The sequence below is a fragment of the Girardinichthys multiradiatus genome, chromosome 2 (genome assembly GCF_021462225.1).
Source record: "Girardinichthys multiradiatus isolate DD_20200921_A chromosome 2, DD_fGirMul_XY1, whole genome shotgun sequence".
In the NCBI taxonomy this organism is placed as follows: domain Eukaryota; kingdom Metazoa; phylum Chordata; class Actinopteri; order Cyprinodontiformes; family Goodeidae; genus Girardinichthys; species Girardinichthys multiradiatus.
This window is the reverse complement of record NC_061795.1, coordinates 32,215,859-32,454,168: the sequence shown is the minus strand read 5'-3', so window position 1 is coordinate 32,454,168 and position 238,310 is coordinate 32,215,859. Positions and strand designations below refer to the sequence as shown.

The window sequence follows — 238,310 nt, the reverse complement described above, 5'->3', positions numbered from 1 at the left end:
CATAATTGCAAAATTAAATTTATAGTTAAAAAGCCAGCCAACTTTCGACCATTCATTTTAACAAAAATGAGTTTTAGTCCGCCCGCTGACTGACTTCAAAATTGTCATAATCCTACAACTAACTGATGGGAAAATTCAACTAAAGTAGCCACCGTTCAACCCAAAGAAGGCAGCACTAAGATGGTTTTAGGACAAATATTGCAGAATTAAACAAGTTTACATGAAAATACAAAAGTAGCACAGTAAAATAAAGATAGCAGGCTCAATTTATACAGTTGATATGCAAAAAAAAAGTTGATTTGGGGTTTAGCTCCACTTTAAACAATGACTTAAATGTCAACTAAATTTAAAAAAAACTACATCTGTAAATGAATATCTTATTTAATATGTCGCCAAGAAATATATGTATTTAAACTACGGAAGCTATTAATATTGTCATAATTTTTATTCATTCATTTAACCACTGGACTGATTAATTTAATCTATCAGATGTATTCATTAAAGTTGATGGGCGGGACTAACTTTCCAGGCAAAACGATTGGTTTAAGGGTCAGGTTAGCCAATGAGATGCTAGTATCTTTATGACAAAATGATTATGATGAAATTAAAAAAGTTAATGGACTGCTATAACACAGGAGCTATTAATTTAAATTGTATATTGTTTTAAAATACATTGAAATGATAAATTATTTAATATATTACACATTGAAAAAATTAAAGCTAAATTTATTTATTTAAGCAATATTTGTTTTGTTTAATAAATATGCGTGTTGATATTTATTTAATATCTTCTTTTAGATTTTTTAAATTTGAACTACATAGTTAATGATTAAATGATTACTTGTTCTTTTACTTTCCGCCCGTAGACTGATGGAGATGAATGTTCTTTTACTGAGTTCGAAATAGTTTCAGCCATCATCACAGGTAACTATTGTCATGTTACTTCATTTGTTCTATCTTTAATGTTTAAATATTTTAAGGCCAAGTCAGTTCCAGGGAAAAAAAAAGAAAAACAATCTTAAAAAGATTTATTTTTGTTTCATGAAAAAGCCCTCTCAGCAGTGAATTGTGGGACAGGACAAGCTATTTTTACACTGCAGGAGGTAAAGTCAATCAGCTCGTATAATTTTAAAATCTAACAAGAATTGACAGAAAATATATAACCCAGTTTACCATCTCCTTTATGAACCCAGTGAGTACCTGATGTTAAAACATTTGTCAAGTGCAAAATAGCACATTCTTAGACCCAGGTTTAATAAACTGTCACCAAATTGCTGTAAAATGAATGAGTACTTCTGATATCATGTTTTATCTTTGCTTGCCTGGCTTTTTTTTTTATCTGAGTACAGCTGTTTTCTTTAAGTCCAAGAAGATTGCTTAATTGGCCAATGTAACATGATCTCAAGGTGTTTAAGTTTTTTTTTATGGATCTGGTTCTTTCTTGTTGTTTTTGTTCTCTAGTTGCTGTTATTTTAGTTCAGTCATTGTCAATTAGGTTCGTAGTTCATTTTTGTGTTTAGATATTTCTGTTACTTCCTTGGATTCCTCTATGTTTGCCCTCTTCTGTGTTAAATTAGCCTCCCTCTTTCAGTTGCCCTACATTCTTCCTGCTACCAGTTCCACATTCCATCTGAGAAGATTTACAAGTTCATTGGTCATATTTCTACTCTGCCTTTGTATATAAACTCTCTGGATTTCATTGCTGTTTGCATGCCTGCTCCATACCAGTTACTCTGCTGTATTCTGTTTTCCCTGTAAGTTACCTGTTCAGTTTGAGCTTCATTAAATACTTCAGCTCATCATGAGGCTCTGACACTCCAGCTTGCACTTTGGTCCTGCACAACCTCAGCACAATATGACACATGGATAGAAAGACATACAAAAATATATTATAGTGACACTATTAACAATTCTACTAGTTTTTGTATTTTTTTTTTTTAATCTAAAGGACCTTTAAATTCTTCATAAGTGTTATATCTTAGGAATAGAGGAAGATGCGCATTCATCTTGCCATTTTGGTTGAAGTGTTATTTATTTATTTTTTTACCCTCTTTGACTGTTGTGTTTTATGCCACATTAATTACTTTTTGTTTGGACATCATCTTTGAGCGTCTGGAAGGGCAAGTATAAATAAAATGTATTGTTAGTCATATTAGTGCTAGTAGTAAAATATACATTATTATACAATAATTATCATGTAAATACAATTCATCATTGTTTTGTCTTTTTTAAAAAGATGTTTATCTCTTGCAAGTTTAATAATTGTTCAACTAAAGCTCTGAACTTTGCACACAGGCACCTGTAGCAGGAGGATAGTGTGGTTACCAGGCAGTTAGAGCAGCAGGAACGGGTGGATGCACTTGGTTTTGCATACAAAATAGATGATCAGGTCCTATGTGGGGCAGGGCCCTCGGCCAGTCACCAAACTAAAAACTGTAGGTTCTATATATAATGTTATTTTCATTTGAAGTTGATTTTTATGTCTTATTTCAGTTTTATTTATATTGGATGACCACCCAGAGACCGAATGAGTTTTACTGGTTTATCTTTGTTTGCTTGCCATTCACAAATATTGCTGAAAGTTGATTTTTTTGTGATATGATCCAATGCACCTGTTATCCCTTAGGGGTTTATTGAGGTAATGAAAATGTCTGTGTAGTTTTGATAGTGTTGTGTATTTTTATTGTATTTTCACCAATTTTTATGTGCTTTCCCTTTAACTGTCACTTGCTACACTGAATTTCCACACTGAGGGACGAAAAAAGATTATTCTATTCTATTCTATTCTGACATCTGTCTTGAAAGGGTAACAAAGCCACAGAGAAAAACATTATCCACAAATGAAGAATAACGTTTTTAATTTTGTTAGGTTTAACAAGGAAAACGTTTATTATTATTGTTAACGATACTAAAAACAAAAATATGTCTTTCTGAGTAGAAATAAAGGCTCATTGTCTCAGTGCTAGCAATTTGATTGTTATTAATCAAATTATTTTTAATTTGTCTCCAAAAGAAATTGTATTTTTAGCAAGCACAAGGCGGAGATCCATTTCCTCGATATCCCAGATGGCACTTCGGCTGTCGTCACTGTGTTGTTGCGGAAGTGCCGGTAAACGTTTTTCTGACAGCGTTTTTAATCTCCCAGAGCAGATATCTTTGTGTCTGTTGGTGTGCTTGTAACTGCACCGTTTCCGTGGGGACCTTGAGCAATGGCAGCTCTGAAATATGCTGGCATGGACGACACCGACAGTGAGGATGAGTTACCTCCTGGATGGGAGGAGAGATCTACGAAAGATGGTTGGGTTTACTACGCAAAGTGAGTGGGAACCTCTGGATTTAACGCCAACTGTCAAACTTACTGTCTCTGCAGGACTCTGACGTCAAAGTTATATCGCGTAAATCTGTGTTAAAATGAACAAGTTGCTTTTTAAAGCAGCTACAGTAAGAGGCTTAATTTCATGACATAATTCGTCTCCGAATGATTTCCAAGTGCTTCCTTTGCAACGAACTGTTTCTTTACAAGGAAGGTTTAAAGAAAAAACAGCACAGCCTTTGATTAGGTCAAATAAAACAACATTAAGGTTATATCGTTTGGAGTGGCCCAGTCAAAGTCTGGATGTAAATCCGTTTGGACGAAGTTTTTTCACTCAATAAATGTGATCATCATTTGAAAACCATATTTTGTTTTCAGTCAGATTATCCTCGTCTGATCTTAAAATTCGTTTGATGAGTGATTATAAAACATACATATGCAAAAAAAAAAGAGAAAAAAATCTATGATGAGGCAAACACTTTTTCACTGTGGAGTCCTCTTCAAAGAGCTGGGGACAAGAAATGTCTTCCTTCTCTAATTAGGATTTCTGCAGGGTTTTGAATAGTAAAAAAAAATGAGTAATCCTAGTTTTAGGCCTTAAAAAACTCAGATTTTCAAATCTTTTTAATTATTGATTAGACTTAGTAAAGTCTTGAATTTGTATATATGTTCATCTGCTAATTTTGTTTATTTTGTGATTTGTAGTTCTATGTGACTGAGAAATTCAGGCATAATGCTGCGACAAAACTACAAATCCCATGATGGAGGGAAGCAATTAGTGCTGATGAAAGGGATTTGTTTCCAGATGTTAAACATACAGTAACTTAGTGAACGAGCAGAATTATTTGGCAAGTTTGTGATTAAACTTTAACATCTGCAATTAATATCAAATCTTTCTTGTTGTGTTATTCACTACCAGGTCCTTTGTCCTGGTAAAGTGAATATTTAAAGTGTAGACACCTTTGCAACCACGTTATCTTTACATTTTTCCTCTTACAGTTTTGTTTGTTTTTTAGTTGAATTAAACAGGATATGTCCTAGTAAAGGTGTTGTTTTAAAATAGCTTATCATGATCTCATTGGTTTTACACCACAATAATCTGGCATTTTTTAACAGTGCTGCGTAGACTTTTCATATCCACTGTATGTATGGCAGAGCAGTCATTATGTATTATGGACAAAATATTATTTCAGTTTGTTTTGCACTACGGCTTGTTTTCACAAGGTGACTGTGGCCTTGTTTGCTAAAGAGGCGAATAAAAGACCATGTACTGTAAATCCCAGAAAAGCCATCCAGTAGCATTAGGAACAGTTCATGAGTAGAAGGAAAAATTGGTTAATTCAATTATAATTAAAAAGGTAAAAATTTTTTTTTATTACAAAAATGATGGCACTTGGTAGCACTGTTGCCTTGCAGCAAGAAGGTCCTGGGTTTGACTCCCGGCCGGAGGTCTTTCTGCATTGAGTTTGCATGTTCTCCCCGTGCATGCGTGGGTTCTCACCGGGTACTCCGGCTTCATCCCACAGTCCAAAAACATGACTGTTAGGTTAATTGATCTCTCTAAATTGCCCTTAGGTGTGAATGAGTGTTTGCATGGTTGTTTGTCCTGTATGTTCTCTGTGTTGCCCTGCGATGAATTGGCGACCTGTCCAGGGTGTACCCCACCTCTCGCCTGTAGTCTGCTGGAGGCACCAGCTCCCCTGTGACTTACTATGGAATAAGCGGTATATAAGATGAATGAATGAATGAATGAATGAAAGATGATTTTCTCTCAAAATTCTGATTTTGTTTGTATTTTATGTACAACACTTTTACTTGGCTTTCATCCATGCCTTTATCTTGTCTGTTTTCAACCAAGGAGACAGCAGACGAAATAACTTCTTTTTGCTCAGTTTTAACAATTAAAACTACATATAAAATATGAGTACAATAAATAATGTAAAGAAAGGGTGCATGTTGGGTTCTCTGGTCCTAATTGTTCTCTTTGTGCCAACAGCCATGAGGAAATGAAGACACAGTGGGAACATCCCAAAACTGGAAAGAAAAAACGCTGTGCTGGAGGTTTGTTTGGAATGATCTGCTTTAATGTTGTGTTTCTCAAATGGTTAACCTTTGGACCCCAGCTATAAGTAAATGATAATACAAGCAGCATCAGCTACCAACGTATTGCCTTTATCTTAATGAAAGTATTGTTTATTATTTTTTAGATAAGAGTTTGTTGTTACTATTGTTATTTACTATGAATTCTGAAAACGACTTCAACTCCCCTCACTTGCTCATTTGTGACCTGCATTGGGTCCCAACCCATACCCAGCATTTATGAGAACAAATGAAGTAGTTTAATGCGCACCTCTGCTGTTATTGTGTTAAATTATTTTTTGTGTGTGTATGGTAAACCTCCTAAGAAGGTGTAGTAGGTAGACAAATGTTGACCACATTCTGTTCTGTAACCAAAGCAATTGTATTTTTTTGCAGATTTACCATATGGTTGGGAACAGGAGACTGATGAAAAAGGACGGGTGATTTTTGTTGAGTAAGTAAAAAAAAAATACTACTTTGTTTGCTTTACTTTTGTTTGAAACTGAAGACCTGGAATTATACTCTTTATATATATAATTAATTGGGCAAATCAATTTTCAATTTTTGCCCTCTGTTTCAATGAAACTTGTCTTGGTGAGCACGTCCCAGACTGTGCACCATAAATACTGGACTTTCAGCCAGCGATGCTTAGCTCCTGAAGGGAAAAAGAGAGGAGCTGGAATCTGCTTTTACAGAAACAAAGGTTGGTGTACTGATTTCACAGTATTACAGAAGACAAGTCTTCACCCAGAGTCATTTTTATAGACGTTAAAGGTTTTTATTCACCAAGGACATTCTCCTTGTTTTTATTTTTTTTTGTTTTGGCCGGTGTTTAAATCCCACCACAAGCTTGCACTTAAGAAGCTGAGAAACGTCTTGCTGAGCTGATAACAGATGTGGAGAAAAAACATCAAGACTCATCATTGTTCTCGTGAATTTCAACAGCTCAATTCTCTCCAATGAACTTCTAATATACAGACAACATATTAAGTGTCCCACCTCGAATAAAAACACAATGGACCACTGTTACACAGCTTTAAAAGATGCATATAGTGTCACAGAGTGGCTCTTGAGGTGGACCCAATATGCATACAGGAAGGAGCGATGAGGGGACGGCCTGGTGACAGGCAGACAGGACACGTCGGCCGGAACCTCAGTGGCGTGCACTGAGACATCTTTCTGACCCTCTGACCCTGTCACCTCATAGTTCTGCTTCATCTCTCTTCGTTTCTCCACAAGCTCAGTGGAAGAATGGAGAAGAACAGCCTCTCTCTAAATAGCATGATCAGGTGAGCAAACACCCTTAATTGCTCCTCAAGCATCAGCTGTGGCCAGGGTAACTTGAGCAAGTGAGAAAGATGATGGCATGAGAGAAGCTGCTATGTACACGGGAAGTTTCACGGTGTTGGATGAGCGCATGGATGCTGCTGCCGACATGGGTACTGCCCTGGCAGCCAAGGCTGCTCCACAACTGCGCCGATTGTGGCAGGAGAAAACCGTGGGCACTGCTACAGCAGAGGTGGTGGGCGCAGCTGCTGTAGCATGCTGAAGAGGTGGGAAGGATTGGTGCTTAAGCAGACCTGTTCCCAGAAAAGGAATCTCCAAGGGAGAGCACTTATACGCTATTGTGGCTCCAGCAGACCCAGGGGCGTAATGCTTCTCTGCCTCCAGGCATAAATCAAACAGATCCATAATGTCTGCTGCTGGGTCCTGGTTGTGGCTGGAGTATTCTGTCACAGATTGGGTCTTGAAGTGGACCCAAAATGCAGACAGCCAGGCAGGAGCAGCTCGGTGAGTAAAAAAGGTTTAATAAATAATGCATAAATGAAAACTCAAAGCAGACAGGAGGTAGCAGAAGCAGGCATGAACACAGGGCTGAGATAGCATGGGCAAAACAGTCGAGGACATGGAATGTTTGGCATGGCAAACAGTATACATCAGTGAAGAGTAGATGGAACAAAAGAGTATATATTGAGCATGGCATAGGTGAAAACATCAAGACTGATAGTCATGAGGCAGGTGGACAGAATGAAGCTGATTATGGTGGCAGTGGCTGAGAATAGCAGCAAAAAATTATTGAGACTGCATGTTAGTAAAAGAAAACCCAAATGAAATGTCTAACAAAGAGCTAACAGAAAAAAAAAAAAAAAACAGAGAACATGAAATAACTAGAAAAAACAAAACAGTTATCTAAAAATGAAAACTCCAAATAGTAAACAGTGAGAAGTGAAATAAAGAAGGCAATATTTAATGTCCAAATAAACACACAAAAAGAAAATCAAAAACACAAAACCCTCCAAAACATGGCATATTGTGCTATCACCAGGGCTGGTTTGGGACTATCTGATAACTGTCTGTCTTATGTCATTGCAACGTAAAGGCAGAAAAAAAAAAAAAAACTTCTAAGACTGTGCCTCAAATTGTTAGAAGGTAGACAGAGCAGTCAAAGCAGATGTTACAGGAGTGCCTTAACAAAACTGTTTGGAGTGTTTTTAAAGCTTCAGCCTAAACAAACTTTCTGAAACTGTCATTTCTTACATAAGTTTTTGTGAAGACATGTGTATGCAGACCAAGACCTTTTGCACAAACAACAATAATAAACCGTGGCTCACTTCACATCTGAGGAAACTGCGTAGAACCAAGGAAGAGGCTGACAGCGGCAGGGACTGGACCCTGTATGAGCAGGCTAGGAACAAACTGACCAAAGAGATCAGCTAAGAGAAGCTACAGTGAGAAGCTTAAATACAGCGTCTCACAAGCAGTTTGGAATGGTCTGAGAAACATCACTGCCCACAGGAGCCCATCTCCTTACCATGAGGTGGATCTTTGTCAGGCAGACAACCTTAACACCTTTCACTGCAGGTTTAAAAAGCAGCCATTCACACCTCCCACCAACTTGTCCACATCTCAAGTTGACACAATAGCTTCCCATGCACCAACCACCCTGCTCTCCTCAGACTCCCTGCCTGGACTAAAGGTTGCATCTAAAATACATCACGGGCCCCCTGCTGGACCCCTTGCAGTTATCTTGCCAGGCAAAGACTTCCTGAACACCTCAGTCACCCAGAGATAAACACCAGGATCCTGTTTCTGGACATCAGCTCGGTCTTCATCACCATCAACTTAGACATCCTCCACCAGAAGCTCATCCACCTCACAGTGCTGGCCTTTACCTTTCAGTGGATCACAAGCTTCCTGACTGACCAGCTGCAGCCGGTGAGACTGGGAAGCATCTTCTCCCGCACAAGAACCATCAGCACCAGCACTGCCCAGGGGTGTGTTCTCTCCCCACTCCTCTTCTCTCTGTACTCAACTGACTGCACCTCAAACTACAACGAACAGTTAGGCATGCAGGGATGATCATCAGTGCGGACCTTCCCCTCATCCAGGACTTGCACAGGCCTGGGGTTAGGAAAAGGGCAGCTAACATCTCAGCCAACCCTACACATCCTGGACACAAACTGTTTGACTTTCACCTTCAGGTAGTCGCTACAGAGCACTATTTGCAAAAACCAGCCACCACAGAGACAGTTTATTACTCCAAGTTATCTCTCGGACGAACACTTAACAGTCAGAGTGCCCAGTTGGATACCATGCATATTTGAGCTAATTCAACCATGTCTTCATCTTTCATAAAAACACTGTATATATATACATATTTACAAAAAACACATACTTTTATTTTCCCTTTTAAATATTTAAGCTTAAAATTTCTTAATTGAGAGCAAAGTGGAACCAAAGTCAAATTCCTTGTTTGTGTTTGCAAGCATGGCAAACAAAGCTGATTCTGATTCTGCTCAGGTCTAAACACTGTATATCTGGCTCCAGCCTCATGTCTTTTGCAGCCACTTGTGTTGCACTCTTTCATGTTACTATAAATGAGTCAATTCCTACTAATTATTTAAATTTTCACATTCCTCAAAATACTGGGCGAGGAGGAGGACCTCTTTCAGTCCGATTTATTGATTAGTCCCAGACCAATCAATAGCTACAACTCTTTTGAATATTTAATCCTTAGTTTTCCTCATCCAAATTGCAAAGCACTAAAACCACTTCTGTTTGTTGTCTTGTACCGTCCACCAGGTCCTTACTCTCAATTCTTAGATCAGTTTTCAGACCTTTTATCTGATGTAGTGTTAAATACAGATAAGGTTATTATAGTGGGGGATTTTAACATTCATGTTGAAACTGAAAGTGATAGCCTAAATATAGCGTTTAATGCTACCTTACACTCAGTTGGCTTTGCACAAAACATTAACAAACCTACCCACCTTTGTCTTCATTCTCTGGACCTTGTGCTGACATATGGCATTGAGTGTAAAGACATAACAATATTTTCTCATAACCCTGTCCTGTCTGACCATTTCTTAATAACCTTTTGAGTTTAATTTAACCGAGTACTCCACACCTGAAAGAAAATTTCATTATAGTAGATGATTATCAGACAATGCTGTAACAACCTTTAAAGAATCTGTTCCACTTTTAATTTCCTCATTATTACTGAAAAGCACAGTGGAGGGCAATAATTTTGTTTCTTCCCCTTCACAAATTGATTCTCTTGTTCATAGTGTTACTTCATCATTGCATGGTGCATTAGACAATGCAGCCCCCTTGAAAAAGAAGGTAATTATTCACAGGAGGCAGGCTCCATGGTTTAATTTAGATCTGCGTACTTTAAAGCACAATGTTAGAAAATTGGAGAGAAAATGGCGCTCTACACACCTAGAGGATTCCTACTTAATCTGGAAAAATAGCCTACTGTTGTATAAAAAGACACTTTGCCAAGCCAGAACAGCTTATTTCTCATCATTAATAGAAGAAAACAAGAATAATCCTAGGTTTTTCTTTAGTACAGTTGCTAAACTTACACAGAGTCATAGCTCTGTTGAATCATCCATTCCCTTAGCTCTCAGTAGTCATGACTTTATGGGATTCTTCTTAAATAAAATTGATTCTATTAAAAATAAAATCTTTGACATACTCCCAAAGATGATTACTTCATCCTCAGCAAGTGAGACAACATTGGAAATAACTGTAGAACTTGATCTGTGTTTGGACTGTTTTGATCCTGTGAAGCTTCCTGAGTTATCAGAAATATTAGCTTCATCTAAACCTTCAACTTGTATGTTAGACCCAATCCCAACCAAATTATTTAAGGAAGTGTTCCCTCTGATTACCAGCCCCATTTTAGATATGATTAATCTGTTTTTAGTAAATGGATATGTACCACAGGCTTTTAAGTTAGCTGTAATTAAACCTTTACATAAGAAACCTTCGCTTGATCGAGATGACTTGAAAAATTACCGACCTATATCCAATCTTCCATTCTTATCTAAAATTCTTGAGAAAATAGTTGCTAATCAAATGTGTGAGCATTTACACAGCAATGACCTGTTTGAAGAGTTTCAGTCAAGCTTCAGAGCTCATCATAGCACTGAAACAGCTCTGCTGAAAGTCACTAATGGTATTCTTATGGCCTCAGATAATGGACTTGTCTGTACTTGTCCTCTTAGATCTCAGAGCTGCATTTGATACAGTCGATCATAATATTCTCTTAGAAAGGCTGGAATATGCTGTAGGGATCAGGGGAACAGTGCTAGGCTGGTTTAAATCTTATCTGTCTGACAGATTCCAGTTTGTTCATGTAAATGATAAATCATCTTTAAACTCCAGGGTTAATTGTGGAGTACCACAGGGTTCAGTACTTGGGCCAATTCTCTTTACTATATGTATGCTTCCAATAGGTAAAATTATCAGGCAGCATAGGATAAATTTTCACTGTTACGCTGATGATACTCAGCTTTACTTATCCATAAATCCTGATGAGCCCAACCAGTTAGATAGACTACAAGACTAGACTACAAACATGTCTTGAAGATATAAAAACTTAGATGACTTTACATTTTTGGCTTCTAAATTCAGACAAGACAGAAGTTGTCGCCTTTGCTTAGTCAATCACTTAACCTGGGTGGCATTAAATTGAGCTCCGGTAATAAAGAAAAAAACCTTGGTGTTATTTTTGACCAGGACATGTCATTTAAATCCCATATTAAACAGGTTTTTAGGATTTCCTTCTTTCACCTCTGGAACATTGCCAAAATTAGAAATATCCTGTCCAGGAGTGACTCTGAAAAACTAGTCCATGCAATTGTTACTTCAAGGCCGGACTATTGTAATTCTTTACTATCAGGATGTCCACAAAATGCAGTTAAAAGCCTTCAGCTGATTCAAAATGCTGCAGCAAGAGTTCTGATGAAAATTAAAAAGAGAGATCATGTTTCCCCTATTTAGCGTCCCTTCATTGGCTCCCTGTTAAATCCAGAATAGAATTTAAAATTCTTCTCCTCACATTTAAAGCCCTTAATGATCTAGCTCCATCATACATCAGAGATCTGATTGTTCCATATGTTCCTAACAGAGCACTTCGTTCTCAGACTGCAGGTTTACTGGTGGTTCCTAGAGTCTCAAAAAACACATACTTTTATTTTCCCTTTTAAATAGTCAGTCAGTCAGTCGTTTTCTACCGCTTATTCCATAGTGGGTCGCGGGGGAGCTGGTGCCTATCTCCAGCAATCTATGGGCGAGAGGCGGGGTACACCCTGGACAGGTCGCCAGTCCATTGCAGGGCAACACAAACAACCATGCACACACTCATTCATACTCCCTTTTAAATATTTAAGCTTAAAATTTCTTAATTGAGAGCAAAGTGGAACCAAAGTCAAATTCCTTGTTTGTGTTTGCAAGCATGGCAAACAAAGCTGATTCTGATTCTGCTCAGGTCTAAACACTGTATATCTGGCTCCAGCCTCATGTCTTTTGCAGCCACTTGTGTTGCACTCTTTCATGTTACTATAAATGAGTCACATCCTACTAATTATTTAAATTTTCACATTCCTCAAAATACTGGGCGAGGAGGAGGACCTCTTTCAGTCCGATTTATTGATTAGTCCCAGACCAATCAATAGCTACAACTCTTTTGAATATTTAATCCTTAGTTTTCCTCATCCAAATTGGAAAGCACTAAAACCACTTCTGTTTGTTGTCTTGTACCGTCCACCAGGTCCTTACTCTCAATTCTTAGATCAGTTTTCAGACCTTTTATCTGATTTAGTGTTAAATACAGATAAGGTTATTATAGTGGGGGATTTTAACATTCATGTTGAAACTGAAAGTGATAGCCTAAATATAGCGTTTAATGCTACCTTACACTCAGTTGGCTTTGCACAAAACATTAACAAACCTACCCACCTTTGTCTTCATTCTCTGGACCTTGTGCTGACATATGGCATTGAGTGTAAAGACATAACAATATTTTCTCATAACCCTGTCCTGTCTGACCATTTCTTAATAACCTTTTGAGTTTAATTTAACCGAGTACTCCACACCTGAAAGAAAATTTCATTATAGTAGATGATTATCAGACAATGCTGTAACAACCTTTAAAGAATCTGTTCCACTTTTAATTTCCTCATTATCACTGAAAAGCACAGTGGAGGGCAATAATTTTGTTTCTTCCCATTCACAAATTGATTCTCTTGTTCATAGTGTTACTTCATCATTGCATGGTGCATTAGACAATGCAGCCCCCTTGAAAAAGAAGGTAATTATTCACAGGAGGCAGGCTCCATGGTTTAATTTAGATCTGCGTACTTTAAAGCACAATGTTAGAAAATTGGAGAGAAAATGGCGCTCTACACACCTAGAGGATTCCTACTTAATCTGGAAAAATAGCCTACTATTGTATAAAAAGACACTTTGCCAAGCCAGAACAGCTTATTTCTCATCATTAATAGAAGAAAACAAGAATAATCCTAGGTTTTTCTTTAGTACAGTTGCTAAACTTACACAGTCATAGCTCTGTTGAATCATCCATTCCCTTAGCTCTCAGTAGTCATGACTTTATGGGATTCTTCTTAAATAAAATTGATTCTATTAAAAATAAAATCTTTGACATACTCCCAAAAATGATTACTTCATCCTCAGCAAGTGAGACAACATTGGAAATAACTGTAGAACTTGATCTGTGTTTGGACTGTTTTGATCCTGTGAAGCTTCCTGAGTTATCAGAAATATTAGCTTCATCTAAACCTTCAACTTGTATGTTAGACCCAATCCCAACCAAATTATTTAAGGAAGTGTTCCCTCTGATTACCAGCCCCATTTTAGATATGATTAATCTGTTTTTAGTAAATGGATATGTACCACAGGCTTTTAAGTTAGCTGTAATTAAACCTTTACATAAGAAACCTTCGCTTGATCGAGATGACTTGAAAGATTACCGACCTATATCCAATCTTCCATTCTTATCTAAAATTCTTGAGAAAATAGTTGCTAATCAAATGTGTGAGCATTTACACAGCAATGACCTGTTTGAAGAGTTTCAGTCAGGCTTCAGAGCTCATCATAGCACTGAAACAGCTCTGCTGAAAGTCACTAATTGTATTCTTATGGCCTCAGATAATGGACTTGTCTGTACTTGTCCTCTTAGATCTCAGAGCTGCCTTTGATACAGTCGATCATAATATTCTCTTAAAAAGGCTGGAATATGCTGCAGGGATCAGGGGAACAGTGCTAGGCTGGTTTAAATCTTATCTGTCTGACAGATTCCAGTTTGTTTATGTAAATGATAAATCATCTTTAAACTCCAGGGTTAATTGTGGAGTACCACAGGGTTCAGTACTTGGGCCAATTCTCTTTACTATATGTATGCTTCCAATAGGTAAAATTATCAGGCAGCATAGGATAAATTTTCACTGTTACGCTGATGATACTCAGCTTTACTTATCCATAAATCCTGATGAGCCCAACCAGTTAGATAGACTACAAGACTAGACTACAAACATGTCTTGAAGATATAAAAACCTAGATGACTTTACATTTTTGGCTTCTAAATTCAGACAAGACAGAAGTTGTCGCCTTTGCTTAGTCAATCACTTAACCTGGGTGGCATTAAATTGAGCTCCGGTAATAAAGAAAAAAACCTTGGTGTTATTTTTGACCAGGACATGTCATTTAAATCCCATATTAAACAGGTTTCTAGGATTTCCTTCTTTCACCTCTGGAACATTGCCAAAATTAGAAATATCCTGTCCAGGAGTGACTCTGAAAAACTAGTCCATGCAATTGTTACTTCAAGGCCGGACTATTGTAATTCTTTACTATCAGGATGTCCACAAAATGCAGTTAAAAGCCTTCAGCTGATTCAAAATGCTGCAGCAAGAGTTCTGATGAAAATTAAAAAGAGAGATCATGTTTCCCCTATTTAGCTTCCCTTCATTGGCTCCCTGTTAAATCCAGAATAGAATTTAAAATTATCCTCCTCACATATAAAGCCCTTAATGATCACTTTGATTGTTCCATATGTTCCTAACAGGGCACTTCGTTCTCAGACTGCAGGTTTACTTGTGGTTCCTAGAGTCTCTAGAAGTAGAATGGGAGGCAGATCCTTTAGTTATCAGGCTCCTCTCCTGTGGAACCAGCTCCCAGTTTTAGTCCGTGAGGCAGACACCCTGTCTACTTTTAAGGCTAGGCTTAAAACTTTCCTTTTTGATAAAGCTTATAGAGTGGCTTAGGTTATCTTCCTTATTTTTTTACCTCCGCCTTCCTCCCTCCCTGTTGGATAGAGTAATGGGGAGTCAGCTCAGTTATGGTTGAGGTGCAAACACACCCTCCATTTCTGCTACCTGTATGACTCCTCTTTTTCAATGGTTATAATCAGTCTGACAGAGAGAGGTATCCTGATCCTTGTGGTTTTTAGTATAACAATGGCCATCAGTGGGCTCTAGATGGACAAACGTTATCAGTTTATTATTTTACTTAATGCCCCTACACGTGGCCCGTTCTGGGGTGGCTGGGCTCTGGCACTTGGTGGTTTGGTCTGGCCTCCCCGGTGGCCCCGCGCCGTTCCGGACCCTTTGTGGGGTGCCTTGAGACGACATTGTTGTAAATAAGCGCTATATAAATAAATAAACTGAAGCTGAAACTATCTCTGTTGTTATGCTGCTATAGGCTTAGGCAGCTGGAGGGACATAATGACCACTTTCACCCTCTTCACTACATTCTCACACTACTCTCCAATTTTGCATTATTTGCTGTTATTTCAGTTTTTAACTTTATGTTCTCTCTCTTTTCTCTTCCTAGAAGCTACACCTGGCCTGGCTCTGTGTCTACCTGTGACACCTTTCTGGAGAGGGGCATCTTCTTGTGGCAACAACGCTGGCAACGTCTTTCAGTGTTTAACCCTTTTTCTCTCCTAGATATAGCAATTGACTGAGCTTTTACTGTAACTAACTCTATGTGCTCTCTTTCAGACTCTAACCTTGAAAACTGGCTCTGAGTTTATCTGTTCTTTCTTTCTAGGTGAAACAGCTAAAAGAGCTACATCCATTAACATTTACTTTTCCTTCCCATAGAAAGTACTCCTGGATCAGTGCTTCTTTGTTCTCTTTGTGTCTCTGCTCTGTTCTCTCAAACCCCCAGTCGGTCGTTTCAGATGGCCGATCACACTGAGCCTGGTTCTGCTGGAGGTTTCTTCCTGTTAAAAGGGAGTTTTTCCTCTCCACTGTCGCTACATGCATGCTCAGTATGAGGGATTGCTGCAAAGTCAACGCCAGTGACTGTCCACTGTCTCTACATGCTCATCCAGGAGGAGGGAATGCTGCAAGTCACTGACTGGATGCAATCTGCTGGGTTTCGTTAGATAGAAAACCTTTTTATCCAATTTGAATAAATAACTGAATCTGACTGCACTGTTCAATGGTTAGGATTAATTGGAATGTATGTACCTGACTTTTGTGAAGTGCCTTGAGACGACGTGTTGTGAATTGGCGCTATATAAATAAACTGAATTGAATTGAACTGAACTGAATTTCAGTTCTCGCATTGAACAGAGCTCTGTCAGATGTTTAAAACTTAGGATATTGTTTTATAACGTAAACATGTAAAAAGTTTTCCTCATTGTCCTTCACCTGTTTGGTGTGTTCCTTGCTCTTCATGATGATGTTTGTTTACTCAGGTTCTCTAACAAACCTTTGAGGCCTTCACAGTACAGCTGGATTTATTCTGAGTTGCACAGAGCTGGATTCTATTTACTAATTAGGTTTCTTCTGATGGCAAATGGTTGCAAAATAGTTTATTTAGGTTATCACATTAGTAAGGATTATCAATAGAAATGGATGCCACACTTTTAAGATTTTTATTTGTACACAAAATGAAACCCATGTATCATGTTCCACCAACTTTATCAAACAATATCCCCCCAGAAATATATTAAAGTTTGTCGTATGAATACTTTTGCAAGGCATTACAGGTTGTTGCAAAAATCCTGTTCATTATTGTCTCTTTCAGTCACATTAACAAGCGGACCACCTATTTTGACCCACGCCAGGCGTTTACCGTGGAAGATGTGATGGTGAAGCCAAAGCGGTATGATGGAAACACTGCTGCTCTAGAAATTCTTCAAGGTCGTGACCTCTCTGACAAAGTTGTCCTTGTCACTGGAGGCAACTCTGGTATTGGTAAGTCACAGGATCTGTTTTATTTTATTTTTTTAATGCTGGCAGTTGTTGGTGGAACTCAGAAAAACATGTTACCACCAGCTTACCACCAGATGGAGACAGTGCACCACAGTAGAACCATCCCCTACAACAGTGACTCTACTCCCCAGCATGTCCCCATCCTTCCACAAGCAGATATTTATCAACATTAGCCTCCAAAATGATACACTTAGACTCAACAAATCACTCCTTAATACCGAACATGACTGCATTGAAGTTCATTAGCAGGGCTGAATTGGATGTCTTTGTTAAATGTAATGAATGGTATCCATTTGTACTCAGCAAAATGCACAGCTCACCATATAATGGCCTGGAAATAAATGTATTTCCTTTTTGCTTTAGTGTAGATTAGCACAAGCTCTGGCCATTTGTTCACACTTGCAGCTTTGTTCGAGCTAGATAATGACAGTGTAAGGGAAATCAAATAAACATAAAATCGTTAATTGTCTTTATATTCAAATTCGTTGTCCAGAGGAAAATCACAGCAGTGTAATTGCTGTGTGTGTCTATAATGTGATGCTGCAGGGCAGAAATATAGATTTAATAGTATAGATTAGAATTAAAACTGCTCTGGGGCCTTCATTGAACAAAGACTTCATCGACTTGAAGCTCCTGGTTTTATCTTTGCATAGAATCCTGAATAACTTTGTGGAAAATAAATCTACTTTGGGATGTAGCCATATATATACATATATATATATATATATATATATATATATATACTGCTCAAAAAAAATAAAGGGAACACTTAAACAACACAATATAACTCCAAGTAACTCAAACTTCTGTGAAATCAAACTGTCCACTTAGGAAGCAACACTGATTGACAATTAATTTCACTGCTGTTGTGTAAATGAAATAGACAACAGGGGGAAATCTTTGACAATTAGCAAGAAACACTCAATAAAGGAGTGGTTCTGCAGGTGGGGACCACAGACCACTTCTCAGTACCTATGCTTTCTGGCTGATGTTTTGGTCACTTTTGAATGTTGGTGGTGCTTTCACACTCGTGGTAGCATGAGACGGACTTTACAACCCACACAAGTGGCTCAGGTAGTGCAGCTCATCCAGGATGGCACATCAATGCGAGCTGTGGCAAGAAGGTTTGCTGTGTCTGTCAGCGTAGTGTCCAGAGTCTGGAGGCGCTACCAGGAGACAGGCCAGTACACCAGGAGACGTGGAGGAAGCTGTAGGATGGCAACAACCCAGCAGCAGGACCACTACCTCCGCCTTTGTGGAAGGAGGAACAGGAGGAGCACTGCCAGAGCCCTGCAAAATGACCTCCAGCAGGCCACAAATATGCATGTTTCTGCACAAACTGTTAGAAACCGACTCCATGAGGATGGTATGAGGGCCCGACGTCCACAAATGGGGGTTGTGCTCACAGCCCAACACTGTGCAGGACGCTTGGCATTTGCCAGAGAACACCAGGATTGGCAAATTCACCACTGGCGCCCTGTGTTCTTCACAGATGAAAGCAGGTTCACACTGAGCACATGTGACAGATGTGACAGAGTCTGGAGACACCGTGGAGAGCGATCTGCTGCCTGCAACATCCTTAAGCATGACCGGTTTGGCAGTGGGTCAGTAATGGTGTGGGGTGGCATTTCTTTGGAGGGCGGTATGGCCCTCCATGTGCTCACCAGAGGTAGCCTGACTGCCATTAGGTACCGAGATGAGATCCTCAGATCCCTTGTGAGACCATATGCTGGTGCTGTTGGCCCTGGGTTCCTCCTAATGCAGGACAATGCTAGACTTCATGTGGCTGGAGTGTGTCAGAAGTTCCTGCAAGATGAAGACATTGAAGCTATGGACTGGCCCGCCCGTTCCCCAGACCTGAATCCGATTGAGCACATCTGGGACATCATGTCTCGCTCCATCCACCAACGTCACAATGTCACAGACTGTCCAGGAGTTGGCGGATGCTTTAGTCTAGGTCTGGGAGGAGATCCCTCAGGAGACCATCCACCGTCTCATCAGGAGTATGCCCAGGCGTTGTAGGGAGGTCATACAGACACGTGGAGGCCACACACAATACTGAGCCTCATTTTGACTTGTTTTAAGGACATTACATCAAAGTTGGATCAGCCTGTAGTGTGTTTTTCAACTTTAATTTTGTGTGTGACTCCAAATCCAGGCTTCCATTGGTTAATAAATTTGATTTCCATTGATGATTTTTGTGTGATTTTGTTGTCAGCACATTCAGCTTTGGACAGAACAAAGTATTCAATGAGAATATTTCATTCATTCAGATCTAGGATATTATTTGAGTGTTCCATTTATTTTTTTGAGCAGTGTGTGTATATATATATATATATATATATATATATATATATATATATATACATAAATATATATATATATATATATATTTATATATATATATATGTATATATATACAGGTCCTTCTCAAAATATTAGCATATTGTGATAAAGTTCATTATTTTCCATAATGTCATGATGAAAATTTAACATTCATATATTTTAGATTCATTGCACACTAACTGAAATATTTCAGGTCTTTTATTGTCTTAATACAGATGATTTTGGCATACAGCTCATGAAAACCCAAAATTCCTATCTCACAAAATTAGCATATCATTAAAAGGGTCTCTAAACGAGCTATGAACCTAATCATCTGAATTAACGAGTTAACTCTAAACACCTGCAAAAGATTCCTGAGGCCTTTAAAACTCCCGGCCTGGTTCATCACTCAAAACCCCAATCATGGGTAAGACTGCCGACCTGACTGCTGTCCAGAAGGCCACTATTGACACCCTCAAGCAAGAGGGTAAGACACAGAAATAAATTTCTGAACGAATAGGCTGTTCCCAGAGTGCTGTATCAAGGCACCTCAGTGCGAAGTCTGTGGGAAGGAAAAATGTGGCAGAAAACGCTGCACAACGAGAAGAGGTGACCGGACCCTGAGGAAGATTGTGGAGAAGGGCCGATTCCAGATTCCATCTGCTGAAAAGCTTTATGGAGATGAAGATTTCATTTTTCAGCACGACCTGGCACCTGCTCACAGTACCAAAACCAGTGGTAAATGGTTTACTGACCATGGTATCACTGTGCTCAATTGGCCTGCCAACTCTCCTGACCTGAACCCCATAGAGAATCTGTGGGATATTGTGAAGAGAACGTTGAGAGACTCAAGACCCAACACTCTGGATGAGCTAAAGGCCGCTATCGAAGCATCCTGGGCCTCCATAAGACCTCAGCAGTGCCACAGGCTGATTGCCTCCATGCCACGCCGCATTGAAGCAGTCATTTCTGCAAAAGGATTCCCGACCAAGTATTGAGTGCATAACTGTACATGATTATTTGAAGGTTGACGTTTTTTGTATTAAAAACACTTTTCTTTTATTGGTCGGATGAAATATGCTAATTTTGTGAGATAGGAATTTTGGGTTTTCATGAGCTGTATGCCAAAATCATCCGTATTAAGACAATAAAAGACCTGAAATATTTCAGTTAGTGTGCAATGAATCTAAAATATATGAATGTTAAATTTTCATCATGACATTATGGAAAATAATGAACTTTATCACAATATGCTAATATTTTGAGAAGGACCTGTATATATATATATATATATATATATATATATATATATATATATATATATACCGTACAAAAATATAAATATAGTGCCTGTATTGTGACACATTTTGTCACAATACAGGCACAAATCTCAATGTATTTTACTGAGACTGTATGTGTTAGACTAACATAAGGTATTGCCGAATTGTAAAGGAAGGAAAGTGAAACTTGGTTCCCAAGATCGTTCATAAATAAGAATCTGAAACGTGCGGCATGCATTTAAATTCAACCTCCTTTACTTTGATGCCCCTAAATAGAATAGCGTCCAAAGAAGTACCTTCACCTAAGTCACCTGATTAGTAAACAGTCAACGTGTGTGATATAATATGTCAGCGTAAATCCATCTGTTCTTTCAAGGCCTCAGAGGTTTGCTAGAGAAGATTAGAGAACAACCAGCATGTACCTAGATGGTATCACAAAAGCCGGAACATATTAAAGTTTCTGCTGTGAACTGTTAATGTGTTTAAAACCTTTATGTATACACAAGTAATTTGGCCAGTACAGCATTAGTGTCAGCATATGGTGATAAATGGTGTTACTTTTGTTTTGCATGAAATTTCAAGATATTATCCTCTCCCCAATTTAGCTCTCCAGACGTCTTTACTAGAGCCATGGGTGGAACTTACAATAAATTGATAATCTCATTTTACTTTAGTTTTTGCAAATGTTAAAATAATTGTCTGTTTTCACCCCTAGACCTAAATATGCAACCATCAAAATATTTTACTCTGTTTTCTTACCAAAGACTGTAAAACAAGTTGTGGCAAAACCGAATTCAGGGCCTTGCAGTAACCGAGCTGAAGTGCATCAGAATTTATTAAAATATTATTCTGTTTTAGTATTAAAAGCTTTATTTAAATCATTTTCTTTTAGAAATAATTTAGTTAGATTTGTTGCAGTTTTTTGTAGTAACACCTGAAATTGTGATATAAATGTTGTTCTCAAGTGTTTTGGAAACCTATTGTGGCCATTCCTGGCTCGTGTGTTAAAGCTTTCAGGACAAAATACAAAAAACATATATATATATGCATCTATATTAAGATTTCTAAAAGGTCATAGTATAAACAGAAGTAAAAAAACAAAACAAAACAAAACAAAAGGATTGGTTGGATATTCATGCATGAATTTCTCTTTTTTAATCAATGATTGTGCAAAAAGAGCTTGTTTTGAAATAGCTGCAGGCAAGATTATACAAGCCTAAACCACACATTAAGGGATGCATCTAGTGGAGCTGTAAAGGTGTGAAGCTAACCTTCTTTTACTTTCAAAGGAAAAAAGTAATACGTTTACGTTTCATTAAGCCAATATTTTTTGCAATAAGTGCAAAAGGTGCAGCTTTTGTAGCTGTAATTATCTTGTTCTGTAACTGCATTAAAAGAAAGAATGTGGATGTTCACAGTTGTACCACAAGAGGGCACAGGAGGACTTTGAATGCCGCTGTTCGAGTTTTAAACCATCATCATGAGAAATTTGTTCACGTGTGTTTTTTTTTTTGCCATGATTAAAACCATAATAATGGAATATATAATCCACATTTAACATTTACTGAGAAATATTTGGTAAAAATAAATGTTTATGTGGGAAAAAAGGCAAATTTCCTCTGAACTGTCTCAGGTAGTTGCACCCCACAGACATTTTTATAGTGTATGAATTCTTAATAAACTGATATTAACATAACCGTTGTTTTACTCTGCCTCTTATTAAAAATGCAGCGGCTGTAATTAACAGTGTTCTAGTAGTAATAGCTTCTTCTTTCAATGTCCTTTGACGTTCCTAAAGTGAAATGTGGTTATGCCAATTGCTTGGACCCACTTAGCATTTTAATAGCATCAATAGTGTTTTAAAGCATGTGTCAAGGCTATTTCTACTTTCCCCAGTGCTCATGTCTTCCACAAGAAGTATGACATTTTTATTATTAGTAATAGTAAGATATTATTTAATTAGAAAATTTACATTTGAGCTCTTTAATTTTACTCTTACTGCACATGAACATGAAAAGCGAATACATTAATTTATTTATGCATGAAATATCATGGGTCTCTGGTTCAGTGAGGAGCCTGGAAGCTCCCTTTCGCCTGGTGCTGGGCGGCGAGACAGTAATGCAGCTCGTCTTGGCGATGTTCGCAACATTAGTCTTCCTTCTCTTTGCTTTCTTTTGCAAATGAAAAACCTGTACTGACCGGAGTGGTGATTTTTAATTGCGATAATGGAAATGAATGATTGTAGTTTGCTCCCCACCCTTCGCTCTCCCTGTTCTTCCAAAAGGTTTTTTCTCTCGTATAGACTTGAGGTGGTTCACCTGTACCTCTGCATTGATTCCTAAGCGGCTGTGACCCAAAGCTGAGCCTACTATCCATCCCCATTACGCACTCCTGCTCTGGCTCTAATTCCCTGCTATCAGCTAACGCTCAGGTTATTTACTGGCCAGAGGTCCATGGAGCATTTATACTTAAAGGACCTTTGTCATGAAATCTCCAGGCCCCTCAGGTTTGAGAGACAAAATACTTTTTTTGTTATAAATATAGAATGAGCATCGTATATGAAGCAGCAGATTTATTATGATCTATATCCTAAAGTATGATCTCTGTTAAAGCGAGACTATATTTGTATTGTCATCTGTTAGCACAGGCAGTTATATGTGCCCCATGACAGCTCTTTTGGGAAATAAATGTACGTTTATGTATCCCACAACCTGGGGTCCATCATCAGTCAGCCAGTTGCCATGTTGTCAACACAATGTATGTTTAATAGTGGTCAGAAATAACACATTGACCCCTGTCTCACCCAGACAGAATATTCAGGCAGGCACGACTGCGTTGAATGTGGGTGTATTATATTTTGCTCCAAATTCAGCATAATAGATACAGAAAGAAAATAGTCTTAGAAAAAACGTTATCTAAATTTCTAGCAGTACGTAGCAGTGGTAACAATATTAACAGCTTTGTTTTAGCTGTGAATGATTGTAATATTGTTTTAATTCATGTGTTCTTTGTAGAAATGCATCGATCAGGCTTTTTTACCGGTCGACACCGATTACTGGTTTCTTTTAAGGTCTGACCTGCCAATTTCAATTTTGACAGATTCTGATATATATATATATATTTTAAGATTAACGACTATATGACATGTAAGAAAAATACACAGCAGGAGCTGCTAGTTTGACATGAGGAGAAAGTGTAGGAATTACATTATCCTCTTATATGCATCAAAGCATATGTCCCTAAACTTTATCTGATTTTTATTAAACTAAAAATAAGAGTTTTTTTGTATTGTTCCATTTTAATGATAAAAAATACAGATATTTTTCAGCATTATAACTGGATCACTGATCAGAGCTAAGGGAAAACTGGCCAATTCCGATTTCTGTTCTTTACTTCCTGTTTATAATTCTGACTTGACTTTCTTCTAAAGCTACCTTCTTAGAGAAATACATACTGTAGCTAAAGCTCTACTTAATATAAATGCATGCATTGCAATCCACATGTTATTGTTTTAAAGGCATGTGGTCAGTCTTGGAATAAGAGGCAGAAAAGACCCAGACAGTGATGGATTTGGAAAAAGAGCGCCTCATGATGTTTTCTGTATCTTAATGCATCGCCTCTGCAGTGTTTTAGGACTTTATTTTTATTCATGAAAGACTAACGTTGTTCATGTATTTGCTCTGATCCCACTGTTGTGCTGTGTGGATTAAGTGTCAGGGCCGGTGCTCTCCTCTCTCTGGATGGGGAGATCTCTAAGCATATTCAGTGAGTCGCAGAGCTGCGGGAGCCTCTGTGGGCAGATTAAAGCCATAGCCTAGCTTTGTGGCTGATCATTAGATTGAGGCAGATTTGTTAAGCATAACTGCCATTAAATTGGCTGCAAAGCTCTGGTATTTACTGCAATGCTGTTTATGAATAAGGACCCCCTTAAAGACCCGCGCAGCGATGCGTTAAACCCAAGCCTCAGTAAGGAGGGAACTGCATTATTCATAGTGGGAGGAATTAGATGGATAAAAAGATGTTCCTGGAGAAGATGTCTGTTCCTCTGAGTGGCTGTTTTTAGTTTAGGTGACATCCAGGCTGACTTGAGTGTTGGTTTTGTGTGTGGGCACCCACTGAGATATACAGTGTATTGCAAAAGTATTCATACCCCTTGAACTTTTTGCATGTTCTGTCATCTTACAGCTACCTATTTTAATACATTATCTTGGGATTTTAAGTAAGAAACTAACTCAAAATAAAACGTAGTTTTGAAGATGAAGGAAATAATACATGATTTTCAAACTTTTTTATGAAAAAGAATCAAAAAAGCGTGGTAAGTTTATATTCGTCTCCTTTTGATCCGATACCCCCAGCCTTTCAGTTTAGGTGGACAGCCATGTCTTGGAAGGTTTGAAGTTATCCCATAGTTATTCCAATTCAAGATAATGGCTTAAACAGATTTGGTTAAAGTGAGATGTTTCTAACTTAAAACCCTGCTCTAAACCTCTCCAGAACCTTCACCCTGACATGTCCTGTGTTCCTTGGTCTTTATTATGCTGTTTTTTCTCAAACAAATCTCTTAGACCTACACAGAATTTATGTAGTTGTTGTGGGAACACATTCCCATTACTAATTTGTGGACATTTGAAGACAATTGGTTGCTATACAAAATGTAAAAGAGTTCTGTATTGACATGGAATCAAGGGCCACTCAGAAAAGAAGAAGCCATTACTCCAAAAACCAACATAAAAAGTCAGATTACAGCTTGCAAATACACTCAGGTTTAAAGACCCTAATTACTGGAGACTTATCCCGTGGTCAGATATTTTGCTGTAGTAGGGAATGGTGCACTTCACAAAAAAGACGCCATTACGAGGAAAGAACATTATGTAGAAAAACTGAAACATCAAAGACATCAGCCAAGAAAGTAAAAAAAAGATAGGCCTAAATGTGTCTTCCAAATGGACAATGACCCGAAAATACCTGACTCAGTTATACTCAATCTGTCATGAGGTATGGGCCAAAATTCCAGCAAACTATGGTGAGAAGCATTTGACAAGCTATAAAAAAAAGAAACAACCTATGAAAACATAAACCAGCAATTAATATGACTTGCAAACAACAACAGACATGTTACCATGTAATTTATTCAGTTATCTTTGCTTTTTGTTCACTGGCACTTGTTCTTTTTAACTATAAAAGAAGAGAACACTAAGAAGAGAGATTAGTCTTTTTATTCAACACTCACACCTCAGGTAATCTAAACTGTAATATACAGCATGAAAATATGTTTGACATATTATTTGTAAGTTTATAAATATGATGAATAATGTTACTTCGATTAAGTCATTAGAAAATGATGTCCAGTTAGTAAATGTTTTAAAACAAGTGAACAATTTCTTGTTATTTTATTTACATAATAATAAATAGTAAAACTAATTTCAGTTTTTCTTGTCTTTGGGACATTGGCAAGGTAGAGCTCACTTGTTAGGAAATCATACAGCACAGAGCACTAGCTGTCACATCTTGTGATGCCAAAGCAGTAGGAAGGTGTGCAAACGAAATCAGTGAGACTACTTGGTTAGCCTGCTTTGAGTCACCACTATAACTAACTGTTGTACTTGCTAATGGATGGTAGTGGTTTCCACTACTTCTACTACTGCCTTGACTTTTAAGTTAGTCATTCACCACACCGTCAAAATGTAGCTTTTGCATTCTTGACCCAAAGATGGTAACTTTCAACATGGCTAGAACCTTCAGCTGGGTCCTGAGAATGCAGCAATCTCTTGCTTATAGGTGTATGTGTACTTGCAGCTGTAAACAATCAACCATGTTATCCAGTGTATGAACATTGGTGCTTGAGAACAGTGGTGTATTTATTTCCTGCAGATCAGCTTAGAGCCATGCATATGCCGGCCAGCCTCCATCTGAAAGCACACCGCATTCGTGCATCCTCACCAGGTCAGCTCAGTCAGTTTGGCTGGGTCCTCAGCAGTTGGCTTTTTGTCGTGCACAAGCCATAATTTAGCAAACTGAATGAACTCATGAGAGTTTTGCATTTGCTCCAGAGAACCAATTAATATCCTTTATTAACTCTAGTTCTGCATCTTTCCTATCTACTGCAACACTAATGTTGGATATGAGGAACGTTTGTCCAAGTATTTAAGATAAAACAAAAAAAGGGCTTTTGAAAAATATTTTATTTGTTTATTTTTCTTAATCTAATTTAAACAACCATGAATGTGGGAAAAGTAAGGTCGATTTAATCAAGTTTCTATAGTTTCTAGCTGTATAAAAACAGTGAATATTTAAACAGCAAAATGACTCCAGATGCAACTTCGCACTCCTAACTAAGTGATAAGTGCACCTGTTCCATTGGCTGCTGTGTATTTCTTGACCCATGAAGTGGGGAACAACCCAACTCCCTGACTCGTTCTGACTTTTAAGATCCCCTCTAATTCCCCTCCATTAGTCCAGGAGGAGGGAGATGTCACCCCAAAAGTGGAATGTATGGTTAGTAATTACAGCCCAAGGTTGAGCTGTTCCAGCCGAGAGCACTGGAGTGGTTCTATTACCCCTCCTTGTCCCCTCCTGCCTCCTTCCTGCACCCCCTCCTCTCAAATGCTGTCCTCTGTCTGGGGACCCAGCCTCCCCCTTCTCTTTTTCTGACCCCCTGTGTCAACCTCTAGTTCCCTACACAATCTCTAATCATGGCCTTACAAACCATGCTAGACACCGCTGGTCGTCAGGCTTCTAACTGGGAGAAACCGAGGGTGGCAAAATTTGACGAAAGCACACCAAACTGGATCCCACCTGTGCAGCCCCTCGAGGGCTATTCATGCACATAGATCTGCTGAGCACTGTCATCAAAAATCCCCCCTATCATGTAACTTTCATCCCCTCATCATGTGCAGCCTATAAACCCGACAGATCTATAAACTACTTGACTACACACAATAACTTCATACTCCTTCATTTTATTTTACCTACAGCCTTTAATCACATATATGTATTCTATCCTCTCTCTCTAACCACTTTACTTCTGTTATATTAGAGCTGTAATCATTATTGAACCCCTCTGGCCTTCAGCGGGATATTCTTTCCATGTTGCACCAGCTTGGGTCTGCATAGCAAATTTCATCCAAGGTTAATAAAGTTGAATAATTTCACTAACCAACCATAACTGGTTTTCATCAATGAGGACATGAAAAAAATAAAATAAAATACAACCGTCCTTCGATTTGCTGGTTATTCAGCTGAAACAGAGGAGACTGAGTCGGACAAAGTAAAACACAAGCCAGACTGCCACATTGCAAAAGTATTCATACCCACTGAAATGTTTTCACATTTTGCTGCATTAAAATGACAAACTTCAGTGTATGTTATTAGGATCTTATGTAACAGATCCACACAAGTGTTGCATAACCATGATTAGAACAAAAATGATACATGCATTTTAAGATTTTATACAATAAATAAAAATCTGAAAAGGGTGCATGTCACACTTGTTTTCAGACCCACCTGAGTCAATGCTTCGTAGAACCTCGTTATGCTGCAGGTCTTTCAGGGTTTTTCTCAGGTTGGATGAATAGTGTATGTGAGAAATAACTTTCAATTCTATCAATTCTAGCCAGAAATTCTAACTGGTTTTAAATTTGGACTTTGGCTGGGCCATTTTTACACATGAATATGGTTTGAACTGAGCCGTTTCAGTGTAGTTCAGGCTGCATGTTTAGTGTTGTCCTACTGGAAGGTAAACCTCTGCTGCAGTTTCAAGTTTTCTGCAGCTTCTAACAGTAGCTTTTTCAGTATTGCCCTGTATTTGGCTCCATCAGTCTTCCTAGCAATGCATTGATCACATTTCCTGTTTCTGCTGAAGAAAGTTATCCCACCACATGATGCTGCCACAGCCACGTTTCACCATAGGGACAGTGTGTTCAGCCTGATATGTAGTATTGGTTTTCCTGCAGATATAGCACTTTACAAGTAGGCCTAAAGGTTATGGTCTCATCTGGCCCCAGCACTATCTTTCACATGTTTGCAGAATCCATTTCATGGCATGTGGCAAACTTAAAGGGGAGTTTTCTTTTGCAATTGCTTGGTTCTTTCCACTCTTCCATGAATGCCATGGAGTCATTTAGAAATAGTACAACTAACAGTTATGTCAACAAAGTCTCCTACCTGAGCTGTGGAGCTCCTCCAGAACTAACATGAGCTAATGCTCTCCAATAATGCTCTCTCATTAGTTTCAGCCAGCATTGTCGCAATGCCATTGGCTTTTGCTCTAGGGTTGAGATGCATGTAAAAAACCTCTGAGACACAGAATCTGTTTCCTTCCTGAATGATATGATGGCCAGACACCCCTCCGCTGTTTCTATGTGTGTGTAGTTGTTTGAACAGATGAAAGCACAAAGAGGAACCAGGCTTGTGGAAGTCCACCTTGATATTCTGTTTTTTTACAGTAGTTTGTTATGCATTGATGTCCCACAAGGAAGCAGTGTGTTTTAAGTGTTGCCTTTAAATACATCACCAGGTGAGCCTCCATTTAACACAGCTGTTGTGAATTAACCCAACAAAAACAAACCACGTTTAGGTTTTGCTTCCAAGGAGATATAATTTCATTAAATATTTTATGTTTTTCTATGTTTTTCATCAATCTTTGGCTTTTTCCTCCTCATTTTCTGTCCAGGCTTTGTGGCTGACTTCAGTCTTTGCATTGTGACCCAACATTCCTGCACAGTCCTGCAGTCACTTCATTAACTGTGCCACTCTTGTGTTTTTCCAAGCACAACTTCAGCTCTTGCGTAGGTGGATTGTGGGAACTTGACGTGTTTGCCCCTCAGGCCTTGTAATGATTTGAATTGACTTCTGATTGCCCAATTGTACTGCAGAGCTTATTTTAGTTAAATGCCTCTTTGGTTGCAGATCAGGAGAGAGAGGGAGCCGGCTGCTCCGTTTGCCAAATAAACACGTTTACCGACGATGCTGGTAATGATCTCATTACATTGAGCCAATACACCTGTGTACGAGTGGAGGGTGGGGGCAGGGGATCCTGAGGGGGGCGGTGGGCCAGGGAGGACAAACAAAGCGTGAAATCACTAAATCACACTCATTATTGTGGGATATCAGTGGGGCCAGGATCCTAATGTACCATGAAGAGCATTCACTGCTTAATGGACATTTTACACAATTTTATGCTTTTTATATATTACAGTAAAACACAATTTCAACAACAGACGAGCCATTTACTGTATTTCTGTTACCTAGTGAAGCCCCACAGCGAGGAAACACACTATGTGAGGCTTTCATTTTCATCTCCCTGCTTTTTAAGGCCACATTCTCTCATCGTCTTTGGGCTTACACCTGTTTGTTTCTAATTAGACAAAAACAAATCTGGATGAGTGCTGCATTCTGGGAGGCCCATCGCGTGTTGTAAAACTGATCCGTGAGCAAAAAGAAAGCCAGCATCTGACCTCTTGTCATGTAGCACCATGAGCGTACAATGCTGGAACAGGATCTTTTCGTTGTACACCTGACCAAGAACTAATTTTACTGCAAGCCCTTTCCACCGGTAACATGGGCAAAGGGGCGGAGAGTCTCTGTTACAGCAACGCCGCTCTCGTTATTTCACAATTAATGTCAAGCCCTTGTTATTTGTCATTGCAAATACATGGACCCGGCGCAGCTGCCGTTGTCGCTGCCATATTCTAATTTGTCCTCCATTATGGAAAACAGTGATGTCGATTAATTTCACTTTCATGGTTTGTACACACAACAAGTGAGTGGGAACTGTTGTTGTTTACCAGAGGCAACTAATGTCCAATTTACACAGGCTGAAAAAAATCATGCCATGTTTTTAAAATTTGTTATATAAACTTTAGTATAGACTACTGCACAAAACCAGACCATATCCTTCAATTAGTATATGATATACTGAACTGAATATACAGACAAAGATTACGTCTCATATTACTTATTGTGCTCTGGGGTGATGACTCACACACACACAAGACACCAGGGTCCAAGGAGTGATATTGGACAGCACTGCTTTAGGACAACAGATTATGATTTTCAAAGTTGTACACAAATCCCTAAGCAATAAGTTGTGTATTTATCAGTTAATCTAAATTAAAAATATATAATACAGCAAAATAGCTTTAGGCTTTATACCATTGAAATATAGTTGTTCTTCAGATCAGACATCTCATGTTCGCCAAGCAGCAGAGGGAGTTGCCAAAGAAATCAGTGTTATTTATTGATCAGGATGGCCTCTTCACCTTTTTACGGTCATAATCAATAAATTAATATTTTATTGAAAAGTTCATTTATTTCAGTAACTCAACTCACTAAGTGAAACACATTATATAGATTAATTACATACAGACTGATGTTTTCAAGTTTTTCTTTCTGTTAATTATGAAACTTTAAGATTATAATATTACGTCATCCGTTCATCTGTCCATCCATCCATCCATTTTCTATACCCGCAGGAAATTTTGTTAGTTGCCAGCATTGCCGGTTTTTCCAGTTGGATTCTGAGATATTGCATTGGAGCTGTCCAAGTATAAAAACACAGCACTCTTCTACTTGCAGATGTACAGGCTGTGCGTGTACTTGCAGCAATAAATAATCCATTCTATTATCTAGGAGATGAAGATTAACAGGAAAAGGCGTTGCTGTAGTTGTTTCCTGGTGGTCAGCTCTAAGCTGGGCTTGGCTAACAGCATTTTGTGTGTCCTCTCTCAGTCAGTTCAGTTAGCTTCTCCTCCATAACAAACTGTTAACTCCAGATATAACTGAACGTTAAAATTTTCTCCATTGAAAATAACAAAAAAAAACCTCAAAAAACAGCATCTTGGCACAAAGAGCCATAAAAATGTACTTTTCCTAAAGAAAAATGGATGGATGGATGGACACTTTTTTTACCCTGTCTGCATTTTTGTCAGGTCCCCATGTTTTTATTTTTATTTCCATTTCTTTCATCTGAAGCGATCTCTGCTCTCAGCCATAGTCCCCTCCATTACACCTAATAAGGTATCATATAATTTCATTTCCATGCTTCACTTGTCAGAGAGGGATTCCAGTCCTATTCCAATTTTGAGTATTAATAGATATTAGTCCTTAACACTCTTCTAACAATTAGGCCTCCCAGTTTTGCTCTTAATGAAAATCAGATTAAGACATATAATCTAATTACAGTCCATATTAATCCACCCTCTGATGCACTCTGCCTACTGCACAGCCTCTCAGTTTGTCAGTCAGAACCCTCAGTCTATATGTGTAGTAGTTTGTATTTAGACTGACTTAGTGCTGCTCAACTTCTCCTCGATACAGTGAGGGATAGTAAATGTCAAAAGCAAATAAAAAAATATGGCGACGGAGAAAAGTTGATCTCATAAATTAATTCAATCTACGGGATGAAATGACCCATTTAGACTTGTAATTTAGAAATGAACTTCTCCCCCTCTATCTTCAGTTTTTGTCAGTTTTATCATGACCACATGATTTGGATGGAGCCATGAAGCAGAGTCGGACTGATAAATTCTGCGCGTATCTCCAGACCCTCGTTTCATGAGGGAAACGCACTTATCAGAGCCCCTTTTGATGTGCTGAAATATCACACTGAGATTTAGTTTAAACGGCATGTCTGTTTTCATTTGGCATCTCTCATTATAAACCATTTTTTCTTAATTACTGCCATCACTGTGTAATTATTAACATAATTAACAGCTGATTCCCCCCTTCGTAACCCGGTGAGAGCAACGACGGCTTCCTGAGAGCTGTCGGGCCGGAGTCAAAACTTGATCTGAGATGAGAGGGAGAAGTCTTGAGCCACAATGATTCAATCAGTTTCATCACTTCAGAGAGAAATGATTAACTCCCTCTGCTAGACCACTGGGTTACTCAGGGAAAGAAATTATATGGAAAATTGATGGGGATTTTAACTTGCACTCACACGCCCCCACCACCACCTTATTAGATTCAGCCGCGTAGAATCAAAGATATTTTCAGAATGAAACTAATCTTTGAAGAGCTGCTTGCTTTTCATTTCTTTTTTTTTTTTTTTTTACCTCCTACTTTTGTCTCCTCTCTTCTGTCTCAGGCTTCGAGACGGCCAGGTCTTTTGCTCTTCACGGGGCCCATGTGATCCTGGCATGTCGAAACCTGTCCCGGGCCAGCAAGGCAGTTAGCCTCATAGAGCAGGAATGGGTAAGTTTGATGTGTGACCCTCACTTAGGTTGTGACTATGTTACTTTCAGTAACTGGAATAGACCTAAGTCAAAAATGAGTGTAGAGATGGGCACCGGTTTATTTAGTTCTTTTAAGATTCTGAATGACTAAAATAGGCGCAACAGTCAAGGCCAAATACAATAAAAGCTAAATTTTGTACCAGGGAACATAATACCAGCTTGTCAAGAAAAAGATATTTGCCATTTTCTTTTAATTTCATTTGTTTTCTAAATACTGCTCACAAAATTTAATCTATTTGCAATAAATTGAACTTAATCTTTGTTATCCAAAGCTGAAAGAGGAAAGTGGGACAAACAGTATATGATCTGATGGTGTCCTAATGACAATAAAAAAGTCAAAGATGTAGACCACTCCTCAGTTTTGTTTCACCCTTGCCTCTGGTTACGTTTCTAAGGGGCAGGGCATCCCATTTGTTTGTGTGGTCTTGGCGACCACAGAAACAAAGAGTAGTGTCCGCTGACTAAAAATCTCCGCATTTTTCTAACAAGAATACAGGTTTTTGCTTAGATGACAAAACTCTGCAATAGTTTTTTTTAATTTAGAGTAGTCAAAATTGCTCAGATGGGATTTACAAGTGGAAAATAAATTTGAAATAAATGAAAAATATAAAAACAGATCTCATGCTTTTCTAAGTAACCGAAAGTTCATACAAACAGCCTGCATACCTCACGGTTTTTTGGAGCAATGCTGAATCTTCAGTCTCCGCATAGCAAGAGTTAAAGGGAGGGAGGGGGGAGGGAGTAAATGTGAAAGGGCATCTGATAATTACCTGAGATTATTGCTCTAATATCGCTGCACTTGTGACATGTGCCCAGATTTACGAGTTTGGGAAAATAAACAAGCGAAATGTGGGTGCTGGAGCAGAAAGAATAAGCCATTAGTGCTGGGTTGATTACAGAGAGCAGGACTTGAAGATGGAGGAGAGTGAGTGCTTGGCGCAGATATGAGAAGAAAGGCTGAGAGGGAGGAGAAAAAAAAGGGGAGGTGGGGGGGCAGAGCGGGAGACAAACGCCTTTAAGCGTGAGTAGATCTACAGTGTTTAAACTCGCCGAAGTCTCTAATTGAAGTATGCCCCTGGGGCTGTCAGCGCTGCTCCACAGTGTGAAATCCACTGCTTTGTTTAAATGAGTGAGGAAAAGCTCCCACTACCAGATTCTGTGCTACAATTGATTTTCAAGCTTTGCACCTGCCACAGATTCATCCCAGATACTTAATGTTGCTAAATTAACAAATGGAAGCAGCTTTTAAAGCATAAGTAAGTATGACCTCTTGGGTGTAAATGATAATCTCCCATTTTGTGGTAAATTAGCATGTTGCGTGTGCAGATTTTTCAGAAATTTAGCAATTGAATTAATAGTCTGGCTCTTAGAGCATTAAATTAGCTGTCTTCGTTCTTCCTTCTCAGGAATCCCCCTGTTACAGGCTAATGAATTAAAGTCACAATATCAGAATAAATCTTGGCCACAAATTCTGCCCCTTTGGCGACATTATTAATAGATTCAGGAGAAGAATAGAGAGGAGGATTAATCTTTAAGATGATGGATGGCCTCTGCTTACCTTCCCATGCTCCTATGTTAAGGTCATTTTGATAAGAGGGTGTATTTTGGGGTCCTCTGTACAAAAGGTCATCGTTTCTACTTCCAGGTCCTTCGCAGATTTCCACTGTGGCTGCCAGGAGTGGAGCCGGCATCCCGATTGCTGGTGACCTCTGACCTCTAACTGCCTGCTTACTATTACTTCAAGCTCTTTTCTTTCCCTAACTCTTGTTTGGTGTCTGACTGTTTGGGATAGTATCGCTGCTCAGAGGTGGGAGTGATTGCCTACTCGAAATTCGGGGTGGTGTGTTCTGTGCTGCCCCGTGTACCGACAGTGGGGATATTAGTGGGGTCCCTGACGGATAATGGGCAGGTCAGAACAGCTAGGAAGAGTGGGTCAGAGGGCTCATTCTTCCCAGCAAACGACACTGTGTTCAGAGCAGTACAGCACAAAACAACACAGCTAACAACACATCCGGGATAAAGAAAAGTCAGTGTTGCACCTCTGACTAGTTTCAAAATTGTTCAATTGTTCATAAAAGTTTTTATTTTAACCTTTTACACATTTAAATGTTTGTTAAAGTCTTGTCCTGTTATTATTGCAAAAATATGATTACACATGAAACTTTGCACATTTTGTCCAGTAACAGTCACAAACGTTTTTGGGGGTATTTTATGTGGTAGACCAACCCAAAGAAGTGCATTAAGTGAAAAGGATGCATGGTTTTACAAACACTATGAAAAATTTTATATGAAAAAATATGAAAAGTGAAGCATGCCCATGTCCTTTTGCTGTGGTTACAGCTGCAAGGATCTTGCTTTTAACTCTATATGAGCTTTGAAAAACAGAAATGTATGCCCATTGTTCATCTGAAAATGTCCCAAGCTCAGTCAGATTGAATTATTACCGTCTGCGAACAGCAATCCTTGAGTCGTGTAACCGATACTCAATTGGGTTTAGGTTTGGTTCCGACTGGGTCTTTCCAACACATAAAAATGCTTTGAGTCAAATCATTCTGCTGTAGCTTTGTAGTGTTTTTTTAAAAGACTTGTTTTGGCACTAGTGGCTTCTATTGACAATTACTAGACTGCAAATAGGCAGAGAGAGAACAGGGAAAGACATGCAACAAAGGTCTTAAAGTTGACGACTGCATTGAGGACTATAGCCTCTGCATATGGGGCGCCTGCTCTACCACTACACTACGCGTCCGTGTTTTTGCAGTGTTTACCGTTTTTTTTTTCCAGTATTTTCCTGTATTTATCTCCATCCATCTTCCCATCAAATCTGACCAGCTTCCCTGTACCTGCTGAAGAAAAGCATCCCAACAGCAAATTGCTGCAAACTATATGCTTGGTAGTTTTCCACCGAAAACAGCCTTCCATATACAGTACAGACCAAAAGTTTGGACACACCTTCTCATTCAAAGGGTTGTCTTTATTTTCATGACTATGAATATTGTAGCTTCACACTGAAGGCATCAAAACTATGAATTAACACATGTGGAATTATATACTGAACAAAAAAGTGTGAAACAACTGAAAATATGTCTTATATTCTAGGTTCTTCAAAGTAGCCACCTTTTGCTTTGATTACTGCTCCACACACTCTTGGCATTCTGTTGATGAGCTTCAAGAGGTAGTCACCTGAAATGGTTTTCCAACAGTCTTGAAGGAGTTCCCAGAGATGCTTAGCACTTGTTGGCCCTTTTGCCTTCACTCTGCGGTCCAGCTCACCCCAAACCATCTCGATTGGGTTCAGGTCCGGTGACTGTGGAGGCCAGGTCATCTGGTGCAGCACACCACCACTCTCCTTCTTGGTCAAATAGCCCTTAGACAGCCTGGAGGTGTGTTTGGGGTCATTGTCCTGTTGAAAAATAAATGATGGTCCAACTAAACGCAAACTGGATGTAATAGCATGCCGCTGCAAGATGCTGTGGTAGCCATGCTGGTTCGGTGTGCCTTCAATTTTGAATAAATCCCCAACAGTGTCACCAGCAAAGCACCCCCACACCATCACACCTCCTCCTCCATGCTTCACGGTGGGAACCAGGCATGTAGAGTCCATCCGTTCACCTCTTCTGCGCCGCACAAAGACACGGTGGTTGGAACCGAAGATCTCAAACTTGAACTCATCAGACCAAAGCGCAGATTTCCACTGGTCTAATGTCCATTCCTTGTGTTCTTTAGCCCAAACAAGTCTCTTCTGCTTGTTGCCTGTCCTCAGCAGTGGTTTCCTAGTAGCTATTTTACCATGAAGGCCTGATTCACACAGTCTCCTCTTAACAGTTGTTCTAGAGATGTGTCTGCTGCTAGAACTCTGTGTGGCATTGACCTGTTCTCTAATCTGAGCTGCTGTTAACCTGTGATTTCTGAGGCTGGTGACTCGGATGAACTTATCGTCCGCAGCAGAGGCGACTCTTGGTCTTCCTTTCCTGGGGCGGTCCTCATGTGAGCCAGTTTCTTTGTAGCGCTTGATGGTTTTTGCGACTGCACTTGGGGACACTTTCAAAGTTTTCCCAATTGTTCGGACTGACTGACCTTCATTTCTTAAAGTAATGATGGCCACTCATTTTTCTGTACTTAGGTGCTTTTTTCTTGCCATAATACAAATTCTAACAGTCTATTTAGTAAGACTATCAGCTGTGTACTGTATCCACCTCCTGCACAACACAACTGATGGTCCCAACCCCATTTATAAGGCTTGAAATCCCACTTATTAAACCTGACATGGCACACCTGTGACGTGAAAACCATTTCAGGTGACTACCTCTTGAAGCTCATCAACAGAATGCCAAGAGTGTGCAGAGCAGTAATCAAAGGAAAAGGTGGCTACTTTGAAGAACCTAGAATATAAGACATATTTTCAGTTGTTTCACACTTTTTGGTTCAGTATATAATTCCACATGTGTTAATTTATAGTTTTGATGCCTTCGGTGTGAAGCTACAATATTTATAGTCATGAAAATAAAGACAAGTCTTTGAATGAGAAGGTGTGTCCAAACTTTTGGTCTGTACTGTAGGTCAGATTTGTGATGTGCACTATCATTTGTTCTCCAGATTATCCCACCTGAGCAGTGGTTCTCTGCAGCCACCCCAGAGTTTCATTGGGTCCTTTTTACTTCCTTTCTGATTATAGCTGATTATCTCAGTGACTGAACAGGACCAATTGACAGATTGTGTTATTTTGTTTCTGTCGCTGTCTTTTTGGAGCTGTGAAGTTAGCTCTTTCCAGCAGGCCTGTGTGAGAAGTTCAGAGTGGTGGAGAGGGGAAGCATTTTCATTCTGATTGTGTTTTACAGTAAGCCTTATGCTGGCAACTTTTATGGGGTTCAAAGGTGTTTTTATAGGACTGAATAAAATAGCATGAAACCTTGGTGTTAAACATTGGTAGTGTGTAGGGGTAGAAAGAGAAATATAAAACTAAAGACAATACACATATATATTTGTATAGCCTGAAACACTGGTTTGTGCATACTAACTACATTAATTACAGCATGTTTTACATCCTAGTATCCCTATCTTTATATTAGATTTAACTAGGATGCAAACCTTGCATCTCTGCAGCTCTTGGCCTTTGCTTTAACTACATGCTTTTTCTCATAGCCCCTAACCTTTCCATCTCCCATTCCATTCACAGAACTAGCAGGTGAAGTTGCTGGTTAACAACTAAAGTGTTGCCTGCATGCCAGAGATTTATTTTTCCTGATTGCTTTTAAAATTATGCTTATCTTCCCTCCAATGTCTTCCTCAGAGAGTTGTAATGGATTCCCATGAGACGCAGGGTGCTGCTTTGTTTGCCAACCCAGGCCCTTGGCCCCTGAGTAGAATACAACACACACAGATTCATTTGTTCCACTGTCTTTTTTGTAATTTCTTTCCTTTTTGTTTATCCAAAATGCTCATTTCCCCCATTGCCCCATTGTACAACACATGCTAATGAGATGCTTTGTAAGGGCGTTAATTAGCGAGTTAGCGGCTGATTGCTGTGCTAGTTTTTGTTGTGTGTGTTTGTGTGTTGGTGTTTGTGGAAGGGGGTATTAATATGGCTGGATGCTGCTGTGGAGAGTTCTGTCAGGGTCTGCTCTGGAACCAATTAGGCTAAAGCTCAGTGTCCACTGAGGCTGCTGGGAGGAAAAAAAGCCTGCTGTTTGCAATGTCAAACAGCAACATTAACACAGGCCATAGAGGCAGAGCAAGACAGACCTGATAAGCAGCAGCCATTCACACACAGAGAGAGGTAGTTACTGTTCTTATAATACTGTATGTATTTTAATATGGTATATTTTATAATATTTTGGGAAATTATACTGAATAAGAGAATACCCCATGTTTATGAAGCATGGCCAACATGAGATAGTGACTAAGTCAAAAATGAGTCCCACATTTCTCTTAAAATTCTCCCTTCACATTTGATTGTGTTCCTTTTCATCCATCCATCCATCCATCCATCCATCCATCCATCCATCCATCCATCCATCCATCATGCCTTGTTTTGGCTGATTATATTTTTTTCAAAACTTGAAATATATAGATATATCTGCTTAAAATGTAGGATGAACTGTAGTATTTAGAATTAAGAATAATATGTGATTTTAACATGAAACGTTGTTCAGTAACCCTGGGAGAGTAGCGCATCACTTGTGTCCAAGCCTTTGTCCATTTGCCTGCTGTGTAACCTCATGTGTCAGTCGGATGGGGCCTCTTCCCCGCCGGCCGCCATGCCATGCCGCACCACAGCCACGCTCCTCTCGCTGAGGCCAACAGGAAGTGACACGTATGAAATGCTGACCTGGTTAGTTGTGACCCCTCTAGGGCCTCAGGACGCTGCTCTTTTTTTGTCATCGTTCCTGTAACTTCCCTTTCACAATGCCCTCTGACACTTTTTAATCTTTTTTTTTCTTTCTAAAATCATTAAGGAAACTGCAGTCTATTTCCTAGATCACTGAGCAGGACCATAGTGCTCACTAGATCATGGTTAATCATTTTTATATCTTACAGTATTTTAACTTAAACATTTATATTTTGACAATATTATTTTACTGCTACGTTAAATGTTTTCTCATCTTTTAGTAAGGTTTTTTTTCCGCATTTGTCAAATAAACAAGGCTGTAACAGGGGCTTTCTCTCCACCTCCCTACCTTCTGCCAGTCCTCTTCCAAATCGCATCCTCTAAATCACTGAAGGAGCACCGGTTCTCCCCTTATTTGCAGAATAAGGCACTTTTAAATCGGCCTCTTTCCTCGCATATTGCTGTCATGAGTCTGTCTCTCCAGGGAGAGCTTCCCATCTCTCTTTATTTGCTTGTTTGTTTTCTTTGCGGTCTGTCGTTGAACTGGGAATAAAAAGGCTCCTATGTCCTCAACTGGTTCCTATCTGAGTTTGATGCTGAAAGAGGAAGAAGGATGGATTGAAAGAGGGTGCAATTGTGATTTCAATTTGAGGAGGAAACCCCCTTTTTTCAACAAATTCACCCAACTGTGATTCTTTTAAAATGCAACCACACAAGAATGAGGAAGGAGATACTTTCATACTTTTCTGAACATTTCTTTGCATTACAGAAGGCAGCTGTTTCAATACAACTTGTGGGAATACTGAAAGAGGCTACGTGTAGTACAGAGTGTTAGTCCAAAGTGTAAGTCTTGAACACCTTGAACTTTTACAGTAGTAAGCATTTTTTGCATCCACATCATTGTGCAACAAAAGTACGTATGCACGCTTAGGTGCACACACACGTGCACGGTGCACACACCCATCCACATGGCGTTTATTTAAATGCTTGATTATGCATTTTGCATAGCTTTGGGACATGCATCACTCTTCCCAGACTGCTAATAAAGTGACCAGGGAGATGGGGAACCTAAATGAATCCTAAAGTGCCTTGCTTGCATTCCTCACTCTCTCCCTCTCCCTCACTGCTCTGCTTAGTTATTCCAGCCTGTCGCGGAAAGCTGTGCACCGCTCGGCTCTGTTCCTCCTTATGTCTATCTGCTACAGCCAGGTGCTCTGTCTCCTGAAGAGGTGTGGCCTGTTCCTAATTGCCTGGACCAGTGTGAACTATGGGCAAACGCTCTGAGTGAAGGAGCACCATGGAGGAATAATTTTGAATAAATCACACAGTTAGCCCGTTTATATTTTCTGCTAAATAAGCACTTCACCAGCTGTCTCACAAGGAGGTGCGAGCGTTAGAATGATGGGTCACTTGCCATAGGTCATGTTGGGGAGGATTTAAATGATTTAAATGATGTCACTGATACTGAAGGGGACAGGCTAAGAAAGGATGTGTAAGGCTGCACCTCTTTGTTGTTTGAATCTGACAGATCCTCATCCCTCTTTCTTTCGCTTTTCCCTGTGAAGGAGTACTTGTAGCCCTGGGACGAAGGGCCTTTTATGATGTGAGAGGTGAGAGGTTGGCCGGATCTCTTTGGCTCTTTCTCTCCTTTTCCCTCTGCCAGTGGAGAATGTTTTTATTGAAGTCTGAGAAGTGCTGACCACAGAGAGACAAGTCCAGCATGCACTCAAATGTTTCAAATCAAGAGATGAGCCACATGCAATAAGCTGCAGCCAAATAGACTGAGGCTATTTGACGTCTGCCAAACTAGAAAACACAGTAATGTTGATTGCAAAAACCATCTGGCAACAAGGCTAAAACATTTATCTGTAATTATACCATGCTCATTTAGCATCTTTAGCTCCGACTGAATTTAGCACAAGTTCTGAGAGCCTCGGAGGAAGTTCATATGAACTTATACTTAAATATGCGTTTGATATATCTGTGAATACTTTAAACGTCTAATGTCCTTAGTATGTTTTTATAATCTGCAGCGGATATAGTTTCTGACACATAAAAAAGCAAAGCAAACCAAAGAAATAGTCCAGCTTGGACGTAACTTAGTGCACATACAAGCCAGTTATGTGTTTTTGAATTATTCAGTTTGCAAGGAGCTGACACATCTGGAAGAATGAGAAAGTGTTCAGATTTGTGCATCTTTAGTGAAGTGATGTTATCAGGTAGTAGCTGAAGCATCTGACAGACAAAGATGATGGCACCTAGGGCTTCAGATAGTATTTCCACCACTCAAGAAGTGTTTGGTACTCTGGAAAAGGTTTGGATTCACATTCTAGATTTGCTTGGGTGTTATTGCCAGCCATTTCAAGAGCAAAACCCATGCCAGTTTTTCCTAGAAGAAAAAAATAGTTAATTTAATGTTAATAATCTTATTTTCTTGGACATCTAGAAATAATCCACAATTAACAGTAAAATCAAATATCAATTGACTGTATTAACGTTTGTTTTATTCATATTCACATTGTTATCATTCAGTCATAATTGTGAAGATTCTCTGTTGCCCAAATCAAAACACCTTTACCAGCTGTTGTATGCTACAATTAATAAGCAGAAAATTTCCAGTTTTGATCTATTTAATTCAGGTTTAAGATGTCAACTTAAGCACATTTGACTGCGAGAATTAGTAGTCAGTGAGCGGCCCAGAGTTCATCCAATTTAGCTGCAGGGCATATAAAACCTTGGTAAAGCTGCAGGAAGTTTGAGCACTTTTGACCATTTGTTATCACATTAAACCAGAGGTACAAATAGCACTGTGCACGCTCTGTTCTGTCTATGTTCCTTTAGTGTTTAAACACATAAAATGGTGAGAAAAGCATTGTTATTGTTTTGTATCGCTACTTGAAGTTTACACCAAAGACAATTAGCAGGTCCCACTGGTTTTCTGACTTGCAACTAGAGCTCAAGTCGGGTGTGATGAAATTCCCAGATTTGTGCACCGACTTTGAAGACCGATGGAGCTCATCGCTACAATGTGCTGTTGTAGATGATTATTTTGCGTCTTTGTGTCTAGTAATAACCTAAGATGTGTTTTGTGGGCGGAGTAAAATGTTTGAGATTAGGGTGTGGCCACATTTTTGACTCCGCCTCAGACGACATACTGCAGCAGCACTTGAACACCACCCTCTACTTACGTTTTTTAGACACACCTAAATGTTTTTTTTTTTCTGATATGACTGAATGTCGGACCCTCATCTTTGGTGTACCAGATATCCTGTCAGGTTTCATAAATTTAAATGTGCCTCAGGCTTTCAAACAGCCCTGCCCCGGGCGAAACTATGATTAGCGTCTGGGAAATTGTGTTCTTGTTTTATTGAGTTTCACATGCAACTTTGTATATCTGTGTGCCTTTGTATGTGCTTTGACACACAGTTGACTCTGGTTTACAGCTTAATCAGTCGGCATAACCAAATGCATATTTATCAGAGAGAAAATTCATGCTCAGAGAAGCAGATCTCAGCCCATATATAATTATCTAACACACACATGCAGACATGCCACATGCTCACATCCACATTTCATTAGTGAGGCAGATTCAGGCAGCAGTAGATTAAAAACAACGTGTGTTTTTACAGGTCCATAAATCAGGCGGAGGACGAGAAGGATTCATTTAGCGAACACCACGCTGGTGGCATAGTTGCCCTCATGTGACTAATGCTTAACTGCGATACATTGATACACTGCCTTTTTATTAGATTCATTCTCTCTCAACCCATTTTGGGGATCATCCTTCAGCTGGTGGTTGGCTAGCAGAAGTAGGTTGTTGTTTATTTTTGCAAAACATTTTCATGATTAAAAAGCTTGCCCAGTTTTAACCGTGATTAAGCCTCCACACTTGCAAATAGTCAGACCTACAATACAGAAATAATGTGTTCTAATCTTACAGAGCTTCATTGATCTTGTGTCAACAATATAAATAAGCCACTGTGTCAAGTTATTTTTACCCCGCACCTGCTGTTTGGATGAAAAAGTCAGGTCATATCTGTTTCTCTTTTCATCCTCTGAGCCAGCCCTTCTGTAGGACACCCGGATGGAGAATAGGGCTGTTTGTTCTGCTCATATTTTCTAAGCGGTACCTGTGTTTTAATGGTGTGTGAAGCACAAACCCATAAAATGTTTTGTTCATCAGTGTTGCTCGGAAGTAAATGCACAGGACTTACTGGCGTCTTTAATACAGACACGTCTGAGTTCCTTTCAAGGCTTAGAGGCCCGCTCATGTGTTTGTGTTTATAGGTGTGTAGCCCCCGGTTTCAGCCTGAGAACGGCATCGACACACAGGGAGCAGGTGTAATTTCCCCTGCACTAAAACCCCAACAAGTGGTACCTGGGGAGAGAGAGAGCATATTACAGGTTCAAATGGCTATGCTCTCCTTTACCGCAGAGAGCTACAAGCTCTCCTGACCTGTGACCAGGCTTAGCTCTGAAAGTACACGCTGGGGGAGGCTCAGAGGTGTCGGAACTACCTCACTGTTTCTTACAGCGTAAAGCGTTTATTAGGGTTCAGGCCTGTTTGGGGGGCCGCAGGGCAATATTATTTCCTGTCCTCCAGCTGAGAAGTGTGCTGAGTGTGTGTGTGTTTTCTGTAGAGCTTTTAGATAACCAGCTCTATATAGAAACAAGTTTTGAGGTTTGTAAATATATCAAATAACTATGTAATAAAGTGTGCTGTAAACCAGTGAATACAGTTTAACCTCTGACCACTAACTCCCTAAGTCGCAGTGCTATATATGTAGACCAGTGCAGCCACACTGATTAATTCTGTAGTAGACCATGAGGTGGAAGAGTGTTGTCTCAAACTTTGGGTAGCTCCTAGAGTGATGTTCTTTCACGGATCTTTTCAGAGAACAGGATAGTAATAATAGTTACAGCAGCAACTTCAAACCACTCCTAATTACCTTTAAAGTTTGCTTCTAAAGAGGCAGACTTGTATTTTTTTTAAAAGTGGTCTTTGTCAATAGCTTTTCACTTGTGATGTTCATTTAATGTTTTTTTTGGATTTTGCCTATTTCTTCCTACGTTTCTGCCCCGTTCTTGCACCTGCCTCCCTCAGATAAACAGAATCTGTCAAGCATAACCTGAACCAGGACTTGAACTTCCATCATCAAGTTGATCATCGACTGTATGACAAAATTTCAGTTAACATCTCTTTGAAGATTTCTTTGTTGGTGCTTACATGCTATTTTATAAATCAAACAATTTACTTTTGGATTTTTAATAGATGTGAAAGAAAAGGATCAAACTGTGTTTTTTGAACATGCTGGAAGTAACAAAATGAATGGAAATCACATGTAAAATGTTGAGAATGTTCTCTGTACCATAGAAACAGCCTCCTTCTCCCAAACAGTAATGGGCCTATCATAATTTAACAGCAGTTCATAGTGTAATTAAACCTTTTCCAGACCTTAATGCCTTTATTCAATGTCCAAAACCATGTATTGTTTTATTTAAGACCAGTATTCCATTGACTGGAACTTTTCAAGAAAGAAACACTTCTATAGAGAGGTAGGGAAACGTGTGTCTGTTTGGTTGCTCTGGAATAAGTGGAATCAACCATAGGTGCCATTTTTACTCAAGTATGTCTCATATACCTTGTTAATGTTAATCTTCTCCTTAAAAGAAAAAACTAATTTGCCTTCTGTCCTATTAGGATTTTAGGAACAGAGACAGCTTATTGCATATGGTGAATATCCCAAGTTTTATTTTAGCTGCTCTTTTTGTGTCATTTTCAGCCTATCTCTGCAGCATTTATAAATATTGTAAAAGTTCAGAGTTCCGAATGTAAAATATGCTGAACTCTGAGTCATGCACAAAAAAACCCCAGGGTCTATTTGTTTTTAGGTTCTGAACACGCTTTTTTACGAGTTGCGCTGCAGCTTTGTACTGTTCTCCTCAAAGCCTAATTGCTGAATTCAATGCTATGGCTTCCATTGATACCATTACAAATACATTTTGCATTTGAGCTGTAACCTGGCCTCAAAACATCTCTTGACAGGAACTTGTCATTATGTGCATTTTGGAGGTGTGTGCAATTTTCCCAAGCTGGGAGCCCTCTTCTGTGGGAAGCCCAGCACCTAACGATGATGCATTGTTTTGGTTTGTTGTTTAACCAGGGATTGTTTCAGCTGCTTGGGGAGTTTCCTTTTCTTGCATGTTGTGCATCTGCAGGGCCCCATGTGCTTAGCATCTGCAATGTCACACATTACAATAAATTAGGCTACTTGGAGCACTGCCAGGCTAGTGTGAGCTTGATTAGGCAAGGCGAAGCAAGATTTTTGTGTAGCTTATAACAAGACAATTTAAAGTGATCTACATAATAAAAACATAAGAACAGAAAACAGGAAAAAAGTACATAGCATTGCCATAATGAATGAAAGTAAAGAAAAGTTGAACTACAGATTGTAACTAATGTTTCAGTTAATAGTTTAAGCAGAACAGTCAAAGGCAACTCTAAACCAATGAGGTTTTAACCTTGATTTGAAAGAACTCATGGTTTTAGCAATTTGCAGTTTTCTGGAAGTTTGTTCCAGATTAGTGGAGCATAAGAACCAAATACTGCTTCTCTATATGTTTGGTTCTGATTCTGGAGGTGCAGGGTACACTTGAACCAGGCAATGCATCAACTCTTTTTCTGAATGTATGTGCATCTATGTGATTGTGATGTGTTAACCTGCCCCAATAGTTCTTGAAAAGGAAATCTCCATTTGGTTTCTGTGATTGACATGGTGAAAGACTTGCCAGAAAGATAAAGGCAGGAGCAGACTATGAAGAGAGGGCTGGAAGTGGGAGTGAGGCAGGGTTATGTGGGGGCGATGGGCTAAGATGCTCATGTATTAAATCACACAACGGCCCAGGGGTCGGATTCATCAGGACTGATTCAGAGCTATTGAGTTTGGACTCCATCTCCCATAAATCCTGGCATGTGACGCTGATGGATGTTGGCCATAAAGCCTCCTGCTCTGACATGTGGAGAGTAACATGGGGAACCATGGGAAAATGTGAGTGCTCCAGGTTAATGTCAATGAGGCCTGGGAGTGAAGAGGGGATGATGGAAAGGAAGAGAGTCAGGGACAGCAAGGATGAGAGCTGTGGAGAAAGGGGATTGAGAAGATTGAGTGGGCTGAGAGCAGAATGTGAAAAAGCAGAGTATTTGTGGGAACTTTGAAAAAGTATTTGCTGTGATATTAGCTGTAATTCAGCCATCATCATACTAGTTAAAGGCCATGTTGCTTGAAGTTTTAAACTATCTTAATGTGCATAAAATGTAATCTCATAATCTATCACAAATCATCCTGAGGGAGGAATTCTTTCTTTCCCTTAGAACCATTTCTGTCTCAAATTTAATGAAGCAAGGATATTTCTGGATGTTTCTCAGATTAAGATTTGTTTAACATCAACCAAAAATAATTACGCTTCCCCTAAGGATCTTAGGAAAAACCCTGGGAGCCAATATTGTAATTTATCATACTAAGGTTTACTTACTAAAGATGAAGTAAAAGGAGAGACACAAATAAAGATATAAAGGAAGATACGAATGCCAACTACTTGAGACCTTGCTTATGCAAAAAAAAGTTAGCTAAATATTAAACATTCAGAATACTAAATAAATAAATCAGAAATCGAATTTTTATAAAAAGTTTATTGGTCTCTCAGGTCTTTAAAGATAAATGTTTCATGACCTAGAATCAGAGTTAATCTAATAGTAACATCAGTTTGAAGGGAAACAAAGTTGGAGGTATTTAAAGTTTATAAACCACTTTTGATCCATCAGCTTCCCGCACCAGAACCACCTATGATAGAACTGGAAAGAGTTCCTTATGTTGGTCAGATTGTGCACTTTTTGTACACTTTTTTTTATTTCTTTCTGTACCAACTTGTACTTTTCTGTTCCAACAGTGATTCTGTCTGAAAAGGGAAGCAGTGCTGGTATCTCGTGGCATTTTCAAAGTCTGGAGGTTGGATTCAGACCCGGGAGATAGAAGAAAAAAGATAGTAAGGGATGCTGAACATGTCCAAGGCATGGGGGATGATCCAAATAAAAACACGCAGGAATTTTACGAAAAACTTAGGTGAACAAAGCAAAGCCTCTTGACTGAATCTTGACTGGTTTCTCAGGGCTTTTGTTAATTCAGCGGGGGCAGATTTTCTTCTTGAGATCATAAAAACATTCAGGAGATTAAGGCACACCAATTGTATGTGATAAGAGGTTGTGGCTAAATCTAAAAGTCCAGCGGGGTCATTTCGAAAGGCCTTGGAGGAAAGCAATTTTTTTAATTAAAATGTGTCATCTGATGAGTTCTTAGCAGTGCAGTGAGAGGAGAGATAAAAAAAATACAAATATTTTTTGTTCCAAATGTCGATATTAAGCTTCATACTATATAGCCTCTCATTGTAGAAGATTTTGTGTGTTTGTGGTCCTCGTGTGTGAGACATTGTGGTGTTTGATTTATGATCAAGATAAATATATCTCATTAAAAAAGCCATATTATTATAATAGTCCGAGCTATAGAAACTGCAGAAACTGACTAGACAGGAAATGGAGAAACATGTACAGTTCCTCATTAACAGAGCCCCACTTGGACCATAAAGTACCATCCCACTGTGCTTGAGGAAAACACCCTGATTATGGGGGTTAGATGGGCAATGCTGCCCTAATGAAGCCTTCCACTGCAATCGTTTATGATATTGGTATGGGTGGTATAGTGCCTAGGCCTATGGGATGCGCTGACTTACGAATAGACATGAGATAGCATTTGCAGTATATTTGTTAGGACAAGAGAGCTGGGGGAATACATACTCACCACTCATTTGGAGGAGTCAGTTTTACGAAATTGCAGCTAAGGAAAATGAGTTTGTATTAAGAGCCAGGGGAGAAGCTAATTTAACAAAGAACCAAAAGCTGTGAGAGAGGTATGAGAGTGTCTGTCTGGTCTCGCTGTGTTTTCTTTACCTTGGCATCTTTCTGTGTGTAGCTTCTTCTATCTGGCTGAAGAAAAAGGAATGATTGTGAGTAATAGTACTTATCATTATCCTGTTTTTCCTTTTAATTAACATTTTAATGACATGATATATCAATAAAAAGATCTTTATTTGTTTGATTAAGTTTGTTTAATCTTCCAGAGAAAGACTGTAATCGAAATTTGTTGAGATTGGATTTTAAAGGGTAATCTGCATATTTTGGTGACTTAGCTGCCAATCGTCTAAGTTTTGCTATTTTCAGACTCTAACAGACAAACATTATTGCATTTTTCTCCAGATTTCTTACACAAGTGTGGATAAGTATGGAAAGAAATGTGGATAAAAACTTTATCCACTATTTTCTAGAAGATAAACATCTGAAATTTTGTATGAAACCAACAAACATATATCTTGTTTATACTAAATACAAATAAACCATAGATAATAACCATAGCCTTGTTTTACTCTGTAAAACAGATGCGATCATTGCTAATTTACAAAATGTGCCATGTGCGAGGCAATTTGCCATAAAGCACATGCTGCTATTTCCATTTTTTTTTGAGGGGCCATGGGATGACAGTCAGCTTCTCTAAGTCTCAGGCCATGGTTCCCAAGAGACTAAACCCTCCATGTGAGGGTTCAGCATCTGGCTGGAGGGGTGGAGGAGTTCATGTATCTGGGTGTCTTGACTTGACTTGACAAGTGATGGTAGGATGAAACTGGAGATGAACAGATGGTTTTGGGCTCTGTATGCAGTAATGCAGGTGTTTCTCTGATCTGTTATTATGATGAAATAGCTTAATCATAAAGTGAAACTCTTTACTTATTGCTCTCTCTCTGGTCCATCCCTCAACTATGGTCAAGAGATATAAGTTGCTTCTATATACTCCTCAATAATTGCTTGTCTCCCTCTCTGAAGGCTCTTTTTTCTTGTTAAGCAGGTCCTCAGGTCAGTGGTGATCCAGGGTTTGTTACTGGGGAAGCATCTCACCGTTCTGGTGGGGATGGTGTTATCCACATAGAAGTTTATACATTCAGTTACACACTCAGTCATAGCATTGATGTCCTCTCCATGTGGCTGGCAGAGTGTGTCCCAGTCTGTGGTTTCAAAGCAAGCTTCTTCAGCTTCCTGTGACCATCTTCTCACAGTTGTCTTTATTACAGGTTGCCTCTGAACAAGGGGCTTCTATTTTGAGCAGAGAAAAACAAAATTGTGATCTGATTTGCCTTGAGGAGGTCTTACTTAATAGATGTATGACACCTTGACATTTGCAGAAAAGATTCCAACATTTTGTTTTCACTGGTAGAGCAGCTGACAAACTGTTCAAACATTGGAAGTGTAGCAGAGAGTGAAGCATGGTTAAAATCACCAGATATTGCCACAAACGCATTGGGGTGTTGTGTCTGTAGCTCAGCAACAACTGAGCTGATGACATACATTGCAGTGTCGGCAACAGCTAAAGGTGGAACATATACTGTTGCCAAAATAACACTGGTGAACTCTCTGGGTAAATAATATGGACAAAAACTTACTGCTAACTGTTCAATATCTGTAGTGCGGAGACAACACTTCACAGTAACATGTCCTGGATGACAACATCTGTGGTTCACAAGTACTGCCAGTCTACCTCCTTTGCGTTTGCTGCTCCCCTTTAAATCTGTGCTCATATTGTCAGAAAGCCTGGCAGGGAGACGCTGGAATCTGGGATATGATGGCATTCCTGATACTCTGGCTGGGTCCTTTGTAGGGCTTGGAGTTCATCCAACGATCTCACATTGCCCATCATAATCGATGGAAGACATGGTTTGAACTTCCTTCTTCTGTTTTTTCTTTGCTTCTGCTCTTCCTCCATGTCACCTCCTTTTCAACTCATCAGGGATTTAGTTGTTGCCATGATGACACATCATAACAAATGTCCAAAAGTCAAAAAGTATCAGCAAAAATCCTTCCAGCTGCACAGCATCTGATAATGGAGAGGGTCATCATCCAAATAACCAATTTTTATTCACCATAAGAGGGATTTGAGTTCTTAAAAATAATTAATCAGAATATAAAGTAAGCTACTCCAACCTGCTGCCACTTCAAGTGATGCAATTCCAGAATTATTCATTAGATTCATTAATTATAATTCATTAGAGCAGACAGAACCTCGGCATAGGGTAGCATGAGACTAATGTTATCAGATCATTGCTTGCATTGCATGTATGTCATACTTACCTAACAATGTGGGGTCGGGTAAATATGATGAATATATATACCTTTGATTATTCAGATATCATTTCAAAAGAAACTAGATATAACTACATTTTTGAAGCCCCTACAAAAGCATTGGATGATTCTTACATGCTAATTCCATTCCTACTCTGTTTATATCTTCTCTTAGCTTCCTAATTACTCACTTTTTTGTCCCACCCCACATCCCTCCCCCGACACCACCATAGGAGCTACCTGAGGCCCTAGTGTCCACCTCATTCATCACCTGGGTTTGATTCCTCTGCTCCGAGTGAGCACAAGGATAAAAATGCGTTTATGCGGAAGAGTACAAAGTCCTAACAAACCCTCTTCTGTACCCGCTCCTTCTTTTCTACCTCCCTTTCCTTCAACGTGTGAGGGAGAGATGAATGCAGCGAGTGGAATTAATTGCACTCCGTTACTGAAGATCAGCAAGTTTGCTCAGTTGGCGTGCTGATCTGCCATATGGCTGCCCACTAGGTGAACGCTTTGATTAATGTTGCCCACTCCCCAGCTTTTTTTCTCCACTAATATTTGATTCTGATAACTGAAGCTCAGCTCTTGTTTCTGGACCTCTCCACGTTCAGTTTTTTGCTTTACCTGCCTGAGCCATCTGTATTTGCTCCTGAAGTTTGGTTTCCTCTCTCCTCCTATCTTTGTTTTATTTACCAAAACCTCTGAGCAATGTATTATCATTGTAGGCAGTTTTGATTCAGTGAGATTAGAGAGGGGAAGAAGTGTTTGTGTAAGAGAAGGATTTGGACCTGTGGGTACGTCTCTTTCAAACGTGATTAGGCCCCTGCTGTGTTCAGTGTTTCTCTGTTAGCTTCCTTTGCCTGTTGTCTTCTACTGTGCACAGTGACTACCCTGTAGCCCAGAGGTCTTAGACACACGAACACACTAACACAAGCTATGCACACAGTCAGATAGGGCATTGTGCTAAGGTTCAGGCAGTAACAAGGAGGTGAACAGATGCTGGAGTCACAATATCAATAGGGCTGGCTGTGGCTAATAATACCTTAGCAGGGTTCAGCAATGAGACAGCACTAACTAGAGAAGCAACTCTCAAGTGGAGCATTAGCTATCTGCAAATCACACCATGTAGCTGTGTTAGTGTGTCTGTTGGGTTGCTTTTGGCCTGTGGACTCCCATTACATGTCAGAAAACCGGTTTTTGCTGTGGGGGTGCGCTGGGACGGTGTCAGTGCCACTCTCACTCTGAGATAAAATGTTCTCACCTGGGGTCACAAGTTCAAGTTTTTCTTCCCCCCTGTTTTAATGAGGTAGCAATGGAGTGCTATGCAGACATCTAGGTAGGAAGATCTATTATAATCGCACGGGTGCTTTGTTTTCCCTCTGTTTTATGTTCTGTTCCTGCTGCTCATCTGTTTTGGTCTTCCTCAGTCTTGTTAAGTGTTGCCATTCTCTGGTGTTTGAATGTGGCCCAGAGGGCCCTTAGCGAGACCAGGGGCTGGGAATGAGCTGCAAACCCCAGTCAGCGGGTGCCCACGGTAGGCTGCCAGTTCCCCTAAATCTCCCTGATTACCTGAGGTGGCTTCGGTGTGATTGGGGTGTTACAAAGGTGGTGGGCTCTCTAAAGAGGCTGATTGAGATGCAAATGGAGGCCATAACTCAGAGGTAACGCAGACCTGAGCACCCTCTGCCTCGTCCGTTCCTGCTCACCTCACTCTTTCATCGCTCCCATTTACTCCAGGATAGGAGGAGGGACTGTTATTGTCTTGAAGTAAAGTTAGATATTTATCATAGCAAAAGAAAAACACAGACTTCACGGGAGAGCTGAATAGAATAACTAAGCATAAGGGTGCAAAAGGATTTTGGTTTTAATTAGGAAAACAGACATTCTTAATGCACATGCTACAGTATTTGAGCACAAATGGAAAGCACAGCTGCAGACACCAAAATGTGCATGTGTTTCTTAGGAGGAACAGATGGACACAATAAAGTGTGAGGGACTCTGGGCTTTGCCGGTAGAAAGGTGGAATGAACTGGCGAGGAGGAGGGGAGGAGTAATTGCACAGTCCTTTGCTGAATTGTTCTGTGGATGCAAATTTAAATCCCTCCTATTATTTTAATAATCTGCCTTTTACTGCTTGTGCTCGGATCATTTGTTTGCAAACCAGGTTATTTGGAGAGGGAGGCTCGGGGGTAATTTCATGCTTTGGAGCATTTATATCTATAACTTAATGAGGAGAGGGCCTGTTGTTTCCTGGTAATACACTGCTAGAGGGAAGCAAACTTTTTATTCTCCGTTTAGGGTACTGTTAGAGGGCAATAACGTGGGATTACTCTGATGGAATTAAGGAGCAAACTAAGGAGAGACCTAATGCAGCTTTGGGTGATAGACCAATCTATATACCAGTCTTTTAAGTCTGGTTTTTTAAGGTTATAGGATGGATTGTAGAAAATTGGCATTTATGTTTGGCTATTACATATAAAGTACCTTGGAAAAGTATTCATACTCTTTTAAGTTTTCCAGATGCTGTCACATGACAAAAACACACTTTCATGTTTTTTAGTTGGACCAACACAATTTTATCGACTCTTGCAGAACAGCCTTTCATTGCAAATACAGCTGCAAGTCTATTGTCAGTGTTAAACATCTCAACACTTTTTTTTTTTTTTTGCAGACTCAGGATCAGTTACATTGGAAGGAGAGAATCTATAAACATCAGTTTTCAAGTTTTGCCACAAATTCTCAGTTATGTTTCAGCCTAACTTTGACTGGACCATTCCAACACAGAAATCTGCTTTTGGTGTAAACCATTTCATTCTAGCTCTGGCTTTATCTTTAGGGTTGATGTCCTCTTGGAAGGTGGACTTCTGCCCCAGTCTCATATGTTTTCCAGTCTCTAACAGGCTCCATCCATGTTCCCATCAACTTTGACCAGCTTTCCACTCCCTGTTGAAGAAAAGCATCCCCTCAGCATGATGCTGCTCTCATCATGTCAGTTTAGGCGGATGGTCATGTCTCATGGTCATCCTCTTTTCATTTTTGGTTTTTTGATTGAACAGTGCTCAGTGAGATGCTGTATCATTTTATAACCCAGTCTTGCCTTAATTTTTTTCACATCTTTATCCCTGACCTGTCTGCTGTGTTCCTTGGTCTTGCTGATGCTTCTCTGTTTGTTCTCTAATAATCTCTGACAAACCTCGGACTGCTGGAGGTAGGCACCAGCTTCCCTGCGACTCACTATGGAAGAAGCGGTAGAAAATGACTGACTGACTGCACTTATTTACTAATTGGGGGCCTTCCAAAGGCCATTAGTATTTAGGGGTATCAGGGTAGAGGGCTAAATACAAATACATTCTACTGTTTCCACATTTTTATTTGTAAGAGTGAAAACTATGTATACTTTTTTTTCACTTCACAATTATGCACCACTTTGTGTGAGCTCGTCACATAAAAATCCCATTAAAATACAAAATGTGGAAAGGTTCAAGGTAAATAGTTTTGCAAGGCGCTGTTTATCTTTTAAAATCTCTTCAGGTTTAGGTGATCCGATTCCATTTGTGCCCTGTCGGTTTTAACATTTCTATGTTGTTTAACAAGTTAAACTCAAGATTTCTAGGTTACATAGAATTTAGTTCTCGTATTGACACTCAGTCCATGGCAGGCCATAATTTTAGCCTGGTGTTCCAGTACAAACTCAGTCTAACCCAACTTTAATACCTTTAGCTGGAAGACAAAAGCAAGACACTCTCGGGAGATGATCAACATAGTTAATGCAGTTTCTTCCATTCATTGGTACCAAATACGTTGGACAAGGTGATGGTGGAAAGGGCTTCCTCTGTCCTCCCTACTCTCTGTCATACCTTTGTTTCTCAAGTTCCCTAGTGAAGGACTTTTCTCCCAGCAAATTTAATCAGACTGCATGAATTAAACTAATAATTTAATTTGTTTACAAGGTGTCATTTGTTCTCTGTCACTCCTCTGATCTGTTGACAATTCTAGCTGGCTGACCCCTGGCCTTTGCTTGGGTCACGTGATGCATTTATTACATTGTTGTACCAGAGGCGTTCAGGCTATTACCAGGCATCAAGGTGCTAAACATGCATGATGAGACACCTATTATTCAGATTTGTGTAACACTTTAGCTGAATGCATAGCTGTGTGACCTTATCAGCAAGCAGAGTAGATCATCTAAACTATGCTCGAAGTGGCTTTAATGAATTTCTTTGTGAATCTGAATAATAATAATAAATGTATTAGAAGGTGACCTCTGCATTTACCCCTCTTTCATGTCCATTGTTCACGGGACCTTTTAAGGTTTCGTCACATTTTGGCACATTACAACCACAAACTTAAATGCGGTTTAGTGGGATTTTATATGATAGACCAACACAAGGAAAAGAATACATATTTTTCATTAAATAAAAAGTCTGAAATGTGTGTGCATATGTACTCTGCCTCCTCAATACTTTTTAGAACCACATTTCGCAGAACAGTTGCAAGTCTTTTTGGTTATGTCACCATCAGCTTTGCAAGTCTACAAACTGAAATGTTTGCCCATTTTTCTTTGCAAAATGCTGGTAAAAAGATCAGTCGAATTGGTTGCTGACCTGTAAACATACAGTTTTAAAGATTTAGGTCTGGACCTTGTCTGAACCATTCTAACATGTGCATGCTTTGATCTAAACCATTCAGTTATAGCTTTGTCTGTATGTCTAGGGCCATTGTCCTGCTGGAAGGTGAACCTCCACCCCAGCCTCAAGTCTTTTTCAGCTTCTAACATGTTGTCTTCCAGGATTGACCTGTATCTGTATTTAGTTTTATTCATCAGCATCCTATCAACTCTGTACAACTCTCCTATCCCTGCTGAAGAAAAGCATCCCCTTTCATGATGCTGTCATCACCATGTTACATAGTGGTCAATGCATTCTTAGGGGGATGTTTATGGATAGGTTTACACCACATGCAGTACAGACCTTTGCACATTGACCAAACAATTTTCTCTTCTGGCCAAAGCACCGTCATTAACATGTTTTCTGTTTCCCCTTCATAGACAAACTTTAAACGGGATTTCTGACTTTCTTCTGACAATACAGATGCACATCAGACTTTTTTGAGTTTTGTTTGTAAAAAAAAAGAAACCATGCACCTTTTCCTTGCTTTTCACATTATGTGCTAGTTATTGTTGGTCTGTGCCATGAAATTTCAATAAAATACATAGAATGTTATGGTTTTAACACAGCAAAGTATAGTGGGTGTGAATACTTTTGCAAGGCACTGTACATGTTAATCCCTTCTCCAATTATGTTTTAAGACAAGAGATAAAAAAGTCTTTATTTTCCCAAGGAGGTGATAAACACACAATTTCTTGTTTCCATAGAAAATGTGAAAAACTGTTAGCACTTTAGGATATTTCCAAACAAAATAGCTTTTAATCAAAGTGCACACAAAACCCTGAGGAGGATGCAAACATCCCTTCATCAAAAGGCCTATTTCACACTTACTCACATCAAAGGTCTCCACGTTTCCTAATTACCAGATTCTTTTCTTATTCAGTTATGTGACGCTCATGTTTTCTTAAAGCTGATTTGAGAAAAAGTAGCAAATCAAAAAAGTTTAATTTATTATCTCTGAACAGTGATGTGTTCACCACAGCGGTGTGTGAAGAAATGTAAGCTTCTCTCTGAGTTGTAGTGGTGTATCCGGCCTCGGGATATAAAGATGATGATACAAGTCGGGAATGTTTTAGGAGAAAATGAAACGGTCTGAAACTAGCAGGTTTAGATAAAGCAATCACATTACTGCAGCACTAGAAAATGAACAAATCATTTTGGAGTTAAGAGAGTGGCGCTTTATTGCTGACATCGCTAAAGAGAAAGTTGTGTACTAGAAATGCGCCTGGTCTGGGTGTTTTTCCTTCTTCTTCTTCTATGTTATCTAACCTCAATGTAATCAGCCTCTAAGTCTGTTCATGCTGTTCAAGCCAGATGCTAACGTTCCTGTGCAGAATTGCAAAATAAGTTGAGTGTAAATATGTAATTGCCGACGCTTATTCGGAGATCAGAAATATTAGGGAGCAATATGGATCGCATTAAAATCCTGGTTGTTAGGGGGATCGGTTACGCTGAAGACATGCGGGAAAAATGTGCACTGTCTGCGAATCTGGCGGAGATAGAGCGGTCGAGATGAGGGAGGGGGAGAAGGGAGCAGGAGAGGGTGAGGAAATGGAGGGGAAGAGACGGAGAGGAAGAGGAGAGAAAGATGAAAATCTCTTGATGTCTTTCTGAGAACATAGACACATTATTTAAATCTCCATCTCTTTTTAATGTAAATGTGATCAGGCTGTGCCCTCAGTGAAGGAGTCAGGAAAGCGAAGTTCAGGCAAAACAGGATATCCACACACACACTGACATACACTGAAAACTAAGAAGCGTTATATGTACTTGTTAGCCTTGAACATTTGGAGAAGTTAATTGATTATTGATTTAGGCAAAATCATTTTTGATTATATTCATTGTTCTTTTTTAAAGGAAAGTACACTGGTTGACTCGTGTGTGTACAGTGATTAAGTTTGTGTGCGTGTGTGTGTGTGCATGTGTGTGTGTGTGTGTGTGTGTGGAATCTGATCCCTGCTGCAAGGCCCCCCTGGCCCTGGTCTGTCTACATCCGAAAAGCAAACTCTGCAATTATGATGACCGCCCTGTCCTTTTCATTCCCCATCTCTGTCTGTCCTAAGCTCTGTCCCTCTCTCTTCCTCTCTCTGTCTTCTTCTTGGTCTTCACTCTGACGCATCTCTTTTGAAAGCTAAATAAATTAGCCCCAATATTAAACATATCTGTAGTTATTTCCTCAGACTTTATCATGCATGACTTAATTTCAAATGTTTAACTTTTTGTAGAAAAGGTAGAAAAGTAGATTCTTAGTCATAAAGTCTTGTTATTTTTAGCTAAATTTTAAGAAGTTTTTAAATACTTATTAGTATTTTCTCTGATTTGCAATGAGTTCTAATATGCAAGACGGGCTACTAGTTCTGTACGGTTCCTTCATTTTCTGCTGGATTAAAAACTAACACCTCTGTCTATTAAACTGCAGCACATTTTTCTTTTGAATGTTTTATATAAATTAGATAAAACGAATTGGGATTGGTCAAAATGGTGATAGGCAGGTGAGATCTTAACCAAAACCAGAAATTGACATCACCCAGGAAAAGCCTGATTGGTGTGTGTCTGGTTTTAAACCTTCATTGACTGAAACAATAAAAATATTTAAAAAGAGAGGGTTGGGAAGCGATATTCTGAAAGTTGTAAGCATAACAAATATTGCACTGCAAAATATATTCAGGGGTTGGACAATGAAACTGAAACACCTGTCATTTTAGTGTGGGAGGTTTCATGGCTAAATTGGACCAGCCTGGTAGCCAGTCTTCATTGATTGCACATTGCACCAGTAAGAGCAGAGTGTGAAGGTTCAATTAGCAGGGTAAGAGCACAGTTTTGCTCAAAATATTGAAATGCACACAACATTATGGGTGACATACCAGAGTTCAAAAGAGGACAAATTGTTGGTGCACGTCTTGCTGGCGTATCTGTGACCAAGACAGCAAGTCTTTGTGATGTATCAAGAGCCATGGCATCCAGGGTAATGTCAGCATACCACCAAGAAGGACCAACCACATCCAACAGGATTAACTGTGGACGCAAGAGGAAGCTGTCTGAAAGGGATGTTCGGGTGCTAACCCGGATTGTATCCAAAAAACATAAAACCACGGCTGCCCAAATCACGGCAGAATTAAATGTGCACCTCAACTCTCCTGTTTCCACCAGAACTGTCCGTCGGGAGCTCCACAGGGTCAATATACACGGCCGGGCTGCTATAGCCAAACCTTTGGTCACTCATGCCAATGCCAAACGTCGGTTTCAATGGTGCAAGGAGTGCAAATCTTGGGCTGTGGACAATGTGAAACATGTATTGTTCTCTGATGAGTCCACCTTTACTGTTTTCCCCACATCTGGGAGAGTTACGGTGTGGAGAAGCCCCAAAGAAGCGTACCACCCAGACTGTTGCATGCCCAGAGTGAAGCATGGGGGTGGATCAGTGATGGTTTGGGCTGCCATATTATGACATTCCCTTGGCCCAATACATGTGCTAGATGGGCGCGTCACTGCCAAGGACTACCGAACCATTCTTGAGGACCATGTGCATCCAATGGTTCAAACATTGTATCCTGAAGGCGGTGCCTTGTATCAGGATGACAATGCACCAATACACACAGCAAGACTGGTGAAAGATTGGTTTGATGAACATGAAAGTGAAGTTGAACATCTCCCATGGCCTGCACAGTCACCAGATCTAAATATTATTGAGCTACTTTGGGGTGTTTTGGAGGAGCAAGTCAGGAAATGTTTTCCTCCACCAGTATCACGTAGTGACCTGGCCACTATCCTGCAAGAAGAATGGCTTAAAATCCCTCTGACCACTGTGCAGGACTTGTATATGTCATTCCCAAGACAAATTGACGCTGTATTGGCCGCAAAAGGAGGCCCTACACCATACTAATAAATTATTGTGGTCTAAAACCAGGTGTTTCTGTTTCATTGTCCAACCCCTGTACCTTGTAACTGTGAGATAAGCTCACAGTTTCAATGTGAATTATGGTTCTGAAAACCTTTAATATTGAATTTCTGCCTAAATAAATCCAGATTCTACATACTACATCTGAAATTTAATTTAGTAAAGTATTTTAATTTTTACACTTGTTTATTTATTTCTTCTTTGATATTTTTTAAGCTAGTTTTTGTGCATGAAACTGGGTGTTTGGGTGGGTAAAATTAATACATTCTAGTTAAATCATTCTTAGCAGCTCCTCCTTCATGGGGAAGTTTATATTTATTGACGTTTGACTTGAAAACAAGAATTTTTGTAGTTCATTAAAACTCTTTATTATTAACAATTATGACATTTACTTTATACTTTAGTAAGGTGTGAGGTAACCTAGGTGCAAAAGCCCATTTAAGAGAATAGGTTGAACAGACGTGTGGTCCTTATCTACTGCATTCCTGGCTGCTTTGTGCTTTCTTTCATGCTTTTTCACATATTTCTTGATTTCAGACATGGACACGAGTTTAACTGTTGTGTCCTAGAATCCTGGACTCAATGGAAAAAGAAAAGTTGCAAAAATTATGACATACACACTCTAACTTGGTTAACTTGTTAAGTTAAACATAATTTACTACAGGTTACAAGATATTATCTTAACCTGTATTTTGTAAATCATGCTAGTCTTAAATTGAAATTATAATGGTGTTGATAAATACTTGAATTTAATTTGCGGAAATTTGCAGAAATCCTATAAACCAACAGTATACATTCAGAATACAGTAAGTTAATCTAAAGCAGCATTTAAATGAATAAATTTGCTCTACTTCGACTGTTTACTGTAAAACATTAAACGTCTGCTTGCACATCAACCCATTGTTGTTGGTAACAAATATGTTTTTTTTTCTTTGAATTGACTTTTTCTCTTTGGCCTCTGCCTCCTGGTCAGGTTTGACTGAGCTGCTCACTAATTGATGTGCTGCATTCATTAGAGATATTAATGCTTTGTTTACTAAGACGTCTTGTCCCTTGCATGCTTCTGAATAAGGATGTCAGTGAGCACTTAACCATCAAGCTGGCCATTTTCCTCCCTGTGCGAGTCCGTATGTGCGTGTCAGGTGCACGTTCGGAGTATCGGCATGCCTTTGCCTCATTCTTTTTGTTTCTCATCTGGAAAATCATCCCATGTCCTTCCTTCACCTTTCCCCATATCTGCCCACACAATTGCTTGATTTGTAACTTGATTTCAGGAAAGGGAAAACCTGTAGATTATCCAGCTTTCATTAGGGGGGAAAAACCCAGTCCATGTCAGAGAAAGAAGAAATCAATTTAATACAGACTTAACTGGAGGAAATTGCATATTCGGCCTGTATTTGCTGAACAGGCACTTTCTCTTCCTCACCAGAGACCTGCCTCCCTATTAATTGCACTGTGTTTGCATGTCGGAGGAAATGTGTGTGCGTGCGTTTGTTTATTTGCACGTGTTTCTGTCTGTTATGTGCAGAAGCAATGGTCCGTCGGTGTGTGAGGGTTTGCAGTAGTGTGTGCTTGGCCTCTTTATCTGCACGGAGGTCAGCTCTCCGGTGTGCTCCAGAGCACCTGGCCAAATGTTTCTTCTTTCACAGCCCTGGATGCGCAAACACTCCACACGTGGTGTGTATCCATGTTTCTTTGTTGTTGTGTGGTGCATGCATAAGCACAAGTGCATATGACTTAGCCAGGTGGAGAGGAGATTGGTTGGTATTTATGAACAAATGTCATAATTGTGACAGAATGATATATGAGCTGCACGTTCCACAGTTTCTCCCCTCCTTCCTTTTCTCTTTTTTCGTTTTGCTAAAAATATATAGAAATCTGTGATAGGAGTCCTTAAAGCTGATGGCCAATTTAGCAGGGTGTGTTACAGACAAGGTCACGCAGATCTGAGTTTCCCTGTGTTCCTCCCTCTGAGGCCTGTTCTAATCTACGGAGCAGGAAGAAGGGCTCAAAGTCATTCCTCTAATTGCTTTTATAAGGTGCCCTTTTCACATGGTCTCTTCCCTGCTCATTCGCTTTCATCGCCTTTTCAGCACCTTTCCTCTGTACCTGCTGGTTAAGATACACCCATGCCACATTGCTTTCTCTTTAAACCAACATTAGGAGTATTCACAGGAAGTGAAACCAGTTCATACCACAGAAATGTTCAGATTTTTACTGATTGTGATTGAGGAGATTAACAAAGGTTGACAGGTGTTTAGTACATATGGGGTACTTTGAAGCCCTTACGAGATGCCCCTGCCTTGGTGATCCATAAGGAGCAGTGAGGTGGTGAGCGGCACAAGGTGAGGGTAGGTGGAACCAGGGGTTAAAGTATGAGAGTGAAGCCTGAGAAGGATAAGGGGAGTGGGGGATGAGATTGAGCCTAGTGCATTAAGACAGTGTATTATTTGGCGGTTCCACTTGCTTGCGTCCATTAGGGGTGGCTGCCGTGCTATTAAAGAGGTCAGCGAAGTAGTGTGTACCTGTGTACGTGTGTGTGAGGACGCCCACATGTGTGTTTCAGGAGTTAGCAGAGTGGTCCTGTGTCTTATTGAACAGGATGGGGCTCCCCCTTCTTTAATACTCCTTCATTTTATTAGATTGGATGACCTCAGTTATAATTGTATTAGAAGGCTTACCCCCTTACTCTACCTTCCACTCCTTCTCAATCTTTCTCCACAACAAGGAGCACATGCCACTCCTCAACCTTAGGAAAACACAACAGGGGAGGCTTTTAGGACCTAAGCCTGCTGTAGTTCTCTCCTTCCATCAGGTGAAAGACAAACATTTAGTCTGTTGTACTTTAGGTTTAATGGCTGGAGGTGAAACTGGTTTATTTATCTAAACTCCCTTCTGAGCATTTTTAATCATCCATCCATTAATTGACCTTTTGTATCTATAATTTATAAAAATGGACCACAAAGCACAGAGAACTCTGGGCATTTGAGTCATCTGAAAAGTGTAGGAACACTCTAGTTAGTCTTTTGCTTTTAGACAAAGCCACAGGATACTTGCAGTAAACTCTGTAGACCAAAGTAGAGGTCTGGGGCGCTGCTCAGTCAGCGAGTTACCCAGAGAGGCATCGCTGTCCCTCACTTTTCTGTTTCGTCCTTGAGGAGAAGAGAAGTTGTCAGAGCCCTCATAAAAACCCTGAACGATTGTATCTCTGTGATCTGGCTGTCTTTTTCTATCCTTTTTTTTTTCCTCTTCTTCTTCTCCTTCCAAAACCTGGCCATCTGTCTAATTGTTCACCTCCATCGCTTTAATGCTTTTTACATGCCCCCCCTCTTCTTTCCAGGCAATAAACTTTATTTTCTTCGCAAGACTTCAATCTGCAGGGGGAGGGTAGGCAGGCAGGAAAAGCAGGCTGCTCACCTTCTTCCTGCTGGATTTGCTCCAGCGGGCCCCCTGAAACCCTCCCTTTATCCTTCCTCCAGTCTCCCATTTCTCCATCTCTGCTTCTCTCTTTTTTTTTCCTTCTTCCACGTCTCCAGAGAAGAGACGTTCGTCAAGCTGACACCTGCTCACATCTTCTCTGCTGGTCATGCACACCTGGAGAGCTTTCCTGTTGAGGAGGCCTTCTAGTGGCCTGTTAATTATCATGCAGCTTGCATGACCTGACCTTGCTTGGAGAACTTTTGCACACCTTATACCAAAAAGCTTTTTATTGTAACATAGTGCACATCTTGTGTTTAAAATGCATAATTATAATAAAAAAATGTTTTCTTCTTTTGAAAATAACCCCTTTTTCCTTAAATTTGTGGACCATGTAAAAGTGGTTGGAAGTATAAATGCATATTGCACTTGTAAGTCATTAAATTAGACAGTTGTCTCCTCTCACCTGTGATTACTGTTGTGCATGGATCATATAAGCAGGTACCCTATAATCATATCTATAATAGTCATAATCAGCCCTTTAATGTTCTGTAATAGCATCCGTATAATGGTATAGAGTGGCATCAAGAGAATAATTCAGGCATAGATAATGGTGTGATGGCATGGTTTTACCCTTGAGTCACAACATTGAATTTGTTGTGTGCATGTGGGAGCATGCATGTGCTTGTGTATGCATGTTTGAATATGTCCCGGGGCAGTTAAGGTGTCAGTAAAATGCCTGAAGAATCCCATTTCTTAACCCTGTGTTGTTTTCGCCGTGCTCACTGCTCCATGGAACGTCCTTGCCGGGAGTGTCATGTATGCTTAGCTTTGCAGGGAGACTTCTTCGATGTGATGGTCACATACAGGAGCTCATATCTGTGATAAAAAGGCTGACAGCGAAGCAGCAACGATGCTGGTGGTGGCGGATGGGGAGCTGAACGCTCTTCCGGGTGTTATGTGAGCTGATAGCGATCCTCAGGGATGGGGAGCACTGTGAAGGAAAGTGTAGAACTCAGAGAGCAGCGTGCGAGGGAAGCTCTGTCTCCCTTCATGCTGAATGCTATTGTGCTAACATATGCCAAGGTCCCATGTGAGCTTCCATGAACCTATCCTGTTTATAAAAGGCTTGTGCTTGTAAAAATGAAGCGAGGTTAAAAGGTCATAAGGAAAAATGCTGTCTGTTGACACCATATTTTCTGCTATTTTTAAAGAGATTTGGTCTTTCAGGCCTGCATGTGTCTCGGCTGAGGCCTCTGGCCTGCAGCTCAGCACTACTGTGATAGAGAGGATGATGAATATTTAGCTTGTCTTCTGCATTGTGTAAATGCAGCTATGCTTTAATTTCTTTAGTCATTTATCTTTTTCTTCTCCTCCCCTATCCTCGCCCTGTCTTCCAACATATGGCGTAAGACGAACACCCCCAACACACACACACACACACACACACACACACACACACACACACACCCAGGCTGTACTTACAGAGTTCCTTAAAGTCTTTGTTCATGTAGAAACAATGTGGTTTGCTCTGCAGTCTGCACTGGTGCAGTGGAGAACAAGGAAAATGGCAAAGTTAAGTGAGTCACAGCAACCTACCTTTCTGCTTCATTTGTCTGATTGGATTACTTCAGTTCAATGTACAAGTATCAGTATTCACACAAGAAATAGAAACTCCAAATAATGTCCAAAATTTCCTAAATCCAAGGAGAGCAGGAAGAGGAAAAGCCTTTTATACAACATGTCTTTTAATTACAACAGAATGCACGCCCATTTAAATATTTTTACAAAATATACTCAAAACAAAACCAAAAAAAAAAAAAAATCAATATCAAACATCAACTCCTTTCAACAATATTATTCCATAACTTCAGTGTGTCTCATTATTTTCCTTTATTGGATTTCAAGTAACACATTTTAAGTTTTAAATCATTACAGGGGATCATTCCGACCCACAGCCATCAGCATCTACAACAGCTCTTTGCTGCATAATATGAGCTATAACGACATTTGTAATAAAGTATTTTTGAATTGAATTTCAATTTAATTGAATTTGAATTATCCAGATTATTCCATAACTGTACTGTAACCTAAAATACGGATGTTCAACATGCTTCATAAACAGGTTGTTGGTAATTTCCCTTACATCTACAATATGTTAAATTCCTATTGCTTCTTAGGCTTTGTGTTAGTCATATGTTTTGCCTAAATTCTATACAGGAACTCCAAAATGAGTGAGATTTCCAGTATGAGCTAAAATAACTCCTAAATGCTATGGATGCTAAGGATTTCCATCAATTACCATTGTGATCAAATCACCTTTTTTATTTCTTTGCCATTTGTTTCTGCAATACTTTTAAAGTAATACCCAAAACATAAATTTTCATCATCTTCAACCAAAATAATTGCAGTTTTCTAGATATTTCACAAATGTCATTTATATGAAAATTAAAAAGTAAAAGTTTGGATCCCAACACTGAACCCTGTCGGACTCCAAATTTAACTCTTCGACTCTGAGATTCTTGCAGTAATCTTTCACTTCTTAACTAAGCCAATAATGACTACAGGATATTTATTATTTTAAATATACACCACAAATGTGCTGCTGTGTTAAATGACATTAAAGGACCAGTTAGACCAAACTGTAGTAATATTGCTTTACAAGTTTTTGTTTTATTTGCCTTAACAGATGTGAAGGTGATTTATTTTATTATTTTTAAAACTGCAGTCAAAGGGAGTAGATTGGATATTTATGCACTCCAAATGTAATATATTTTAATTCTCACTTTCAGCTGAGTTATTTAACAGATTCCCATGTTTTTCAATTAAAACGTCTGAGCTTTTCACTTTTCTTTAAAAGACTGCAATGAGAAAATGATTTGTTTCAGTCTGTTTGCAATTTTTCTGTCTCCTTTCTGTTTCAATAATTTTATTTTTTATATCTCAACAGCACAAAGCAAGAGTAGAAGCCATGATATGTGACCTAGCTTCTTTCCGCAGCATCAGGGAGTTTGCAGAGTCTTTCAAGGCCAAGAAGCTGTAAGTATAAACAAAATTATTTCCTTTCTTAACTTTTAGAAAATCTTCATATTCTTACAAAGTTTTAGAAACAGTGCCTTGAAAGAGTATTTATACTTGTTGAACCTTTTCACACGTTATCACTTTACAACTACAAACCTCTGTGTATTTTATTGAGACTTTTCGTGACAGACAAAAAGTACCATTAGATTTTTTGGCACCAGTGGCCTTTATTGTACAGTAATCTGACAGGAATCAGAATCAGAATCAGAAAAGCTTTATTGCCAAGTACGTTTTTGGACATACAAGGAATTTGTTTTGGCGTAGTCGGTGCAATACAAAACAAATTGGGTGGAGAGAGAAGGGGGAGACATGCACCAAAGACCGGGAATCAAACTCAGGACAACCGTGTTGAGGACTACAGCTTCTGCCCCCCACAGCACCCCCAAAGTACCATAGGAGTGTGAGGTGGAAGGAAAAGGATACATAGTTTTCAAGTCTTTTGCTGCATCTAACAGGTCTCATACAGGATTGTCCTTATTTAGGTCCATCCATCCTCCCATGAATTTGATCTTCTTCCCTCTCCATGTTAAAAAAAACCATACTGCCACCTCTGGAGATGGTGTGTTCAGGGTGAGATGGAGCAGTAAGGAACTCTAATTTCAGTCTATGACTACAACACCTTCCACGTTTCTTGTTTTTCCTTACACGACTTCAATGTTTTTATTTATTGCCACTCTTTTATGAAGGCCTTAAAAGATTTTTTTATCAGTCATGGAATGCATGACTGATAATTTTTTATATCAACAGATTTTTCCACCTGAGTTCTGGAGTTCTGCAGATCATCCAGAGGTACCATGGGCCTCTTGGCTGGTTCTGTCATTAAAGCTCTCCTTGCCAAGCCTGTGGGTTTAGGTGGATGGCCACATCTTTGTATGTTTGCAGTTGTGCCATATCCTTTCCATATTTGGATGATAAGTTGAACCGAGCTCCATGAGATGTTCAAAGCTTGTGATATTGCTTATAAGCCAACCCTGCTTTAAACTTTTCCCCAACGGCACCCTGACCTATCTTCTGTTTACCTGTTATTATGAAAATTAAATAACTCACAAGTGGACTGTTTGTTATTTATGTGACCTCTGAAGGCCATTAGTTGCACTGAACTTTAGGGGTATTAGGGTTGAAGGGGGATAAACACACTTTTCAGAATTCATTTGCAAATAAGTTTTGAAAACAATGTATTATTTTCTTTCAACTTATTGTCTATGTGCTAAACTGTGTAGGTCTACCATATAAAATCCCAATAAAGTACACTGAAGTTTAATGTAAGAAAATGTGAGAAAGTTCAAGAAGTGACTTTTTTCAGTTACTATAGTATTAAAGGACAAGTAAAAGGAGAGGCAGTATTCATAATTTCTTTGTTCTGTCCTTGTATTTTAAGCCCTGTTTTTTGCTGACATTTGAACATATATCAGATATAAAAAAATGTCTTAGTAGGTCTGGACTTAGAGGAATAAATAATCTATTTTTATGTATGAAAGACATAAACAGTGTATCTAAATGCAGCATACTTAAGGGGCATCCTGAACTTTACTGATAGACACCATATGTACATAACCCCAAGGGTGAGCGGCTGTATTTGTGTCAAATTACTTGACATTGGTTGAACACTTTCCATTGCTCATTTTGTCATGGTCAGCTTTTACACCTCGCATCTCACATCCGGCACCCGGGCATTCAGTTGCTATTTTGAGGTCACGAATATAGTTATTTGTGCTGCTCACTCACCTGCACATCTCTGCAGGACAGAAGAGTGTGTGTTTGTGTGCATTGGAAGGGGTGTTGGTGTCAAGGGTGCCCCTTGGGGAGAGGCAGGGCAGCCATTGCCCGTAGCAGCCCTGGGGCAGGGTATGGCCATCCAGGACACACGTCTTGGGTCATGGCCAGACCTCATGATTGCGGTCTTCAATCTGTGTCCTACAGTTTTATCCTAGCTTCTTAACACATGTATTTGTATCTCCTTTTAACCATTAAATTCATATATTTGCTCTCGTAATTTTTTTGCTATTTACTAATTATTTGTCTGCTGCACCTTTTTGCTCTTTCTGTTTCTTTCTCATGTTGCCTCTCAGTCTCTCTTTACCCCAGTATTTTGGAAAGGTTGTATTTCTTCATTAGCGTGCTGTTGGGGGGAGGTGGGTCGTGGGGGACTCCCATGGGACGTCAGAGTACATTAATTCTCATCAGAAGCCGAACAGAGCAGAGTGGAGGCTGGGAGCTCTGAGCTGTGAATGGCACTGGGCAGCTGTCTGACTCTACCACCACTCAATTACTGCACGTATGTCTTCAGGCATAACACACGGTGGAGTGCAAACAGAGTGGCCACATGCGTGAGCATACATTCTCGGGTACACTCAGACAACTGTTCTCTTTTCGCATGCGGACACAAGTGCACAATAATGCTCCGCAGCGTGTCATTGACAGGTGAAATGTAATCAGAGTCTTTTTCTTTCCATTGCCTCGTTTCTCACTCTCTTGCTTTTAAGTGCTCCAGTCAGTGGCTTTCACGCTGCTTTGTGTTCCATTGACCCCGATTCTGCTTTAATTGCCTGTCCTTTGAAATGAAATTACCTGGATATTGATATTGTTGAATGCAGCGCCATTTCATTGGGATGTAATTGATAGAGGACGTTGCTGACATAAACTCTTAATACAATGTCTACTGGGCAGCTCGTAATTAACACAAACTATTTGTTCTCACCTGCATGTTGTCTTTTCATTTATTTCACTTTAATCTAAAGCGTGATACCTTAAAAAAAATTCTTCATACCCTTTGAACCTCTTCACATTTGATCTTATAAAACCTCAAGCTTAAATGTATTTATGTAGGATTTTATATGACAGACCAAGACAGCAGTGTATAATTATTGATTGAAGAGGGAAAGGATACATAATTATCTGAAATGCAATCTAGAACCACCTGTTTGATGCAAGCACAGCTTCAAGTGTTTTGGACTCTGTCTCTCCTGGCTGTACACATCTAGAGGCTGAGAGTTTTGCTAATTCGTGTTTTCAAACTTAATCAGACTGGATGGAGAGCATCTGTGAACATTCATTTTCAAGTCTTGATGCAAATTACCACTTTCATTTAGGTCTAAAACATAAGTATGCCTTGAGTTGATCTGCAGCTTTGTACGTGTATGTTTTAGTGTCTTTGTTCTTGGTGCAAGATGAAGCTCAACCTCAGTCTCATGTATTTTGCAGCGTCTAAAAGGTTTTCTTCCAGAATTGGCCTATATTTAGCTCCATCTACCCCCTTTAAAATTTGGCTAGATTCCCTGTCCCTGTTGAAAAATAGCATCCCCACACCATGATGCTGCCACCACCATGTTTTATAGTGGAGAAGTTGTGTTCAAGGTGCAGTGGTAGTTTTCTACCACCCATAGTGTTTTACATGCAGCTTTACACATTGTATTTTGGTCTTAACTGGCCACATGGAGTGCAAGACTCTCTTTGCTAACTATGTTCCCATGGGTCTCTTACCTACTTGTCCAAAAAATGGTTTCCTTGCACAGCTGAAGAGTTATGTGGTCTTTGCAAGTTTGCAGTGGTGCCATATTTTTTCAATTTCTTGATGTTGGACTTAAAAGTGCTCTGTGAGATGTTCAAATCCTGGGATATTGTTGCATAACATAGCCCTACTTTCGGGATTACACCATATGTTGTTCACAAGCACTGCTATTCCACCTTCTTTGGTTTTGCCGCTCCTCTTTGAAACTCTGTGTGCTTGTATCATCAGAAAGCCTGGCAGAGACACATGGGAGTAATGCGATACTGCAGCCATGTCTCAGTGAAACACATAATTCTGCAGTCCCAATATTCTGGCTGGGTTCTTGTTAGAGCTTGTTGAGTTCATCCAACTTATTTCCCAATGATCTAACATTCCCCATTATGGTCGATAGAAGAGAGAGTTTGAACTTCCTCCGTCTCCCTCTCCTCTTTGCTCCTGTTCTGCATCAATGGCACCTCCTTTTAAACTTATCTAGGATTTGGGAATGTAGTTAAGGTATAATTCGAGCTTTTGACATGTAAATCAGGTGCTCCTGGTTGTAGAAAAACCCCAAAATACTAATTGTTGCTATTGTTACGCATCATAACAGATGTTCAAAAGTTAAACAGTGTCAGCAAAAGTCCTTCTACCTGCACAGCATTCAATATCAGAGAGAATAACGGTTACATATGTTCCTTGGCCTTCATGATGCTGTTTATTCACCAGTGTTCCCTAACAAACCTCTTAGGCCTTCAGAAAACATCTGCATATACACTGAGGTTAAGTTACACACAGGTAGACTCCACTTATTAACTGGGTAATGCCTGTAGGAAACTGGTTGTCTTATACTTTACTTAAGAGTTAAGGAGTAAAGTGGGATGAATAAAAATACATGCATACTTTTCAGATTTTTCTTTGTTCTTTACAAATAAAAATCAATTTGCTGGTCGATCACATAAAATTCCAATAGAATAAATTGATGAAATAAATAAATAAGGTTCAGTGGGTATGAAAACTATTGTAAAGCACTGCACATATGAGTGAGATTATATATGTTATTCCTTGCACTATGATCATTTTTCTTATTTTGTTAGCATTAACTTCTGGGTTTAAGGGAGAAATATGAGCCAGAAAGAGTCTGTACTTTCTGTGTTGCTGGTTTTCCTCTTTCAATAAAGTCCAGTGTTAATGACTGCTAGTCCAAGCCTTACTCACACAGGCAATCTCTTCCTGCTGGCCTACATTACAGAGGAGGTCAGGGGTCACACCCGCGGGGGTTATTTAAAGTAAATATATAAACGGATGTCTCCCCGTCTGGTAGTTAACACCCTCGTTTGACCAGCGCAGAGATTGCACCGCGGTGCATGGTCTTCTATGAAGTCTTAATGTGGAGAGAGGGACTGTGGTATGCGGCAATAGGCCTATTAAAGGCATTCATTAGACCTGCGCTTATGAGAGAGGGACTAACTGGTGGGCAGTTGAATTAACAGGCCTTTTACATTACAAGCAGACTCACCAGAGCCACATTTAAGCTCTGTGTGTGGGGGGAAGCTCTCCACAGGCCAGAGAAAAGTTGGTTATGCGAGTTTTTGATTAGAAATTTGTGATCTTCTCTGAGTGACAGACTCTGTTTTGCCCCTTTTGTCTTTGCAGCATAAGGTCACAACATTTAATTCCTAAGAGGTGTTACAGGAAAAACAATTAGTTTAGTGTAAACACTTTAGTAAGAGGGTAAAAACGTAGGTCAGGAGTTCAAGCCCGGGGTTTTATTTTGAGGCCCCTGGTGAGTACACTGGGGACTGAGCCAAGAGGTTTGCCTCATTTTGCACAGTGATACTGTACATCACACACTGTTAGACAACAGAACTGCAGGCCAAAATAACAAATGCAATTTGCTTTCTTTTAAGCAAAGAGCATTTTTTTTTTTTTGCCAGAAAGTGAAATCTGAGTATCTTTTTACTCCTCTGTCTCATTTTATTTTATTTATTCATACAATATTCACACCCCTTCAACTGTTGCACATTTGTTTCCATAACCACAAATATACAAAATGTTGTATTGTGTTAGATTTGATAAATTAGACCAACACAAAGTAGGAAAGAAAAATTATAGTTTTCAAAATCTCTCATGAGTTTAAAAAAAAGACAAATGTGGCACAAATTTGTATTCAGACCTCTTAAGCCTGACACCCCTAAACAAATCCAGTGCAACTAATCATCTTTAGAAGTTAATAAATTGTTTAGGTGTAATTTAATCTCAGTATAAGGAGGAGCTACAGAGATCCACAGCTCAGGTGGGACAATCCGTTGTCAACTGTTGGTCACAAATTAAAAAGTGGCTAGAAATAAAGCATTGTTTAAAAAAAACAAAAACAACATTTCTGGTTTGCCACAAGTCATGTAAGGGAAGCAGTTAACCCAGACAAAGGTGCTCTGGTCTGAATTCACAAAAATGACATTTTGGCTAATATGCAAAATTCTATGTGAGGTCAAAAACTAATTTTGCCCATCAGACCTGAACACACCATACCTATGGTAAAGCATGGTGGTGGCAGCATCATACTGTGGGGATGCTTTTCTTTATAAAGAATAGAGACGCTGGTCAGAATTTATGGAAAGATAAACTGAGCAAAATACATAGTAATCTTGGAAGAAAACTGGTGAGAGGCTGCAAAAGACTTAAGACTGGGTCAACATTGCATCTAAAGTACAGAGTCAGAGCTGCTACCGAGTAGTCTATATCAGAGGTCTGCAACCTCCAAAGAGTTATTTTTGCCCTCAGTCCAGCTAAATAGAACCCGATTAGAGCCGAAATTCACAAAATTTCAAAAAAATACAATTTATCAGGTTTGATAAATATCTACTGTAGAAAATTTGTTTTAACTTTTAAGGACCACCATTTTATTTCCCCTCGTAGGTTTTGAAATAAAGAAAAATTTTATTCTTTTGCAAAAAGAAGAGGGATACATTTCCTCTACGGAATGTCAAGTGAAAAAGTTAAGAACTGCTAAAAGCTGCTTTTGTTATTATATCTATATTTAAAAACATTAGTTGGTTCATTATCATTGGCCACAGTTATGCCAGTTATGCCATTGTTTGGCCAATGTGGACGGTCCGAAGAGATACTTGCGGCTCGGGAGCCACAGGTTAAAGATCCCTGGTTTAGATCAAAGCATTTTCATGTGTCGGAATGGCCCAATCAAAGTCCTAATCTAGATCCAGTTGACAATCTCTGCTAAGACCTAATAAACTGATAGACCGATTGTAACTTATTTTGCAAAAAAGAATGGGCAAAAAGTTCAGTATTTAGAAGTGCTAAGTTGACTTATCTGTAGCCGTAACTGCAGCCCATAGTGGTTCCAATAATTATAGGCTCAGTGGAGCTGATTAATAATGGCTGCCACACTTTTATACATTTTATTTGAAAAATAGTTTTAAAACCATGTATCATTTTTCTCCCTCCTTACAGTCATGACCTACTTTGTGTGGATCTATCACATTAAATCCAAATAAAATATGGCAAACCGTGTGGTTGTAATGTAACAAAATATTGAAAATTTCATTTGGTGTGAATACTTTTCTATTTGTGTTTTTCCTCAAAACTATTTAGCCAGACTTCTTTGCCCTGTTATATTTTTTGTAAAAGCCTAAATGTTCCACTGCTGGTGTTTTCAATATGTGCTGACATTGACGCATTCTGTGAGTTGACTCGTGCCTAGGTTTGTGCACTTTAATGAACCTTGTGTGTTCGGAGGCCTGAAGGTGATCGTACAGTACACTACTATTTAATAGCATGGGATGGCTCATTATAGAAAGGCATAACAATTCACACATTAATTTTCCAGCATCCAGTTTTTAATTAATCCAGTAGGCAGTCTTAAACACAGGGTACACAAATTGCCTTCGGCCTCATAATTAATTCTAATGGAAGAAATTAAAAATTGGTGGGGTGTGTTTGGATTGTTCGGCTGTGTTACTGTGCCTTTTGAGCTCACTGGAGCGTCACTGTCACCTACAAGGATCTCTCACTACCTTGACCAGCGTGAGAAGGTGGATCTGATCACCCTCCTAACGGAAATCCAAGGCTGCTTTAAATATCATAGCCTCAAATAGGATTTAGTTTTATCTGCTCAGCCTGTTCTTGTCGAGGTGCGGGTGGATTTGATTTCTCACGGTAGCTATGCAAAGAGGGAAAGCTTGTGTTGAATACTTAACTTCCATTACAAGTGTGTTTAAATGATCAAAGATTGCATTTCTGTTAATTGTTGCTCTTGGATCCCAGCCAGCTGGAGTCAGTATGTACAGTAATTTTGTAGCCATGGGGAGACTTCCCAGAAACCTCTATCATGTCATCATTGTTGATGATGCTCCTTTGCAGACCAATAAAATCTACATTAAAGGGCAAATATCACGTTTCAGCCATGAACCCTAATACCCTAAAAGTCTAAAATAAAATAAACACACCACTATTGGCCTTTCTATTTTATTTGAAAGCAGGTAAGTAACTTTAAGCTGCACTTTTCTGACACAGAAAGTATTTGCAGCCATGCCTGTCTAAAACAGAAAGGCACTACCATGTATGGATAAGAACATCTGGAACCATAGCCTGCGACTGCATATTGTTGTAAACAGAAAATAAATTGTTTTCTTGACAAAAACAATTCTTTTTAGCAAAATATGTTAAGGAATTTTTGGCTGGTTATTGTTAGCACAGAAAATGGATGGAGGGAGCACTTACACAGAAAGGGTGGGTGAGATTTGTGAAAGAAAAAAGGTCAAAAGAGCAGATTTTCCCCCACCCATCGGAGTGGTGTTTCTCTGGTTAAAACACTTTTTACCATGTTGTTGATAATCCTTCTCTTGGCATCAAGGGAAGAGACCACCACAGGATGAGGAAGGAGAAAACAACACAGTTCATGCAACAGCGACAACAGATAGCTCTAGCAGAGTAGCCACCCAAACAACTGAGGTGACTGCAGGTGCTGTTTTTGAGCATAAAGTTTCTCAGCTTTGAGGTGGCTCGGGCATCTATACCGGATGCCTCCTGGACGCCTTCCTCGGGAGGTGTTCCAGGCACGTCCCACCAGGAGGAGGCCCAGGGGACGGCCCAGGACACGCTGGAGGGACTATGTCTCTCGGCTGGCCAGGGAACGCCTTGGGCTCCCCCTGGAGGAGCTGGAGGAGGTGTCTGGGGAGAGGGACGTCTGGGCGTCTCTGCTGAGTCTGCTGCCCCCGCGACCCGGTCCCGGATAAGCGGAAGACGACGAGTACGAGTACGAGTTTCTCAGCTTAAAAAAAAGACGTTTTCCTCTGGTTTTCCATTTGCCCAGTGAACAATAGATTATGTATCATTATTCTGATTTCCTTTTCAATCACCATGTGTTATAGCATTAGTTGGAACTGACATTTGGGGATAATCGAAATGTTATTGTAAGAAAACTAACTGCAGATGGACTTACAGAGTTTGAGTAGCCCAGCAGTCCTTGGAATACAGTTTTGACATCTATGTTAGTGTTGTGACCACCAAGCTATTGCTCTTCAACAGCAGTTCTTCCTCCTCCTCACTGGACAAATCAGAATATTCATCTTCATCGTATGAACTTACATTCAAGCTAGGGAATGTTCTATCACTGCTTCCGTCTTGGGTTGCCACCGTGTTATTGAGCTTTTTTTTTGCAGTTTCCCCTTTATTTTATGTAATTTCCACGACATAGAAATATTTTTTACTATCATGAATTACAAACTGGAACACATTTGAAAAGTTGTTGCTGATAAAATGTGCTTTTATCAGGAAAAAGACACCATTTCCTCTCTCTGTTTCCACTTTCTACTGTCTTACAATTCTTACTCTGTCTTATACTATAATAATCCTTAATTTTATACTGAACTTTTTTATTTATCCGCTTTTTCTGATTTATTTTTCTGCTGCTTTTAATCTTTATGCTCTTTTTGTTTTTACTGTAAAATATACCATCAATTTATTTTCTGTTGTTCCTTTGCCACAGACCCTTGCACATTCTAGTGTGCAATGCTGCTGTGTGCAGTCAGCCCTGGAGTCTGACAGAAGACGGTCTTGAGTCCACCTTCCAGATTTGCCATCTTGGTCACTTCCTCCTTGTGCAGTGTCTTCAGGACGTCCTGCGTCGTTCAGCTCCTGCCAGGGTTGTAGTTGTGTCCTCAGAGTCCCACAGGTAAAAACTCTTATCCACAGCTTTGTTTTGCATCAGTTTATCTCAGTCAGTGGTGTCGGAAGTCAGTCATCAAGAGCCGGTAACCTGCATGTTTTACATCTTATTCTGGTTTGACAAACCGATTCACTACCAGGACCTGCAGAATGTGATGATGTGCTGTGGAGGTAAGTTAAGCTTTTGAATCAGCTGTGTTGGAGCAGGAATACATCTAAAACATGCGGGATATCGGACCTTGAGAACCGAAGTTAGATGGTTGTGATCTAAATGCTATCATTTAGATCACAACCATCAAGAACAGAATTGCAGATTCACCCCAGAGTGTATTTACTACTATTTAATAGATTTATTTTTTTAATTTTGAGTGTTTACTTTGTGCCAAAAAGCTAAAGGTGCTTTGTGAAAACACAATATGTATATTTTATGCATTTGTTTAGGAAATCCCATGAAAACGGTCTTGATATTGTAAAACCTCTCAGAATATCAGATTTTTCCTTCCATAAAGTTTATTCGCTGAGAAATAAACAAAATATGCAAGCTAGGTTTTACAATCAGACATACTGCCTTTTATCAGTGCATTTTAATTGATTTATTCAAATAGTAGACGTGCACAGATCAGGCTTTTGATTGCCAATACTGATTCCTATTTTTATTTAACCTGATATGCTAATTCTGAGTCTAGTCCATTTTAATTTTCTGTCTAAAAACCAGAACACACACGTTAAGCTACATATGCTGCAGGTTCCTTAATGGCGTTTGTAGTTAGTAATACTAATTACAAGGTTAGTAGAATATACACAATAACTATCATGTCTGTAGCATTTATTTGGTTTTTACTAACTCTAAAAAAGTGCATCAAATAAAGAGCTGTTTGCTTTGATGCATTTAAGACTGAAAAAGTATATTTCCACCCATACATCCATCAATCTGAGGGAAAATTGGTCAAAATAAAAATAGATAAATGGAACTGTTATTTTTCATTTATTGAAGTCATTATTTAGAAAACATACGATATTAATATCTCAATAAAGAAATTTTGACCGTTACACATATTCAAGTCTTTTAATTCAGTATTTGAAAGAACAATTCAATTTTAGTTTTAACAGACCGCAGGACATCCATCATTAAGGTCTTTGTTCCCATGTGCATCCGCAAACTATTTTCAAGCTTTTTATGTTGCTTTTGGAGTAATGGCTACTTCTTTTCTTTGAGGTCTTTTGCTTTTGTTCTGGGGTTTATGCGTACTTAATTTCTGGATCACAGAAACTCTTTCCTACCTGCATGGAATGATGGCTGGAAATTCCCATGATTTTTGTATTTGATTGTTTGAATAGATGAATGTAGTACCTTCAGACATCTGGAAAATTGTACCCAAGAATGAATCAGACTTGTGGAGGTCCACAGTTCTCTTTCTGATATCTTTCCTGATTTATTTAGATTGTTTTATGATGTCACACAAGGAAGCAGTGTGTTTGAATACATCCACAGTCATACCTTCAGTTAACTCAAATGTTGTTAGTTAACCTATCATAGGCTTACCAATCACATCTTTATCTGGACATTCTCAAATTGTTTTACAGCAGGTAATCTTAGCATGTGCAAACCTCCGAATTTGAACAAAGTAACACAAAATCTAAAAAAATAAATCTCTGCCTTATTAATCTGGCATTTAGCAAATAGAAATACTTGTGATAATCCTAACTGACCTAAACAGAAAAGGTTTAGTTTGGTTTTAAGTCAGACAGTGGGAAAATATTTTTTTTGTATAAATCTGGGTACAGCTGCATTGCTACATTCGAATTGTTGTAGAAGTCTGAGTTCAGAGCTTTAAATGATGTGACACCTGAGTTGAGTTCATTCTTACTGCAGGTCGGAAAACTGTGAGATTTGTTATTTGCTTTGGTGCTAACTGCTGTTAGCAAAAAGAAAAAAAAAAGCTGTGAACAATATATTGCACCCTATTTTACACACTGAAACACAACAGCAGCATATTCACAAGTTATTTTACAAGATATTTTACAGCACTATGTTTGCCACTGGTGACATGAGAAGCAATTAGAAGTTATAATAAATAGTTTATACCTGCAACTTTTAGTGCATTCTGTATCTGAGCAACGGATACAAAACTGAGGGTTGCTTGGTGAGATCTGACTTCTGAGTACAAAGAGAACGCACCATATGTTCTCTGCAAGGAACGACAGAACTTCTGGATATGTAGCACGGCACAGTTTCGATAAAGTGGGGAATTTGACCATTGTGCACCAATGAGTTGGTCACCCAGAGTATTAGATTCGGTTAGCTGTTCTTATTTTATCTCCTCTCATTTGAATCACCTCAATATGTTGCTTCACCTAACTTTAAGAGTTAGCTGGGTGAACTCACTGCATTAGGCCATGCAACGTTTTCACTACCGCCTTGAGGAATACCTAAACTGTTCAGTTCGCTTATCTGGGTTTGAAAGTAGCAGCTGAACTGTTTCATGTTTTAAAATTGTTCCAAACCCCAGAAATGTTAACAACAGTAGTTGGCATGCTTCATGATGTTTTACGGTAGCTGATGGCTTTTATGATACGGCTCATGTGATGCCTAAAAATAATGGTGATAACAGGTATGCGCAGATGAGAGCAGTCAGAGACTCAGATACCGATTGCCTGTTTAAAAATGTTGTGGATGGGGTAATGAGCAGACTCTCAGGAACTCTAATGAGTTGTCTTGTTTCATTTGTCAGAAAAATATAGGATGTTTCAAATTTATTCACACGATCTTGTAGAAATATCAGAAAAAGCGTAAAGGCAAAGCATGGTGGAAGGAAGAAAACTATCTTACCTTTGAACCTCATGATGGAGAAGGATCATGATTAGAGACAATCAAAGGGATAGAATGCACAATTTGAGCGTATCCATTTTCCAATATTACTCAAGGTGTCAAAAAGAAAAACAAATGTCACCCTTGCTGAATTTTACTGTATTTCCAACATCCACAGTGAAGCTGCAGTAAAGTCTCACAGATAAAGTTAAAGCGGCAATCTCCCCAAAACTACCCTGGCTAATCTCCAGCCCTTCAGCTCCGCTCTTGCCGTTTTAACCGCCACAGTGGCTAGTTTTCAGGACAGAATTGACAGATAAGACTTACTGTGTATCCCCAAACATGACAGCCTCACTCACCGAAACTCATTTCCTTCAACATGTTGTCACTATGAATCAAACGTATCATCAGCTTGATGGATGGACTAAATTTTCTTTGATCAAGTATCTGCTCCTTTCCTTCTGACCCCCTGACTCACCCTCTCTTTCTCACTTCTTTTCCCTCATCCTTTGTTCTTTAAATGCATCCCATTGTTAAACAACTCCACTCCACAACTGTGCAGTAGACGAGCATGATGTCTTGCGGTGATTGGTGAGACCGAGCCCTGAGCCATGTGTTTCAGAGTCACTCTCTTTCTGTGTTCAGCATTGATTCTGGTTTCAGTCAGTCAGACGGGCCAGCGGTGATTGATTGGAGTTCTGCAGGGGGACTTGAGAATCTGAGAAACATACTGTATACAGTTATTCTAGCAGATCTATTATACACAGCAGCTCTTAAACGACTTGCTTTTTACAAACCTTGAAAGGAAAGGAGCAAACAAATAACATGCAAAAAAACTTACTGGCAAACAAGTTCATCATGAGGGACTATTTTCAGCATTTGTTTGACTAAAGACAAGATCTGATGCCCAAATGCTGTTGGAGCCTGCAAAATCTGTACAAGTTGAGGCCTTTATATATTCTGCAAAATTGGAGGAACCTGTGTCAAGAACATCTGGGGGTCACCATGTCACCGAAAATTCCATTAGATGGTTTCCATGGTACACGATCATGGAGTTTGATAAACTCTTGTTGGTCAGACAGTATTAAGACATAATAAACATGAGGATGAAACTATGGAAAAGCACATAATGTACACTATAAAGTGCAGTGGAGGATGTGGGATGCTGTGGGCCTGTTTCTTTCTCCAGAGACCCTGGGAATCTTGTTAAAATGCATGGTATTTTGATCTCTGAAATACCGGGTGATTTTAAGTAAAAGTCTGGTGGACTCTGTAGGAAGTCCACCAGACTTTGCACTAAATTGCATTGATTACCTGTGTGTGAGCTGAACAGCAGAGTGCATCATAAAGGTCCAATAAATCCAACCATGAATAAAGATGGGATTGTAAAAATTATTCAGTGCGGGCTAATGCTATGGCAGTACAAGATCATTTTATTTAAAGCTTTTAAACATTTTATTCAGGGGACCTATAAGTGTGGCTTTTCTAAATGGTAACACGTCTTTCCTGTTTCTGCTACACCTTCGGCTTCGCTTCACCTTCCTTCCTCTTCTCAACAATCAGCGTGGGGGTTTAACTCCTTCAAAGTGGGCTTAAGCAGGACCAGAGGGAGTTGGTTACACACTGACACGGACCAGAAGAAGGACCAAATTTAGACAATATCTCATATCATATCTCCTCTCCTGTACACCTCATTCCAGACCTATATTGCATCAACTGAAGTTACTCCCTTTTGTGTTTGTGTTATTTACAGTTTCCACTGGATTTCCGTTTATTCATTTAGCTTCCCCTCATGGATAGGTCCGACCCCTGACCTGGCAGCATATTGTATTTTATAAGCTCCTTGAATGCTGGTAAATCACTGACCTGTAAGAAACAGGATTGGGAAAGATGGACATTCAAGTAATGGTTGGTGGGTTTATCAGTTTTCAATATTGGGGCTTACTGTGCAATTGACCATATACAGGTTTTGTTTACCTCCATGATTCCCAAACTGTGGCAAAACTACCACTGGTGCCTTTTGTGGTATTCAGAAGAAATTTGGCACAATGTTTTTGTGAGGTCAGTGTGAGCAAACTAACTGTATTTATGTAATTTGCTGAGTGTAGAGCTTATGAGCACCAATGAGACTGAATTGTTCATGCACATTGGTCTTTGCCTCATTATGAACATCTGAAAGGAGAATTTCAGTGGGGAATATGTTGAGCAGGGAACCGCTGGTTCCTTTTGCTCTGTTAAAGTTAGAGAACCTCTTGGTTCTCTCTCTTGGCAGTTTTAAATGACTCTCATCTTAACACTGATGACTCTAAAACTTCTAGACGTTTTGTGAGTAGAAGTGCTACGTTTGATGCTGCTTATCATAATATATTTAATTGAAAGACTGGAAAGGTGGGTTGGGTTTTCTGGTACTGTTGAGATTGGTTGAGAAAATGCTCATTATTTTTATTTTAATAAATTGGCACTTTCCCTAGACATATCTGTGCCCAACAGTCTGGAAACATTGGCAAACATGATCTACTTTTTGTCATTCAGCAATTATGAATCTGAGTGAACAAAACATACATGTGGGATTCTTCAAGGCTCAATTCTCAGGGCACTTTTGTTCAATGTCTATATGCTCAACTGCTGTATCTACATGCTGTAGATTTAAAAGCTTTGCTTGTGTACCAGCTTCAGCACCTGGGAAGCTAAGGATGGCTAAGAATTTGTGGCACTACTCCATATCTTACCATTTGTATGCTGAAGACCTACAACTTTGTATGTATGTCTGACTATATGACCAGAGTCTATTTCCATTACTGAATCAATGCAATGATTATAAATTGTTATAAATGTTCCCCTTCTCCCTCCAGCCCCTTTCTTTCTCTTGTCAAATTACTGTTAAATAAAAGCCACTAAAATCCCCAAGAATCTAAAGATAAAAATTATTTTAAAATACAATTAAATAAATCAGTGTGTGATGAGTCATAATTTCTTCCAACATCAGGTAGAAAGGGCAGAACTCAATGCAGGATTAGAGATCAGCACTCAGCTACACTCATTAACGCTAAAGGCCACAACATGCATAAAACCTTGGTGTCATTATAAACTCAGACCTAACATTTACATTACTAATTGGGCCTACTACAACCATCAACACAATGTCATACTAAATGGGTTCATTTAAAAAAAGATAAACTAGTGCTTCTATTTTCAGTAGATTATTTAATGGTTTCTTTAATGTTCTGTTTAAAAAAATAATTTAGGCAGCAGCAGCTCATTCAAAATTCTGCAGCAAGAGTCCTGACCAACACAAGGAAATGTAATCTTTTTGCACCATTTTTTAAATCACTGCAGTGGCTCCATGTTTGTAAAAAATGATTTTAAAGTCTTTGTATTGATCTGTAATGCACTTAATGTTCTTATCAAACATCAAACATCTCGGACCCCCAGGCCATCAGAGACCTCTTTACTCAGTGTTCCCTGGACCGGAACTAAACAAGGGTGGCAACATTTAATTTTTTTAACAACATTATAATGTTTCTAAACCTGCCTCACCTTATTCTGGTTAAAAAAAGGATGATAGTTTTCTTCATGAAATGGCCATTTATAATTATGGTATTGTACTTTCATGCAACCTTTAAATGATTTTCACTTAAGCTTGTTTAGTTTGTTACTTTAATGTCTTTGGATCATCTGCTAAGGGAACAAACTGTCTCATTTTGCTCTATTTAGACAATTTTAGTGTATTTTCTGAACAAATACCAGAAAAAATACACACAGTCCATCTTCAGGCGACTGATTTATCAACCTCTACTTGCTAAAGTAGTTACGAAGTTGCAGCACATGAAATGAAAAGCCTGCAGATGTTGTAATTTAGCCAAGCAAGGATGTTGCGGACGGCGACAGTAAACCAGAGGCAGCGAGCTTGTAAAATCACAACAAGGAAACCAGATGACATTTTGATTGGTTGTTTTCTAATGACTGGATTAATATGTAGAGTGTGTTTCTCTGGTTTAGAGCCGAGCTCCTCTCGCTCTCTCTCAAACGCACACACACACACACACACACACACACACACACGCACGAACGCACGCACGCACGCACGCACGCACGCACGCACACAGTGTAGTTTTTTTGTCCTCAAGTATTGTGATGCGGTGCATAATAACACGAGTAGTGTAATGTTTAAGGAGCCTTGTCAAACATCTGGAGTTTAACAGCTCTGTCGCTGGCAATTAAAGAACATCATGTCATGTCTTTGATTTGTATGCAGCCAGTGCCTCACATCTGCCATCAAAAAACCTTCACAGACTCACTTACGCACCTCCTGTGAACTGTCTTTCAGGTTCACGGACCTGTTAGACTCATGTGGAAAGGTGGATCTGGCCTTGCTCTCTCCACCGAAGAAGGAGTACTGGTCCATGCTGGCCTACAACCGCGCCAAACTCTGCAACATCCTCTTCAGCAACGAGCTTCACCGGCGTCTTTCGCCTTATGGTGTCACTTCCAACGCAGTGCATCCTGGGAACATGATGTACACCTCCATTCATAAGAGCTGGTGGCTGATGACCTTTTTGTTTACTCTGGCCAGACCATTCACCAAGTCTATGGTAAGAAAGCAACCGAAAAAAGTGTTTGATCACCAAGCGTCTGCTCAAACGCCTGCTCATTGCACTGCAGTCTTATTAGTTTTATGTTCTTGGACACTGATGCAGGTCTGACTGAGCATGTTTTTTGTTCTGGCACACTCTGGGGGGGAAAGAACAGGAACCGGATGCAAAATAAGTCCGTTCTGTAGTGTGTTTTCCACTTTCTCTTCTCGCTGTTATTTAGGTTTTTCCCTCTTAGGTGATACTACATCTAATGAACTACAACATTAAGGCAACAGTAAATGTATTCCACAGTTTATGCTTTCTGGTTCCTAATATCAAATCTTGTTTGACAAATTTGTTTAAATGTCAATACATGCCCACCTGGGGAGCCATTTATCAGTTCTTTTCAGATTTGCTGTTTTGCTTTGTAAGAACTAGTTGAACGCAAAGACACATTGAACACATAATGTCATAAAGCATGTTTTTTTGGAGACACGGAGAAGTTGCTAGTTGCCATGCCAGAGGGACCTGTTTTTTTTATTTCATCAGATTACAACTTTAATTTAGAAGCAGCTGTAAAACTAGATCCCCCTCAGAAAATTGACACTTCAGTTGGATGGTTGTTGCAGTTATTGGACCCCTGTGCTTCTGGGTGTTTTGTTTTTGGGTCAAGCGCTCCTTGTAGGGTCATTGTCTGCTGAGGGAAAGAGCTGAAACTGTTGCAGGAGGCGAAGCATTCTCTCCAAAATGAAACTACAGCACAAGTGCTTGACTTCTTGTTTATCTGAAGTTGCATCAAACAGATTACAGTTTTTCCACAGAGCTGCACAGTTGAGGAGAAAACCAACCTGGACAAACTAAGATGTGAGGAAAGTGTTCTGATAAACATAAATGTTCCATGTTAGAGTCATGGTGCATGACGTGCAGTAAATGCAAACACTGAGGAATGGCGATTTCAGGCAATTTGGAAATATTTTAGGTTGCATAATGCATACAATTATGGCATGGAAACTAAAGAAGAATCACCATTATAAAGTTAATATTGTTTTAATAATACAGTTAGCCAGCTGCAAGCATCGTGTCTGTAAAGCAATGGTGTGCAGGCTGACTACACAAGCAGTTAGCCAACTAATTACCTCGCTGGCATTAGCTTCTTTAGCTTACTCTTGTAACTAAATTGGAAGATTGACAAAAAGGATATTCTGCTGAATATGTGTCTGAAAAATGCTACTAAATGTAGTGCTTGATTATTCTATACTTTCAATTAGTCTGAGAATCAAATCAAACTAACAATGACTAGAGATTCTCTAATCCTGGATAATTGAGTCCAAACCCGATTTCCAAATCTAAATAGCTGCTTATACCAATACTTTCCAATCCTGAGCCTTTTGTTTAAATGTTAAGTGTTTTTTTTTTACAGTTAGCTTTACTGAGATGTAAAGATTGATAAAATTGTCTGAAAAGTCGCTACATCTAACTTTAAATTCCTTTTGTAACAAGCATTTCTTACATAACTTTTCAAGGGCACTGCCATAATAGCTTTAACTCCAATCATTTTACCTGTATGATAGTATATCTAATTATTTATAGCTTTAATATTCCATATGTTGTACTATTTTGGCACATGAAATGTAGCTTTTCCCTTGCAAATAAAATCAATAAGATTACGTAATGGATTTCAGTTTAAAATTTTTGTTTAGGTTCTGTGATACTGTAAAACTTTGGTGTTTTATTTAAGATTGTCATATTGCGACAGTCTTACATTGACTCATGCCTATTTATAAAGTAGGTTGTGGACAAATGTTGAACCTGATAGTTCAAATACTTTAAATGAGTTCCTTCTCCAATAATACTGAAATGTCTTCAGAGGTTAGTCAAACAATGTTCACATATTCATATCGAGCTCTGTATGATTTGTGGGAACTTTTGGGACAGTCTTCTTAACAATATTTTTATGAGAGAGACATAATGTGAAGTGTATGAGGTTAACATCGTCAAACACTTTGTGTTTGATTTATAAGATCCAGATCTGCGATTTATCCAACACTGTACCCTTTAGGCTTCACAGCCTTCTAATATATTCTTTAGTTTGACAATTACATCTTTCCATTAGCTGTTCTTCATACTTTATCAGTTTGGTGTTTTCAGTGAAGTGAAAATGTGATGTTTTGAAAGGCAGCGTGGTGGAGTTTTAGTGGAGCGTTGTTCTGATCCATCATGTTTGACAGATGCAGGGCCTCGGGCTGTCATTCGTCTCTCTGCCTTTTGACACAGGATGAGAGATGAGAGGAACCGCTCCTCGGCACCAAATGCCAAGCTGATCGTTTCTTTGACTATATTTGTTGTAAATCACTCTTTTTAACTCCTCCGTCTTTAGCTTTATTCTAGTATGTCTGTCTTGGTTCATCCCTAAAATCTATTCTCTGTGAATTTTTGGATTTCCCAAACTTGTTAAAGAAGTTCGCTGACATTTTGGATTCGTGCATTTATATGTAATTAACAAAGCCTTTTTTTCCCCCTCCAGAACAGGGCTGTGGCTTTTCTTACGTATCGTTAATTAAGCGAAGTGTAGATGTTGGTAAATATTACAGGACAAAGGTGGAGCTAGTAATTAAATTCGGGTGTGCTGACACAGCGATTAACTAAAATCCATGTCTGATAAAGGCCACACACAGACTCACGCACACAGATACACAGGCGCACCCTTAAGCCGAACATTTGCTCTTATTTAAATCTGGGCTTGATAAGGCCCCTGAAAGTGTATCCTCTTTAAAATCCCACTCCTCACTCCTTCTGCCCCCACATTAAGGGCTTAATAAAACAGTGATATTATTTCAGTTATTGGTTGCAAGGATATGAAGATGGTATCGCTTTAATTGCTTGCGTACGCTTGCGGGATCCGTGGAGATTGTTCTGGGATGCAAACATAAGCAGAATGTCGAGTCCAAAAAACAATCACAAAGCCCCCATGTGTGTTCTTGCACAAATAACCAGCCTCTCATTTAAAGCACAGGTTTGATTTATAGGAGCACAGGTGGAGAGATATACAGTTTAGCTTCTCCGAACAGATAGGCATGCATGAAAGAAGACAGCCGTGGTGAGATGAATGAAACACCAGGAGTGGTCCTATGTATTTTTATTTGATTATAACAAAGGTGATGAGAGATGGTTACCCAGTTCTCTCCTTTCAGATTAATTATTTTATAAACTCTTCAACAACTGACATTATTGTTTTTGATTTTGCTCAAATATTACCAAATATATTATTTGTGCTCTGGATTCTTAAGAGAAGGAAAGTTATCTATTATCAGAGAGCGCTGCCCACTCTTCTTATGATCTAAAGAGCTGATTTCATTTTGCTGAGTTGAGAAAGGCATCTATAAAGAGCCATGACATTTTAATCAGCCAAACTATCTCTCACTAACATCATGTTCCCCTCCCTGTGCCTTGATCTACTTATCAGAGATTGTGAGACCGGGCCTTTAACAGTTTCTTCTTTTCTTTCCTTTTCTATTTTTCTTTAATTCAGCATGTTTAGAGTGGGAGTTTTCCATCTGCTGCTTGCTTTGTTCATCAGTATTTTCAAAGATCTGGCCTGGAGTAGGGTGCGTATGAGCAGAAATCCTGTGAGAAGAAAAAAGTTTTTGATTTGAAACAAACAGTATAACACTGGGATTCTGATTGCTGTTGTTTTCGTTTTTATGTTGTATTTTTTTCCTTACTGTACAGTCTACACTTTTTTTAATTTTATTTTTATTTTTGAGTACCAATATGCTTCCATATGCATTTTACATTGCTGATGACACACCTGAATTTCCCCACTGTGGAACAATAAGGGATATTTCTATGCTATTATATTCTCATTGATTTACATTGTCTTTTTCACATTACAATCTCAAACTTCAATTTATTTTATTGTGCTTTTATGTGATAAACCAACACAAAGTAGTACTCAATGTGCATCTCTATCATTTTTTCTTCTAGTAACACTCTGTATTTAGCTCCGTCCTTTTTCCCTTTATCTTTGATCAGCCATTTCATGTCCCTGTTGAAGAAAAGCATCCCCACAGCATAATGCTGCCACTACCATGTTTAACAGTACAGGGTCAGTGCAGGTTTGTGTAATTTGATTTTCTCATCAGGAAACAGAACTGGAAACACATTTTTGTTGTCAGTCAGTCATTTTCTACCGCTTATTCCATAGTGTGTCGCGGGGGAGCTGGTGCCTATCTCCAGCAGTCTATGGGCGAGAGGCAGAGTACACCCTGGACAGGTTGCCAGTCCATCGCAGGGCAACACACATACAACCATACACACACTCATTCATACACCTAAGGGCAATTTAGATTGACCAATTAACCTAACTGGAATGTCTTTGGACTGTGGGAGGAAGCCGGAGTACCCGGTGAGAACCCACGCATGCACGGGGAGAACATGCAAACTCCATGCAGAAAGATCCCTGGCTGGGAATCGAACCCAGGACCTTCTTGCTGCAAGACAACAGTGCTACCAATTGCGCCACCGTGCAGCCCATATTAAAAATCACATATGTCAAAGAGAAATGAAAAAATAACCTTTTCTTAAGCTGCACTTATTTTATTTTCTTTATGTAAAAAATAATAAAAACACTATCATGTTTATTCCACTTCCAATTATCTTTTCCATCACATTAAATCTCTATGAATTCTATTAAAGTTTGTAATTGTAACATGATAAAATGTAAAAACAAAATCATCAATTAGGAATCATTTTCCACAGTACTGCATTTGATCTTGCAGTGTGAGATCAGGAATATTTTGTGTACCTTGCGCCAAGTCTTGACTCACATTTAAACAGCACATAATGAATTTCTGTGACTGTTGCAGTTATTAGTTGGGCTGTAACCTTTGTGAGGTTGTCACCATGCTGTCGTGCTGGATCACTGACCCCGTGACATTTTGTTGACTGAGTGATTGCTCCCTCAAGATCAGGGTACCCTCAGGCTCCGAGCAGCTGGCTTCAGCCCATACTCATCAAATCTATACTTTAACTATAGGCGCGATAATGCTGAGCAGCATGAAGATGTGCGTGGGCAGTGCCTTCAGTATCTCATCATGCAGTTATAATGGTTCGAGAGAGAGAGAGAAAGACAGAGTGAAAGAGAGAGAGACTGGAAGGATTTGTGGGGACACACCTGAGAAGCTCCGTCAGTCCCCAAGGGGCTGGTTTCATCAGCGCTCTCTTGCCTTGTCCCCATGCTTCCCAGTGTTTTAGTGTGATTATTTCACCCAGGATCCTGCCTCGGGCACCCAGCCACCTTTTTACATATGCACGGGCTGAACTTTTGACCAGCCACCAGCAGACATGGCTGCCTTAGAGAAACAGTGAATTGGGTCGGAGATGTGGGATTTACCACTGAGCATTTCTGGCTGTGATCAGGGGCTCAGTCCTGCACCTCAGGGGTTAAACCCTCAGACGGCTCCTGCGAATGAGACATCAGCATTAACATACTGTATAACAGACGTGTTATAAAGCGCTTCAGTATTGGTATCTCTCCTGCAGACAGACATAAGGTTAGATGCTCTATCCTCTGTCTGGTGTACAACCCGGTTCCCTGGGTGTAAGTATGCTTGCTCTGCTCAGCCATGTGGAAACAAAGAGGAGCAGAGGTCCCATTCTCCCACCACCCCTCCGTTTCCTCTCTGCAGGGTTAGATGAGCTGCCAGGCTGTTGTAATAGAGTCCTCTTGGATGATTAGGAGCTACACAGGAGGGGGTCAGCTCCAGCCTGACTGGAAACACAGCACTGGCTTCTCATCAGTTGTGGAGATGGATTACTTCATAATCGCACACAGAGCGATCTTCTCTGATTTCCACGTTTTGAATCACTTTTCAGCAGTGTTATGGTATTGATGAGATATTCCTACCAGAAATTTCCTGCTGTGTGTATATGTATATATGTATATATCTATATATATATATATATATATATATATATATATATATATGTATATACACACATATGATCCTATTTGGCTGTATTGACATATGTGTTCCTACCCAATCCTGTTACCAGGATTATTGTGTACAAAGATACCATTTCATTAAGAAAACACACATAGAGCCACAAACACACACTCACACACACACACACACACACACACACACACACACACACACATGGAGTGGGTGAGCAAAGATGGCCTGAGGCCTGGTTATTTGGTCCATTGCACAGGGAAACTGTGTAAATGGTTTATTGTGGATGAGTTGATGTGATGGAAAGCGTGTCTAGATCAATAAAGAACCAATCAAATGCTGACAGTCCGCTACTGTATGCAGTCAGTCATTCATCCCTCATGCTTGCGTGCAGTAATACAACATGAGTGTGAAGGAGGACGAACAATATTCGTGCTGAAAATGGGTGACGTCGAAGAGGGAAACAGTAATTTTTTTAACAAACTTTTTTTCTTCCAAAGTTTGTTTTCATCTGCTGCTAGTTACTGCAAAATCTATGTTGCACCCCACCCTGACATACTGCTCAGTAAATTAGAATATCATTAAAATTATATTTCAGTATTTTTGTTTAAAAAGTGAAACTCATCAAGCACAGTATAATATATTTCAAGCATTAAGTTTAGTCAATTTTGATGATAATGGCTTAAAACCTATGCAAACCTACAAATCAGCTTCTTATGAAATTCAAGTATTTCATTAAACCAACAAAAAAAAGAGTTAATACAAAATCTCAGCCTACTAAACAATATGTCTATGCACTGTACAGTGTAGGCACTCAATACATGGTCAGGGCTCCTTTTGCATGATTACTGCACCAATGCTCTGTGACATGGAGCAGTCACCCTGTGGCTCTGCTGAGGTGTAATAGGATCCTAGCAACCTTCGAGTCATCTGCATTGCTGGGATTGGTGTCTCTCGTCTTCCTCTTGGGAATAATCCACACCTTCTTGGAAGCTTCTGCGCCTCTTGACTCTTCCTCCAGACTCTGGGACCTTGATTTTCAAATGAAATGCAAAATTTGCTTTCCACTGAAAAGAGGACTTTGGATCTCTGAGGATTTTACTAGTCGGATGGATGAAGGATTCTCTTTACATTGTCTGTTGTTCAGGCATAGTTTAATATAAGGAATGTGACAGCTGTAACTCATGTCCTGGATGTGTGTGGTGGCTTTTGGAGCTCTGTTTTCAGCTGCAGGTCATGCCTTGTGAATCCCCCCTTTTCAATGGGCTGTGCTTTACAATTCCCTCAAGAGTGTGGTTATTCTTGTTGCTTATATATCTTTTACTATCAGACTTTTTCCTTTCACTCAATTTTCCATTAGTATGGCTAGATGCAGCACTCTGTGGACAGCAGAGTAAAATACCTTTTCCATAGTTGTGTATGTACTAAAATAAAACAAATCTTGTGAAGGATGTCAATGACTGCTGGATAATTGTCAAGTCAGCTGTCTATGGTTGTGTAGGTCACAACATGGTCATATTATAACATTTCTGTATTAAAAATCAATTTCTATAGGTATATTATTCTATTATTCTGAAAAAATTGGATTTGGGGTTTTTATTATCTGTAAACCACAATCATCAACATGAACAAACATAATAAACTCCACATTATGAACTGAATTAGTGAAATAAGTAAACTTTCTGACAATGTTCTAATTCATTGTGATGCACCTGTACCTTTCTGTCACAATTTAAGTACTGTAAAGAAAAAATAAAAGATTTAAAGCCTCATGTTCCACATTTTCTGAGCGCCTCTGGGAGGCTATTAAGACGTCTCCCCAACAGGCAATGTCTTAGTCTGGACTGAGTCTGAGTTGGGGTTCGCCTAAATTACCCTAGAGCCACAGGCCAGAACCACCCAGACCCTCTCTGCCAAAGTGCCGCTTCTCTAATGGAAGGGATCAGATCAGACCAAAGAACCAAAAACTGACCTGACCAGAGAAACATCCTTTCCCACTTACCCTGTACTCTTTCTTTAGAGCTTCTGTATCCTCCAAGGGGAGAAATATGCAACCTATCACCTTGATGTCACTTGCCTAGCAGCTCCGCTTTCTTACCACTGACCCTCACAATTTGATGCACAGACACACACACTATCACACACGCAACAACCCCTCCTCTCTTTGTTGTGACACAGAGCTGATGGACTATTTTTCAAATTGATTTCAAAAATGTACATAAGCACCCGATCTCCTAGCCCAGATTACCTATTGATTTTTAATATGAAAAGCTCATTATATAAGCAGGAACTGCAACACAAAAAGCTAGCCAACCTTTGCATAAATCCTTTAATTGAATTTCCAGAGCCCGTGGTTCTACATTTTTTAATTAAATCCATTTCTTTTTTTAAGGGTTGCTGTGTAATTTGCATGCTGTGAAGTGGGTGCTGTCCCAGATAAAGTGCCATTGATCCTTATTAAGGCTCACCTCTGGGCTCGCTGAAAACCAACCGCAGAAATTAAATGTGCTCATGGTGCATACACTTATTGCCCGCATGATAGGATTAGAGGCAGAAAGACAGGGGGTAGGAGGTGGGGGGCGATAGAGAGGAGAAGTGATGGGGTAAGAGTTGGGGGAAAGTAGGAGGAGGAGGGGGGTGGGTTAATAGTTGTTCATATTAATATAATATTTCACCTGTCCTCCTGTGGGATGAGATTGTTAATAAATACAGCTTGGCTTAGGTATTATTTGGGTTTTTCCTCATGGTCTGTCAGTGGTTGCTGTGATTTCTAGATTTGTGGGTAGCGTTTAAATGATACATGTACGTGCATATCTTTTTTTTTTTTTTTTTTAAGTTAAATCAGTTTTCTAGAAATACATGCCTGCCCTTGTCTATAGATTTTTATAATGAGAACAAGTGCTCTTGATGGTATAAACATGATCATATCTCTCAGTGATGTTGATAAGGTCACGATGTGCAGTCTGTCTAAGGAGAGGCTTTTTAACCACCTATTTGTAGATTAGATGATGCTCAATTTTCTTGTCTGTCCCCCCTTCAACATCCACTAACATAGGATGTGTGTGTGTGTGCATGAATGCAACAGTGATTTTTGTCCCACGTTTGTTCTAGCCAGATAGCCGGAGATGCGGGCCGCTCCTCTCCTCTCCTGTCGTCCTGCGCGGCTGTATGGAGACGGCGGAGCGAATCAATAAGGATTAACCTGTGACCTCAGCCACATACTTATAGCCCAGTCGCTGTTGCACACACATCTCTCATCAGTTTCACTTAAACACTGAGCCTCACTCAATAAGGCGCAACACACTAATTCATTTCAAAGATGGAGAGGCCCCTATCCCAGGCCTGTCTTTTACCAGAAACCCACACACACATGCAATCACAAGCATACAGCAAAATTACCATGGAATATAACTGTCACAAGACAGTTGGGTACAGACTGCTGCAGTTCTATTTGTTTCTGTTTGATTTAACTAACTTTGATTAATTTATTGATCAGATAATTAAACAAGTAGGTATTAAAAAAGTATGGTGTTTACTGCAAGACCACATGGATGTCTTCATTTTGTTTTACCGTCCAGAAATCTATGCCTGAACTCTCTTTGATTTATCTTTGAACAATTGATTAATCATTTATCATTAAATTTTCTAATTTAATTCCTCTTGATCAACTAATTAAAAGGGCAACAGACAAGGGTTTTCCATTAACTAGTCATTATGAAGTTAATGTTGTTTGCGCAGTCTAATGGCATTGTGGATAAAATGGCACCATCCACTTCCCGATTGGTTACTGATAAACCCCAAAAATCCCTCATTGTGTTTGTCCTTTCTTTTTTTTTCGGCAAAGTTGCAGAGGTAATCAGAGGGACGAATTTGAAACACAATGTGATTGCATCTCCAATTAGGCAACCAAACACATTATAGTTGAATTTTCTTGGTTTTCATGCGAGCAAATTTCACTATATCAATAAATTTGATTACATCAGCTAAAGATAACCTAAGTAAATTAAAAATGCAGTTTTAAAATGATGATTTCAATCATGAATTAACTGTGATTAACCAAAACCTTTGCAAAGCTAAGTTCCATTTCTTAAGCCAGCCCCAGCCTGTTGATCATGTTTTCATGCAGATAAGTTAGTAGAAGTACAAGGCTACTGTTAGCATATTTACTCTTTGTTTTGATATATCTTGTTGATTGGGGCATGCAGTTAACATTATTGTTTTTTTAGAATACTGATTTTGTTTGCTTTCTTTGTTTTATGTCTGAAAAATCTGATTTAATTGAAAAAAAATTTTATTAATGTTTTTGTTTACCTGTATCACTATTAGTTTCAATGAAGTAAAAATAAAGATAAAAAAAATGCTTTGATTGGGACAGTTAATTGGAAAAGTATTAGTACATCCCTAGTTTAAATGCATGACTTTCTTTTATATACAATATTTGGATATTTTTCCCTACAATGACTTCTTGAGTTATTGACTTTGGTTGAGTGATTTGACTGATAAATCTCTGTATTTTGTGTACATTAGCATGTAAATGTGTGTGTGGTGTATATACATGTATTTGAGTGTTTGTGTTGAGGAATGCAGTGTCAGCAGAGTATGCTTCAAGTATTGACCCCTGCCTGTCCTCTGCTCTGACTGGCTCTTGTCCCTAACTTGTCATCTCTCTTCTGTTACTTTATGCCATCAATATCTTCTTAGTTTGATCCTTGTTAATTGATCAGCCACCCCCCCTCCACACACACACACACATTTTAGTCACCTCAAAAACTGTAAACTTACAAACGGGTTCACATAAAACTAATCACCAGCAATGAGGGAGGTCAAGTAACTCCCAGGAGCAAGTCCTTCTTGGGAGAAGTCTAAATATGATGAAGGTTTCACCTTTTCTTTCTGCGATTGTGTAAATAGACTGATTTTTTTTATTTATCGTTGTTATCTCTGTTTTCTCTTCACTCTAGACCTTAACATAACTCGTACAACTCATTCCAACAGTATCTGCTCCCTGAGGTGTGGTAGGGTGCTTGCCTGAATCTAAAGGGGTTGATTTTCCCCATTTCATTTCATAATCTAATCAATCAGACTAATACAGCTTGGTTCCTTTTCTGTTCTCCACTAAGCAACCATGCATACATATTTACACCCACACACATATTCACAGGGCATCGCCTAAATGCCTGAAAAGAAGTGGGGACTCCCCCTCCCCCCCAAGGGGGTCAGACCACTCCATGTGTTATTGATTGCATCGCTGTTGTGTGTTGTGCTCAATCATGTGTTCCATACATCTAGCATTGTCCTCTCCCACCTGGCCCATTAGATTAGGCTAATGCATTCAACCATTGATTAGTCATTACACTCAGACCTGATCATCCAATCGTCTACCTGGTTTGACTCTACTTGACCGGCAAACTCTGGCTCCTGTGTCATCTCGCCAGCTCTTACGCGATAAACACATACAGATGCAGCTCACAGCTCCGTCTGATGTGTATCATATTGTTTCTGCAGGCAGCAGTTCAGCTGGGTTCCATACCTGTATCGCATTCGATACTAATATTGTTTTCAAACATTTCCTAATCTCATGCAACAGAAAGCTATAGATTGGATCTTAGAGTGTGGCGCTGTTGCTCCTGCCTAGTAATTTCTTCTTCTCAAAGTTGTCCCAGTGAACGAGAGATAAAACAAATATTATACCTCCAGCTCATAAACAGCTACTTTTTAAACCTTCTTGAGTTTTAAACTTTAGCATAATGTTACGTCATTTTCTTCATTACTCCTTTTTTCGTTTCCTATTGTTTATTACCATTAGTATTTCTGTATCCCTCTTACTTTTGACAGTCTAAAGGTTCATTTTTATCATAAAAAGGTAAAAATCGTATGCTGTAGTTTTGTTACCAGAAATGTTTAAAGTAAAAATGCAGGAGGAAGAAGAGTGGGACTGGGATAACAAAGCAGTGATTTAAAGCAATAAAACAATCAGTCAGTCAGTCATTTTCTACCGCTTATTCCATAGTGGGTCGCGGGGGAGCTGGTGCCTATCTCCAGCAGTCTATGGGCGAGAGGCGGGGTACACCCTGGACAGATCGCCAGTCCATCGCAGGGCAACACACAAACAACCATGCACACACTCATTCATACACCTAAGGTCAATTTAGAGTGACCAATTAACCTAACAGGCATGTCTTTGGACTGTGGGAGGAAGCCGGAGTACCTGGTGAGAACCCATGCATGCACAGGGAGAACATGCAAACTCCATGCAGAAAGACCCCAGGCCGGGAATCGAACCCAGGACCTTCTTGCTGCAAGGCAACAGTGCTACCAACTGCGCCACCGTGCAGCCCATATTAAAAATCACATATGTCAAAGAGAAATGAAAAAATAACTGACTGAGCAATAAAACAATAATCTCTAATTGTTTTACAGTGATAACTTTAAGAAGTCCAACATACCTACAAACCCTTCAAAAAATTTTACTGATTTTGATTTAACAAAGTTAAAATGAACTTGGTTACTAATATGGCATTGTTAAAGAGGATACACATCATCTTAATGGCTGAAATAATTTCAACAAAGAACAATCTCTGAACATTCAAGTTCTGGGTTCTACTGCCTGAAAATGCTTCCTGTGTGCAACTGACCAAAAGTGAGCTATAATTTTATAGATCAGTTCTGTACTGTTCTTCTAAGAAGGCTACATTTTCATATACATTTTTTACAGTGGTCTGAATCACAATTTCCTATGGTTTTCTGAAGGCCTTTGCAAGTTATTCTTTGGAGTTTTCTTTTAAAGACATGATTTTCAAATACTCTTAATCTTTTTCAGGGATAACACATCTTCTTTTTGCCTCCACTTTTTTATTAAAGCACTGCACATAATGATGTCTAGGTCAGCTGCAGGCTATGGGTAGAAAATGACAAAGCAGCCAAAGTCCAAGGAAAATCCTTGATAGACCTTTGGATAGCTTGGATCACCTCAAGACCACAAGAAGCTACTTGCTGCAGACATCCACAGTTCAGGTCCAGTGGAAGAATCTGTTGGCAGGACAATTATTAGCCATGCTCACCACATACTGCAGACCTACAACTTTTTAAACCTTGCTTGGTGTCTGCGTAACCACAGCAGCATCTCGTATTCTCAGTTTGGTTCTGTCCCACGGACTTTCCTGGGGATAAAGAACGAGAACAGGCCCTAACGCACACAAGTCAGAATGGCAAGGCAAATGCCAGACCTAAAGCCAATCTTGAATTTGTGCAGAGTATTGAGAACTGATTCTTCAAAAATTATTTTGACTCCGTGGCTGAGCAATTTTTAAAGAAATGGACAGACATTTCAGTCTCTAGATGTCCAAAACCGTAGAGACTTTCCCCAAACAACTTGGAGCTGCAACCTCAGCAATAGATGTCTTTACCAAGTATTGATTCAGGAGAGCTGAATACAAATGCACGCTAAGATTTTTATTTATAAACAAGATTCTAACCAATGCATTATTTTACTTCAACTTCACAATTATGCACTATATTTTTAATACATCATAGAAAATACCATTAAAAACAATGCAATTGACAAATGTGAAAGAGTTCAAGGGTAATGAATAATTTTTCATGGCTGTGTTTGTTTCATTGTAAACTAGAACAGAAAACCTCCCCTTGTTGGTTCTGAAAAATCTCACTTTGGCAGTTGTTTTTAAGATATAATAAGTCTACCTTCCCGTCCACTCCCATCCGTCTTATTTTCTCTTTTCTTTAATTCCCATCTCTCCACAGTATTGAGTCACTCTGTGAGGAATAGCTGTTTTAGGGAGAGTCCTATTGACGTGCGTGTGCAACTGGAGGCACTGGGCTGAGAGATCGGGGATAGATGTCCTTATTGGACATGAGCTGGCTACTCCGTGGCTCTGCATTAAATTTGTATTGAAGAGGAAATTAATGAATGGATAATTTTATTGATGTTTCTGGTATTGAACATATAAACAAAATGTTCTTTTGAAGCATTGTGTAAGCGTTGCTCCCCAGCAGGAAGGAGTGGCTCCAGTTGTGCTTAAGAAAGAATAAGTCCACGTTAAGTCCATAGTGTATTGGAAAAGAGAGTGAAAGGATCGATGGGAACTTGGTGCTCGAGACAGACTGTAATTGTATTATTTTCTTTCATATTCCTGTCCTCCCACATCCATCTCAACACAGCAGTGACAGATTTGATATGCACTGCTGACATTGTCATTGAGATGGATTTGAATTAGAGTGCTTTTGGAAAGAAGTTTGTTCAGGTTTCATATTTTTGCTCCAGATCATTCATGAGGAGATATAGAGTCCTGCATTTTGTCACATAACAACCATAAACTTCATTGTGTTTTATTGGAATTTATTGTCATAGACCAGCACAAAATAGTGCATAATTAAAAAACTAAGGTGCATATGTATACAGCTCCTTTAAATTTGATACCTCTAAAAGATGTGTTCTTCAGAAGTCACCTAAGTAATGAAGCCCGCCTGTGTGTAATTTAATCCGAGCATAAATTAAGGTGTTCAGTGATGGCCTCAGAGGTTTGTTGGAGAACATTAGAAATGAAACGGCATCATGAAGACCAAGGAACGCAGCAGAAAGGTCAGTGCCAAGAAATTGCCCAACAGATTTACTTTCACAAGCGGAGCATCACAGCTAATGCTTTAAAGCTCTGCTTGATATTTATAAAAGAAACTTTATTATAAACTTCTTTGGGAATATTTCAATTGTTACGGACACGGATACTGAAATTAAAAGGAAAAAAGAAGCTCAAAAAAGAGAGATGGGGAAAAAGGGGAGAAAAGGAGGAAAGAGTGGAGGAGAAAAAGAAGGATGAAGAGAATACAAGATTACACCCTGCTTGCTTATATACCCGCAGCTGTTTTTTATTTATTTATTTATTTTTTAACAAAATAGTACATGGTAATTATGAATGTAAAATGTACTTAGTGAGAGGTGCAGCCCAATATAGAACATATGTGTATCTGTCTACCCCTGAAGCTTAACACCTGTGAGTATGAGTGTGGACGCGCTTTTGTATACAAGGTTTCTCCACAAAAATATGCAATAGTGAGTGTGAGGACCCACAGACCTGTCCCATGGTCCCGGACGGACACTGAGGAGATCCGAGCCACAGATATCCAAAGGCCCCCGAAAGCACAGGAACCCCAGGAGAACCACCACTGGGACTACCACAACCCCCCCAGAGAAGAGCAGTGGAGAGTCCCAGGGGAACCACCCCAGAAGCCCCAGGGACAGAAGCCCCAGGGAGCCGCAGCGACGAGCCCACAGGCCCCACGGGCAGCCGTCCATGCCCGAGCAGATCCAGCCATGGACCCAGAGGCCCAAGACCCCGGGACACACCCCCCAAGCAGAGGCCCGACAGAGCCCAGGGGGCCAGGCCCCGGTAAGCAGCCACCGGGAGTGAGCCAGCACACACCAAAGCACCCGGCCCCGGACACAGAAAACCACAAGTACACCAGCGGGCAGAGACTCCAACCACTGGCAGATAGTGTGCCGGGGAGGAAATAGGCCCCCCATAATATGGGGGCCAACAAGAACCTCCCCACAGGGCCACCCCCAACAAGGACACCGATATCGAACACATCCCCCCGAACCCAGACGCCACGAATCCCCTCCACCCACAGGGGCACACCCCCAAAGGTGAACTCCATGGCTGAGAAGCCGATGAAGCCACACCCACACAGCGCAAGCTCCACACACAGCCCCGCTCTAAGAACCCCCGTCGCACCCCGCTCCCCCACCACACAGCACGCTGCAACAGCAAGGCAAGGGCCACGCACAACGCCACCCCCGCCCACTGGCTCAACAGGGCAGACCCCACCGAGCACCACACCCACAACAGGACCCCCAACCCCGCACCATGACGGGACAAACTCATCCACCAAGAGGTCCCTGGCCAGCGGCAGGCACCCAGGGCCAGTGTCCCCCACCACGCCCCCCTCAGCCACAAAAAACACCACATCACTGCCACTGCAACGAACGCCCTGGGAGAAACACTATCCAGCTCAGCTCCACCATCACCGCCCAGCCGATCCAAACGCCGGTGACCCCACGCCCTAGAAGTGGACACAACCCCTCCACCCCACAGGCTGCAGCCCCTCCATGCCAACCCCCAGCCCACCGCCCCGATCCCCCCCCGGACACGACAGCCAGCAGAGCAGCACACACAAAATGGAAAGATTATGACCCAACTGCAAACTGACGAAGACGTGCGCGTCCACCTAAACTGACAGGCCGGGCAAGGAGAGCATTAATCCAGATCCAGAGCTCTGGTTGGAAGAACTGTTGAGAGGACAACTATTAAGGCCACTTCATACTGTACCAGGGCTGCAAGAACATTTTTTTTGTCTGACCAGGACATTTCATACTTGACAAAAACTTAAGTGCAGAACTCCTGGGAAGCCTCCCTAGGTATCTCCCAATGGCAGCTCATCCACTTCATATTTTTCTGACACCAAACAAGAAAAAGTTCACAATATGCATCAAGAACAAACTCCAAGAACTCCCAAATTAGAGCTGCAAGAACAGACAACACATTTCTCTGTTCTTGCAGAGTATGTATTGTCCTTTAGTCATGCACTCAACAAATCTAGCTTTTATAGAAGAGTGACAGGAAGAAACTTGTTGTTTAAAGAAACCATTGGAAGTTCTCCTTGAAGTCTGCCACTGGCAACATAGAGAATACAGCCAACTAAGAGGCCTCTGGTCAGATGGGACCAAAAACAAACTTTTCGGCCAATATGCACAGTGCTGCATGTGGAAAAACCTGTTTGAGAATCGGAAAAGGTGGAGACTTTGGCAGACATTCACCTTCCAGTACCACAGTAACTCTGAACTTACAACCAGAGCTACAATTGTTACATCAAAGCACAACCATGTGTAAGAATGGCCCAGTGAAAGTCATTGAAGTTTGTGGTATACCGAGAGGTATGAATTAATTTCAGTGCACTGTAGTTAAAGTGGATAGATTAACACGTTCCTCTGTTTTTCATAACTTTATTTAAAATGTTGCGATCAGTGCTGGGAAGTCTTCATTTATCAAACAACTTTCCCAAATTGGAAATGGACTGTTTCTTCTTCTGTCAGTAGGATGGAAACAGATCAAAGAGATGACAGAAACTTCTTTAATTAAATGAAGTGGTGGAGTCGGGTCAGCAGGATCTTCTTTGATGCGTGTTCTGGATGCACCGGAAACATTCAGCACTTATTACACTCTCTTTAAGTCTAAGAAGTTCCAGCAGAAGGTGGGGTCTTTTAGGAGGCGCTGCAGGAGGAGAGTGGGGGGCGAGCTTGATGAAGTTTCTGATTATTGAACCTCCTCTGGCACAGGGAAGAATTACTGAATGCCATTTGGGTCAGTGCTCTTTATGGAACTACATTTTTGAAATACATCTCCCCCCCTCTTTCTCTCTCTCCATCTCTCCCTTTTTGTAACTCTCTCGTCCTCCCTCCTGTTCCTCTAATTGGAGACGCCATAAAGGTGTGCGGGGTCAGTGGCTGTTCAAGGTGAAGCTGCTTACCTTTCTCTGCTTTTTCCCCAGTGGCACACATGCCACAGTAGTTCCTAATCATCTTGTTCTGCCTTGTTCACAGAAACCAGAAACCTAAAACTGTTATAACTTAACACCCACCTAATCTGTGAAAACTTTCTGAGTGTCATATACGATTCTGTGGGTATTACCCTTTCTCTATCAGCTTGGCTCCATGTCCTTGTGCCAGTCTTTTAAAGCCAGAGGGCATGCTGTGGGTGAATCAGAGATGCTCCTCTGCCAACATATCCAGCGGGAGAGACCCTGCCAAGGGTGCCAAGGCCTCAAGAGAGGGAAGGGAAAAACAGAGAGGGGATGTGGGGGATGCTGGGGTTTGCAGGGCTGAGTGTTGATTAATAAAAGACGATAATGAAACTCAAAGCAGCTCAAAACATGACAGCGAGATTTGTTGTGAGCACTTTAAATGAAATGAGTATTCTTTCTGTTCATCCTCCCACTGTGTGTTTTGTTTCAGTAATCAGGAGCTGGTGCAAAGCCAAAAGTTCATAAAGAGGTGCAGCCTCTTTTGTGTGAGGTGTTCATTGACTCAGTACCGCTCTTGCCCAGTAGGGGTCATTGTAGTTCAACTGTCTGAGCAGAGAAGCCTGAACAGGAAAGTGTTGAACGTTTGAGACAAACAGCTGCCGCTCAGGTGAAATGACCAATCAGGTGTCACTCAAAAATACATATAATGTGTATTACTTGAAGCAAGTTTTTACTTGTTCCATGAATTTTTGCAAGAGGTATCAAGAAATTATCCAAAACTCTCCACTCTTTTTAAAAAACATATATTAATGTCAGAGACTCAAACAAAAGATCACCTTTTGCTTCATCTTTTGGTTGAAACTTAAAATGCTTGAGCTGCAATTTAGTGTCCAGAATGAGTAGCAATACAGCATTGTTTTGAGACACTGAGAAAGAAATGTAGAGACCTTTTCAAAGCTGTTTCTTTCCCCTAATCAGTTGGAGTTTTAAGACAAATGTTCACTTCTCTAAAACAGTTATCAGTACTGTTAAATTTCTAGAAAGAGCTTCTTTATATTTGTTTTGTTTAATGTCCAGTGAGGAATCATTTAGCATTCTTCCAATCTGGACTCTGCGCGCATTTTAAACTTTTGGTTTCTGTTGTTAATTTGTGGCAGTGGAATGCTTAATTTGTGTACACAAATTATGCATTCCACGGCTGCCGCCCCTGACCTCCAGTAGATGAATATTAGATGAAACAGCAGCCAATATGGGAATGGCTGTGTTCAGGACAGCAACGATTTTAATGGCAGCAAGCAGCCATTAACAGTATATCTGAAAATAGACAGAGTATTTTCCATAGATCATTAATGACGGAAAATCTATCCCTCTTTTCCTTCCCCGCATCCTTCAGAATATATCTCTTTTTTCTGTTTTTCTGTTTTTCCTCCTTTATTTGATTTGATTTGAGTCGTTTTCCATCTTTTGCAAACCATGTTTCAGCATCATCTTACTGCCTGATGCTTCGTAAACGGAGGACTTTTTTTCCTGGCTTCCTATTAAAATGCACCTGATATTTGAATAGAGCTCGCTAATGTCTCTTTAGTATATAATCCACGTGCCCTCCTCCCATATTCCTTGTTATTCTAGTTTAGTGCTGTAATCAAGCAGGGCTTGCCAATAAAGTTTATTGTACGGAGCTAAGTGTCAATATCACACACACACCCAGGGCAGAAAGGTCCCTTTAATTAGGAAAGGAGAGACAGGGGGGATATGTGCTGCGTTCATGTGTGTGTGTGTGTTGGGATGTGTCTGTATATATATACATGTATTCATGTATGTGCTTCTGTTTGTATGTAGGTTTTGCTTTTAGACTAGGAATGCTGCTCTTCGTTATAAGAATAATAAAATGATTGTAAATAAAAAAAAACAACACTGACACCTACACCTACAATTTCCCTGCTTTTTATGAACAAATCAATTCTAACTTTACTTGAATATTGAGTCTAGATGTTGTGAATGTGTGTTGACTCCGAACAAACAATAATCCCCGCTATATGAAGTATTGATTAGACATACTCCCTCACTGTGTGGCTTTATTAAAGGTACAATTGTAAAGGTCTTTATGACGATGGTATAATGTGTCGAAAGAAAACATGCACAATAGCCAGCAGTTGAAAGAAAGACCTAACTCCTTTACAGATGAGCCAAATTAAACACATTTATCTACCTTTTTTATTTTGTTTAAATGTAAATAATTTAAGATTTGAATTTAGTTCAGAATGAATGCCCTTCTTTTCCCCACTGGCACTGTTCTGTTCCTTCTCTGCTTTTTCCCCCAATTAGACCTCTTACACACAGCTCAGTTAATATGTAAAATTGCATTATTGATATGAATTCTTTGATAGGAAGACAATTTTGGCAAACTCTCTTCAAGACCGAGTCCCACTGCAGCCAGAATTGATCTTGCAGCTTTAGTCAAACAGTAAAACAAAACAGGCATGTCTCCATTACAATACAAAAAGATAAAAGCCAGATTAAGCAGACGGTTAGGGCTCCAACCACAGATAGCTGTTAGTCTAACAGGGAGAGGAAAGGATGAAGGGAGGATAAGACCGGAGCAAAAAAAGGAGGAGAGGAGAAGGGGGTAAAATGTGCGGAATGGTGAGGGAGAGCAGATGGAGGAGTAATTTGCGTTGGATGCAGTAGATGGTGGTGGGGGGGGAACATGGCTGTGTGTCAGTGCTGAGCGATGCCTCTCGTTCTGAAAGAAATCAATTTAGGGGCGGTCCGTGGACGCCGTGCATACAATAATTGAATATTACTGCTTACTATCTCCTTCACATACAGACGCTCTACACTGAACTGTAGGGAGAAGTGAATCAGACAGTGGCGGAGCAAGCGAGAGATAGTGGTTAGGGCCAAATTACTGAAGAGGTTCAAGTGCTGTTCAGATTATAACAGATACTTAAAATAATCTCTCCAAATTGGAAACACACTTGAGTGAGAGCGGGATCGTCTTTAGTGATTGTGTGTTTCTGTCTTGAGGTTTATCTGACTCATAGGCTGGTCACCCTCCATCTTCCGCTGCTGTCTGTGTGTGACTTCAACTTGTCAGATCCATCAGTTCTGTTTGGGTCACATGGCCCAATCAATAATCACAACTGTTAATCAATGAGCTTTTAAATAAGCATCGACCCTTCTTAAGGTTATCCTCTTTTATCCGTTTACATTAGGCTAACTAACAGAATCAGAATATCATAAGAACAGATACAGTGCCGTGCAAAAGTGCTCATACTACTTGAACATTTCCACATGTTGTCACATGTAAGCACAAACTTTGTTGGTATTTGATGTGATAAACCAACGTAAAGTTTTGTATTACTGTAAAGTGAATTCTACCAGCATTAAACATCCATAGGATTTAAGTCTGGACTTTGACTTTCAGTTAGTTAAGGTCACTGGCCCTGTTTTGGTAGTTTACAATTGTGCCAAACTCTTTGGGTTCTGGATGATGTTTCGCACAGAGCTCCATGAGATGTTCAAAGCTTTGGGAGAATGTTTTATAACCATATGCTGCTTAAAACTTCTTCACAACTTTCTCCCTGACCTGTGTGCTGTATTTCTTGGTCTTCATGAAGCTCTATTGTTTTCTAACAAACCTCTGAGGTCTTCATAGAAAAGCTGGATTTATACTGAGATTAATTGACAAACAGGAAGGGATGAATACAAATTCATACTCAAACATTTGTGCTACTTTTTGTTGGTCTATCACCTAAAATTCCAATAAAAAATGGGGTTATTTGTGGCTGTAATGTAAAAAAATGTGTTTACTATATACTTATCTCTCTAAAAATGAAAGAAAACTGTTGATTATTTTAAGATTATCTCACACAGAACAGGTGGAAGTTGTGATATAAAAGCTACCTTCTAAACAGTTTTGAAGGATTGTGCTTCTCAGGTTTTTAACATTTATATAAGCTTTTATGTGACTATTAGATCTAAACTGTGTTGGATATGTTGATGATTGCGTAAGAAGGCCCTGCACAAGAGCTTTGTTTGCACAGGAGTGATTTTACTTTACTTTTGTGTATATACAGCAATGGAAAAGAACATATATCTCCATCTTTGAATACCCAAACGTTTTCTATCACTGAAGCAGTTAACCCTCAAATTGATTAAATTCAAGTTAATTCAGGCTTTAATTATATAATTTAACCACTACATTATACCATCATTTAATCATCAGCAAACACAATAATCATCCCAATATCGCAACAGATAATCAGGAAACATTTAATTAGGGTAATTACTCATTAATCCACCGACTGAGTTTTTTTAAGGTGCTGCAGATATTGTTTGCGCAGTTTGTGTGCAGATGTGCGTTTGTGTGTGTGCGTGCAAGACCATGTGTTTTGTCTGAATGTCGATTTGTGTGCTCATATGCATGCAGCTTGGTCTGTGTAATATTCGTCACTGTCTGATTTACGGTGGTGAGGCTGCCATAGTAGACCGGGATCCACTGCATTTATCTCCATTTCTTAATGGTATTTCAACAGCTCCTACACCATCGGCTGTTTCTCATTTTAATGACTGGAGAAATGACTGCATGTGTGTGAGTCAGTGTATTTGCAGTGTGTGTTTATGCAAGAGGACAGGCCTTCCTTCAGTTGCAGATTCAGCTCGACTACCTGAGCTGCTCTTTCTGAAAGACAAAAAAAAGCAAAACAAGCCGTCAACAATATATAAATATAAATATTTTTTTTGCTTGAGTGGGAGCTCTGATTGATGTGGTGTAGTGACTGCTGGGTATTGAAGTGGCTGTTACACTGCTTGACGTGATTGAAATTGGGTTTCTTTTCTAACATGCTCACAAAGATGAACCCACCCCCAAACCCAAACACTGAAATGGTTCCTACAAGATCTGACAATTACAAGAGGCGCTTTTAATCAATCTGGAATGTGGCTCCGAGGGCCAACTGATGGCAAGGGAGGAAGAAAACGAGTGATTACTCCCTCACAATCTTTAACTTCTCTGCTCTTTTAGTCTGTTTCTCCCCTTTTTCCCCTCTGTTTCTCTTTCTCTCTCACCTTTGCTTTTTTTACATGTTGTATCCCCTGTGATTTTAGCCACACACTATCAAAACAAACCCCTCTTACTCTGTCTGCTTTTCCTTCTCTGCTAGTGCTTCATGTTTGACTATTAGCTGACATGCACACAGGGAGCATCACTCATCTCCCCAATTTCTCCTCCTTGCCTTGCACCCACCCCTCTCCTCCTCCTCCTGCTCACTTCTTTCTCCTGCTCCATGTGTAACTATTAGCAGATATGCTCTCAGGGAGTCTGATGAATATTTTAGCAGGCGCGGGGAGGGGCTCCAGCCATCCGCCTCCTCCTCCTCCTCAGCTTCCAACACAACTAATGAACTAGAGTCAGTGTTTTTCCTTTGCACAACTTTGTGCTGGACTTGTGTGGTACGCAACTTTACTTTAGATTCTGCAGGAACTGGGACTGGTTAGTCTGTAGTTTAGCCATATAATACATGTAGTTTTTTGACAATGTTTTAAAATTAAACATTAAATGGGTTCATTTTGGAGTTAATATTAGTATAAAACCTTTTTACTTTAGCATATCCGGCTAGTACATTTTTTTCAGAATCGTGACCTGAATTAGCTGATACACACTGAAAGACTGAGCTGATCTTACAGCTCAGTATTGGTCCCCAAATTATACATCTCTCCTCTTTTATGGATGCAATATCTGTTTTTATGATAAGTAGATGCAACGATCCTGCTTTACCTGGGTGATACCGATTTCTATTTTTTTAAGGTCTTACATTCCTATTTTGATTTTAACCAACTTCTATCAAATCCTCAAAGGAGGCAGTAGTTTGGAATCCAAAATAAAAATGTTAAATTACAGACCTGTACTGACTTATGCCTCAAAGCCTATTTACCTAACCTTTATTTTATTCTAACTCAACTCAAAACAAAAGGCATCAAAGTAGAGGCTGCGGGTTGAGGGGATTCCAGGCCAAGAATGGTGGGACTTCTTAGTTTCATTCTGATCTTGGTATGAATGATTGGTGTGTCTTTAGTTTCTTTATTCTTGTTTTTTTATGTTTAACTGTTTTCTTTCCTATTTACTATTTATATGATCATTTAACATCATTACATGTTATAACTGCGCAATACATGGATTCACACATCATCACAACATTAATATCGCAATCACAAAGAACTGCTTGAATGCAATATTTGGTGAAATATCATAGTTCAAGTGACGTGCATGGAAATCCTGCATGCTAATAATTGTGATCTGCCAATGTTAGACCTGTTGGATGGATTTTCACTGCCCTGAACTGGATGCATATTTTTAGTTACTAGGCCCCATTCATACTGAATGCAAATGTGGTCCAAATTTGATTTTTGTTTGGGGGGGGGGTCAAGTGACCTAGTCAGACTTGACCCCTGGTAAGTGTGAACGCTCATATCTGACCCATATCTGACCCATATCTGACTTTTTCAAGCCGCATTTGAGCCAAATTCATATGTAGTCCTGAATCCGACTCGTATCTGATCTTTTGGAATGTGACTCCAGTGGGAATGACGAAGGCACATTAGATGTGACTTTGACGTCACTTTCCATCGCATTCGTCACAATTTTGCGCCAACCAACAGGAAATGGTAAAAGTTAGCAAAACTAACGGGGGTCTAGAATAGAGACAGCGAGATGTTAGAGTTCATTAATAAACAGAGATCAAACTTTATTCAAGCCTTATTGAAAGGCTCATTGGAACCGTCTGGATGTGGGACGTAGTTTGTATTGTAAAATTTGTAAACAACCGTTCAAACAGAGGATTTAAAATGCTATCAAGGTTACCGAGCATGTGATGATCTGCCCCTGCTGTAGTCCGATAAACTGGATTGCATCAAGTCTTCTGCCTGTGGAGTTGAGAGGAGAGGCGCTGACATATATTTAAAAGTTGTCCTCGACATGATAAAGTTCTGAATAAACTCGGTCTCTGTAAAGTTGTTAACATCCCTGCCCCACCATATGAATGACCACACACAAAAAAAAAAAAAAATCAGATTTCTGAAACAATCGGATTTGAGCAGTAAGACCTGCAGTGTGAACGTAGCCTAAAGCCCTGTTTACACGACAACGATCCATTGATAACTGAATTTTTTTTTTTCTGTTTCTGTTAACACACCTACACGAAAATGTTTTAATTACAATCTCTGTTCATTCACATGGCTACAGTAGAGACGTGAAGATGGTGTAATTCCCACGCCATGCGACTAGAAGGCAGTATGTCCTTTGAAGCTCGAAAAAATGTGGAGACACTTCCTGCTTACAAAATGAGGGAAACAAATTAGCACTTTGTTAGAGAACCCTTGTTAGATGGGAACGTTGTGGTGAAGGTAAAGAATGAAAATATTGATTGATTGGAATCAATATCATCATCTAAAAATATAGCAATAGCATAACTACCTATTATTTATGGTCTGTAAATGCATCAACAAACAGCATGTAATTTGATGGTCTTTGTTTTGAGCTTTGTAAAAATCCTATAACGGTTAGGGACTGATGTTTGGATACATGATTTGGGCATATTGCTGTAAATCGTTCAGTTTTCATTTCGTACATCTCTGTAGAGGAATCTATTGTGATCAGTGTTTGTTACATTCAGTTATTAAAATAATACAAAGTTTACACAAATGTATTTGAATGTGTTATGGTCTGATTCAGCAGCTCATACTTCAAAGAAAATCAGAAACTGGTGCTGATCAGTAATTATTAATATAGTGTTTTGATTAATTATAGTAAAAGGTTAATAGTAGAGATTTAAAATTTTAATAATTGTTTTTGTATCGTGATAGTTTTTATCAGATGAATTGACATTTTACTTACCATGCAAGAATGCATACTTCCTTTAAGCACATGTAAAATAAATGACAAACTTTTGTAACTTTGATTGAAATTGGCCAGTTTTTCATCGCTCGACTCTAACCAGTGATCATCACATTAAATGTTTTTTTTTCCTCCTAATTATTAAATACTTTCAACACTAAAACTCTCAGTTTTTTCAGTCTTTAAATGCATCAACAAACAGCATGCACTGGTCTCCCATTTAGGGACCAGATTATTACCATTTTGGCCTTTGAGGTCTGGACCTGTCAATTCTAATTGTTTTACTTCTGTTTTTCTTTTTTTTCACTTTTACTTTGTCTCGATTTCTGTTTGAAACCACAGAAATGAAGACATAAATATCTATGATTCCAGTCATATAGAAACCAATGAGCAATTGCATATGTGATGCAAACCCTTCAAAGTTTCAAAATTAGCCAGTGGGTGAGGTTGCAAGATGAAAACTAATTTACTTTCAGAGTTGTATATGTATATTTAGATTAAAAAAAAACTTCTGTCTTTTGTGTTTTAGGGCTGAACTTTTTGACTGTTTAATCTATTGTATAGATGACATATACTAGGAAACAAAACCATCTTCGTGCAGATGAGCAGAAATATAAAGTTTGTCACATAGCCAGCTGCATGCTGAATTTATCTGAGTGTCAGGAAAAACAGCACCCGTGCATGACCTTGTGGTCTGGTCAGATAAAACCAACATACCAGCTTTATTTCCTAAATTTACTTGATGAAGGTATTCAGAAAACTTAATGAGGTCAGTTATTAGGCCTTTTTATTTCATCCTTTCACTTGTCTTTCACACTGCATCGCTTTCCATTTTTTCTCACCCACACCTTCCCCTCCTTGTCTCCCTGTGTGGTACAGTGAACCTTGTGTATGCAGATGCACGTGCAGTATGTGCACGCTAATCTCCAGATGAGGGGCAGGTGGTTAAATCATGATGCATAGTCCAGCGCTGCTCTGGCCACTGTCATTAATCAGTACAGGGGCGGGGGGACGTATCTGCTTTTTATCCATCTCTTAAATCAGTCACTGCAGCTATCGGCAACCACCCCCCATCCCTTCTCCCTCCCCACCCACCATCTCCTACCCTCCCCCCCATAGGCCGCTGATTGAAGTGGCATTGTTTGGGAGACAAGCGGCGCTCAATCAATAGGCAGTCTCACTAAATTACCGTTTGCATGAAAAATGAAGGGCCGCCCAACCTGACTCCATTCGGCTGTGGATGTGCTGATGTGCTCCTCGCTGTTTGTGTGGCGGTAGATTGGTGCGCCAGATAGAAACTCGGAGCGTACTGTAGGGAAAGACAAAGTGGCCAGGTAACAGAAGTGGTGAGGCACCTTCTTCTCTCTTTCTGTGCCGCTTTTTTTTAAAAATATTTAGCAAAACAACAACCTACAGCTATAGAAGCAGAAATAGGAGCTCAGGCTTTTCAGCTCATGTATTGATCATAGCTTGTTAAGGACTTCCTCTGTGACCCTCACCCTTCACCTTAACCCTTCAACGTTCACTCTCACCCCTGAGTGACCCGCTGTACTACGGTTTCATTTGTCTTAGTGGAGAGGAATCCAGTTGGACTAGATCTCTTCGGACTTTGTGCGAGAGTAGTTGCATGTCCAGCCCTGCTATTGTGGGAAAAAAAGGACTTTCTTCAGTCCTCAGCGTGTGTTTGTGTGTAGATTTGGACGTCCAAGATAGGCTGGAGTGAGGTCTCAGCCTCTCAGCCTGTTTTTGCTCTGCCCTGACCTCTGGCTATTAATCATCTCTAGATCTGTGTTTACCCTCAGTTCAGCTCTCCAGCACACAGGCACCTAGAGGGGCAATTAGAGAGAAACCGCCACCCCAGCACAGAGGATAGCCCCGCTACTCTAGTCTCTCTCTCTCTCTCTCTCTCTCACACACACACACACACACACACACACACACACACACACAAACACACACACACACACACACACACACACACACACACACACACACACACACACACACACGCGCGCACAAGTGTTGAATGAACCTCTAAGAAGCAGAATTAGCCTCACTCAGAGACTCAGCTTTAATGTTTTGATTTACTTTAAAAGCATTCTACTATTAATACAAGTGGATATCACAAAGCAGCCATTATATTTGTATGCATGGGGGGGTTGCACATCTTTTTTATTCAAGCTTGTTATACTTTTGTGTGTCTCTCGCCCCCACAGGGCACACCAAACATGCATTAGTATAAGTTGCGCAGGCTGAGTCTCATCCCAGTGTACATATGGTAATGGATGATATGTGCGCAACATGTCAGCCACCTCATCATGTAAAAGCCTTGGTGTACAGGAGGGAGCACAGAGAGCTGGCAGGTAGGCATTAGGCATTATAATGGCCTCTATTTTTACGTAGTGAAACCCAAGTTGAAGAGGCGACGCGCATGAAGCTTTAAAAAAACAAATGCAACTGCGGGTGTGTTATAGGTGGGTGGTGAGGAAATAAAGCTGCTTTTCAAATCATCTGACTGTTGGACTTGTTTGTTAAGGCCCGTGTCTCTGGGAACAAATGGGCATGTATTTTTTTTGGAATAGTTTATACCCTTTGCTGTTTCTTTATAAAATAGTATTGTAAACGGATCTGAAACAATCGTTTTGAGGGGTTTTCTGAAGGTCTTTAATGTTTTTCTTTGGACTTTCTTAATCATTTTCTTTTAGTCCTTCTACCTGACCCTGAAATGATGCAGTGCATTGTGTGCCTGAAAAGAAAAAAAGAAAAATCGCCAAAGGTGGAGGATAAACTAAGTTGTTTGGGGCCTGAAAAATCCAGCAAAGACCTGAGAGATCCATCATCCATTTCTCTGTGCCAGGCTTTCAGCTAAGAGCTCTTCAGGAATCACTGAGTTTGTACTGAAATGCTGTTTTATGTCTCTTAAAATGTATCTTTGTTTCTTCTCATAGATTCAGCTAAATAAATAATTTGTGACAAACTTCAAGTAAGAAATAGTCATGGACCAGTATAGGATTTTGGAGCACGAATAACCTCCAGGAAAAGTACCATAATATGATAGTGTTTACTCAAAAATGTATGAACAAAATATACAGCATGATCTAATTGCTTTTCATAATTGCTTTTCAAAACCAAAATAAAATAATTGTTCTCACTGCTGCAAAGATAATAGGATATATTGATTATAGTGGTTATGATTGTATCTATGCAATGTTTTGTTATTAATTTGAATTTGATACACAAATTTAAGCAAAATATAATCACTGGCTAAATGAGATGGGCCTTTTTACTATTCTGCTCTTCATGATTCATTCAATTTGTAGTCGGATGTTGAAATCTCTAAGATTGTGTTAGGTGGGTAATTAGTCAAGCTAGCTGTTGGAGTACAGATTCAAGTCAGCAGCTGAAGAGAAATGTCCCACTTAGCTTGACAACTGTAGCTTTATTGCAGTCTTAATAGGAGTGATATATGTGGCTCCTTAGGTTTTCACACCCTCTCTGTTTTTCACAACCACAAGTATTTCCAAACAGCTGAGGACAGCTTGTAGTGACCTTCTTTTAGCCAGCTGAGCAGCAGTGCACAGCATCTATGCTTCAAATAGTCACTCCGGCCTCTTTGCTTGCATCTAAATAAAATCTAAATAAAAAGACTTTAACCCACAGAACTGATATAATGAACATTTTTTTATTTTTATATATTTTCCATAATGTGTCTGTACAACACTGGTTCAGTGCTTCTGCTTTGGATCCCTTTATGCTTAAAGGACCCTTAGGTTGAGGTCAAGTGGCTTTTCAAACAATGGAGAATCCTCTACAAATGAACTGGAAATGAGTGAAAAAGCAGCGAATGTCCAAATAAAATTTTTAAGGATCTTGTGTAAGGCCAGAAAACTGCTAATCGAGACCACCTTGAGGGCTACAAGAAACTCTGGCTACTTGGAGGTTCTTCTCATTTGTATTACTGCAACTGACAACAGAAGTTGAAATAAATTTGTTAATGACCCCATTCATTCATGCTCAGACTGATTTACCAGTGTATTTATTATGACAGGAAATGTTGAACACAGTATGCTGTTTTTTAAGAATGACGAGACATCCTTAGTGCTTCAATTTATCACTCCGGCCGTTTCCATAAAGCTTTGTAACCAGTTTCAGTTCTGTCACATAGTTGCGTACCTTAGCCTGTGTTTTGGTTGTAGGAAGTGTGCCAGGGTCTTGTTCTGAGTAGATGTAGGCCTGTCCCGGGCCGAGGGAGGTACTTAATCTCTGTGTGTATGACATGTGTGAGCTCAGGGTATTGTACTGTATGTTTCCCCCTCACTCAGCTGTACTTAATGTAGCCCATAAAGGCTACACAACAATAAGCTACGCCTGGCACTCAGGCCACCATTCCGCACTACACTAGCCCGCTGAGCAGGATAAATGACTCCTATAAACCTGTCACACACACACACACACACACACACACTGGAGCGTGCACAGACTGTAGAAAGTCATCTCCCTGGCTGTGGAGGATCTGCTGTGGTTCTCAGTGCGACTGTATGAAGTTTGTTTCACTGTGTGCAGGTAATAACCAGAGCCCGGCTCGTAAAAATCCAAGCTAAGAAATATGGACGGAAAAGGGCTTCTTGTTATCTGGGATTTTTACTCTCAGAAGATATTAATGGAGGCTTAGCGATCATGTGACGGTTCCATTATGCATTTGCGCATCAGTCCCAATTGATGCGATTCTTTTCTATTCTTTCACTCCGGCCTGGTGTTCAATCAGCGGCCAAAGACAGATTCAACTTCCCTAATGTCTTGGACCTCCCTCTGCATCTCGCATAGGAAGACGGATCTACATTAAGACAGGATAAAATAACCCTTCCTTGTGATAACTGGCCACAGTGTTAGCAAATGAATGCCATTTAAAATCCATAAAACTGTTATTCTACATAATACTGTATAAATATGAGTGCAGGAGATGTAGTTAAGGATTAGTGGGTGTTGTGTGGATGGCCCCTGGAAAACTTTAGGTATGTGTGCGCCGCACTTTTCGCGTACACACATTGTGCTTGATATTACATATCAGGGACTCTCTGAGATTGAGAGGATTTTATCTCTCATTTTCACTAAACAAAACACCCACAACCCATCCCGGCTGAGTGCACTGTAGCGGGAGTCGTGAAAGAGCTATTAGTCTATTTATGGATCCAGTGTGGTCTTTATCAGTCACACACTTACTGAGACACAGACAGCATCATCTGGCCCCTCATGTTGGTTTTAATGATTTTCCTGTTAAAGATGTCAGTGTCATGTTGCTTTTTGTTGTTTTCACTGGTTGTCCTGGCAACGGCGGCTTGAAAACGGCGCGCGCAGGTGTGGTGGAACCTAACTTGATTTTGATAAAAATGTAAATGTGATGTAAATCCCTGTATTTATTCTCTCACTTTAAAGGAAGAAAATGAAAAATGCCTAAACACATTATCTCTGTATTTTTATGTGTTGCCTATTTTGGCACCAGCCGTTGGTTCTCATAAATAAACCACGGAGATAATAGTCATCGACGAGAAATCCATTTTCATTCTTGGTATTTATTCAAGCAGTTCTCGCCCGTGTTTATACAATCCAGAGTATTAAAAGATTGATTCAATTTTATGTTTTGGAATAAAATGCAAACAAAAACAGAAGCTTGTGTCTTTCTCTCCCCCTTCCCTTTCCAGCCGAGAAGGTATTGTGGTTTATGTAAACCATAGAGCTCTGAGCTCTATTCTGGGCCCAGAGCTTCCCAGAAAGACAGAAAGAAAAAACAGAGACTGCTGAAGGTAGACTCCTGTGCTTTACAGCTGGTATACTGTGTGGGTGAGAGCGGAGGGCTTAAACATGTCTTCTGTCTGAAGCTCAACTGAATGTTTGTGATTATAATGTATTTCTTTAACAAACCAGTGCCTTTACCTGCAGGTTAATCTGCATCAGGATCAGATTCTGTGACTGTTTTTAATTGTTGCCTACATGAAGAATGACGTTTTTGTTTTAACTGAGGTAAAAGTTTGATTTTTGCCATCTTTTTTACTGTGCCTGGTGAAAAGACAAACTTGGTATAAAAGTTAGATGTGTTTTAAGCTTTTTAAATATTTATCTGACACTACATTTGGGCAAGTTCAGTTGAGTAGCTATTTGCTAACTTGAATGGCACGTACTCTTGTCTTTTCCCATTCTAATAATTGAATTTTATTTTCCCATTAAATAAATGCACTTTATGCATTAAATATATATATTTTTCTAACATTTTGCAGTAAGATTATGCCATGGCAATAAATCTTTACAAAGCTAATTGTGGTGAGCTGTTTGTTTATTTACTTAATAATAATAATAATAATAATAATAATAATAATAACAATGAACCACTTAGAAATCTACAGTGCTGTGAAAAAGTATTGGTCCCCTGACAAATTTTCTCCCTTTTTGGCTTGTTTCACACCTAAATGTTTCAGATCATCAAAAAATTTTCAGACTAAGAAAACCTGATTAAATCTAAAAGGCAGTTTTTAATTAAACATTTTATTTATCAAGGTAAATAACAGTTTAAAAAAAAGTGTATATAAAATGTTTAATGCCCCCCTGATAAACTTTTGAATTTACTGAGTTTAACCACATGTTTCGTTTTAGTTTTTACTGGCCACAAAGAGGCCTAAACGCAAGCTGACCTATATAATCGAGAACCCACTTAAATAGAACCTGTATGAAAACATGAAGTAGTATAAAATATCTCAAAAAGCGCTATATTATGTCCCAGTCTGTTATAAGGTAAGTTAAGATGAGAAATAAAGTCACTGACATTCCTCCAGAATTATGATTGCCAGGTTGGTTTGGATAGCGTTTTTCCCTTTTAATAAATAACAAATGTTTGTAAACATAAGTATCCTACTCATGATATTAAAATTGGTTTGATAATGATGAAAACATTTAAGTGTGACAAAAAAATCAAAAAGGGGCAAAATCCTTTTCACAGCGCTGTTTGTTTAATTATTCAGACAGGAAAATCCACAAAATTAAACACAATAGTATACGTGTGCATTATTTTAGTGCAACACAAGCAAAAACAAAAAAATAAACCTATTACTTATGTTTATGTTTTCTCAAACAATAACTGAAAAACCATCCGGATCACTTCTGTCATGTATGGAACGTTTTGCATAGAATAGACTGAGGTGGGGTTTTCATGGTTGTAGATATTCAGAAGGTTTGGCAATCCGACAAAAAGGCAGTCAAAGCATCCTTCATGTAATTTAAATGCAATTATGGATTCCTCCATCCAGGTTCTCTGTGGTTTATTGTGCTGGGGTGAATAACTGGGGCGTATCTTCATCTAGTCCTGCCAGAGAACCAGTGTTTCTGTCTGAGAGCACGGCTCCTGTCTCACATCCAATCACCTGCCCGTCTTATTATTGGACATTATTCCACTGGCAGAGAAGAGAGGAAGAGAGGAGGGGAACTTTAATAGCACACCTGAATGGAGGGTGTCATATAATCAATGCATACAGGCATGCATTACGGGCTGTCACCGAGACTCCATCACGCAGCAGCAGAAAGGAGGAGGGAGAATTAACTCTTGTAAACGGAGGGATGGGTGTCAGTGGCCCCAAATTAAATGGCTGCCTCCGGAAGAGATGAGGGCGGAAACGAGGTGCCACTTTGAGCTGCGACTGTGTTTTGAACAGTATTTGCTTCTCAGACTCAGATTTGTAACCCCTGATTTGGTCTCTGTCGCCCTCATTTTTTGTCACCTATCACTTGTTTGGTCATACTTGCAGCGATATGATCAGAGGCATCAGTTCCAAATGTTTCAAAGATCCAGTTAGAACTTCCTCAAACAGAACTTCTGCTAAGAAGTTTTCTGTTTTTATGCCTATGTGTGTGCTCAACTGCTGTCGTCAGCAGACTGTAATCCCTCTGAGCCTTCCCCGTGTGTGTGTTTGTATTTGTGTGTGGTCTGTTTTCTGTTAGTCCATTTTTTCTCCCCCTGGTTTGGAAAATGCCGGACTGCATGTTTATGTGTGTTTGTGTGTATGAGAGATGTTCTGCGGAATACCCTTTGATACAGACAGAGTTTTTAGAAATGCAATTTCCTCCCTTTCTGTGTATGCGTGTATTCATGTTGGGTTTATTAAAATATGAAAGTGTTGCGCTGCGGTGCTGGGGTTAGCCTCTCCCTCCGTCCGCTCTCGACTCCCTCTCTTTCGCTCGTTCTTTGGCCTCTGCAGTCTCTACGGCTGACTCATGCATTAGAGATGAGGGGCTGGAGAGATGAGGGGGCCCAACGGCAGGGGAGACCAGCAGCTAACACCAGGAAACTCACCATTATAAACAGGATCAACACGTATTGCATATAAGACACTTTCAAGTCAGAGGGAATGTGTTTGCATGAGAGTGGGGTGGGGATATAGTGGTTAAGTGTAGATGAATGTGTGTTTTTAAGTTTTTATGCGTTCTTTTCAAAAAGTTCTTTCATAAAGTTTGCTCCTCTGGGTTTCAGTTTGAAACATGAGATCAATGTTTCTTCCCGGACCTACAGTTGTGCAACTCAAAGACATGCACAAAACCCAATGTGTTTTTATTTTGAGAAAACTGTAGTGTGCATTTATATTTAACCTGCTGTGTTCTCATACCCATAAATAAAATTTAGTTAAACTAATTACTATCAAAGGTCACCTAGCTAGTAGCCAGTGTTTAATGTCTTCTCAGTATAAATATACCTGGCGGCATGGCACAAGTGTAGACCCATGAAGAAATGTTTTTTTTTTTTTTATTCTGGAGAAGCAGCAGAGGTCCACAGCTTAGGTAGCGCAGTCTGGAGGGATATTAGTTGTGCACTCCACTACTCTGCTCTTTATCACAATGTAACAAGAACAAAGCTAGTCCTAAAAGAAACCCATAAGAAGTTATGTTAAAGTTTGCTCATGCCATGTAGAAAAATCATGTGGAAGAAGATGCTAACAGTCAAATGAGACCAAAACTGAACTTGGCAAAAAAACTAACAGGCATTATGCTGTGGGGGGTGCCTTTTTTCAGCAGGGATGGGGAAGCTGGTCAGGGTTGTTGGGAATGTCCTTCCCAAGACACTTTACATAGAAAAATATCCAGTTTATATACAGAGATATATTGTCAGCTCAATGCAATAATATAGAGAGTATTAAAGTCAATTACATACATTCCAATTAAATCCTTGCTTTAAAACAATGCAATCAAGTTGAGTTTGTTATTATAATTGTTAAAAAGCTTTCTGTCTATGGAAACCCATCCAGCTGCATGGGGTTGGTGACTTTACAATCCCTCCGTGTGAATGAGGATGAAGTGACAGTTAACAATCAATTGCGTTTAGTAATTAACTTCGCAGCAATCCCGCATACTGAGCATGCATGTAGCGACAGTAGAGATCCATGCATCCTGAAAAAAAAACCTGTTAGAAGCTGCAGAGGTTAGGGGTGAAGGTCCTTCCAGCAGGACGATGACCCCAAACATACAACCAGAGCTACAATGGCATGGTTTGGATAAAAGCATATTCATATGTTAGAAGCTCAGTCAAAGTTCAGATCTAAATAAAGTTGAGAATGTGTGACAAGGCTTGAAACTTGTTGCTCACAAGCCTGATCCATCCAGTCTTACTCAGCTTGAGCTTTTTTGCAAGGAAGAATGAGCAAATTGTTTTGTTCCTAAATTGCCAGATGTGGCAGAGACATACCACAAAACACAACACATTGTATTATTATACAAAGTAGTGACTCAGGGAGGCTGATTACAAATGCACATCATACTTTTGAGGTTTTTATTTATAAAATATTTTAACAAGAATTTATAATTCTTTCTTCCACTTCAAAAGTAAACACTAGATTCTGTTGGTTTATTAAATAAATACTGTTACTGTATGTGTTCTGTGCTTGAGACAGAGGGCCTGCTGGCCCCAGAGATAGGTGGACAGGTGGGACATTTCTCTGCACACAAGTAAGCATTCTAATATGAGTTTAGCTCCTTAGATTTAAGCTCTCACTATATATTTTCCTCTTCTTTTCATTTTAAAGACTATTTTTTTGTCTTTATTTATATTAACTGATTAGAAAAAGTGTCTCGAGCTGCTCTGTGGGATACAATTTAAAAGACAATCAATACAGCTACAGTGTAAAGCCGGTCCTATTCCTGATTCTTTGATTATCTGTTTTAAAACCGACATTGAGTGTTGCACCTTAAAGTCGCCGTATGCAGTGTTTTGAGCAAATGTTTCAGTTTCTGTGGAACAAGCTAAAAGTGTGCATCAAATGGCTGTAGGTTGACTTTGTTTGGTTCAAGATGGAGATAATTTTTTTTCTAGTTAATCAACAAATTCTTGCATAAACCAAATTATTCACACCACACTGAAAAAGTAGTCCAGTGCTGCTCACACAACACTCTAGGATAATAATACAACCTTTAATTCGAGTACATTTATTCATTGAGGGAATAAATGTCACGTTAATATATATATATGTATATATATATATATATATATACATATATATATATATATATATATATATATATATATATATATATATATATATATATATATAAAACTGTTTTTCTAGTTCATTTGGGGTGCCGGGTTCTCCCTGATGTTCTGTGCTGTTTACCTAACCCACAGCTTTTCTAAAGGGTTTATATCTTTAAATTAATATGGTACTAGAAGTGAACCGTTTTTGTGCTGGTTTGGCTATATGTTTTATAACCCTTAATGAACTAGTTTTAAATACAGTTCAGCAAGTTAAAAATAAATGTAATTATGTTCATAGCCACCCAAACAAATTGAACTAAGTTCACAGATCCAACATGAACCAGTACTTGTCCAATTCACTATTTTTTGTTAATTACGTTTAAAATGTATGTGGCAGTCCATGGTGTCACTAGCATGTCAATTAAATAACGACTTTACTAACATAAAGTGTATTTTACTACGGGCAAATTCCCTAAGCTGCTGCTCACATTCTCACATTTTAAAGAGCATGCACACATACACAAACACGCACACACCCGCACACCCACACATACCTACACACACACACGCACACACACACACACACACACACACACACACACACACACACACACACACACGCACAAACACACACACACACACACACACACACGGCGGTCGGTCACCTCTACTTGAGAAAATGTTGTTGGTCTTTTCTGCAAGGGTTAAAAAGTGTACCCCTTAAGAAACATGAAGTATCTCTTTAGTTCACTCCCAAATAGAGCCCCACTAGTTAATTTTCTTGCTGAACGCTGCATTGACAACCTATTTTCAATGTTTTTTAAAAAACATATCATCCTATTTCAAAGTTAATCATGCCAAGCGATGTATTTCATTATATGTTACACATATTCACTTTAGTTTTATGTCAAATATAATGGATGGTTTGTTACAGGAAAGTTTAATCTTAGTCTAAGATGATCAAAGCACACAGCTACAGTTAAAGTCCCACTGCTGTTCTCCATGTTTATGTTTGTGACGGTAGGGTAGAGATTACGTCTATCAAGGATTCCCAATACGTGTGGAGTGCAACAAAATAAAAAAAACAAATTACAAAGTTTTTCTTTGATTTCTGCTCATAATGTCTTTCAAATATCACTTTTCCCCCACTGGTCTGGGGCTAATGTTCACAAGGCCTGCATCCAGATGGGGTTAGCAGTGCCCTGGCCTCTGACCCCACACTCCCCCCAGCCTTACCTGTGTCGGGCCCACAGAGGACATTGCCTGTGAAAAGATTAATGGAAGTTCACTGCTGGATTAGATGTTTTTGTGTATGTGTGTGGTTCTAACAGAAATAGATGCACACAGGCCTGCAAATATAACAAATAATATACAGAAAATTAGAGAACATTTATATTTTGTGTCTAACTATATTTATGGTTGTTAGATACATTTTTAGGTTCTCTTACAGATGCTGCATTGAATGTATTTGTGTAATTTCTGTCTTCTTCATCAAATCTAACTTATTTAGTAGGTGATTATGCACATGGCACAAACTCCCACCCTGTCTTGTTTTCTTTCCCCACTTTCCTCTCCCGCTCTGTGAAGAGTGCTGGTTCAGCAAGGTCTTCTGTTCACTCTCAAGGTGTCCTCCACACCGGCTCTTTTCTGAAGGCTCTTTTAATGGATTGGACTGATATACCTTCCAAATGGAGCACTTTGAGCGTTAATTCGCTTTCTGATAAAGATCCCCTCCTTTTTACCTTCCCTTTCTATAAGTCTTCTCCCCGATTTGAAGTACACAAGGAAGGGCAGATGAGCACAAAATCCTCTCTCTGTATTGGGCTGGATGGGAAAATGGACCGAGGTGAAAAAGAATCAATTGGATCCCCATTCATGTGCTGGTGTGGTGGAATGAGGAGAGTGTGTTAATGATAATGGCTGGAGGTTTTCGCCATACTACCCCCTCTGCATCCATAGACCGGCTGTCTGTCTGGCGAGGAGGGAAGTAGAGCCTTTCTGATGACTTCGTGGCGACAGCAAGGGTTATCGCCATGATCAGACCACTGGCTGGTATTGCTGTCAAAGCTGTCGCTACCTCTGATCTTAGGAGCATGCCGCCACACATTCAGGCTGTGTGCACGAACAGAATCTCGCGCACATGCTTGGACTGTTCTAGAGCACATAAAGCACACACAACACAAACAGAAACATGCACACACAGATATGCAAGCAGAATCTAAATTATGAAAGTATGTTCTATAAGATAAGCCGTGTATTTTTGGACAACCTATTACTGCTCCAAACCTCTTCCAGTCTGTTAACCCACCGGGTGCCCGAGACCCACGCTGAACTTCGTTTTCCCCAACAATGAGAGGTGGTTTGACCTGTTTGCCCACTCAAGTGTGACATTATTGTGCCGTATTTGCAGCTGGACTTGAAAACTTCTTTTGCTCAAACTCCAAATTAAACATCATGTCCCTACACAAGTGCTTACATGGTCAGATTTTTATGAATAACTTCCCACCCTCCTTCATTACCCATCTGTGTAGGAAAGCACTCTATGTCTATTGGCCCTCTGATGCAATGTGGTGCACTCTGAAGCCTCTGACTCTTCAAACAGTTTCTCTTGCGCTCGATTATTTATTTATTTTTTCTCTGTCATTGACGGAGCGGGAGCGGCGCTCGGAGCGGTTTGTGTTTCTTTGTTCATCACTGGAAATAGAGGGTTAGGGCAAAGCCCCGTTTTTCTTGTCGTCTCGGCTTGTAGTTTATTTGTTTGATCAGTGTGCTGTATAGTGCTTGTCTATATGTGTTTGGGAGAGAGGGAGGAAAGAGGGCAAGAGCAGTTCTCCCACACAAGGAGAAAGGGATGGAAAGAATAAACCCGTGTTTACTGTGTTGTCCCAGCGGATGAGGGGCTCCCTGTGGTTCAGCCCAATTATGAGCAGAGAAATTAAAGCAGCCCGAAACGTATGCGCATCTTGGCTCTGGAGAGGAAGAGGAAGAAAGGGAGAGGAGGAAGAGGGCAAAAAGTGCAAAGCACAGGACCCAGTGGGCTCTCACTTGGACCATTTGGCAAACACACTAATTAATAAGCTCAGACATACACAAACTCACACCAAGACACTGTCACATGTTTGAGTGGGTTAACTTAAACAATTCCTCATGCTTTCGTTTAACATTTAAATGAACTGTTATGCCATTATCATATTTGTACTGCAGAGCCCTTTCAGCCTCATTTGTGGAATAGTTGGTTTCCCCCTTTATTTCTCCCCTCTCCTCCACCTCAGCATGGCCAAGCCCTCCCTGCCCTCCCCTCATCGAGACGGTGAAAGACACAGACAGAGAGCTAATTCAACAGCATGTTTGATGCATTTTTAAACAGCTCTGGACTTTTTCAAGTTTCCAGCCAACAGAAGAGCTCATCTGCTATAATTTAATCAGCAAGTAGAATCACACTGCATATTTAAGCAGCATTAAATATCTTCCTGTTCTCCCTCGCCGGCCACTTAACCAAAAACGGAAAGAAAAAAAAATATGATTTTATTTTATTTCTTGCGTATTTTCCCCCATTTACACTTTTTCATCTGGCACTTAAAAGAGACAGTGATTTGTCTCATAATTACCATCTCTTTTTGGAAAAGGAAAGTGTTCAACTGCAGTTAGGAAAGTTGTGATCATTCTGGCACACAGAGATAAAAGCTGTAGGACTCTAAAAGCCTTGTCCAAGCATGGGCTACATCACTGATATTAAACTGAAATGTTCTTGTATTACTTTGTTGCTATTAATTGATCCACATGCATTGCACTTATTATCTAATGCGACTGCAACTCTTTTTTTATTGCTGTGTTGGTGATGCTTTCCTGTTTTTGCCCGTTGCAGCTTTTATTCTTTATCATAGAGATGAAAAAAGAATTATTATCAGCAGGCCAGGACTTTGTGCTGTGGGACACACAGAGCGGAGTGGGCTGTCCACGAGGATGACAGGAGGAACGAGGGGAATTGAGTTTTGATTAAATGTGTTTTGGTTTTAATTCAGCTGGTTTATTTTCTTTGTGAAATGTTTGCAGATAGCAAATTATTTTAGGCGATTTTTAGAAAACAATCAAGCTGAGAGGAGATGCAGCACTTTTGTGTACAATATATATGCATCCTACATGTGTTTTGTCAAATAATGTCATCATCAGGTTTTTGTTGTCCCAAATATCAATCTCAGTTTAACTAAAGGACATAAACCTTCCAACTCCTGCATTTCAGTTGTGATATTTTTATAAATTTTTCCATGTCATGAATTGAAAAATAAGTGATCGCGGGGGCAGCCGACTCAGCAGAGACGCCCAGATGTCCCTCTCCCCAGACACCTCCTCCAGCTCCTCCGGGGGGAGCCCAAGGCGTTCCCAGGCCAGCTGAGAGACATAGTCCCTCCAGCGTGTCCTGGGCCGTCCCCTGGGCCTCCTCCCGGTGGGACGTGCCTGGAACACCACCCGAGGGAGGCATCCAGGAGGCATCTGGTATAGATGCCCGAGCCACCTCAACTGGCTCCTCTCGATGTGGAGGAGCAGCGGCTCTACTCCGAGCCCCTCCCGGATGGCCGAGCTCCTCACCCTATCTCTAAGGGAGTGCCCGGCCACCCTACGGAGGAAGCTGATTTCAGCCGCTTGTATCCGGGTTCTCGTTCTTTCGGTCATGACCCAAAGTTCATGGCCATAGGTGAGGGTAGGAACGTAGACCGACCGGTAAATTGAGAGCTTTGCTTTTCGGCTCAGCTCTCTCTTCACCACAACGGACCGGCACAGTGCCCCCATTACTGCGGCAGCCACACCGATCCGTCTGTCGATCTCCCGCTCCATTTTTCCCTCACTCGTGAACAAGACCCTGAGATACTTAAACTCCTCCACTTGAGGCAGGAACTTCCCTCCAACCTGAAGAGGACAAGCCACCCTTTTCCGGTCGAGAACCATGGCCTCGGACTTGGAGGAGCTGATCTTCATCCCAGCCGCTTCACACTCGGCTGCGAACCGCCACAGCGCATGCTGTAGGTCTTGGCTAGAGGGGGACAGCAGGACCACGTCATCCGCAAAAAGAAGAGACGAAATCCACTGGTCCCCAAATCAGACCCCCTCCGGCCCTTGGCTGCGTCTAGAAATCCTGTCCATAAAAGTTATGAACAGGACCGGTGACAAAGGGCAGCCCTGCCGGAGTCCAACATGCACTGGGAACAGGTCCGACTTAGTGCCGGCAATGCGGACCAAACTCCTGCTCCGCTCGTACAGGGACCCAATGGCCCCTAATAAAGGGCCCCCGATTCCATACTTCTGGAGCACCCCCCACAGGGCATCACAAGGGACACAGTCGAATGCCTTCTCCAGATCCACAAAACACATGTGAACCGGTTGGGCAAACTCCCATGAACCCTCGAGCACCCTGTAGAGGGTATAGAGCTGGCCCAGTGTTCCACGGCCGGGACGAAAACCACACTGCTCCTCCTGAAGCCGAGGTTCGACTATCGGCCGGACTCTCCTCTCCAATACCCTGGCGTAGGCCTTACCAGGGAGGCTGAGGAGTGTGATCCCCCTGTAGTTGGAACACACCCTCCGGTCCCCCTTCTTATGAAGAGGGAGCACCACCCCAGTCTGCCAGTCCAGAGGCACTGTCCCCGACCGCCACGCAATGTTGAAGAAGCGTGTCTACCATGACAGCCCAACAACATCCAGAGATTTGATGTACTCAGGCGGATTTCATCCACCCCCGAAGCCTTGCCACCGTGGAGCTTTTTAACCACCTTGGTGACTTCAGCCCGAGTGATGAAAGAGTCCAACCCTGAGTCCCCAGCCTCTGTTTCCACCACGGAATGCGTGATGGCAGGATTGAGGAGATCCTCGAAGTACTCCTTCCAACGCCCGATAATGTCCTCAGTCGAGGTCAGCAGTCTCCCACCCCCACTATAAACAGTGTTGGCAAAGCACTGCTTCCCCTTCCTGAGGCGCTGGACGGTTTGCCAAAATCGCTTTGAGGCCAACCGGTAGTCCTTCTCCATGACCTCACTGAACTCCTCCCAGGCCCGAGTTTTTGCCTCTTCCACCGCCCGGGCCGCGGCACACTTGGCCTCACAGTACCCGTCAGCCGCCTCAGGAGTCCCACAAGCCAACCACAGCCGATAGGACTCCTTCTTCAGCTTGACAGCATCCCTTACTGCTGGTGTCCACCACCGGGTTCTGGGATTGCCGCCGCGACAGGCACCGCAGACCTTACGGCCACAGCTACGGGCAGCAGCATCGACAATAGATGCGGAGAACATGGTCCACTCGGACTCTATGTCTCCAACATCCCCCGGGATCTGTTCAAAGCTCTCCCGGAGGTGGGAGTTGAATACATCCCTGGCCGAGGGCTCCGCCAGGCGTTCCCAGCAGGCCCTCACTATGCACTTGGGCCTGCCAAGTCTGTCCGGCTTTCTCCTCCTCCAGCGGATCCAATTCACCACCAGGTGGTCATCAGTGGACAGCTCAGCCCCTCTCTTCACCCGAGTGTCCATAACATGCGGCCGAAGGTCTGACAACAAAGTCGATCATCGACCTCCTGCCTAGGGTGTCCTGGTGCCAAGTGCACTGATGGACACCCTTGTGTTTGAACATGGTGTTCATTATGGACAATCCGTGATTAGCACAGAAGTCCAATAACAAAACACCGCTCGAATTCAGATTGGGGAGGCCATTCCTCCCAATCACGCCTCTCCAGGTGTCACTGTTGTTTCCCACGTGGGCGTTGAAGTCCCCCAGCAGAATAATGGAGTCCCCGGGAGGGGCACTATCCAGCAACCCGACAGGGACACCAAGAAGGCCGGGTACTCCGCACTACCGCTCGGCCCGTAGGCCGAGACGACAGTCAGAGACCTATCCCCAACCCGAAGGCGCAGGGATACGACCCTCTCATCCACTGGGGTAAACCCCAACACGAGACAGCTGAGCTGGGGGGCAACAAGCAAACCCACACCAGCCTGCCGCCTCTCCCCATTGGGTTGTCATTTAGTTCAATTTTGAGGCAAAAACTAATAATTTAAAAACACATCGATTCAAATCCCATTCCAAAACCTGGGATCTGATTTCAACATCCATAGTTTCTTTGTAATTGTTAGGCATGTTTATGTGTTTTTGTTGTAACCTGTGCAGCTGGAACCAGATGCTGCTGAGTGTTCCCACACACACATACACACTCAGCAGCAATACTCAGTTCCTTTTTTTAACTGCACTCTGAAGAGGGAGCATTCTGATGACAGTCAATAGTCCAGACAGTAGAGCTTTGTCAATATTTAGACAGTACTGTAGTGTTGTAAAATGAACCAATCCACCACGGATGGGGCTCCTCACTGGATTAATGATGCCTGACTGACTGGCTGCTGCAGACACGAGTGGAGATGAAGATGTTATTTACCCCTTTCTTTCCCTCTCTCCCTCATCCGCACTCTCTCTCCCTCACACACACATTACCTCACTTGGAGGTTGCTCCTGTGTAGTTTCTTACGGATCGATAAGTCTATGTTCAGTTAAGGAGGAATTTGATTCCAATAGAATAACACAGAGCTCTGTTCACTTTGCATTTGTGCCTCTCTCGACACTGTTTCGGCTTTACAAGCGTGCTGTTTGAACAGAAATACACAGAAGAGAGTTGTAGATCTGTTGGTTTAGATTGGTGATGGGTGGAAGAGGAAATACTTTTATTGATCCCAAAGCACCTTCGAACCAAATTATAAGCAACACAGTTATTAGCTTGAACAGTCACTATGAGTCGGATGTTTATGGTGGGATTTCCTAAATGTTTGTGGTTTATCTTAGGACAAATTCTGCATTCTTCTGAGTCAAAGAGGGAGTCATCACACACAAAAAGACCTGCTTGGCTTAATTTTATATTTTTATTTTATTATTTTTATATTTTATTTAATTCCTTCAATGTTACCATTGTACAATTCAATTATTTTTCTCTGGTGGAACTTTTACAAATGTGACAGAAATTGGATGCTGTGTACGAAGGGGTATTGTAAAGGCACATTTTGACTTTGAGACCTTAAACTTTTATACATCCTGGCCGTTGTTGGTAAGCTTTTCCACCCCAGTCATGTCTACTGAGTTTGGGAGGGATGCTTTGAACATGGATCTATAAGTCAGGATTTTCTGCAATATAAGAAGAACCGATGAAGCTGTCACAGCGACTTCACTTGGGTGTGTAACAGTATATGTATTTATGCCAAAAGTTGTCGGTGCAGCCCATTCGGTTCGGCAAGCATGTGTATCAAATAAACATGGTCTGCATGTTTATAACCATGTAAACATGCTGATTGTTTGTGTACTGAACTAAAATGACGAATTCTACGTTGAGCCGTAGTATGGAAACTGAATGGAGTATGGAAACTTTCCCACATAACTGAAGTCTGCCCCTTGGGAACATTAGGGTTCCTCATACAGCTATGGGGAGGATCGAGAAAGAAAAAATGGACTGATCCAAAGCTGTTTGACAACAGTGACAAGGTACATGACTCGCTCTACATTGAACTTACTGACCTGGAATGATGCCTGTAGTATTAAGCCAGCTGCAAACACTATGGCATTCTTTATAGCAGCAAACATGAACATACACCAGTATTGTGTCTAAAGGGACTCCATCTTTCCATCTGGAGGGGTTTCCCACCAGGTTTGATTATATGGTGCATTCAACTACAACTCATAGACTTCATTGTTTATATTTCAAAGCAGTTTCAAAGTGTCCACAGACTCTTATTTAAACATGTCCTTAATAACTTGACCATTTTAAGACTTCACTTCTATACTTGCCACTATATTGAACACTGAAAAGGTGTAAAAGTAAAAAAAATTAAAAGGATTTTTAAGATGCTGACGTTTGGAGCCACAGAAGGAAGAAAAGAGAATTTAGTCGGGACTAAAACCCAATATTTCTCTTATAAACTCACAGGGTTTACTTTGTAAAACTGTGTTAGACTCACTTCAAAGTCAAAGAAGGTTTGAACGTTCACCGATATTTAATAAATGAATCCTGAGATATATGTCACAGGGGAACATTAACCACACACCTGCAGAAAATGCAGCACGCTGCTTCTCAAACATCTGTGAAGTTTCCACTGAGATTGTAGTTGTTTTACTTTGAACGAGTGATTGTTAAAAATGTTTTAAAAATTCAACCACTTTGACCTGCCTAGCACTCTTCATCCAAACGTTCCTGCTAAATGAATAACTACTACTTTCGTATGGGAGCTTCTTTCTGGGGTAAATGTCTACCCTTGTAATTAGTTTTTATCCTGGTAAGTGCTGGGGAAACAGAGAGGTGGTAATAAAAGCCTCAAAAAACTTTCATGGTTCCTGGAAATGTTGCTTGTTGTGAAAGCACATTTTATGTACAGGTCCTTCTCAAAATATTTGCATATTGTGATAAAGTTCATTATTTTCCATAATGTAATGATGGAAATTTAACATTCATATATTTTAGATTCATTGCACACTAACTGAAATATTTCAGGTCTTTTATTGTCTTAATACGGAGGATTTTGGCATACAGCTCATGAAAACCCAAAATTACTGTCTCACAAAATTAGCATATTTCATCCAACCAATAAAAGAAAAGTGTTTTTAATACAAAAAACGTCAACCTCCAAATAATCATGTACAGTTATGCACTCAATACTTGGTCGGGAATCCTTTTGCAGAAATGACTGCTTCAATGCGGCGTGGCATGGAGGCAATCAGCCTGTGGCACTGCTGAGGTCTTATGGAGGCCCAGGATGCTTCGATAGCGGCCTTTAGCTCATCCAGAGTGTTGGGTCTTGAGTCTCTCAACGTTCTCTTCACAATATCCCACAGATTCTCTATGGGGTTCAGGTCAGGAGAGTTGGCAGGCCAATTGAGCATAGTGATACCATGGTCAGTAAACCATTTACCAGTGGTTTTGGCACTGTGAGCAGGTGCCAGGTCGTGCTGAAAAATGAAATCTTCATCTCCATAAAGCTTTTCAGCAGATGGAAGCATGAAGTGCTCCACAATCTCCTGATAGCTAGCTGCATTGACCCTGCCCTTGATAAAACACAGTGGACCAACACCAGCAGCTGACACGGCACCCCAGACCATCACTGACTGTGGGTACTTGTCACTGGACTTCTGGCATTTTGGCATTTCCTTCTCCCCAGTCTTCCTCCAGACTCTGGCACCTTGATTTCCGAATGACATGCAGAATTTGCTTTCATCCGAAAAAAGTACTTTGGACCACTGAGCAACAGTCCAGTGCTGCTTCTCTGTAGCCCAGGTCAGGCGCTTCTGCCGCTGTTTCTGGTTCAAAAGTGGCTTGACCTGGGGAATGCGGCACCTGTAGCCCATTTCCTGCACACGCTTGTGCACGGTGGCTCTGGATGTTTCTACTCCAGACTCAGTCCACTGCTTCCGCAGGTCCCCCAAGGTCTGGAATCGGCCCTTCTCCACAATCTTCCTCAGGGTCCGGTCACCTCTTCTCGTTGTGCAGCGTTTTCTGCCACAGTTTTTCCTTCCCACAGACTTCCCACTGAGGTGCCTTGATACAGCACTCTGGGAACAGCCTATTCGTTCAGAAATTTCTTTCTGTGTCTTAGCCTCTTGCTTGAGGGTGTCAATAGTGGCCTTCTGGACAGCAGTCAGGTCTGCAGTCTTACCCATGATTGGGGTTTTGAGTGATGAACCAGGCTGGGAGTTTTAAAAGCCTCAGGAATCTTTTGCAGGTGTTTAGAGTTAACTCGTTGATTCAGATGATTAGGTTCATAGCTCGTTTAGAGACCCTTTTAATGATATGCTAATTTTGTGAGACAGTAATTTTGGGTTTTCATGAGCTGTATGCCAAAATCATCCATATTAAGACAATAAAAGACCTGAAATATTTCAGTTAGTGTGCAATGAATCTAAAATATATGAATGTTAAATTTTCATCATGACATTATGGAAAATAATGAACTTTATCACAATATGCTAATATTTTGAGAAGGACCTGTAGTAAATAAAATAGAGGAAAACAGGCGAGTGTGTATCATTGTCAGATGTTTGAGAGACTTAATTGGCAACACACATTGTGTAAGACCTGTGTCAAAAACATATATGGGTATTATTTTTTGAAAGCTAATCCAAACTGGTCGATGGCCAATGCTCCAAGACCTGGTGCCCAACAAATCATTTTGTGTCTGATCTTTTTAGAAGCAGTAATGCTTTTCTTAATGTTTGAAATCTGGTAAAAACTCCCAGTTTATGTGCGTTAATTGACAAGATGCACTGTGGCACTTTTGGCGTGTGTTTTCTTTGATTCTGTATGCAGTACGTGATTGCAGTCAGTTCAGTTGTCAAGTTGATGGTAAATATTCCAAGAATTTAGCAATGAGGGGAGCTCTACAGAGGTGGGAAAAGATGTATTGGAGGATTATCTTGGAGTGGCAGATTGGCTGGTAGTAATTTTAAAGTTCACTACAAGCATATATAATAAGACAGCAGCTACTGTTGGGTAGCCATGCAGGTAAGCATGGAGGATAGTGATTGACTGACCAGCGAAGATACTGTATTGAGCTGAGGATTCCAAAGGACGGGCCGTGGTAATCTGTAGCACAAACAACCAGCAAAAATCACTGAGCCTGAACTGCAGCAACCAAAGGACATTACAATCTGGTGAGGTGGAAGAGTCCTGCTGGTCCTCTTGTACCCAGACCAAGATCAGCAGATGTTGAACAGGTGGAAGAGAAGGAGAGAGTTGAAAGAAAAGATGGAGGAGATAAACAAAAGAAAATCCAAACACTCGGGATCATGACGATCAAATATAACCCAACCCACTGCACTGTAAATATTCTTAATCCAGATACAGTTTAGTTTTTGGTCTTCTATCCATTCTCCAACCACTTTTTTTTTTACCACGAAAAAAATCTAAGAGGAATGTGTAATGCAGTCCTTCTATGTGCGTACCTTATGATCCCTAAAGTCATGTATTTCTTTGATAGCCACGCTGGCTGCAGCGCCTTTCAACTGTGGAGGTTAGCTTCGCCACTATCTTCCTGCTCCATAAACCAGCTTCACTGAAACAGATTAAATGAACACAATGATTCTTTAATCAGATAACCCGTGGTCGGAATAGATTAACCTTCCTTAATGCAGGTCCTCTGGCTCTCCGTTCGTCTCCTCTCCTCCTGTTTCCCCAGCCAAAGAGAATGTGGAGGTCTACAAACTTTAATCTTCATTACCTGCTTTGATTTCTCTGCTAAAGGAAGAAATGCATAATTTACATCCTTTGAAGTAGCTGCGCTATTACTGACAACATGTTACCTTTAATCTTAAGAGCCCTGGAACATTAAATATTTAGTCATTTACCGAACAAAGGAGCATGGAGGCGATGCCTTCCTACCTCTTTGACTTTCACTGTCATGTGCACTCAGTGTCCCTGGTAAGAAGCAATTAATTTTGGGGGAAGAAACAGCTTTTACTGAAGTGCAGGTAAGTTTAAGTTGTTTTCACACTTTTGCCTTGTTATTTTATCCCGCTGAAAAGAGAGCTTTAAAGTAAAGTGCTTCCGTGAGCAGAACTGGGAACGAGTGACCGAAGGCTAACAAGTTGGCGCCAGTCTGTCTATGTATGTATGATTTGTCACTTTCAGGGCCATCTTGTTCAATTTATTCTGTCCATGCAGTGAGATTGAGATTAGAGGTAATACCTCTGATCCTCAATGTTGTTGTCTTTTTCCTTCTATACCAAAAGCTTTAAAAATACAAGATGTGCTGTGTTTGTAAAAAACAATTAGGAGCATAGATCTGTGAGACAGCAGGTATTTAGATGTGTGTATATGTTTGTGCCCATCTTGATTATCTACTTACATATAACTTTTTTGCACATCTGTCTGAGTCATAGTTAGTGGTGTATAATTAGAGGTAGACTCCTTTTTTTTTTAACGTCTTTCTGTCGATGTGTAGTGTTTACTTTTTGATTAAATTATCCTAATGTAGAACAAGTGTGAGCATACTGTTTTATAGCTTTCAAAATGAAAAAAACAAGATGCAGCGGAAATGTCATAAATGCCGTAGCCAACTAAGTGTTTGTGCTGAAAAAATGGCTTCAGAACATATTTTAGACCCCAAGGTCTTACTACCAATACTATGAATGCAGGCAGAGTGGTAGCAGGAAACCAGAACATATTAGCAACAGATACTATAATACTGGACGTATTACAGTCTAGGAATATATCTTGCTTCTGTCCACATCCTCTTCCCAGAGATCATTTATGTTTGTGTTTTGATAGCTGTAGATAAATCAGCTGAAACCAATAACAATGTTGCCCCTTATGATGCAATTAAATCAGTATACAGACACAAAACCTTATGCGAACACAGTGATCTTTGGACATTTCTGTTTGAAAAAAGTAAAATTTCCCAATAGTTTATCACCTTCTCTCTCATTGGAACCGATCCTTTGGGTTTATTCTGTGCAAAATGCAAACAATACACATCTCTTCTTCCATTTCTTTGTTTTTTTCAGATCTGCTCTTTGTTTTAATATTTCATTTTTGTTTTTAATCAGTAAATAGTCTCCACTCGTCTTCCAACCTCCGAATGGTGCAGTGGCAGTTTTTTGTTTATTTCTTGTTGGGCTCTCTGAAGGAAAATTAGACAATTACCCAGACTCATAATGTTTTTCTACCCTCCGACTCCCCCACCCTCTTCCCCTTCCTCCCTCATCTCCTCCCCCACTCTCCGCCTCTTATGATTAATTACTCTGTGAACATCATATGCCGGTTGAACAGAAACATAAGCATGCAACGACGTAATTGTGTGTCTGTTAATGAGTGTTGATACACGCTTACAGTACTTGCTCAGTTCCTCTCTGTTGTCTTTGCCTCTTCCAAGTATAACTAAATGTGTATTCACACATCTGTATACACACACGCAAACACAACACACACACACACACACACACACACACACACACACACACAAACACACACACACACACACACACACGCACTCTTGTTTTACTATATGTAGTGAGGACCATGTGTTGACTCCCATTGACATCCATTGATTTTCAGTCATTTTCAACCCTTTCTATGCCCTAATCCTGACAATAACCCTAAACCTAACAATTACCAGTGCTTACCTAACCCTAACCTTAACCTAAAGTCAATTCATACCTTAGTCTTAAACCTAACCGTTAGTAAAATAGGTCGTGAGGACCAGCAAAATGTCCTCACTTTGGTACAAACGGTCCTCAATTTGATGGTGAAATCGGGAAAATGGTTCTCACTGTGATGCCAAGACAGGAACAAACACACACACACACACACACACACACACACACACACACACCGGCCTGAGGTACAGATTACCATAGTAATAGCTGCTGAGTGTCTTAGGTCTGGTGACTGATGGTTTTAAGGAGGACCTCTGTCTTCTACTTGGTCAGTGAAATTAATATCCACTCCAGTCTCAACCAACCAGTGTATAAGAAGTTTGTGTTAGGAATAGTGAGCTTGTAGCCTGCGGCTATGATCTACTGAACATCTCCTTTGAGCTCTAAGCTTCTAAAGACACTTGAGACAAAGCTATGATTCAAGTCATTAAGATGTATGCCCACCTCTTTCTGTCACTTCCTTTCCCTTTTTTGCATCCCTACCTCAGCTTCTCCTTCAAGCATCTACATGAGAGCCTACTGGAATAGAAATGCTTTATTGATTAGAATAAACATTGGAATAATCTTTAGTAATCAGCTGGGGCCTTGGCTTTATTAACAATTGATGTGAATGGAGTGGAGATCAAGACGTGAACACAGCAGTGTGTGTTTGTGTGTGTGTTTGTCTGAATTAAACACACAACCTGCTCGCCTCTCTAGGCTCTTAATGCACTAAAACCTGCAGTCTAAACAGTGTGTTATACGGTTTTTCCACTCCTTGAACATTTTCACATTTTGTTGTGTCAACATTTGCAAGCTTCAATGTATTCTAGTAGGATTTTATGTATTATTCCAAAAACCTTAACATCATATAAATGTCACCTTTTTTTATATGCAAAGAATAATATTATGACAAGGGGGCTGATAGTAACTCTGAAGGAAGTCCACATCGCAGGTGGCAGATTTTGTCAATAGATGAGTTATTGGTCATGCAATCCACAAATCTGGCTTCTAGACAAGTTTTAAGAATAAAAGCTATTGAAAGAAACCTATATCAAGTTCCAGATACAATTTGACCACTGACCATAAAGGTAACACCGCTAACATGTGGAAGAAGCTGTTCTAATCAAGTGAAAGTAAGATTAAGCTTCCTAGACTACATTCAAAACTCTGTATGGAGGAAAGTAAACTGTGAAAACACCATTGCTGTGGCTAAACGTGGCAATGGCAGCATCATACTGTGTTAATGATACCTTTTTTCAGCTGAGAGCAGGGAAGATGTTTAATGGAAGTTAAATAAAAGATGGTTGGAGATAAATACAAGAAAATCCTAAATGAAAACCTATTATAAACATACAGCCAGAGCTACTACAAAAGGATTCAAAGCATAGTCATATGTTGGAGTGGCCTAGTTAAAGTTCATAACAAAATCAAGTGGTAGATGAGTAAAACACCACATTTGTCTGATTTTTAGCTGTAAAAAAATATTGTAAAGCGTTTATCATTTACCTTTCACTTTACAGTTATGCAAGATTTTGTGTTGGACTATCACATAAGATCCCCAAAAATATATTGAAGTTTGTGTTGTAATGTGTCAGAGTTAGACACACTGATAAACTCAGAGAAGGTATGCGATGAAGACACAAGCGAGTGAAAGTTATCTTTGGCTGGCTAGGGAGAGACAGTCCATTCTCTCAGAGAAGCTGCCATGTGTCACAGACCTTTATTAAAGAAAGTAAAAACACTCATGTTACAGCATCGTGGGTGTGGCTACACACAGTTCAACAAATACAAGTCCTACTGAATAAAACTGGTTCTGTCCAGATACTGATACAGCACACACGTCCACATCTGGCATCCAAGGACACCAAGATTAGCTGGGGTGCCAACGGACTGCTTCCCAGAACTCCTCCACACACACACAAGTTCCTGCTCAGTCTGCATAGCAACCACCCAAATGCAACTCTAAGACAATTCTGTTAATAGCTCATAAAAGTACTTCAAAGATAAATGTGAAAAGTATTTAAACCACTTCTATCAAAGTTCACCAAACTAAATAAAATGAAAATGTCTTTTAATGGTAAATCATAAGGATAAAGAACCGTTTTAAAATAAGCAATGATAATTTAAGTACAAATATTCCAACATAAAGTGACAAAATGTTAAAAAAGGTCAAGAGTTTAAATGAGTTTGCAAGGCTCTGTGATTGTCCTGGCTCTGATGGGAAACTTAGAACGCATAATGCTAGAGACATACAGTTGTCTTCAAAATAATAACGGTGTGTTTAAAGCTCAAAATCGTTACATTAGTTTTTACTTTCATATATTAGGAACACTGCACATTAGTTTCTAAATCAAACCTTGAAGAAAACTGTACCAACCTTATAATCACATTAGAGAAAAGGAAAAAAATGAAAGTTTCATTACAAACTCAAGTATTTACTGTACAAACGGAAAAACCTTCAGGATTTATCATTCCTGTGAATCACTAAACTAATATTAAGTTGTATTTGCACTGCTTCTGAGAAGTGCTTCACATCTGAATGTGATAAATATGCCCGACACCATAGTAAGAGAAACAACACCATATGATGATTGTACCACCATGCTTCACTGTCTTCAGAGTGGATTGTGGCTTCAATTCAGTGTTTGGTGGTTGAGTGACAAACTGTCTTTGGCCCTTGGACCAGATGGACAGTTGATGTGTTCTTTGGCTAGTTGCATCCTCTATAACACGTCTTTTTTTTTAACACTGGGACTTTGCAGGGGCTTTTTGCCAATATTCTTCAATCCATTTGAATATTAGTCTTTCGTTTTCTTCCACATTTCTATGCTTTTGCGTTACATTTTAAAGCACTGGAGATAATTTTAACTGAGCAGTCTATTATTTTCTGCCCTTCTTTGTTTTCCCCTCTCTAATCAACATTTTAATCAAAATATGCTGTTCCTCTGAACAATGACCCATTTGTGTCGGGTTTTCAGAGAGAAATGCATGTACAACATGTGCTGGCATCATCCTTAAATAATGGCCACCTGATTGACACCTGTTTCTTCACAGAATAAATAATCTCAGTATCTGAACTCCACATAGCTATTATTTTGAACACGCTTCTTTCAATCAGTTATTCAATTACACAGACTCAGGAGAACGCGTGTAATGGATGTTGGTTCTGTTGGTTTTCTATGACTCTACTGCACCTAAATTATTTGCCATGTGTTGATATGATTTCTACCAAAAACAGCGATTGATCTGATTAGTCTAGGTGGACTGCTGTTATTTTGAACCAACTGTAAAACTGGACATTTGTGAATCTCTTTCAGTACACTGACACATCATTGACTCAGTTGTCACTCTGTTGTCTGTTTTTGTGCATCATAGTTTGTTTCATTGTTAACTATGTACATGCTCACATGCCTGTGTGCAACCACTCATGGGCAGGGCATTTTTCTTCTTTCAATACTACATTGATTTTCTGTATGACTTCATCAGGCTAATATCCGCTTTCCCTCTTTCTAGACTCACGCTGTCACACATACGCTGTCACACATGCGTTCACGCACACAGATGCCCATAATGCCACTGTTTCCTTTCAGCAATCAGTCAAGGCAGCTTGTCTCTAAATCAATGGCCTCTATGAGCAGACCTCAGCTCTAGAAATTTAAAATGAAGCATTCAGAAGAGCTGAACTTGTAACATAAGCATTTAGGCTGTGAATCTGGAGAGAGCAGCGTGATGGAATACTCAAAACATCTCGTGTTATATGTTCTCATACAATGGTCCTCATATTGCTTTGCCTGTAATCTGTAAAAAAAAACAAAAAACCTTCTGATCTGTAGATATTTTGCTGCAACAACCTTTAAAAGACACAGGTTCCACTCTACAATACAGGAAAAGAACTGTGAAGCATAAAAAGGAGCTGGAAAAAAACAAACTCACGTTTATGAATGGTCCTATGTTTCAGTCATTGAGAACAAGCATTTCTGGACATTTAATGATATGATATCCTCATACTTACGTGCATGTTCAAGTCCTGCTCCATTCAAAATAATAAAACTAGGAAGCTCCTATTCTGCAAGTGCCTTTCCTAGCATGGCAATAAAGTAGTAATATTTCAAAAATACTTACAAATGCATGAAAAGGCAAATGCTGCTGTATCCAGCAAGTGTGTTTGTGTGTGAAAGAGTGTGTCTTTTTTAACAAAAAGTTTTTGGCATAATGCTGAGATACAAAGGAGATATGTTGGATGTCAGGAGTTATAAAACAGAGGCATAGTTATTATTTGTTGGGCCCCAAAGGTACAAAATGACACAGTATCACCACAATGTTTGGCTCAAGGTTTCAGCTTATGAGAGAAGGCTTGTGAGGAACACTTGTAGGATTAGACTAAAAAAAACCCTTGAGGAATCAGTTTCAGTTTGTCTGATCTCTGCTTGCACACAGTTCTTGGATCTTTTCGTCTCCCAGAGTCAAAAACACTTTGTTTCTTCTCTGTCTTTTGGTCAGAACTCCTCTATCACTCTTTTGGACCATTGATCCTTCCTTATAAATCCATCCTTCCTCATAAAATCAGGCCAGGTAGTGTTACCCAGTGTCTCCTGTTTTAGGCTTACACCTCTTCTCTGATACATCCCCTTCCTGAGTTAAAAGAAATTTAAATCTGAGAAACAATCAAACAAGATTAAATAATAACCTGAGCAAAACCAATCCATGACAATTAGACATATTTAACATATTAGATCTAATTATTGCTCTCAATAATGCTTTTGAAATGTGACTCATGTAAGAATGGTAGAGATCACACAAACACAGCTTTAGTGAACAAAAAAACATAAATACGGATTTATTTATTAGAAATAATTTCAAAGTTATACAAAAATTGCACATTGTAATTTTTGTATACACAATTTTTCTTGTTTTGGATAAAAAATAGAGTTTTAGGTATTTTAGGTTCCTTTGGAGATATATTGCATTTATTATTGATTTTATTGTGCACCAACTAGTTTATTAAATGTAGGTCATTTTTACATCTTTCTTGTGAGATGTTTAAAATGATAATTTTGCAACCTACATATAGAAATTCTCTCTTCAGGCTTTTCTTTATCTGATGCACTTAGAGTTTGGTTTCTCCTAAAAGTCTTAAACATATTACTCACTTACACTCCTCCCACCGATCCAGAAAGCTCGTGAGCAAACGAACACTTTTGATAGCAGGTTAGAGGGAGGAGTGTAAGTAAGTGTAAGTAATTTTAATTCACAGTTTTCTAAATTTATAGAGGAGTTGTTTGGGAAAGAAAACTGGCTTGGACCCAGAAGCAACAAGGACTTAACAAAGAGATGACTGAACAAACAAGACATATTTGGCAAGGAGAGATTCTGAACATTGCACAGTGTCGTTTTTGTAAAAACTACATTTTGGCTGTTGCCGTTACAAAAGAAGGAAAGCAAGTTTGACAGGTTGTGTTAGAAAACTACAGCTTGATGTGCTTTTAAGAAGTCATGAGACTTGCCAGCACAATTCTTAGCATGCTTTCACTGTGTAGCTGTCAAAAAAGGATGAGCAGAATTGGTCTTCATTTATATACATTATACATATTGCTGAATGTATTTGCTTGTTTGCTTCACACACAAATGAACTTGATTGACATCCTATTCATTATTCAATGAATTTGATATATTGACCATCATACTAACAGCTTCATCTCTGTATTATGGGAATTTATGACCATTGTTCCAGAAGTTCATTTGTGAGGTCAGACACTGATGTTGGAGGAGAAGGCTGGCTCACAGTCTCTGTTGGGTTGAGGTCTACACTCTGTGCAAGCCAGCCAAGTTCTTCCACACCATCTCACTCATCCATGTCTTCATGGAACTTTCTTTGTGCACTAGTGTGCTGTGATTGTAAAATAGGGTGACGTCATCTTCAAACTGTTACTGCGAAGTTGGAAGCATGACATTTTCCAAAATGTCTTGGTATGAGGAAGCATGCTGACTTCCTTTCACTGGAACAAAGGCGCCAAGCCCAACTGTGGGAGCATATTAAAGGAGAGCTGTTGGAGAGCTTTTTAAAATCTTGCAGGGAGAAGGAGGGTCAGCGAGAAGTGTCATAGTCGCTGTTCGCCACTGCGTTAAAGGGTTTAATTTGAATAAAGACAGAATTTTAAATATGGTGAATCCTATATGGTAAATACATCATGCAGGTAGGAGTGGGTGATAACACTTTTATTAGATTGTGTGGGATTGGAATGTGTTTTTGATATGCCAACTGGGATTGACTGGGATTGTCAATAAGACGCATTTTATGCACTTTATGCTTTTGTTCTGAATCATCAGTTTTGTTTCCCTTCTTTTTCTTTGGCTTCATAGACTAGTCCTTATGTAACAGAGGTTAAAACATTACCGATTTTTATAATTACAGTGGTAAAAATATGGTAATAATTAGTCTTACAGCTTCAAAATTGACATGAAACTGGATTTACCTACCGTGCTAATTAGCACTTTTATTGTCCCTCAAACACATTGTGTAGACACTACTTGCCTACTAATGGTAAGTAATTTTACCTTCAGCTATTATTTTACAATCTTTAGGATGTTCTAGTTTGTATGTTTAGGTTGCTGAAAGCTTTGACAATTAATATTGTAGCTGAAAGTTTGCTTATACTCTTCATGACAGCTAAGATAATGATACCATCCTGACACAATTAAATAAATGTGTATTTTAAAGCGTCAAGTTACCAAATGACCTGAGATAACCTCTTTTCAGACCTCCACTATAGAAGCCAGGTGTATGTGTTCGTTGCTTGTAAAATGCTATGATACAAAATGTTCATGATGGTACATCCTTAATGTTGTAAGACTGTGCTTTATCTGATTGTCAATTACATTATTTGCCTTTGAACGTATAGTGGACAAAACTCTTTGGCCTATATGCTCTGTTTTATATTTTTTTCTTTACAAATATGTTTTTATGTATAGAAATTTTGATGAAATCCTGTTTTAATGTAAAAAAACATGATTATGTTTTTGCCCACTCTACCTGCAGCCCTATTATAAATGTTACTTTTCCCCCAGTTACAATGTTATTGTCACTATATGACCAGAAGTCACAAGTGGCGGGTCAGAGTGAGCAGCATGTACATTGGCTCTTTACGACACTGCCCATGTTTCTGGCTATAAGTTCAGCTTGTAAAAGTTTATCCCCTGTATGTACTTTAACATCCTTTAATATCAGCCCATAAACCAGCACCAAGCAGGCCATGGAGTCCCCCAACCCCCCAAACATCTCCCTCAGATGAACACCATGCCAATTAAGGGTCTCTCATCTCTGACACTTGACTGCCTCAGCTGGGAGGAGAAGGAGGTGTTACTGTGAGTTTGTAAACATGTGAAGGCTCAAGTGTGAGCACTGGCAACGAGGACTTCCCCTCTGAGGTGAAATAACTGTGAAAATGTGTGTGTGACTGTGAGTGTGTTTCTGTCCCAGCGGCACATGTAATCTCAGCTGTCTCTGTCTCTTGCCTGGCTGTGATGCAGAGGGAGGATGTGATGGAAATCTCCCTCCTATTTAAATCCACCGCTGGCACATCAAAGCCTGCTGCTGCTGGAATAACAGAAATAATTAGACACAAATGCCTCATTTACATAAAAATGTTAATTAATCTCTCCTCTCATTGCCCAGTTAGGCTGAGATGGCACTGTGTACTCCACAACATATCTGCTGTGAGATGTGTGCTCATGATGACTGCAGCTCTGTGCTTTAAGTATTATTTCTGGTCATTTGTGGATAAAACATTTACCATTTCCCTTTTTTCTGTGTGTTAGTAAGCTCCCCCATTTACAGATGATTGTATGACTAACTTCCTTTGTTCACTAGAAACATGCGTGTTTTTATTTGGTTTAATTCCCTCCTCTTGTCTGAACAGCTTCATCTTGTATTGTGAGTACTCACTAACAATGTTACCGATATATAATATACTTTGTCAGTTTGTGTGAATTTAGTGTCAATCTATAGTGATAGTGAGGGATGATATTATTTGTAAAATTATTTTACGGCTTTTTTTTTGTGTATTAGACACATTTTTACTGTACAACTTGCCATTTTCTTTTTTTTACTACTTTTATATAGTGCCCTGTTTTGTTTGCTTGTTTCTGCAGTGCTTTATATAGCATTTTAGTCTTGGAAACCTTGTTCTCTTCCCAGCGTGTTACATATAAAAGTTTTGTTTTCAGATGAAATGGAGTTTAAACGAAAATTCAGAATGAAAGACTCCCCCTCGCCGTCTCCACCGTCCATGACTTCCCCGTGTGTCTCCCGGCCTTCCAATCAGCATGCTGTCCGCCTGATTCATCATCCAATCACCTTCCGACGCCTGGTTTTTAAAGGACCTTCGGCTGTGTTCCTCCTCGCTTGTCAGCTGAGCTCATCCCTCCTCCACCCCACCTCCACCATCTTCCTTCATATCTACTCCTGGCTTCCTCGCTCCCTGGCCGCCAATCCACCACCAGTGTCGGATTGGGGGGAAGACATCTCTAAATCTAAACCTTACAAATGTTCATTCAATTCAATTCAATTCAATTCAATTCAAAAATACTTTATTAATCCCAAAGGGAAATTAAATGTTGTTGTAGCTCATTATGAGGGTTTCCTCAAAGAGCCGTTGTAGATGCTGATGGCTGATGGCAGTCTCATGAAGAAGATGCTCAGGGTTCTCCATAATGTTCTTCATTTTACGAAGAATCCTTCTTTGCACCATGATCTCCAGAGGTTCCAGAGGAGTCCCCAGAACAGAGCCAGCTTTTTTTATCAGCTTGTTGAGCTTTTTTTAGTCCCTGGCTCTGATGCTGCTTCTCCAGCAGATGATGGCAGAAGAGATCACACTCTCCACCACATACTTATAGAAGATATGCAGCATCTTGCTGCAAACACCGAAGGACCTAAGCGTCCTCAAGAAGTACAATCTACTCTGTCCCTTCTTGTAGATGGCTTCACAGTTGCATCTCCACTCTAGTCTGTTGTCCAGGTGAACACCGAGGTATTTATACTCCTCCACCACCTCCACTTCTTCTCCCATGATAGAAATAGTTTTTGACTTATTCCTGTTTCTCTTAAAATCTACAATCATCTCCTTTGTTTTAGTCACGTTCAAAATGAGATGATTGTTTCCACACCATGCCACAAAGCGGTCCACCACCTTCCTGTACTCAGCTTCTTGTTCATCTCTGATCCACCCCACGACTGCAGAATCATCCGAGTATTTCTGCAGATGACAGGAGTCTGTCTTGTACTGGAAGTCTGAGGTGTACAGAGTGAAAAGGAATGGTGAGAGTACAGTCCCCTGTGGTGCTCCTGTGCTGCTGACTACCTGGTTAGACTCACAACCCTTCAGTCTCACAAACTGTGGTCTGTTTGTCAGGTAGTCTTTGATCCAGGAGATTGTTGAGGCCTCCACCTGAGTCTTCTGGAGTTTCTGACAAAGAAAATCAAGTTGGATTGTATTAAATGCCCTGGAGAAATCAAAGAACATGATCCTCACAGTGCTGCTGGCTTTGTCCAGATGACAGTGGGTTTGTTGAAGCAGGTGTATGATGGCATCTTCAACTCCAACTCCATGGCGATAAGCAAACTGAAGGGGGTCCTGATGGTTTACTGTTTGCTTACTCAGGTGGGCCAACAGGAGTCTCTCTAGGACCTTCATGATGTGAGATATCAGGGCAACAGGTCTATAGTCATTGAGGACTGATGGGTGAGTTTTCTTTGGTATCGGAACAAGACAGGAGGTCTTCCACAACACCGGAACCTTCTTCTGGGCCAGGCTAAGATTGTAGAGGTGCTGCAGAATCCCACATAGCTGCTCTGCACAGGCCTTTAGGACTCTAGGGCTGACATGATCTGGACCTGCAGCCTTATTCCTATTCAGTCTCTCCAGTTGCATCTTCACTTGACTTCTTGAGACACACAGGTGGAAGGGGGAAGCAAAGGAAGTATCAGCATCTTCTGATATGGTTGAAGGTAAACATGTTAAACATCTTAACTCATATCATTCACAGCATCCCAGGTCTGAGCGCCAAAGATATAATTATGTAATTTCATTAAAACTTTTCTAATTGCATACCCTCTCTTTGTGAGTCTTTTCAGATTGAAATTATATCTAAACTTTTTTGCTACAATTTACAAATTCAAAGAATTTTTGGATGAAATGGTTTCTGTGACCCCAAACCAGTAAGTTGCTCTGTGTTCATTGTGTTGCCACAATCTTTCAAATGAAGACATAAAAAAAACTGGGCTCTCCATGAGGCTCTCTTCTTTTCAGCTTTCCTTACTGTTGTCTTCACAATTTAGGACTGGAGACTTGGCCATGAAAAAAAGATTGATTTTGTGTCTAGTGAACCATTTCTATGTTGATTTGGTCATGCTTTGGTTCATTATCCTCCTCAAAGACCCAATTTCGACCCCTTTTTCAGGCTACAAGTTGACGTCACCAGATTTCAAATAATACTGTCATGGTATTTCTGATAGTTCATGATGCCATGCACTCTAACACGATTCCCAGGGCCTTGGAAGAGAAACAGGCCAACAGCACCATAGATTCTTCAACAAACCCAACAGTGGATATCAGATGCTTTAATACTTACAGACCCACCTGGAGATTTGCAGTAAAGTTTAATCCTAAAACATTACAGTAGTGTTTAGCAAAATTCACATCATTTGTTGATAATAGGACAAGGATTTGTAGCAGGAGTACCAATAAGTAAGGGGTGTTTTATAAATTTTTTACTTCTCTTAACACCCACCTCTGTATGTGGGGATAGGATAGATATGAGTCCTCATCCAGACTTGTCTCTACAGTTGCAGTTGTTTTAAACTTTTTAATTATAGCTCTGGCTCTTGATATGGGCAAGTTTAGGTGAGAATCTATTTTCTTGTAGCCATATCTTGACTTTTATGTAGATTAACACACATCTGCCTCACATGAATGGCATGATCTCTTGTCTTTCCTATTTTGAAGAGTGGCTAAGAGGAACTGGCCTATGTACTATAATATTTTTACCTATTATGTACCGTCTAAAACATTTTTTATAGGATGTTGTAAGTTTTCCAACACATTTGGAGGGCACTGTACTTTTTTCACTATGCTTTGTCAGTCAGTCAGTCAGTCATTTTCTACCGCTTATCCATAGTGGGTCGCGGCTTTGTATTATTTTTATTTTAACAAGGTAAAAGTCGAGCCTGTATTATCTGTCTTTTCTTTAGTATTCTTTATTGTGGTCTGTCTGTAGAGGTGACCTCCTCCTCCTCCTTTTATCTCTTTCTGCTTAACCTGAGACAACACGCTCTGACTGGCGAGGACAGACATTCAGAGTTGATCCTGATTATAACAAGCACTTAAATCTACTTCTGCACACCCCCTAACACCAGGGTTATATTAGAACAAGCATTTACATCAGCCTCTATGTCGGCTTTATAAGATCTGAGACCTCTTACATCATTCAAAATACGTCTTCTCTTGCTCGTCTTTATTTACCCGCCCAGGGTTTAGCAGATGTCAGTGTGAAGAAGCTTTTATGGATGAGAATGAATAAACTGAAAAAATAATGATACTCATGGCAAATTGTTTAATGATAGAAAAAATTGGTGAAAGGAACCTACTGGTTTTAGTCAAAAATCAGAAAAAACTAAATATGTCTCTGTATACCACAGCAAAACTACTGTTTAGGTTTTTTCAAGCTTATGAAACTCTCAGTCTGTATTGGTATTCTGTTACTAATATCATGTTTCATGAGTCTTATGTGAAGCAGCCCTCCCCTATTCCAACTGTGAGAGTCTCTGTATGATCCTCCAGCAGCTCTATTGACTTGGCTCTCTCTGCTCCTCTGGTCCGGTCTCCGCTGCTCCTTTCATTTACTCTGCCAGCGCTCAGCGGCTCTGCTCCAGGGAGAGCCGCTGAAACAAGACTTCATCAATTCCAGATGAAACACCAACATTTCCTCCCATTACACCAAAGTACGGCTCCCGTTCAGTCTCCGCGATCTCTCACTACTGCGCTCTTGCAGTGTGTGTAATGAGGAATGGGACTGTGTGCACAGACGCGCATGTGTGCATTTACGTGTACAGTGATTGTTTTTTGTTTGTAAAATGGATTGAGAGTGTGCGAGTCTGTGGGGGCGGCAGGGAAAGTCGGAGCAGCGCTGAGGGGACTGGTCTGGGAAGCAGGTGTGTTGGTTTGATGTCCTCCCGCAAGGAAAGTTAGGGGAGATTTCCACCAAAGACTTTCTGCCCTCTAACCCCATTCCTTTCTGCTTATTAACCTCTTACACTACTAGTGCAATAAAAAAAATAGCTTATTTTTCTCTCTTTCACTCTACCTGTAATCAAGAACTCAAACTTTAACCTGAATCTCTCAAATGTCTTTGCACATTTACATTAGATTTTAGCGCAATGAACAGTAGAAAAGATTTTTGGTATCAAAGAAAACTTGAATCACTGTGAAATAAGAACAGAGAGTCATTTGTTCCTATATGTCAAAAATATGTAAGGAGGGAAAATTGGCTGGTGACCAGCGTACCACACTAACCGGTGCTAGTTTTCACTGACAAACACCCTTCAGTGTGATGGTTGTTGCTGACTGAAGAATACTCAAAGTTAGCTATTTTTAGTCTCTTTAAGGTGTCTAAAATGAAGTCAGAGATAGCAAAAAAGATGTAATAATCTGTTCAACGCTACTACAAATCTGATCAGTGCATCTCTGTATTTAAGGAATGTGCCTAATATTGAGGTTGGTATTGACAAACATAATCGAGAGGGTTTTCTATAGGTAAGAAGGAAATAATTTTCAAGTGTGCTATGCAGCTCTTCTGTGCATGCAAAAGGTTCTGCAAAAGTTTAAAGTCCACAATGGAAGAAGGTTTTCCTTTTTTGATTAAGACCCCACTCACAAACTTTCTAAACGGTTTAATATGTAGTGCGCTTTTTAGGAAGACCTTAAAAAGAAGAAACAATTAAATATTTCAAACAAAAGATACTGCATGACAAGACTTAAATCCACTGCTTTAAAACTTTGTTTTAAAGAATTTCTAAAAAGTGTAGAAATGTCCAGTCCTGGTTTAACTAAGTGTATTACAGTTTTTATGCTTGCCTGATTCTGAGGTGGCCCCAATGCCAAAAAGGCACGTGTTTTTACTGATAAAAAAAGGTTTCATGAACTTCAAACTTTGTTTTGAAAATGTTTCTTTATAATAGAATAATGCTGTTCAGGTTTAAACAGTCTAAGCATTTTGGAGACAACCAAATGCATTCCAGACTCATTTAAACACTAAAATCCTAATGGTTAGCTAGTTATGGTATTTTCACAGTGCTCATAAATTCTTCATATCTTCTTTGTCATTGTTGTGTTCTTCCAAATCCCCAAATGCTGCCAGACAAATAATTGAAATGAGGTGGATGCTTCTGTAGTGCATTTGTAACAGATTATTGTCAGCTAGTTCAACAAGCAGCCTTTATTAGCTGGCTTTGGCTCTTAAAAAATAATTAGTTTTTTCTTTCAAACTAAGAATCACAAATACAACATTAAAGCATTGACCTTCATATCTGGAGCTTACAATAATAGATTTTACTTACTTCAGTAGAAAAAGTCTCAGACTGGGCAGCACTTTGCAAGGCAAGTTGAGAGATATTCTGTGTTTTACTATTGCAATATCTCATAATCCCCCTCTGTTCATAGAGGTACCAGTAGAAATGAAGGAAAAATGTGTTTAAAAAGAAACATGTAAAATTTAAAACTACATATTTGTTGTTGTCTCTCATACCTTCACACTGGTTAAGATATTGGGTTAGATGCTTTTTATGTGCAAGTTACACATAAGCCAGATCTTAGAAGAAAATTGAAAATTGTCTGACAGGTTTTGGACAGATGTGTGAAAAAGGAGCCAGTTGCCAAAGGAAAGCTTTTTAAAGAGGTTTACTAATCTTGGAGAATTGAGGCTCATGGTAACTTCAAATGGTAACAAACGTTTAGCTCTTCGAAAGCGAGATTCAAAGTAAAATGAGAGGTAGTTTGTGAATTTTGAGCACATAACAAAAATTACTGTTCCTCTGCCTCTCCTTCAACACAGATCACAGCAGTTTTATTGCAGAGAACTACCTGTTTTCTTGTTAGCCCCCCTTGACACTCAAAGGCAGAGCAGACAGTAGATTCCTATCCTACCTAATGAACCTAAACTCGCTCCAACTTTATGGTTTATAAACTCTCCTCTGCTGAACTTGTAGATAAATATTTCCTTTGAATAGGGTTAGTTGGAACAGCACCAATATTGGAATACACTGCATTAAACCACTGGTGGCTTAGGAGCTGCACCGCTCCAGAGCAAACACAGCAAGGTCCTTAGTCCAGATATAGCCTGTACACTGTGGAGAGTGAAAGCAACAAGTCTAGCTCAGCAACAGGAAAAGGACAATGTGATTGGGGACCGCAGAGGCTGATACTGAGGCAGCCAAAGGAAGCACGGCAGGAGTAGGACCTCTTGTTTGTTTAATATCTTCATCCTAATCTCTGCCCTAGGGACATAAAGGCAAATTCATCCGCAAAACTGGATTATCTCACTCAGCTGACTCAAACACACTCTATTCTGCACTGTGTGTGGGTGCTTTTGTCATGTCTGAGTAAGCAGGAAGGGAAGCATGAAGCATGTAGGGATGAGCGATTACTATTCCGAGAAGTTACAGCCATTCTGTTTTTCAGAGTTAACAGTTAAGGTTGTTAACTAAATATCGGGCTTCAGGAACTGTAGGTTAGGCCAGCAGTACTGTGCAAACGTTTTAGGCAGGTGTGAAAAAATGCTGTAAACAAAGAATTCACAGCCACCACCATATTTGTACTGAATTTGACCTCCAGTGAACTGGTGTGGTAGAGTTCATCTGTGGCAGAAATCCTCATAACATTATGGACTAAAATGTGCAAACTTTAGACATTTGATGTACATGTGTTGGGGTGATCTGTGCTTGGCACACTTCTGTTACAAGAATGGAAAATGTAACATTGTTCAACGTTTCCAGGATGCCTTTATAAAATGAGACAAAGGGTGTTTACTTGAAGTATTAGATGTACACGTGTTGCATGTTAAATATGCTTGTAGTGGTATGATACTCAGCTTCTCTGGATGTACTTGGGTCATCTGCATGAGGCTGAATAAAACTACTTACAGCATCAGATTCAGCTCTGTCATCTTGAGTTTTTTCACATTGCTTTACCTTATGAGACGGCTCCACTTTGACTTTTTTCTGCTGAGTGCTTTGAATGTTGTGAAACTTTTCTATATAGGCATACTGTATATACGTTATTCAACGCAAAGAAGTTTTCTCAGACATCTAACAGCAAAAACGTTATATTACTTCACTCATTTTGCTTTTGCTCATTTAGTTGATATATTTGGAGATTAGGCTCAGTACATCAAGGTTGAAATAAAGCTCAACGTAATTTCTGTAGTTATCAATAAAAAAATCTATCTTATGGGTGAAATTCACCTTATAGTCAAACTGTAATGAATATATGGCATTCAGACTGTAGAGTATTTAACCTGATGTTGAGAAATCCAGGTTTTTATTGTTTAGTTACTAAGTTTCTTGTCTAGTTTGACAAAGTAAACCATTGTCAGTCACACATGATTTTTCCAAGCTTGAAAAAACATTTCTGCCTGAATTCGACTCACTGGTTTAACTACAACACAAGTGTCTCTTTCTACATCAACATCACACAGATTGTTAGGTATTAGTTTTTAAAATGTTCTACTGCAAAAATAAAGTACTTCTTGAAGAACCCAATTCCCTTTATTTTGACAGTTGTGAAGTCAAACATGTGAAAAAGTGCTCTGTAAAATTTAACTGCTTCTGCCTTTTTTAAAATGCTATATGTAGATATAAACTAACTCTCTAAGTCACCCTGAACATAGCACACAGTACAGCGCAATATATCAAACTAGGTATCTTAATTGTTATAAGAATCCTCTTCAGAAATATTAATGGGTGTATTTTTAAGTACAGCTCATACTTTCTATATGCACCAAACTCTCGTTTAAAGGCCAGTGTTGTCCCTTTATGCTTCCTCGGGATCATAAAAAGTATTTGTAAAACCTCTCATTGTGAAACGTAGACATTGGGTCAAAGAGTAGGGTGAAGAGGTGAAATAAAATATAGCCTACAGCTTTGGGGAAAAATATCTCAAAAGTATTCTTTTTTTATATAGTTTAAATATTCACATCAAATCAGATCAGATCAGATCATCTTATTTTAATACATTTTCCCGTAATTTCCTGCCATTTAGCTTCCAATGCAAAGAGTCTGAAATATCAAGGCAGCTTCAATCCCCAGTATTTACCTCTCTAAATTGCAAGTTAGTTATTTTTCATATGAAGTCGGATTTATTTAATTTAGCTGTCAAATAAATAAATGTGTAACTAGTTCCGTATGTTTAATGCAAAATTTGCAGGGTTTGCTAATGTGTGTGTGTGTCCGTCTGAGAATTTAAATAATTTCCATTGCTTTCAGTTTAATTGGCCTTTTTTTGTTTTTGCCAAGATGCCATCCCCAACCGTTTTCTCTTTTCTCTATCCCCATTTTTCCTCCTCTCCTCTAAACACCGGTCTCTGCTCTCAGTTTGACCCTAATTGATTATAATGAGTGCAAGCTCATATACCTTTCTCCCAGTATCCCATTTTTGCTTTTCTTCATATTTTGTTCATTAAACATTTGTAACACATTGAGAGACATAGATTTCTTATATGTCTGTATAACTAGGGAGTAGTTCTAGAAGCCTGCATCTAGCCAGGACATGCCCACCAATAAATGAAAAGCCCAAGTGTAGTGTGATTAATTCTGCATATCTGTCATGTATTTTTATTTAAGGTTTATTCCAAGCCAAAAGAAAACACAGAAAATACAAATAGATAAAAGCATATGAAAATAATATAAGAAAGAATACAAAAAGGAAGAAAAATAATTATAACCTGGAAAGGAGTGAGATTAAGAAAAACCCACCCCCAATACTTTAATTGCATAATTGCTTAGCAACTAATTTTTCACTGTCATATCAACATAGCATATTACATCAATAACAATATACATAAAGAAAAGAATAAATATATGCAATATATAGTTATTATTGCCACAATATAGAAATTGCAGACCTAGTCAGACCCCAGGTCAACAACCATGTATTGTGGCCAAACCATTTTTTTCTATTTTGATTTGAATTGATGAATATTTGGACATTGCTTGAGCTTCAATCCCAATCAGTTCCAAAGTTTAACTCCACACACAGACACACACACAAACTTTTCCTAGTGGTTCTCACTGCCTGGATTTTAAAATTACCACCTCCAATTATAACCCCCTTCTTTCTGTGTAAAGAGCTTTTGGATATTAGTAGATAATATATTTTTATTGGCTTTATATAGAAGTTGTGCAGTATAAAAATATACTAAATCAAAGGTTTAACAATTTGGACTGCAGGAATAAAGTATTGGAATGATCACAAAATCCTACTTTATCTATAACTGTCGCAGCACATTTTAGGAGCATATAGAGGAGATGTAGTAAACTTTTATAGTTATTGCCCCAAATTTCTATACTGTAGGTTAAATAGGGGAAAACCAATGAGCAATACAATAAGTGCAGTGCATTATATTCCAAGCAGTATTTAACCTTGTTAATAATTGAGACACCTTTAGAAATTTTACTTCATATGTGTCTGATGTGTGGTTTCTAGCTCAATTTGCTATCAATTGTTACTCCCAAGAATTAAATTTCTGACATGATATCAGTACCAACACCATCTATCTTTATTACTGGGTTTAAATTTTCCTTGTAATTTCCAAAAAACATTACTTGAGTTTTATTTACATCTAAAGATAATTTAATATCCATCCATGATTTTAGCTTAAGTAGTTTTTTATTTATATTGCATATTAAATCACTAAAGCTATCAATACAGTAAAATATATATTTGTCATCCCCAAATAGAATTAAATGTATTAACCTAGATACATTAAATATATTATTAATATATTTCTTTATTTCTTCCAACTCTTCCTCTAATCCAGTGTTCTTTTTATGTGGCATTTGCAATCTTATAAAGAGTTTAACAGTAGTAGAAATAGCACAATTGCTTGTCCAGCTCCACAGCATCAGCAGCAGCAGCACAGTGCCTCACCAACTCCACAGCAACAGCAGCAATAGCAATAGCAGAGGTAGCAGTGGCAGCAGCTCATGGGCCTAGTTGCGGTAGCTCCTGGGCCTGGTGGTGGTAGCTCCTGGGCCTGGTGGTGGTAGCTCCTGGGCCTGATGGTGGTAGCTCCTGGGCCTGGTTGTGGAAGCTCCTTTGCCTGGTGGTAGAAGGTCCTGGGCCTGGTGGTAGAAGCTCTTGGGCCTGGTGGTAGAAGCTCCTGGGCCTTGTGGTAGAAGCTCTTGGGCCTGGTGGTGGAAGCTTTTGGGCCTGGTGGTGGTAGCTCCTGGGCCTGGTAGTGGAAACTCCTGGGCCTGGTGGTAGAAGCTCCTGGGCCTTGTGGTGGATGGTAGCTCCTGGGCTCGGTGGAAGCTAGCACTAGTGCACTGCAAGAAAATCCACTGTCTTCATATAAAAAAGATACACATTTCTCTTTTTACACCCAGTGTGATAAGAACAGTAACGTCATGAAAATGTAAGCTATGCTATGCTATGTAAGCATATTTAAAACTCTTCTTTACGCAGACTAGATGTTTTTGAGCGAAGTTGCTGACATGTACAAACTATTACTGACAAAAAAATAGCAGCCTATCATCACACTTCCATCACATTTCAGCTTAGGAAGACTTAAAGAGCATATATCATGCACAAAAATGCTGGGGTACAACTAAAAGTTGCTGTAAAGTGAAGACTTTATGTCTGGAATGTCAGACTCGGATCCCGCATTTAAAAAAAAAAATTTTTACTATTAGAATTTTGGTTTTTTACTTACAGACTGATTGCATACTCATTAAAACATCAAAATAGCAATTTCATTACCTATTTGGTCACTAGACAAAATTGCATTCATTTTGAACTTGACCTGTGACCTTACACTTGGTCTAAATTGCCAAACAAGTTGTTAGACTTTCTTTTTACAAAAAATGTAGGTACCAAAATGAAGAATGTTCTTTAATATTGTATTCAATCAAGGATATAACTTACAAACTAAATTTATTCTTATTCCATGATCTCTAGTTTTTAAATTAGAACTGATCTAGGCAAGCCCGATGCCAAAAAATCATGACAATAGTACTTTACTTTATATATTATAAGTGGTGTGGAAATCACAGTGTCCTGTTGCATCATGAGTAGGGTGTTACCTGTGGTATGACCTAGTTTTGGATTACTCGGCTAATAATTACTTAACCTCTTGGCGGCACTCATAGACCATTGGACCTCCATTCTCAGATGGTCACTTAATCGTTCGTTCGTTCGTCGTCTTCCGCTTATCCAGGACCGGGTCGCGGGTGCAGCAGACTCAGCAGAGACGCCCAGACGTCCCTCTCTCCAGACACCTCCTCCAGCTCCTCCAGGAGGAGCCCAAGGCGTTCCCAGGCCAGCCGAGAGACATAGTCCCTCCAGCGTGTCCTGGGCCGTCCCCTGGGCCTCCTCCCGGTGGGACGTGCCTGGAACAACTCCCGAGGAAGGCGTCCAGGAGGCATCCGGTATAGATGCCCGAGCCACCTCAACTGGCTCCTCTCGATGTGGAGGAGCAGCGGCTCTACTCCGAGCTCCTCCCGGATGGCCGAGCTCCTCACCCTATCTCTAAGGGAGTGCCCGGCCACCCTACGGAGGAAGCTCATTTCAGCCGCTTGTATCCGTGATCTCGTTCTTTCGGTCATGACCCAAGGTTCATGGCCATAGGTGAGGGTAGGAACGTAGACCGACCAGTAAATTGAGAGCTTTGCTTTTCGGCTCAGCTCTCTCTTCACCACAATGGACCGGCACAGCGCCCCCATTACTGTGGCAGCTGCACCGATCCGTCTGTCGATCTCCCGCTCCATTCTTCCCTCACTCGTGAACAAGACCCCGAGATACTTAAACTCCTCCACTTGAGGCAGGAACTCCCCTCCAACCTGAAGAGGACAAGCCACCCTTTTCCGGTTGAGTACCATAGCCTCGGACTTGGAGGAGCTGATCCTCATCCCAGCCGCTTCACACTCGGCTGCGAACCGCCACAGCGCATGCTGTAGGTCTTGGCTAGAGGGGGCCAGCAGGACCACGTCATCTGCAAAAAGAAGAGACGAAATCCACTGGTCCCCAAACCAGACCCCCTCCGGCCCTTGGCTGCGTCTAGAAATCCTGTCCATAAAAGTTATGAACAGGACCGGCGACAAAGGGCAGCCCTGCTGGAGTCCAACATGCACTGGGAACAGGTCCGACTTAGTGCCGGCAATGCGGACCAAACTCCTGCTCCGCTCGTACAGGGACCGGATGGCCCCTAATAAAGGGCCCCCGATTCCATACTCCTGGAGCACCCCCCACAGGGCATCACAAGGGACACAGTCGAATGCCTTCTCCAGGTCCACAAAACACAACCGGTTGGGCAAACTCCCATGAACCCTCGAGCACCCTGTAGAGGGTATAGAGCTGGTCCAGTGTTCCACGGCTGGGACGAAAACCACACTGTTCCTCCTGAAGCCGAGGTTCGACTATCGGTCGGACTCTCCTCTCCAATACCCTGGCGTAGGCCTTACCAGGGAGGCTGAGGAGTGTGATCCCCCTGTAGTTGGAACACACCCTCCGGTCCCCCTTCTTATAAAGGGGGACCACCACCCCAGTTTGCCAGTCCAGAGGCACTGTCCCCGACCGCCACGCAATGTTGAAGAGGCGTGTCAACCATGACAGCCCTACAACATCCAGACACTTGAGGTACTCAGGGCGGATCTCATCCACCCCCGAAGCCTTGCCACCGCGGAGCTTTTTAACCACCTCGGTGACTTCAGCCTGGGTGATGAAAGAGTCCAACCCCGAGTCCCCAGCCTCTGTTTCCACCACGGAATGCGTGATGGCAGGATTGAGGAGATCCTCGAAGTACTCCTTCCACCTCCCGATAATGTCCTCAGTCGAGGTCAGCAGTCTCCTGCCCCCACTATAAACAGTGTTGGCAAAGCACTGCTTCCCCCTCCTGAGGCGCCGGACGGTTTGCCAGAATCGCTTCGAGGCCAACCGGTAGTCCTTCTCCATGGCCTCACCGAACTCTTCCCAGGCCCGAGTTTTTGCCTCTGCCACAGCCCGGACCGCAGCACGCTTGGCCTCACGGTACCCGTCAGCCGCCTCAGGAGTCCCACAAGCCAACCACAGCCGATAGGACTCCTTCTTCAGCTTAACAGCATCCCTTACTGCCGGTGTCCACCACCGGGTTCTGGGATTGCCGCCACGACAGGCACCGCAGACCTTACGACCGCAGCTATGGGCAGCAGCATCGACAATAGATGCAGAGAACATGGTCCACTCTGACTCTATGTCTCCAACATCCCCCGGGATCTGGTCGAAGCTCTCCCGGAGGTGGGAGTTGAATACATCCCTGGCCGAGGGCTCCGCCAGGCGTTCCCAGCAGACCCTCACTATGCGCTTGGGCCTGCCAAGTCTGTCTGGCTTTCTCCTCCTCCAGCGGATCCAACTCACCACCAGGTGATGATCAGTGGACAGCTCAGCCCCTCTCTTCACCCGAGTGTCCAAAACATGCGGCCGAAGGTCTGATGATACGACAACAAAGTCGATCATCGACCTCCTGCCTAGGGTGTCCTGGTGCCAAGTGCACTGATGGACACCCTTATGTTTGAACATGGTGTTCGTTATGGACAATCCGTGACTAGCACAGAAGTCCAATAACAAAATACCACTCGGATTCAGATCGGGGAGGCCATTCCTCCCGATCACGCCTCTCCAGGTGTCACTGTCGTTCCCCACGTGGGTGTTGAAGTCCCCCAGCAGAATAATGGAGTCCCTGGGAGGGGCACTATCCAGCACCCCCGACAGGGACGCCAAGAAGGCAGGGTACTCTGCACTACCTCTCGGCCCGTAGGCTGAAATGATAGTCAGAGACCTCTCCCCAACCCGAAGGCGCAGGGATACAACCCTCTCATCCACTGGGGTAAACCCCAACACGAGACGGCTGAGCTGGGGGGCAACAAGCAAACCCAGACCAGCCCGCCGCCTCTCCCCGTGGGCCACTCCAGAGTAGAAGAGAGTCCAACCCCTCTCAAGGAGATGGGTTCCAGAGCCCACGCTGTGCGTGGAGGCGAGCCCGACTATTTCTAGTCGATATCTCTCGACCTCCCGCACAAGCTCAGGCTCCTTCCCCCCCAGCGAGGTGACATTCCACGTCCCTAGAGCCAGCCTAAGCATCCGGGGATCGGGCCGCTGAGGTCTCCACCTTCGTCCGCCACCCAATCCTCTTTGCACCGGTCCCTCACGGTTCCCCCTGCAGGTGGTGGGCCCACTGGGGGATGGCCTCGCGTCTCTCGTTCGGGCTTGGCCCGGCCGGGTCCCGCGAGGAGCAACCGGGCCACCAGGCGCTCTCCGACGAGTCCCGACCCCAGGCCTGGCTCCAGGGTGGGACCCCAGCTCCGCCGTACCGGGCGACGTCACGTGCCTCGATATTGTGTTCTTCATGAGGGGTTCTTGAACCATTCTTTGTCTGACCCATCACCTAGAACCTGTTTGCCATGGGAGACCCTACCAGGGGCATTTAGGCCCCAGACAACATAGCCTCTAGGATCATTTGAGCACTCAAACCCCTCCACCACGTTAAGGTGACGGTTAATCCTTAATATTAAAACAAAGATGGTGGCGTTTTGGCAAAAGTAACGTATGCCATGTTGACATAGCAGTACGCTGTAAATTCTATATCGTTTATCGTAAAACACATACATTAAAATGAATAGGAACACATCAAAAGCATAATCACAGGAATCAATGTTAAACAAAATGTTCTTCATTTCCTCATGTATAAACCCTTATAACTCATTTTTGATATGCAACCATACATGGAGACAATTTGACGGCAACTTTAGACTTCAAACTTGATTAGAATGTGTTGGTGAACTTAGAGATTGCTTATGCTCACTCACTTCCTTGCATCTATTCTCACTTCCTGAACAAATGCTAATGAATGACCCTACATGATGTCAGTGTGCTAATTCATAACAACTGCCATTTTTCTTTGCTTTGAAATGCCAATATGATTAAACACCATGTCAAGGCCAACTATCAATCTGCACCTTCATAATCAACACTAAAGGGATTGAGCCCTATATGGAGTCATGACACACAAACTCTTTGTACGTGACTGCAACACACTCACATGCACACACATTAGTTCTCATATTAGTGTGTTGTAGCTTTAGTGCAGGGTAAGTAGAGTTATGGGGGTGTCCGGAGATGACAGAGTGCAGGATCACTTATAGGAGAAGGCACACGTACTCTGTTAATATTGCATGATTTACATACATGAGGATGTACCCACATTTATTCACTAGCAACCTCCATGGCTTCACAGCAGGAAATGATGTACATGTAGCTACAGTAGCTGTAATGCGAAGTACTAGTTCTTGCACCTGTAAAGCCAGCAACCTGTAAAACACAGGTCAAAGCAATAATCATCCATTCCATCCATGGCCTCAGGTTCCTCATGATTTAATGCATGTAAATAAATAACCTAAATGTAAATTGTTAGTTTGACTGATGTCAAGGTGGCATTTACATTAAAGTCCTCTGATCATGTGGCTTTAAAATGACAGGTCGATATGGCTGAGAGCTTTCAGCCTCTGTTGCAGCCCAGCATAGATCCACTGATCCATAGATTGATGGGCACACTGATGATAGCCCATCGAGGATATGGTAATGACAAATAGTCCAAACACACTTGCACACGCAACCCCCAACTTGAAGGGTTAGGTGACCTCTAAGGTTAACTCATTTGGTCATCAGGGGTGAGATGCTTGAAAATAGACAGTCTGACATCGACCTGTCTGTCACTTTTCTCATCCACGTCTTCAAAGTGCTAAGTAATTCTTGTATCTCCTGCTTGTTCACATTTATACCCACACAGTATAAAAAATTATTCACTCTCACACCACTAACATTTAATTCACAAACTTACAGAAGGAGTAAATTCACTGTCTTTCAGTTTAAAGGTTCTATGTAAAGGCCCCTTGATCCACTCAGCTGTTGATCTACATCTAGCAGAAATAACTTAAAGTAACAAACTCTCTTGTAACTTAAGCCGCTCAAATACAAATTTTGTTCAACTTTCTTAACAATATTGACTAAGTTCATTGATGTTTGCAGGAATTTGCAATGTTCTCTGTTTCTCACCAGATTGAGGTCTGAACAGATAATTTCATTTTCTTTATTCTTTTCATTTTGCTCATACATATAGTGCTGTACCTGTGTGCAAGAACAGATTTTCTTCCAGACTTCATATTTTATAGAGGTACCATCATACTGAGTGTAGTATTAAGATATATCAATGCTGACTCAATTAATCCAGGTTGCCAAAGTCCACTAGCTGCATCTGCCAAAAATGCTCCATCAATCCGTTAAAAGTACAAATTTCTAATCAAATTAACGGTTTCTGCGTATTGTTTACCCAAGTAGGATCAAGACCCTCAGAGGACCTTGGGCACCCAAGCTCGAGAAAATCAAGTGGGTGGAGCTCCGCTTCGGTTGCTAGTTGCCAAACAACAGTGGAATTGCTTTTTTTTTTTTTTACATTTGGACTGTTTGTAGAAGCAGTAGAGACCCAAATGTAAGTTTAAAGACGATCAAACAGTGAATTTTGCATAATAGGTCCCCTTTACTGTATTTTTGTTATGACTTTTCTATAACCTTAATAACTCTAGTAATTTACTAGTGTCATACAATGGTAAATTAGACATTAACTTAAAAGAACAATTTTAGTAATGTAGGTGGCTAAACCAGTATCAGCATTTATTTTCATAACCTTCAAGCTTTGACTAAACATATTCTTACAAATTGTATGACGATATAACTTCAGTACAGTCTGCTTGATTGTGCAGTAATTTTGTGTATCATTTAAAGTTAATGTATTGTGGCCTGAGGTACATAAATTTAAACCTCTTTAGTTTAAAAACTTATACTTATAGTAAAAAACAACTATAATGCAGTGTGAATTTGAAGCTATATATAGTACTTTAGGGTTTGAATGACAAAAATGTTTTGCCTAGTGGTACGTTGATGTCAGAGCCTTGTTCTTGACGATATACACCACAACTCGGTCGTGGTGAGAGGTGGGTCAGATCGATGAATCAGAACAAGACGTGTGTGTTCATACCCTCCCAGTTATGAACACACACACCGTACCTCACACACTGATGCACATGTGTTCACACCCACAAATGCAGTCAGTCACCCACCCTTCCCCCTGTCTTCACCTGTCTGTAGAGGTAAACACATGCATTTAAATCAGTTGAGGGGTGCTGTGGTAACAAAGACAAATGATGTTGTATGTAATATTTTTCTATTAACATAAAGTAATATAAAGTGAAGGGCAGTGGTGTATGGAGGGAGTTAGAGGCTAATGTCCCATATCAGATGTGGACAATGTCAGGGCTGCATACTGAGCAGTCTTTGTCCTTCTCCCCTGCTGTGTGTGTGTGTTTGTGTGTGTGTGTGTGTGTAATGCTCTTTCACATGGCTACGAAGCAGTGACACACAGAGCTGCCAGAACTTTCATTATTCCCTCTGCCTTATTAACCCCTCTGCCCTCACCCCTCTCTATACCCACTCTTTTTACATGAATTAAATGTGTATCTAAACTAACCCGAGCTCCCTGTCACAAACCTCTGCTTTCTCATCATGGCCAGCAACCCATACCCACCGGTTGTCAAGATGCAAGACATCATCAGACCAGCTTTTTTTTTTTTCTCTTTTTCATTCATTTGTTCTCTCAACAGGAGCAACAAGTGAGTGAGAAAGACAGTTTGATTTTAACTGAAGAAAACGAAGGAATCAACACTCAGAACTGAGTAGAAAAAGAAAAGGTAGGACAACAGGAAGGAGCAAAGGAAAGAAATAAGCAGGAAGGGATGGACTAAAGGAAAAAAGGAAGCAAGGAGTAAAGGACAAAGTAAACACGAAAGGAGTAAAATAAGGTAGACAGGCAAGCATAGAAGGAAGAAAGGAAGGATGGAGTAACAGAAAAAATTGAGTAAGAAAGTAAAATAAGTTGAAATTCCCTTTTTCCCAAAATCGGGATAAAAAGAAGTAATCAACCCACATTAAGTGTTAATGACTTGGTCACTTATTACTGTTTTCACTGATATTATTGAAACATGCTGCATGAAATTTTATGTCAGATCAGCAGTGATGTAAAGAGGTGGCTTTTTTTCTTCCCTTGAGCAAGGCACCAAATTTCCAAGAAGTTTTGCTGGGTTTGCAGCTAAGATGTCTGGTTCTGCAGAAGCCCAACATTGTTTTTTCTTTTTCTTTTTATAAATGGTAGTTAAGTTTTATCAAAGTACAAAATTATAAAGTCTTACCATCTCACCATTTGAGAGATCATTCAGTAGAAATTTCATCCATAACCCCTGCAAGAAAGAGGAGGTGTGGCCTCTCTATGTATGAGAAATGAAGGACTCCACCTCTGCAGATCACTTTATAAGGCATGATGAATGCAGCGCACATTCAGACCGACAGCCTGACAGTCGCAACACTGACAACTGATCTAATATTCATCTCTACATGCTGGTAAACAACTCCCACAGCACTGCATCCTTAATGGGTTCATCCTAAGTTGTCATCCTTATTTTTTAAAGTTGGGTGACTGCATTCACAGTGCGTGGTGTTGCGTGTGTTCCACATCATTATCCACCTCATGCTTTGGGGTAGACTGGTATGGATCCCTAGTCTAGTTGAGCCTGGGCGGCGTACGTATGGAGTCCACTGTAATCTACCATAAGACTACTATATCTTAGAGACTCACAGGATGCCAACTCAGCCCCTTTTTTTAAACACACAAACACACACACATTCATCCACACGTTACATTAATGCAAGTGGGATTTAAAAGGAAGTGAATGAATAGTTTCAGGTTGCCACATAGATTCCAGTATCAGGACGCAGCATCAGCATTGAGGCTGCCAGGATATGATTAGAGCGGTGTCCCAATTGAGACACCTACTTGTAAGAGTCCCAAGCAGTCTGGAAAAGTTTTGAATTTGATTACATTTCTGGGTCTGCATAGGTATGAAAAAATGAGCATGAAAAAGTATTAGTATTTCTCCCTTTATTGTATTCTTTAAAAGTTTCCTCCAGAAATCTATCTGTCTATCCATCCATCCATCCATCCATCCATCCATCCATCTGGCCTCAACAAAACAGAGTGCTGTGAAAAGTATTCACCCCTTACAGATTTGTTCAGTGTTTTTGTCACCCTTACATCTTTCATATAATTTCATATTCAGTTGTGATATCCAACAAAGACAAACCTAGTAAATACCAATTGAAGTTTTGAAATCATGATTTCCTTTATTAAGAAAATAGAAAGCTTTTCAAACCAACATAGCCAGATCTGAAAATTCAATAGCCTGTCTGTGTAAAGGATGAATTAATGGTGATTAACCACATTTGTTTGGTCAAATTTCACGAGCCACAACCAGGCCTGATTACTGCCAGACCTGTAGAATCAAGAAATCACTTAAATAAAAGCTGTCTGACAACATGAAAGTAGGATAAAAGATCTCAAAAACAACTATCATGATGCAATTTAAAGAAATTCAAGAACATTCTGGAAAAGTAACATTGCCATTCCTAAGGCAGTGGTACTCCAATAAACCACGCTGAGAACCATTGTCCTCAAAAGGAGAGAACATGAAACAGCAGTGAACCTTTCCAGGAGTGGCATGCCTACCAAAGTTAATCAAAGGGCAAATCAACAATTTATCATTAAAGTCACAAAAGAACTCAGAACAACATCTAACCCGCTGTAGGCCTCACTTGCCTCAGTCTGGGTCTGTGTTCATGATTCAACAATAAAATGAGACTGAGCAAAAATGGCATCCATGGGGAAGTTCCAAGGCCTAAACCACTGCTGAGCAAAAAGAACACAAGGGCCCACCAAAACACATCGTCATGATCCCCAAGACGTTTGTGGTAGTGTTATGGCCTGGGACTGCTTTGCTGCTTCAGTCTTTGGATGAGTTGCTGCAATTGAAATGACTAGGAATTGTGCTTTCCAGCAGAAAATCCTGAAGAAGAGTTTCTGACAGTCAGTTTGTGACCTTAAGCTCTTAAACCTCAACCTAAAAACATATTAAATGTAGACATGAAAAATATGTAAGAATGCTGTTCTTCTCCAGATGAAGGTAGAGAAGCTAACAGCAAAATGTGAAGTCCAAATATTCCTCCATGTAATGTTTCACCACTTTATCCAACTCCTGAGATATCATCAGACAAAAATGCAGTGATAGGAGTGTTAATATTAATCTCATCTCTCAACAACAAGAAGACACTAAGTGTTTTACTACATCAAAAGTAGAGTGATATCTGTTTTAGGGTTCCCCTGCCTTTGTTGAGCTGCAGTGTCAGGATCAAATATGAATATTCAAACCAAAGAGATGTTAGCGAAAAGAAGGAAAAATGTCTAGAGGGCTTATTCTTTATCGTTCTCCTTCTGTATCACAGACTCTCTCTCTTTGCTTCTTTCCTCACATCTAACACTTCAAGGACGGCAGTTAATGTAAGATCTATTATAAATGATTAATTCAATATTTATGAATATTTAAATATCCCCATTAAATTACTTTGTATCTGTTTAGCAGTACATTTTCCGGATTTTTTATGTACATTCTCTCAAAGAGACAAAACTGTTACTATTACTATACCCTTTCATCCGCTGAGATGCCTCGTTCTGCCTTTGATGTTTTGCGATTAAACCAATGTTGTTTCTACGATCAGCTAGCAGCAGATTCAGAGTTTGTGTGTGTGTGTGTGTGTGTCTGCATACATCAGGATGTTTGTGTGTGCACGAGTGTGCCGGTGTTAGGAGATAAGTGTGGAGGAAAGTCTCCTTTCCTCTTCTTTCAGGACCATTACCTTTCATTCCAATCACAGAGGAGAGCCCTGGGGAGCAGGACGAGGAGTTGTAAGAGGGGTGTATGTGACTGTGTCCTGCTTGATGCTTATGAGATGAGTAACACAGGTGACTGGTTCTGCCCTGTTCTTATGAGCGGTGTCCTGGTTGGTGTTTTAAAAATGGACACATTAATTTATGTTCATGCAATCTCTTTCATTTTTTCCAGTCATAAAAACCCACCAAGAAGCAGTGGAATTAGTGTTTAGTACAAGACAATGCATACATTTCAGATGCACTTCAGAGAGTGTGTTGCTAATTTGATTAGTGCTGCGTGATTTAATAATATCAATTCTTGGTAATTCATAAAATTTTAAGTAGTCATTAGGTTATTTTTTTTGACGTTTTTGTAGCTACACAAGATATTTTTGCACATTATGCACATTTTCATGACCTGTGCTTTCTCATGTCCCACAACAACACATGAACATGCATGCATACAGTTTATATTCCATGCTTTATGGTGAATATCCAAAAGTCCTAACCTTTCAAGAGTTAAAAAAAAAATACATGAAGCCCTAAATTGTTTTGCCGAACTTTTTTTTTACTTTCAGAACAGTTACATAAACACTTTAAGCTTGAGAATTTCAATGTCACTGTTGATTTGCAATGTCTTGCTTATAAATAGGGTATCTATCAAAATATTTTCTGGATGGCTTCGTGGTTTTTCTGTCAAATGATCTACCAAACATTTTAATGCTCCTTCCTCCCTCCTTTTGAATGCAGTCAGATTTTGTTACTATTTATCTGCTGTTTATCTGCTGATAAAAGGTAAAGAAAGTTTATCTTGTATAAGGATCTAACCAACATACTGTGAGCATCTCTAAATGAAAGACCATGACATAATAGTTAATATTAGTACCTGCACTAACAATTGAATGGTCAGATAATAAAGCATTGAAATGTAAATCCAGAGAATTGTAAAAACAAATTAAACTGGAAAAAGGCAGGGAAAGAGGAAATGAGGAAAGAAAGGAGCAAGGGAAGAATGAAAAAAAAGACTTAATAGAAGGAAGCAAATTAAGAAGAAGAAAGAAAGGAATATAGGACAGAATGAAGTAGAGTAAGACAGTAAAACAAGTCTGGTAAGGAAGGAAGGACATTGAGAAGAGAAAAAAAGGCAATTGACAAAGGAAAGAAGGAACAACAGTAGTGAAAGGAGAAAGGAAAAACTGAAAGAACAAGAAATGATGAAAGGACAGAAGACAAGGAAGGGGGGAAGGAAAGGATGTTAATAATAATAAAATAGAAAGAAAGGACAAAGGGAAAGAACTAGGAAAGGAAGAAAGAAGGAAAGTGATAAAAGCAGAAGGAAAAAAATGACAGAATCTCTTAAGACAAATACATTGTTATTTAATAATACAGTTTGTTAATTATAGCTGATACAACTGTAAGGTATTATTATAATTTATGTTGTTTTGTATTGTAGAAATTAAAAAAGAATGTCTGAAGAGGGTTTAACCTGGATTTAAACTTTAAATCAAAGTTAAAATCTCCTTTTTGTTCAGACTGATTGATTTAAAGTAATTTGTTTATATTGTGCCCATTCACAGCAAAACTCATCTTAAGCAACTAACTCTTCCAATTCATACACAGAAATACTCAAATCATTCCAATCATAGACAGATTCAAATTCAATTACAGTCATTCTAATTTGATCCTAGTTTTAATGCACTGCAGGCAGTCTGAAATCGAGACGCAGTCATATTAAGAGCTCATGACTTGGTCATCTAATACTTTTGGGTGTAGAAATTCATAAAAATTGCCTTTCTAAATTTCACGTTAGGTCTGTTAATATGAGTTAATTTCAAAATTCCTTTGGAAATTCAGACAGTGAAAAAAAAAAACTCAGATTGTCCTTGTCTTTTATTTTGAAACTGACATCGATGTGCAGAAAAGAACAATTAAAATTGACTCAGGGTACTTGTGATGATGTAATGATAAGGCGTCAGGACATAAAGCAGTAGGAGGAAGCTGGATCTATTGTTACACCCCCCTCACTGCGGCTTTCTTTAGGCTGCTCTGCCATTAAACAGGAAGTGTGGTTGATCTCAGAGAGGCCGATCAGGGAGAGAAATCGATCAGAAAGCTGTAGATCTTCTGTTGAGGCACTGTATCGATCCCTCTACCCCTTCCAATCTTTGTGACGATCTGCAGCATGGATAGATTGCTGATGTCTGGGGATCACTTAAAGAGGTATTGGTTCTGCAATAACACTACTTCAGATATTTAAAGCTCAAAATTACCAACGGTTATTGCCATTTTCTTGCATCTTCTTCTAACAATTGACAAATTCAAGTAAAACTGCATTATGATAAATCCAAGATTTATATATATATATATATATATATATATATTTTTTTTTTTAATCAGATTTTGATTTCTTTTAATTTCCTTCTACATGTTCAATTTAAAAAGTGAAGTAAAAATGGCTGAAGGTGAAATAAAAGGCTCAGCTGAAAACAGTCTGTAAAGGTTGCGTGGAAGCATTAAAAGAAAAAGCTTCACATAGTTAACAAGAAAAATTAGACTGAATCACGTGTGTGTGTGTGTGTGTGTGTGTGTGTGTGTGTGTGTGTGTGTGTGTGTGTGTGGATGGGTGTGTGTGTGTGTGTGGGTGGGTGGGTGGGTTGGTGGGTGGGGTATTTTGACATCATGTATAGGTGACACCTGTCATGTGTGACCGTGGGTCAGCCAGGTGACAACAGCAAATGCTGATTTACTAAAAGGACAGGAGCATTAGAGTAGAACCTGACCACACATCCTTCACTCTGTCAGACAGATAAACCCTCTGCTCTCCATAACTGAAAGTGAAAAGTGGGATCCAGGAAGAGTGGCCTCTCACCATTTTTATATACCCCCACTCATTTGTCTCTGGGTCTTTATCTAATGTCAGCATGTCCTTCTTTACACATCAGCGATTCTGTTATTTTAAACACTGAACAGGTCTTTATTTGCTTTAGATTCTCCAATAGATTCAGATTCATCTGTAAGTAGAGCTGCATATGTATATAAGTTATCAGTATTCCCTTGTAAGTATAGGAATTGATAGTTATAAGATTATCCATGTGGACAAGATTTAGATGATTTAAAACAAGGCAAGGGTGACAGGTGTTTGCTTTCCACATTGAAGTAGCTGTCAATAATTAATGCATGTGATTAGTTTGTCAGCAACTGAGGTAGGCTGAGAAAGGTGCAGGGCTTGTTTCCATGTGGACTTGATCTCCTGATGTCTTATGAGAGAGCTGAGACTATTCATGAAAAGGCATTCTGATGTAGACATGCAGCACAAATCAAGTTGACCTCATTAATGTTACACTAAAAAAAACTATGTCTCATGTGGTTGGCTATGTAAAACTCAAAAGTGCTTACTGTCTCAGGTTAAGGTCTATGCACCATGGCAGGGACTGGAGAAAGTGATCCATGCATTTACCTTCTCACTCTTAGATTATTGTTTGTCTTTGTGCATTGTGCTGGATCGGTTTCTGCTTCATCGCCTGCAGGTTTGTTTAGCTGCTGACCTTCTTACCAGAGCTAAATGACAAGGCCATATTACATTGTGATGTGGCAGCAACATTTTTGGGATCCCTGCTGACAATACTACAGTATGTACAACCTACATTTGCCATTAGGTGGCATTTAGTTTTCTCCTGTAAGTTTTAACAAGGTTGGACTATACTGAGAGAAGGATCTCTTCTCTTTTGTTTACCCAATAGGTTTTCTACAACATTTAGGTCTGAGGACTGAATTTTTCGTTTAGGAAATTGGATTTTTTGTCTGGTGAACCATTTCTATGTTAATTTGGTTATATAATTTATATTATTAATGTGCTCATGATGATCTATTTACCGTTTAAATACATTTACTAGTGGACTTTGTCAGATTTTTCTTTAAACTCTCCTGGTACTTCAAATAGTCCATTATGACATGCACTCTGAAAAGTATTTCAGAAGCGTATCTGGCCCACAATCACACAGATCCTCTACCATACTTCACAGTGGGCATGTGGTGCTTTTCTGCATATTCATTTTTTGTTGACGTCTGTGATGGTTGGACAAAAAGCCTGTTTGCTGGGATGCCTTCCAGACAACCAGCTGACATGTCAATAGAGTCTATTGGTTTTAATCAAGGCTTGGTTTATGATAAAAATTAAGTGTTTTATAAACTTAGTTTTAGTGCATATGTGTGGGTTGGATATTCAGAGATTTTTAAAAACAATCATAGAGAAGCCCCGTTTAGTTTTCTGAACTAGAAACCATGTGGAGCAATTTTTTATGACTTATTTCACATCTGCCTTGCTATTGTCCTGACTCTCTTTTCATTAAATTTCAAATGCAACCTGAAGACAACTTGAGCTATAACTAATGAAAGAATCCTTAGCCTATCGTTACTTTAGCCATCACTCGTCTTTTTTTTGAATTTTTATGTAGTTTATGTTAATGTTACTGCCATCTACTGGCACAGTATATGTATTACATTATTTGTAACTGACATTCCACAGTATAGATTTATTTTCTCAACACCAGAGTAAACAAATTTATAAAAAAAAGTAGGATAAAAGCGACCTAAAGGTGAGCTTTGTAGTTTTTTTTTTTACCTTCTTACCATCCTGCTCACTGTGTGTGTTGGCAGTATAAACTTTGGTCCTTGTCCAGCATACTGTGGTCAAAATGGACTTCAGTGCCATGTTTTTACCGCAGGGAAACATAAATCATAGATTACTATTAAAAAGCTTCCAGAAACTCTGGTCAACTTTGAAAAGTAAAGTATAAATTTTAAAGATGCTTCAGTTACATTTTTAAAGAAAATGTTAGTTACAGGAGGTTGTGTTTAAAACAATTATTTCTTAGTTTGGGGGTTTTCATTCCCAAATGAAAATAATTACTAAAATTAAAGGTTCGATTTTTTTTTCCAGTTATTTCAGTGTGAGATTGTTACTGCAATGAAAAATTCTGTTATTTCAAGGCTTTTTATACATCCTTCCCAGAGGTGACAATACATCTTTCCACTTTGTGATTTCATGTGTTTATATGCGCTTATACTGGCTGAAAAAAGACTTCAGTTTCAGTACCAGCAGTAAAAGTCTAAAGGAGTGCCCAGAATCCTTGTGCTTAAGAACAGACCTATCTTCACCTCTACTTACTTTGTCTAACTTACCAAAGTCAAAGAGTAAAATGGGTGAAAGGTGTAGCCATTCAGGAATCCTATGCCCACCGTGCTTCTATACACTGTATTTCATACACACACACTCTCTGTATGTGTGTGTGTATGTATGTGCATGGATGTGAAGCTTATCTCGCCTGCTATCATTTCCAGAATGACCTCTGCTTTCAGCATATGATGGATTGTATTGCGCTCATAGACATTAATTTTCCTGAACCAGGCAAATAAAAAAACTTTACTCTCAGGAAGAGTATGTTAGTACAAGGGTAATACTATGAAACAACACAGAGTCAAACCGTTGTCAACAGTAAACCTCTGAGACTTTATTTACACCCTTCATTTCTGTTTTGCTTCAGCTCTCACTTTGGGTCTCTGCCTCTCAGAGGTATTATCAGCCATATTTGCTTGTCTCAGTAGTTAGTAGCAGGTATTTACATGCATTCTCCTGTGAGTGCGTGTCTGCAGCGTTCAGGTAAGTTGCAGCTGCTGTCTCTGTGGTGCTCTCTTCTCATTAAGGCAGGTAATGAGCTCAGTCACATCCACCGCTGCAGGTCACCCCACGAGAGAGAGAACGAGGGGCAGAGAGGATATGAAACAGCAGAGGGAGTGTAGCAGGGAAAAGGTTCTGTCTTCACATGAGGGAGAAAGGGGATGTCTTAATTATGTCACCTGCCTGCTGTTCCACTCGACTGCAGCACCTTTGGGTAACTCCCTGTTTACTTTGCTGCACAATCCTCGGCACTCTGTGTACTCGAGGAAGAGTGTGAGGTGGAGGAGGGACAGAGACAGAATGAGGTTGTGCAGAAGAATACAGGAAAATGGTTAAAATCAAGTAGGGAACTAAGGTAACAGGGATGTGTTAAGGAAGAAGGCAGAGGGAAGAGTGGGGAACAGAGAGGGAGTGTCTTCCCAAGAGTGAGCAGGCAGTCTTGTCGAGTACTTCATCATTGTGTCCCCGGTGACTGTGTCTGTGGCCTGGCCCCGCTGTAGCTATAATAAGACATAAATAAGGAACAAGCCTGCCTTATCTACTCTGTGGCCCCCATCTCTTTCTCTCTCTTTCTTTCTTTCCCTCTATTTTCTTCACACATTTGTGCTACTGCAGATGCAGATTTGGACTTCTAAGAAGAATTTTCCCACCATGTTTGTGACTCTCACACATACAACAGTTGGTGAAAACTGTGTTTCAACATTTAATTAGTACAGACAACTCATCCACTACTGTTTGGGATAGATTTAAACATGACATGAAAAATCACCAGTATGTCAGTGAACAGATTTTTCCACCACAGGAGCTGACAATTGAATAAACTTAAATGTTTATTGTTTAAATGTTGTATGAACCAGTATCTCTGAGTTTCCTTTATTTTATTTTATTTCCTTTATTTAAGAACTCTTTATGTATTTTATAGAATCTCCCACATACAGATGCTTCCTAGATCTGTTCATTAATTGGGAAATCATTTCCCATCAGGAGTAAAAGGCCATGAAAATTGCAATAAGCATCATGTCGCTTCTCCCTGGTTTGTTAACCACCATTTCAAAACTTGATGTTTGTCATTTGGATCTCGCAGTGTGGTGTAGGTTTCTTGACTGTTACAACATCTTGATCTTTTCATCCCTGTCTGTCCAGGGATGAAATGTCAGGATGAAGCAGGTGTTAGAGGCTTGTTTTTTTTTTTTGTCCCAAGAGACTCAGTTCTCCAATGTGCAAGCAGTACTAAATGAGTGAATAGGTCAGTTTGAGCACATCAGTTGTTCTTTTGACGATCCACTTTCATCTTCATCCTGAAAAAGATTCTTTCCCGTTGAATCAGCCTGAAAACAGATTAGTTCATCTGTGCTGAGGTTTGCATATTCTTAATGCAACACTCATAGGTAGACACTGCTAGACATAAGTAAAACTAGACTTAATTTCCCAAATTGTGATGCAAAACTGCCTGCGACCTGTCTAGGATGGTGATCCACGTCTTAACTATTTGGCCCATTGATGTTGCAAATCTGTAGGCAAAGGAAGATGTATGATTTCTACCCTTCCCTCCCAGAGTCACGAACACCACACCCATGGCCTTTTAATTCACCATGTTGCTGTTTTTCTACACTTTTGATCATCATTTGTGTTTTTATTTAGTATGTTTGCAAAACATATTTCCAGTCTCTTTGGCATTAAAGCCTTCATTAGCTACTTCCAGTGCCCAAGCTCCCTGATGGCCCCCAGATTAGGAACCGCTGAGCTAAAACATTTACATTCTTAGTCCAGACCCAACAAATAGCAAGGAATAAATCAACAAAACAACCGTACCATGATGGTGGTAAGATTTGATAAAATTAATGTAAGAAATCAAAAAGACCTAGATAGTTCCCCTTCTACACCCTTCAGAAAATACACAGATGGAGTACAATCAATGCTACTGGTACATGTTGCTGATAAGGGCCATTGTTCATTGTTATCTGGTTTCACATTAAAACCTTAGTTATAGCAAAATGTGCCAATGTCTGATATGCCAAACACTAGTGGCTTTTTCAATATTGCAAACCTGATATTTAAAATACAACTTATGAACTCAAATAATGCTTCCTCAGGTGAGTTGTTCTGCTTATGATCTCAAATAAACTTCCTGTTTAGGCCAGCTTAATAAAACCAAGAATTTGATGATTCTCACAACATTCACAAAATCACACAAAGAGAACCAACAATAGTTCACATATCGATAGGGAGCTCAGGGTTAAGTTCATCAACACGTGGTGAGTAAGGACGCTGGAATCAAACCTGCAACTTTATGATTGCAAAATGACTACTTTTCCTGTTGAGCCATAGTATCCTGTCATTGATGCCAGTATGTTTTAAAAAGGTCTTGACGGGGATGCCGGGCCAGTACTTAAAATCCAACTGGGACATCCTAAGTTAACAAACAGTCAGCAGAAGCCTAAACCTTTTTCCACCTGCTGTCATTAAGCCTTTTCCTATCATCTCATTTTTGTGTGCTTTAAGAATGATCATATCATTGCATCTATGTTACTTAGCCATGTGCTTAACAGTTTTCTGTTTTTCTGAGTATGTTGAAAAGGTCCTGTACTAATTTGATTTATTTGTGTGTGTAATCATGAGCTGGATGTGCAGCTTCATTGGAGACCAACGTTAACGTTTCACTTTTGTTTACACAACTTAACGCTGCTTGACTCTGTGTCAGGGATGCCTTTACAGTGTGTGTGTGTGCGCACACGTGTGTGTGGGAGTCAGGAAGCAGAGAAAGATGAAGGTCAGAACCAGAAAGAGACACCCCATGAGAACAGGGTTTTTGAGAGGCTTTGGTCGTTCCTGCATCATTACCCCAACTGCAGACAAAGCCTACCTATGTCTCTTTTTCCCCTACCTAACCATACACTCACTCATACACACGTACACACACTCACCGTATGTGTCAACAGAGGCTGACAAAGCCTCCTGCACAGGGGAGAAAAGAGGAAATACGAGAGAGGAGGCGACACAGGGAAAGGAGAATGGAGAATAGATTTATGAAATGAAGCATCCCAAACAGCGCTATCTGCCTGCTGTGAGAAACACCTTTAATAAATCACCGCACAGCAGCAGAAAATAGAGCATTTGGTGAAGTTCTTTACCGGGTGTGTATATATATATTTGTGCATTAGCGTCTTTGGATGAGAGAGAAAGTGGGAGAATCTTTTATCCCCACTACTGATCTCAGTGAAATGTAGAGTGGGACTTATTGTTGCAAGCGTGCAAATGCACACGAATGCATGTCAGTGTCAGTTTGCGAGTGTGTGCAGTCAGTTTATGTGGTTGCATTTGTTACATACTGCCCTCCCACAGGGTATCTTTACAGAGAGCATGATATAAAAAGAGACAGATTGGGTAAGAGAAGGAAAACTGGAAAAGAAAAGGGGGGAGGGAGGAACGGGCTCAGTGGCTTGGGGGGGGGGGGACTGTCTGGGTCCGAGACAGTAAAAGTCAGAGTGAAAAAGAGCGAAGAAGTAGTAGGAAGGCTAGAAAGAGAGGAGGGCGACATGCTGAGAAGAGAGTTTTTCCTCAGGTGAGTTGTTCTGTAAGTGAGCGTTGATCTGCCCCGATCCTGTCACAAAGAAGAACGCCAGGTCGACTGCACTGAGAATAAAAACACCTCCTTACTGAACACACACATACACACGCACACACACACACACACACACACCACACACACGTACACAGTCACGGCTGTACACGCCGTGCAGCCTCTCTCAGAGCTATTCAGATGCAACCACGAAGCCAGTGAACTCTTCACCTAGCTGTTGAACACATTGAGAGCTTATTAAGTGTCTTTTCCAGCTAAAGAAAGGCCAAGGATGTAATTTGCCATTCACACACTGGTTTTGCTGTCTGTCTCTTTAACACATCTAGTGCTCATCTAGCATCCTTAAGTCTTCAGAATGAGACAATTAGCGCTCAGAGACAAGGCCAGCGCAGTCAATGGAGGAGGAATGGGAATGTGGAAAGAGACAATTTAACACAGAAATACATTCAATCTGATGGGGAAAAAGAGTGAAAAATGTGACTGAGAGCTGGATATTCAGGGGAATGGTCTTTTCACTTTCTGTAATAAGGTAGAGGAGACAGACAGGAACAGGGAGACTTTTAAGAATCTGACAAAGATAGGCAATCAGATGAGAGCGATATGAAATCAGCGAAACACGGAGCATGTGTTCAACAGCGGACTAATTTTACGAACGCCTTTTTCTGATTGCCGGTGAAAGGGTGGTCTGAAAAGAAGGGAGTGATTAGAGGGAGCTCGGTGAAGAGAAGATGCTCATGGGTGTTGTGAAACATTGACAATAATTAGGCATTTAAACCTGATTGACTGACCCTCCATTCAGATGAAAAAAAAGATCTTTCATCAGAGTAATAACTTTTTAATGTTGTTTCAAAAACCATTAACTCTTCGGGTGCTCATTTAAGGAGTTTTTGTTTGGGGAGACCTTTGACCTTGAGGTTGAAACGTTCATTACCCATCTTCTACACTTTCTTTCCAGATCTTTGAATTGCTTCGAACTACAGAAAATTTTATATCAATTAGCAAAACTCTTATTTGCACACAGAAGGCGACAGAAAAAGCTCTCACATTTCATTAGTTTTGTGACAGTGAGGTAATGACATGTTAATACTGACATTTTGTGCAGTGTAACTAACTCCTCTGCACTTTATCGTGTGACTTCACCCAATTCTGTAACTGTCCCACGGGGGCTTTGGACAGTGGGTGGTAATGTAGCATGCAGATGAATTAAAGGGGTTGGTATTTAATTGCAGTCCACAGATGGCCTCATACATCTTTGGATCATTTAAAGGGGCGGTGGGCTGGGTAATGTGTGTGTGACATGGCTCTGTGTTTTATAAGAGAGCTGCTATTTCTCAGACTGCTCTATAAACGAACGCAGTTATCGGCGGAGAACAGTGGTTGAAGTGGCCTTCTTTGTGTTCAAGTTTGACTCTCTACTTTAAGTCAGCCTATCAAATGGTAGCTTTGTTTACATCCAGAGTTTTAAAGATATGTGACTATATAATATGTGGTTTAATTACCACTCTGGTAACGTTTGTAACACATTTTTTACGTGAATGCATAAAAAATTTTGACAAATCAAACCTTTCTTTATTTTTTTTACCCATTTTATTATTTTGGGTAAAAAATCCCATGTTGAGAAGCAATTGTGTTTATTAAATCACAGGTGACACAATAATTAGTTAGAATTCATTGAGGAAGTGGTAAGGCCGAGAACTGAAGAGTGACATCTTGATAACATTATGTGTCCACAACAGCCGTCAAACATCCTTTACAAATCAGCCAATGGTTTGGGAGGGAAGCTAGAAAAACACCATTTTCCCCTCTATTATCAAAAATGGAGACATGTGGAGTTTACAAACTGTAACCGGACTTTAACTGGAGCTGTCTGATTTGGTGAGATGAGTCTAAGATTGAACTTTTCATTAGGAAACATATCAAGTTGATCTGGTGTTAAACAAAGGTTAAACATGTGGGGAAGCACCTAATGCCCACTGTGGTGGATGGTGGAGGACCCATGGTGCTGTGGGCCTGTTTATTTCCTAAAAGTCCTGAGAGCCTCGTTGTAGTGCATGGCAGCAGGAACTCTTTCAAACACCAGGACATTTTAAAGAAATATCAGTTGTGAAAATAGGTTATCATTGAGTTTTTCAACACAATAACTTTCCAAAACATATGCATTGAAGACTCACATCTCATTGTTTTCCAACTATGTCAAATGGTATTAAATAATACTTTCCTACTGGCAAATAAAGATTGTTCAAAGTTTTAACAGCTGTGGTATTAACAATTTCCCCACAGTTGATTTAGTCAAAAAACAATCCTTAGGATTTTTTAAAAATAAAACTATTTCAGTTCTAAAATCCATATATAGATTGCGCTTATTGTCCAAAATATTTTCAAATCTGTATACATTTCAACTGGAACTAAAACAAGGGTTAGATTAACTGGAGGAGAACGAGGAAAAAGGTGAAAGAAAAAATTAAGCTGGGTGGTGGTGGGGGTGATTGAGAAGAAATGAATATAGCAGAGGAATATGCTAAGAATTGCATGTTTCAGGTGGAGCCCCAGCTGTTGTATCCCTTGGGGTTGAAACAGCTGTCAGAAACACTAATAACACACACATACACCCACTTGCTTTGTTTTTTGTATTTCCCCACATCTGTGCTAACTCTGTTTTATTGCTGCCCCCCTAATGTTTTATTTGTTTTTTTGCTTTGACTGTTAATTCACCTCTACTCATGAACATTTCTGTCCATATGTCCTTCTTCCACATTCCTTGTTTTCTTAGAAAAATAGGGACACCAGGAATGATGGCCAGGAAAGGGTGATGGAAAGAGAATAGAGGCCCGGTAACCAGAGGGCAGGTCTTTCATGTGGTCGTATCATTTGGTCTGCATAGTCCAGATTACATTCCCTCTCTTTGACAAGCCAGCTTTTCCAATTTCTCTCAGCCAAGGGAAGACAGGTCGAGAAGACGTGGCTGGTTAACTGCATTAACTCCTTTTGGCTTCCTCAATGTGTCTAGTACCCTAATCCCTCTCTGTTGAAATGTCAGGACCAGAGAGCGTGGCACTGGTTGATAGGGAGGTCCTCCCTCCACTGTGAAAGACACTTGCCCTCCCACCTTGCTCTCATCCTACACCCTCTTTTTCTCTCTAAAGCATATAACAGCTCCAACTTTTAAAATTACCAGGCAAATTGGAAATTTGTTTTTGGCCGGAGCTTTGGCTCTTAAGCTCACTGAGAGACAAGACGTGAAGGAAGGAATTTCGATTGGTCTTAAGAAGGGGAAAGAAAGACTACTTGCTACAATCAGAGACAACTGAGGGCAACATGGATGAAGTAAGCGTAGCTTGGATAGATGCAGGTAGTAGTAGGATATGCACATGTACTGCCGTACAGATCTTGGTGTTGGGGGATGGAGAGCATTGTTGGTAGGGGTGGATACAGGGGAGATCTGGAGGGATAGAGGGGGATCAGCAGAGGAATAGGAGGAGGGGTAAGAGAAGAGTGATTATGGTGGGTCTGGGCTGCCAGGCCTGATAAATGACTAATCAGGAGTACAGGGCCTTAGGTCCCTCACAGGACCACTACTACCACAGGCTTATCACATGCACAGGCTGCAGATACACACTCATACACACATGCTCACACACACTTCTGCCTCTAGCAAACACGCTGCAAACATCCCTGCATTACACACTTGGACACAAAAGGAGAGAGTAAGAGAAAAGAGGAGGATGGGTTGAATCCATGGCTGTCTGTCCTGGAGCACTGCTCTGTTTGGAGTGCTGTTATAGATCCACCTCTGCTGCCTCCTCTCACCTGTCCCACCTATCTGCTCTGGGCCTAATAGTTTGCCAAATCTTGGACAAAGAGCAGGTCACAGAACTGACAAACTGATGTTCTGTTACATAGTACTATTTTAAAGTTGACAGTCATCACCGCTATAAAGTATCATTCATTTCAGCTGATTTTGTTCATTTTGTTTTACATACATAACATAATATTGTTACATTTTGCAGTGACAATATTGGTTGCAACTAAGCACCATCATGAGTTTCTGGAAATCACATGGCAGAAACTCAATGCATTTAGTTATTTTTGGTAAGGCTTGTCGAAGTTCAAAGTGACTATCACAATGGGGAAGAAATGTAATTTAAGTGATTTTGAATATAACAACCAAGATATATGGAATACCATCTCTGAATGCACGACACTCAAGCAGATGGGCTACAGCAGCAGAGGACAATGCGAGGTGCTGTTCCTGCCAGGTAAGAACAAGAAACTGGGGGAACAATTCCAACAGGCTCACCAAGATTAAGCAATAACTGATTGTAAACAGTTCACTGTACTCCAAACCAGATCACAATCCAGGAGAGCACCTCCCTTTTCACAAGTAATGTTGTGTAATGGGAGATTCTTATCATTCATTTGGAGTTGTAAAATCTGCAGCAATGAGGTGAAGCTGTCGTGTCAATATCGGCCAGAATCTTTAAGGAATGTTTGTTAAATGAATGTCATGAATAATTAAGGTAGTTCTGAGGGCAATGAGGGGTCCAACCTAGTATTACCAAGGAATATCTAATAAATTGCCTGGTGAGTGCATATGTGGTATGTGCATCAAGGTTCACATATATTTGAACCAACCCTTCAAATATATTATTGGCAAGCAGAGTTTGATTACATGGGGGTATAGATATCACAGTTATTGCGATGACAATTGTGATTTGACATGTTATACAGTTCTAAAAGAAACAGTATTGATACAAAACTTGCTAAATCAAACGTAGCTACATTCCAGGATAATGATGAGGAAGATCAGGAAAACGTGAGGAAGAGACTCATTGAGAGGAAGTCATAAGAGTGAAGCTGTAGCGATGGAGGTTTATGGATGTCTTTGTGTGTTATGCTCCATTGACTCAGTCTGTACCCCAGCAGGCATATGATCCCTGTGTGATGCTGCTAATAGCGACACCGGTGAGGTTGAGAGCAAGTGCGAGAGTGAGACAATGGGAATAGGTGGGGGTGTGGGGATGGAGGACAAACAGGAAAAGCCAGAGAGTGAATAGACCAAGCAGGAAAGGAAAGACATTTAGACGAATAAAAGAAAAAACAAGGGCAGAAATGCTGTAGTAGAGATGGATGACACTCCGGTCTCTAAGGAATTAGTTACAAGGACAGCCAAGTTGGTCTCTCTGTCCCCTTGTACCTTCATGTCCCCTTTTGCCCCTTAATGTCCAGCCACATCCCCAGATGCAAAGTCACTTAGATAGCTGGATCACCTGTGCAGTCTATGCCTGAATGAGTATAGTGTGGTTTTACTTCAATAAAAAAATTCTGTGTAGGTTATGGGTCTTGCCGTGTGCGTTTCTGAAAGTTAGACATTAATCTGCATGAGCAAATTTTATCTGCCTTCCTTTGTAGATTAAAGGCAAACATATTTTTTTTTACCAAACCTTTCCATGTATGTTAGTTTAAAAGGTGGTATCCTTTTTTTTTTTTTTTACAAATATCTGAACTTTATTTTTCTTAAATTACTCCAATTTGCATTGATTGCCTTCTGTTTATAGCTGCTGGTACAGACATCACACTTATGCTCATCTCTTCCTCCTAATGTTCACTGCAAAAACATGTTTTTTCTGGAGATTAACTCTTCATAATAAATCTTGGTTTTCATGTACTGTTCATGCAGCACACATTTTCTTCAATATGTACTTTACGGGGGATAAAGATAAAATTCTACCAGTGTAATTTTCATTTCACACTCGATACATATCCGTGCTGTTCCTGAGGCTTTAGCTACAACATTGGGAATGTTGCTTAAGCCTTCCTTGCTCTCTGACTGTCAGCCCTGGCTAGCTTTGAGTAGCGCTGAAGCATTGCGATGCCTTCTTTGCTCTGACTCTCTGTCTCCACCAGTCACAACCTGCAGCTCCATGATGCCCTCTTATGTGGTTTCTGCAGATGCTGGTGTCTGTGGTGATAAGGCCTCGCAGTTGAGCAATCTGATTGGATTAGCAGGCTCTTTGAACAAGCCCTGACTGGCTGTTTGCCGGGGGGATGCAAATGAGGTTCTTAAGAGGAAGGGACTTGACCCTTATTGAAGCTGGCAGTATGGACGGTGGCACAGAGAAAGAAAGGAGGGGTTGTGCGCAGCGTTTGAAAGCTGAATTGTGGGAAATGAAGAGGTAGAAGTATATTAGCGGCATTTTTTCCCCTCTCTCAGTCAGGATATGGTGCCACTCGTCTGCCTAGTTGGCCTTCTGGCTTGCTAGCTTTTCCGATTTGTTCCAATGTGTCAAAGTCACTCTTTGGTTGTATTTAAACCTTTTGACTAGCTGATTAGCTGCCTAGCCTGGAAGACTCCAAATTTAAAGATTTGTGACTACAAAGATGCAACTTTTGTGCCCAAGACCAGGCAAGACTTATAATACTTCAAACTAAAGTGTTGTCCTTGTTTCTATTATTAAGACTTGGAAATGGGGGACTGAGTTATGTTTCCAAGCACACCTGTTTGGATGCCTATTAACTAGGGTATTTGGAAATTATTTTAATTAAAGTTTAATGACATGTCAAGACTCATTTCTTTCAAACAGTTGTACCAGTTACAAAGATGCATGATACAAACAGCAAGCAAATAAATTAGTACTTTTTTGTATTGTGTGCTCTAAGTTTTATATTGATATTGTTTTGAATAGGATATAATGTTTTTGATATTGTATATACCAATTACTGACTGCAGTGTGACTCAGTAATTGGTTTATAATGGTGGTTTTGGTGGGGCTATTAATGATGCTGCAGTCTTTTTCAGGGTTTGTAACAAGATCTTATACCTTGACATCACCAGATAAAGGACGTTTAAATTATTTTTATGAGTCCAGGACATGAATAGGAATGATTCAATCTTGAAACACTGTTGTTTCTCTGTTTCAGACTCTTATATTGTAGTTTTGGAGGAAATATCTCCTTCTTGGATATGTTGTATTCACAGTCTGCTGGTGTTGCTCATGGAACTGGCTGATACCACTCATTAACAAAGTCTGCACCGGTTTCATATTGTTTGTCTGTCGAAAAAGGAAAGTGTAACACACAACATATAAAGCACTTTTAAAAAACTCAACTAACACATCTGTAGAGTCTCGATGTGTTGGATGATGGACTTCGCAGACATGGGGGGAGCACCATGCAGTGACCCCTCTCTTCCCATTCACTACGATTAGCCCCATTCTGCAACTCAATATTAATACACTATAGACACTTTAGATCTTTGGGGTTGGGTTGGGGTGGGGGAGACTCTGCTGTCAGCAAGCAGTGGGGTCTCGAACACCCCAACCACAACCCCAATTTTAATGGTCTTTAGACATACCCATTTGCAATCATGCAAACACAGTGGGTGGAGGGACTAGGCACAGGGAGTACGGCGTGGTCAACATAAAAATTGGCATTGCAAAACATGTCCTCATGACTCCCTTTGGGAGCGGCACTCACAAACTCAGAGATGATTCAGGTATCAGGCTTTGAGTTTAATCAGGGATTCTAATACCGATCCTTTAAAAATGTACGTATCCAATTTACACAATAAAAAGCAAGAACAAAAAAAAGATGTCTAAATATAAGATGAAAAATATGTTCTGTGTAGGAATTAAGAGTAAAACGATTCTTTATAAACCCACATTTGTTGGTTTGAGCTGTGCAGCAACTAAAATTGTGTAGAAATTAAACTCAAACCTTCCACTTAAATTACTTTCACAGCAATGGATCTGTTTTTATTGAAAATGCCTCAAAGTTTCATGACAGATGTAAGAAAGACAAAACTTAGGGAAGCAGAGACTTTGCACAAAATCTAATCTTAAAGATAAAATGTTCACCATAAATACTTTGAGCTGGTTTCAAGGTCAATAAATCAACAAGCTGTTTCAAAGAAACATGGCCTTTTTTAACTACAAAAACAAAAAACAATTATGGAAGAAAATCTTATCCGATCAGTTTATTATAGAAACAAATAATGGAGGTATATCCCTTTCTCTGTTCATTGCTTAAAAGTTGCTGCATGGCCTTGGTGGAATTTGTGCTGTTTTATATGAACACTTTGGAGCATTCACATGTACTATTTGACCTCACAGTGACAACCTAGGAAAAAAATCTGAATGGGGCTGTAAGTCATGCTAGATTAATCCTGCTTTTGTTCCAGAGAGACAAGGTTGTTTTGGGCGTAGATGGAGAGAGAATTGAATGGATGGAGTACAATTTTAAGAGCAGATCCCACTGTTAAAGGGTTTGTAGCTAGGTTGGCCCTTCTCTCACCCTTTCCTCTCCCCTGGGGGGGGGGTTATCTGCCCACTTCTTCCTTCGTGCCGGGCCCAGGGGAGGCTTTAATGGTGCCATGTTCCCTGTCAGTCAGATATTTAAATGGAAACCGACCATGAAAGTATGGCTGCTCAGGGCTGGCTCGTTTCGTCACGTCCTTGCTCTCAATAGCCCAGAGTCAAAAATCAGATGCCAGAACTCCAGCCCCAAGCTCCAGACAAGCCTGGGGGAGACGAGTCAGGCTCAATCTGCAAGTTTAATATCCCCCATCAGGTTTTAAACCTGTTTACTTTGCAGATTTGATCAAGGATAGTGATGCCAGTGGAGACAGTGACTCCTTGCTCTTCAAACCTTCTGTCCAGAGGTTCTTTGCGTCATGCTAAATGGGTTCAAGCATCATTATTAATCACTCACTTGGCCAAATTGTTTATGTCCTAAACACAAAATAATCTTGGTTGCTTTAAAATGCATCTGTAAAAGTTCATTGTTTTACTTACTGTGTTTGTAGCTGCTGCTGCTCCTCTGTTGCCCTATAATAGTTATAATTATCAGTGTGACAATTGACAGCTGCAGGTGGTTTCACCAACCCTCACCAGACAACCTAATTTAACCCAGTAATAAATCTCTTTGCCCAGTTGGCCATTTTAGCTGTTTGGCACAGGGCACTGTAAATTCACCCTAATTAGATCCTCCTTCCTTCTCCTCCCACTCTGCTTTCCCCGTCTTCCCTCTTTTCTCAGAGTTTTGCTCTCTCCCCCGTCTCCTCCCCTGCTCATTGGTACATATGCTCATACACCTGGCCTGCATCGTTACCTGTTTACAAATGACCAGGCAGGTTCTGCTGGCTTCAGCATCCCCTCCACCGCACAGTACTGAATCTCTCCTTCTCTCTCACACGCTCTAACCCTCCCCTGTGTCATAATTAGACCTCAGAGCTCATGTTTGCTTGCTTAATATTATAATCCACCTGCAACTCTCTCTCTGTTGTGCTTTGCTGTAAAATCAGTCCCGCAAACACCCCAAAGTCCCCTATCATGACCTCATGTCGGTAGAGATTTGGAATTGGACTTTAAGTATGAGTATATTGTTTTCACATTCTTCCATCTATGACTAGATAGCAGCACTATGAGGTAGTTAACGACATATCGAGCTCACAAGACAAGATGAGACATTATATTGGGCTCATTAGAATGAAAACGATTTTGGTTATTATTCTTGGTTTTCACAAGATATTGTGATAAAATAAAGGTTTCACAAATCTCAAACTATGTATTAAATAATCTGCTATGAGTGTGGAATTTATAAGTCCAGGTTTTTATCCTCATCTAATTCCTGGTCTTAATGCTAACAAGGCTTTAGGACCAGATTTCACAAAAACATAATCTGTGATTTACAGGATTTCTGTTTGACTTCAGGTTTGATTTTTCCAAGTATGTTACATTTTTGAGAGATGATTCAGCTCTGTTTATACCTAAAAAAAAAGAAAAAAAAAAGAAATACGGTCAAAACGGTTATCCCTTTGGTTTAGCACTAACAAGAAATACTAACTTTAAACATTATAAGTGTCTAATGGCAGTTGGCAGATCTGCCCAGAGAAAAAGCAACAAGGTGTGCTAAGACAAGCTGACCTCAAAACAAGAAATCCATCTACTGTCCCCCTGCAGCCTCACAACATATTCAAGTTATTGAATTTTTTAATAACTTCTCTATATATTCCCTCTGCCTTTTACGGCAGATTAAGAGCTGTAGCTTCTGTAACAGAAGCTCAGGAATACCTGAAGAAAATATGGTGACAGTACAGTTAAAAAATTTTAAATTATTGAAAGTTATTGAATGTTTTCTTAAAAATAAGCATACCTGTATTAAAACCAAAGAGCTGTAGTGTAATTGGAACCTGTTAGTGTTGTAGTCAGGACTGGCTAGCCCGAAACAGAGCAAAACCACACTGATGCCAGACCATTTTCAAGACCGTTGCTGCATTCATAATTATCATGTGGGAGGAAATTTACATTATTCCTCTGCTAAAATGAGAAGCAATATTTACAAATGAAAGTATTCTCCAAATAGATGTACATTATATATACTCAGTGACAAGGGACGGTGACTTTAACTTCTATATAACTAAGCTTTAGAAAGGCTCGCAGGGGAAGTGAAAAAGAAAAACACCACCTTATTGCTGCTACATTATGACTCCCCTACAACACTGATTGGCAAATTTTAAAAAGCTTTTTGACTTGTATGATCGGTATATGAACCATAGTTAACCAAAGCATTAGTTTTTTATTCATTTTCAAAATATTTATTTGAAGTGTAACAGGATTTTTGTATGGCTGACAGGCCTGTAGAAGAAATGTTTCCCCTATTTTACACTGTATCTAGGACATTCAGTTTATTTCAATTCAGTTTATTTATATAGTGCCAATTCACAACACATGTCGTCTCAAGGCACTTCACAAAGGTCAGGTGCATACATTCCAAATTAATCCTAACCATTGAACAGTGCAGTCAGATTCAGTTATTTATTCAAATTGGATAAAAGGTTTTTCTATCTAAGGAAACCCAGCAGATTGCATGCAGTCAGTGACTTGCAGCATTCACTCCTCCTGGATGAGCATGTAGAGACAGTGGACAGTCACTGGTGTTGACTTTGCAGCAATCCCTCATACTGAGCATGCATGTAGCAAAGGTGGAGAGGAAAAACTCCCTTTTAACAGGAAGAAACCTCCAGCAGAACAAGGCTCAGTGTGAGCGGCCATCTGCCACGACCGACTGGGGGTTTGAGAGAACAGAGCAGAGACACAAAGAGAACAAAGAAGCACTGATCCAGGAGTACTTTCTAGGGGAAGGAAAAGTAAATGTTAATGGATGTAGCTCCTTTAGTTGTTTCAAATAGAAAGAAAGAACAGATAAACTCTGAGCCAGTTTTCAAGGATAGAGTCTGAAAGAGAGCACATATAATTAGTTACAGTAAAAGCTCAGTCAATTGCTATATCTAGGAGAGAAAAAGGGTTAAACACTAAAAGACAGGGCCAAGTGGATCATCGGTAGAGGGTGAGCATTAAGTTGTTGCCAGCAGAAGCTTGGACGATGCCCCTCTCCAGGAAGGTGTCACAGGTAGACACAGAGCCAGGCCAGGTGTAGCTTCTAGGAAAAGAAAAGAGAGAGAACATAAAGTTAAAAACTGAAATAACAGCAAATAATGCGAAGAGGGTGAATGCGGTCATTATGTCCTCCAGCAGCCTAACCCTATAACAGCATAACTACAGAAATAGCTCAGGATAACCTAAGCCACTCTAACTATAAGCTTTATCAAAAAGGAAAGTTTTAAGCCTAGCCTTAAAAGTAGACAGGGTGTCTGCCACATTATATTATTAACAAGGTAGATTACCAGAATCCTTCATGCCATCATTCACAGCTAACTACAAGTAGTGAGCAAAACAGAGAAAGATGTTCAACTGTTGACCAGGGTGATTCTGTGTCTTCTTGTAAATTCATGTCCTCCCAAAGGTGTTCATCATCCAGATTCTCTTTCTCATTCTCACTTTTATCAGAATGCTGCTGTGGCATCTGAACCTTGCAAGCGTATTTCATATCGGCAGTGCTTCCTGTCATGATATATTGAGATGAGTTTGGTAATGGTGCAGCAGAAGTGACATTATTTAAAATACTTTTAATTTTAACTCAGCATTTAAATACATCCATCACAAAATACCCTCAAGTACAGGTCCTTCTCAAAATATTAGCATATTGTGATAAAGTTAATTATTTTCCATAATGTCATGATGAAAATTTAACATTCATATATTTTAGATTCATTGCACACTAACTGAAATATTTCAGGTCTTTTATTGTCTTAATACGGATGATTTTGGCATACAGCTCATGAAAACTCAAAATTCCTATCTCACAAAATTAGCATATTTCATCCGACCAATAAAAGAAAAATGTTTTTAATACAAAAAACGTCAACCTTCAAATAATCATGTACAGTTATGCACTCAATACTTGGTCGGGAATCCTTTGGCAGAAATGGCTGCTTCAATGTGGCGTGGCATGGAGGCAATCAGCCTGTGGCACTGCTGAGGTCTTATGGAGGCCCAGGATGCTTCGATAGCGGCCTTTAGCTCATCCAGAGTGTTGGGTCTTGAGTCTCTCAGCGTTCTCTTCACAATATCCCACAGATTCTCTATGGGGTTCAGGTCAGGGGAGTTGGCAGGCCAATTGAGCACAGTGATACCATGGTCAGTAAACCATTTACCAGTGGTTTTGGCACTGTGAGCAAGTGCCAGGTTGTGCTGAAAAATGAAATCTTCATCTCCATAAAGCTTTTCAGCAGATGGAAGCATGAAGTGCTCCAAAATCTCCTGATAGCTAGCTGCATTGACCCTGCCCTTGATAAAACACAGTGGACCAACACCAGCAGCTGACACGGCACCCCAGACCATCACTGGCTGTGGGTACTTGACACTGGACTTCTGGCATTTTGGCATTTCCTTCTCCCCAGTCTTCCTCCAGACTCTGGCACCTTGATTTCCGAATGACATGCAGAATTTGCTTTCATCCGAAAATAGTACTTTGGACCACTGAGCAACAGTCCAGTGCTGCTTCTCTGTAGCCCAGGCCAGGCGCTTCTGCCGCTGTTTCTGGTTCAAAAGTGGCTTGACCTGGGGAATGCGGCACCTGTAGCCCATTTCCTGCACACGCCTGTGCACGGTGGCTCTGGATGTTTCTACTCCAGACTCAGTCCACTGCTTCCGCAGGTCCCCCAAGGTCTGGAATCGGCCCTTCTCCACAATCTTCCTCTGGGTCCGGTCACCTCTTCTCGTTGTGCAGCGTTTTCTGCCACACTTTTTCCTTCCCACAGACTTCCCACTGAGGTGCCTTGATACAGCACTCTGGGAACAGCCTATTTGTTCAGAAATTTCTTTCTGTGTCTTACCCTCTTGCTTGAGGGTGTCAATAGTAGCCTTCTGGACAGCAGTCAGGTCGGCAGTCTTACCCATGATTGGGGTTTTGAGTGATGAACCAGGCTGGGAGTTTTAAAGGCCTCAGGAATCTTTTGCAGGAGTTTAGAGTTAACTCGTTGATTCAGATGATTAGGTTCATAGCTCGTTTAGAGACCCTTTTAATGATATGCTAATTTTGTGAGATAGGAATTTTGGGTTTTCATGATCTGTATGCCAAAATCATCCGTATTAAGACAATAAAAGACCTGAAATATTTCAGTTAGTGTGCAATGAATCTAAAATATATGAATGTTAAATTTTCATCATGACATTATGGAAAATAATGAACTTTATCACAATATGCTAATATTTTGAGAAGGACCTGTACCTGTTTCCCATTGCACTGGTTGTTGGCTAATCTTCAGCAATCATTTGGTGTTTTCTTTGACTCTAGTGAAAGCAGAACCAGTAACAGTTAAAATACTGGTTGATTTTCTTTTTTTAGGGGAGTTCTACACATTGTAAGCACCCGTCTTACCCGGACCTTAAATCTAACACCACCTTTGGTGGTGGACATCTAGCTAATGACTATGAGACAGAAGCACCCTTTTTTTAGTCTTTCTTCCACTTCTTGTACATTCTTTGTTGTGCCCACTTTTACTCATTGGCCGCACCAGTCCGTTTAATGATGAACAAGGGGACCAACACAGCCATTCAGATGCAGAGCGGGACAGGTCATGGGTGCATTTACCATCCTGCTGTTGAGAAAGAAATGTTTGTTTCTGAACAAATTAGGCATATTCGTCAACATATTTTTAATATATTGGGATCGCTTAACACCCCTACTGTGTAGCTAAAATCACTCCATTTTTAGTTGCTCCTGTAAAAGGTATGAATTTTGATCGTGTGTTTGTGTGTAAGTGGATGTGTGTGTGTGTGTTAGGGGTATCAGTGTCAGGGCTAATGGTCTCTAGAAGGGGCGTCAGCCTGAAGATTTATGCCGCAAATTAGTCAAATGTGATCAAACAGCAACCCAGTTAATCATGCAGGACCTACGTTTATCCCTGCTTTATCTACAGGCATAATTATAGACACCCATTCCTCTGACAGGCCAAAGGCAGGGCCCCTGCAGAGTGATATTGGGGCAGAGGGCCTCCATGCAGTGTTGTCACAGTGATGAATGTCTTAGGGGTGCGGGGAGTGTTTTAAACATGTATATACTTAACACACATCAACGTGAATCCTGTGAAGGAAGGCGCGGCCCCTGCAGAAACGGTGCAACTGTTATCTGGACCGGCATTCTAAAGGAAAACCAGACCCCCACCCCGCCTCCCTGGGCTTCACCATTTGAAGCGCTTCAGCCATTAAGCACGAGCTGTGCTATAAATCCAACTCATCATATGACTTCCAATTCATTATGTGTTAAGTGTTGACTGGTTAAAGCCAGCTCAATCACTCATTCCCTCACATTTCAACTGTCTCCTCTGCAGCCACGCACAACTTGGAAAGGGGGAATGGGAATCATCTGGCAGTGTTCTGTTATTCCAGGCCATTACCATGTGCCAAGCTGGGAAAGAGATCCAGTGATGTGTGCTGCAGTTTGTGATTGGAGTGGATCCTCTCTCTCCCCCCACCTCTGACAGCCATTTTAAACACTCGTTTATGCAGCGCTTTTAATATCAATAAGAGAAGCAGGCAGGCAGGCGGACAGGCTGCAGTTTCTTACACACACACACACACACACACACACACACACACACACACACACACACACACACACACACACACACACACACACACACACACACACACAACACACACATACATACACACACACACGCACACAGACAGAGTGACACATACGGCCTGGCTGGAAATCAGCAGCCTCCATCTCCCTCGTATGACAGGGTGTGGTAATTATGTCTCTGTGAGAGTGTGTGCTGTTTGCTGGGTGAAAAATGATAATGGGGTGATTTTTAAGTGCCATATCTCCTGCACGGGTAATGAAAAGTACTTTTAATCCAGTTCGGAGGAACGGAGGGGTGGAGGAGAGGAGTGGCTGGGGAAAGGAAGCAGAAGGGTCTGTTGTGATGGGAGGAGAAGAGGAGGATTGGAGGAATAAGAGGCTGCTCTAAGGGTGGAGGCCCGCTGATAGAGGGAGCTGAGGAAAAGAGAAAGATGGGTGAGTTTTATATGGAGATGAGGGAATAGGACAAAATGAGAAGCAAGGAGAGGTTGCTAAAATTCTGTGTGCGTGTAAAGGGGAGTTTGTGTTGTGCCAGTGGAATCCATAAGCCTTGGCAATAAGCTCAGCAATTAGAATAATTAAGAAGGACTGACAAGCTCTTAGTCTCGATCTCTTCCTGTCTCTTTTCTTCTCTTCTCTACCCCTCTTTCTTTCATTTCTCTGCAGTCTTAACTGCAAATGTGTCAGACACTATTATGCCATTTATGTCGGGTTACTAACATGATTACTCATGTTGGATAACAATTTCATGAATTTGTCAGAAGTCTGCAAATGTCAAGTGCAAAAAAGTAAAACTACAACTGTGCCTACTCTCTCTTCTCTCACCTATACTTCCTCCCTAATTCACAACCCATTAAAGCTCACAAAGAAACATTTCAGCTAAAGTGGAATGTGTAAATGTTACTTTTTTGGCAGTGATGAGGATAGAGAGAATTGGTCTGTTGTTGTCTAAGAGGAAAACTGTTTATTTGAGAGATAGACAGAGTTCACCAATCACTTTAACTCCCCATTAGTGCCTTTGCTTCATATGTTACACTTCTAAGAAATCTAAAAATCTATGAATCCTTCTGAGAAATCTAAAAACCTATGAATCCTTCTGAGAAATCTAAAAATCTCTGGCCAACATTACATTGATACAGATAACATTAATAATCCTTTGGGTTTTACTGGTAAGAGCTGGTTCTAAACCAATCTTTCTAAAGAGGTAATTATATCATTAAGTCCTCTATGTAGGGGAAAGCATCTTGTGCTAAGCGTTTACTGGTACTGAAGCTGAACTAAGTAGTAACAGTCCATTGTAGTCTAACTAAGAAAGCTGGGTTATTGGTGTAAGAGCAGCTAACGACAAAATTACTAATAATATTTGGTTTTCGCTGGTAATCCTTCTGATAAAACTAAAAATCAATGAAAAAGTAATGAAATACTAATAATAATTGGCTTTTGCTGAGAATTGTGAAAATCTATGAAAAGTAATGAAATCACACATTTAGGTAAAGTAAGATAGGAGGAAAAAAATCATATTTCAGACTCTATTCTGAGCAGAATAGAGTCTGAAATAGTACAAAAAACCTCAGCAGGGGTAAGCAACGCACACATAAGTAGATTTAGCAAGGGTACGGTGGAATCTTGAGGGTGCGAATATATATAAGTCTGAGTGTGTTTGCAAGAATTAGACTGTCAACACTGATAGAAGCGCCATTGTCCTTGAGAAGAGAGGTGGAAGTTTTATCAATCGGCCACATAGTCCTATCAGCACACAGCTGGTAGGGGAGTGCTGGGGAAGAGCGTCGTGTTTATATAACATCCAAGAGATATTTTGTCGATAGCCAGTTAGCAGAAGTTGCCAAGGCCACATTGGGGAGCCAGATTTAGAAAAACAATAAATGTTGTGGTTCAGGCAGTTGTGAATTTCCAACTACCTTAAGAGTTTTACTGGTATGTCTCAGTTGCAAATCCAAATAGCCAAATTTCTGGTACTTTCCGAAGATCTGGAGCGTACAACTTCTCCAAGATTATATCCTTTAACCTCTGAGTCCAACCGGTGCCAGGCTGCGATTCTGTTCAAGAATCGTGTCCAGCTTGCTATTCTGCTCTCTTAACATTTCAGTCTGAGTGTTGATCGCTCTACAGACTCCATCCAACATCGCAGGCACCTTTGGAGTGCTTTGAACAGCCACCCACGTTTTGCGAATCACTCGATAAGCCAGGTAACCACCAACTCCAAAAAGCAGAAAGCCTGTTATCAAAGTCCAAATATGTACACATTTTCTACGTCAGCGACCGACATCGTAGTCAGGCACACAATCTTCCACTGCTGCCAAGAATCCATTGTGTTTCCAGAGAAGAATGTCTATAAATGAAGGTTTTATTTTTTCTAGAAAACACAGGGTTTCAAAAGCGGTGTGACATCACAATTACACTGGCACCTAGCAACGTTTCCTGAGTCCCACGCCTGACTAGCAATGAAATGAAATCTCATTATCTGAGAATATTTTTGTGTGAAAAATGTAATTTGCATGTTTTGTACAGTCCACAGACCTATCCCAAATGTTTAAAAAGAAATATAATAGGTCCCCTTTAACAAAACTATAGAAAAAACACCTTTTTCAAGTAAACATGCTTCTTGCAAAGACTATAATATCTTTTTGCCATTTTGCATTTTAAGGAGCAACACAAATATATCAAGCTGTTATTAGCTTGAATGTTAGTCTGTCTATCTGCTCCTGTAGACCCAGCAGTCGACTGTTAAACAGACATGCAGCTTGTAGCTTGTTTACTGTAGTTTTTAAACAAGATTGATAGGTGGTGTTGCTGTCGATTCTACACTATGACTCTATCTTTTCCAAGACCAGAAATATTTGTCATAATTGAGAGCAATAGAAAAGTTTAGTAGCCTTCTTTCAGCCATTTGAATTTTCAGTGTGCAACCACAAGTGGTGGAGGGGTAACTCTTAACTATGCTCCATACAGACAATAAGAGCTCCAGACAATCCGACACTTTCTTTGGCATCTGATATGAAGGATTAGAAATAGTGTGACAAACAAAGGTAAAACTGTAACTTTTAAAACCTTGGTGGACCTTACTATTCGTGTGGTTTGAAGTTATTTTTATAAGATGCCTCATGTTTTTGTACTGTATGGAGCATGAAGTAACGGCACATCTGTTTTAAATAAAAGCAAATCTTGTTTTTTATTTGATTTATTTATTTATCTGATTCTACTATCAAAATGTGGTATTTTTACTCAAGATCAAATATTGTGAAAACTTCATATGAGTTCACTCCTACGTGAATTAATTTTACTTCCAAGCTTGACTATGAATGCCTAATAAAGATTGCGACAACATTACTTAGCATAATCTGTATGCAGGACATCTCAGAGCAGCAAATAAAAGTCCCTGTCTGACTGTCTTCATTTCTGTTTAAATCTGCTTAAGATTTTATAATAGGAACTTGATAAATGACGAGTTTATTTGTCTTCATAATTTACAGGGTCTCTTGGGTGTGATTCATAGGTCAATTACTCAAAGAGCCACCTCTGTCCAAACATTTATTCCACTGTTTAAGTCTGCATTTCTTTATGAATCCATCATGAAATGCTCACTCTACGCTTTGTGTCTCTGGATGCTTGTACGCAAGTGTCAGCATTTACTTGTGCACAGTCGTGTGTTTGGATTTGCATGCAGCTGATGTGATATGTTTTAATTCGGGGTAAAAAGACAGCAGTGCAGCAGGGCAGGTTGGCTTTATCAGAGCCTGTTTATCTTAATTCCCCTCCATCTCTTTACCCTGACCATCCATTACCTGTCTGAAGGAAGCAACGCGCTCCCATGTACTCTCACACACAAACATCTAGTTACCTTGGAGTTTAAAATATGATGTTACGAATGTGTTAGACGATTGCCTGTCTCTTCTTCAGATGAGTACGCATTGTTGCCTTGGCTTACATGGAACGTGGGCTTTTCATAGCAGTCCATTGTGACCTTGTCTGGGTAAACTGCTTTGTAAGGGAACTCTTAAAGATGCTCAACAACCATGCAATGTTAAACTCACCTCACACATCATATCACATGAATATCAAATAGTTTGGCATGCCCCTCACATTGGGCTCAGCCACCAAGTGAGAGTATATAGTGCCTTGCAAACGTATTAATACCACTTATACTTTTTCACATTTTGTGAAGTTACAACACAAAGTTTAGTGAATTCTATTGGGATTTTATGTAGTAGACCAAAACACGGTAGCACAGAATTTTAAAGTGGAAGGAAAGGTATATAAGGAACAAGTTTTTGTAAACAAATTAGGAAAACTGTGGTATTCATTTGTATGTAACCCCCTTTATTCTGATACCCCTAACCAAAATTAAGCATACTGCCTTCAGAAGTCATGTAATTAGACAACAGAGCACGCCTTAGTGTAATTTCTTTCCATTATATATCTAGATGCTCTTTGGAGGCCTCAGAGGTTTTTTACAGAACATTAGTGAACAAACAGCAATATGAGTACAAAGAAACATAGAAGAAAGGCCAGGGAAGAAGATGTGGAGAAACAGGATTAATCTGGAGGACTTGTGGAGTTTCACAGCTTTGATGGGACATATATGAAAAAAAGCTGTTTAATGACAGCTATAATAACTATGGACTCCACAAACCTTTACACAAGATTGGTTAGAAGAAAACACTTGTTGAAAATAATCAGCAAATCTGGTTTTCTGTTTACCATAAGTCAGGGAGAGGAAACAGAAAACCTGTCTTCTCTATTCAGAGAAGAACAATTTATACTTTTTGGGCTACATCTAAAATATTAGATCTGGCAGAATATATAATGTAATGTTGGTGGCAGTATCATGCTTCTTGGATGTTTTTTTCAGCAGGAACAGGGAAGCTGGTTAGAATTGATGGGAAGTTGGGTGGACCTAACTACAGGCAAGTCCTGAAAGAAAACCTTTTGGAGACTGCAATACGCAAAATGGCAAGATAGGAAAGAGTGTGACAGGAGCTCAAACATGCATCCAGAACTACAATAAAATGATACTAATCAAAGCATATTTAAGTGCTTTAAAAGCCCAGTTAGGGTCCAGACCTAAAAAAAAAGAGAATCTGTTGTACCGCAAAATTCATGTTTACAGTTCTCCAACCAGTCTAACTGAGATTAAGATATTTTGCATATTAGAACTGGCAAAAATTGGGTCTCTAGACATGTAAAGCTGGAAGAGACATTGCAGCTAAAGTTGGTTCTAGTATTCATTCATTTGGAAAACCATGTATTATTTTCCTTCCACTTCCTATTATGTCCAATTTTGTATTGGTGTATCACATAAAATCCCAGTAAAATATTTTACAAAATGTGATTAGCATGCCTCAACCACCGAGCTTAGAGGCCAGGTTTGAGTGTATAAAACTGAGAGCAACCATCAACATGTAAATATGAGAAATCCACACACTTTAAAGCACACACACTGTATGTTCACACTACATCACCCCCTGCGTGGAGAATGACAGGCTCTTTCGAGGGGATGACCCTCTCCCCATGCTGTTTGTCTTTGGGGTCACGTCCTGCCCTCTAACGCCCGACCCTTCACCTTTGACCTGGATCTGTCAGGCACCAGACACCAGCCCTAAGCTGACAGCTCCCAAAGCCCATTGACCCTGAAAGCTGAGAGAGTGGAAGCAACAGAGAGAGAGCTTTGTACACCTACCTTTCTTAGAGGGGAGGTGGTGTGTACCCAGCAAGACATTAGTGGTTTACCTACTCAAAGAGCTCAGCCCAGATAAGGTCAAACAAGAAAAGAAAGCATTACTCTTTTTTATGAAAAATGAAAAGCAAAATGACAAAACAAAAAAGAAAATGAATGTTAGATTAAGCAGGGAGAAAGAGGTCAAAAAGAAGGGGAAGAAGGTGGGAAATGAGATGAGAAGACAAACGTGGCTGAACCTCACTAGTAGGGGTCACACTCTGCCTGAGGAGACAGGTGCCTCAAGATTAGCCTCCACATTAACAGCCCTTCACGTGCTCACGCACACAATTGCAAACACACACATGTACATAGATGCACACTGCAAGCTGGTCCTTGCAGAACTTCTATACCACAGGGACTGAGAACTCATGAAAACACAACTCTGATTCTCATATCCTATTTATACATCCTTTGTTGTACATTACTATCCTATTTAGTGTGCCCTGTTTCCTACACAATCATATTTATGGACTCAATTCCACCCCACAGTCTCTTTCCACTCACAAATCCTATTTGTGTGCCCCCTTCCTCTCGTATGCAGGTGCCATCCATCCAAATGTCTGCCCACTGGGTGTGTAAGCTGCTACTCAGATGAGAAAGTGTGTATTTGTGTGGTAATGTAGTTCTGAAATTGGAGTGCTCCATGCGGAAATAGGAGAAACACTACTGTTGGACTCCACATCAGTCAGTTGTTCTGTGGCCAACCGGAACAAAAAAGTACTTTTTAAGAATAATTTGTCTTCCTCTTTAACACAGTGGAAACCCAGATTATTGGGGTGACATTTGAGGAGCTTGCCCTTTGCTGCTTTCTCTCTTATCTGATGCAACACCCTGCACATCCCCTTCTTAAAATGTACAAATTGTCAATGAGCAAAGATGAACGTCTGCATCTTCTGTCCCATCCGATCTGCACCTATCCTACTGACAGGCTGTCCTATCCCCTATTAGTGTGCTTTAACAGGACAAAGTGCCTGTCTACATCACAGGCCTGTCTCTACCTGACTCCCCTACCTGCCACTCATCTGGTGTTATGAAAGCATGCTTATTCTGTTTGAAGAAAGGAGATGAAAGGAGAACAGTAGTCAGGGAACTGGTCGGCCTGACAGACCAGATTAGTTGCCCATCCTGGAGAAAGAGGTAAGAGGAAACATAGCGAATGGCAAGGATGTTCCTGCCTATCTGGATTAGAGTGGTAAATGAAAGGTGTGGGCAGTGCAAAGGTCTCTGCCAGGCTTTATTAGGGGAAGCAAAGTGTTGCATTGCAGAGAGTCATCTAACTGTCCTTATTACAAAGACGGGTGCTGCTCTTTAAGTTTGAACGAAACAAAATATATCTTACTATAGTGATGAGCCAGCAATATTAAAAACTGAACATCTCACGATGTAGCAAATTGGGTGGCAGTTCACAAGGTCAAACAAATCGCTATCCTTCTGTTCTTGTAAAGTGTTTTGCAAAACAATTCACCCCCCTTTCAACATTTTTACATTGTATGTTACAATTGTTAATAAAAGTCAGAAAAGTATGATGTCCATTTGTATTCAGCCCTCATTACTCTTTGAAATGCAGCTAATTGCCTTCAGAAGTCTCCTAAGTTGTAAAAAGAGCCCACCTGTGTGTAATTTAATTTTAGTATTAATTCAGCTGTTCAGTGAAGGTCTCTGGGGTTTGTTAGAGAACATTAGTGAACACACAGCATAAGTAGGACCAAGAAACACAGCAATCAGGTTGGGGATAAAGTCGAAGAGGACTTTAAAGCAGGGTTAGGTTATAAAAAATATATACCATGTTTTAATGTCTCGCAGATCATCTTTGCATTAATAATTTGAAAATGAAAACTGCATGACACAACTACAAACCGACCAATACATGGCCATCAATCTACACTTGCAGGCTGGGTAAAGAGAGCATTAGTTGGACAAGGAGCCAAGAGCCCCATGGCAACTGTCAAGGAGCTGCAGAGCCAAAACATAAGACCAGAGCAACAATAGTATAAATTAGATCTAAGTATATTTATGTGTTTGAGTGAAAGTCAAAGTCCAGAGCTAAAGCTAATTGGCTAATTGAAAATCTGTGATGAGACTTAAAAATTGCTGGTTACAGACTCTCCATCAAATCTGACTGGGCTTTAGCTTTTTTGCAAAGAATGTGCAACATTTCAGTTTGCAGATGTGCCTCAATTTGCAGCAAAGGGTTGTTCTAAGATGAGGGTTGAATAGAAATGTAGTTCACACTTTTCAGATTTTTATTTAAAAAATAGTTTTGAAATCTCTAATTGCTCTAATTTGTGTTGTCCAGTCACATGAAATGGCAATAAAATAAACATAAGTTTTTGGGTTGTAATGTGACCAAATATGACAAACTTCAGAGGGTGTGAATACTTCTGCATGGCACTATATCTCATCTAACTTGTATATTCTGCTGGACTGACTAGTTGATATTGAGTTTTAGCCAAAGGATTTAAAGCAAGTGATATATGACGTCTCCTATTTGGCAGACATTTTATCCTAAGCCAGCACCAGAGTGAAATAGTGTGACTGAGCAGAATTTATTAATCATTCAATTAACTAAATGTCCCCCCTTGATACAGTTCAGACGAATAGAGCGTTGGTCTCTAATGCAATCCAATTCTCAGCACACCTCGAGAGAAAGAGAGAGATGCGGAGGTCTTAACTGTCCTGCAACTCTTACATTTTTCTCACTGTCAGTGCATTTTACCTGCATCACTCACTGCCTCGTACTTTTGTCACATTCGTTTTTGTTTTTTTTGTTATTTCTTCAGAAGATCAATACTGATTCTCACAGCAACAGCTTAGGCTCACCCTGCAGTGCGCTGTCTTCATCTTTTTCCCTCAGAGTCTTTTTTTCCTCAATCTTCAGATAGACCCTTCCTGTGTGTCTTTGGGGCTGGCTGGCAAAGACAGTTGGGGCAGTCGATCGTACCAGACTATCTGGCCAGTTCAACCATAAATTACCTGCAGCTAACAAAGCGTGTTGCTGTAACTATTACACAGGCAGTCAAAGTCACCCCGGCCCACTCTGAACAGAAACACCACCTCACACACTGTGTGAATGCAGAGTCAAGGGAAGTGACCAAAATATTAAACACAGGTTGTAAACAGATACGATACACTCCAGTCATATTCAGATAATTGTATCAATTGATTCACAATGAATTTATAAAATGTCACAAGATATTTGGGATGCAGGTTATTCATGTGGTTTTAAAAAATGTTTTTTAGATATATTTTTGTCATGTAGGGCGCTTACACTCACCGGCCTTCAGAACAGCCTTAATCCTTTGTGGCATAGATTCAACAAGGTACTGGAAACATTCCTCAGAGAGTTTGGTCCATATTGACATGATAGCATCACACAGATGCTGCAAATTTGTCGGCTACATCCATGATGCAAATCTCCTGTTCCACCACATCCCAATGTTGCTCTATTGGATTGAGATCTGGTGACTGTTGAGGCCATTTGAGTCCAGTGAACTCATTGTCATGTTCAAGAAACCAGTCTGAGATGATTCGGGCTTTATGACCTGGCGTGTTATCCTGCTGGAAGTAACCATCAGAAGATGGGTACACTGTGGTCATGAAGGGATGAACATAGTCAGCAACAATACTCAGGTAGGCTGTAGCGTTGACATGATGCTCAATGGGTACTAAGGGGCCCAAAGTGTGCCAAGAAAATATCCTCCACACCATTACAAGACCACCACCACCCTGAACCGTTGATACAAGGCAGGATGGATCCATGCTTTCATGTTGTTGACACCGAGTTCTGACCCTACCATCCGAATGTCGCAGCAGAAATCGAGACTCATCAGACCAGGCAACGTTTTTCCAATCTTCTATTGTCCAATTCTGGTGAGCCTGTGCGAATTGAATCCTCAGTTTCCTGTTCTTAGCTGACAGGAGTGGCACCCAGTGTGGTCTTCTGCTGCTGTAGCCCATCCGCCTCAAGGTTCGATGGGTTGTGCGTTCAGAGATGCTCTTCTGCATGCCTTGGTTGTAACGCGTGCCCATTTGAGTTACTGTTGCCTTTCTATCAGCTCGAACCAGTCTGGCTATTCTCCTCTGACCTCTGGCATCAACAAGGCATTTGCGCCCACAGAACTGCCGCTCACTGGATATTTTCTCTTTTTCGGACCATTCTCTGTAAACCCTAGAGATGGTAGTGCGTGAAAATCCCAGTAGATCAGCAGAGTCTGAAATACTCAGACCAGCCCATCTGGCACCAACAACCATGCCACATTCAAAGTCATTTAAATCACCTTTTGTCCCCATTCTGATGCTTGGTTTGAACTGCAGCAGTTCGTCTTGACCATGTCTACATGCCTAAATACATTGAGTTGCTGCACAGTGATTGGCTGATTAGTAATTTGTGTTAACGAGCAGTTGGACAGGTGTACCTAATAAAGTGGCCAGTGAGTGTATATCATTAAACCCTACCTGTGATATACTGACTAACTCGAGCTGCAGGTAAGACACTAACTACATAAAGTGCTACATCTAACCCTAGATTAAAAATCAGTATTAACATTTACCGTTTTCATGTCTCGCTCAGTAATTTGAGCACTTGAACACTCATCACTGTCAAGATCAGCTCCAGCCATGAATTTAAGGATAGAACCTGTTATTAGAAGTAAAAGTGTTTTAATATTCAACCAATCCTGTTAAAACCAGTACTGTATTTGCATGCCACTGGAAAACATTAATTTGTGTGAGTGTTTCCTGTTTGTTTGACTGTTCTAGGCATTAAAAAAGCTGTGGCTCTCCCTCTGTCTGTGTTACCAGCTAATTGAGAACATGTTCTGTTCTGCAGCCCTGCCCTGGAGGTTAGTGTTGGTACACACACACACTGTACCAGGACAAATGAGAATACACCCCACCATCTGCCCAAAAGAGAAACTCTGCTGCCCTCTCCTTGTACCTCTACCCTTGTCCTCCCTCTCCTTTTTATTCTTTTTCTCTAAATTCTGTTCCATCAAGTTCCTAAATCCGTCTCCTACACAAGTTGTTTCCATTTTATTTCGAGTCAGTCTACCCACACCTTGATCCTTTTTTATCTCTCCACTTCTTTATTTTGTGCTACCTGTCTCACTCCACTCTTGGTTAGTCGATGGGAGCTATGTTTGTGTTGTGAGGCGCAGGCCACTCGTGTTAAGGTGCTACAGTATTACGACCACAGACGTTCAGGATGTTCTGTGGCTGCGATCCATAGAGAATGACACCAGAGGTGACCCCTGGTCGGTAACCTTGGAGACCAACTTTATTAAAATGAATTTGAGCAGGGGGGCCATCCTGACAGCAGCATAATTACATCGCGGAGCATCAGCACTAATTTATGCAGCCTGCATTCAACCGGTCAGGAGTGCCGAGATGGGGTCAGCATGGACGCACAGGGAAACACACTCACACAGTCTCACAAGAACAGAATGCGATGCTTACATCATACTACAAACACACGCACAACACATCATCATCAACATAAATGTAACAAAATGCAATAACCTGCATCACATTATAAAGGAAGCATTAATTGTATGTTGAAAATAAATATAAAATGTTAGCAAAACTACCAAGAAATAGATTTAGGAGTTATTACGCTGCTCCTACACCCCAATAAAAGGAGTCTGCAGAACTGGTTCTGCATCTGATCAGGATACCTTCTGAAATCTTTCCTCTTGGAGTGTTTTGGGCAAACCCTACTGGTAAGAGGCCTGTACAGACTCTGAAGTAATTTGGAGGGACTTCATGCCCTCAAAGAGTACAGAAAGGGTCACTGAGGGGAGGATCACAGAGCTTCTCTGTAAGAGCTCTGCTCTGTTTGTGACCTGACTTTGGTTAAGAGAAAGACTTGATGTGCATATTTCCTTTTAAAAACCTGAAGATGTCCAGGGGATTCATGACAGTCAGTCCTTGTCATCTTCAGCTGTTTTGTAAATGTAACAAAACATGAGAAGAAAAGGTTTTTCCATCTGTTTTTTTACAAAGTCCCTCATGATGTAAAGCTGCTTCCAATTAAGTGTCATTAGTTTTAATTTTAATCGTTTTTTTGCAACCTTGACTGTTTTTTGTAGACACAAAACTGGTTAATGTCTTATGTGTATGTGCCTGAGATGGTCTAAAGGATTGTAGCTCAAGTCCATTAAACATTTTGAAAAGGTTTGGCTCTTTTGAAACAAGAATTTTGAGGTAGGTCAATACTTTTTCAGAAATAATATGCTAACAGTAGTAATATTGGAATATTTGATGATTATCTTTTTAATTATTCATTGTGCACTCCTAAAGCTGCAAGACTGCAATTAGTTTTTTATCAGATATTGATTCAGAAAGGCTGCTGTGCTCATTAGGCTCCATTAACAAGATCTATTTTAGACAAATAAAGAGATAATATTTCACCACCTTTTTAGATTCATCTGATTGTTATATAGAAGAGCATAAACAATGAAGCTTCAACAAACCTGAAGCTGAAATTGGTGGGAACAGGGGATAGGAAGGGATTCACTCAAAAGGAACTGGAAAAAGTTCAGTAAAAGACGTTGAGAAGATGAGTGGGACAAAGGACATAGATATAAGTTACACCACGGTAGCCGTTTTGACCAAGGGCACACTAATCTTTCCCATTAGATCTCTCTGATTCTCATAACGTTACTGCTAGCTGCTCTCCTGTGACATGCTCCTGGTTTGTGTGTGTGTTTCAGAGAGAAGATGAGTTAGTGAGACAGTGTGCGTGTGAATGAGAGAAAATTCTCTGTCTGTGTGTGTGTGTGTGTGTGTGTAATGACAGTTCAGCTAGTTGCTCTACTGTGAAAATGACACGTTCCTGCCAAATTAATATCATTACTATCAGAGTTTAATGGGCCAGTGCTGCCTTCTTATTTAAAACAGAACATCTCTTTCTCTCGCTCAACCTCCACCATGGGGAAAGGGGATGGCAGGAGAATCGGTGCTATACGAGAAAGGGACTAACTGAGCTATTTAGATTACGTGAAAGAGTCGTGTTTTCCAGCCACCTGGGTGAGATAAGAAATATGAACACATAGTGAGTTTGTGAATAATTTACAGTTTATTTTCTGGAACTTAACAGGCACTTTCCTGTTACATTTCGGAATTTAGCAGTTACCTTCTGGAGCTCACAAGGTACTTTCCTGGAACATACCAGGCACTGTCCCAGAACTGAGAGGTTACTTTCCTGAAATGACCACATATTTTCCTGTAACTTTTTGAAAGTACCTGGCAACTTTGCCTGATAAATTCTGGCAAAGTGTCTCATTATAAGTTACCTCATCATACGGCCTGGTCCCTGAAAGTAAAGTAACCAGTATGTTCCAAAGAAGTTCAGTGAAAGTGACCTTTAAGTTCCAGGAAAGTTTTGAGTGTATTTTGTATCAATGTTAAGGTTAAAGAAACAAAACCGTGCTTGAAAGATTTCACGTAGATAAAAAAATAACATATATTTTCATTTTCATCTTTATAAAAAATTAGTTTTTAGTTAGTGCTTATTTTTCCCTCTATTGACGACATTTACCTGACCATTGTCTTGATTCTTTCTTCTCTCAATTGTTCACTTCTCTGTAGAGCTACAATAGTTTAAAAGTAAAAATGTTGACATTGTATTCTATTCTCAGTATTTGTCACTGCTGAGTGCAAGTTTTTGAGTGATGGCTCCAATCATCTCAGCTATTATACAGTAAAGAAAACCGCTTAGTTCATGCTTTAACTGTGTGTGGGGGAGGATTTTGCACGCAGCTCTTGGGTGTTTGGCTTTCAAGTGCATCCTCTCTCATAATATGCGTGTTTTATTTCAGTATTCCTTTGTGGTCGGTGGTTTTTACAGCTTTACTTGTACCTTTAAAGCAGCTGTATGTACAGCAGAAGCATTCTGTTGAGGTGTCATCCTTCATTCAGAGTCAGCACTGTGATAATGAGTAGATTTGGAGATACACTCTGCGGGCTGCCAGCGAATGTAGGCATACGCATGGTTATGTTTGGACGTCTGTGCATATTTACACAGTTTGCGTATATGTGGATATATCTATTGCACACTATCTGGTCTGTATGTGTTGATCCACACACCTGACTCTGTGTATGTGTGAGAGAGATTTTCAGTGTGTGAATATGTCAGGCTGCCGCAGGAGACCAATTAGCTGGTGCATCAGTGAAGAGGTGAGCATAGACACACCTGTGTGTGGCCCTATTACACCAGCTCATCACACACTCACATACCGACACACAGACAGCATTGCTGTGCTCATAATAGAAATATACTGACAGTTACAGTACGTTGACCATATGGAGTAATGACTTCACCGTGTCAAACTGTCAGCCGTGAGTCACCAGCATGCCTTATTTCAACTGCATGTTACTAACTTAACAAACTTTTGTGATTTATAGGTTATCTTGCTTCTGCTGAATGCTTGTCATTAGCTATATGTACTTTACAGCTGAAATATCCCTGACCTCAAACCACATGCCTTGTAGCATTCATATACAGGTGTGGCGTACTGATGCAATTAGGTGAGAGCGAAAAGGCACATCACAGCCAATAAAGCAGCCAGTCCTCTTCATGTATAATTCAGATCTTTTATGGTGGGCTACGCACCCATATGGAAATCCTAAAGGAGGACTAAGGCCATTTCCATTCAGAGAAAAGCCACTTTAAAAGCTAATCCCTGCGCCAGAGTCACACACTTTTTACTGTTCCTTTTTAATGAATAGGTGTCCAATAAGGCCTTTTATTGTCTTAGCATATGTTGCTTTTATTAGGGGAAAATAATTAGGTTGCGCAGATCACTTCGGAAGTCCTTGCACAAGATAAAAATGAGATAGTTTCACAGTCGTTGCGCAAGTCCTTCTGACTCCCCATCATTTTCCCCTTGGATGCACTGTGTCCTGATGTCCTTACCTTCTCCCATTCCTCCTTCCTACTCCTTCTCTTTGTTCCTTCTGTTTCCTTAATGTTCACCTCCTCTTGTCCTTTGCATCCCCTTCTCTTAATTCCTCACTTCATCTTCTATTGTTTCCTTGAACACGGTTGGGGGGGGGGTCATCAAATGTATTCAGCGATGTTGCACTGGGCTGCACATTTACACACATTTACACATGCATGTAACAGATGAACAATCACTGTGTGGCAGGAGGCTGTTGATGGCTGACACTATGTTGATCTTATCAAGTGCAAACTGGGTAAGTAGAGGGTCACAGGGAGAAAGGGAGAGTAATAGCGCTTTGGCAGGTGGTGGTGGGGGTGCTTTGTGTTGTGTTCCTGTCACTCCTGCATAGTTTCCCCCACTGCTCTTTCCTCTGTCTTTCTCATCCTTTACTATATCACTCTGCCCAGAAAGGCAGACTGGCAACAAGGCTCATCTGTGATCTGGGACACCAGGGAAAGGGATCCATTTACCTCCAAGATTTCATACTGTAATCGTTTACCCATGAGACCTCAGTTACAGAAACACGGTATGCCCGGTCATGTAAGTTATGGGCCAGGGGGGATGGGGCTGCAGGCAAATAAGGATCTGTAGATAGTTGATGGAAAAGAAGGAGCCGAGCTAAAAAGCAGAGGGGCAGAGCAGGCAGACAGAGAGATTGAGTCTCATGATGAAGTAAAGGACTGAGAACCATGCAGGAGGGAGGAGGCGGTCTTCCATACTGGCCTTAATGCTCCTCTGGGGAGTGTGCTGCCTTTAGGTTAGTATTAGCCATCCGCCTGTGGGCTAATGGACGGTACAAAATATAGTTTAGTCCATACAGATGACCAGAGGTAGACTAATCACAGGGGAGACCTGTGATGAAGAGGCTTTGTGCTTTTGACCAAACCATTTCTGGGTCTGGCTGATGTAAATATAGGGACTGAGGTGCTCCCTTAAGGACCAAAAGAAAAGTTGCACACTCTAATATTTCGTTGGATTACCTTAAGTTTACAGCACACATTAGCTGTGGTACCGTTCTTCTGCATTGTCACGAAATGTATTTCTGCATGCAGAAATGGTGGGAGATTTTCTCTCTGTTTTTACTCATCACTCTGGAGTCATCCAACCAAACAACCTCATTCCATTGCTCCAGAGGCCTATCTGTGTTTCCTTCCTAGTAAATTGAAGCCTTTTTTTCCGATTAGTCTCATTGATCTCTGGTTTTCTTAAGGCTACACAGCTGTTTAGTCCCCTCAAGTTGTCTTCACATTATGCTTGTGGAAATTCTCTTACTCCTTTTCTATTGAACATAGCCGCAACATCTGTTCTTGTTTTTTTTTAGCAATTTTATTTTACCAAACATTTAACTGATTGCTGCTCACAATCATTCATGATCTTTTTCGAACAACATTTCTTTGGTGAAGGTGATGGTTCCTCGTGATCCTTCTAGTTTTTGGTAATTCCTTGTTTCATATTCCAGTTTCTGACCCTTTTTTAGTAGTTTCAGCAATCTGCCTAGATGTTTTTCTTTGCTTGATGCATAATTTTACTTGTCTAAAAAACTTTGGAGAACTTCCAAGAAGTGACACATTTTAAACCATTTCTAAATTAATACAAATATATAAAGTGTGTTTTGCATTTGGAGTCTACCCCTACTCAGTCAATACTTATGTAAACCTTAATCATGAAAAGTAGCAGAAAATAACACTATAAATATATCACCCAATGTTAAATCAATCTAAGTGAGAAATGAGTTTCACTTTTTTAACCAGTAAAGGAAGTTTTTGATGTTATTCTAATTTATTGAGAGTCAACTCTAGGCGATCAAGGATGATGCACCGTTTATGTTCTGCCAGGCCATTGCTGGATTTATTCCCACATGACTGAAACTTACTACCTTCACAAAATGTTGTCAGGGCTTCCAAAGTCAAAAAAAAAACCTTGAGAAATAAAATAATTTTTTTTTTTTACATCTTTTGGAAGCCTAAAGAAATATTGGTTGAGATTATGTTCAATGATTATAAAACCATCTTACTCTTATAAAGCAGATTCTAAAATTTTTGTTATCAAACTTTTCTTAACTATGAACACAAAAACGAATAAACCCTCTTAACTCAAATCTTCTCAGTCACTCTAACTAAAAATGCTAATATGCTATTTAGCATGATCTTTGGTTTATCACAGTCAGGGTCACAGAGGCCACCTCAGATTCACTGCCGAGTGTCAGGGTACTTTCTAAAGTGTGTGCTGAGGTGTTTTCGGTGCTAATCTCTTTTCATCTTGGTTGAGTGATCAAGCTGAATGGATGGACAGCTTGTTTATCTGAGAGGGGACCGCATAACCCAGGATTCCTACCGCAGCGAGGCCATGCACGCTCAGCTGAACTGTCAGCTTGCACTGGGCTTTCCGCGGCTGAAGGCAAACAAGGATCTGCACTCAGGACAATCTGCTTTCAATGGTTATTTATTAAATGTAAAATATCTTTAGCACAGGTTAAAAATCAGACACCTCCAACATTTTAAACATCACAGATAGGGAAAGAAAAAAAAACATTCCTGAAACAGAATCACAATCAGTTCAGAGTCCCACCTAGAGGGTAGCTACTCCACGAGGCCGGGCAGAGGGCTGAACCAAAAACTGCACTCCTCCTGATCCCTTTATTGAGGCTGAATACTCAGGAAACTGATACATACTGTTGACATATTATATCTAATGTTAGAAAATAACTTATTCCTCCAAATAACTTTAAATTTTGCCTTATGTGGATGAAAAAAACAACAACTTGTAATTTAGATGCAGAATAAACAGAATAAGACAGCATTTGCTCATTTTTTTCTGTCAGCTTGCCAAACTTAAAATAGGTTTTCAGAAAAAAGACACAAAAATCTGTAGCTCTGGTGCATAGGGAAAGGGCGCTGGCATGGCAAACATGAATGTATGCTGTAATGATCTCTAGTTGGTGCCAGGAAGCAGCTTCTAAAACTGCATCCCATTCATAGATCGCTCTGCCAGCTTTAGTACTGCCGCTGAACTGGAGTGCCATCACAGGGGTCAGCTGGTAAAGGCCGCCCCTCTCTTGTCTCTTTTTCTCCTCTGCCTCAACCCTCGCTGCTGTACAAATGCCAACTTGACAACAACTGACACAGATGGTGAGCAGAAACACAGGACAGGCAATGAAAGAGAACCACCCACAGGAGTAAGAAAACAGGAAGACTCTACACACACTGTCCAAGAGAGGATATTGCCTGACAGTTATATCAACTCATTTATGTTTTACCTTTTTATTTAATTCTTTTACCTTTTTTCTACTTTTTTTGTTTTTACTTTTCTTTCAGCGCATGCCATGGGAGAAGTTTGGGATTATAAAAGTACCTGAAAGAACTGCAAGGTTTTCTGCATGCATAGATTTTAGTATTTACAGGTTTGTATGTACAGGCCAAAACCAGACTGCTCTACAGAGATGGCTTATTTACAGACAGGTCAGAGGGAGAGGTCGATGCCTTGACTACAGACGTGAGGGGTCAAAGGGGTCCCATGCATAGGGTCAGAGAAAGCTCGTACAGCTAAGTACAACTCTGATGACGAAGAGACAAAAATAACACAGCAAATGTAAGAATACTGATTATTTAACGACAAAGCACCTTTTTGCTTTGCGAATATGCTCAGTATGACTAGTTATTGCTCAACGCTTTATTAGGACATTTCTGTTGTCGGTCCATGAGGTTCTTGGATATTAGGTCAATATTGTGATTGGAAGACTTGGATCTGGCCCCAGAGCAGTTCCAGAGCTGTAATGCTGAATCCAAATGTAATGCAGATATGTGCTGCTCACCAAAAACACTGTAATTGCAGGGTATATTTCCTCAGCAATGGCGTGCGTTTATTATCTACAAAAAGCTGTTTTACAGAGAAGTAGTTTACACAGAACCTGCTGTCAGATCTTTTATTATCCTGCTCCTTTGGGTTGTTATCTTGCTGTGATATATCTTCTATTTTGGCATATTGTTAAAGTTTTAGATTTGTTTTGTTGCACATTTTCTGTCACTTTCTCCACTATCCTTAGATTATAATGGTATGCATATAACATTATGGTCAAGGCCCTGCAGCAGGACAACAAAAACACACAGCCAGAGGTACAGTGGAATGGTTTAGTTCAAAGCATATTCATGTGTTAGAAATGACCAGTCAAAATCTAGATTGTGAATCTTTGGCAGACTTGAAAATTCACAGATTGTTCACAGATTCTCTCCGTCCAATCTGACTGAGCTCGGGCAACAAAAAATGGGCAAAAACTTCAGTCTAGATGTGTAACGGTGATGGAGAAACACTCCAAAAGATCTGCAGCTGTAATTGCAGCAAAAAGTGGTTTCAAACAGTATTGACTCACAAGTAACTCCCCTTACGATTATGTGTTATTCGATCCCATAAAATACCAAGAAAATACATTAAAGTTCATGATGTAACATGATAAATGTGAAAAACGTTTGAGGGATATGAATACTTTTGCAAGACACTGTAACTCTTTACAGCTACATACTAAAGCTTTGTTTTTATCTCCAGAAGAAACTACTTAGGATGTTCAGAGTAAAATATTTAAGGTGGAACCTGAGGCCAACTTTCAGTAGACTGCTCGGTTAGAGAATTATCTTTTCATTTAGAAGCTTTGTTTCTTGTCATGATTCTGCACAAACTGTCAAATATTAAATCTTCATTCGTCAAGCTTTGAATCTTCCCTGAATTTATCTGAAGTTCTAATTCACAGCTCTAGTTGGAAAAGAGCAAAACGCCAAGGATGTTTCTCAGAAATGTACTGTACACAAGGTAATGATTAACATTTAGTTGCAGAAGATAAAGACACACAATGAGTGTTAGCAGATGGCTAAATTTACAGACCTCATCCACACTTGGAGATGGGTTGGAAATGGTTACTTTTTACCTTTTGACTTAAATTGCTCATGTTGTTATTCTTCTTCTCTTTTTGCTAATGAGCAGCCTGTGTCATAAATGCACGTACAAATGCACTTCTGTGCAAGCAAAAGTGTAAAAGATGTTTGTTCTTCTTCCCTGTACCTCTACCTCACACACACCTTGCCTATTCTACCAGCAAATGCACACACACAATGATAAATGGCTGCGGTGGGTGGCTAAGTATGTTAATGCATAATCTCATCAGCCTTATCTGCTACAGAGGTCACAAGATCAAGTGGTGTGGGGCTGAGCTAAACACCAATAAGATTGTACAAACAGTCCATGTAATAGTTTATCTGCCAGAAACTGCACTGCTGCACTCTGGGTTTACTTTTCAAAGAATGTCAAAACCAGATAATAAAAGTTTCATTTGAAATTACTGCCAAAGTTGTGTTTGGTAATTGAGCACTCAGAAAACCAACCAAGTTCAAGGTGTCAGCAACTCAGAGCCTTGCAGAGCTGAACTCCTCTGTTGAGTTCAAAAGCCGTTTTGCTTCTCAGACGAGTTAAATCAGATGCCCTCAGTGAGGCAGATGATTTAGACGTAGCGCTTGTGAACCTGTGACTCATAGACACTGCTTGGCATTTACGCGTCTTTGATATGGCAACATGTGACGTGGACGAAGTTATCGCCTGGCTGGCAGGTGAGACAGACAGTGGCGCACAGAGAGATGCAGCCGTTTCATCCGCTGTTTACCAGCTCTCTCATCACACACCACTTCAAACATGCCCAGTCTGCTGCTACAGCGTTACAGGATCACATTCTGGTGGATCTGTACACTCAACTTACAGGAGGGGGGGTGTCTGTGAACTGGTTTGTGTTTATTAATGAAATAATACATACATTTTTTATTTTTTCATTTACTGCTTTTGTTTATTGCATATGCATTTTGCACAGATTTTTTTTTTTTTTTAAATGACCTTTTCACCTTATGTCTGTTGGCCTCACAGCTGCTTTACAAAGCTGCTTAAACAGTTGGCATGTAATGCATCTCCATTATGCATGTGTGTATATATCTGTGTGTTTGACTATTGCACATATGGGCTTGTCTTGGCGGGTGCCAGTGCTCTGTGCTAAAACTTTCATCACTCTCATCGGAAGATAAAGTGGGCACGCCATTTCATGTGGTCGTACAGAAGTCGTCTCCAGCCCCGGGTGTTTCACTGGGAAGCTGTCACAGCAGCTTTTAGCCAGAGCCGCAACATGAAAGAACCCTCTTTGAGCAGTCGGGTTATGTGTGTAATTCTCTCTGACGTGTTTATTCAACTTTCATTTTCAAATGTCACAGAAATCTCTCCGCTGCCACCACCACCTCCAAGAATATACCCGCTAATTACCGGCTGAAAGGACATGGTGTGTTAGAAAACTTAGCAAGTTGCGTCCAAACACCCATTTAGTTTTGAGAAACAACATAAAACTCAGTGAGTTTCTGGGTTTAAGACTCAATGACGTTTATAAATAAATGTACTTGGAGAAACCTAGTGAGAAAGCCTTCCGCTGTGTGTGTATGCTTACTGAAAAAAGCCTCTTTTTTCTTTAGTAACTGACTTATAACTAAGATACTGAATTATTCTTGCATAATTTCCAATGGTTATATTTAACTTAAAAGCCTGGTTCAACCGCTGTACACATAGTGTGAAAAAATACATCTTCATTACCACTGAAACCTGTTTTTGTAATATAATTTACATAAAAAGCTGCATTTTCAGTGGAGATTCCCATCCAGACTGGAGATGTTTTTACCCTTTTCCACTTTGTCTGTGCGTCTGGAATAATCACACAGAAGTCCTGTACATGCCAGGTAGAGAGGTAAATAAATAAATATATGTACACAGGTATATGTACAATTATGTCAATACGAGGCAGTCTTCATGGGCTGCAGAGAGAAGGGTGAGACAGCTTGTGTGTGAAAGTCTTTTTATTTTTTTTTCCTGTGGCCGCTCAGTCGTGCTGTCTCCTTATTCTGATTGTGTGCATGTAGGCGTTTATCTCATAAACGATGCATGGATGCTGCCTGCGTCGGCCATTCATCCTCTCTCTGGACAGTACACCTCTGAATGTCTGTGTGCAAGTTGATGAGTTCTCCATGTTTTGTCTCCTCCTGCAGGATGAAGCAAACTAAGTCATCTCAGTGCCACTGATAGTCTCTTTTTCTTCTTTTTCCGTCCGCAGCAACAAGGTGCTGCCACCACGGTATACTGCGCAGTGGCCCCAGAGCTGGAGGGTTTAGGCGGCATGTACTTCAACAACTGCTTCCGCTGCCAGCCGTCCGCCCAGGCCCAGGATCACAGCAGCGCTGCCAGCCTGTGGGAGCTGAGTGAGCGCCTGGTTGCAGAGCGATCAGTCGGGATTCAGTCCCTCTAACAGACTGAAATCCAGGATGGTGTGGGGAAGAAGTTAAAGAGGAAGCGGTTGAGGTTGATTTGGGGGTGAACTTAATAAAAGATTTTCACTACAGTACACAAAAACAGCCAAATGACTGAGGTCTGCGTGGATGTGTCACTTCACTGTGGGACTAAAACATACAGTGACAGTAGGGAGGATGTTTAATTAACAGCTTACGTTTAGTTGCTTAACTCTCTTTTGTTACTTTACAGTAGAAAATAGAGAACTTGGAAAGAATAGTTTATTTCTTTTTGCTTATAACCCTCTGACCGCACAAAGTTTATGAGTAACCATACACTCGGATTGCAGCTATGGCGTGCTATATAAGTAAAATTGACTTCCAAATTATTGTCTCTTTTCAGTGTCATTTTGGCTACTTTTGTGCAGACTTTTCTGCTGAGATGTGAAGTTGAACTGTTCGAGTTAAAGAAATAAAAAGTACTGAGCATAGAACCCTCACGAATATATAAACACGCTAGAGGTATGTGTCTTATGACTATTTACATTATTCTGCAATAATGTATCTTTATCAGTGTCCCTACTTGTTATCTGTACATTATTTACATCCACCTGATTTGTAGGGGGCATCCTAATTTTCTTCTTGCTATGATCAAACTAGAGTTTACTAAATCTGAATTACAATTTGGAGATTTATGGAATGATATTTCACCATTATGTAAGAGTCCTATTTACAAACACCAGGTTCTTTCATTTTCTCTGTGTCTTCTCTTGCTGTCTGTTGTTTTGTTTTGAAATTGTAATCTTTAGTATTGAGCCTCTTTATTTGGGTTGGGTTGTCCTGAAGCCGCTGGGTGGGCGGGTTGCTTTTGAGACATTGTGCTTCATGGCAGTCCGGGTGCCGTAGGTTGTTCAAGAAACAGCATTCCAGTGTCATAATATCTGTAATAAAAAAAAAAAGAAAGGGAAAAAATAAACATTTGAAAACATTCAATAAGATCACATGTTTGTTTCTCATGTTAATCCTGTGTGTGCATTCATTGGGAGGCCATTAGGGGGTGATATTTGTGTAGGAAGGTAAGGAATAACCTAATATATCAGCAGTACAAACTGTATGGTGATTAAAATATTAGCTAAAAAATAAAACATCAATCACATCATTAAAACATTAGAGGTGAGGATTGTGTTATTTGGTTTCATCAACAAAGGAGCTTTCACATTCTGGGTTCAGAGATCAGTCATTATATCCTTCAAACAGCCTCACACATAAGTCTTCAGCAGCCTGTAAAACTGGGAATTCACGACAATATCACAATATTCTCTTTCTAAGCTGCACCATAAGTGATTAGACAATTATCTTCTTTCCAAAATATGAGGAAAACAAACACATTCAGCGAGAAACACGGAGGTACAGTACTCATGGTGTACCATGTTGTTGCCAGCCATGTTCCACAGGTAGTTAGTAAAATGTATTTTGAACTAGCATTAGAAAGAATCATAACAAGGAGAGCTGTTAATGTCAATTATGTTTTGTCAAGTTTTGTGTTATTGCTAGGTTCTTTGGGTTTGTAATTTTTTTTTAATGTATTTTTTAAAGCCTAAACCTGGCTTAACAATTCAGACAATGCAACACTGCTTCCATGTTCTGGCCCTGATTAAAGTTTTTTTTTTTTTTTACATATTAGAGTCAATGTCAAATATAACAGTACAATTTGATAGTGACAGTAAATTGAAGACACTGTTGATCTCAGTTTTTTTGGAAGTAAATAAGTAAGCAAGGGATTAAAAATAATAAAAATGCAAATAAGAAAAATGACTTAAATCACTTTTTAGCTAAAAGAAAAAGTTTATTTTTATGCTTTCCAAAAACATACTTTTTAAAAAAAATAAATTTGAAACAAATCAACTTCCAGGAAAAGAGAAAGTCTTACAGCAGTGTCCTGCCCTGATATAACCTGTAGCGCAGGTGTCTTATACATGTCCTTTCACACCACTTGACCCACATCGGAGCGCAGCAGCATCTGACATGTTCACACTCAATAATTAACTGACAAAACATCTCATTATCAGATATTCCAGGAAATGAATTGAACGGGATTTTACACAAAAATTTGCAAATTATCCCAAATGACAGCTTTATTAGAACACAGAACCACTTAGGAAGAAACTGAGTTAAATGCAGTGGCAATAAACACTACGGTATAGTTTTAAAACTGTACTAAATATTTAGATTAAAAAGTGTTCCTTGGTGCTGTCCATGGTGCTGATCAGGTTCTTAAACATTTCATGAATATTTTACAACTTCGTCTGTTTGTGAAAATCAGAGCATATTTTCTTCAACCCTGGGTTTTTAGTCTGCAGGCTCGTTGAACCTCAATATGAACCTCTGTGGATGATGACATCTTCAGCCCTAGCAGGAAGATCTCGGTGTGTTAAACACATTATTTGTTTAGCTTCACTTTGCCTGTTGGTTTATCCAGTGAGTTAGTAATCTTGTTTCATTCTGGAAATAAACCTCTTTATTGTTCAGACTTGCAGCTATGGTAGAAAGAAAGTGCATTCCTTTAAATTCGGATGTTTTCTTCCTATTATTTTCATAAACTTAAATTTTTATCTGTAAAATAACTTGGTGGAATCTGTGGCGGCTGCGGTTTGGGATGCATTCTTTTGAGGTTAGACTATAATAATTACAAGAACTGTAGAACATGGTATAGATCACTTCATTTCCACAGTGAAACTATTAAAAGTATTCAAGCCCCTTGAACTTCTTCATTTTTCATCATGTTACAAACACAAACTTGAATATGTAATACGGGGATTTTCGCAGCAGACCAATACAAATGACACAACGACATGAAAGGAAAAGGATACATAATTTTAATACGTTTTCATATAATGATCTCAAAAGTATGGCATTGTATGTTCAGGGTGATGTGCTTGTCTTTGGCCTCCATGCAAAATGCATGGAGAACAATTCTGGTCCCATCTGACCAAAGTACCTTCTTCCATAGTTTGCTGTGTCCTCTATATGGCTTGTGGGAGACATAATAGCCTGTCAACAGATTCTCCCAGCTAAGCTGTGGATCCTCCAAAGCTGCCTTGGGCCTCTTGGTGGAGGCCTTGCTTAATGGTTGCTTTACCCAGCCTGTCAGTTGAGGTGGATGGTCTTGGTAGGTTCACATTTGTGTCATACTCTGTCCATTTCCAGATGACGAATTGAACAGTGACCCACAAGATGTTATAACCTTGTAAAAAAATTGTTTTTACCCTCATCCAGCTCTAAACGTCTCCACAGCTTTATTCATAATCTGTCTGGTGTATTCCTTGCTCTTCATGATGCTGCATGTTCGCAGCTGAGAAGAAGCAGTTAGATAAGCTCCTCAGGAAGCCCAACTCTGTCCTAGGATGCTCCCTCAACCCAGTGCAGGAGGTGGGAGACGGAAGAACTTTAGCATAACTAATATCAGTGTTGGACAATGACAGACTACCGCACCCTAGGTGCACAAACGAGCGTTATCGCAGATCCTTCACCCCAGCTGCTTTATAACCATCACTGCTCCCAACAGACTCAATAAGTGTTTACACCCCTGCTGTTATTCACACAGTTTTTCAATTTACTGTAAAATAAAAAGAAGAAAAAATTTAAGTTATTGTTGCTTTTTATGCACACATATACATGCACGTTTTTCACATTTTTTAAATTATCCTACTCGGTTGCATATTTCTTTTAATCTGAGAGTGCTATTTTAATAACTGTGCAGTTATTATGTCCCTTACAGTTGCTTACTCCTATATTTTTGTTTTTAAATTTTTTCCCTTTGTGTGTTCCATGTTTCCCCTTTCACTTTGCAGATATTTCTATTCTACCTTACATTGAATGGGTTATCATATACAATCCTTATAAAATACACTGAAGTTTGTGGTTACAATGTGACAAATTCTGGAAAGCAGTATGAATATTTTTGGAATACTTTCACTGTATGTGTGACTGTTCCACTACTCGAATAATTTATTGACTCATTTAGAAAACTTTATTTCAGGAAGCTTTTAACTGGACACAATACAAAAAGAGAATACTCTGATAGCGAACAATCAGCTTGGTGTCTGCGGTGGTCTGCAGTGCAGTGACCACAGATCTTTGGGTGGGTCCCTCAGTGAAGAGGGAGGGTCCTGCCTGGCTTTCATCCTATCGATCAAGCCGTATCGGAATCATCTGATAGCTAATCAATAAACTACACTTCCTCTCTGTGAGCAGGAAGAGAAGAAAATCATGGCTTTCATGAGTGGTGCACCTTGATCCTTTGACCACCACATCATTTCCTCTTCATTTTCCCTGTCGCTTTATCTCCCTCTCCTGTAATAACACAGCCTGCTCAACAGTATAATAACCGAAAGTCAGTGTAAACCAAATAACCAATATACTCTGAAATGTTATTTTAATTAGTTGGATTTACAGCTGATTTTTTTTTCCCCTTCACTGAGTTCATTTCAATTTGGGCAGTAATTGTTTACGACACACCATTTCATTTTCCATTATTGTTTTTATTTCTTCTTGTGATTAATTCCACCTTTCAGAGAATAATTATGAGAGGATTGATTTGATTATGCCTTTGTTCTGCTCCTATTGGCTCCATTGACTGAAGGAATGCCATGTTGCCATTTCAAGCGGATATATTTAATGATCACAATCAATGTTAAAGCTCTCTCCGGACTCAACTAACCCAATAAATATCTGCCAAGAGGAACTTTACCATCTTACTACGGCAGGCAATAAAAGTCTTACTCTCTACTTTCCAACCCCCCTTGTACTGTCTTTTCATCTCGCCCCTTCTGAAGATGGCTCCACGATTGAAATTGTTGATCAATTTTCATGAAGTATCACTGGATGTGAGTCAATGGAAATATTGTTTTCTTCCAATATCTAACTATGTGCTTTGCTTGCAAATTGCTTTTTTATTTGGAGTGCAAGACTATAATATAATTCAAACATCTCCCTGGAACTACTTTGGCATTGATTAGAACAGTTTAATAATAATGAAAAAGGGTTATCTATGTTGCAGATTAAAAAAAAAATCATTTAAATGTAGCAAAACCCACTTCTTTTTTTTTTAAAGAAGAATATAACATGCTGGCCGCAATTATTTTCAACCCAGGTAAAGATGCCTAAAAGCCTTAAATTAAATAAATCTTTTATTGCAGTAGCATAATCTGACACTGCAAACTTGAGAAAAATCCAGCTTTTCATTTGAGGGCATTTATTCAGTGACTGAAATCATTTCATGCCAGCAGATAAAAAAATGTTTTTTTAATCTTAAAAATCTCTTTAAAATGAATGGAAGTGGAGCTCTTTTTAAATGTATGAAACTAAGTCTTGCCACCATGCACATTGAGCAGTCAGGTAAGAGAGATATAACATCTTTGGAGCTCACTTTGAGAAAACTGCAGCAAAGAGTGGCATCTTGGAGTCACCAAGTCTCCATAACCTCCATTACACACTATCAACCAAATGTGTAGGAGTGACGCCAGTAAGAAGACTTTTTTATTGAACTGTCCTTAATATAAACCTTTTGAGTTTACTAACTTCTACTGGGACTAACTTCTACTGGGAATTGTGTGGTTTGGTCAGATGAGACCACAATTATGTCTAACAGGCAGCACACACTCTAGGTGGGTTTGAAGTGAATTGATAAGGATGAATATGTGGAAATGTATTTCAAACCCACTGTTAGGCGTGGTGGAGAATTCATAGCACTTTAAATGGCATGATCTCCCATCTTCTTCATTTTGAGTAGTGGGTAAGAGAAATTAGCCTCTATGTCATATATATCTATATTCCATTGAAACAGGAGTCATTATTAAACATTCTTAGACATTGTACATAAGTATTACTTGGCATTGTGAGGGGTAGCAATTGTGCCACCAGTAATTTAAAATAAAAATAATTATTCCTTATCACGGGTTTTTTTAATCCCCACTGAATAAATGTAATCAAATTAAAGGCTGGATTTTTTGAATGTTTTGATGTGAAATTATGCTACAAGAAATTTATTTTAAGAATTTCTTTGTTATATCTTTACCAGTGGTGCAACTAAATGAGCTGGCACTGCATAAATATATATATATATATATATATGTATATTATTATTTAATTTTTTTTCTTGGAAATCTAAGAAAATGGTAGCATTTAAAATAGACCTCATGTAGTCAGCCGCACACTTTTCAGATAAGGAATGTTCTATCTTCCAGGATTTAAAAGATTTTAAGTGGATGTTATTTTTCACAACTGCACCTTAGTCTCTTATTTAGTCTTTTATAAGTGGCCTTAGAAGCAGTATTTGAATCCAGATTCCTGGCATACACTGATTTCCAATCAAACGCACTTATTTTCCCCTGTAGATCTGCTTGTGCAATCTATAACTTTCTGTTTTTTTTCTTTATTGAAGTCTCAACACAGCGCCTTTGAGGAAATACTTCCAGCTCCAAATCCCCAGTGCGTCCTCACTACTAGACAGCATGACCTTGTAAACCCTGAGTTATTTTACTCACCCATTGTGTGAGGATAGAAAGAAAAGGTAAGAGAAAGGGGAGAAGAGAGGGACTGGAGGGAGGGGGTAGCCCCTGCCTGTCACAGCTTTCAAACACTAAGAAAAATGAGCACTTGGGCTGAAGTACAATTATTAGCCCCTGTCTACAGATTCATCACACCATAGAGAGGCAGGAGGGAGAGAGGGCGGAGTGAAGAAACACTGGGAAAAAAACTGTGTGGGTATCAGCAAAGCTGTGCAGATGAAAAAGACAATGAGGATAGGAGAAAAGAGCAAGCAAAAGGGGGCTGTTACACTGTAAATGCAAGATGAAGCATGCAAAGCTGCTGCAGAGCTGAGGGAGTAGAGGTGAGGAGAGATTTTAGGAAAATAAAAGAATAAAAAAGAGCACGGTAGACGTAGAAGAAGGTAAAATGAAATAAGAGGATTTGTCAGACCAGTGGTTGGTGGCAGTAATAAAGCCCGCTAATCTGAGAGGGAACGCTTGACTGCTCACACACCGACTCTCTTGACGCCCCACTTTACCACCGGGCCAAATCAAGGTCACACACACACACACACACTCAAACTCATACACATGAGAAGCAAAGAGGACCTGCTTGTTTATTCGCCTCAAATCAAGTGTGTTTTTGTGTGCTTCTAAATGTTCTTTTTTTTTTTTCATTTCTCTGTCACTCGTCATCTTCAAAAAAACTCCCCATGCAGCCATGTTGATTTTGAAACCTCATTTTTCTCTGTTTCTTAACTGGCTCTGCGGTGCGGATCAATACCTATCAAAACTATTACATAAATACATCTGTCATGAGCAACATAGCAGAGCAAGGACATGATGTGTCTTGCTGAAGCCACCATAGGGCGAAAGAAGGTACTCAGTGCATGCTCTCATAGGACAGCAAGTGTTATTTTGTGTGACCAAGTGTGTCAGGTGCTGCGAAAGGTTGTTATTGAGCCTCGGTAAATGTCCCATAACCTGCAATACCACACACTGAGCCCCGAGCTGGAGCTGTGTTGGTTTATTTGTCGCTTCCTGTGCGCATGTTCTAGGTGTGTTTTCCTTGGAATATACATTTCTAGAAAAAGAAAGCAAAAACTATGGGTAGGGACAGAAATAACATTTGTATAAAAGATCCACACCATAATTCTAATCGCACTTGGATAGACTTTGGATGTCTTTAATGCTCACACCTGATTTACATTTTAGTGATGAAGATGCTAAAGCTCAGAGAGAGTGGTGAGCACAAGGTGATAATGAAAAAGGGAAATAAGAAGGAAATCAAAATTAGCATCACAACTTTTAAAAATAAAATCGCAATGTCATGTTTTTTTATTTTTGTGCAGCCCTGGAGGTTCTTGTGTGTTTTTGTTATAGATTAGCTTTTTTAAATTATTAAAGACTTTAAACTGGAAAAAAAATTTGTTCTCTTACAAAATGTAAAATGCTAATCTAAATGATCTTTACCGATGATAAATAATTATTCCATTATTATTCCAGTAGGCTACATGCAAATCATCAAACAATACATAAGATGTGAAGAATTTTTCAGATGTGACAATAAGACCAACAAGAATAGAAAACAATTAGTTTGATCTCATGAATTCAGACTCATTTAATCTTTTAAATTGGTCTTGATCAATATTTCTGAAGGGCTTTCTGAGAGCACTTTAAAGGATTTCTTCAGGCAGTTTTTATACTCGCGTTCCATCCAGTACCAAACCATTTCATACGGAATGATCTTTATTGTGTTCAGCTACTTAACTCTGACCTCTGAATAATTCAGGAAGAAAAAAGCCCCTAATATTGAGGGCTGAACCAGAGTTAATACCAGAAAATGTACCAAAAAAACAGTTTTCATTTGAAAAAAAGCAAAAATGCAAATTATGCTACTGTTTCTTTGATAAAAGGTGTGAATATATATATATATATATATATATATATATATATATATATATATATATATATATATATATATATAAATTATGTGACAATATGCCTTCTGAAGAGCTAAAGATGGTGCATCTTTCAAGTCCTGTGTAACATTTTCGCTGGATTGTCTTCCTTATTTCATCTGCTGTAGAGTTTTAATGCCTGGCACTTCTATTATCCTCCACTCTCCACTTTCCTAATTTTTTTATTTCGGGAAAATGGTATGAAGTTAATGTAAATGTTACCCTGTTCAAGAACCTTTTAAGAAACCCCAAATTACAAATAAAATTGTTTCAAAAGCTAGTGTAACATTTAATTTGACGGTGGGTCAGTGAAATGACTAGCTTTGTCTTTTTATTTCATCATAAACAAAATGATTACTACAATTTAATCTCAACCAAAAGCAAAAAACATTAGGGAAAACATTAGGTCGACAAGTGTCATCAGTCCGAAAAAAGTGAAAAAAATGGATGATGGAGTGTGTAAAACTCACAAAACTAAACCAGGAAAAGCGAATAAATAAATAATTTCAAATATCGGTGGCAATATTACTGACCCCATTGGTCCATGTTCCAAAGAACTCTGTCAGGATGGCAAGAAATAAGCCACTAGACTCTAAAAGAATATTAATGTTTGCCAATAAATCCCTCACACAACTGTGTATCTGGCTTTGATATAAATGACATATGAAGACATACTGCTTCATGTAAACAACTCTTCAGCAACACCTTTCTTCATATCTGATAATGAACAAATGTCACAGGTCGTGATATTTAATCTCATGTTATGACACAATAGATACTCTGTCTTCAATGATAAATTTTAGTAGTGGGACATGATTTAAAAAATGCATCTAATAAAGCTTGGTAATTAACTAATCTCGATTAATCACTTTTTTTTCAGATAGCAAACCTTGACAGAATAGGCAAGGTTTGTCAAATACATTTTGGTTGACAACCAAATAAAAAGACGAATACGTGAACTCACAGCAGATGGCTCGCCTGGTTTATGTCTTTGGTGTCTGCTCACAGCAACATGTTGCATGGTGGTGATTCTGTAGGCTTTCTGTAATAAAGAACTTTCTTCGCATAATTTGTACATGCTATGCTCTTTTTTTAAGCAGCCATTTGGATGTTAAACAAAACACCTCTACACCAATAAACCAAACAATGGAGTCTTGCCCTCCATCACTATTCACCAAGCGTTCTTTTCATTCAATGATTCAGTGCATCCGGTGCATTTTCTTCAAAGCTGGCAGATGATCTTTAGGTGCGTTACTGCCACCTAGCATGCTGGGATGTGTGCATCAGTGCTGCTGGTGTTCCAGAAATTAGGCAACTGAAAAATGTGGGATTAAATAGGTCATATTTCTTTTAACATATTTTTTAATTAATTAATCAAAAATCACAGCCCTAATTAAGATTCACTCGCTCTGGGATGCAAAATACTTGAAATGGCTTTAGCTGAAAACCAGTCAGACCTATTTTCTGATTAATCCAGCTAATAATTATTTGGCCACTCTTGGGCACTCGTAGACTCTGTACAGATAATTATGTAAATTAAAAGAAACGAAGACAAACAACAACCAACAAAGCATGAGACAGGGACGTCACAGCAAAAGTAGCTTTATCCCTAGCTGCAGCACACTATCCTTCGTCCCAATGCTCGCTCTATACAAAATGGGACACATCATAAGCGATGCACATTCTTCATAGGAGTGACAGGACCTGTTTCACAAAACATGCTCCCAAATGCACCTGTAAAATGTGTCAACGTAAGTGTCAAGATAAGAAACAGTGTGACAGCAGTTCAAACCTGTCCAGAAAGCTGTTGAAAAAATCTTTTTGGATCACTTGATAGTAATATTTTTGGTTTAAGGCAAGAAGGATACAATATGAACGGCAGAAGTCTTGGCACTCTTGCTTTACAGTCTTGTACAGTCTGTGACACATGGTTGTGACAATGATGCTTTGTTTCCTCGAAGACAGAAATGATTACATTTCAACATCAGCACACTGGATCTTGAATTCTATCAGTAATTTAAAAGAGAAAATAAACTAATAATTGTGCAATAAGGTAATAACCTTAAGTACACTGAAATGTAAATTTAAGTATGGCTAAAAAATAATGAAATTTCAAACAAGCTATAAAGCAATTTTAATGTTTCCAGGATTGACTGAAAACTAACAAAAAGAGCCCAAAGGTAGAGAGATGGTTTAGTTGTGATTCAAGAAATTTGGTTGTTGAATGAGTTAATAGGGCATGTCAGGTCCATCATTTTCATAAATCATACTATTATCCAAGGCAAATTATGCAGTTTGTTGGGACTGAGCGCCTGCAGGATCTTTAGAGAGATGTTATTTATATGGCTTCAAGAAGTTTAGCTCTCAAGTTTTTCTTTTTTTCTCTACAGAATGAGATTTTTTTTTCCTCATCATCCTTTAGCATTTTTCACACCTCACATTTTCCGACAACGCTGATTAATGGTGCGATACAGATTTACATGTCATGCTGAAATAGCACAATAACCTGCACGCAGATAATCACCTCATTGAGAATCACTCTGGCCTCTCTCCACTTACAATTACTATTGTGTATTTGATCATATAACCAGTCTCCAACAATGCGCCTAATGGGCTTATTGGCAGCCGACCAGAACCTGCTTGTAAATAATTCTGATGGTGTTTGGGTCTAATAAATTACACTCATATATGCAAACACAGTAAAATCATAACAATTTCCAAATGTGTGCATGGGCAGTGGTGGGGTGGTGAAAGGCAAGGAGATTTATGCTGCTCGCAGTCGTCTAGCTTCATCACTCACTCAGCCATCTTCAACTTTTTTTTTATTTGTTTAATTTCCAAATGCGATTGCTCCACCACTCCTCCTCCTCAAAGCTGATAAATGCAAAGGATCATGGGTAGAGTGGAGCAAGATTAATACACATGCTTTTTTTAACTGGACAATCATACCCACCCCCCATAGCCCTCTTAAAATTAATAATAAAAACGTAATGTAGTTAGAGTGCTTTGAGGAGTAAAAGCCCTTTTGGCTCGAACATGATGTAACCAAGCGCTTCAATGCAAACAGCTATAAGGCAGCATTTTCTTAGTGTTTGGTTTTAAAAGCCTTTTCATCAATTGAAAAAAATATAATCAATTAAAGTGGGGATTTGATAGTAACAAATGTGGTGTGGACATTAGAGTGTATGAAAACAAGTTCCATGTTCTAATTATGGATGATAAAATGAACGACAATCTCATATAAAACCCAAAAAGAAACAGCAAACCTAGCCCCTCATAATATCAAAAAAGGTCTGCTTTTTTCTTTGCTTGCACACACACACACACACACATATATATATATATATATATGTGTGTGTGTGTGTGTGTTTGTGTATGTGTGTGCGCATGTACTTAAATAGAACAACTGGTTCTTTCCATTAATTGATTAGAGAATAAATAATAAATGAGTTGAGTATGCTACTTCCTATTCCTTTTTAGACATGTTAGAGACTATGGGAATATTTTTACTTCTATATATTGGAGGTGTACATGTTTCAAACAAAATCTAATAATCATAAATTTGTGGTACAACCAATTTTGTTAATTTCTGCTATTTATTTAATGACCTATTTCAGATTCTACTTGTAATATTGGTAATCTAACATATCTGCCTCTTTTTTTTTTTTTTTTTTTACACTTTTATACTTTTTAGAAATTGACAATCAGAAAATTTGTAAAAGAAAATGAGATTAAAACTAATGATAACAAGCTATATAATATAAAAATGCATCAACTCTTTTGGTGCAGCTTTAAGATGAATCTACCTTTGGAAGACTAAAAAAGTACGCTGACGAGAATTGCCACTGTGTGTACATTATAAATGGGGGTAGAAGAGTCACCCCTCAAAAACACGCTCACATACCAACGAGATTAATTACAAGGGCCGTGAATCACTGTGCAATTAATTAACTCATCCCCAGTAATGAGTGAGCGTGTGTGTGTGTGTGTGTGTGTGTGTGTGTGTGTGTGTGTGTGTGTATGTGTGTGTGTGTGTGTGTGCGTGAGCTGCGTGTCACCCAGACAGACCCTCCATCTCTTCACCTCTCGGCCTGTCCCCTCTCTAATTGCTTCCCTCTCTATTAAAATGCAGTCTGTTGTGACATCACTCAACCCTGCGTTAAAGCAAGGCCAGTGTGCTGGACCAACCACACACATGCATGAACATGCACACTTTTCACAGAGCGCGAACTGGGCGGATTTAGAGGAAGATTTGAGAAAACTATAAAGATTTGCCTCCTTGAAAGTGAGCTTCGAAGCGAGCGGAGTGCCAGCAGAGAGAACAGAGCTGCGCTCAGAAAAATGAAACATTGATCCACAGGGTGCTTTAAATCCATCGAATCATTCCAGAAAGCTACTGAGACACTTTCACATCCGATAACTCCCCATGCTTACAAAGATTTGCTTGTGCCATATTGTTTTTGGGAATCAATGAAAGAACAAAGGTAAAACAGTTCAGATTTTTTTCATTTTTGCTTGATTTTACTTGTAGATTATGTTTGCTGTTTGCAACCTTCTTGAGCAGTTTCATCAACATCTAATAAAATCGATATTAAATGTCCCTTCAATATATGGACTACTATTGCAATCACTCTATTAGGTATCTGACTTAGTTTTAGAAAACATGTGCTTCTCATGAATGTGAACAATTTCAGAACCTTAATTATAAGTTTTTATACGTAAGTCTTGAAGTGCATTTCCTCAGTAAAAGGTTATCTCATTGTGACTCAATGTTTTATTTAAAATTATTTCAAAAGTTTGTAACATGTTGGGCTTTCATTATCTGTTCAGTATACAGGTCCTTCTCAAAATATTAGCATATTGTGATAAGGTTCATTATTTTCTATAATGTAATGATGAAAATTTAACATTCATATATTTTAGATTCATTGCACACTAACTGAAATATTTCAGGTGTTTTATTGTCTTAATACGGATGATTTTGGCATACAGCTCATGAAAACCCAAAATTCCTATCTCACAAAATTAGCATATTTCATCCGGCCAATAAAAGAAAAGTGTTTTTAATACAAAAAACGTCAACCTTCAAATAATCATGTACAGTTATGCACTCAATACTTGGTCGGGAATCCTTTGGCAGAAATGACTGCTTCAATGCGGCGTGGCATGGAGGCAATCAGCCTGTGGCACTGCTGAGGTCTTATGGAGGCCCAGGATGCTTCGATAGCGGCCTTTAGCTCATCCAGAGTGTTGGGTCTTGAGTCTCTCAACGTTCTCTTCACAATATCCCACAGATTCTCTATGGGGTTCAGGTCAGGAGAGTTGGCAGGCCAATTGAGCACAGTGATACCATGGTCAGTAAACCATTTACCAGTGGTTTTGGCACTGTGAGCAGGTGCCAGGTCGTGCTGAAAAATGAAATCTTCATCTCCATAAAGCTTTTCAGCAGATGGAAGCATGAAGTGCTCCAAAATCTCCTGATAGCTAGCTGCATTGACCCTGCCCTTGATAAAACACAGTGGACCAACACCAGCAGCTGACACGGCACCCCAGACCATCACTGGCTGTGGGTACTTGACACTGGACTTCTGGCATTTTGGCATTTCCTTCTCCCCAGTCTTCCTCCAGACTCTGGCACCTTGATTTCCGAATGACATGCAGAATTTGCTTTCATCCGAAAAAAGTACTTTGGACCACAACATTCCAGTGCTGCTTCTCTGTAGCCCAGGTCAGGCGCTTCTGCCGCTGTTTCTGGTTCAAAAGTGGCTTGACCTGGGGAATGCGGCACCTGTAGCCCATTTCCTGCACACGCCTGTGCACGGTGGCTCTGGATGTTTCTACTCCAGACTCAGTCCACTGCTTCCGCAGGTCCCCCAAGGTCTGGAATCGGCCCTTCTCCACAATCTTCCTCAGGGTCCGGTCACCTCTTCTCGTTGTGCAGCGTTTTCTGCCACACTTTTTCCTTCCCACAGACTTCCCACTGAGGTGCCTTGATACAGCACTCTGGGAACAGCCTATTCGTTCAGAAATTTCTTTCTGTGTCTTACCCTCTTGCTTGAGGGTGTCAATAGTGGCCTTCTGGACAGCAGTCAGGTCGGCAGTCTTACCCATGATTGGGGTTTTGAGTGATGAACCAGGCTGGGAGTTTTAAAGGCCTCAGGAATCTTTTGCAGGTGTTTAGAGTTAACTCGTTGATTCAGATGTTTAGGTTCATAGCTCGTTTAGAGACCCTTTTAATGATATGCTAATTTTGTGAGATAGGAATTTTGGGTTTTCATGAGCTGTATGCCAAAATCATCCGTATTAAGACAATAAAAGACCTGAAATATTTCAGTTAGTGTGCAATGAATCTAAAATATATGAATGTTAAATTTTCATCATGACATTATGGAAAATAATGAACTTTATCACAATATGCTAATATTTTGAGAAGGACCTGTATAAGAAACTACAACATTTAAGACACTGTTTCGGGTTAAAAAATGAAAACTTGTTTTTATAAAACATGTATTTATGCTTAAAAAATTAAAATCTTTAGAGGTTAATTATAGCTCATTAAATCTAGACATTAACTCGCCCAAAACTTTTTTTTCTTGATGTTGAAAAAATATTGGACATATTTTTTACTTTTAAATTGTCCATTTATTTCATGTATTTTATTTTCATCATATCAGATCACATGCACATATTTGGTGGGCAGGAAAAGGGTCCACGCGGCTTCATGCTAAAAAACCGAATCCTCTACAGCGTTTGAGTACTTTATATGATGATTTATTTATTATTGGAAAAAAGCTATCCAAACCAAGCAACCTGTGTGTGAAAAAGTAACTGCCTCCTATACTTAATAACTACTTGTTCCACCTTTTGCATCTACAACTTTTTTTAAGTGTTTTTTATATCATTGTCTTGGAAATTTGGGATTATTTTCTTTGGAGAGTTGTTTTAATTCAGCCACATTGGAAGATTGGATTTTTAAAAATGAACGACCAGTTTAAGGTTATGTCACAGCATCTCTGTTGTAGTTGAGTTCAGACTTTGACTAGGCCATTCCAAAACCTTCAGCTTATCATTTTAGCCATTAAGGGATAGACTTGCTGGTGTGCTTGAATTACTGTCTTGCTGCGTAATCTGTGTTTGAGTTTAAGGTCAAAAACTGACATTCTTCGGGACTTTCTGATAGAGAGCAGAATGCAAAGCAGCCCCACACCATCACACTATTACCATCTCTGTCTTAGGGATCATCAAGTTGTTTTTTTGACAAATGTAATACTGGTCTTTGTGTTGTTTTTGGTCCACAATGGTTTTTCCATTAAAACTGTCCCATTGATGTAATTCTTGCCCAGTTTCTTTCCTATTACTAAATCATTAACACTAACTTCAACTGAGGCATAAATTTAAAAAAAAACTGAGGGAAGTGAGGTCTGTAGTGATTTAGTTGTTGTTCTGGGTTGTTTTGTGACCTCCTGGTTGAATCGTAGATGTGCCCATACAACAATTTTGCTAGGCCAGCCACTCCTGGAAAGGTTCACCACCGTAACATATTTTCAGAATCTTTTGATAATGGCATTGACTGTGATAACTGGAGTTCCAAAACCTTGGAAATTTCTTCGTTAACTCTTCCAAATGGAGGTGTCGGTGGCTTTGTTTCTCATCTGTTGTTAACTTTCTTTAGATCAGGGCATGCTGTGTTGCCTCTTGAGAACCTTCAGCCTTCTTCATGTTGTCAGACAGGTTCTATTTAAGTGATTTCAGTATTCTAAAGGTCTAGCAGTAACAGGCCTGGTTAAAAACTTGTTTCATCACAGTTTATTTGTGATTTATCTTTCGTATTTATTTAGGTTATCTTTGATTAAAAAAGTATTTTTTTTTTAATCAAAATCAATATTTCCATAATGCATATCCGTTTCACTAAAATAAACAATATAAATAAATGAAGCATATTTGTGATTTTCATTTTACTTTTTAAGATGATCAGTGTGTCTAGAAAGTTTAAACTAGTAATACATGTTTTCCCTTTTCCCTGGGGAATAAGTATAGTGGGCAACTATAGATGGCAACTTCTCTTAGCTACTCTTTAGACTAACAAAGACAAAAGAAAATACTATTGAGCAAGGCAGAAAAAGGCTACAAAAAACAGCTACTGAAGTGGCCACTTTTGGCCACTTTTACAGTCAGAACATTATTCCGTAATTTACAAGAGAAACTGCGACAAATAGACAGGTGAGGACCTAAGTTCAACTTGAAACCATGTGATGTGAGGCCAATAAAAATATCTGACGCTCATTGTGTACCTGAACTCTGATCTTATAATTTTCTTAGAATAAAATAAACTTGCAGTGCTTTACATGAACAAATCCTATCTGGAAAATAAGAGCAACAAATGAATGTGCTGGTCTGGAATAAAACAGTTTCAAATTAAGTTACTTTTGACATATCTACCATAAATCTATTTTTTATGAAGAGGAAGATATTGAGTTTATTTCTGATGTGTTGTTGCTGGAAGTTACCATACAATGAGCATTTTTTATAACACACATTATAATATTTTACAGTATATTAAGCATTGCTTGACCAAATTTCTGCAAGTATGACAATGAAAAACATGACAATAACTCAGAACTCAGCCTAATGCCTGGCTTTCTGTCCCCGCTTCCTTTCTCTCATTGTCTCCCTCAGAGCTAATCTGATTGGTGAATAAATCATGCTGACATCAGCGTGGATGGAAGTTGGTCTACTCCTAGGCGAGGTGAGAGCAGCTGCGTGCTCTTCGGCGATCACGAGGACAGTGGATAACAGATCTCTCTTTTATCATTCCCTGACTTTCCCTGACATTTAAAAAGCTATTAACACCACTGAGATTCACCCTCGTGTACATTTCATATGGAAGCACGTCCACCCCAACACATACGTGCTGATTTGCTGCTCAGTCACAGGGTTTTTACGTTCTTGTGTGTGTGTGTGTGTGGGTGTGTGTTTGTGTGTGTGTGTGGGAATAATCTCAGTGATAATGCAAACCCAAATGACCCCAGCAGAGCAGTGAATTATACCTTAATAAGATTTTCACACCTGCCCCTGTTCTGTAAGATTAAAGAAAAGAGATTCAGCACACTGCTGCTGATACGCTGACATTTTAGGACACTGATCTCCTCCATCAAGATGCAGCACCTCCCTCTGTGCTCCTTCCAGCTTTGTAACAAATGCACCCTAAGAGTGTCTTGTCTTGGAGTGACCACCTCTGTAAATGGTAATTATCCACCAATTCATTCATATGTAAAGTGCTATACACTGTAAACACTAACAGCACAATAGTATTTACTGCTGAGTACTGTATTAATTTACGACCCATTATTATAAAGCCCAACGTTACAATGCGAGGGAGTGTTTATTGTAATCAGAAGAATGATAGAGACTGGAAACACAGCTAATGTATGTAATGTACACATAAGCAGTCCGCCTGACAAAACTGAACACCAGCTAATGCAGCAAATGACATATGGCCTCTGTGTTTGTTGTTAGCATTTATTAGCCGCGCATGGAGCCCCAAGCGTGAAGCGGCTCCTGGCTAATTATACTCTATTGTGTCTGCATAGAAAACAAAAAAGAGAGCACAGTGGTCACCGTTTGATTAGCAGGATATAACATGAAACTGAAACTGAGTGTGTGGTTCAGCTGCAGCGTACGTTATGCCTGGCAGTGGTTCACCACAGATGCAGATAATTCTGTCATTCACACACTGCCTTCTAAAAGTATTCATTATTCTCCTGGAGCCAGGCCCCCTGTGTGTGATGCTCTTGGGCGAGCTCCTTGTGATCTAGCTTTGGCTCCCGGGCCCAGTCAAAGAGGTCATGTGCTCAACCTGAAGAAGCTCCAAGAAGACCCCTCTTTGTGAGCTCACCATCTGCAGAGAGGAACATCAGGATCAGGTGCCATGCAAGTTGGGTGGCATGTGAGGGTGGGAGCCTTTGAGCCAGAGCTGCTGCGTGAGATTCAGAGGTACCAATAGATTCTACCTCTACTCACAGCCTGGGCTCTGGAGCCCAACTCCTGGTGAGGGACTCTGATGTTTACCAGGGAGAGACGCGACGAGCTTGGGTGTCGAGACTCACAAGCCCCAGGTTGAGTGGCTCAATTTTGAGTTTTCTCCAGTGAGCGAGATGATTGTCCCTTTGCGACTTCAGGTGCAAGAGGGAAGGTTCTGACTGTTGTCTATACTTATGCACCACACAGCAGTTTAGCAAACAGCTGCGTCTTGGACACTCAGGTGAAGAGAGGGACAGAGCAGTCAACCAATCTCCACCTGGTAGTGAGTTGGATCCAGTGGCAGGGGAGACTGCCAGACAGACCTTGTAAACCCAAACGGGTGATGAGGGTGAGCTGGGAACATCTGGTGGAAGAACTTGCCTGAGTAATCTTAAATTCACACCTTTGGGAGAATTTTTCTCATGTCTCATGTTCAGAACCTCCATTGCAGATGCAGTCTCCAGGAGTTGTGGCCTGAAGGTTATCAGTGTCTGTTGCAATGGCAACCAGACGACCCGCTAGTGGACACTAGTGGTGATGGAAACCATCAGGCTGAAGAAGGATGCCTTTAGGGCTTGGTTGTCCTTAGGGACTCTTGAAGCAACTGATAGGCACCAGGTGGTCAGAAGTAGTGTGACTTCTGATGCCCTTTTTCCATTAGTACCAACTCTAATTGGGTCACGTCAGCTCTACACAGTTTGGTTGATTTTCCATTACAATCGAGTACTGTCTCAATGTGGGCGGGATCATCAAAAGCAAGGCAGCCCCACAGCCCAACAAAGTCATGATGTGATTTGTAGTTACACAGACACAACAACATCCTCTACTGCAGCTTAGTTTGTGGCTATTGTCAGACTCAGAGTGAAATAAAAGAGCCAGAGAAGGCTGAGGGCAGCAAGACGAAGCACTTTGGATGAGGACAGGACAGAGAAGTAAGCCATGGAGCGGTATCAACCTTAAGAATATGAGCTAGAGGACGTGTAAGGGTAAGCTAAGGCTACCTGATGCTCGCTTGTTATACTGGGCATACACACATTAAGCCCAACTTACAATGATTTAACAGTGAAAAATATTAGTTAGTAAAATATGCTGTGACTAATGACGCCGCCCACTGCCCAATCAGTGACTGACAGCCTTCTGACATAACGTTTTCAGCACGGGTCGGCTTGCTTGAAACCGCAAGCAAGCAAGCAGGTACTAAATAAAGTAATGGTTCCATGCAACCATTACCAATGGAAAAGCCAAAAAGGTGTGTAGAGCCAATTTTTGGTTGATCTCACCATGAGTCAGTACCTTGTAGAACCGCCTTCTGATGCAGTTTCAGCTTTGGGTCTTTTGGAGTATGTCTCTGCCTTGCCTTGCCTTGCCTTGCCTCTACCAGATTTGTATAGAGACAGATTTATTCCTTTGCAAAATAACTCAAGAGCAGTCAGATAGGATGGAGTTAGCAGTAATTGAAGTCTTGGCACATACTCATGCAGATTTAGGTCTGAACTTGGAATGGGCTAATTCAAAACACATGAATATCCCTGAATCTAAGTAATTCTGCTGTAGCTATGGGTGAATGTGTTGTCCTACTTGAAAGTGAACCTCTGCCCCAGTCTTTTACAAACTCTAACAGGTTTTCTTCCAGGATTGTCTTCTATTTTTTTACATCCATCTCCCCATCACCTCTAAACAGCATCTCTGCCACTGCTGAGGAAAGGCATGCCCACAGCATGATTCTACCACCACCATGCTTCACAGTGGGGTTGGTGTGTCTGAGTACCAGAAATGAGAGTCAGCTCATCTAAGTCTGAGGCCAAAACATTTAGTCTTGGTCTCATCTGACCAGAACACCTCCTTCCACATGTTTGCTTTGTGCCCAACATTGTTTGCGGCAGACTTTACACAGGACTTATTGTTACTTTCTTTCAACAATTACTTTCTTCTTGCCACTCTTCCATAAAAGCCAGATTTGTGGACTGCATAACTGAAAGTCCTGCCAATAGATCCTGATCTGTGAACTTCTGCACCTTCCCCAGAGTTACCATTTATTAAATATGTAACTTTTAAGGGGTGTGGTTGTGTTACATTTAATTTAGCTATAACAGATAAAAGGGGAGTTGCTGCAAATTCACAGCACATTTTTTAGATCTTCATTGATAAGAGGTTTTGAAAAAAAATCACAGTTATGGTTTACTTTGTGTGCTTTGGTATGTCACATAAAATCCTCAGGTTGTAATGTGACAAAACATGAAGATGTTCATGGGGTATAAATACTTTTGCAAGGTAACATAAATGTGTGCTATTGTAAATGTGCAGATAGTCAAAGAGAGTTGATGATTATAGATTGAACCTTTTTTAAACTCCTCGGACAGCGACTTTAAACCTTGTGTGCCTCAGGGCACCCAGGCACATTCAGAATACAGAACATATGTTTGCATAGGAGAGAAAAGACAGTATCAAAGAGAGATTGAGGGAGGGGTCTACTCCTGGTTTAAAGCTACAGGTAGGGGTAAAATAAGTGATATATAAAAATATTAAATAACATGATGGAAGACATAGTGTCTTGTAAAGTTGAGAATTCACTTTAAAAAGAGAAAAAGTAAGGCTAGATGCTCCATCTGTGAAACACAATCTTGAGGCAGTGCATTCTTTATTCTACATGTGTGTACATTCTCCTCATACAGTGTTGCAGAATGCATGATTTGTTTCTTAACTTCGGGCTAAGAGCACGTTCTGGAAAGAGCAGCTGGATTTTGGATAAGTATTGAGTGAATGACAGCAGGAGGAGGAGGTGCAGAAGAAGGAAAGGATCCAAACAAATCATCTTCCACGAAGGTCTGCAGAGCAGAAGATATTACGCTGACAGGGTCTGATGAGCTCTGAGCTGCAATCTTAATGCTGCAGGCCAAGCAGCCTGCAACTCCCGATAGTAGGTGTTTTTGCTCACATCTGTTTTCATCATGCGTGAGAAAGTTTGGCATGTATTCACATTTCTGTTATTAGAGTTTCCACTCCTGTTGATAGGCGACTGCGTTTATCTTCTCTTATGAACATAATGAGCTCAAAGAGCAAAGATGCTTCCCTCGAGTCATGCTTGTTTATGACTCTTTCCTCCCTCGACTTTGGCTTTGTCTATCATCCTCCTGTGTGTGTGATTTTGTATTCAGTGTGTTGTTATACACTAGTGTCTGTACTCTCTTTCAGGGCAGGCTAATGCTCTGGGTCTCACCCGTGTCCATCACTCTGTCTGCTTCGAATCAGACAGGGCCGCTGGACAGCTTCCCATCACAAAGCAATGAATGAAAGGTAGTTTTATTAAAAAAAGAAGCACACCAAAAGCCTAGTTTTGGTCAGATAACCAGTGATAAATTGAAAATTAGATCCTAAAATGGTTAAATGAGTCAAACATTACAAAGATGTAATCGTAAATAACCCTAAGAGAAAAATGAGAGAGAATGTCAGAGATGGAAAGAAACTCAATGAGTTACACGTAAGAAGAACTGAGTGAGATGCTGAAGAGGAGAGTAACGAAAGAGACAAAATGAGTTACAGAAGTGGTTAGAGATGGAGCTTTCGCACATGGAGACTGTCGGCTGATTTAGGGTGAACGGACACAGAGACAAGTCCTGCTGCGGGAGGTGATAGACCGAAGGAGGAGTAACAGATTCCCTGCTGCTCTACGACATTGCCGCTGTCTGCTCTGGTGCTTCCGAGCCCCTTCCCCCTTTATCTTATCTACGCAAGCATTCACGCACCACATGTTATGTAGACAGGCACACCACAACTGCACGCCAGGGCCAGATAAAGACTCATTCAGGGGATGGTGGTAAGCACATGTCTTCTGTATGAGGATGAAAGAATAGAGTACAGATAGAGCAACTATATGAAAGAATATAAAAGGAGGACAACAAACAAAAAAGAATATTATTTACCAACTAATCCAAAGTGGTTATATCATGAAATGGTGCCCCACATAGTCAAACCAAAAACAAACTTTTTATCACATACGTATTTTCTTATGGTATACAGAGGGGTAGGCTATTTATTCTCATTGAAAATATGTGTAAAGAAGGACTGAAAACTCTTTCAGGGTGCAACTGACAGATGACTTTTAAAATTATAATCACTTTTTTGTTTTGTTGTGTCTCCCTCATGCTGTGCTGCCCAGGGCAAAAATCCATATTGCCCATTTCAAAAAGCACCACGCAACCGAACCACAGCCTGTGCAGAGAAGAGAACAGACACAACTGTTGCAAGTTAAAAAGTCACTTTTCGCAGAGAATGGTGTGCTTTTAAATTGTATAGTCATGCACCTTTGGGGTTTTACAATCTGCAAACATGAGGCACAGACTCTGTGGAGAAATTCCTGCCATCGGTTTAATGAAACATTTTGTAGAAAGAAATGTAGTTTTCATAATTCTTCAAAAACTGTCAAAAAAACAAACAAAAAGAAAACCGCAGATTTGCCAATTTGTATTCCAAGTTTTTACCAACCTCTTAACATTTTGTCCAATACCTTCAATACATACCCATAACAAACCATTTTATACCCACTAACTGCCTTGTTGGGTATCGGTGTATTATCTTCACATTCACAGATTTGAAGTGAGCAACCTGATGGTGGATATTTATTGGAGTCGCCTAACCACATTTCATTGGATTAGCCCATAAAATATATGTTAGGTTAATTGGTCACTCTAAATTGACCTTAGGTGTATGAATGAGTGTGTGCATGGTTGTTTGTGTGTTGCCCTGTGATGGACTGGCGATCTGTCAAGGGTGTACCCCGCCTCTCGCCCATAGACTGCTGGAGATAGGCACCAGCTCCCCCGCGACCCACTATGGAATAAGCGGTAGAAAATGACTGACTGACTGACTGGTTCAAAAGAGAAACAAAGCATTCTCAAGGTGGGTTTTGTTTGACACACAGTAGGTAAGAAATGTCCCATATCACAATGCTCTTCTTTTGTATCCAAAATGTTGAGTACAAAAAGAGAAAAAACTGTTAAAGAATGAAATGGCCAGCACCCAAGCATTGCTACCTCCTTATTAAGATTCCACATAAATAAACTTAATGATCTATGCTACACTGTTCTCAAGGCAACCTGCTCTGAAAGTTGTAGATGTTTCTCTGCTTCAGCTTTGTAGGTCAGGTTTCGGTAGAACAAACAATCAAACTGCTTAGTGTGATTTCTAAAAGCCAACTTGTCTCCTTCTGCACTAAAAGTTTCCTTTCCAAGAGCTTGACCTATTGCTGCTTGTACAGATTCATACATTTATTTTTTTTAACGTGTCAGGAAGTAGGAAACAAAAGAGTTAACAAAAAAAGATCTAATCAGGTCTCATTTTATCTTTTACTTATGTTGGAGTCATTGATTCAATCCAACCCTCATGTAAATAGTAACTGACCTAATATGAGCATATTATCCTGTAAAATGTTAAGCCATATTAGAGCAGCTACAGCAACAAATGCACTCACATGCATCATTCTGAGATGACACTACTGCTAAAAGGAGGGGAGTCTTCAAGAGGCTGAGGACCAAAAATAATGATTGATTATTTATTATCTTTTTGATTGATGCCTGTCTCATTTCCTGTCGGAGACGAACTACTTGGCTGAATATAACCTAAATCTTCTAGGTATATTAAAAAATGTGGACCTAACTATAAACATTGCAAATTACTTAAATATCATCATCTACTCTCATAATTTTATTTATGGGTAAAGGTATGTGGGAGAGGGCTAGCCAGCAAATTTTTAGAGATGTTCATTGCTCTCTTTGGGACCACCCCAGGCTTGCCACTGCTGAAGAACCCAATGTTAATAGGGATATGTAATGTCAATGCATTGTTTAAAAAGTTAAGTAAGACTCAATTCCCTGTGTGTGTTTGTGTGTGTTGTAGCAGCTGCGGGTATTTGTATGGCAGCTTGGTCGTGTCTATATTTTGGCGGTGTGAGGCGGTCAGTAATCCGTCTGACCTTCTGGCTCATTTGCATGCACCGCTCCTCCCCTGACTGAGAGATGCCATGACCTTTATTAGCTAATTAAGAAACATAACAGAAATAAACCTGACAGGGAGGAAATGGACATACACACAAACACATATGAAGATATGAGCACATTCTCACAGCATGGTTGCTGGCAGAATGAAGACGGCAAGAAAAGCTTTAAGGGTGCTGGCGTTTGGGGGTGGAAGGGTGTTCTGGTCTGGAAAAGTAGACACAAATTTGGCATTCATCAAATTAAAACTGCAATGGTAGAGATTTCCTGTAATGTCCACCATGTGCTGGGGAAAGTGGTGACACACACACACACACACACACACACACACACACACACACACACACACACACACACACACACACACACAGAGAGCACATAGTTGTCATTATTACATTTGCCAGCAGACATCCAAGCATTATAGTATTACAGAGAGAGTTTCTCTTAATCACATACTGAGCTCCTCTAAATCTTTGTGTGCTGGAATAAGAGAAGTAAATCTCTCCCTGTCTGCTGTCTACTGCCACTTAAATGTAGTCATCCTCTTGTTCTCTCCTCCCTTTTCCACTAAGGACTCATAATAAGCTGTTGGACCCCTCAGGCTACAAGAGGATGTGTGTGCGTGTGTTCTTCTACACCACAAACAGATAGACAGCAGCAGCAAAAATGAGCGTTTAAAAAGGAAAGCCAGAATTCACTTTGGAACTGCATGCTTAAAAAATACACAGAACAGTGACATCGCAGCACAAACTGTCAAGAAGCACACAACCTATGAGGAAGTTATCGTTTTACATCCTCCTGGTGTTTATTGTATGTAACCTGGCGATTGAGCAGATTATCAGCTGACATCCACCGTTTTGAGGTCTGTCGGATTACGCAATTGACTCGTTGAACAAACCTGCAGATATAATGAAAACGCAAGCACAAATACACTTAATGCTGACACTCATAAAAGAGTCACGACTGACATACTTATATGAGCTTTTTTTTTTTTTTGCACTTTTCTGAAAATTTCCACAATACTTTCACAAGATCTTATGTAACTGACCTAATTTTACAATCAGACAAGCAGATAATAGTTGCCTTAACAGATGAATCAAACAGGTGCTAACGCAAATTATTGGTCTCCAAACGCCCACAGTCTGTTTCCAATCTGACTTCAGAGACAGAGCAAAGAAGGTGAGAGACGATCAGAAGCCGAACGAGAGAAACCGAGAACATTAAATGGATATGTGGAAAAAAACTTAAAAAAGGAAACTGAAAAAAACATTGAAGGGTACAGCCTCTCAGTGCTACAGTGTGTCAGTCTGTCTGTGTCACCATGACAGGTCTGCAACAGTGGGCGAGCCCCCGAACAGCTTCGTCCACACTGCTGCACACAGGGGCTTCACATGCTGACAGACAGAGCCAAGGGCTATCCTGTCCACGGCAAATCACAGCCTGACGGCCTGCTTCACTCCTCGTGTTTTTAACCACTTACATGCACACGCAAAACATGCTCATGTTGGGTAAGTGTTCATTTGACAGCTTGCATGAGAGTTAAAGAAATCTAAGATAGAGAAATCATAAATGATTTGATATTTATCTTCTGAAGACTTGAGACTTATTTACTGATGTTAACAAATAAATCCCCATTTTTGAAGCTTTGGCTGTTTCTGTGATGTTTTATGGTGATATCAATGCAATAAATTGCAGCAAATTGTTTTGTTGAGGTGTGGTTTCAAGTAACATGATGAGTGGAGGGGCTTTTTAAACTTTAAGATCAGAAAATCCCCTTGGCATTCTTATTTAGGAAAGAGGTTAATTATGCTTTTAATCCTACAGGTCAGCTGTAATTCTTTAATATTGAGTATATATTTTTGCATTGTTTTACACTTGAATATTTATGTGGTTTTATTTTTATTTTTAACCACAGTTTCAAAAAAACTGTCACTTAAGAATGAATCAAGCCCAGAATCACTGCTTCCTTTAGTAATAACCATAGCTATCTTCATTATTGACTTTTTATCATGCATGCGCAACAGTTCAAACAGTTACAAAAGTTTCATACACTGTAGGGTTTTTACCTGCATCAAAGATGTTGGAAACAAGAGGAGGATGAAAGTTGTGCTACAGTTTAATTTTTAGTCACAAAAAACAAAACTTCCTTTACTGTGGCTTAAATTTATCATCAGTTTCTTTTCAGAAACTACAAAGACCTGTTCTTCTATTCTGACTGTACAATCAGCATCCGTCATCCAGAGGGCAATGACATGTTAATTTACCCCTAAAATTACTTCTTTTTTTGACATAAATGGAATATGTTAAAACTGAACTGTTACGATCGCCTCTGTGATTTGAATGCAATACAAAATAAAATGTAAGAAAATTAGTTTGTAAACATTAAAAAATAAATAAATAGACGTTACGGTTTATATTATATTTTTATACAATGGTAAAACAGAAAAACATAAGATGAAAAAAAATAGTTAACTAGAAGAAACTGGTTTCCTTTTAACATGTTTGTCCTTACATCTTCACCTCTCTGTTGTGTTTTATATTTACTTCTATAAGGAATTGCTCTGACTTTCTGTTTCTTGTATTGGCCTCTCTGCCTCTGTAGTGTCATTTCCAAGGCTGTGATTTTTATCCTCCCAACATTCAAGTAAACGTTACGACAAAAAGCTATGAAGAGCTTTGGGCCACTGCAATCAATCAGGGGAAAAACAACACAAAGATCAGGCCTTTTCTGCTCCATAAAACAGCCTTTAGACTTTAGAACACCAGCAGCTATTCAGTGTCTTAGATGTCGATTTTATTTATACTTTTTTATCTTTCACTGTTTTTCTTCCTCTGTGTCTCTACACATAGAGGAAGAAAAACAGCTAGTGACTGGTGATATGGCAAAAATATCATATCATATTTTTCTTTTACAGTGAAACCACAATCATGATTAACTTCACTAATGTTAAAAGCACAGCAAAAGCATAGTTTCAAAAGAAACAAACCACAACTGAAATTTAACACTTAGTCCCCAACTTTTTAGCCACTCAAAAGCTGAATTTTTATTTAAAAAGTAAACAAGAATATAAAAGTAAAATGCACTCTTCCTGTTTTACAAGTTAACATTCTTTTTCCTAAAAAGAATCAAACCACATGAAGTAAAAAAAAAAAAATCAGCAGTTAAATAAAAAAAATTAAATTTAATGGATTTTATTATTTTAGGTTCTCTAAAGGCCTTTAAATCTTTCTGTTGTTTATAAATGTTTTGTGTAAAAAAACAACCGTAGCACATCTTTATTCATATAAAATAAAACCTTTAAAACCTGAAAATGTTTTAATATTCTTAGGCCCATCACCTAAAACACACGTAGTTTTATGATCTGAGAGGACTATCTGACTCGGCACCTATGGCTGCAACCTCTTTAGTAAGCTTATATCCCAGATTTGTTGTTGATCTTTCAAAGAGAGGAGTTTGCTTAAGTGTTATGCTAACTTGCATTTTCTAAGTTGTGAGAAGACTTGTTAATCACATGGCTTGTAACATGCTTTCTTGTAGGTCCATTTTATAGGGTATGGAAAGTACTTGCTCTCCTACATCATATTTAAGAACATGGCTTTAATCATAGCAAATTGTAGTGTTATGACTGTGGTACTGTGCTGTTGGTTTAAAGCAGAGCTGCAGTGGTCATTAGAGATGGCCATTAGTCTTTCTTTTGCTGATTTTCACTGTGAATGGGGTGTAAAGAGTGAATAGCATGCACATTGTTTATGATATGTCAGACTGATAAGGTAACATCTACAAATGAACGATGTCTACAATAGTCTAGGTTTCACGGTAGATTCCATGGAATGATAAGGCCTTACTAAGGGGCAATTTCAAAATTCTCTCTTCTTGGGGTGTGGCACATGGGGTAGCATTAGAGAAAGCAACCTATATCCTGAGGCCTCAGTTCTTGACGCAGCTGTCCCGAGTTTGTGTCTCGACCTATGCGCAGGTCTTCCACCACTCTGCACCCCCACTTCCTGTCTCCTTACTATGAAAGAGTAACAAAAATAAAGGCCTCTGGTGCTCACAAAAAAAAAAAATATATATATATATCTGCCTTAACAGATCCTTAGCATGCCTTGTTCCATCTAGATCTAATATACAATATTGCCTAAAACCTTTAGGTCATCAGAATCAATAGTTTCAGTGTTTAAAAATTTCTACTGCCTTGAGAAAGCAGGGCTATGATCTGAAACCGATGCAGAGAACAGCCCTTTACACCATGGACATCTGTAATGTTTGCTTTACTTATAGGCTATAATGCTGTATAAATATTTGATGGTTTCCTATAGTAGTGGGGTTCTAAATGGTTAAAGGAGTGCAGCAATACTTTGAGGCTGAAGATCAAGGAGAACCTTCAGTCATGCTTTCACACATGCACAGGATCATGTATGATGGCAATAATACGCACACACACACACACACACACACACACACACACACACACACACACACACACACACACACACACTTTATAGGATGCAGACACTTTTTCTGTCTTCCTGTGTCTGTGCAGCATTCGGTTTCACTCTCGTCGTGCTTCGTTTGCAGATGTTGATCATGTCCCGCTGAGTTTGCAGAGAAGAGACAGATTCTTTACATCTTTGAGACCACGGCCGCTACTCTCACACTGCAGCTTGTTACTGTTTGACGTAAACTGCAGAAAAGCTTTGACTCTCTCTGCGGAATGCTGCAAACATTAGAAAGCCTCTGTAAGGTTATGATAATGAACTTCAAGGGAAGATGAAACTTCTTTTCCTTAAGCTTTAACTCTGCCACTCTAGTTACTTTCAAGAAAACATTGTTAAATGTTGCAAAGATCACACTGTCACACTTGTCAGACTATGTTTTAAAGCACAAAACATTTCATGGCTATCCCTTCTTTGACCCTAAATTTGAAGTGTGCACATTTTTTCTATTTAGAAAGTATGTCACCTGCTGTAAAATATTGAAATGATCAAGCCTACAAAGAGAGATAAAGAGTGTTTTTCTCCCTCTGAGGCACATGTAGATGGCGGCTGATGAATGATTTTAACCTTTGCTATTCTAACCTCTATCTATACCATCTCCTTCATACACACACACACCACACACACACACACACACACACACACACACACACACACAAGCATGGCATACTAATCATATTGATCTACCTTTACAAAGACAGCCCTGTTGATTTTTTCCCCCCTCTTGGTCAAAACCAGTTTTAGTTGGCAGGAAATTGTCAGCGAAGTCGAGCTGTATGTGTCAGTAACATATATTTCATATGTTTCTCTGCTTGTGAGCAAACCTGCCACAGGTGCAGTTTGTTTTTGCCCAAATTAATTTGATAAATGAGTGAGTCTGGGAGTGTTTTCCTTCACTTAGATTGCTTGTCAGTGGCAATGTTTATTTTATTTTTTTTAAGACAAATTGGCTTCTTGGTTGCAGTGCTGCTCCTCTTTTTGTCAGCTTTAGCGAGAAAAGAAGAGCAGCTGGAAGATGAGCAAGGAGGCAAAGTATAAAAACAAATTGGCACAGAAGGATAAAGTGAGATATCAAAAGAGTCCATGGTAAGGGATGATTGAAATAGACTATCGGATATGCTGCGGTCTCTGAGGTCATGGTCTATATCACTCTGCTTCAGAAACAGCCACCAAAACAAGAAACACCAGCCAGCCAACCAATCTGGGCTGCTGCATTGTTAACTATTTGCTGAAAAAAAAAACCCAACACATCTTCTTCTTATACACACACTAACACAATCACTTCTCACTGTTCATATCTGGAGAGAGAATAGAGCATGTTCCTTATTGTCCCCTTAGTGGTGATGTGGGGGTGTGTGTTAGGGCTTGATTGTTGCTGGTTTACATAAGGGTATTAAACTCTAGCATAGCACTATCTATCTGAGCCAGGCAGATATATTTGTGTTGTGGTTCCTTTATGCATTTGTTATTTCCAAAGAGGATTGGGATGCACCAGTGGAGAAGAGGATAGATAGCCTGCTGATATTACCCTCTTCCCTTTCCCAGTT

The 238,310-nt window shown here is 39.9% G+C and overlaps 1 protein-coding gene across 1 annotated transcript; it reads left to right on the top strand.

The window, feature by feature from the left end:
- The first annotated feature begins 3,068 nt into the window (after positions 1 to 3,068).
- On the top strand, positions 3,069 to 208,763 carry wwox (WW domain containing oxidoreductase). Its single transcript, XM_047391390.1, has 9 exons — positions 3,069 to 3,316; positions 5,310 to 5,374; positions 5,789 to 5,846; positions 16,739 to 16,908; positions 32,617 to 32,723; positions 65,240 to 65,328; positions 74,862 to 75,047; positions 82,177 to 82,441; positions 207,594 to 208,763. Exons 1-9 carry the CDS (start codon positions 3,210 to 3,212, stop codon positions 207,783 to 207,785), a joined length of 1,239 nt encoding a protein of 412 aa, XP_047247346.1. The 5' UTR covers positions 3,069 to 3,209; the 3' UTR covers positions 207,786 to 208,763.
- Positions 208,764 to 238,310: the final 29,547 nt, after the last annotated feature.

What these genes read in the sequence shown, in the direction of transcription:
- wwox (XM_047391390.1), top strand. Translation starts at nt 3,210, where the DNA reads ATGGCAGCTCTGAAATATGCTGGCATGGACGACACCGACAGTGAGGAT. An exon ending in GCCTCATAGAGCAGGAATGG is followed by an intron (nt 32,724 to 65,239) that starts GTAAGTTTGATG and finishes ATATCTCAACAG; the next exon opens with CACAAAGCAAGAGTAGAAGC. An exon ending in GTGTCCTCAGAGTCCCACAG is followed by an intron (nt 75,048 to 82,176) that starts GTAAAAACTCTT and finishes ACTGTCTTTCAG; the next exon opens with GTTCACGGACCTGTTAGACT.